Below are 266273 nucleotides of genomic sequence, written 5' to 3'. Positions count from 1 at the left end.
TTCACAGAGAATAGTCAGAGAAAGATAAAATATCCAGTGAGTGGAAGTTATGTGCTCGAAAATGCCTCGTTGATGCGAGGTCAGTGGAGAATGGCCCAACTGGTTCGAGCTGAGAGCAAGGCAAAAGTAATTAAAATAACCACTTGTTACAATTGAGGTATGCAGGTGAGCTTCTCTTAATGGATAATCACAATTGAACCTTGAAGCATACGGGCAATAGCAGCAGAAGATCACAGTGTAGGCAACAATAAGCACAGGCTCTTGGTCTGATGTGTCTTGATTTCTGCTGGAACATTCGGACGGTAGGGTCAGAATTTGGCATTAACATCATTAAAGCATGCTAGATCATACATGCCTTGTGTTAACAGTTCAGGCTGCGGTTGCAGTAATCGTGTGTGGCATATTTTCTTGGCACACTTTGGGCCACTTATTACCAACTGAGCATTTTTAAATGCCACAGCCTACCTGAGTATTTTTACTGACCATGTCCATTCCTGTATGACCATAGTGCACCCAACTTCTGAGCAGGATAGTGTGAATGTGCCATCCCAAATCATCTCAAACTGATTTCTTGAACAAAGATCCACGAGTTTCACTATACTCATCATCCACAGTCAACAGATCTCAGATCTGGAACAGGAGATTCACATCATGAAGGTGTAGCTGACAAATCTTCCAGCTTCGTGTAGCTGCAACTTTGTGATGCTATCATGTTAATGTGGACCAAAATCACAGAGGAATGTTTACCTTTTGAATCTATGCCATGAATAATTAAGGCAGTTTTGAAGGCAAAAGTGGGTCCAACCCAGTACAAGATATACCTAATAAAGTGGCCAGTGAGTGTACATTACTATAATGATGATGATTATTGTTAATTGCAATTCTGTCATGTCAACTTTCGGAGAGTTTGTCATGGTAATGGTATGGTTTGGTCATGGTGGAATAGACCTGCTATGCTGCTGCTCCTGCATTGCAGTACCGGTACTTGCAACTACAAATACAGTCACAGACATGCTGTTGTGAGCATGTAAGACATACTTTTGCTGTTGTACATGAAATAACGCCCATAGCAGATCCATAAAGGTGGAGCTACGTAAGGTGGAGGGTTTCTGAAACATGCTGCACACTGCTAATAGCAAACTACTGCCAGTATTTGAATGTTATGCTGCTAATTCAGCAACCAATCTGCTGCTCTATGTAGATAACGATGTGAACGATTATTCATGACGCTAATTATAGTACATTTGTTGTTTTTTGTCTCTCCCTAAAGCCTTATACTTGAGACGGAGGCAATGTATTATTGGAAATAGTGCATATTTCATTTGCCATTAATCAATTCTTAGAATCTTAGAACCTGTAATGATTACACATCTCATATGTACTCTGTGTAGATATCAGATGCAGTGATTGTATTGTTGTAGATGGAGAGTCAGAAGTCTGAGGAGACCGTTCTCTCAGTGAACTCTAGAGAGCAGCACTACACACTGTTCCACAGGTGCAGTGAAGTATCGTTGCAGGAAGACCACACTGCAGCAAAATGCAGCAGCAGGTGAAACTACTCCCTTTCTCCGAAAACCTCTGTTCAACTGCTCTCTTTCCCCGCTGTCCTTTCCCACTTGTACTGCCGCTTGCCTCACTAGTCCTGGCACTCAACACACCAGTCCCGCTACTCCCAGCTTTATGTGAGCATGCTAATCTCTTATGACCAACATCCCTACAATCAAAGCATTAAACAAGCTCTCCACTTACCAATATTCCATTAGTTATCAGGTGGCTAACTTGAACCTCTTGCTTCACAAAAACGACCTCGGCTTTATTCATGCGTGAAACCGACGCAAACAGGCCTTAATATGTAGAGAGAAAAAAACATACAATCTGGCAACACCATCCACCAGTGTCGCACAATGGCCGCCGCATTCGTCATCAAGACAAGAGGCAGCTTGTAGTTGACAAAGCATCGAGGAGGCGTCGTATCGTATGATCAGTTTTAAGGTCAGTGAGGATGGCAAAAATCGCACATTTCTGTGCAAACTTTGCCAGCCGATAAAATAATTGCTTTAGTGGTTGTGGCAATATATATTTTTTTTAAATAGCTCACAGCAACATATGAAAAAAAAAAGAACTATGAACTAGTTCATTTTTTGGAACCGTGAACTTAGTTCAAAATTGCGAAGGATTAAAATTTGTGATGTAGAAAGTGAACATTCCCAACACTGTAGAAAAGTCATGATTACGCTCAAATTCTAATAAAACACATGAGTATGCAGGAATATATTATATTCTTTTCAGAATTAGTCAAGTTACAGATTTCAATGAAGGAATGTCTGTTTATGTGTGTGCGTTTTGGAGAGAGCTGCCTGGCCTGGCTCTGAGATGGCGATCTGTTTGAGGCCTGACCCCCTGTTGTGTGTGTGTGTGTGTGTGTGTGTACACAACGTTTGGTTCTTGCCGGAAAGGGGGAACTTGGCTTTGTGTTAACTAAGTTTGCTATGAAAGTGTCAACTGTGGACAGTCCCAACTGACAGGGTCCAGACAATGTACAAGTGGGAGTGGCAAGGGGGGGTGCATTGTGGGAGTTGTTGTCTTACATACTAATGTGCCCTAAAGTTATTTTCTGTCTTTTCTAGGTCAAGAGGGCACCAAATTCCAAATTTCTTTACATTTCGACTACATATATGACCCATTTTCAATAAAAATTCATGTTGAAATGGGTGAAATGCTCCTTTAAATTATGCTGATGCTTCAATTCTTTTTGTGGAGGAAGCTTAACCTGCATCAGTTTACAGATATAGTTTTTGCAATTTTAGCTTTTTATTATGATAAGACAGTATGACAAGAAGCAAAGTGGGAGACAGTGATAGGGATGGGATCTACTGTAGAAAAGTCTACGATCCAGGACTCAAACTCGGGTCATACCGACCCCAATGGTGCTATGTGTTGATGCTCTGCCCACGAGACCATCACCACCGACCAGTTTACAGCCAGTTTTGTAAATATTAGAACCTCATTGTTTAAGAAACCAGGGGGGAACAGAATCAGAAGGCAAACAATCCAGCTGTTTGAATCCGTTCCCCAACCTCCATGATGAAAGATGTTGATGTAGTATTTTAAATTATACTTATTCTATTCTGTGTGTGGTTGGAGCTTAACCAGCATCAGTTTGATAAATATTAGAACCTTATTGTGTAAGATTTCTTTGTGTGGAGGGAGAGTAAAATCAGTGGTATAAAGTCTGATAAAGTGTCTTAAGATTCCAATGCATCTCTCAATTCTGGTATGAGGTTGAGATCTCTGAGGTGTATCTGGTTTAGCCTTGATGGTACATCTCACTCTTTGCCTCCCAGGAGAGCGAGGGTCACATGTTGTGGTGGATCCACGGCGAACTTGTCTCTCGTAATCAACGCATGAGCTCCCAGCTAAGACCCTGTGTAGACTTGATGCAAACATAGACTGAAGGGGTTGACCAAGAGAAATACTGTACTGAAGACCACTTCCCATGCTCTAGTGTTTTGTTTTCAGATCATTTGTGCAGCAGTCTGGTGTGCAGGTTTTGCACTGAATACACATCAGTGAATACAACATGTGAAGTGTCTGAGAGTATACGATTTATCATTGATGATTTGAAGTCTTCCAGCAGAAGGGAGTCTTGATGATGTAATATTTATGATATGCACCATCTAGTCTAATAATAGTCTCGACTACAAAGCTTAGTTTTGACCCTGATTCTGCATTGAATCAGCGAGAGTGAATACGGTAAACACAATATCCTGCTGCTGCTCGGACATGCAGCATTTCTGACATTTACATTCCTGCATTTGAATTGATACAAATGCATAAATACATGCCAGATTTGACCATGCTTCTCTGTGTTGTTCTCTTTTGTAAAAAAAAGAAAAAAGAAAAGGCATTAGTTTAAATGAGCAGAAGAAAATCTTGATTTACAATTCGTAAAAATAATGAGCTGCCTGAGGGATGCACCTCTACAAAACACAAAGAAAATGTCCTTTGATTGCAAACATGGAGCCCCTTTTTTGTGCATCATGATGACAGTAACATTAATATGAATCAAGGAAACAAAACAGCCAAAAAGTCACAATGTTAATGCTTTACTTTTCCATTTTATGTATTATTATTATTATTATTATTATTAAATCTCTGTTATATTCCATATAGAAGAAATAAACTTTTAATGCTGGGAGAGAGTGCACCACAAATACTCCCCAACCGAAGAGAAGTCTTAAAATAAAACCTTAGAGATCTGCACTGATGTGGTAGAAGCAGCCTTTAGGACAGTAATATATATTTATTTAATATTTTTGAAGTAGTATTTAGTTGCTTCTTATTTCTGTTTTTTATTATTTTTTTTTATCCTTTTTACCCCCAAATTATCATTTGCCTTCGGGGCTGCTGCAGATGGTATTTTTATTCTTTTGCAATGAATTAAGATAATTAATTAGAGGATTTCAATGGGAATGTGGGAAAATATGTTTTTGTTCTCTTTTATGTGCTAGCAAATGTCTGACTAACTGCCACTAACTGCCAATTCAAAAATGCTGAGAATAGAGTTAAAAATAGGAGAAAGGTGATTTAATGTTAATACAATTCCCACTTATTAATTCCAAGTCACAATATGTGAATTTCACTACTGTAATACCATAAAATTTTGCTAAATCTGAACCACCACAGCTCTTTCCCTGACTGTGCCGAATCTGCCAATGTAATCTCAAGTGTACGGAAAACTGTGTGTGGCAACGCAAGTGTTGTAGAGTGCAGAAGTTACGACGTCACTCTGTAGGCCAAAACGCGGTAGTGAGTTAGCATTTTAGCACTTCCGGTTCCCTCGCTCTAAAGTCTATGGGATTTTTTAATGGGTTTTTGCCAAATTGCCAGAAATAAGGTCTGTGGTGAACAAATAAGCATCTAAATATTTTCACGTTTTGATCTATGACATAGAACACACAGTTATAACCAGCTTGTGTTTTTTTCAAACTTTATTGTGTCTGCTTGTGTTTTTTTTAAAAAAAACTTTATATAGGCTTAAAAATTTATAAATTTTGGATTAACTTGTAAAGATTATCTTGATAGACAAAACGTGTAAGGGTCACAACTCTTTGTTAAACACAGATATTATTTTTTGCAATTTTCCAAAAGTCTATGGGGAAAATGCATAGCTTTTCGATCGAGGGAACCCATGTGCCGCTAGCTGTCCTACAAAGTGATGTCATCACTTCGGCACTAGAGGGTATGCCCGTGACGTCAACCGTTGGCCGGAGTGCCTGCAGTTACTCACAGTGAGTGGCAAAAAGACCGAGCAGCTGTATTTGTTTTCAGCGTGAATGCCGGGAAAAACAAATACAACACATATAAAGTGGGGAAGAGCTTTGCGATTGACTGTACTATTAGATTTTACAAAAAATCTGAGGTATATTTTTACAGACTGATATAGAAAGAGGAGCAAATGGATCGCTGCAATTCACAGAAACAACTGGACTCGTGCATTTGCAGTTATCATTTTGTGTCAATATGCTGAATTTAGGCGTAAAACCATACCCATATATTTTGTATTGTTATATATATTAACAACTCATCAATTAAATATTTATCATTGCATATTCTACGCCGTCATCATGTGCAGTGGTGGAATGTAACGAAGTACAAATACTTTGTTACTTTACTTAAGTAAATTTTTCACGTATCTTTACTTTACTTAAGTAGAATAAATAGTGCATACTTTTTACTTTTACTTCGTTACATTTTGCAGCAATTATTCTACTTTCTACTCCACTACATTTCTACAACTTCTGTTACTTTTTCGTTACATTTTCTGATCAGTTTTTCCCCTGCCAAAACGCAATCTGACCATCCATTCGTTGCACGTTTGTCTCACCACGTTTGGTTGCCATAGATACATCAACTAAATGCGTCTCGCACACAGTGTGTTTATCGTGCAATTAATACGCGAAAATTTGTTTTTACGTGCATAGGAAACACACCGTGTGTAATATACGTTTGGTTAGGATTATGGCAAGCCAAGAGGTTCAGAATTACACCATAAATTAATCGCGTTTACGGCCAAACATAGCTATTAACATATAGTAAGGATAAGCATGGCTTATATTGCCTAATTACAAGCTTGTTTCAGAAATGGTGACAACATTTTTTTTTTCCATCATTATTGAACATCATTAAAAGGAGTATTAGGTTGAATGAATTAGAATTAAATGTTTTATTAATCATTAGAAAATAGTCATTAAGAAAATCAATTGTTATGCAAGTACTTTTACTTTTAATACTTAAAGTACATTTAAAATCAGGTACTTTTTACTTTTTACTTAAGTATGCTTATCATTGTGTTACTTCTACTTTTACTAAAGTAAATATTTATCTGGTTATTTGTACTTTTACTTAAGTACTGAGATTCAGTAGCTACTTCCTCCACCACTTATCATGTGCCTAAAGAAAAATTGTTACACTGCCATTCATTCTCCCTTGAGATCAAGCTCGAGTGCATACACTCATGATAAAACATGCTGCACCGGGGTTTTATAAGCCGAATTCCGCCAATTCATGGAGCCAGATATCCCCTCTAAACTCAGTGGAGAATGTGAATGGACTTTAGACTATATAAAAACATACAGATTAGTACGTGCTCAGCTCAGCAAGCAACCCATAGAAAACTCGAATATCCATGCTTTCCTTACCATCTCAATGTCCACTTGCGATTTCCCCAACACCAGCAAACACCACGAGTCAGTGGCTTAAAAGCTTCGGCGGTCTTTATGACTGGCCTTACAAGTTGACATTCAACACAAGCAGCGCCGGCGCATCGATATGACATCACAGGCCCCCGAAAGTGACACACACCCAAGGTATTATTATTAAATAGACACACACTATTTTGCCTAGTTCTAGTTCATTGTTTGTTGCCATAGTTTCTTTATTCTCACACATGTTCTGTTGATTGTCTTCTCAGTGTGTTTAAGCCCTTAGGTTACGTTTACACGACAACAATGTACTAAAAATGTACTAAATGTACTAACAAAAAAATTTCGCGTACAGGTGGCAACATTGTCAAAACGATCACCATTCACACAGATCTGTTAAGATGACTAAAATTGCTGTATTCATGGCCAGAAGCGATTTTCTGATAAATCGCCAACTGTGATTTCTTGCCAAATCGCTGATGATACTTTGTAAATAAACACTACGCGGCTATATACTGAACACATAATATGCATGCGCATGACATCACCGGTTTAAAGGCACACTGTGGAAATCTTGGCCACTAGTGGCGCTCGACCTGTAACAAGCTCTGCAGGGTGGGGGCAGCCTGGCCATGCTTGGTTCCCTTATAGCGGTCTGCTGAGAGAGAGTGAGCGCCCCGTCGGGCTTAACATGTCTTTGAGTGAATTTGGGCACGGGACTGTCGGATTTCCTGACTTTCACTGTTGGCCTGAGCTGACTGTATGCAGTGTTTGTGGGCACTGAGTCGTGGGCACGTTCACTACATTTAATGCACCATTGACATGCGTCGATTTTATTTGTGAGAGCCCTGCACTGTGGTGGGCTGTGTTTGTCTGCAGAATTGAACACTGGGCCGTGGGCATTTTTTTTGCAGTCATAACACCATTGGCTGTGCCCGGAATACTAGAAAATACACTGCTGATGTGATTTACTGTATCTGGGACACCGTGGAAACGGCATTTGTGTGCAGGCAAGCACCAGCATCAGTCGAGAACCCCTCCTCCTCCTTTAGCTCATGCCAGCGAGCGAACAGTGGACCTCATCCTGGCTTTTAATTTGTCACTCTCCCTTTTTCTTTTTTTAGTTTCCTCTGACAAAATCTTTGTCTTCTTCCTTGTAGCTGTTGGTTCGGCCATGACGAAATCTTTCTTCAAAATTTCACATTTAATTAATTGAGCTACTTGCCATTTCCAGTGAAAATGCTTTCAACGTCAATTTGTTTCTCTCCCGTGTGAATCTATCCTTCATGAATCAAAGAATTCCTTAGACGCTGTTTGACCTGGACATCTCTCAGTGCCTCCAAGGTGTCGATTTTGTTTTCTGGGACTGTCATACATCTCAAGATTGTCATGTATCTCTCTGTCTTGTTTTGTTTTCACCCTCCCATTGCACCTTTGCTATTTTTAAAGGTGCAGTGGGAGGGCCTTTACCTTAAAAAAAAAAGCCTTTGCTTTCGCCCTCCCATTGCACCTTGCACCTATATTTAATATATTTCAATCACTTTAAATTTGAAAAATATTATATGATCAAGTATTTAATTTATTTCTGTCTGATTTATTCTGGTTTAAATAATTATTTCAGATGTATTTTTGAGGTTGCACCTGCCCCGATGCACTTTGCATAATGAAAAGCTAAAGACATTAATTTGATAATTCAAAAATGACGTTAATCTCCTCAGCTGATAAACACACTCAAGCCAATGATATTACTTATTTGAAAGCAAATAGATTATTGCTCTCTAGGCATGATAAATTAGTTTAGTTATGGCTAAACTTGCCCTGAAGCCTTGAAGCTTGCCCTCAGGGTTATGTCTATATGGAAAAATCACGCAGCTCTGGACGTGGGGGTGGTTTGGCCGTAATCTATCGGGATGAACTGAAACTCTCTCCCTTGCCACTCCCCGATCTGACCTCAATGGAATGTTTAGCCTTCAAATGCAAACCTCCATACTCCATGACAGTGCTTCTCGTATACCGTCCCCCCAAACAACACTCCTCATTTCTCCCTGAAATACATGACCTACTTACATCATTTTGTTCCATGTCAAGCAGGATTGTTATTCTTGGTGATTTTAATATTCATATTGACAAACCCTCCTGTCATCTTGCAACAGAGTTCATGAGTCTGATCGATTGTCTTGGTCTCCATCAACATGTAAAGGTTCCTACTCACACCAAGGGCCACACCTTAGATCTTGTCATTACTGACACGGCCCCTATAAACAACCTGGTGGTGAAAGATCTGGGTGTGTCTGATCACAAGTTGGTCTCTATGGCCCTTACATTCTCACTGCCCATCATTACACCAAAGCGCCAGATATCTTTCCGGAACTGGAAGAAAATAAACCCTACTTCCTTCACTGTAGACCTTCAGTCTAATATAAACTGCCCAGTCTCTACGACAGTGGACGGACTAGTGGATCACTACAATACATCATTGAGCAGTATTTTTGACCGCCATGCCCCTGTCAGGACACGGGAAGTCAACTTCGAACGCTCCGCACCCTGGTTCACTCAGGAACTACGGGAAATGAAAACTAAGGGCCGAATCCTGGAACGACGCTGTAAACAGACTGGTCTAACTGTTCACAATCTTGCATTCCGTGACCATCAAAAGGCTTATCTTAAGTCCTTGAAGGGTGCACGTGCAAAATTTTATTCCAACCTCATCAATAAGAACACTGGAAATTCAAAACAGCTCTTTTCTACAGTAAACAATCTCCTGAAGCCGAAATCATCTATATCCACTGAGGCCACAGTGGAGCGATGCAACAGCTTCATGGACTTCTTTAGATCCAAAGTCAATAACATCCGCACTTCATTATCCGGCTCTTCATCACTGTTTCCATCCTCCTCCAACCCCTTGTCTGATGGATTGATGACACTTCCGTACTTCACTGAGGTCCAGCAGAGCCATGTTGAGGAAATCATCAATAAAATGAAGCCGTCCGCCTGCATCTTGGATCCCATCCCGACTGTCCTGCTCAAGTCACTCATTCCCACTGTCAGCCCAATCATCACTGACTTTATTAACCTTTCAATAAAAACAGGTGTTGTTCCACCTGCCCTTAAAGCTGCTGTCATTCGTCCGATACTGAAGAAACCAACCCTTGACCCAGAGGTCCTGGGAAACTACAGACCAATCTCCAACCTCACCTTCCTGTCAAAGGTTCTTGAGAAGGAAGTTGCCTTTCAGCTTCACAACCATCTAGAACACAATAACTTATATGAGGTTTTTCAATCAGGTTTTCGTTCGGCCCACAGCACCGAAACAGCTCTGCTAAGGGTGACAAATGACCTTCTCATGGCAGCTGACTCAGGATCACCATCACTGCTCATCTTACTCGACCTCACAGCGGCATTCGACACGGTCGATCATACCATCCTTCAGGACCGCCTCCATAATATAGTTGGACTATCAGGAACAGCATTGCAGTGGTTTAAGTCGTACCTCTCTGGCAGGACTGAACGAGTCATTTTGGGAGAATGTGAGTCCAGACTGTTCCCTGTTACGTGTGGTGTTCCGCAAGGGTCGGTTCTTGGCCCTATCCTTTTTATCCTATACCTGCTTCCCCTTGGTTCTGTCATCAGCAGACATGGTCTATCCTTTCATTGTTATGCAGATGATTTGCAACTTTATATTAAAACTCCTCCAAGCACCTCCGCAATTCTGTCGCAACTCAACACTTGTCTACTGGAGATAAAGGAATGGCTGGCAAGCAACTTCCTCCAGCTAAACTCCGGTAAAACAGAGGCATTACTTGTTGGAACCCCACACCAGATTCACTCCTCTCCCGTATCTCAACTCATTCTGGACAACCAAGCCATCAATTTCTCCTCCACAGTTACAAACCTTGGGGTTAGGTTTGACCCCCAGCTGACCTTCAACGAACACATAAAATATATTAGCAAAACCTCCTTCAACCATCTTCGCAATATCTCCAAGCTACGTCCTCTTTTAACCTTTTCGGATGCAGAGAAACTTGTCCATGCTTTTATTTCCACCAGGTTGGATTATTGTAACGGGCTCTTCACTGGAATCTCTGCCAGAAACATGCAGAAGCTACAATACATCCAAAATAGCGCTGCCAGAGTCCTCATGAGAGTCAGAAAATATGACCACATAACTCCCATCCTACACTCACTCCACTGGCTCCCCGTTGCATTCCGGATCGATTTCAAAATTCTGCTATACACACACAAATGTATCACTGGACATGCACCACCATACTTACAAGAACTCACCACCCTGAAATCCTCCTCCCGCACTCTCAGATCATCAGGTCACCTGCTTCTTCAGGCCCCGACTACCAGACTCCGTACCATGGGGGACCGAGCTTTCTGCTCAGCTGCACCCCGGCTTTGGAACCACCTCCCGAGTGATCTGAGAGAAGTACAGAGCCTGGACGCCTTTAAGGCAGAACTGAAGACTTTTTTATTTAGAAAGGCTTTTATATGCTGATTGTCTTATTGTTTTATTGTTTTTAGTATCTTGTAGCTATTATTATTGTACTTTTTATGTAGCACTTTGGGATTCTTTGGAATGAAAAGTGCGTTATAAATAAAATCTATTATTATTATTATTATTAAACACCAATAAACAAGGATAAAAGACTTTACACTTTTCACAGACAATATCAAAACATTTTAAAAACAAATGACTTGCAATTGTTCAAAAGACACAGGAATGTTTAAAAAATCACTTTCTGCATCACCTCATAAAATATAAAAAATTTAATTGGCTTCCTGAAATCCATTTTACATACGTTGAAAGGAGGAAATGCCTTTGGCTTGCAAATAGAGCCATGTTTTCCAGGACAGCAAAGGTCACAAATAGTTGGCTCCATTTTCATTTGGGTTATTCATGAGGCTGTCAGCTTGAGATGTTTGCTCTCTCTAGATGGGCTATTCATAAGTAATTTGGGTGTCTGACTCCCAAATAAAGGTGCAATGAGATTTTGCATGAATTACTTTCGCATGTCTGTTACAAAGGCTAAGACAATTCCAGCTCCATCTCCCTGCATTCTAAAATAATCATTCAAATCTGCATCTAAAACATATATAATTTAATCCATCAGTGCAACATGTAAAAGTCCTCATCTGCTCTCAGAGTACAAAGGCACCACTATTATGGTGAAGGGCGCTCAAGGTGGGTCATAACAAAAGGTGTGGAGCCATGCCACAATCTGTATCTCTGTATTAGTTTGGTATTCTAAATTCAAAATAATTTGTAATCATATAGAACAAGAAATGGGTGTGGCTTAGAAGTGGGCAATCTCTAGAACCAAAACCAGCAAAGCGTGTGCACGGGAAATGGTGATGATAGTGAGAGTGAGGGTGGAGTAAAAGTAAACATTCATTACGTGAATATAATACTTACAATTTCAAACAACAATGCAAAATATGAATATCCACTTAAAAAAATATATTACTGTTCAGAAGTTGGTGTGTCGGTAAGATGTTTTTATTATTTGAAAGAAGTCTCTTGGGCTTTTTTTCAGGATGCTTTAAGGAATAAAAAGGTCAAAAGAACAGAATTTATTTGAAATAGAAATTTATCATTATAACGTCTCAGGTTACGTGTGTAACCTTGGGTCCCTCTCAGTCGATAACGTCAGACGTAGTTGATGGTCGACTGAATGGGGATTGCGTCAGAGAGCCTATGTTCTTCGAGTATTATTGAACGAGCCAATGTAATTGGCGTGTGCGTGATTCGCATCACACACTCCGCCCCTGCACGGGTATAAATACGGAATTGGATGCACACACTAGTTGCCTTTCACTTCGGAGCTTTGTATTGATGTCTCTGAAGAATGCTGTTGTTTTCAACGAGCGAATGTGTCGTTGTTCTTTTGAAAAGACTTTATTCGTTGCTGCTGGTTTCTACAGTGCAGTGCAGCAGTGGTCACGAGCTTTGAGCTTTGAGCTCTCAACAGCTTTTTTACAGTAACAGCAAAGCAAATTTCTGTGTTTGTTTAACGGCCGGTTGAGGGCGTAAAAGTGAGTGCTTCACAGTTTTTTCTTTTCTCTGAATTCAGTGTGTCCGTGGTCATTACTGTGTGCTCCGGCACTGGTGACAGGTCCCATTTTTGAAAGAGCAACACAAGTGCGTTTGCGTCAATATGGCCATCTTTTAAAAAATAAAAACAAACAAAAAAAAAAAACAGACACCTGTGCGTTTCTGGATGCGGTCGTTCCCTTTTCCTGTCTGACAGTCACAATTGTTGCATTGCATGTTTGAGCTATGAATTTATATGAATATATATATATATATATATATATATATATATATATATATTTTCAGCATGCTGAGGCAGCATTTGTGGATGGCTCATGTTCTCATTGCAGGAATATGACTGTCACGGTGTTGAGATTGAGACTCGCCTTCGTTCGCGAAGCGCGAGTCCCCATTACCATGCCCCACCCCCGGGTGCCGTATGGGATGCGTAATCGGAGGATAATGATGGATGTCTCACCCAGTAACCATTCCCTGTCGGCTCCTCACTCCTCCATCACACTGCAGCTGATGGAATTCCTGTTGAGCATGCTGGTCCCTCTGTAATGGACCGATCAGCTATCTCAATGGGGGTTCCCCCAGAGGATAAGATGTCAATGGCCGCAAATTCTTTGATAAAATCTTTATGGTGCCCAGGTGGCCTGTACATACAATAAGCACCAATACTTCAAAATAACTTAATTTAAAACTAGATTTCTTAGTTGTTTTGAGGATATTATCATAAATTACTATACATTTCTGTCAAACACAGCACATCTAGATTCTAATCTGAAATCATATCGTTAACCATGAGCGATTTTGATGTAAGCGATTGAATATTCAGAAACCCAAGCTTTATCATTTGCTCATGTGTATTATAACTGTTTTTTAATTGTTGAACATTAATTCAATTTTTAATCTGATGTTTTTTTGGATATCCAAATTCAGGGAACAGACACAGTCTCTATATGATATCTAGGTGAAAGAGCCTCTATGTGATGGGATTTATCTAACCTTGGTGACACGAGGACGCTTTAGCCAGTCTGTCTGCTTCCTGACCTGATGCCAAATTTGTATGTTTTATCTTTAAGACCATGAGCCAAATTACTAGAGAGAAGAGCAGCACCATCCCAGGAGGGATGAATACCATCTCTTTTCAACAGGTCAGGCTTGCCCCCCAAAGTTTTCCAATTGTCTATGAATTTTACATTATTTTGTGGACACCACTCAGACAACCAGTGATTTAATGAACACAATCTACTAACTATCTCATCACTCCTGCAAACAGAAAGGAGGCCAGAGCAAATTACAGTGCCTGACATCGTACTTGTGATTTCACACACCTCTTTAATATTAATTTTGGTGATCTCCGACTGGCGGAGTCTAACATCATTATTGCCGACATGAATAATGATCTTAGAGAATTTACAAATAGCATTAGCCAGCACTTTTAAATTTGCTGTGATGTCAAACGCTCTGGCTCCCGACAAACATGTGACTATGATGACCATTATGTGACCATAATCCTAAGTGGGTGTTTCACTGAGTGGGGCAAATTTATCTGTTATAGGAATCGGAACGGAAGAGTGGTTCTTTGATCTGTGACTAGAGTGGCGATCCCTAACTGTCACCACTTCAGCCAGAACCGAATCATGTAAAGAGTTCAATATACTATTTAAATATCTAGCATTCTTACCATTCTCAATTAAATCTTTGCATTTCAATTCTTTGCATTTATCACATGAATATCCTATATTGCCATCGGAGAAGGCTATACTAAACATATGAACAGGTGGCGCGTTAACAGGCTAGCGCGTTACTAGTGTGTTGTGCTAACAATAACGGAAGCTAGCGGACAACAAGAAGTGTTACATGACAACAAGAAGACCCTAGCACTGGGCCTTGGGCTAAGAACCCAGGTTTCACACTCTTCTTGGCGTTGATCCTTAACCCCAGGATCTTTATGTGGGACAGAACAACATCTCGACGCTGAACTTCCTGTATTTGGGATGGATGGATACTTTGAAGTATAGTCTATTGTGACAAACCAGTCCTCGGACTGAATCTGTGACATGATCTGTTTGAGTGTAAGCATCTTGAACTTGAGTTTCTGAAACCTGCAGTTTTGTTGGCGCAGATCTAGAATAGAACGGGAGGAAGAACCCTTTAAATAGCCCCCTTTCGTAGAAGAGTCTGTACTTCCTGCTCCATAACCTGAGCCTGCTCGGGGACGACCACCATAGGGAGGACGCCTATAGAAATCTGGGCGGTCGAGAACCGAACAGAATTCTGTAACCCTTTTCTATTGTATGCAGGACCCAATGAGATATATTTGGCAGTAACTTCCATGCTACCAGAAAATCTACTAAGTGAACAAGTCTCTCGAGACTGGCCTTTGGATTTGGTTGAACAGTCACTTTACCGAAATGTCTGCTTTACGATCCATCCTCCTTGTGAAGGAGACAGGTCAGGATTGATTGCTGATATGTCATTAATGGTACTAAGATTTGAGATACAAACTGAAATCTAAGAGCACATTGATACTGTGTTTCCATTGGGTCAGAGCCCATGAGAGAAAGAAACGAGGAGACATATATGTTGGCCGAATCCTGAGCTGTCACTCCTCAGTTGGGCTGTCAGGTTATAGAAGGCAGACTGGAACAGAGGCCTGTTCTTTCATCTCACACAACCTGTCTTCATGCTTCATTAGCAGGGCCTGTCAGATGACACTCGCAGATCTCGGCTAATCACTGTAATTGTTGTTGGAGGCCTGACATTCGCTGTCGGATCACCACCTAGTAGCTCCGCTGACCTAGAACATTCTCTCCACCTGCCTGCTTGATGAATGGATTGCCTGTGATCATGGATTGAAGATGTTCATCAATTTTCACTGTGTTCAAGCACTCAATGGATTTACAAGTGCTGTTAGTTGATTAAGTATTTTAATTTAAAGAATTACTTCATATTATAAATATAATTTATATGACTGCTCACAATGAATGCATTCTTGCATTATTATTATTATTGTAATTACTGTACTCATAACCAATATTAATAATGATTATTAATTATTGATTTTAACCCTTGTGTTATGTTACGCCTCAATTTGACCCTTTTAGATTTTCTAGTTGTTGGAAATACTGGTTAACCTATTTTTTTCTTGATATTTTGTGACTTTTCTCATTTATTATCATGAACATGCATGCAAAGTTTCAACATACTGATGTGTTTTTACATATATGCAAAAAAAATAAAAAATAAAAAATACTATTACGTTTGTAATGTTTGTGGGTCAATTTGACCCCCATAGGCAGCTATTCAAAAGCAACTGTACAGACACAAAATTAAAACATTTATTTTGTGTATGTCAGGGCACTTCAACTCCAGTTCTAAAGTGCAAGTGTGCCTAAAAGTGCTCTAACCCAAACCAAACACACTTGAAAAAGCTAAATAATGGTGTCCAGAATTAATTGCAAATTACCCACATAGCAACATTGTTTCAGCCCAGATCCGGCCCACATCTGGCACTTGTGGGATGTGGATCTGGCCCACATTCAGCATGGAATGACGGCCCTTGGGTGGCCCACTCCTGTTTTCCGGATCTGGGCCACAAGCAGGCCATAGCAACGCCACATGTCAGCCAAGAGCAAAGAAATAAACCAGAACTTGACTTTATCTGAGCCACAAAATCTGTGTATATTAAACATGGAGTCATCTCAACCTTAATAGGCCTGTTAACAAGCAGAATCACTGAAGGAAAGAAGAGAATGGAAAAAGAGACGACTTTTTCGAAGAACTACAACTGACTTTAGACACAGTCTTAGATTAAATCACCTGAAGACAAAAGAAGACATTAAATCTGAAGATCTCAGCAGTACGGAAGATCTCAGCAGACCACATGTACTGTACGGCCACAGCGCAGCAGGCAGAGGTGGGGGAGAGAGAAATACTCTATTTCTCTTCGGTAGATTTGTTTACAAATTATGACAAAGGCTCTATCAGTCTTAGAAAAGGCACACATAAGTAACTGCTACCTCAGAGGATTCTGCACCCTGTTACTTGAAAAGTACTTTTTAGTACCCCACTGGAAGTGTACCCTTTGACTTGAAAAAGGTACTTTTGGTACCCTACAGGATGTGTACATGAAAGGTACTTCTTAGTACCCCATGGGAACACGATAGGACCTTTAATGGTACATTTTGTGAATGTTATATCTTAATTACTTTATATATGACAAAGGGTACCTATATGTACCTTTCACCATGCACATTTCATTGTGTACCCCTTTTCTTTGGAAAGGTACTTTTTTGTACTCAGCTGGATACATGTCTGTACCTTTGCTGGCACATTTGTGAAATTTGTACCTTAAAGTACTTAATTGTACCCTCACTGTACCTTTATTTCTGAGAGTGTATGTCCAGTTTGGGCACTGGATGCCTACGTTCACAGAGCTGCCCTGTGGTGTAACTTTGAGCAGTTATTTGTCTGCTTTGAGTCACTCAAGAGAGGGTGCCCTGCATCTAAACAGGTAATGAGCAAATGAATAATTGAGACTATCTCATTGGCTTATGAAGCGGCCGGACAGCTTTCGTCTATGGCTGTACGGGCCCATTCTACGAGGAGCATGGCCGCCCCTATGGCTTTAATTTTGGGTGTTTCCCTTCTTGATGTTTGTAATGTGGCAGGATGGTCCTCTCCGCATACATTTGTCAGATTTTATTACCTAGACCTCTCCACTCCTGGGGCTAGGTTGCTCGCTTCTTAGTGTGTGCAAGGACTTCACACAGAACAGGCATTTCTCATTATGGTGTAGGGATTCCCACCGCGTCAACACCTTGAAAACCTTAAAAGGGAACGTCTCAGGTTACGGATGTAACCCTGGTTCCCTGACAGGGAACGAGACGCTGCATTCGCCTTCCATACTTCCTGCATGCCCTGATCGACTTGCTTCAGGTTTTTTTAAAGGCTGTCGTGGTCTGTTTTCGGGGGTGCTTTATAGTTTCCTGGTCTATGGCATCACCTGCCTTTGACGTCTCGCTCTTCCATTGGACTGTTTATACATGTGCTTCCCAACGCAATCACACAGAGCGTTCCCACTGCGTCTCCAACGCAGCATCTTGTTCCCTCTCAGGGAACATTTTCATATTTATATTAGGGCTGTCAGTTTAACGCGTTATTAACGGCGTTAACGTAAATCCATTTTAACGGCGTTATTTTTTATCGCGCGATTAGCGGTCTTTTTGTCCTAGCAAACTTTGTAGTTTTTTCACATGCTTTTGCAACAGGACGCGGCATGCGTCCTGATCCATTTTGGCGTCTCGCGCTCGTCATCCACTCAAAACCGGCTCGCAAGCTGAAACGTGTGTTTGCGGCGTGCCTGTTGTTTCATTTCTGGTCTTGCACTTTTGGTCGAAGAAGCAACAAAACGTCCTCGCGCGGCGCAAGCCATTGAAATGGATGGGTTTCAGAGCGCAGCGCGAGGACGTTTTGTGCCGCACACACTCGTTTCGGCTTGCGAGCCAGCCAAATAGTAAGGTTACGTTTTGAGTGGATGACGAGCGCGAGACTCCGAAATGGATGCCAATTGGATTCTGAATGGAAAGTTTACTTTTAAAAAGTTGCCAAATTGTCCCATTGACAAGACCAAAGTGATCTGTGTGTCTTGTCGTTGTGAACTGAGCTATCATCATCGCAGCACGTCCAGTCTGAAACATGATGATGGTCAAGCAAACACACACACACACACACACACACACAGATGATGCAAATTCTCCACCCCCTCGTCAATATCAGGACCTCGTCAGTATTTCTTTCACCCTTTTATTGATAGACAGTGTTACATTGTGTGAGAGATAATTTATATGTTAGTGTGAAATTGAACACTATTCCAATGTTATTTTCAATAATAATAAAAAAAAACATTTGCTCTAAACAAGCCAATCCACTTTTCCATGTTGATAAGAGCATTAAAATTAGAAAAATAATGTAACAAAAAGAAATCAAAATACATTTAGAATAGATAAAAATGTGCGATTAATCGCGAGTTAACTATGACATTGATGCGATTAATCGCGATTAAATATTTTAATCGTTTGACAGCACTAATTTATATTAATTATACCTTCAATTAACAGCCCTAATTTACATACAGCATGTACACTGTATCGTTTAGTCAAATAAAATGCACATAACAATGTATGTGTCAGCTCTTTATCCGATTAATTAAACAAATTGCTAATATAATGATTTGAGTTTGGTTCATGATTTGATTTTGCAAAAATGTCCTTTTTCCCAGAAGACTTTGCTGCTGACAGAGACAGAGATGAAAAGTACCGGAGACTATCTACTCTGCTGTCTCAGCACCTCACTGGTGGGCCATCCTCTGCCAGAGCCAGCTCCCACTATATTTTATCGAACACAATATAATGACCAAAAGCAGCAGCAGTATTCACTTAATCAATACTTGCTCTTTTCTCCCATAGGGCTTGTTAGCTGTAAAATGCTCTTCTCCACTGTGAATGCAGTCCAGGGTCCGTGCTCTAATATCCAAGTGTGGCTGCTAGCTGGCCCCCACCGGACTGACCCAATAAATAATTGCCGCACTGAGCCACAGTCTATTTTTAGGTATGTTTGTGTGCGGTAGCAGAGGATAATTCTTCGTTTTTTGGACCATACTGGTTAGAATTTGAGAGAGGGTGTGGGAATAGAAGTGATTGAGGTCTGTTTGATCCATGAGCCATTATGAAGAAACCGTGTCATCATCACATCAAAAAAGAAAAAAAGAGGGGAAAATGGGAGAAGTATGAGTAACTGTAGCAAAGACTCTGTTGAGTTTGATGGCTTTAAATCACAATAAAAGGAATAGACTGCTTCTGTTCATCTTGGACTTTGAAATATAGGTGGGCAATCTGCCTGAGCTGCCTCATGTAGATCTCTGGAGATTTACGGCTCCATAAAGTGCAACCGTGGGGCTTTGCAATCTTTTAAATTACCTGACCATCAACAGTGGCTCTGTACTTAGTGTTCAGAATGAGTGTTATAGATTTGTGGCCCGGGATTATCCATAGAATGGACAGAGTGCCCCTGTTGTCTGAGGAAGGTGGATATTTCAGCCTTTCGACTTTGAAAATAATACATGAAATCCTGGATACCCTGGGTCAAAAACTCTAAAACTTTTCTAAATGTCTTGAAAACTTTTGCCAGGGAAGCAAATGATCATATCCCGCCAAAATGTTAATTCCATCTTATGTCCAGCTCAAAGATTATGATAAATGTTAGCGCTTAACTGAAGTTACTGTATTATCATTCAATTTGTATCTTGAATTATATTGGGCACTGGGGAAAAAACAAACAAACAGATGAAATATGTTTATGAAAGTTGTGGTTTATTTAAAGTCCCTGTAAAGGCAATTCAACAAAAAAATTCTAAACACATTATAAATGTTACAAATGTATTGCTAAAACATATTACAAAGACTGTGAACTGTTAAGTTCTGTAATACGGAGTTAGACCGTTCAACAGTTTTTCACCCTTGCTAGTTTTACGGATTTTTTGGGCGGGGCTAAAACAGGGCTCGATGACGCACTGGAGCCCAAGAGCTCGTGGACACGCCCCAACTTGATGATGCACGTTGGCTGATCCATAGACAGGGGCTGATCTCCCCTAACAATAGAGCACATTTGCATTCTCCGCTCAATCGCGTTACTGTCAGTACTATTAGTTACTACAGTCTACAGTTTGCTAGCTTGCTATGCCTTTGACAAGGAAATACATAGGCTACCACCTGGATGATCATGTACAAAATAGATCGGTGTGTTTATTTAAATTTCCTTAAAGCGATCACATCAAGAAGAGGTGAATCAATTTTGTGTAGAGCCAACCTTGATGAAGACCTGAGGACCACTGACAGCAACACCCGCCTCTGTAGTGATCATTTTACACAGGATCGTTTTATAAACTTTCCTCAGAGAGAACTGGCATTCACTGACAATCCGATGCTGCTGGTGAACGGGGCCGAAACGACTATCTTCCGCCTCAGCGTTCATCCTCCCGTTCCGACAGCAGTTTCACCTAATATCACTGTCGACAGCTTTCCCGCGAGTGGGCGTGGTTTCAGCGCAGCCAGCGGACACGCCCCCAGCATTTGAGAACAGAGAGAACTGCTGAATTGCCGGCTTTTTATCATCCAAATTTGGCTGGGTGGCTAATATCACATTTTTGTGTGGTATGACAGACTCAGAACACAAACTTAATTTTGACTTTACAGGGACTTTAAAGTACAGGATTATTTATTACTTTAACGAGATTACTTTGAAAGATTACTCACCTCCATGTCATTCTAAACAGTTTTGGGGTGAACTATTCATTTAAATGTTATATCTGTGGTCGCAACTGTAACAGTAGAGTATGTACTAAATTTAACCAACAAAAGTTGCATGATGCAGAATGAACTAAAAACTCAATATTAATAACAGAGAACGTCTCGGTTACGGATGTAACCATTGTTCCCTGAGTAGGGAACGGAGATGTTACATTGTGACGACGAAACAGGGTTTCGCTTATAAACCCTTTCAACTTCGAGTCTTACAAAACGAGCCAATGGAGACCGCTGGTGGTAGGGTACTCAAGCCTGCCTAGTCCCATCCAGGAGCCACACATGGAGGTTTCAAAGATCAGGATGAGGGTGCCATAGAGTACCCCATTTCTGAGAAAGGGTCATTCCTCAGAAGAATTGGCCAGGGAGGTGCTGTCGTGAGGAGTAAAAGTTCGGAGAACCAGGTCCGGCTGGGCCAATGAGGTCTGTGCAAGAAGGTTCACTGGGGGAAACACATACTTGTGGAGGCCCCACGGCTAGCTGTGCACCAGTGTGTCCGTGCCGAGCGTGCCCTCGGTCAGGGAGTAAAACAGGTCGCAATGGGACAGGTCTACCCTGAACTGAACCCAAATCAGCTGAACCGACTGGGGATGGAGTCTCCATTCTCCTGAAAGAAGCTGAAGCCCTGAGAGCTTGTGGGCTTAGATCAGGTCTCCCGGGATATAAATGTCTCGAAGCAACCTCAGATGCTTCTGACTCCATAGGAGGAGGAGACAGGCAAGTTGTGACAAACGGCGAGAGCGTAGACCACCTCATTGGCTGATGTATGCTACTGTCACAGTATTGTCTGATAGGCCTAGTACGTGCTGGTTCTTGAGCAATGCGTGGAAGCGGTGCAGAGTGAGACATACTGCAAGCAACTCGAGGCAATGGACATGCCATAGGCGCTGGGGTTCTATCAAGGAGCCCGCGGCAGCATGTCCATTGCACATGGCACCCCAGCCCGTGGTGGAGGCATCTGTTTAACACAACAATATGTGTTTGTGCATGTGTGTGTGCGGGGTTGCTGATCAGCTACTGATTGTTATCAGCGGCAACGGATTATGATCAGCTACTGATTGTCATCAGATATCGTTATGCTATTACACACTCGTTATTCTAGCACACCCGAGGGTGGCAGCACAGACGAAATCTTGCAATGTGAAAAAGGGGGGTGTGGACCAAGGATATTTCGTCGGTTTTGTTAGACACCAGCCTCAGATCACCCTGGCCACCAGTCAAAGTTTTCTCTCACGTGGAGAGAATACAGCGGGGTGTGGTTGAGGGGACGCTTGCTCTAATGAGCTCATCGAGTTTTGACCCTAACATTACGATGGCCATGTTCCCTCTGTGAGAACATGATGCATCCACAAACACCATCTGAGCGTGATCGAAGCCCAAACACGTCACAACAGTGTTTGTGGCTATCAGCTGAATCTATCATACAACCCTTCTCAGAAATACACAGGCAGAATGTCTTTAACCCTCTGGGGTTGGCAAAAGCGTGGTGCATTTCTCAATTTTTTTTACATAGCAGCAAAATAGACTTAAAATACTCTGTTATTTTGTCATAAAGACTTCAGAAATAAACAGTTGAATCTCTTCTTTCTTATGTGTCCACTACAATCGAAACAAAACATTGTGCTTTGTAAAATAAAGAAAATAAACAGGGTGTACTTTCTGGCAATCCCTCACCATGAACTTTTTTTTTTGTAGCACGTCTTAAACAAAACTCAAAAAATACTATTCACCCAGGCACGAGCAATATATCTTTATGATCTGAGGCGATACATGCAAATGTGACAGAGCCCCCACATCAACTAGATAAAAGACAACAGGCCCTATTTTAACAATCTGAACTGCAAGTATCAAGCGCTAAGCGCAAGTAACTTTGTGGGCAGGTCTTGGGGGCTGTTGCTATTTTACCGGCGGGATAATTGACTCTTGCGTCCGATTAAATTTAAAAGGGGTTGGTCGGAAGTAGCTTCATCATTCATAGGTGTTTGGGCGTAACTGAAACAAACCAATAAGAGCGTCATATCACATTCCCTTTAAGAGCATGCAGTGGCGGAACTAGAGTTTTATACATGGGGTGGCCAGGGGGTGGCCACTGCTATTTTTGGGGGTACACACACACACACACACACACACACACACACACACACAGTGGAAGTAATTGGGTCACTCTGTTTGTAATAAGTGTTGAACATCCAAAATATTAGCAGAAAACAAAGCTGAAGCACCAAGGAGATAAGATACAGTAGCATGTGTCGGTCTTGAACTGCTATGTTTATTTACAAAAAAAAAAAAAAAAATCACATTTACAAACATTTTTTTTAATTAGATACAGCAGTCATCAAGCAGACATCTACTTCAAAATTTAAACAAATTTTAGTGCCCATCAATTAAAACATAATTCTGCGGTTCTGATGAAGAAACGGAGAAAAATGCCTTTAAAGTTTTTTTTTTTTATACCAGCCAGTCAAACATGTTATGGGTAGATTATGTGGTAATGCATCTCCGAAACAGGACATAATTTAACCCAGATATTTTTTCACAAGGCAGACATGTCATAAAGCCCATTACAAGTCTTAACTCATTTTTGACCAAATATCATATGTAATTTTAGTTACTGCGCTTTGCCTTTGTAGGGCAGTGTGCAGGGCTGCCAACTCTCACGCATTGAGTGTGAGACAATTCTCACGCTACACCCCCGATTTCTCATGCTTAAGTGTCAAGCCGGTCACTAAAATACCTGAAAAGATGATTTTATCTATAGTTCCACCCGTTGAGCCACTCGTGATCGACTAGTTTTACCGCAAATTAGTTAAAATATCCTCTAATCTAGAGCGAACGTGCATACGAGACAGATGTTGAGCTCCTAACAGCGCGGACGCAAAGCCAGGACTGGAGCCAAAGCCCGTTCCTCTCTGCACTCTAAGCGTTCTGTTATCACTCCGCCTTCATCCACTACGGGTTTTCCAGTCTCACGCACAGGAAAAATGGACGATTTTAAAAGATAATCTTGTTTTATTTTTTTATATAAAAAACTGCTCCGTGTCCAATTTTAAAAGATAAGTTAATCTTATTTTTTCTTTTTATGTATCACAAACGTCTGAATTTATAATACTCAATGTAATGGCTTGGAAAGTATTCTAGCACTACACGTTTAATTCATTTTCCAGCTGCCTTTTTGCACCCAGGTAAAAAGAACAATTATACAAATTCTACGAACACTTTTAGTTTGCTAACAAAAATATCGTTGTCATTGAACTATGCCGTTAACGACCGACTTGCGACCATAGTTGGTCAACGATGCTTTCGGGAAACGCACCCAGAACGCATCACGGCATGGTTGCCTACTGTATGCGTATATTAATGTATTCGGAGTAAACAACCCTGATGCTAAAACTTACTTCAAATATGATGTTTCTTCTGTGAAGATGAAGACGTATCCTGACTTGCAACCATCTCTCGTCCTCTGCTGCTCGTCTGTTTGAAAATGCGCGCGTGCTGACGAACGTTTTTTTTTTTTTTTTTAAATCAGCATCAGCAACTGCCAATAAAATTTTGGGGTGGCACCCGGGGTGGCCAATCGTATGTCAGGGGTGTCCAGTGCCACCCCGGACCCCCCTCTGGCTCCGCCACTGAGAGCATGATGAACGAGGTGCACACGTTTCTTGACGTAATTCTATAATAGTGTTCGTACTATAGCGAGGTGCGTTCGCTACACAATTGGTTCACAACCGAGGAGATCAATGTTCTCGCCAGTGCCATAATAGAAAGAGAAGTGACATTGGGGATGGGACAAACCCGCCCAAATTAGCTAATTAGATAATTTGGGTAAATGTGTAAGCTTTATGCCGATTTTTTTCCCATTGTCATGGATACAACAATGATTTCAGGTCAAAAAAAAAAATGGGAGGCACCCGGATGTCCGCAAAGAGCCTCTGCTTACACACACCGATAATGATTAACATGTCATGCGGACCCTAGCAGACCCTCGTGCACATCTTAGATTTTTTATGGGAGAAAAAAAATCAAGAATGCTATAATTTTGATGTTTTAAATGTCTCAAAACCCCTTCACTAACCTTAGATGAACTGCATTCATCCTTGCCTGCAATCTGAATCCCATCAAGCTGTCTGGCTGAGACTCATTGGGCTTTCATTGGACTCAAATCTCCGCTACTTTAACCTTTGAACCTCATTTTCGTCTGCCTCCATGTTTCATCAATACTGTATCAAGGCCACAAATTACACACATGAGAGATCTCCACCTGAGCTTTCCGAATCCTTCCGCTCTCCAATGCACTGGCTTCCATGCAGACTGCATCAGTCCATGAGCGAGCCTTTTGCTCCAGGCTCTGAAATCACAGTTCACTAAGCTGCATTAAGATGGACCAATGCCCTTGTTTTCTCCCCTACTCACCGGTTTGTTTGTTTTTTTTCTTATAACTGCGTAGGAAGACTCCTTTATAACATTTACTGTAATAAATTCATTGCACAAAAATATAAAATGTCTTCTAATGGTATTGCAACCCATGCAAATACTGTAGTAAGTGTAGGTTTTAAGTTTTGCATTTGACGTTAATTTACACAGTGTAGGGAGGTTAGGATATATTTTGAAGCATATACAGTAAGTATGGGTATAGTATATAAAAGTTTGAGACACCCAGCTTTAAAAATCTCTGAGTTACAGACATTGAAACGTATCACCCTCATTTTGTCCTGCTACTGTGCCACTTTTGAGATTTCAGTCAGCAGCATGGATTTGATTAAATCGTCTCTGGCTCATAAAGAAACATATGAATTTAAAGTGTATGTGATGCATCTGGAGAAGCAAAAGATTTACATTTCAGAGATTAAATCTTTCAGCTGGCCTAAACGTCAACTTGTATTTTCCTGTGATACCATAAGTTCTGCTCAAGCCTGTGACATATAGACCATACCACTGAAAAATAGACCATCAAATCTTTATTTTCTATTAAATGAGAATAGGTCAAAACATAGTCAAAGGTCAAATCTGAGCAAACACACACACACACACACACACACACACACACACACACACACACACACACACACAGACAAACAGAGAGAGAGAGAGAGAGAGAGAGAAGCAAAGCAAACCAAGACTTTTTGTTTTTGTTTCAGTTTAATTTCTTGCCCCAAACCTTGCTTTGATCTGCACTCGAACTGATGAATATTTTAGCTGAGACTGGATGCTCTTTTTTTTCATTAGATGAGACTGCTCCATCTGTTTGACAGTGTGTTGTAGGTAAAGTCATCAGCACAGCATTAGTAAGGATTAGGTAAGGCTATTGAAAAGACTCCTGCCCTTCTATTCCCTTTTCACCTCCATTTGGCACCATTGGGCACAATGTCCCCTGGGCACAATGTCTTGTAGGCCAAATGTATAGTTTTTCCAATTTTAATTTGGCAGGCTAACAGTTTTACTGATTTAAAAAAAATGTTTTGGGAGTAAAGTTCATAGATTATTGTTCTTTCCCATATGATTTTGTAAAACTATGTTGAGACCTCTGTCCCTAGGGGGTTCTGGGGCATGCTCCCCCGCAAGAAAATTTTGTACATTTTAAGGTTAAATGCATCAATCTGGTGCACTTTGAGAGCTCAAAATTAAGAGCTTTAACCGGCTTCAACCCATGAACTGTGACATTGAACAAAGGAAAAGCCTCGACTTGTACCTGGACATTAAAGAGGGATCAAACATCTTTTTAGTTATGATATAAGTCTCAGTCTGTTTTAGGATACCAGACGATTGTAATAATGTTTTATGTAATTATTCCTATGATGTAAAATCCATATAGGCCTAGTCTATAAATGTACTGTATAAATGAAAATGAATATCTTCATTTGCAAGAAATAAACCCTTGAGCTTTTATTTTGGAGACAACACCAGATCACCATGCTCACGCAGCACAACAGAATGGCTATAGGCTACTTAAATACAGTCTTGTGCTGTTTTATAAAGGCACAATGTCATATCACGGTTTCAGTGTTGGGAAAAGGGAGAAGAGAGAGTTCGGCAAAAGGCGGATTCGAACTCGTGTCGAACGCGTCAAAAGCTGCTTTCAAGCACCTCACGCCCTCGCCCTACGCAACTATAGCATAGATAATCAGTGTAGGGTATCTTTTTTGCTAAAGAGACAGGCACGTAGTGCAAATGCACGCTCTCAACTCACGTTCAAAGTCATAGGCAGCGCAGCGTCTCTCTGTCATTGCAAAAGCCCGTGTTGACAGTTTGTTTAATATGAAGCAGGAGATTACCAGATACAATATTTTGCTCGTGCCCTAATGGGTGTTGTAGGCAACAGTATCATGTGCCGTTTGAACTGACGCGCTACTGCGATCTGTCACATTTAAAAGCGCCAAAACGTTCCATATCAACAGTAAACTTGTCTGTTGGTGTCAGTGTCATCTTTTCCGCGATTTTTCTCTGCGTCCAATCAGTAGTTAAGAGCCTGAACTTGCTTATATTAATACAAAAAAAATACAGCACAGAAGAATGTCTAATTTAGCGTGAGATTTCTTTGTTGAGCGTGAGACCGTTAGCCTGGCTGCGCCCTCCTACGCACTTCCGCTCAATTTCATTTTACTTCTGTACTACGTCTGGGATCGCTCCATATCCTTAGGTTTCCAGAAATCTATTTTTTGTAGGACCAATCAGCGAATAAAGGGAGTGGCTGAGAAAGATGACGTTGATGTAAGCGCGTCAGTTTCAATTCAGTAATGGCAGCGGAGAAAGACGTGAGAAAAGCTATTCGGTCCGTTGTTGGAAAAGAAACTGCCGAATATATAGAATTTAAAGCCGGATTGTTATCGTCTAACCTCTTGTTGCACAACTAAGGACCAAGTGAAGGAGGCAGAAATTTTGGAAGTTTGTTCTGGGCAGTTCGTGCACGATGACCGTGACATTTTGGACGGAGGGTTTAGCCTGGTGTTCGCGGTGTTCGGAAGCCCCGAGTCCTGGCTGCTAAACTATTGTTGAAGATCCGCAGTCGCTCATATGCCCAACTGTAAATTTACTGATTCTTGTGATGAATAGAACATTTTGAGCCCCTTTGTGCACTCGTGCAGGAGGTTGGTGTGTCAGTTTTACATGTTGTAAATCATACAAATTGGTTGTGATTTAAAAAAATAATAATTGTCATAAATAAAAATGTGAAAAACCATACTTTGAAGATATTTGATTTTCAGTTTTAGATGGCAATGGTTGATTTGTTTTTATAAAAAAAAAAAATGCCACATAAAAATGTATAAACACATACTTTGAAGACCATAATAAGGTAATTAAGAAACAATAAGACGTAATATGAAAAATTGTTGTTTATTACACATCTGCAGATAGAGACAAGACTGATCATTCACTGTAGCTGCTACAGCATTTGCGGCAGATCAGAAACGACCACAGCGGCGTATTTGTAATGATTAGACACAGCTTCCACCGACCGTTGAATGAATATATCACTGTCCTTCGTGTCAAATATACATTTCGAATTAATAATTGTTCCTAGATTAACAAAACCTGTGGCGCTCATTGACTGAACTCCTATTGTAAACATAATCCTCTGATCATTCGGACTTGTTGTTTCCAGCCATTTCGGCGCGTGACATACGTCACTCACGACACCCCGTTAGCGATTGGCTATGGCAGATCGTGAGTGACTTTGGGCAGATCCAACAGATTTGAACTTTAATAGTGAACCCGTCTACAAGGAAGGAAACGTTTCTCAATGGAGCGGTTCCAGACTCTATGTGGAAATGAAATGAACTAGAGTCTGGTTGAACCAGGCTATGAGACCGTGAGATTGAGGCTGAATGCGTGAGTGTCACGTCAGATGTGTGAGAGTTGGCAACCCTGCTCACTTGTTGCCTATAAATTGATTGTTAACCCTTTGGCACATTTTTGCACTCTCTCCTGGCATTTGGATGGATAACTGTGTGCGTTTTATGAATGACATGAGTCCAACTATTAATTTGATTGTGTTTTTCTTTCTTTTTGCCTTTCAGTCTGTCATGTGCACTGCTGATTGATTAATTTGTTTGACAGACATGTGCCCTGAGCCACGTGGAAAGATTGTTTGTTTGAATTATGTTTTTCAGCCTGTTTTATTGTATTTTATCTAATACACTCAGATTTTTGTTGTTCATTTATATAATTGCTCCATTTGTGATGATTGATCACTGTCACCAATTGTGTTATTTCTTTGTTATACCCTTATGCAGCACACAGACAATGCATTGACCCAAAGTCAACCTGCATGATGCAATAAAATACTACTGGTGTTGAAAAAACCCTTGCCCTGCCTCATTCGTCGTTCCATATCATTTAACTTCTTCTGACCGAGACTGTTTGCTCACCAAACCTTACTCTACCTGAACCATTCCCATCACCCTACAGTTCCTAGAGATGTGTTGTATTTGAAAACTTGACACTTACTGTAGAGCACAGTGAGAGTTCAAAATCTCTGGTAGTTCAAAATGTCTCCAATTCCATCTCTAAATGTTTGTATTAGCAACTGATCTGAACTACATAAAAAACATTGTTATTGTGTCGTTTGAACTGTTGTGTTCTCTGTCTAGATGTGTGTTCAGGATGCTAAGGGCAAATACTCTCCCGCTGCGTTAAGCCTGTATTGATCAGTGAGTTTGGTATCTGGTGAAGAGGCCACTCTGCCTCTAGGCTGAGAACCCTGTGGAGTCATCAGTCACAACAGAGGACACGACAGCAAACAGGACACAGTAAGCGCCCAAACCCTCAGGAGATGAGTGTCTCGGCTGGGCTGAAAGGACCCCGGAGAGATGGAGAATTGCTTGGCACCCTGCATATACTCCAGGGTTCTTGGAGGTGAGTGAAGAGTATGTAGGACAACAAGAAATCAAACGAGGAAAAGTGAAACGTGAAAAGCCATGTAATTAACTGCAGTTAGATCGAATTATGCAACTTTTTGATAATCAAGCGCTTCATTTGTGTTTTATCTGTGATATTCAAGGATTAAATGACCTCAGACCTCAGCCGCATGGTACGCAGAATTAATACCTGCATCCTTCCAACTGTCAGTAAAGAAACTCATGACCTTGACTTTATTTTTGCCACACGAGCTGCAGTAACGCTGAATATGGTGAGTGTGTGCAGTTAATGATCAAGTATACATTCTTTGGCTATAGATGCTTGGGTGTTGTCCATTAACAGAAAGTGCACAACACATCAAGCACAAGTTTGTGACGCATTCTTTCAACTCTCCTCACTGTTCTCCATCTGATGAGTGAGTTAGGCAGTCAAGATCTTGCCTTGTCAGTAGCACTAATGATTTCTGAGTCCTAGCTTGACCCAGTCTCTCAAGATTACGGTCAGCAGCTTTAGCCAATGCCTTTCACTCAACTTCTGCAGGCTGATTTTCAACAGAGCTTATCCAGTCCTTTTGCTTCCCTCAGAACCTTTCACACATGTTTGTTTTTGTCACAGCAGGAAGTGGATTGCAGGAAATCTTTCTATTTTACAATGATATTTTGAAAATAAATAGCATTGAGTTAATGCTGGTGGCTTAGCATGAGGTCCTTTATTAGGATGGTAGTGTGCAAACTGTAGATTAAAAACAGTGTTTGAAGTTGGAATTTTCTTTTTGTTAACCATCAAATTCATATCTGAAAATCAAAATATCTCTGAGAAACTAAGTATTCCTTTGAATAGATTTCCTCTGCATCAGTATTTCAATTTCAAAGTATTAATATGACAAAATTAAGAAAAAAGAGAAACTTTTTCCCCTACTCTTTGGGGGAAAAAAGCAAAAAGGGCATCCTGGCCAAATTTGCCCATTGACCTCTGTCCATTATGGCCTCCTAATCATCCCCATAATGACTGATTGGCTTCATCACTCTCCATTCTCTCCACAAATAAGATGGTGTGTGGTGGGCAAAATTTGAGCAAGCTCAAAGCTTCGAAAGTCATCATCTGATCGGTTGAACTCTACAGGTTTTACGGATGACGTGTGTTGTGTTCTTCAACAGCCCACATGGAAACAAAGCCGCCATGTCGCCAAGCCCCCTCATAGGCCATAGGAAAAAGGCCATCATGTTTACAAATGTGACTTATCAGGATCAACCAAATGCTGTTTTTTTTCAAAAGTTTAAGTTTGTGGTGCCATTGTTGCAGTTAAATTGCACAATGCACTTGAATAATTTACCAGATGCACACTGGTCTGTTATTGTGAGGACATATTTATTATTGGGAGATACAAGTCTCTGTGGCTCTTTCAAAGCATAATGCTAAATTGGATCGCGTGTTCCTTGACAGACAATCACATTACAGCATTGAGTTGATTAAATTTCATTGTGCAATCAGTGTTTGTGGACACCACAGGACTAAATGAATGCCGTAAACCGAATCCGTTGTACCTGTTGTACAATTGTCTGTGGCTTCTTATATAACAGCAGTTTACTGTAAACCCAAAAAATAGATCATATCTTTATGAGCAAATGTGTTAAAGATTAGATGTTAAATGTTTTTAACATCTTAAGATGTTTTTAACATGTTTTTAACATCTTAAATATTTTATGTTGCCATTTTATTGAGGCTATAGTTGATTATACTTTCACATTTGATGACCAACGTAGCTGTGTTAAAACCCATATGAAAGTTCTCAAAACTTTTACTTTTTTTATTTTGAATTTCTAATCTGTTGTCACCATTGCCCTATTTGCATGGGGCAAAAGGACCAAGTTCAATCCTATTCAAGTCCACTCCTGATGTAATACTGATTTTTCTCATTTCAGTCAGAATAAAACACAAAAATGAATGAATATGACATGACAAAATATTGATCGTATTTAATGTACATTTTTGACAAAATCAATAATTGCAAATAATAATGGTAAATAAGCTTAAGCATTTTTTTTTTCCACAGGATATCTCTATGCTGTGAAAGCCTGAGTACTGTAAACACACAAGACATAATCTCAAGGAGAACTGAGCCACTGCTCTTGCTCTGACCACCTCAGAAAAGCATGAGCCTGCACAAAACTGAGAGGAATAACAATTAAGCAATTACCAGCAAAAATCAGTATTTGGCACCACAAAGCTATCTGTTCAGATGTGAGATGTTTGTACCAGTGCGGTGATGTGGACAATTACCTGGTATTGTTTTCCCTCGTAATAATTTTTGTCTATCTCTATCTCCAAATGTCCCCGGGCATCATGGCAGAGTGCAAATGTGTGCCATTAGCAGCACGAAGGTAAGGTTGGCACAGGAGGAAGAACACACTGAGGGAAGTATCAGGAAATAGAGAACGTAAAAATATTTTAACGTAATTTACAAACTGAGGTAACAGAGGCTTTGATGCACATTGTCAAACGGCATGTTTGCTACAGAGTACTGCATATATTATAATTCATGAATGTCTCTTACTTGTTATTCTATTCCTAGCCCCATCCATGCATGTCAAAAGAAAAAAAATGAAAGCAGACAGGCAGGGAGAAAGAACACAAACTGGTTAACAGCAAGAGGTCAAACTGTTATTGTATTAAAATTCTATGATGACAGGGGCTCTGCAGGTCTACACATGGAGAATGACACCAGACCTAATGCCCGAAACAATGTGTTTTTTGCAAGATTACAAACCTAAAGGCTGAAACCAAAAATGGTGTTTGACAAGGCACAGCATTTGTACTTACCAACGTTTAAAAGGTGGTCGACTGCTTTTTTTCTTTGCATGATTCTGTTTATGGGGTGCAATATAACATATATTCGTGGTTTTTCTTTTTTAAAAAGTCTTATTTTTCATAAACTTCACCTTTATTGTCAGCCGCGCTCTCCTCTGTCCTCGAACAAGCGATTGACTTCCTGAGTCTATGAAACCACTCCCTCAGAAACAGGCAGTGGGCTCAGATTGGTTAGTTTGGGTTGGTGTGTGTTGTGATTGGCTAAACTGTCGCTCACGTTGTCCGGATACTTCACGCCCATTACCTTTACGGGTGAAACGTGCCTGCGCTCAGGTGTAAATAATGGTGTGAACTGCAGTATCAGATTGAGGCAGAATCAGACCAAGAAAGCGGCGATGAAAGAGTCAAACAGAACCTCACCACATCTTACTAAACGTTTCTGAATGATAATTTGCTACATTTTTTTAACATTATACACGTTTGTTTAACACAATAGCATCTGACTGGCAACAATAGCAACTGACTGGCTACTAATGTTAAATACAAACAACGTTGAGATTAGTTTACGGTCTTGATCAAATCGAAAATAACGTCATTAAGCATATATACATGAAAAATACGTTTAAAACATTAGTACTTATACAAAATCACGGTCCATAATGTTTGTACGCAGGCAGCAGGCACAAAATAGCATAACTCGTAGCCTTGTGGCTATGAAGCCAGCGCTGGTATTTGAAAAAAATAAAACACAAGGCTACGTCTGGAATTATGCAAATACATTTAAAATGATTAAATCTTAGCCTACTTACAGGTTGTGGCCCAACAACTGCTGTCTCTGGTTTTAAAGTTGGAACTGCTTCATGTTATGGTAACAGTTTCTTGTTGAATCCGGTGTTGAACTCGTGGAGATTCTGGAAGCTGTCTTCCGTAAAATGCACAGCACAGAGAGTTAGATTACAATCGTCATTTTCAGGAACATAATCAAACATAAATTGTATCCATTGTTGACGAAGTACAGCGTCCGTGGGAAGCTCGAACACAGAAGACCTGACAGCTGGATGAACACAACACACTCGATGAGCATATCTGCGCATGCCCTTTTTTGCATATTCCGGAGGGAGGGTTGATGTAAATGTATGGGTTAGTGACGTCTAAAACCCAGCTGTAGTCCCAATCGAGTCGTTTTTGTAGGCAATTATACTTCCTGATTTTTAAAAGACGATATACATTGAACTTTCAGCGCTGTAACTTTGCAGATACTGTTCATGCACCAACAGCAACATTACACACTATTTAAAATGAAAAAAGTAAAATCGCAATCAACCCCATTTAATTCATGGAGCAATGCCATAGAAAACCAGAATGATTTGAGGAGAATTTTGTGTCTACAGGGTCCCTTAAATAACATTGTTGACAACTGGAACATTATGTCCGCTCCACACTACACTCTAAATCTGGAAGACAGTCAACTACTCACACCCGCACATGTTTACCTGAGCCAAGGCAGTACTTTTCAAGGTAGTCAGTCTGTTCATCATCTCAAAGATAAAACACAATTCATTTTGCATTCTGGTAAACCAAGCATGCAATGCCATCTAAATATTAAGTAAAAAAGTGGTTAGAGCAAAACATAATGGACAAACATGCAGTGTTCAATGAAGTGACAACTGAAATACAACATTAGGGAAATTAAAGACTAATGTCGGATGCCAGAAAGCTGGACTGAACAAATGACATCAAGCTTTATAAGCTCTTCTAAAAAAAAAAATATATATATATATAATAATAATAAAAAACTCCAACAATTTAACAGGCCAAATGTGCATTCTTCCACTGACACTGAATGAGTTGGTTTGTTGAAAAAAAAAAAGGAAAATGACTGACAAATATAGCCTAACGGTTAGTGATTCAAAAATATACAGAGTGTTTATAGTCCAATTGTATCCGGTGTATATAAAACTGGTATAATGTGCTCTCTTCTTATAATGACACTAACCTTGTGACATATAAACATGCAATGTACATGGTAATCTCAGAGAGTCGCGTGGCTATGACGCAACCGTTAGCCTACTTTCACTAAAACTGCTTCTGCCATAACATAAGCTACAAGGTAATGGAGCATTTTATACATTGTCGTGTTTCTTTAGAAATAAATAATGGACAAATGAGGTCTTCAAACGCCTCAGATGTAAAGTTATTCGCTGTCAAAGTGACGCCAAAATGAATGGGAGTCAATGGAAATGCTAACGCAAGTGAAGTTCTGCTACAAGATGGCAGCTCCCGCGAGGCTTCAACTTCCGGTTGATGGATTACCCCCTTGCACTAACCTTGTGACATATAAACATGCACATCAACCCTATCACATGTTTAGCATTCTTGCAAACACCACATTCAGATTCATCAATCGGAATGAATTCAGTCGAATTGAAACAAAAGTTGTGCATGTACATGTAGCCACAGTTAGTTCAATGTCACTGAATGATTATTTTTTAGTGATTTAAGAACAGATTATCTGTGTACGTCTTGAAGTGGCGCTGCACAAACCGATCAGTGTACGGCATCAAAGTAGAGTGAGGGCGATTAGAGTGCAGACCGCTCTATATACTTTTGAATCACTTTTTAATGGTACTTTGATGTTATTCATCGATCGGTCTAATCAGCGCAGCTTCAGGTCGAACAAACGAACAAACGTTCCAAATGAACAAACGGCTAAAAGGGATAGTTCACCCCAAAAAAAATTAAATTAGCCCATGATTTACTCACCCTGAGGCCATCCTAGGTGTATATGACATTCTTATAGATGAATATAATCAGAGTTATATTTAAAAAATATCCTGCTCTTCCAAGCTTTATAATGGGAGTGAATGGGTGTATGTCTTTGGAAGCCCATCAAAGCGAATCCATTTCATGATAAAAGTGCTCCACGCGGCTCCAGGGTTTAATAAAGGCCAGACGGCCGTAGCATCGGTTTACCTCGAAAGAGTAATCCTTGAATTTGATGCACTATATAATGATGAACACAGTTGGCCAGCCCTGTTTGTTTGAACCACGAAAGGCGTCAAAGCTAATACGCCACTCCTATGACCTACATCATACATCGTCATGTGTTACTCTTTTGGCGTTGACCTGCGTAGGCCGTCTGCCGGAAGCTAGTTATTTTAGTTGATAAAGTTTTAAATATTAATATTTTTCTTACACAAACGCATCACTTTGCTTCAGAAGGCCTTTATTAAACATTGGAGCTGCATGGAGCACTTTTATCTTGAATGGATGCACTTTGATGGACTTCCAAAGAACCCATTCACTCACATTATAAAGCTTGGAAGAGCCAGGGGATTTTTTTAATATAACTCCGATTGTATTCGTCTGAAAGAAGAATGTCATATACACCTGGCTTCAGGGTGAGTAAATCATGTAAGAGGAATCCTTAAATTCTTTACGATTCTCATCCCTGGAGTTGAAAACCTTAGCCAAAACCATTAATTACAAAGGGGGTATCTACTTAATTTTGGCGATGAGAAAATCTGCAGAATACACGTATAAATGACTAGCTGAAATGGATAAAAATAGCACATCAGAACACAGATAACTTTTCACCCAAAATAATTTGCACAATGAATCATCTGCGTAGCTCTCGATGACGTCGCGTGATATGCAGCGAGGCATACTCTTTCTTGCAGAGACAGAACGTGTTGGAGAGGGAGAGATAGAGAGAGAAAGAATCAGAGGGAGTGGGAAGAGTGATCCGAAGAAGCTTCTGCCTGACTGGCTGCACATCCACATGGACTGCCTGCTTCCATGTGCCAGCTGTATGCTCATGCTCGTTCTCTAATGCTCATCACTTATGGAGTAGCTCTTATCTTCCAATTACAATATTAGGAGGTTGAAGGAGTATTTGTTTGTGCATTCCAGATGAGCTGGGTTTCTCACTGTCTGAAAGATGCTGCATTATAGACTATGTTCTGTTTTATTCAGAGAAATACAGAGATTACTGTTTTTCTTCCAGACTCCAGATTTTGTCTATATCTTTAACCCCCTGTCTGCTGTGTCATGGTAATGTACTAATAGAGCAGAACCCAGCATTGAGCTTTGTACCCCCTGCCTCTGCTCTCAGTTTATACCTATGGCAACAGTGTCTCCCTTACCAATGTTGTTCATGAAATCTAGGTATTTATGCATTAGGGTATACAATGTAAAACATTAGATGAGAAAACCAATGAAGGTTAAAAAAAACTGCTGTGTTTACTGAAAAAAAGCAAGACTATGCCAATGCCACCTTTAACAAGACACACAATGCCACAGATGAAAGTAGATAATTTATACAATTTAGATATTCAAAGCAAAAGGTCCTACTTTAGTCTGAGATATAGAGATCCATTTTCAATGTTCATAACTCAGGTTAATCTGCTCTCAATTAGCCTATTAGATGCAGATCTGCAGGGTTTGTTTTATTATAATTTTTTTTAATATAGTTTCTATTTAACTTTTGCCCGAACCCAGAGTTCTCCCCCATATACAGGGGTAGACCCAGCCGAGTGTGAGGTGATGGGGTGGTGAGGGATGCTGAGACACTTGTCGTGAGACAGGAGGTGAGGAAAAGCTTTATTTATACCGGTTTCCTCTTGAGTTGATTGGTTGATTACCTGAACGTGCTCCTCCCGAACTTTGTTACATAAAACTTAATTTGGTGTTTTATACTTTACCTCTAGCGTTACATTTAAAATTGGATGTGGGATCTTGATATCACAGACATCCCATCATAAAATGTTCGTTTGACTGATTCTTGGAGGATGATGTAGGAATATAAGGAAACAAAACTGAAAAGGTTGTGCAGGTGTTTGATTGTCAACAAAGAAGTCTCTTGGCAGATAAACTGTGGAGAAAAAAATGATGCTGTGCAATGTTAGCATGTGTTCTGCAGATATATGATTATCAAAAGGGGTCACTGTTTTACACACCTGTCTCAGCAAATGTTTGAGAAATAAGTGGATGTGAACTCCGGCCTCTTCTATTTCAAGTCAAGTTGTGAGCTGTTATACAGTACAAACTAAAAACTAACACAATCAAGGTTTATCAGGATTTATTCATCCTATGTGCAAAGCCTTTGTGCATGTTTAGCTCACACATGGGGCACATTAGCTGTCCTTCTATCAGAGTGCACCTCAAATAATAATACCACCCTATTGAAAGAGTCACAGAATTGTGGATCATTTATAACCTTAGCAACCTCTGCCAAGATTTGGGAGCGGCCGAGAATTTTGAAATTGAGGTGAAGTCAGGGTTATCATATTCTTTTCAACTGCCCACAAAGTGCAGATTAGTCGTCGGGGAGCGATTCAGTCTGTGTCAGCTCTTGTCTTTCCAGGCAAATTGCAATAGCTGTGACTGTGATTTATCAGTGTCCAGCAGGAACGGAGCTTGTGGGCAAAAGAGGAGAGAGCATCTGTCTGTTAAGGATAAGCAAAACCGATACTGAATAGTTAATTTTAACTCTCAGAGATGGCTGTCAGCATGATTGCTGTCTGTGATTCTAAGTTTATTTTGGCTTTTAGTAAGGGTGTTGGATGTGTAATCTGTCACACACAGTGAAGTTAGAAGTGGACAAACCTGTGTGTTGACCATAGTGTAATCACTGTAAATTTCTCCTGAAAAAAATATCACCATACCCAGTATGATTAGAATGTATGTTTGGAATTTTTATAGTTAATTGTTGTAACCAGTGTTGGGGAAAGTTACTTTTAAGAGTAATGCATTAGAATAGTGTGTGACTTCCTAAAAAAAAAGTCAATAATAGTGTCGTTTTTCTCACCTGGGCTTGCTTCAATAACAACAACAAAAAAATGCTCATGAGGACAACAGCAAATGTAAAGTCACATTCACAACAAAAGTATCAAGGTGTGTTGTAATGCTCTCTTATAGCAGGCCTTCCGGTGTTTACTATCAAGCCTTTGAAACTGATCCAGAATGCAGCAGTGAGGGTGAGCATTCCTCATAAGCAATGGCGTCCAGTTCAGTGCTATTATTGGGTTTATGTGATACAAACGCCTTCTTCAAATCCCTAATCCCATGTTATCTATTATCTATATTATCTGGGTTTCAAGTCTGATGACTGTGATGGAAACTGTAGAACCCTCAGAACTTCTTCTGCAACCAAGCCTTGGTGTAATTTGAGGTATGCTTGGGATCATTGTCCTGTTGGAAGGTTAATGTTTTGAAGGTAAGTGCTTCCTCACTGATGGCGTGATGTTTTCTCCTATAATTTCCTGATACTTCATAGAATCCATCTTGCCTTGCACACGCTGTAGGTTTCAAGTGCCAGACCACTGTTCCTTTAACTTGTGAACTGCTTCCAACGGTGTCTCTAGGAACTTTTAGTGCCTTCACTATATATATATATATATATATATTTTTTATCCTGTTCCTTCTTCTTTAAGGGCAACTATATCTTCTCTTAACTTTTTGGACCATGCTTTAGACTTAGCAATATTTCTTGCATGTATTCAAATGTGACACTCAAGTATTTCATGTGTTGTAGCTCAAGCACATCTGATGCAACTAATGAAGCTATTGATTAGTTTTTATTAAATGGGGCCACGTTTGTTATCCAAGTCAGAAAATTAAACACATTAAAAATCTCAGTTTATCTGGGCCAACCAGTAAATTATCTTGTTTGTAAACATGAGAGGAGTAAAAATGTGTTGGTTTATGAGATACAGTTACATACAACCACATTTATCAATTTAACACTTAAAAATGAGGAATGCCATTAATTTTTAAGAAGGCAGTAACATTGCAACCACTGCAATAGAAAGGTCAAATGTGGGCCAGAAAAGTATAAGCTAGAAAAGAATTGTGTTCACAATAATTGAGAATCTAATTATGCAAATTCATGAACGGGATACTCCTTTATTTACATTGCAGGAGAATTTCCAAGACTATTTGAAGGTTATTCAAACTTTCATTTATTTAAGCTTCAGTTAAGCAGCATAGTTTTACTCAAATGTTACTCAAAACATGATATTCTTCTGTGCTGACCTGCATTAAACCAGGTTGTGGGGAGGCAGAGTTCCTACAGCCTTATTCCCTGGAAACTCTCTTCAAAGAACAGTGCTGTTGTCAGAAGTGATTTCTTCTTGGAACCAGTTGGCAGCACAAGTTTCTCCAAAACCCTTCTGTTATCTCTCCAGCCTTTATCACAGATTGGAGAGGCAACCACACCTTTTGAAATGCTAATGAGAGAAAGGCTGCAAAAGCTCATTTGTCAGATCAGATGTAAACCATTACTTGTCTTAAAAGGGAGACACAGCTGAATAGGAAGGGTTGGAAGAGGTGACCCTCGAAGTTATTCACCAGAACAACTGGTATTTGACTACTATGGTACAATTTTTTTTGAATATATTAATCATGTTTATGACTAAATAATGAAAGAGCTTTGCAATATCTGGATTTTAAAAAACAGTATCACCATGAAAGAATTATGAGAGTATAAATATTTATTGCAAAGTTTGATATGCAAATTGGGTTGTCATCCAAATTACCTGCAGTGAGGAAAATAAGTATTTGAACACCCTGCTCTTTCGCAAGTTCTCCCACTTAGAAATCATGAAGAGGTCTGAAATTGTCATCATATGTGCATGCCCACTGTGAGAGACATAATCTAAAAAAATAAAATAAAAAAGAAAATCCAGGAATCTCAATGTATGATTTTTTTTAACTATTTATTTGTATGATACAGCTGAAAATAAGTATTGCAACACTTGAGAAAATCATTTTAATATTTGGTACAGTAGCCTTTGTTTGCAATTACAGAGGTCAAAAGTTTCCTGTTATTTTTGCACACACTGCAGGGATTTGGGCCCACGCCTCCACACAGATCTTCTCTAGAGTAGCTCAGATAGTACTACAAATACTTTACTGTTAGATTTAAGTGTCCTCTTCTTGAGAGAAAGAACATATTATCTTGATGTTGTGAGAAGACTCTCCTAGTTTGATATATTGATATATGTGATATAACAACCATAAACATCACGCAAATTGGACATTGCAGAGTTATATTTTTGGATCCATCATACATGTTCTAATATGATTAATTGTGCGACATTACAGGCTGATTAAGTTAACTGTAACTGAGCAGAGGAAAGAGAGAGACTGCAAATCAGGTTTATAAATATTGGGCTGAAGCAAAATGATCTATTTCAACTGTGTTATTGTCTAATTTGTCATTCTTAGCTATTCGCTGTGGATGGTTATCTACCAGTGGATAAACTATATATTTTACCCTGCATAGCATGCAACAAAACCTTTCTAAGTCAGGGTTCTGCTATAATTATCTTTCTCGAGTCAGGATATGAGATTAGAGGTCCAGCGCCTCTAAAATTCAAGGGGAAGCTAATGAAATGTGGCCTTAGTACTGCAATGATAGTGTGCTGCACATTTTAAGCACTAAAGCAATAAATCATGTAACCAGGTCTGTAGAGGAACAAGCAAACTTCATGCTCAATCCTGAGCCATTCACGAGGAAGGAGAACAACGAGCGGTTTCTCGCTGCAGTCAGAACTGCTTTATTTCCGAGAGCCGTCTCTTTCCCAATCACATGTCACACACCATCTGCCTGAGAATGGGTGTAATGTTGAGTGGGGGTGCTGAAATACAGGTGGCTCTCTTCCTGCAGTAATGAAATGATGGACACACAGAAAATGACTCATTCAGGGCTGATGGTGCAGATGATTGAAGGTCTCGGAGGGGCAGCGGTTAACACTCCTCGCGCCAGCATGCACCACCTGTCTAACTATTTGCACACATTCTCCTCTAGGTCATGCTGAAGAACTGGCTGGCCGTTGTACGTGATGTGATGTGTGTTGAGAGTAAAATTGTGTTACAGCTCCTGTAACGTGATTTAAAATCATAAATTGAAGTAATATGTCATCCATAGCTGCTCAATTGCCTTTCAGACATGGCAGCTGGCGGTGAATTACCAAATTATATCTGTTGCTGTTATTGAGCACTCAGGCGCATTTGTATTGACTGTGAACACATCTGTGTGATCTAGACGTAGAAAAACTATGGATATAGTCAAGAGATATGAGGGACTAACATAGTCTATTAGTCCCATTCCTATCACTACATAAGAATCCTGTGAAGTCCAACATTACACACTTAAATTTTTCTGTTAAAAAGTGCACAATCCAACTAACAAGTGCACTTCTTGTTGGAATGTTCAGTATGAATTCACTGATTCTACAAAATGACATTTAAATGGGTGTGCTTGTAGTGTTCGAAGGAAATGAATTGATCCCTGCCCACACTCCCTCCGCTGAGGGTGACCTGTAGCTGTCCTCTGCAATATATGGTGAGCATTTGGAAGATGATTATCCCCATAGTCTCCCATCTCTGTTGGTCCCGCCTAGCTCCAAGTCTCCTGCTTCTCTGATGGTCCCGCCTAGCCTCCTTCCACTGCCTCCTCTATTTAAGTCCTCTGCCTCTGTTGGTTTAGTTCCTCGGTTCCTCCTTTGTTTGCTCCACTATGCTGCATGGATGCGCCGCGGATCTTCTGGACTCGAACTCCACCTTGGCTTGTGATCTCCTGTCCTCGCCTTTTGTCACAGAGCTTGGTGCTCCACCTCAGCCTGTCGACCAGTCAGCTTCACTTTAAATCTTCTAAAGACCTCCCTCATCTCCATCTGTGGCCGTCGTCCTTCAGCTGTGCCTTGTCCTTTAACCCCTTGACCTTCATCAGGTTCCACCTTCCTCCAGCTCCGCCCTGGTCCGCCATCCCACCAGCTGTGCCTCAGTCCTCCAGTACCCTGTCTCCACCTCAGCAACTCATCACCTCAGCTCCGCCTTGGCTTCCAGGACTTTCTGTGTTGCCTGGTCTCATCGGCTCTTTGGCTCTGCCTGGGTCTCCATCTCCATCAGCTCTGTCTGCTCCGCCTTCCAGGAGGGGTGACTAACCTTGCAATGTGATTGACAGGCCAGTTTACTGAGACAGGGCGCAACCGTTAAAAACGCAATTGTATGACATGATAGTATGTCCCAAAGCTTGTCTATACTCTTCTGCTACACACTCAAAAGTATATACTTTTTCTTCACAAAAAGACTACACACTTTTAAGAAATATAAGTAGGCGAATTAAGATGCATCAGTTTGTTTTTCATTGCGTTTTGGTTTAGTTCCTGTTTAGTGCCTGTATTCCCTTTGCTTGTTTGTTTCCATAAATTCTGATCAGTTACGCACCTGTTTTTGTTCCAGGTAATTAGCTCACTCTCTGTATTTAAGCCCTTAGTTCCCTTAGTTCTTTGTTCAGTCTTGTTTATGTATGATGAATTCTCCTGCATGATTCCAAGTAAAGACATTACTGAATGTCCTGCACTGAGAAATTGTTACTACCACAGTTTACAAGCTTGCATATATATATATATATATATATATATATATATATATATATATATATATATTAGGTCAAGAGTAAAATCATAATCAAAAGAAAAACAAAAATCAGCTTTAAATGGACAGTGTACTGTAATATCTGTCTGGAGATAGTAAGCAGCAATAAAGCACATGAGATCTTCATCCATCTTACTCATCATTGCCTTTCTCCACAAAAACTAAGCATTACACAACATTTTAAAATAGTAGTAGTATAATTCACTCATGAACACAACAGACAGCAAAGTATTGAACGACCTGCTGAGAGCCATAGATTAGGGCGATGCAACTGTATAGATTTAAAATCTCTCTCTCTCTCTCTCTCTCTCTCTCTCTCTCTCTCTCTCTCTCTCTCTCTCTCTCTCTCTCTCTCTCTCTCTAACAGCATAATCCATATTTGCTGAAGCTGCTTCTCTTGTATACCAAGAATTAGCTGTTTTAAACCACATGGACAAGCATATAAACCTTTGCTAAAACCACTGCTAATGATTGTTTAGTAGTAGTTTATTTGCATTTTTAGGACAGGAGCATATCATCTCAATCTAGAACTTTTCTGTCTGCAAATATTGTCACACAAATGAAATGGTTGGCTTCTTTTCAAAAGGAAAATGTGGCATGTATTTAAGGGGTCATGGCATTTAAGTAGCCTACAGTTAAAACTGCAAGCACTCACTGTTTTATTGAGGAGGTTCTGCTGCTTTGAATCTGTCTGTCCTCTAGGGTGGAACACGCAGAAATCAGGTTTTCTGGGCCCGCAGCTGTAAGTGGCTGATAAGGCCGTAGGCAGAAAAGCCAAAATTTTGCCCCGGCTGTGCAACTTATCCCCCATCCCTTGTATTGGGTGTGATGGGCTCTGTGTCCTCACATTCTTAGTTCTCCATAGAGGAAAGCGCAGGAGATAGGAGAGTCAAGCATGCTGCTGGATTATTGCACAGCTCTAACTTGCACTAATCTAAAATGCAATTTCACGAGTCTAACAACTGCGGTTGTTGTACATTGCGCTGTGGTTTTGCAGTGTTGATAAACTTGTAAGCATCTGCAATTCAATTAGAAGTAAGGGATGCCAAGGCTGGTTGTCACATGAGGAAATAACATGCATTGAGTATGACTTTAAAATTCCACTCCAGTTCCTGAATTTGAATTAAGGCTGCAACAAGAAGTAGAATGGCGATTCAAATTTGAATGTAAGTGGAATGAAAATTAATCAAAATTTAAAAGAAAGTCAAGTAACACTTTAAAACACCGTTCCTTCATTAATGAATAACTACACAGGAACAAATGAAAATATCTTTGTAAGATAGTTATTGGATGTTGCTGTGTTCCTGCTTGTTCCCTGTTCCTCTCTGTTCCAGTTTGTTGGTTGTTCGTTTGCCCTGGCACTTTCTCTTCGGCTCATTGGATTCATCTCACTTTCTTCCTCCTGGATTCTGACCATTTTCTCGCTTCACCTCCACTGCCGATCAGGACTAGAATTACCCACAGCGTCCCTGTGCTACCAAATGCCTTACCACGGACATTCTTCTCATTTACCTGTCACTACAATAAACTTACCTTTTTACTTCCATTTGAATCCTCCGTCTTTTTATACCTGACAGAACGAGGTGGATTCAACAAGTAGCACGCCAGAATTGAACAAGTTCCTGTCTCATAGCATTACCAGAAGGGATCAACAGGAGGAGAATCTGGCCTTCACTGGACGTGCAGTTCAAGCCTTGGTAGCACAGATGTCCGAGCTCACCCAACAGCTGCCACACCTGGCTGTTTCCACTGCGCCAGTCCACCACCGATTCCCCCACCTTCACCAGCACCCGATCGTCAGCCTGAACCATGTCTGCTTACTCTTGAGATGTATGCTGGTGAGCTGAACTTTTTTAGAGATTTTTTTATCAAAGTGCTCTATGTTCTTTTCCTTGCAGCCCTAAACCTTTTGCACTTTTGTAACCAAGGCGAGGGTGGCTTTTGTCCTGACCCTGCTCACAGGACGTGCAGCACTGTGGGGAACGGCGGTGTGGGCAAATCAACATCAATGCTGTTCCTCGTTCCAGACACTTTCAGAAAAAAAGATGAGGCGGGTCTTTGATCGGGCGACCACCAGACGGGAGGCAGCTCGTCAGCATGCTGACCTTCGCCAGGGCAACCGTTCCGTATTGGATTAAGCCACTGACTTCTGGACCCTGGCTGCCGAGTGTCACTGAAACGAGGAGGCACAGTGGGACATGTTCCTGCATGGGTTGGTTGGCCGCATCCTGGCCGCAACAGATCTTCACGCTGGACCTACCTGAGAAGTTCAACAGACTCATCGAACTAGCATTGAGGGTGCACGTTCGCTTACACCAATTGCAGCAGCGAACCAGAACGGCCCAGTGTTCCGTGAGCGTCAGAGACCTCCAGTCCAGTGGCAGTGATGCAGGTGGGTAGAGCTCGGCTTTCCCGGGAGGAGAGAGATCAAGGGGCCTTTGCCTCTCTTGTGACGGGGCCGGTCACTACTTAAACACCTGCCCGGTAAAAGCCCGGCCGTGAATGAGAGGATTCTGTCGGGCGGGATCTTTGTGAACAAGACCTCATCCTCTACTCTCCTTCTAGTTAGACTGCTGTTGGGAAAACGGTCCCATCCCATGGAAGCCCTTCTGGACTCTGGAGCTGAGGGTAATTTTTTGGACAGAACTTTAACCCAGACCCTTGGATTACCTGTCACCACTCTCAAGAACACCATTTCAGTTAGAGCACTTAACGGTCAAGAACTTCCAGCCATAACATTCTGCACTCACCCCTTGACACTTATCACATCCGGCAATCACACGGAACAGATTTCATTCCTCCTTCTGGACTCACCCATGGCACCCATTGTCCCCGGTCACCCCTGGCTGATACAGCATAGTCCATGGGTTGACTGGGGACATAATTCAGCCTGGAGCAATCAATAGTATAAGTCATGTCTGCTTGTTCGTCTGGGTCCAGTTCTGTTTTTCAGAGGAAGGCACATTTATCTAACTTGCCCGCAGAGTATCGCGACCTGCAGGAGGTGTTGAGTTAGTCTCAAGCTGCTTCTCTTCCTCCGCATCGTCCCTATGACTGTGCCATAGATTTATCCCCAGGTAAGTTTCCTCCTAAAGGCAAACTATACTAACTTTCTGTTCCTGAAAGGGAGGCCATGGAGAAATATATTTCTGATTATCTAGCTTCCAAATGCATCCGTCCTTCCTCTTCTCCAGTGGGAGAGGGATTCTTTTTTGTGAATTCTTTTTTGATAAGAATACTTATCCTTTGCCGATGATGTCTTCAGCTTTTGTGTGGTTGCAGGGAGCATCCATCTTCACAAAATTGGATTCACGTAATTCCTATCATTTTTGTCCGCATCAGGGAGGGAGATGAATGGAAAACCGCTTTTAATACCCCCAGGGGGCACTTTGAATATTTGGTTATGCCGTTCAGGCTGTTCAACTCCCTAGTTTTCCAGGCACTCATCAATGACGTGTTGAGAGACATGGTAGACCAATTTAGTAAGCACTAAATGAGTGCGTACTAACACCTCTGGAGAAAGGCGTGAGCAGAGGGAACAGCGACTTCGGATTCCAGACTTTGAAAAACAGGTGGCTGGTACCCTAGACTACATTCAAACTGCGAGAAGCCAGTGGGTGGCACTGGTAACGAGTTGTGTGTGTACTCAATTGTTTGTACTAAATTGGTATACCACTGATGCAAAATAAGTAGTTCCTTTAGAAGGATGTAGTAACACTTGAGTTACTGATTAGCTAATAGTGAGCTACCACATTCGACTGAGCGCTTTCTTAATAGTAGTTACTAGAATGTTAATAGTGTGTTACTCATTTTCTTTGTGTAGTTATTCATTAATGAAGGAACAGTATTCTAAAGTGTTACTGAAATCGTACTGTACAGTAACTGTAATTTATTTTTATTTTTTGTCTAACCGACAGGTAGGTAATTCTTCAATGTAGAATTTTGCTCAACATTGAATATGTTTTCTCTAGCAGTGGTTTTGTAGTTTTTTTCTTCCCTTCAAACTTAAATAAAGCTGTCTAGTCTTGACATCCACTTGTAGGCCACCCTGGAAGACTAATACACCATGGGGACCCTCTGGAATTTCCAATGGGTTGTTAGAATAGCAGTTTTAGGAGTAAAATAAGATCTGTGTGTATAACCTTGCTTTAAGAGACTATCTATTAAACAGGATTTGTAAAGCTGCCTTGTTGTTTAAAATAAGTTGAATAATTAATAAGGACTAATAAGTGTTGAGTTTAAGCGCTTGTGTTTGGGTGCATTCACTTCCTGGAGGTCAGTTCTGTAATTATTGAATCGATCAATAGAGCTTTTGCCTGAATAATTATGTGTGCCTGAGCCTGCCAAATGCAATCCAGAGTCAGTAGATCTGTAAGATATTGCACAGCACTCTGGGTAAAATATGCCCCAATGACCTTCTCTCATCTGTCATCCCGGACGTGATCAATCAGTTTGCGGGGAGTGATGGAGAGAAAAGTATCGAATGAGTGATATGGATCTGAGAAAATATTCCATTCATCACCTCCGTGCCACATGACATTTGCCCTAAAATGATATTGATGTGGCCCTATTTTAAGACACAAACTATGTTTGCAGTTGTTGTTGTTACACAAAAACAAACAAAAAACCATTGAAGCTTTCCAACAATTACGTTGGTAACAAAACACGCCCCACACAAACACGATAAAAATCTATTGTATAACCAAACATAAATTAATTAATCTCACGCTCTCTTTTTTTTTCTCTAAAGTCCATCATCTGCATGCATTACATTGGATGTGTCCTAGAGGCTTAATTTACACAAGCTAGGAGATACATGAGTCTGCCTGCAGTTCTTCCACCGACATCCCATGCGGCAGCACCATTACATTATTCATTTAGCAGATGCTTTCTTATTCAAAGTAATCTACAGTACATACTACAGGGACAATCATCCTGTAGCATGCAAAGGTTAAATGCTTTGCTCAGGCAAAACGGTAGTAGTAGCAACTCCAGGAGTTTGAAGTTGTGACTTCTGGGATTCCAGATCTTAAACCACAAAGTCCTGCATTGTAAAAAAGAGGAAGAAGAAAATAAGACAACATATCACACACAATGTAACCTTTTACATTGAACAATGTCGAGCCATCCCAGCATGCATTGCAGCTTGAAAATTATGTGGTAACTATTATTATTGCTTTGTATTTAATGCCTTGATTTATGCTGCTGCTGCTTTTATTGGCACTGTTATTTAGCTGTCATGTGGTTCCGAGTTCATAATTTTCACTGAACTGCAATTGTTGATCATTGCCAAGTTTGAGATTTGTGAGTTGAGATATAATACTGTATATGTGCATCTCATTGCAAATTGTATGCAACACATTTGCCCGGATAAAATGGTTGTTTCTAGTTTTAATAAGATATCTTTGAAATCATACATGGAGTTGAAAAACAAGGATTGTAGCTGCCTGCATTGCTAAATGCTACACATTATAATTACCGTGACACATTTTTTCAAGTTCAAAAGACTACCTGTTACTCATTAGACAAACAAAAGTTTTTAAGTTAGCTCAACTGATGTAGCTTTATTAGCTTTTTTTACAGTAACTTGTCAGAATTAATGTCTGACTAAGTGCATTTAACTATCAGAAATCAGAACACTTGCTGTTGCATGATGCCTCCATATAAGCAAATAACCACAGTTTATCTTTATAAGAACAGTCCACTCATATACAGTAGATCCACTGGTTTCATTTCCCCCCACAATAGTTTGGCGATAATACGGGCACTTTATAAAGTTATATGACCCATCACACAAGACGTAAAACTGCCAGTGTGCCTCTGACAGTATTTAAATCTGAAGACGGTGTGGAGTAAAGCTGTATATTGGAGCTCTGGGAGTGTTTGGATGGATCGCACCACTATAAACAATGTTGTGAGGATCATGGTGTGACAGGAAGAAGAAGAATAGTCAGCATAGATACATGAAGCTGATGTCATAATTAGTCTAAAAAATATCTTTGTGTGCACTCACCTAAAGGATTATTAACACCATACTAATGCCATGTTTGACCCCCTTTCGCCTTCAGAACTGCCTTAATTCTATGTGGCAGTAATTCACAGAGAGGAAATAAAAAAAAAAAACGTAACTTCACTCAATGTGAAGTATAAGTTATCGTTGGCGAGGTGGAAAAGATGAGAAAAAATGTTGTTTGGAGGGCACAGTGTGGACATTACTAATGCCAAAAAGGCACTCTAGTGGCAAAAGGTTGCAGACACCGTAAATGCTGTAGCCTCACAACCTCGGACTGTGGCCGAAATAAAAATGAAATGATCAGACATCAAAGTTGAGGCAAAAAAGCGTCTAGTCATTAATTCAGTTAGAGACGTGGCCAAGGAGTTGGGCGAAATCAAGACTGTCCTAACTGAAATAAACTGCACAATGAGGGAATTCTTGAATATATTTTTTAAACACATTTTGTTGTAAAGAAGATGCGTTCACTCCGAATCCTTCCATTTGCCACATCTTCTAAGAGCGCAAGATCAGCCATTGTGCGTCATTACACATTGTGATGGGGCATTTTATTTTCATCCATTTAATTGCATCTGACAAGCTATAGATGTTAGCTTTCTGAATGGTTGAGACATACGTCATACGTTATTTTTATTAAAAACTGAAACAAACTAAAGACATGTGAATGAATACCATGATTCCATAGCTGATGAAGACATTTTTACTATGAAAACAACTTTCCCCAGTGGACAAATAATACATCTATCTATTTATCTATCTATCTCTCCCTAATTTTCTATCCATCTGACAAACTATCTAATTGCATCTATATATCTGCATTGGCGAGAATATTAGTTTTGTACATTATTTCGTTCTGTTTTACCATCTTATTTATGAGGATGAATTGTATAACATGACAATATTATTGCAGAACAATTTTCACTTTTCTTTTTGGAATTATGTGTTAATTTGCATTTCTGTTACAGATCGATCAAACGGGTGTTCATTTAGGCTGTTAATAGTAAGACTTCCTTTGTAAAGTCTCTGTGTTATTTATGAGAGGAAGTATTGCCATTTATTTTACACAACCGTCAACAGTTTCACACACTTTCACGTGTTTTTTCCAACTGCCGACGGTGTCGCCAATTCTCATTTCACCCGTTTTTGTGCGTACGCCTGGGTCAGAGCTTGCGTGAAGGACCGCACATTTTCCTGTCAAGTTTGCTTTTTATAAATACCAATTATTTCGTAGAGAGTGGCGTACGCCTTCTTTTGTTCGTACGCAACGTTTATAAATGAGGCCCCAGGAGATTGTCTTGACCACTACCACACCCCTAAATGCACTGAAGCAACTTCCATGCAATTGGTTGATTAGATAATTGCATTAATGAGAAATTGAATAGGTGTTCCTAATAATCCTTTAGGTGAGTGTATAAGCCTGTTGATTTTCCTTTGGTTGTTTTTTGCAACCCTGCAATGCAGACGTGTAGACAGCGTCATGGGTTATGGGTTATGGACAAGGCTGGGTTACCACTGATCGCAAAACAATAGCTAGAGAAGAACAAATTTAATTTGCAATTCTCTGTCCTGTTAACGCCTAAATTCCACTAAAGGTTATTCAAATTCCTCCCACTTCCTTTTTTTTTCTCTCAACCCCTCTCTCCTGCCTTGATATTCTGTCAAAACACATTTTACTCTCATTAAAGAATCATTTTGCATGTTTTGGGGCATGTGCTCCCACTACACTGACTCTCCTCATGCAAGCTGCTTTACTGTTTCTTGCAGCAGTTTTGACCTAATCCATATTGTAATGACCTGGCAGTCAGCGCTAGCAGCTGGGTGCATTATCGGTAATTGTTTGTTGGGAGTTGATTTATGCGTTATTACAGTAAGATCTTTAAGTTTTTGTGATAGTAAAGTTATGTGGGTTAATGTTCAAGTTAGATCAGATGTTCTTGGTTCATTTACTGCCTAATGTAAAAATGCGTCTGTCATCGTCATGGAGAGAGATGTGTAAGGCAATAGGGACTTGCCTGAGTAGTTCTTTCAATTTTCTTGATTAAAAGTGGGAAAAGACAGTATCACTGCCTCCCGTTGGTTTATTTAACCAATGCTCTACCTTTAGAAACACTCTGGGTCGTGGGTTGTATGGGACATTAGTGTTCATATCTCATGTTAGGATTTAGCTTAGTAAAAGTGTAAATAGCATAATTTAGCACTGGTTAGGCCCACATTTAATTTGATAACTTCTAGTTATTACAGTGTTGTCAGGAGTGGGATTTTAAAAGTCGTTTAATAGACGCCATTATGGAGCAAAGTATAGGCGAATTAGAGCATGCCATTCACGAGAACAGAATCATGCTAGAGTGGCTGACGAGCGAGACAACGTGGAGGGCGCCAGCATTCACCAGGCCGTGTACCACTCTCATGGTCGCAGACAGAATAAACTTCCAGTCGTCTCATCGACATGTTAGGATTTAGCTAAGTAAAATTTTAAATAGCATAATTTAGCTCCGGTTAGGCCCAAGTTTTATTTGATAACTACCAGTTATTACAATATTTTTTTTGCTTTCAAAAAACAGTTGCAGACCTGCATTTCTTTAAGGGGTGGTTTACTGCTTTTTTTCTTTGCATGATTGTATATGGTGTGCAATATAACATGTATTTGTGATTTTTCTTTTTTAAAAATTCGTATTTTTCATAAAATTTCACCTTTATTGTAAGCCGATTTCTCCTCTTTCATTTTAACGACTTCCTGATTCAATTAAACCACTCCCTCAGAAACAGGCAGTGGGCTCAGATTGGTTGGTTTGGGCCGGTGTGTTGTGATTTTCTAAACTGTAGTGCACGTTGTCCGGAAAATTCACGCCCATTACCTTTAGGGATGAAGTTGCATGTGTTTTTCATGTCAAATGTAAATAATGGTGTCTAAACTGCAGTATCATTATGAGCCAGAATCAGACCCAGAAAGCGGCGATGAAGAGAGGCAAGCAGAACCTCACCACACACAGCTCTTATAAAACGTTTCTGAATGGTAATTTGTCGAAAAATTTTCGAAAAAGAACACCATAAAGTATAAATACATGAAAAATACATTTACAACATTAGTACATATACAAATAGCCTAAAACTATTAAAATAAAATTATACATTCAAAATTATGAAGTGTTAGCCTACTTACAGGTTGTGGCAAAACAACTGCTGCCTCTGGTTTTAAAGTTGGAACTGCTTCATGTTTTAGTAACAGTTTCTTGTTGAATCCGGCATTGAATTCGTGGAGATTCTGGAAGCTGTTTCTTAAAATGCGCAGTACAGAGAACTATGTCATTTTCAGGAACAATAATCAAACATAAATTGTATCCATTGTTGACGAACTACAACGTCCGTGGGAAGCCCGAACACAGAAGACCTTACAGCTGGCTGAAAATAACATACTTTCAATGAGTCGCAGAAATATGGCCATGCCCTTTTTTGCATATTGCGGAGGGAGGGTTGATGCAAATCTATGGGTTAGAGACGACTAAAACCCGTTGTAGTCCCATTCGAGTAATTTTTGTAGGCATTAAACTTCCTGATTTTTAAAAGACGATATCTCTGCTTACATTAAACTTTCAGCGCTGCAACTTTGCAGATACTGTTCGTGCACCAACAGCAACATTACACACTGTTTAAAATGAAAAAGTGAAATTGCAATCAACCACCCCTTTAAAACTAATTCCATAAAACTATCCCATGATGGGAACCCCTAAAAGGTTCAATATATGAAGTTCCTTTGAAATTCCTTTATAATCAGTTTAAGATATGTGTTTGTGTTGATTGCAGATAGGTGCATATACGTATTAGCAGTCATCGCAAAGTGGGCACTGTTTACTTCGTACTACCGCTCAAATTCAGTTCGCTTCTGTACTCAGTCTGAGATTTCAAATTTGTATTTATCCCCATATTGCAAACATTTACCCCACATTGCTGTCTCACCATATCCTGTTCCTGTGACTCCTCAAAGAATGGGGAGGGACCACAGCTTCCCTATTTCTTGTGTTGATTAAACCATTTCTATAGGGATGGGAACTTAAGCCTTGGTGATGTAGGTAGTTTTTATTATTATTATTATTATTATTATTATTATTTGGAAGTTAAATGTTTAAATGGGCATATGTTTAGGCTATAAAAGTTTTTGGTATTGGTGCCTCTGCAGTTGGTACGGTCTTGGTTGTAATTAGCCTGTCCTAGGCTATATAAGCCAGGCTAAACGGAACCTTGGGAAGGGAAAGATGGGGTCATATTGCTGAATGTATCCATGTAGATTTTGCTGCCTGTAGCAATTTGTTTTCAAGTGTATAGTTAGTTATGAAAATATATATTTTTTGGTTTAATTTCAATTTTTTTTTCTTTGATACATCACTGAATATGTACACCCCTACTTCTCCACTGGCATTAATAAAAGTGAGTCCTGAGCCTATCTACCACCTCCCTTTTATCTTCATGGGACACATAATGACGCTAACATATTGAACCTTTACTTAAGACTTTGAATGAAATACCAGCCCCAAATGGAATCTCTAAATAACACTGACCATGCCATTATTATTTATATAGACATGACAGCACGACGTGTGTGTTGCAACCCCATGCTTTATTGCACAATAATCCGGATCTGAACATATTCAGTACCACTGCGTATTCCTGCTGACATAATGGATTTTTAACATTACATCTGTACCCATGGTCCTGCTGGCTAGCAGGGGACATCTCCATGTTTCACTTAGGCTGGCCTCAGTAATAGTGTTCAGTGTAATAAAAAAAGAACTGAGTCTTTTTTATCCTGAATGGTTTCCCTTTATTCCTCTGCAAAAATGATCTTCCCGTCCTTTAGACAGAATGATGAGTGATGGACCTGCTTTTAACAAGCTGATCCAATCAGCATTTGACCCTTACCACTTCCAGTGCAGCCAAGCATTTGTCATGGACTGGTTGACAGGCATTTTGACTTAAATCTTTCAATATACCTCTAGCTCTGGCTATTTTGGGATGATGTTTCTTACAGTATATTTGCATCAAGTGTCAATTAGAGTGGTGATACAAGTGAATGATGATATCAGCCTCTGATGGTGATGCTGCAAGAAGGAGCTGCAGTTCATTGCTGTCACTCTTAAATCATTACTCTGTATGTTTGTGCTTCGGTGTGCCTGAATGCAATGTTATGCAATTCTTGTTTTTTGTGTTTTTTTGTTTTTTTTGTACGTTCACATTTAGTTGTGTATGTCTGGGTCAGCAGTCAGAGCTCTGCCCATCTGTTATGGGGTCTGAGAGCAGCTTTTCTGTGCATTTCCTACAGTCTCTTTGGGATTCTACAGTGCACATACTCTACATCAGCAGTACATTCCTCAAGTGGGAATGCATATTTATGATAATTACAATTAATAACAACAATTTTTATTAAATACAACTTGATTATTAACAATGTTCCCAATATTAATAAACATTTTTTTCACCAGATATATTAATAGCAGACTAATTATACATTTTTAAAATAATATAATAATAAATAATTATGCTATGACTTAAACTGCAGTCCATGCCTGTTTTGGGTTACAATTTATCCAAAATAAATTTGAGCAAGTAAATCACCAGCCAGTGTTCAAACCTATCTGCTTGCCTTAGCTCGATTCAAAAAGTAAGCTTGTAAAAATGTTTTTTTTTATTTCCAGTGGTACTGGTAGATTTCTGCAGGAAATTCAAGCATGTCTTTGTCACTTTTATGGTCAAAAGTGAAGCAAGGTAACTCATCGCGAGAAATGGAAAGTGTCGCCAGTGTCCGCACCTGTCTCTAGCTCGATCGAATCTGCTGTCTGCAAATTATCTGGTCCCACCCCAACCATCATTGTTACTGCTTATCGCTGCTTACAGCTGTTGAACTCCCCATTACTGACCATTTTCTTCTCATAATGAAGCTCACTCTCTCCATTTTTAGTGCACTCTCTCCATTTCTGGTTCACATCATAACTCTCTGGCCATACTCGTCCAATTTGAGTCTTTTAAATCCTGTCCCTCCGCCGTCACCTCAGGTGTGCCCCAGGGCTCTGTCCTGGGGCCCTTACTTTTCATCATTTATCTCCTTCCTCTGGGTAATATCTTCCACAAATTTAATATTCAATTCCACTGTTATGCTGATGACACCCATCTCTACCGCTCAACCGAACCATCATCCTCCCACCTCCCTAACTGACTGTATCTCGGAAATAAAAACCTGGTTTACCAATAACTTCCTCAAATTAAACGGTGATAAAACTAAGGTTCTCCTCATTGGAACTCTATCCAAAACTGACAGCTTTTCTGTCATCCTTGACAATACTTCCATTTCACCCTCCCCTCAGAATGAGAGTCTAGGTGTCATCCTTGACAGCACTTTATCTTCTCAGTTACACATCAGCCACATTACCCGGTCTGCCTATTTCCATTTACGAAACATTAATCGCCTCTGCCCCTCCCTTACCCCTCACACTGCCGCCATTCTTGTTCACAGTCTTGTCACTTCCCGTTTGGACCTACGCTATCTCACGACCAATTTGTACGAATTCGTACGAGTGATTAAAAAGTGGCTAATTCGTATTAATTCATACGTGCTCACTCGTACGAATTCCTATGATTTGTCAAAACCCATGTGATGGGTAGGTTTAGGGGCGAGGTCAGGGGTAGGTCATTCGTACGAATTCATACGAATTGGCCAATTCGTAAAATATGTACGATTTAGCAAAAAACTTACTAATTCGTACAAGTGAGGTCGTACGAATTGTTACGAATTAGCCACCTTGTAAAATTACGAATAAAAGTACGAATTCTCGTGAGATCGGGTTGGTTTGGACTATTGTAACTCTCTCCAATTTGGTCTCCCTCACAAATACAGTACCTTACTAAACTTCAACTGGTCCAGAATTCAGCTGCCCGCATCATAACCCGAACACCCTCCATTCACCACATCACTCCTGTTCTCCAACAGCTTCACTGGCTCCCGGTCCAGTCCCGTATCCAATTCAAAATTCTTCTGCTAACATTCAAGGCCATCCATAACCTTGCCCCTCCATATCTGTCGGATCTCGTATACAGGGTCCAACTTCCACCCGCTTTCTTAGATCCTCTTCCCCCATACACCTGTCTGTCCCCCCTGCTCGTTTCACCACGATGGGGAGCAGAGCATTCAACCCCTCTGCCCCCGTCTCTGGAACTCGCTACCACCCCAACTCAGAAACATTAATTCTTTCTCTCATTTTAAATCACAACTCAAAACACATTTGTTCAAAACTGCCAACCTCATTTGATGTACTTTTATCTGAGTGACATGTTCTAGATGGTGACAAAGAGGGAAAACTGCAGACTGCAGCTTTAAATATTAGGCTATTATCAACAGATCTGTAAAAAAAATTAAAAATAAAATAAAATAATTTAAAAAACACCACATGGTTTCATTTGCCAATTATTATACACGTAATTTTACTTCAAATGGAAATAGATTAAGCTGTGGGGTTTGACCTGTCATATTTGCTCATTTAAAAGAACACTTTCACAGTTGGCTCTCATTTTAAAGGGAACAATGGACGGTTGAACCGCGCATTCCTGCTTTCCAAATGGTAGCCTAAATTGAAGTCTGGAGAATAGAATGATATTTAACGTCAATGAAAACAGATGGTGCCAGTTTATACTTGCATAATAACAACAGCCCAGATGTTGTTAAGCCATATTTCTTTCAAGGGCAACGCGCAGTAGCCCCATGGAGCGTGGAATGCCATCCAACTGGGGTTCATGTCTTAATACTTCCCTAAGTCCATCATATAAGGTCAGATACTGTAAAAGCCAGTGCATAATATTTAAATCCTTTTCATAAATTTGCACGAACAGACAATGAATGTTTACATTAGCTCTTTATTTGCATCATCTGCTTTTTAATGGGCATAAATACGAATTAATCAATTGAAAAGTTATGTCTCTGAATCACCAAACAAATTAATAAAATTCCATTCTTCAATATTAAATGCATATGAATATTTATACTTCCATCAAAATCATAGAGCTGTTCAGCTGATTAATTATTCATGTATTAAAAGCAAATAAACTGACATGTTGTATAACGTTCAGCTGAGTTGGTTCTCTGAATCACAGTGACTGCTTTTGTCTCAGCAAAACCAAAACTTTAAAGGGAAATATATTGGTTTAGTTATGTTGTCACTGACAAGACTGTGATTCATTAGACCAACACAGAAATATACTTACTTTGCATGTTATTCTGCATACTAATATGAATAATAAATATAAAGAGGGGAGACTCTGCAAAGAAAAAGAAAAAAAAAAAAGATGAAAGGGGGGAAAATTAAACCGAATTGAGAGAACCAATAAACTATATTGGAAATGTTGATTGATTTAGCTTTGGTTTGATTTTATAATGGAAGAATATGTAAAATAATTAACATGATAAAAAAATGCGAGCAGTCGGACTTTTCCATTTGTTTAAAAATATCGATTTATCCACATAAACAGAAAATAGCACAAACTTTGCTAAATAGACTATTTTGAACAAATTTAACTTAGTCATTATTAAAAACATTATTTTAGCCAAATTATTTGTATCAATATTTTGTGCCTTTTACCATATTCTGGTGAGCCTTTTGTCCCGTTTGTGTGGACAAACCCCTCAAAGACCTCTCTTCTAGCATAGCTAAACATATTAAATCTCCCACTTAACATTAATCGTGCACAAAAAAAAAAAAAACATTATATAAACACACTTCTTTTAGCATCCACTCTTTTGATTGTCATGACAAAGCATGAAGGGAATAGAAATCAGTTTTAGTTCAATTTGAGTGAAGTTTGTCTAAATTGAAAGAAACTAATTCAACAACAATGAAACAATTCAAATTTACTTAAAATGTGCCAGTTTTGTGAACTCTAAAGAAAAGAGTTATATATATTGGTTAGATTTAACCAATTTAAGTTTACTCTACTAAAACCAATTAATTATTTTGAGCATTGGGGTTTACAGAAATGCGGTTGAACAATTAAAATGTTAAATACTATATTTTAATAACATTACGAGCACAACAGGTGCAGACAGTATTCTATAAACACAGTTTATTTGATAAACAGAAAACAAAAACCCACAAGGGGGAAAACGATCATTAGTGAATATCATCTCAAACCTACCACTGTGTGGTGTTCTGAGAATATCAGCTCAAATGGATAGTTCATCCAAATCAGATGTAGAGCACACAGAGGAGGTTTAAGATGATATTCACTAATGATCACGCGTGTGAGATCGACAATTACTGTGGGCTTCGACTGAAAACAGGAAGCAAATAGAGGCATGTCAGCTGCCTGAATTAACATAATTTTTATTCATATCTTTCACATCTACTGCAGTCAGATTGCCTGTGGTCACTCTTAATAACACCACATACATGGCTGTGCACTCATAATGACAAATAAAGGATGTTAAGAGGCTAAAAGCAGGTTTATAACATGCCCCATTGAAGTCAACAGGGTGGGAATTTTAAAAAGACGATAACACGGTGTTGGCAAGACCGATTTTTATCGTTTTTCTCTCCCATCTCCTATGTCTTCTGATTGGCCCATGCTTTATCAAAATTTTTGATTGATCAAATTAATTCACATTTTGAATCTTCGAGCCGACCCTGTTAGCAAGGGTTATTAACACAAATTTCGCAAAGCAGGTGTTACAGAAAAGTGTCACTACGGCTTTTGTCCAAACCACCAATCAGCAGAAAACACCAAAGACATAATAAACCCCTTACCCAGATTGACTGAAATCCCTTTTTTTCTGCTTAAAAACTTTGTGAAGATTAAAGTATTACCTTTCCGTGGCTTGTGTATTCTGCTGTAAATTGGGTTGGATGTTCAGTGAAAGTCATGTACACTGAACAACCTAATAAGTTGATTTAACTCAATTGATTTGAGTAAACTCGTTCCCTCAATTTAATTGAGTAATGGGGTCTCCCAAAACTTGCATATTTAAGTTTACTTAACTTGGTAGTTATGTAGACTTGACTTAAATTGTTTAGTTCACCAAACTTGACGATTATTTAATACACTTAAACAATAAAGTTCACTTAACTTAGTGTTAATATCAATTGTACTTGTATATTTAAGTAAACTTAACATGAAAATGTTACTGTAATATTATTTTAAAATATTAAAGCTATTATTTTTGACTGTAAGCTGTATGCACACTGCACTTACATAAAACAATGAACAACATATTGATCTTTTGAGTCTTTATTGACCAATTTCAAATGGAAATGAGTCTCACACTGTACATAACTTTAAATGTGGCAACAGTATCTAACATTAAGTAGTGCAATATCAATTGTACAACTCTGATCACTTACAAAATACACTTAAGTCTCAGATTTTTGTAAATGTACTGAACATTTACACGTAATGTACATTCTTTTAACATTTTACTGGTTTAAGCTTTATGCAATCACAGCAAAATAAGTAAAGCATACTGACCATAGTCACTGTCTTTGACCAAATATTTGCACAATATTACAGTACAAACTATACTGTAATTGAACACACTGTAGAGGTATTGTTACCAACCATGGTACTGTACTAAACTGACTAATGCACATTAATTATAGAGCATTTCACAATTTAAACCATTTTCCCTCATAAAACATTGTCAGAAATATTAAAGTCTCAAAGTGGCATTTTTGTTTAAACAAATATTTTCTGGGTCACAAAACTGAAGAGGTAGTAAAAATGGTACCAATACATGGTATATATATATCCTGCAAATCATTTGTAGAACATTCTCAGAGTGGTGTTAAAGTCTCAAAGTGAAGTTTTTTTTTTTTTTTTTTTACAAAAAGCTGGTTTGCCAGAGACTGCAATTTAGACTTGAGAGAATATTGTCCCATTGACATTAACACAGGCTGGATGAAATCAAACGTGTTGCCAAGTGATTTGGGGTAATTCAGTTCAAGTTCGTAGATCAGACCGAAGAGGAGACACATACGTAGCCTGTGGGAGGTCCTGCATTTTATTATTCCAATCGTAGAAGTTCAATACAAGGAATTGGGGGGCTGAAGGTCAGTGTCCTCAAATAAGATGCCCACTGGCACATTAAGGATGGAGTTGCGATGATCAGACACCTAGTGTAAAAACAGACATAAATAGAGTATTACGATCAGGAATCAAATGTTTATAAATTGATGTTTATCAGAACGTGCACTAGATTTATTAAAAACACACATAGCACTAACCTTTATCCCAAATTATATGGACAAGTACGCATTTGACTTTATGAAAATGTACATGTTTCCAGCAAAGACAATGGTTTTTTTTTTTAAGTATGCAGAATAAATTACATTTATTAATTTGAAGAACTGGCTACATTTGTATTTTAAAGGAATAGTTCACCCAAACATGATAATGCACTCACTCTCAGGCCATTAAATATATAGAGTTGTTGTTTTGTTTTGTTTTTATCTGAAAAGATTTGGAGAACTGTAGCATCACATCACTTGCTCCCAAATTGATCCTCTGTAGCGAATGGGTGTTGTAAGTAAGAGTCGAAAGAGCAAACGTGTGGATTAATTGTGGATTATTGTGATGTTTTTATCAGCTGTTTGAACAAGTTTGAGCATCTGTTTGCTAAAGAGGATCAATTTGTGAGCTGGTGATGTAATGCTGAAGTTCTCCAAATCTTTTCAGATGAAGAAACAAACTCTTCTTCATCTTGAATAATCTGAAGGTGAAAACATTTCCTGCAAATTTAATTTTTTCGGGAAACTATTGCTTTAAAATCAACATGATTTTCAAATGCTTGACAAATGCTTAGACTAATGGGAGCACAGGTGGTTGTTTTAATGTTAACACGTGAAGAACAGATGCACTTACTAAACATGACTTGAAGAAAGAGTCACCATCATCTCCAAGCATGATAGGTAGTCCTTGAATCACAAGGGTTAGGACCTCCGTTGGCTGGGCTAACTTTGGAGGAAAACACAAAATTCCATTAATGCCAACAACTAATCAATATATTTGAAGAACTTTTGTAAGAATATACGATTAAATGAATGCTCTTAAATATATAGATATAGTTCCCCCAAAATGAAATTTCTGTCATCATTTAGTCGCCCTCAAGTTATTCCAAACCTGTACATTTCTTTGCTCAGTTGAATACAAAGGAAGAATACATTTTGAAGAATGTTTGTAACCAAGCAGTTTTGGGCCAACATTGCAAAAATAACAATACTAAGAACACCAATTGTACCCAAAATTGTTCAATTACATACATTCTTCAAAATATCTTCCTTTGTGTTCAGCGTTAACAAAGAAATGTATACAGGTTTGGAACAACTTGAGGGTGAGTAAAAGTTATCCTTTAAGTTATCTTAAATAAGACAAAACCTTGTTTATTATTATTAACCATTACTAACCTTTATTTGATTACTGGTTACTGACCAGGAGTCCCCCTTTTGGCTTAAAAAAGGTCAATGAACCGTGGACTATATCTATCAAGGTTCTCGTAGAAATCCTGCTTTAGGTTTTTGCCAACAATTCTGTTGAACTGGGGAGATAAGAGCAGATCACATAATCACATTAGCGTGCACATTGAAATGCTTTATAATTAGGAAACAAATGTAGAGGCTAAGAAATATTTTTAACACGTTAAAGGAATAGACCACTCAAAAATGAAAATGATCATAGCCTATTCATGCTCAAACAGTTGTGTGCATGGCTTTCTTTGTTCTGCTGAAAACGAAAAGTAATATTTTTAATGTTTGTAACCAAAAGTTGCTAGTTCGCATTGACTTCTATAGTATTTTCCATATGACTAAATCGCTGTAATTATTGGTGACAAGCGTGACGTTAATTTTACAATCTACGAACTATTCGTTCTAGACTCGTTGCTATAGTAACAAATGTTCTTACAACTTGTGATAGATACTTTACGTTTTACAAGTCAAAATCAGAAATGTATCATGAAAATATTTGCAAGTTACTGGTAAAACTGACCTTTGCCCGGGAAAAATAACCCACATGGTCTGTGCATAGCTGCCATGTTCTTTCTTGCACAGAAAAAAAGATCGTCGAATATGTAGCTATCTCACTAGTAAAATAAGAAAATAAGCAGTTGACATTTCAATAATCATACTATCACAAAGTCATGAAGAAAATACTGTTAATTAATGTCGAGATTGTCAAAAGATTGACCAGAAAAAAACATCACAAAGTTGACTGGTCTCAAATAACGTTAACGTTAGTTAACTATGTTCTTTTGCCGAGAAATACACGATTACACAATTAAACTAATAAATTAAAGAATCGTTTGATATCGCAGTTATCATATCATCACATAAAACGTGTTGGAAAAGTTTGACCAGGAACTAATTAACGTTATGGCTGCGTTCTCTTTTATTAACCGTGCAAGGATTTAAATAAACATATTTCTGAGTTAAAAAGTCATACAAAATAACTTTATATCTTAATAATTGTACTTACCGAGAATGTTACACAAAGAATAACTCCCGTCCCGTCTTCACATTTGAACTGGTGTCAGCAACTGACGAGACGATGCGAAAATCACCAATTTTGTAATCCACCAATCAGCGCATTAGTTCTCTTGTTGCCATGCAGAACTGCTTGCGTGACAAATCGCATCAGAGGAAGATCAGAGAGAGACGTTTTAAACCTTTGAAATGAATTTGATTTAACGTTCAACATAATGTGTCGTCGCTGTATTTCTGTTATTTTTTTATTTTTTTTATTGAGACTTGGTTGTTGGCTGATGTGAGGAACTCTTTCATGCATTTTGACACGTGGCAAAAATGTGCACGTGAAATGTATGAAAATTGTGCAACCCCCAGTATTACAAAAGCACTTGAATATGGGCAATAAAGTTTATTTGTCAAGTTTAAAGTATCAGTTTTTTTTTAAATAAACATCAGTTTATTTCCATTACGATCAATAATTGTAAAATGAAAGCCATTTGTTTACTGGTAAAATAAGAATGACACCTTGAAAGAAAGCATGAATGAATGTATCATCATTTCACAGTTAAGACATTTTTGAAAATGACCTTTTGTAAGGTTTAATCATTATTTTGAGTTCACAGCACTTGAAATCTTAAGTTTTCGTATTTTGAAGGTAAATAAGTTATTTGAACTTATATTTTTGAGTGACAGGGCCAAAATGCAAAATTTTAAGTAATGTTTAGTCAAGTACACTTGATTGTTTAAGTAAAGACAACATTAGGGTTTACAGTGTAGCGTTTGTCTTTTATAACCCTCAAATTGAGACACACTGTGAGACTTGCTTTTGGGAGATTTGCAATTCATGTAAATTGGGCTTTCTAGGGTAAAAAGTATCAGATAAAAATGATCCGAGTTGTTTGACATGCATAGACACTCACTGTCTACTTACTGACAACTGAATCTGTGCGATACAATGTGAAAAATGTCTATTGGCCATTTTTGTCACATTCTGAACAGACCAAAATCTACTCATAAATTATTTTTAGAACTGCTGAAAAATGTATACCCTGAGTCATTGAAGGAGCTATGAATCATCTATTTAAATATTTCAGAGAGAACAATGATGAAATTTGGTCAAACTGAAGCTCCCACTGAAATGGCTGGCATTCGGTATTAAATGGCTCCTGTTGTAACTTCAGGTTAAAAGCAACAGAGGATGTTTTAATGAAAAATAACATGATTCACTTTCAGATAAAAGATGTATTTCCTAAATTATTTGTTTCAGTTTTAAATGATATTTTGGCAAGAAAAAACAAGCAACACTTAGCAGAAATAGGTATCACAATGATTCATGTGCCTTCAGAGAAAACTAGCCTATTGTATGATTAGAAAAACATGAGGTACAGGCAAGTTATATATATATATATATATATATATATATATATATATATATATATATATATATATATATTGATCCTTCTGTTAGACTGTCTCACATAAATGAATTAGGTTGAATAGCTGTCAGTTGTCAGCTGTTAAATTTAAAGGGGTCATATAATGCTATTCTTGTACAAGTTAATATGAATCTTTGGGTCTAAATAAAAACTTTGTACTATACTTTTAATAAAAATTCTTATTAGTTTGTAAAAACACTAATCAAAAACAGCTCTTTTTTTCAGCATGCTGGTTCAGTGCATATGCCTTTAAATGATATTGAGCACATGGAGTATAGTGTTGACAACAGTTGAGGGTATATTTTAGATAAAGAATGGCAGCGGGAGTCTCTGAGGACAGCAACCCATAGACTATAAAAAAATGGGTAAATTGTCTGTGACATCACTCATATACTTTCTAAACAACGGTTTTGAGGCCGTTTATGAGGGGTATGGACGAAATCCTAACCCCGCCCACTCTCTGGCCAATCCATATATGGGTAAAACGACGGGCTTTCAGCTATCTAAAACGTTACAAGATCGACTGGCAGATTACAACGCATTCTCACCCCAAGGCGTCACCTTTGACCATGCTTCAATATTTGACGTTTTAGGCGCCCTTTAGCGTCACTTACATGACGCGATCCTACGGCGTCATCTAACTGACGCTAAAGGAAAGCGTCAGTTAGAGGACGCGGTTAGGTTTAGGTGTGGGGTGGGGGTAGGGTACACACGATCCTAGGGCGTCATCTAACTGACGCTAAAGGGCGCCTAAAGCGTCAGATATTGAAGCATGTCCAAATGTCAGTTAAGTGACGCCTTGGGGGTGAGAATGGGCTGCAGATTAGGCTACTTTTTACAGTATATGGCCACTACATTCACTGCAAAGCTGCTGAAGAACCCTCCAATGTGGGACATATCAGTCTATTCTTATGTTACATTTATTCATTTGGCAGACGCATTTACAATGTTTCAAACATCAGATATAACCAGTTATAACCATAGGCATAGGTGTAATTTGCAGGTGGGATGGGTGGGACATGTCCCCACCACTTTTTGCCAGGGTCAATATTGTCCCCACCAGTTTTGAACTCGGACGCGCACTTTAATCCGTAGCGGAGACTCTATTCGTTCCGGTGAAATCAAAAAGTAAATTGCACACAAACGTGTCCCTGCTTGATATAGAACCACTGATAAACAAAATCAGTTTCGAGAGAGCGAAAAAAAAAAAAACTAAACGAGAGCGGATTAGAACCCATAACCTCTGACACACTTGGCAAAAGTTCTGCCACTGGACCATTAAAGTACATGCATGTAATAGTCGGATCTATGTATTTTTTCGTGTGAAAATTCTCTCCAACAACGATATATTAGATCTCATTAAACGACAAATTAAACACAATGTACTATTTAAATCGATTCCTCGACATCATGCTATTGTACATAGGTAGATCTGAATAATGATTTAGCATTGTATTAGCCCCCCAAAACCCCATCTGTCCCTACCTCAGACGCAAACTTATCTGAAGCGATTTAATGATAACTGTTGCAGTGTCACTGCTCCCAAACATTGATGCTAAATAGTGCTAACTATGTGAAATAGTAGTTGAATGTCACTTACTGGAAAAAAAAAATGGAGCGAAGTACTCCTACAGTGCCGGTTGGTGCAGTTTATAGCAGAGCAACCCATTTTATGATATTTCAATACAAATGTTCAGAAAGGATTCAGAGGTGGTGTGTCTAGGCGCAACACGTTATCAGCAGTCAATCAAGCTGTCAATCAAAGTTAACCACGCCCTTATTTGTCATACATTTTATATCTAAATAAGATCTAAACTAGCGAGTTAGAAAAAATTCACCCCTCTCACAGTTGTCAGGCACTCAAAACCTATCGAAAAATACAATAAAAGTCCATGGGACCAACCTGTAAAAACATGAAATTATGCTGTGAAAACAGACATTTTAACAAGGGGTCTATGGACATTTGCTCCCTTTTGGGACCTGCCCCTAGCGGATCTTTGATGTATTGCAGTTTTTCGCACTTCCGGGTAGGCTTCATTTTTCAGATTAGAATGTTGCCGCTTGGTGCAACCATACCAATTTGAACAGGAGTCGGAGAGGGAACAAGTTGATGGCCGTAAAAGAAGTTTGACATGACAATGGGCTCTATGCACGTCGGTATTTCCGGTGAAGGATTAAGGATGCTCGATAACTTCCGCCGATCGTCCAATGCTATACCGAGAATTTATATTGAATTTTATACTCCATGGTTATAATAAAGAAACGTTAGTCACAAAAACAGATAAAACAGACACCCCTCGATGTGTTTATGCTTCTTTTTAAAATTATATTAAATAAACATAACTATATATAAAATTACATCTAAACGTATGTTTTCCTCGGTTATCCTCCGCTTAAATCTCCACTACCGGAAATGGACGAGCATCCTTGCGTCAAATGCGGAACTTATGCGTGCATATAGCCCATTAAGGCTTGAACAGGACATTTCTGAATGGTTGTTTAACGTAATGTCACTTTGATTTATTTTTGTATGTACTGGCTGAGTAGTGAGATGCGAACTCTATGCGTTTACTGATGTATAGGTTAGTTTGTTGACAGTTTTTTAAATGTCCATGTTAAACAAACTGTTTTTAAAATAAAGCTGTTTTGACTAATTATTCCAGTGTTCGGAAATATTAGCCTTTTTTAGACTGTTAATAACTTTAAATATAGGCCTATAATTCATTGTAAAATGTTTCTTCATAAGAATTCATATGTCTATATGGTAATATGAGCGCCTAATATAAGCCAGTTTGTATGACAAATTTAATCTGTCTCAACTGCTTTCTCCATCATTGTATTCATTAAAAGATAATATATTAAACAACCACCTTAAAATGGCTTAGTGCTTCCTTTTTATCTTGCTAAGCTGCCCTTGAATTTTCAGCAACTTTTTCTCGAACTTGTTTTTTGGGGTCATTTGCAGTTCTGTGAAGTGTCTGCACAGAGATAAGGCGGATGTGCAGGTTTGAAGCAGTGTGCTTGTCTCCGACATTAGCATTCACAACACTAGACTTTGTGTCTCAGAGTGAAACTCCAGAGGAGCTGTCGAATTGATCCGAGCTGTGACTTTCTCTGTTTCTTTCTTGACTTTACAGCAAAGGTAGCAGTTTTTGGTACTAATTAAACTTACAGTGCAGAGCAGCTCAAAAGTTAGCCGAGCCAAGAGAAGAAGGGGACGATGAGGGATGGACAACCCGAACACTTAATTTCATGCATCGTGGCTCCCTTCAATAATGTCGGCCGTATGGATTAGCGCCATCCACTTCTGTCAAAATTGACCACGAACGGATCCTCGAGCGAATCCTGATAACTAAACTTGATACTAGTTTTTACACATAGACTTTGACTTACAGTATTAATGTTAATGAGCCATCTTTGTCTGCTCTGTGTGATGAATTTAATTACCTCCAGATGACCAAATGTTCTAAATATGATAGTGCTCATTATCTAAATATAAAGATGGAGAAAATAGCTCTGCCATGAAAGCATCTCTCTGACTAATTGGAGATTTTCCCCCAAATGGAGCCTCACCACTGAGACACTGTCCATATGTTCAGATATGGAGTGGAATTCTCCGGAGACAGTCTCGCTGCTAACTAAATTAGCCTGAAATTCAAATCACTGCCTGTTGAGTTGTGAAGGACAGTCAAAGCTCTCACTGCATGAAGATAACGTAAGACATTGAACAATGAGCACTGCCTTTGGCCTCGCTGAAATGAGAGTGTTAAATCAAGATGATTTCAAACTAAACTTAGCCCACATGAGTCATTCTCTTGCTTAGTAAAGAGATATTCAACAGCTTTGTTACAAACAGAAGTGAGTCACTGGTTGTCTTGCATCTTGTCCTTAAATCAGCCTTGAAGCCAGTGCATGGATGGCCAATTATGTGCCTTTGGCTCACTGAGAGCCTATTGTCCTCCATGTAGCTTAGATGATTTCAAGGTGGTGAAACATAATTAGGTTAAAAAAAAACAAGGCCGATTTATAAGGTATCTACGGCAATGTTTATATTAAACTGTCAATGGGAGGTTATCAGAATAATAATATCTCAAATGTTAAATTGTCATAAACTCCCTACAACCAATAGCTGCATGATTGCAATGCCAGCCGTTCAACTGCCAGCCGTTCACCCAAAAAATAACAATGGGTCAATTGACGCATTGAGGAACATCTCAGGTGTGACAGGTGTCTGAAACTACTATCAAATCACGGCAATCATATTTACAGCCCATGACATCATCATCGTGCGACCCGGAAGTATATAAGGGCACCTAGTAAACATGACATTCACCTTATCATCTGAAGGGACTGTTTGGCAGGCATGCCCAGAGGCGTGACAGAAAGCTGCAGTGTCTCGTTCCTTGTCCCTCATTACAGTTGTAACCCAAGACGTTCCCTTTCAAAAGGAAACTTGCACGGCGTCGATTGGCGCATTGGGGAACGAAACACCCATGCTGCCATGCTAAGGGGAGTGCATACCCATTGCAGTGACAACTGTCAGAACCAGCAAAATTCTAATGAAATACCAGAACCACCTCAGGTCACACTGGGCTGTCAGTGACAGCATTCCCTACGGTCATAACCCAAGCTATAAACTTGGTTTAATGAAAGGCCTACCTGGAGGGGAGGGGGTGTGGCTTAGCCATAGGTCAATTGTCTAATTGGCCAGTGAATTTAACAGCCAAGCAACCTATGTTGGGGCTTGGGATCAGGGAGGCCTGGTAAGGCCAGTGCCTGGCCGTTGAGACTGCTCGCTTTTTACCCCGTTACTCAAAATTTGAGGATTTGAGAGGCCTACTCGGCCTGAAGCACACAGTAGCCTTCTGTCGGCCATCTACCCATACTGCTGGGGACTCGCTATCAGGGAGGCCTGGTAGGGCCTGCTAGCTGATAGCAAGTCTATTCTGCGACAAACACAACACCGTTGGGAACCATACAACACAAATACTAGGGCCACTCACAGGAGGCCTCTTAAGGCTGGTTACCTGGTCACAGCTGTAAAGTATGTCCCACAACGTTGGGACTCTCTTCCAAAGAGGCCTGTTAAGACCTACTACCCATCAGTGAGTCCGAACTACTGAGGCCAACCACCTGAGGCAAGCTGATCTGAGGCCTACTTGAGGGCGTATGATGTCTTGCTGAACAGGCTGCACAGTGTTATGCAAACACACATTAACTGACAAGGAATACATAGTATCATTTCACAAGTTCACACTTACAAATAAGTCAGATAGAAGTAAGTAAGTAAGTAAGTAGTAAAATTTATTTGTATAGCACTTTTCTCAGATGAAGATCACAAAGTGCTTCACAACAAAAGGAAGCATTAACAACTCTCATAAATACATTGCATCACAAAAACAAAATAAACAACACGTACACATTAGACCAGCCTAACCACCCTACAATCTAGTTAAACGCCTCTTTAAAAAGCAGGGTTTTCAACTGACTTTTAAATTTTTCCACACAATCCAAGCAGCGTATGTAAGGAGGCAAAGCGTTCCCACATCCTGGGTGCAACAACTTGAAATGAACGGTACCCCCTAAAATGTGTAAGGGGGGCAACTAATAGTCTCTGGCCTGTTGATCTCAGACTATGTGAGGATGTACGCAGCTGTATCAGGTCAGAGATGTATGGGGTGCCTGTCTGTCTTTGTAGGGCTCTAAAATTTAGGACTAAAATTGTGCAGTGCATTCTAAATATCACTGGTAACCAGTGAAGTGAAGCTAAAACTGGAGTAATATGAGCCCTTTTTAGATTAAATGCGAATTTGACGTGCTGTCCGAGGTACTCCCCCCCTGTATTGTTGGTTAAGAAGTAACCAGGTGAGTGTGAGGAGACGGGGTGGTGATGGGATGCTGAAAAACTGTCGAGGAACTTTGGCGCGTCAAAAGAGTGCATATATATATATATATATATATATATATATATATATATACTGTATATATATACTGTAGGTCTCCAACTCAAGCTGTTTGGATAGACATGTTGATTACTGATTGTCGACAGCTGGTTAGAATGATGTGATAATTGGATCAGTTATTTGAATGTGCTAAATCTGCGAAAATGAATGTGCAGCTTTGTAATTCATGTCCTCTGAGTGGCGCAAGTTGCTAAACCACGTCACAAATCCCTTACCAATCTGGTCGTGGGTTTGAATGTGTGGCACATGCCCAGACCACAAGAGGTACAGTAGTGTGGTTTTTGCCTTAAGTGGTGGAAAAGTTATTTCAGATCCTAGAAACGAATTCCATAAATATAACATGCAGGAAATTTATATTAAAAAAATCTTCATTTTGAGTTCATTTTCACTTGTACTAATGAAACAGCTGTTCTTTCAGATTTGGCACACTTGTAGTGATTGTAATAAATAGTAATTGGACCAATTTTTGAGTCTCTTAGACCACCTCTATAGGGCCACCACCAGTGCAAAAATTCAACATTGAAATTGTTATAACTTTTGAACCCTTTGATCTAGAAAAATGAAACTTAGTACACCTGATTTCTCTCATCATGGCGAGCACAACCAATATATTTAACTAAGACATTACAGTTGTGGCCATTTTGAAAAGTACAGTATGCTACTCCTTTAAAATTTGACAGTTTTGAAAAAAACAAAAACAACAAAAAAAACAAGTTTGTTCAAAAACTTGCTCAAATGATTTTTCGGACTGAGCTGCACAGAAATGATTCAAAATATATATTTTTTATTCATCTGTGATTAAAAGTTATGATGTCGCAAACTTAATGAGGTCGACCCAAAATTGGTTCAGAAGCTATAGTTCGGCCAAACTTTGATCAATCGAAGCGAAAATTGGTACGCTTCATCAGAAGCATGGTCTGAGGGTCCATACCAAAGTTGGGAACAGCACCACCTATGGGTTATGAGATAAGAAAAATAGATATTTTGGCCAATAACTTTTGAACAGTTTGTCATAAATGTGGTAACAATGGATTCGTTGTGTCATGCTGAATCAGTGGATACCGATTTTTACAAACACCAAAATTTGTGTCTCTTCTCAGTGGCACAAAGGGAGTGACAAACACCTGACCCAGATATTATAAGTTTGATTCTCATGTTATACAACTTTAGAAGAATGTGCAAGATTATGTAATTTACAGCCAATTGCTGCAGTTCTAACTTCAACAACTCAAGTCTCCATAAAATTAGAACAAACCACTGTGTATGACTACCATGTTGTGTAAAAAAGGTTATAGCTTTAAAGATTTTCTAATAATTCAATATGTAGCAACTGTTTAACAATGGGAATTTTGATTTGAACAATGGGTAAATTGAATAAGTTTCCAAATCAAATTCTAATACATCAAATATGGCCAAAAGGTGCTTGGCCACGCATTTGCTCCTTGCAGCTCTCTCTCTCTGATGAGTCTGGCAGGACCAGATTTTATTGAAGTGGATGCAGTGGCAACACAACTGGGGATTAGATCCACTCGAGTGGTTGAAAAACTATTACGAAAAATACAGACTATCCTTACAGTGGAAGAGACTGAGTTACTCAAGAAACATTGTGAGGGAGAAATTACTCCTGATGATAAAGACTGTTTTCCAAGGTTGATGGTTTCGCCTAATTTAGAGGAGCAAGGTGGAATTTTCCTGGAATCTGAAAAAGCAGTGGTTTTGGACTTTGAAGATGTGAATGGTAAGAGATTGTACAAGTCATGTGTGAAATGTTTTAATAAAAAAGCATTAAATGAGAAAAATGATACACCTTGGCGAATTGTGTTAGGTTTGGATGAAGTTTTTAAGCCAAATTGGAGAACTTTTTACAAGCCACCATTAAATAAGAAAATTGGAGATTTGCAGTGGAGGGTTTTACATTGTATTATCGCTGTAAATGCCTTTATATCTGTGTTGAATCCTGAGGTAGGCCATGAATGCCCATTTTGCCCACAAAGGGAGACTGTTTTTCATGTTTTTATGAGTTGTCATAGACTTAAACCTTTATTTGTTTTTTTTACAAAATTTGTTTAAGTCTTTTAATGAAGAATTTTCCATGCAAGCTTTTATCTTTGGGGTAAAATATACAAAGAGAAGAAAGAGAGAGTGTCAGTTGTTGAATTTTGTTTTGGGCAAAAGTAAAATGGCAATATACATGAGTCGGAAAGAAAAAATTGAAAAAAATCAAGATTTTGATCTGGTGTCTATGTTTGGTGCCATGGTGAAGTCAAGAATTTTGATTGATTTTAGGTTTTATAAAGCTACTTCATGTCTTGCCATGTTTGAGGATGTTTGGTGTTATGGAGAGGCTTTGTGCTCTGTGGTAGATGACAATCTTTGTTTTATTCAATTTATGTAATTTATTTTAAGTAGGTTGTTTTTAATGATTTGAAAAAAAAAGGAAATTTGTAATAAAGGTGTTTTCAAATTCAAATTCTCTCTCTCTCTCTCTCTATAAGGTCACAACCTGATAAAGGACAGTGGAGACATGCAGCATTTGGAATAAGCTTGCACAGATAAGCAGTCAACATGGAGCTGGAAGCACATGCATTTAAATACATGCCCTAGATACCTAAATAAGCCTGCCTCAATTGCTGGAAATCGTATTCAAAGCAGTCAGCTTGGGGATCCATACCGCTAACCTAGATAACTTTTTGACTTTCAATAATGCTAGAAGGTATCTTAGAGCATGGAGCATTATTGAGTGTCACGTAAATCTTGTGCCCCCTGCATTATTACTCCAGAAAGATGAGCCATTACATCTGTACATTTCCTTAGGGCAGCAAGACCCGGTGATCTGAATATATCCATTCTGAATAAAAATGACTTCTTAAATAGGTGAAAGGATTGCTGACTGATGATTTGGTTTGCACTCTTTATAATAAACTATACTAGGCACTCACTCAGATGTCTTGTATAATACAGTTTGTGTATATTAAAAAGATTAAGAACACAAATTTCATTAGAAAGGTTATTAATCAAATTCATTAAAGTGTCACCCCTCTGCTAGAAGATGTAGTCCATGACAGAACGGAACGTTGCTATGCAACACAATAACAATCGGCTCCGGGTGCTGCACTGTGATATGGTAAACAGCTGTGTCGCGTCATAGCAGGTAATATCAACTTCAATCCTTCCCCGAAAGCACAGGGCTTAGGCCCCGTCCACACTACTGCGTTTGCGTTTAAAAACGGAGACCTTTTTACGTTTGCACCTCCCGTCCACACTAAAACGGGAAAAACGAAGACCTAAAACGGAGAAGTTTAGAAACGCTGAAGCTGCGTTTTGCGTTTTGAATCTCCAGAGGGCGTTTTAGTGTGGACGAGGCAAAACGGAGAACTTCAGAAACGCTGACGCAAAGACTGACGCTTGGCTCTATGATTGGGTGTTATCAGTCATGACGTATCCTTCCCTGATTCGTCATTCACTGTTTACACCGGCACGCGCATGCCCAGTGTTGGTGAATGGTCATGTGATCCACGTTTTCAGTCATTTTAATGTGGACGGAGACCGTTTCTAATACGCAGATAAAACGCTGGTGTGGACGGAGATCGTATTCGTTTTAATTCTCCGTTTTTAAACGAAAACGCAGTAGTGTGGACGGGGCCTTAGATTCATCACCAACTTTCGCCCCTCTAGCAACTGTGTAGTCCAGTTTTGTTTGATCCAGTACAGACATTCTTTTTTTAAATGAAATTCACATTTATAACACTTTATTTTCTTGTTGTATAAGCTTAAAGAAAACTATGTAAAGCTCCAGCATGAATGTTTGTAATACAACGGCAAATCTGACGCAACAATTTTGTGTTGCAGTTTTCATTCTCCACTAAGTGGGGTACTTAACTCAATGATTGCATAATACTTTCATGTTTAATGAGTTATTCTATTTTTTTTCTACTTATAAAGTATAATAATAATAATTCATTACATTTATTTCTTGGCACTCAAAGGTGGAATCTCCAAAGGTGGAATCTCCGTTGTTGGAATAACCAACAACACCAACCCTACTTAAGTTTTCATGGATTCCCGACTGAATTGAGTTTAAGGAAGAAGTGGATTAAAACTTTAAAATAACAAGGTAGCACGTTTATTTGCAGCCGGCACTTTTGTGAATCAGACTAATTTACCAGGGATGACGTATAAATAAACTTAGTAGAGTCTGTCATCAGTTCGCAGTGAGATCGGTAATTCAATGGAAGTGGCAGTGCACAAAGATCACTGAATCCGGAAGTACTACGTATCAGCGTGATAATCCCCTCACCGAAAGGATTATTAGGAACACCTGTTCAATTTCTCATTAATGAAATTATCTAATCAACCAATCACATGGCATTTGCTTCAATGCATTTAGGGGCGTGGTCCTGGTCAAGACAATCTCATGAACTACATGCAACTACATGTTACATGCAACTCTCCTAGTTTTGTAAATGGAAAAAAAATATATACATTTCAACAAGTTCTTACTGACACATCGCCAACTCGTAAAATCGAAGCTCAAAGACAATCCAGAGTTTCCCAGCTGTAAATGTAGTGGCATTTATTTGCATTCAACTCGTAAAAATTCTATCTTTCTGACATTACATGAACACACCATTAGCGTATGGTCAGCTGAAGCAGTTCCTTATGTGTTACTTTTTAACATTACAAAAAACAAAGGAATCTCTGATTTGTTGTTAGGATTCATTGAGTTTCATTTGTTCTGCTACATAGAGAAGAATCACTACAGAAGAAAAGGCAGGAGGACAGTGTTTAGCTTAGACTGCTATATTTTGTCAGCCTGTGTCAACAGAATACTGTGGTCTTAAAGTGGGTTTCGTTGGCTAGTTTGTAAAGTGATTAATTGCAGGTTCAGTTCTGCCAGTCCACGTCATGCTTGTGATGATTAATTGCAGCTCTTCAGAAGATACAAGAGAGAGATCTAGAGTCTACTTCAGCCACTGTTTGAAAATAAGCAAAGCTGAGCAAACTTATTAATGTCCCTTCAGTGAGAAACAAAGGCACATCAGCAGCTGAAGTCATTCTGCGTGCAAGTAACTCATGGCACACAGATGCCCACAGATTTGCTGTCCTTTATTTTCTTTCAGTGCCTGCGGGGTTTTCCTTTGTATTTCTTTTTCATTTCTCTTTCTTCTGGAAACAAATGAGATTACTCATAAGATTGAAATAAGAAACTATTGCATGGCTAATTTTAGACAGGTAACGTTGTGTTTATTGTTGGCATCATCATGTGCAGATGATTTGAAATTCTTTAGTGCTGAAATGCTGCCAGTAATTCCATCTAAACCAATTCGCTTACTCTGAACAGTTTTAATCCACCTAAAGATTACATCTGCAATTGTTTTCTTTCTCTCAGTGAAAGTAAGTCATTGTTAGTCTTAGACAGTATGTGCTTTGTTCCAGTGTATTCAACCATGACAGAAGCCTTGAGATCCATTAAATAGCAAAGACATAAACGATGGTGCATTATTCTCTCTAAAGCATAAAGATTATTTAGATATTGAAAGAGTATTTGTCCCAGATATGATCAATATCACATTACCTCAGAACAAAAGCAGAGCTGTGTAGGTTGGGTGTAAGTTATAGAACATTTGCTGCAATGTGAATATTTATGGAAAATGGCTGAAATTATTCCTGACTTGTTTAGTGAAACTACTTTCTCTCTTTTCTACTTTCTCTGTTGTCTTTAAACGGTTCAGAATCATTTACTTTAGTTTATGGTCTTATTCTCACTATTAACTAGTTGCTTATTAGTATGCATATTAGGATATTGAACTTAACTACATTACTAACCATTAATAGGCAGCAATTGGGAGTTCACATAGAGAGAATTGGACCCTAAACTAAAGTGTGACCGAGTTTGGTGGATATGGTTTTGGAAAAATTATTAAATAGAAATATACTTGTTAATACATATACATTTTAATTATATTTTTTATGCTGGTAACTAACTGTAATCCTGCATAATTAATGACTGCACTAAAACTTGGAATATCAAATATTTGAATCAGTTAATAATTGAATGGATGATGCAAAACTAAATGACAAAACAGATAAATCCCTTTGATTTCTCGATGCTGTCTGTGACAGAGCATCTTCATCGTGCACACATATAATGCTTAATATTTGCTGATAGCAAAGCTGCTTTTTTGACTCGTGCAATATTTCTGGGTCACGGCCCTTGTTGCACACATATTCAGACTAAGGACTTGAAGCCTGAGTGCCACATTTGTCGCCATTACGGCATGTACTAATCATGACTGCTGGAATTACCAGAGCTGTCAGTCAGTTCCCAACCCCCCGCTTCATTAACTTTCTAGGAGTCTGTAAAATTCACCTAGAGCATGGGATTCGGAAACATACCGCAACAGATACAGTGATCATATAAAGTGGCAGAAAGAGCCTTTATTAGAAAAATGAAACTTTGACTTATATACATGTTTTTACATCTTGTAACCCAGCACACGTCCTGCAACCACGCTGTATTGACATTTCACAAGTCACATATCAGACCTGTTCCTTTAATATGATCTACATACACACACACACAAAAAAGCAGAGAACAAAAAAAAGAATAATTCTGAACACAATATTTTAAACGAAATGTACAGGGGATATGTTTAAACCGCTCCAATGATTTAGTACTTTCTCATGCAATTTGCCGATAGCAGAAATGATTTAATTAATGCAAGTTTGTGTCAGCTTTTATGTAAGCGATTACTTCCAACTTACTTTAAAAAGTTCTTAAGACATTTCAGTACGCACACAAGTGATAATGCTTCGTTATAAAATAACATTTAGGCAGCAGGTCACATGTTTCAGTGATAAATAGGTTATAGTCACATGACAATCCCCACTGCCCCAGTATAAAACACTGTTCTAAAATAATTTCTACTTTTAATCACATAAAATATGAATGCAAAGCTCACAAGAGTGATTATTAAACAGGAAACACAAGTGATTCGTTTCAAACAAATGTTTCTTTCTTTCTACTGTGAGTCTGCTACGTTCAAAATCTTTGTTTTTACAGGGAAGCCAGCGTTTCCTTTAATAAGTGCAAGTATTCCAGCAGCTCAACAACCAAATAAAGAATTAAAAAAAAAAATGCCACTTTTAGGGTCAGTACTCCCTAAAACGCTGTCTGTCCTGTCTGATTTCCTATTAAATTAATCAAACATTTAAAATACCCATCACAGGAAATGCATTACAGAAATCACGAGGGGCGTTTGGTTTTAAAACTGAAGGTGAACAATGATAATCCTCATGTCAGTAATGCAATGATAAAAATGAGCCGCATGACTGACAGTGAGCATTTACAAGTTGTTTCCAAGCTGCCATTTTTGCCTCTGCAAACGTCTTCCTGAGGGTTATAAAGCGGCCTGAGAACGAAAGGGAGCGAGCTGCAGTCGACACAGTCATGCATGAGGACTCCCGCTCCTGTCTTTAGCCACCTGCCCCTTCTCACTGTGCCTTGTGTGGCTCTGGCAGATGTAATTTGAGCTGAGGTGATTTCTCCTTGAAACTACCTCGATGGGAACACAGCCAATGATGCAGTGACAGTACACCAGCTTGCCTGGCAGACAAAAAAGGCCTATCTTCTTACTGCACTGCACTTGGCAAAACATCAATTTAGGAAAGAATAGATTTCAAATGGTGTCCATGTGGATGCAGAGATCTATTGTTGTGTTAAGTAACTGTCTCACTTCCCTGCTTCGCTTTTTGATAATCTGCTCTACGCGGCCATAAAGACTGCCTCAAAGGGAAAGAAGATTGGTTGTATCTTTCAGTCTAATGGATTTTCATAAAAGACAAACTTGCGGTGATGGAGGCATCTCTGTTATCTACAAAGACTTTTAGAGTGTAAATATTCAGCATACAAACTGAGTACCATTAGCCGTTGATCCTAAAACTCCCTCTCTTCTTGATCCACAGCATATAAACGTACCCAAACACACATCTCCGCTGAAAGAAGTGGAGTGTAACAAACATGCAGAACGAAACAGATTAACCCTTAAACGGCAGTTAATGTGTAATTGAGAAAGTACCAACATTTCTCTGTGACTTCAAAATCCTCCTTTGTTGATTTACTCAACTACTTTGCCTAGACTAGCTCATCTTATGGAAATAATCAGCATCTGAGCTACTTTAAATTCACAATTGTGCACTATTCTATGAGAGGTAAATAAAACCAAAAATATAATATAATAGATTTTTCAATAGACTACAGATGGCTTTCGCCCAGCCAAAAATTGCTACATAAAATAATCCCACACAGTTCATCTGTTTCCATTTGCAATCAATACCTGACCTGCGCTGTTCCACTCGAGCCTCCGATAACCTTCGACAAAAAACAAAAACAAAATGATGAAGTAAAAAGTACATTTTGGTTTTCAAGATGTTTTTTGTGTAAAAATCCCAGAAGTTTGGCGGCCTAAACGACAGGCCAGAGTGGCCACAGAGCTTTGGTTCATGAGCAGGATGGATTCGTACCCTGCAGTCTCAGTATGTCTATGAGCAAAGACCAGTTCTCCTCACACTGATCTGCTTGATCCAAGCTCACCTTCAAGTGGATTGACAGTATTTACTAAGAAAAAAATCTGCCTCAATGCCTGTAGCCCCCACTCTCACCCCAGCCCCGAAATGTTCAAGCTTACAAAAACTGCAGGGCTACAATCCCTGATAACAAACTGCATGGAGACTTTGAAATCTCGAAAGGTGACGTTTCGATGCAGACCTTGTGAGTGATGTCATTTTTCGTACGTATGCTACAGAAAACGAGTGCTACTGTACAGACCTGTGAAACCCACACAAAAAATATTGTTTACTCTGTATCATCTTAACTTTCATGAATTATTTGAGTAAGAATTTACAAGCAATATACAAGTGCCTTATATTCAAAATAGTTGCTAAGTCTTTGAGGAATTAAAAAAAAAAAGCTCTATTCTTACAGCAAACCATAGATAATAGAGAAAATCAAGAAGACGTCATATCTTTGGAGGGATAGCAAACCCGAAAAGAGCAGACCCGACTTTTTTCTCTCTCTCGCTCTCTTTACAGGTTAAATCTGGCTATATGTGACAGGTAAGAGACAGAAAGCATAGCTGGTGATGTTTTCACCTGCTAATCGAGGAAGAGCAAGGATATTCACCTCGCCTCGCAAAGGAAATATGAAATCAATGCAGATGTAGCTCTGTGATTGATAATAGAGGCTAATGCCTTGCTTATTTCCCCAAAACTGCAGCTCTGCAATATGAATTATCATTTTCTTTTCATTTATATGCTATATTTGCACCCTGTTACAAATAATTTGTGATCATAACATCATAACAAAAACATAGAAAGAGTTACAATTGAGTTGCATGCCATTATTATAATTCATGTTCATGTAATCAAAATACATTTTCCTTAAAGACTGGGGTTATTACAAGGGTGAAAAATAACTGAAAAACAAGTTGCAAAGAGTAAAAACTATGTATGGCATATATGATTACAAGACCTTGATATTTTACATGTGCATACGCACATTAGCTTCTTAAAGCAGCACTTCATATGTTGAATATGTTCATGATTGTGACAGTGATGACATATTCAAGATATGTGTACAGTGAATAATGTCACATTATTGGGGAAGATCAAAGAAAGCAAATCTGATATGAGAGTGGAAGCTGCTACAGCAGTCATGTCATAACATGGTTATGTCGATAAACATCCTGTTTTCCAACAAACGTTGAAATCGTAAACATAAAGCTTGTTTCAAAGATGGCTGAAAGATCCCCTCTCTATTGTTCACAAAAAGTGACTGCAAAGGAAGTCCTTGGACAACCATAGCGGAGTGGAGGGAAACATGCGTGAATGTACCTTTAGGTGGTGGTGCAGAGAAAACCTTACACAAAATGACACAGAACCATCCTGAGGTATTTGATCTAATACACGATTTGGCTATGTGTTCTGATTCACATTGCATGGAGTTCATCGAGTGTGTTCGTACAGTATAAAGTTTAGTAATAGGTCAGCAGAACAAAGATCTTGAGTGGTAGTCCTCAGTGTGAATAGCGCGCTGACCGTGTTACGGACTGCAACAGAAAACCAATCCTCTAGTTCAGACTTCAAGCTTCACACGTGGCCTTCGTTACATTAAATGAGTGGATTGCGACAGCGAAGCAAGGCTCCGCTGAGCTACAGTAAACAACAGTCTTCGAGAAGTGATGCTCTGATTCGGTTTCACAGTGTACAGTGACGAGATGGAAGTATTGAACGAAATAAATGCACAGCAAACTTCCATCGAGGAACTTCCCCAAAATCTTGAAATGGAGGATCGACACAATATTCCTAGTCGAACAACCTACATACAGGTCAAGTTTTCATTGCACAGATGGCCACCTCAGCTATCAAATGAAATCACCTTAATGTAAGTATATCTTCAAAACAAATCAGACAAGAAAAGAAACACACATGCAAAATAAATCTACTCCTGACAGTAATATAGAAGTTCTGTTTATAAAGCAGAGGTGGGCGGTTAACTAATGATTATTGTGCTACCAAATAAGATAGAGAAGAGTCTAAATTCTACATAGGGATTAGAATGCCAAAAATCCCAAGTCTATATTAATAAAAGCAAAAATGCAATTGCTGAGTGCAAATGAATGAATTAAATACCCTTGCTTGCCTTAAATTCAGGAACTACTCCAGCCACAGTCTGTCTGATACAGGTATGCTCTTGTCACATGCAATGTGGGGCCAAATACCTGAAACCCCACCCTAGGATCTGTTTCGGTCCACCATGGCTTCGGGTCGGACTTCGAAGCAGTACATCTGTCCTAGCACTCAGCGTTTTGAGTACACACTAGCACTGGGCCAAGTGTGGGGGATAATTAACAACTTCCATGCTGGACCACATTTTATTGGCTTACGCCCAGAAGGCATCTTAAAATGCTGAAAACCTTTGGAAAGCGCTCGTATAAGAAGAGCGCTATCTCGGGTACTTTATAGATGTAGGTGAATGTGGCATTCTAAGTGAGTAAATAGTTCAACTTCACAAAAAAAGCATTAAACATCTGACTCGAGACTAGGTATTTTCTTATACACTCGTCTATTGCTAAACTGCGAAGAGTTGAGAACCCGGGGAGCTGAGTATGCACTAGTCTTGTTGGCTACATAAGGCATTACATGCTCTGAAATGTACATGTCATTGGGTATTTGACCATCCCTGGAACAGTATGAAGTAGTGGACTTCACGGAGGACCTCAGATTGTTCTCGTTCCTGTTTTTGATGGGAGCCAACTGTTTGTAAATATCTGAGGAGCTCCTGCCGTGGACCAGGCGAGTATCGTCCCGTATAGATTGCATGAAGGGGTTGTCCGAGGGGTGGTCAGGGTAAAGTGACTTACTACGCTTGCTTTCCTCCAGGCTTCGGTTAAAGAGCATGGACCTACTGCCAAACAGTTTGTCAGCCTTGATGTTAAACATGTTTGCATAAGGGCTGTCCTCCAGGAATCGGTCCTTCTCTTTTAGGCTGACGCTCCGCGCCGGCCGGTTCAGGTCAATCTCTTTGGGCTTCTCGAGCATGATATTGTCAAAGGAGTGCTGACGGCTAAGCCTCAGTCTGTTCCTCCTCTGTACGTGTGGCCCGTCTGTCTGAGGCCAGTAGTGGCTAAACATGTCATCGTGGTGCATGCTAGGGCTGATCATGGCCTCCTGCAGCATCTGGTCCTCACTGATGTCGTACAGGTTGCCCATGTGGATGCAGGCCTCACACCGGTTATATGGCGAGCGTGCGGCAGCATACGGCCCTGTGTTGTAGTTGGGTACCTTCGAAAGACAGCTCCGGCAATGAGTCTGTTTAAACCGGTCGTTGGTTTCGTGCGGACTGAGGTTCTTCTCCTTCAAACTGTAGTGTTTGTTGTACGTGTTGTCTGGCAGGAGGTCAGATTCACTTTGATGCAGGGGGCTGCTGTTGAGATGGATGATGGGCTGGTCACATTTCCTGTAATTGTCGTTGTGGTCTGAGTAAATTTCCCCAAAATCCAAATCGTCGGTTGTAAAGGCTCTGCCTTCCCTGTAGTGTTGTGGCTCTGAGTGCAGACTCAGCTCCCGGTCAGAGTCTATGGTGTAGATTTTCTCCCGGCCCGCTCCGCCCTGCTTATTTTTTAAGTAGGACAGCTCTACTTCGCTGCAATCCCTAGGGTATTTTGACGTCGTCGATCTTTTTTTTAAGTTATCCTTGGGCTTTAGGTGCTTGTTATTGTCTGGATCCTTGTAGGAGGTGGCCCTGCTTGAGCAGTCAGAGATATCCGAGTGTGCAGCATCCTCTGGCAGGTACCTCTGACTCTTCATGGACAAACGGGGGTCCAGGGTATCAGGCCCCTGTGTTTGACGCAAAGTATCCACAGATTTCTTCCACAGAGCTCGGGGTTTTGCATTGGTCTGGGCTGTGTCTGCACTCACCGCCACCTCTACAGTATTAGGGTTTGATTCATTGAGGGTGAGGGGATGCTGACCTTGGAAGATGTAGTTGTTCAGATGGTCCTTATGGCGGTTGGACAGATATGACTGCAAGTCGCTGGAGTCCCCGTATATATCCTTTTGGGCATAGCTGCGATTGTCAGTGTAGATGAAGTTCCCTTTCTCCGCCATCATGTCCATGATCATGGGGCTTGCCGAATGCATGAACTCACTGCCGCGTTTAGGAGAGTTGATCCTGGAGCCGCTGAGATTGGTCATATTAGTCATCTGCTTGGCAGACTTGATAAGCTTAAGCATGTTGGACTGGGGACTGAAGTCCAGGTCAGATGACTTTTTCTTCATGTCGATATGGACACCATGAATGCAACTCCATATACCCTATGAAAAAAAAAGTGAATAAACCTCAATATTCATACACTGACCCTAGTGTCTGTGAATAATATGACTTTCAGTTCTTCTTACAGTATTACAAGACCCCATTATCTGATTTTACTGCAGAGACTTGCAAATGTACTCATCAGTGAGACTATGAAGTTCTTCTTTAGGGCGTAGATTAATGCAGTGACAAAGGTCCCTTCAAATTTTAAAACAAATTGCCAGTGGGTTTATTTTGAAAAAATATCATGTCCTTTCACAAGCTCTATGAATCTCTTTTCACCAGTAAACATTCTATCAGTTATGCTTGGGTTCATCTACACCAACATTTCATTACCTTAAAGATGTTAATCAAAGGCACCATATTCTCACATTGACAGCATATACACAAACCCATTTGGGATCTTAACTAAAGAAAGACATTCTAAACGTTTGGCGGTGCTAGAATCAAGCTGTCAAAACAGACTGCTGCATTGTCATTTTAAGCTCTGTGGCCATGGAACCAGTGGTGGAAAATAAAATCTCTGACAAACTTTTTCTTTCAAACACTGGCCATGTCAGGGTAAATACTGAGCTCAAATGCCAACTGCTGACACTGTCAAAATTTAGGTTGAGTGATATTAGCTGTCCATAGGCTGTCTCTACTGTCAAGACAGGAAAACTCAGGCAGAGGACATCCTCTGTGTGCATGAAATTAAAATCAATAACTGTGAGGGTGATCCAATACAACACCAAAACCAGGGTCTTCAGCAGCTGGGGGGTTAGACCCTAGGGGGTCTATTGCCGTAATTATAGCTTGATCTCAAAATAATTTGTGAAAAGTTTTTTATTGTCCCTCCCACATTCAAATTTACTAGGTAAAGCTGAAATATACTGTACAAGTATGAATCTTCCCATCAATCATATTTACTATTATTTATTATTATTATTATTATATTTGATTAAATATAATGTCTTAGTCAAGATAACATTACGATTTTTTTTTTAACCTCAAAGAGATAATAAAAGAAGCCTTACCCTGCTGATAGAGAAGAGCAGGCCGGGTGTGCCTGAGCAGACGCCAGTAAAGCAGTATCTGAGTCTCCAGTAGAACAGGTGCTCCCAGACAAAGGTAATGAGGCTGAGACCCATTGCGGTTGCCAGCATGTAAAACACTCCAGCCATATTGTCCACATCCAGCTGGCTGCTCATCACCTCGTTCTTCTCATTGTGGCAGATCCCAGTCAGCCACTGAGCTTCCAATTCCTCCATCTCACCTGTGGAGATATGCACATGCCCAAGCCCACGTCATCAATCAGCTCAGTCTCCTATTTCTTGTAGACTTCAGTGGGCCACACTGGTACCGTTCACAGACATATCCTCCTTTTCCAGCACTCCCCATGCAATAACATGTCAAAGTGAGGATCAATAAAATTATACACTGAAGCTTCAGCCATATGTTAGCACCATCTGAGACTTTTTTCTCTTTCTCAACAAGGTGCATCTGCCAGGTGGATAATTCTGTCATTTGTCATTGCTCTCCATATAGCACTACTGCGAAACAGCATATAGTGTGAATAGAGAAAATACTGCAGATGTCTATGAAGGAAGAAATCTGAACAAAAATAAGGCTAAATAATGTAACAGATGGACATTGCAGCATGAAACCATCACATCCTACTTCTGGATTTACTACACTGCTTAAAAACTGTTTAGGGCAGACATTTACATGTAGTTAGTTTAGCAGATGCTTTAGTAACAAACTTAATTTAGAATGAACATTAAATTAATCAATGAACATTAAATTAATTACATAATTTATTATTTAATAAATAAGTTAAAATTTTTATATATCCACTGAATTATAATAATTTTTAATAATTAAAATATAATTGAATTAATTATTTTACAAATTATATATGGCTGCTCATTGTATGGACCTCCAAGGCCATAACCATCCACTAGGTTCACTACCTGTATATGTCTTTCAATATATTTATTTAATGAGAATTTACATGGAAAGGTCAATAGTACTTGTACAACAGTGAACTCAGTGGGTTTATAGGGATTTCAAGCTGAAGCTGCCCATTCTAAAAAGCACAGCATTCTGGACCGCTGCCAGGCATGTGTGCACTTACCATCACCAATAATAGCGAGAATGGCCAGATCCACCGGGCGCTTCCAAAGCGATCCTTTCTGCAGGGCAATGCCATAGCCAGTGGTAGCAAAGATGTAGCCACTGCCAATGGTCACTAATTTGCAGCCCTCATCCCTGCCGGCCATGTAGTTCAGCACAGCTGCGTCATATATGAAGGCATCAAGTTTGCTGGTGAAAGGAAAGAGCACAGACACTATTCAGATGGTAAATAGAGAGGTTAAATGTTCTGAGTCCTTCTCATGCCTTAAAACCACTGTCATGAATCATGTAACACATTTTAACTTGTGATGATGTAGACACAGAGTCACAAGTTTAAGGTGAGAGACAGCACTGGGTGCAATAACATCACAAGCAATGGAGAGAAACAGAGCAATACAAGCTATATGATTGACTTTGGTTTAATTTATTTATTTAATTGTAAGCCAGGGATTGTCAAACTGGTGTCTGTAAGAAGAAGAAATTACGAGAAAAAAAAACAAAAAACAAAAAACAAGAAATACATTTCAACAGTAAAAAATAAAAACAAAGCTGCATACTTTCCAGAATTGTTTGTTTATATAACCCTGCATCTTCTGCCTTGCCATTGTTGCTTGTTCACTGAGGCTTGTGAGGAACAATTCTCTGAAACTGCTCCTTTGGAATAATATTTGTTGTGAAATGTGCAGTAAATTTGAATTGAAAATATAACAGTGTCACATTGGGTAGAAAAAGATATGTATTAACTTATTATATATTAACTGTAAATATATCAATATTTTAGTCCAGATCTTTTCTTTTCTCTCTCTCTCTCTCTCTCTCTGGCTATAGTACAAAGACAAACAAAAGCCAATTATTTTGTTTTGGAAACAACATGCTATCTTTTTAATATTGCACATTTTTCTCACAGAATACTAAATTGCCTTTTTAGGAATGGTGTCATCATATATATGGGGGTCTTTTGACATTAAAAAAAAATAAAACAGCACACACAAATAGAGAAAGGGAGATAAAGAATAGAAGGTCCATACCTGTCAGTCATGTTCATAATTATGTCAAAGACTGACAAATGCGTTCTCACATGGGAGCCCAAATCACCTCTGAGTTGTAGAAGAAATGCCCAATGGAATTGGGGAGTGGAATCTGCATACCAAGCCACTACCCCGTACATAAGGGTATAAGTTTGCGGCACGTATCCACTCATTCAGATTTTTGTGTCAGAGCCGAGTGGTTGCGCACAGTGATCACTGTCTTCAAACTGCCTCACAAAGAGCATTTTCCTGATCTAAAAGAGCTTGAATTCCAGAGTAGGTCTCTATCGCCTCATTCAGCGGTGTTACACCAAAAGAGAATTGGACTATGCTTCCCCAGTGTTCCCCAAAACTGGTCATGGCTGAAAAAAAATAGGAATAGAGAACTGAAGCACTCTTCCCATAGTGTAAACATACTAAAGGAACAACAGCTATGATCGTCTCCATGGTAAGCCTTGTCCCTTCCATCTCGTTGACATAGAGGCCTGTTATTCTTTGGGCTTACGTGGGGCACTGGTTAGGTTATGACTGTATTATAGCAGTTGTATGAGTTCAGCTTGCCAGCATCTGTGTCTCCAACACTCATCACACAGTTCAGAGGCTGTGGCGCTTCCCATAGGGGCCCCATTTGTCAGTCTTCGACATAACGTCGAGTGTGGCTAACATTTACGGAACATCTTCCTGATGGAGGGAACAAAGACATTATGTCACTTCTGCCACAACCCTGAACCCCCCTACTGAATGGTCGGGATCCCTGTCTCGGCTCATCAACATAAACCTGAAGACCTGAGGGAGTGGATGAGTGGAGTGGCTTGGCATGCAAATTCCACTCGTCAATTCGATTGGCTGTTTTCAAAGGTGATTGGGTCTCTCAATTGAGAACCAAATTTTCAGTCTTTGATCATGTAAGCTATTTTATTTTCGCTTTATTTCAATTAATGATTTTTAAAATTGATTTTGATTAACAATAATAACACTGTGAACAGACTGTATTATAATCTATTATTAAAAACTCAACTGAACATCACAGTCAAAGCACAAAAGAAACTATACACAAACTATACAAAAAAAATTTTTTAACATGTTGATCCCTAGATAAATAAAGACTAAATTCTAAACAAGGAAGTTTGAGCTTCTTCATTCAAAGCCATATGATCAGCTCAAGACAGAAATCTCCTACGAAATTTGTCTCAAACAGCAAAAACGTGAAAAACTCCCACTGTGTGCACCCGACTTTCGACCCCACCTACAAACTGACATTTGGAACCATGGTGGCTGCTTGTCAAACTCGATCTCTCTGTTGGAAAATCCTTTGTCTAAGACTCATTAGTCTGGTTGTCTGACATTTCAAGAATGTCAAACGTAACTCAGGGATCACGCTGACATCCAGTAGATTTGCTCAATGATTCTTTTGTAACGGTGCTGGCTGGATCTACAGTATAAGTAGTGATATGCTGAGCTGCAAGAAATGATACAGTGTACAACCAGTGAAAATCAACGACATTTTATTAATATGCTAAAATGCAATTTATTATTGTGCATTTGCTGTTCACATCCACAAATAAGCCTATACAACAGCACAGTTGTGCTGCCATTTAGAGAGATAATGAGAGTTGTTTAATATTCCTTTGCTGCTGATCTACTGCTTTTCTCTTTCACTGTACTCCCTAATATTCAGAAGGCAGTATTGCTTGTAATTCATGAATTCGATTAAACTGAATCGTCTTAGTAACCAGAAAAATTGACAGAAAATGGGGGGTCAAAAACTAGGGTCATGCGATCATCACTGATTTTGCTTGATCCTTTTCATTAAACAGAGTTAATTTTGCACTTTTGTTAATGTTTATTTTGTTCTCTGTCCCAAGATGCTGCTTTAATTCAGCTGTGGCCAATTTTAATACTGTATGAGTTTATAATGATTTATATATAATAGTTTATAATTTAATATGAACAATTGTTTTTGTTAACAAAAATAAAGCTGAAATAAAATAAATGTAAATATTACACTAAAACATTAAAGTTAAAAACAATTAAACAAATTCAAGTTATAGTACTAAAATGACTAAAACCGAAATAAAAATAAAATAATGCTTAAATATATAAAAATAAAAGATAATACAAAATATTTATAAATACCAAATATAATGTAAGTAATGCTAAAATAACTGTGTTCCTCACACAAAGCTATTGTATGAGTTTTAAAGCCTTGATAGTGGCAAGGAAAATGAACATTTTGTGTTCAACTGAAGAAGAAAAAAAGTCATAATGACAAAATCTTCATTGTTGGGCAAACTAATCCCATTAATAATAGCCCTGCAAGTTTAAGGAAGTATGGTCAGCATGTAAGACAATGACTCACTCACTATTTCAACCATTCTGCTCAGACTGACAAGACAAACAATATACATACCCAGTCTTCAAGCTGACTAGTGCATCATTCACCCCGGTCTGATGGTACTTCACCATGTACTGGTGCATGTCGGGGTAATTCTTTCGGATGTTTCTCTCTGTACTGCCGTTCGGGACCGTTCCAAAGCGGAAAGGAGGGGAGTAGGAGTAGGGGCTCTGAAACTACAAGTTAAAAACAAAATAAACAATCGATAAAAGAACAACAGGAAATAAAAAATATTTTATTTTATGTTTACATAACATTGAGTTGTATCACTTACACTCCAAAAATACTACTTCCAATGAGAACAAAAAATGGTTTTACAAGCCAAATATTTTTAAAGTTCATGGACTTTTAATTCTCTAATACTTTTAAAACCTATACACAGAAGCCATAAAATACAGTAGTGTTTGAATGTGTTTGTTTGTTGACCATTTGACCAGAGTTATGCCACTTCATGTCTTTTAGAGAACTGACATTGCCTGTCTTAAGTTATTAAACCATTAATTCTATATTACAACCCAAATAAATGCCCTTTTTGTCTGGAAAAAGTAGCCGAGGAGCTCTTCTCGAGCCAGTCTACACCCGCTGCTCTCCCTGTACTTGACTCAGTATGGTTATTTATTTTCACTGGGCAGCCATGGTAATACTTAAAGGACAAGTTTGGTATTTTACACTTAAAGCCCTGTTTTAAGATCGTTTCTGATGAAATAGCATGGTTAAGATCGAAAGTTTCTGTTTCTGTGGTTGCACAATTATTATTATTTTTTTGTCATTGTCTTTTGTTATTATGCTCAATGCTAAATAAAAATGTAATTTAATCCTGTAATGTCAAATCTGAATTTTCAGCATCATTACCCCAGTCTTCATGTCATGTGATCCTTCAGAAATTAATCTAATATTTTGACATTTATTACAATGATCAATTATTAACATTTATTATTATTATTATCAATGTTGAAAACAGTTGTGCTGCCTAATATTTATTTATTTATTTATTTGTTGTGGAGATTATTTAATGAGTAGAAACAACAGCATTTAGAAATAGAAATCTTTTGCAAAATGCTTTACTGTCACTTTTGATAAATTAAGGTTTAATTTCTTTAAAAAAAAATCTTTCTGACTCCAAACGTTTGATTGGTGGTATTATATAAATTGTTTTACCTTGTTGTCACTTAGACCTGTCACTTGGTCCACAAATTCCTCCTGGATCATGAAGGCAGCCAGGTTAGCAGTGTAGCTGGCCAGGAAGATGACAGCAAAGAAGGCCCAGACGGACACTATGAATTTACTGGTGGTGCCTTTGGGGTTTTGCACCGGCACAGAGTTGTTAAATACCAGGCCCCACAACAGCCACACTGCTTTCCCCATGGTGAAAGACGGTCCGTGAGGGTCTGCAGATGACATGTTTTCATTAGCATCCTTCATTTGTGACAAATGTGTTGCAGTGTGCCTTTTTCAGTGCTTTGATTTTGTAAATAATATATTTTCCACTCTGCAGAGTCATAAGAATTATTGCACACATTAATGACAACGTACAGCACCCTACTGCTCAGCTGTTAATTATTATCTTTTCGAATAGTTCATTGTTTTCAAATAAGCAGAACTGCATGCAAGAGTTAACAGTGGAACACTGGGGTAAATACACAGAAGTGGAGCTGGAAACGGTTTGTTTGTTAGGTGGGTGTATAACTAGACAGCTGATTTATCTTTAGATTTATTTGACGTGTTTCCCTTTTGAAAAAGGAAAAATCTTTAAGATTTAAATGAGTCATCTAACAAGAGAAGAAATGCTTTTTAGTGCCACATAACAAAAGCACTCCAAATGAGATTACATGAATTAAATCTGATCCACTTGAATCAAATGAAAATGAATTGAACTTTCTTGAACTAAGTCAGAACCTGAAACCACTCAGCACTGAAAACAGTGAAATTGAGTATAAATTAAGCCTTTAAAGTTTGCAAAAGAACCATGGTGTTGTGGTACAGATTATGAGAGAGGCTCTATCAGAACAGGGCAAGGGTTTACGAGTGTGCCTGAAACTGAAAGACCAAATGCATTGCAGGGGAACCGCAGGGGGAGGGACTTGCTAGTTACCTTTGCCCTGAGCGAGGTTCCTGTTGAAGCCCAGAGGGCTGATGTACTCAAACATGAAGACAGCCATTGCAGTCACCAGCAGCAGCATCACAAACATCATCACCCACACAGACGCACTGAAGGGCTCTGCGGCAAGCGAAGAGAAGGAGAAGCAAGAGACAGGTAGATCAGGGCTGGAAAACCACACAGTCAGCGATTATCATGCAGGCTTTCTGCATGGTATGTGACTATAGGCAAGCTTAAGAGATTAAAGAGCTTTACCATGGGATGTAAATGGGAAACTGGCAAGTGTCCATTGGGGAGGACCCTATAATTATTGGCCTTATGCTAATTAAATAATGGCTTGCTGATCTAGTGCCATCAAACATAAAGAAGCACTCAGGGTGCTATGAATCTAAAAGCGGTCCACTTCAGCAGATTTATGGATTTACTCTATTGGCCTGTTGGATCTGTGCTTTGATTGGTGAGAAGACCTCAATATTTTGACAGGTGGAAATAAGAGGCACCTCTCACGATCATCAGGGCTGCTGTGCCCTGCAGATAGTTACCTAAAAACGCTGATGGAGAGACAGTTCCGTTGCTACGGGATACCATCACACTAATCCCCGTTTCCACGAAGGGGACGGAGAAATCGATGACCTCTGAGCGCTCCTCATTGATTGTCAGGGAGCCCACGGCCATGACTGCTTTTTTGGTCAACACCTGTGGCAGAAGACAAGACAACAAAAAGGTTTAGACAAGGTTATATACAGAACCGAACCAAATTTTTGAGTTTCAGCAGCATTTCACTCTTTCTGGATCCAAATTGTATAAATATAAAGCTCCTTTCCCCAATTTCACATTTGATTGCTATCAGGTATTTGAGTGATTATTTCCAGTCTAGAGAAAGAGAGAGAAGCTCGCTCTGTAAACACTTCATTCAGTCTAACCTTTGATTAGTTCTGTAAATGGAAAAGCAGATTTGGCTATTTAAATCTTCTCACCTCTCCCACCATGCCATTCCACACATTGTTGATCTTCTTCCCGTGCTTCCCGTTGGTCACTAGATAAAGGTCATAGGTGAACTTCACATTCCGAGCAATTTTCTTGAGTATGTCGATGCAGAAGCCTTTGCAGCACTTTTTGATGTATGTTCCTCCTCCCTCGGTGGTGTTGCTGATGAATAGAGCACATTAATCAACGCTCAACTTTAAGCAAAAAATCTGAATCATGATGTCAGGACCATTTCACACTTAGGCCGTGTGTCCACCAAAGCGTTTTTCCACGCGCCTGGCGTATGTTTTCAATTGTTTTCAATGGGAGCGCCGCATTTTTTTAAACGCCATGAGCGTACCGAGGCGCTGAGCGTTTTTTTCACACTGGTCGCTGGGAGTTGAAAATGTTCAACTTTGGATAAAACGCAGCGCTCATCACTGTCACTTTTTACCCAGCCGTCCAATCACAGTGGAGGAGGGGCGGGACTAATACCACACCAACCAACTGTCACAACATTCAAACTTCAGCAGAGCATCTAGCGTTTTTCAGCTGGCTAAAAACGCTTTGGTGGACACACGGCCTTAGCTGACTGATGCATGTATGGGGAGATACAGTACAGTATATGGCATGTGTTGCAATGAACATTCATAGCAGTGAGAAATGCAAAGTTTTGTGCATTAAAAAATACAGCAGTCACTCTTGAAATTGCAATGACTGAGCAAAAACAACAACAACAATACCATTCAAAAGTTTGGGGTCAGTTTTTCTTAAGTCAGTTTATAAAAATACATGTAACGTACAAGAATGCATTCAATTGATTATTAAAATTGTATTTCTATTCAAAGAATCATGAAAAAAAGTATCATGGTTTCCACAAAAAAGCAGCACAACTGTTTTAACGTTGATAATAATAAGAAAACTTTCTTGAACATCAAATTATTGTGATTTTAGAAGAAACATGTGACAATGAAGAATGGATTAATGATGCTGAAAATTTACCTTTGCCATCACATGACTAAAATTACATTATATGGTTACTTTAACTTGTAATATTATTACTGTTTTTTACTGTATCAAATGAATGCAGCCTTGGTGAGCAAAAGAGACGTCTTTACAATATAGAGTGTATATATATATATATATATATATATATATATATATAATTGTACTGACCCCAAACTTCCTAAAGGCAGTATAGATAATAAGAGTTTAATCCACTTTAAGTCAGACATTTTTAACAAAAAAAAATGTTAACACCTACAAACACTTATTACTAAACTATAATTTACAAAAGTGCCTTTTGTTTTAAAGAAACATGTTCTCTGGAACATAATTTACGGGTTACCCAAATAATTTTGTCACAACTCTTGAGTTTTTCCGAGTAAATTCAGAAAAGTCAGTGTTAACAAAGACATTTAGTACTCAGAGTGATCAGAATTTCAAGTCTCTGGTTTAATTACTAATGACTTTAAACTATGCCATTGTTACTTCATGTTTATGAATCACAAAAAAAGGTAAAAACACAACTCTCACAAAAAACCTTATGAGTGAAATGACAGTTTTTATCTTTGTAGACCTCATTTAGTATAGTTAAGCCGGGGACACTAAGGCCAATTATGAATGTAATTTGATACTTACAACTGATCATGTCCAAACGTGTTCAGTCGGTGTTCACAGTCGGTGTTTAAAATCAGCTCCAGTCATTGGAAACAGTCTGTAAGTGTGTTCAGTTCAGTCTTAGAATGTTTCAGCTAGTCGTAAATTGTGTCCCCGGCATAACAGTATATTGGATATGTGAGCTTCACATGATTTTCACTGCATGTATAACCAATCTCTGTGTAAACAAAACAGGATTAAGCACTCAGAAGAGGAGTCACAATCATATTTAGCTGCAGTGTGTCTAAAGCATATTTTGGACAGCTGTCTGCTTGCGCAGATCAAGCTCCAGCTGGGAATACAGTACAGTAGGTACAGTATAGTCTGCTGAAGCATGAACGATAGAGCCTTTTTCTGCCGGCAGTGGAGATATTTCTTAATTACAATGAATAGAAGGGCTTTCCCACGAGAGCCACTCTGTGAGTTGTCGAGGGAGTGCCAAACCTCTGGTGAAAATTGCAGTTGGCTGGAGATTTCTGATGCCTCGTAAAGACCACCACCAATCTGTGCCGACTTAATTGCACAGGGGTTCCTGTTTTCCCGAGTGAGGAGGAGGACAAATCTATTAAAAGGCAGTCAAGATTATTATTTTATTTGGACTGGGGGAGAAGGTCCTCTTCTTAGACACAGTCAGGAGGCTTTGACTGGAGTAGAACCTATATTACTCCAGCTTATGTCTAGTGTTCATATTCTCATTCACCCCTTTATTCATTTCTCAGTTCCTCACCCAAACAAATATCCTGTTTACAACCTGGTATTAAAATCTGTCTGGTGTAATCCAATCCCAAATGGTTAGCCAGACACATTGAATTGTATCCCTGGTAGGGACTATGAGTGTTAAAACGAAGGCTTATGACATTACAATTGATCCATTTATTTATTCACTTTTATCAAATAAAAATGTAAATAAATGAATCACTTCAATCTTGCGAAATGGCACAAGTTTAACTATATATATTTATTTGTTTATTCATAAGCGGTTTATATAAAAAAAATCTTAATACATTTATTATTTTTATTTTTTAATTGATGCATTTAATTCACATTTATAAGTGGCACTCCTTGTCCTCCATATACACCTGTATTTAACACTGTTACTTGATCAGATGTTTTTAACATGCTCAGATTTACAAGAGTTGTCCATATGTTTTATTTGCACTCAAAGAGATCTTTACACTTGAGTCAGGGACACGTGAAACTTTTGCTTTTTTCCAAGACAATTTACAATACACTTATTACAGGGACAGTCCTCCTGGAGCAGCCTGGGGTTAAATGCTTTGCTCAAGGGCACAATGGCAGTGGTTAATGGACTGTCTCTTCTTGGGTTAAAACTTACAATATTTTGGTTAACAGCTCAGATGCTTAACCACATATCTGCACAACATCCTCTCTGGGGGAGGCATGTTTTGGACATAATTATAGAGCTTAAAGTAAATATAGCACTATATACAGGACAGAGCTGCATTAGTAATCAAGCCACCATCTGAGTGAGTGGAGAATCACCACTGTGGAGTTCATACAGACCAAAGCCACATGGGAGCCTCATTTGACTTTTACATTTAATTAAGACTCAGCTTTCTGTGTTCTTTAAACAGATCAACACTTAGAGAGAAAACAACCCACTTATGAATATACTTTGTCTCCCATGTGATTGCTCTCATATGCACCAATTCCTTCTTCACCGTGAACTATCCCCATGCATTTGTCCCCCTGATGATCTGATGTAGACAGCTATAAATATCAGTTACTTCAAAATAATGCAAAATGTATAAATGCTTGGCCAGAGAAAGCATGTGTGCATTGCATAAGCCTGGGGAATAAATACTAAGGAATATAATACATTTATAATCAATTACAGTGCACACTGATTGCCCAACCAATATCTGAACAAAATAAATTAGTCTACAATACAGAGACAATGCAGTCTACCGAAAAACTGAAAAGCTGAGCAATAAAATGTGTGTTCCCAGCTATTGTGTTTTGATGGGAAGCTTATTGTAAAGCCAGCCTAGCACTGATCGCATAAAAGCAGAGGAGTGTTTTTGGCAGCATGAAGTGGCCGAATGCCTTCTGACTGCAGAATTTAACAAACTTTACTGTCTCCACAATGAGAGAGACACACATTCGACTGCCTAGGCAAAATCCAGTTTAAAATCAATCTCTTCCCCTCTGTGCTGGCTATGACGCACACAATGAATTCCCCTGGCTCCTGCAGTGACTCTATTCAAACTCTCACATGGCAGAATCCATATTATTACAAGGTCTTGTTCACATTTCGATTACTCCAGCGGCAATAAGAAGGGATCCCTTATGTTACCAGACCACTTCCTCCCTGCATTTACTACACCAATTGCATTCTTATGAAGACACACTGTCCGCCATGTTTGTTCCTTCTTTTAGAAAAATATGGCATGCTAATGTGGTCACTTGTCAAGACAACACAGTGTGTAAATACACATAGATACTCTAGTTATACACTAGTTATACTCTAGTTGATAACAGGTTTCAGATATCTGAATTCTTGACATTTGCTTTGAAAGCACAAATATCTCAATGGCGCAAGAGTGATCTTGAATTGTTTGCATTTGTGTGTGTGTGTGTGTGTGTCCTGGTCACTGAGGGATGTTTCCTCTGTGTCTGTGGCTTGTCAAGCTGGCACTGGATCAGTTTCTGCATACAGACTTCAGTGGCAGCTGAAGTAAGGGTAAAATGACAGCTGAGGATACCATCATCAGGTTGATCTCTTTATGAGTGTTAAACTCTTTATATGTCAGACTAGGCCAAAAAAACAAACAAAAAAAACTTCACATTAATATAGTTAATTATTTTGAAATTAAAGGATTAGTTCACTCATAAAGATACAATTTGACTTTCTTTTTTCATGAAAAAAAAAGAAAACATTTTGAAGATCTACTTATTTTTAGGTCATACTTTTCTGTGCTATTACAATGAATAGGGACTGGAAGCATTCAAGGTTTAAAAAAATTCAAACCCATTGTTTTTTTGTTTGTTTTGTTTTTCATGTTTATTTTATCCTGCCATATGCCCCCCTTGTGAATGTGTCCTGTTCTAAATGGTTGATTCATGTCATGTCATGTCATGTTTTTTTTTCTATTTTGTGATTGTTTTATTGTCTTTTTTACAGGTGTTTCTTATTGCTCATTAGTCTTTGTACTCTATGTACAGTATATTCAACCCGATCTCACGGGAATTCGTACGAATTTTACGAGGTGGCTAATTCGTAACAATTTGTACGACCTCACTCGTACGAATTAGTACGATTTAGCTAAATCGTACATATTTTACGAATTAGCCAATTCGTATGAATTCGTATGAATGACCTAACCCTGACCCCGCCCCTAAACATAACCGTCACGTGGGTTTAGACAAATCGTACAAATTTGTACGAGTGAGGTCGTATGAATTAGTACGAATTAGCCACTTTTGAATCACTCGTACGAATTCGTACGAATTGGTCGTGAGATAGGGTAGGTATATTGAAGGGGGTGGATTGGAATCCACTGCTGCTTCAATGTATGTAATGATGAGTAATTATAATCAAGGTATTAATCAATATTTTTCTTTCATATCAAATGAGTTGAATGACTTCTCTAGGCTTGTGAGATTTTACTTTGTTATAGAAGTTACTAGTGTGATGTTCTTTTCATGTATTTTCTAATGTCTGTATTTGATATCTGAATGCAGTAACAATGAAAATAATAGGGAAAGAGGGAATTGTTTTGTGTTTGAAAAAGGTCTCCAAAGTGTTAAAACATAAAGGGGTCATTGAAGCCAATAGTTTAAGGGACCATCTTTGTTAAAGTCTTAAAGTTTAGCTATCCTTGAGTGAAAGAAGGCATTATCTTGATGTTTTGAGACGACTCTCCTGTTTATAGTTAGAGCCTGGCCAAATCCAACCTTGGAAAGCAGTGCGTCGGTGTGTGTGTTAGTCTTCTTAGTTGCAGGTTAAGGAACCACTAGTTGGAGATTGACTGAGTTGTTTTTCTGGACATACTGGCGCCCAGCAACCCAAATCTGCGACCTGGAAGGTCATGACGTGTCTCTGAGTTTCAGCTGCATAATCAATTCTTCTGTCTATCTGTATATGTAGCAATGCAGCTCGGATTGCTTTATTTAAGACCGCTTCAGGTCTGACTTCGCCATCGAGTCCCGAGGTGGGCATGGCAACAAGGCACGCTCCGAGTACCAGTAACTCTGACCTGCCGTCAGACCTTTAGAACGAGTTTCCAGGCATGTTGTTGCCTCAACAGATGCCTCCTCCGCGGGATGCCATGTGCAATGGACATGCTGCCGCGGGACCCCAGCGCCTTTGGCATGTCGATTGCCTCGAGTTGCTGGCAGTACGTCTCGCTTTGCACCGCTTCCATGCGTTGCTCAAGAACCAGCATGTACTAGCCTGATCAGACAATACTGCGACAGTGGCGTACATCTCCGAGAAGGTGGTCTCCGATCTCGCCGTTTGACGCAACTCACCTGCCACCTCCTCTTATGGAGTCAGAAGCATCTGAGGTTGCTTCGAGCCATTATATTCCAGGAACACTGAATTTTATAGCCGACGAGCTTTCACGTCTCAGCCTCTTCCTGGAGAATGGTGACTCCACACCCAGCCAGACAGCTGATTTGAGATGTTTGCCTCCCATGACTTGTCCCATTGCAACCTGTTATACTCCTTATCCGAGGGCACGCTCGGCACGGATTCACTGGCGCTCAGCTAGCCGCGGGGCCTCCACAAGAATGTGTTTCCCCCAGTGAGCCCCAGTGAGACCATGGAGGACGAGGAGCAGGTCATATTGGTCGTGTCTCATTGGCCAGCAAGATGGGTTGGAGCGAAGGCTGTCTCCCTCCAGCCTGAAAGTCTATGTTGCCGCTATTGGCGCAAATCACAATGCTGTTGAGGGTAAGTCCGTGGGAAAGCACGTCCTGATCATAAGGTTGCTGAGAGGAGCGATAAGACTGAATCCTCCTCAGCCTCCTCTCATTCCCTGTTGGGATCTCTCAGTGGTTCTAATGCCCTGCAGAGTGTTCCCCTTGAGTCTCTGCAATCAGCGGAGCTTAAGTTCCTGTCAGTTAAGACAGCGCTCCTGGTTGTATTGGCCTCCATTAAGAGGGAAGGGAATCTGCACACATTTTCTGTAAACGAAGTGTGCCTGGAATTCGGGCTGGCCTGTTCTCACGTGATCCTGAGACCCCGGCCTGGATATGTGCCCAAGGTTCCCACCACTCCCTTCTGGGACCAGGTGGTGAACTTGCAAGCGCTGCCCCTGGAGGAGGTGGACCCAGCCTTGGCATTGCTCTGTCCAGTACGCACCCTCTGAGCCTATGTAGACAGAGTGCAATGTTTCTGGATCTCTGACCAACCCTTTGTCTGTTTTGGTGGGAAGCTGAAAGGAAAGGCTCTCTCCAATCAAAGGTTGTCTCACTGGATAGTGGACGCCATTGCTTCAGCTTACAAGCAGCAAGGTCGACCATGCCCCCTTGGAGTGAGTGTGGCTTCCTCTTGGGCTCTAGCACATGGCGCCTCGCTAACACAGAAGCCTAAAATTCTCAGGAAAGCAGCATTTGTCCAAGTTTCAATCTTGACCGTTCTATTTCATCACAAACAATCTTAAAACAGGGCCTTAAGTGTAAAATACCGAACTAACCCTTTAACAAATAAAGTTGGATTGGATTGGTCTGACGCTACTTATGCAAATTAATACTATACATAGACAGATGAGCTATCAAATAAGTGGGACATTTTCTATAGCTTTTACCATAAAACCTTTAGCTTTTGGGAATGTAATTTAAAGGTTGTTTTATCAAAACACACAGAATGTAACCATCAAACAGAAGATAAGAACAACCCTCTGATCTTGTTTATGTTAGGTTGAATCAGGGCAGAAGTTCCTGATGGGTTTTCTGATGCCCTAAAGTTAACAACCTCTAGTTGTTAACTTTACCTAACAACTGTTTACTGTGATTATGGAGTAATTTTGCTGATAAAAGCAAACAGATGAGGAACCAATAAAGTAAGGCTGAGAGAGAGAGAGGGAGAGGCAAGTCTATCCTGCCAGTGTCTTTGCATGCCTCAGTAATTTCTGCCTCCTCTTCTTCCTCCAAATGGGCACAATGGCTGCTTGAGTGGGAATTGTGCCGTTGGAGGAAAACAACAGAGAGCGTTGATCTGTTTGCAAGTGGACGTGTGTGTAATCCATGTATTCTCTCGAGTGTTTGTGTGTGTGTGCTCAGTTCTTTGATGAGACTAATCTTCATGCGTACAGAGCAGGCTATAGTGATCCTATGAGATCATATATTCTTCGCCCTATTTAGCAGTGTATGAAATCCAATAAAAGCCCCTGTGCATTTCTTTAAGGAACATGGGCAGTTTGCACAGTCTGTATTAATCATGGCTCACAGATCACAACAACATTTATGACTGTGACCTTTAAAATACTTGTATATATGTTCAAAGGTGTGCACTACCTTTCAAACGTTTGGAGTCAGTAAGACTTTTTTTATTATTATTAAATTAATACTTTTATTCATCAAGGATGCATTAATTTGATCAAAAGTGGCAGTAAATACGTCTGTAAGGATTTTTTAAAATATAAGTTCATTTGAACTTTACATTCAGCAGAGAATCGTTAAAAAAAAGTATCACGGTTTCCACAAAAAATAATTAGTAGCACAATACAATAATACTAATTGTTTGAATAATTAAATGCATATAAAATGAAAATGAACACAAAAGAGACTTTACAAAATCTTACGGACCCCAAACTTTTAAGCAGTAATATAGGGTTTTTTTTGTTGTTGTTTTTTTATTTGTTGTTTTTTTTAAAAACACTGACAACAAGGACCAAAATGTTTCTTCCATTCAAATGTGGACAGTAACACTCAACCACACTTGTTAAATCTTAAGAAAAATGGCATATAAAGTATGCTAATATTAGTCTCTCTGTTTCCAGATCAGATGGTGGACCTGCGCCTAGACATGACCACAACGCATCCCTGAAGTGTCAGCAGAGGTTGTGTCAACTACTCTCCCCTATGAATGCCTCATCGACACGACAGCCATTGGCACTGAACCTCAATAAACTCGTCTCCATACCGGCATGATGATGCCGATCTTTAACCACATGGATCTGAATGTTACAATCTGATGTTCCGACTTCTGACCTGTAATGCTGCCTGAATTATAATCATACTGTACACTGTTGGTTCATTGGCCAGAGGAGAACTGGCCCACCGACTGAGCTTGGTTTTTTCCCCATTCTGTCACCCGATGTAGTTTTAGTTCCTTGACACTGTCGCCTTTGGCTTTTGGCTTGCTTAGTTGGAGACACTTAATATTCAACAATATTATTGATCTGCCTGCATTGATATGAGAACTGAACTGAGCTGGACGATGACATCATTGTTTTCTCCAGAGTGGCTACATGGAGTATATACTGTAAATTAACTAAATTAATAACTTTTTTACACCAAAAATTAAACATCAGTAAACTTAGTTAAGCTGGACTATGACACTATTTTCTTCTAGATCTGCTGTACAGATGAAACAAACTTTAACGGCATTATTTTCCTGTTATGACTGTAAAGCTGCTTTGAAACAGTCTGTATTGTAAAAAGCACTATAGAAATAAAGGTGACTTGACTGATATATGTAGTCATGCAGTCAACAACACTCAACATTTATCAAACACTTTGAACATCTCTAAGGCCAAAACGTCAAACATCCAACAGTTTTTGAGGTGACGTGAGTGATGGGAAAGATGAGCATGAGGGGAGGTTGAGAAAAACAAGCCTCACTCTTTGATGTGTTTACGACAGGGCACAGAGTTTCTCATGCAGGTGCCTGTGAGGCGCTCCACATTCTCCACGATGACAAAGGGCTTCTCCTCTAGTGTTACAATGGTCAGGTGATTGTCGTCTGTCTCTGCATCGCCAAACGAGTTAAAGCGAGGCCACACCGGATATTTCAAGGTCAAACTCTGGTTCTCCCATTTGCCCATCTGGAAATAAATCAAAAAGAGGAGTTTCATATTCTTGCTTAATTTTACATTTTAAAGTAGTTTATTGGAATTATTGTTGTTCACTTGCAATATTGCCATGTATCAATACACACAATAATAACAGTGACAGAAAAAAAAATAGGTGTTAAGCATAATAAGAATCGTTAAAAAAAATCAAACTAAACATCAAATAAAAATAATTAAAAATATATTAAAATATTTGTTTGGCTGAATGTGGAATGTGTTTATTTTTATAGTAGTGAAATGGAAAGTCTGCCTCTGTCTTGACATCACTGGTGAGTCATTTTTTCTCTGGATGCCATGTTTGTCTGTCAGTCTTCTGTGGCTAGACTGTGATCACTAAGCCTGCATTTGCTGAGGATCCATCTCTACTTTGTATCGTTCTCTCTGTCCCAGAGGGCAAGGTGTGGGGATAAAGCAATGCTTGAGAGCAAATCATATCAGATCCACAGAGGCCAGCCCAACACATTCATCAAATAGTGCTACATAGTCCCCGTGACTGAATATGCATCAATACACAAAAAAAAAAAAAACAGTGACAGGAAAAAAATAAAAGAAATAAAAAATAAAGATGACTGTCAATTTAAGAGATTCCAGCAGAATTCAAATTTAATTAACAATAAATAAATAATAAAACAACATTATGAAAAGCTTGCATTTAGCACATTCCTTACATCCAAATATGCATACTTCCCTACTATACAGTTAGGTAAAAAGTTGTTCGACAAATTAGTATAATGTTTGAGCACTCAGTCTTCATTACACATAGGCTAACAATACCCGGATGATCCATAGATTGGTGCCACTGGAACAAGAAAAAACCCCTGGAAAAAAAAAAGTTTAGTCATGATGTCAAGAAAACAAGCAGATCTGCTGGAGTCTAAGTCAACTATCCATTCCACAGTGTACTGGAGAAAGATGAACAGTGATCGCACTAGCTGCAGTAGTGCTAACCAGTGTCACTGGAAATTTGGGTTAATGTTGTTAATCCTATCAGCGAGTTTTAGGAGGCAGCCGTAATCACGGTCCTCCTACCCCTGATGAACCAGAGACTGAGGACGTGTCTGACACCGTCAGAATTCCCTTTATCAGCAGCACAGCCGCCATTTCAACCGCAACCTTATTAGAGTCAAAGCGCCTTTCTTTTTGAATTCCCCCCTCCAACTTTCTACAACACTTCTTGTTCTACTGTGTGAAAATTTCATTTCATTAATCCGTTTCATTTGGTTTGATGGTACATTTCTTTTGTCAAGCATTGTGGGTAAAAATGGCTCACCCAGCTTATCTGTCTCAGCTGAAGACAAAAGTAACTCCTAGCAGTTTCTGTCAGGCTTCCCGTCCTAAAATAATGATTAATGAATTCAATATTTTCAGATTGTCTTTTCTGAAAATAAAAGGACGTGACTCCTCTTGTATTTTCAGTCATTTACAGAGATAGCGTGCAAACATTTTAGTGACGCTGACGTGTAATATTCGGGCACAATTCCCTCTTTGCGTTTCGATAGTGATGGTCATGCATGTCTCTCAGGATACATGTTTCTGTACTTGCTTATGATGGTGTGATAGGACACAAGAAACTGAATAATTCAGTGTATTTTGGAAGGGTGAGCTGACGTCAGCAAGGCCACCAATGAAAACGAATGCTAAGAACAACAGAATTCTGCCTTGAGTTGAAACTGCACGAGCTATTAATTCTTAATGGAACAGGATTCAGATATTGCTAAACCTAGCTCTCGCTGCTTTTTTTTCTTCTTTTTTTCTTTCTACCATCTCATGAGTAGTACACACACTTTCTCTCTTGCTTTCATTCTGCCCGTTTTGGCCTCTGGCTCAGCTTTCTCTGCCTATTTTTCCCCTGTTATTTATTATATATGTTTGAGCATTTGTATTTGAAACTTTGTTGCCCTTGAAACTCTTCAGCAAACATTCATTACAAATGCACACACATACCTACAGTATATTGTAAACATCCAGACATGGCACTCAAGGGTCCCTATCATACACTTGGCTTAATGCAGCACCAGGCGCAACATAAGTCACTGTATGTCACTGGGCTCTGTACTGTGAGGTTGCGTTCGTAGTGCTGTCGCTCTAATGTTATTGGTGAACTGCACGTATAGCCATATCTATACAAAATACCATCACAAGTGATATATACAACTATATAATTTTAATTTGACTTGGAATAAATTACTTTTAAGGCTAAAAAGAAACTGTATGCTGTTGGGAGAGTGTTTTTATATTATAACAGCAGTGTTCAGTGGATTAAATCATTTACTAGATTAACAAAATAAACTTACTCTGTCCTAAATTATTAAAACGTCATTCGAATTTGACAATTAATCAATTTCCTAGTCCCTAATAGTCAACGTAATGCAGGGGAAATTGTAAAATGAACTTCAGCAGTACTAAATGTGCATCATAAAATTTCAACACTCAAACTAACGTTAAATGTATAAATTAAACTCACTGAGACTGTCGACAGTTTCTTTTCCATGCATCGTTTTATTATTCATGTATGTGGTTACAGTCGAATCATATAAAACAGTGACTGACTTGCCTGACAGTGAGAGACAGTGATGCGTGAGCTCCACTGAAAGTCTTCTGTCCTATTGGTTGTCGCTCGCGAAAATCGCTTCTCATTTGCATAAAGTTGAAAATTCTCAAATTTTGTCGCTTGTCTCTTGTCGATTGACACGGCCACATTCTGTCGCCTATGATCACTGTCGCTCGTGTTGCCGGAAGTCGCCAGTGCTCCACTGAAACGAATGGGATCATGACGCTTTGTCGCTGGTGGTGTGAACGGGGCTTCAGTTTCAATTGTTAGTTTTAACCTGACGCAGTTAGCATTTTCACATCCTGGACCATGTAGTTTAAAGAGCAAATGTATTTGTGCCCATTTGTGTACCAATGGGCATGCTGGTCTGAAAACGAGGTGTGTTGCTATTTTGAGGCAACAAATTTTTTCTTTTTGCAATTTAAAGGGCACATTAGTAATATACACCTATAGGCGGGTGCACAAAGTGCATACACTCTGCTTATTACACACACAGGAACAAGCAGCAGCACACAAACTAGCCAAATATTAAAAATAAAAGAATGGGCTATATGCACGCATAAGTTCCGCATTTGACGCAAGGATGCTCGTCCATTTCCGTTTGTGGAGATTAAAGCGGAGGAAAACCGAGGAAAACGGGATTATGGCAGAGTCTTCAAAATTTACTGTCCTCCCGTCTTTGAAAGGAAACGTACATACGTTTAGATGTAATTTGATATATAGTTATGTTTATTTAATATAATTTTAAAAATAAGCATAAACAGAACGAGGGGTGTCTGTTTTATCTGTTTTTGTTACTAACGTTTCTTTAGTATAACCATGGAGTATAAAATTCAATATAATTCTCGGTATTGCATTGGACTCTACGATCGGCGGAAATTATCGAGCATCCTTACAACTTCACCGGAAATTAGAGGTGGGCAGATCGATACTAATAGCGATAATATCGATACCAACGTTGGTATCGGTATTGATCGATACGAACGCGAAAATATCGATACTTAAGTTTCAGTTTCTCTCGTTTTGCGACCTGACCGTGTTTGTCAAAATGCTGCTGCTGTCACAGAGCAGAGCAAGCTCTTTGTAATCCTAGTGCTGCTCTCGTCCCCCTCTCCTGTGTTGTACCGTCACGTGACTCACCACTAGCTAGTGCGCTCCAGGACTACCACCAGTCAGGCGCGAGCGGCCGCGCATTTCTGGTCTACAGCAGCACAATCAGAGACGGAGAACTTGTGACTTTGTTTATTTAAGAAAAACATCCTGAATAGAAGTGCACTAAAGAAGAGAAACATTTTTTGTTTACATGCTACTTGAAAAGAGACTTTGTTTAAATAAAATAGAAGTAACCAAAAGTTTCTGAACAAAATATTTTGTAGTACTGACTTTAACTGATTAATAACCCAAAATGCAAATCACAAAAACAAATTAAAAGTCATGAAAATTCATTTAGATTTAGGTTGAAGAGGCATCCACCTTAAAGTCCCTGTGAAATCAAAATTGAACCTATTTACTTTGTTAGCGCATATTACTAGTCTTGTGGTGAACAATTAATCCGTGCAAGTAAAAATATATTGATGTTGAAAAATGTTTTACCTTGGTAATCTTTAATCAAAATCTGAAAAGTTACTTCCGGTCTGGAACGGTTTCTTTTTCTGATGACGTAGGTTTCACAGCTTGGGTGGGGAAACGCTTAACCACTCCCCTCAAACCGAGAGGAGGAGCGATAGAGTAAAACCCTGCCCTCTGTTCAATATTCCGTTTCACTTGGAAATACGTCACAGCACTGGAGAAAAATCGTTTGCAACTTCCGGTTCACGGGGACTTTAATTATTAAAAAGTATCGTTATTGGTATCGGCGATACTGGCCCTGTATTTACTTGGTATCGGATCGATACCAAATCTAGCGGTATCGCACACCTCTACCGGAAATACCGCAGTGCATAGACCCCATTACAATGTAAAAGATTATTATTGTGTACATAAAGATATGGTGGATTTCAGCTTGTCCCGTAGATGGTCTGCTTGCACGATTTAACCTCTTACACAAGCAGATCCGTTTTCTCACTGGAGACATGCTCAGACTTTCTACTTGCAAATTCCGTCATGTAAATAGTAATCCACCATGCCGCAAGCACAACTGGCTTTTAAAAGGATTGGGAAATTACACTCTGATTGGTTTATTTCACGTTATGTCCAAAACACACCCATTTCTTTTCGTTCTTTTCTTTTAGACATGCGCTAAGCACGCCAACTATTTTTTTCGTTGTTAAACTAGCAAAAATGGATTCAGACACGCTGCACCGTGCACTTTAGACCATGCGCTTAGATGTTAAAATAAGGCCCCTGATGTCTTAAGACCTTTTAGACTAGATATAAACAATAGGTCAATATTCAAGCTAACAATTTAAAATCTGAGTGTGATATTGCTTTTATAAAACTACTAAATAAACAAGAAAAGCAATTATTGAGTTACTTTTAGATCCATTATTGCCTGCTCCACTACATTTTACACTTGCCGACTTTGAATAGAACAAGTTGTGTATGCAATCAGAACCTACGACACGTACAAAAAGCTGCAAACCGTACTGTGAAAACCATTTAGAATGTCCTTGCACTTGAAAAAGTCGTGAAAGGAAAGGGTTTTAAATATCCTACATAATGCATTTATGAGGCATAACAATCAAGCTGTGAAACCTTGTCTCTTTTGTGCGAAAGTTCTTTCCTTTTATGAACAGTGAATATAAACCAAGAAGACACTTAAACAGGAAGAGACTTGCAAAGCGAGAGAGAGAAAGACATAGAAATTGGATAAACTAAATTAATGAAGAAAGGCACTTGTGCTCCAGATACTAAGTAATGACAGTGTTTGAGCCACATAAAATCTAATAAAACAACACAGGCAATGTAGCGCATGTGATGAAAACAGTTGCATCCCGCCACTATGTGAAGTAAGCAGGCTGTGCCATGCATTTCAATGACCTCATTAAATAAATATAATTAAAAGGGAACTTTGTGAAGCAATGGAGCAGAGAATCCAAATTAAGATGCTTAATTTCCTCCTCATTGTATTACTGCTCTTAATGGAGAAGTAAGTTTGTTTTCTTATTTCATTTGAATACTATGTTTGTGTTTAGTATGACAGTGAAATGAGGTCATTGTAAATACAGGCACACATTGCCTCTGACTTTAAGGTGCCCAAACAGTTGAAACTGTTAAAACGTATTACGTCTTACGTGTCCACATACAATAATTATATATATATATATATATATATATATATATTAAATGGCATTGTAAGTATTCAAATTGCAAAAAAACAGCCCTAGGGTAAAACAGCCCTAGGAAGATGGTGAAAACCTTTAAGAAGTTGAGTGAGACTAATATTGCCATACTGCCAGTAAAATCACTATTGACAAATAATCTAGATGAAACATGAGGAAGTAACTAAACCAATGCAAAAGGGGGATGCCAGTATTGAAGCTGTGGAAGAAGGTTGTCACATGCTGGCTTGACTTGATAATCTAGACAATAGATGCTTGACACAGACGCCAACTTAGGAAATACTAAAAGGGAAGCTAGACAAAACGCAACAGAAAGGACTTCGAACCAAGAGTCCCAAAATACAGACCAAAACCATGACAATGTTAAAGTCCATCTCTTGAAAATGCAGGGCAGTTCTTTCGCCAAGCAGTACTGGTGTGATATATCGAACTTTGTTTTACTTAATGTACTGTCAGCACCTTTTCTTTCTGCTGTCAGCATCTGGCAGCTAATGAACAGTTGACATATCACCAAATGTCTGAAAAACAATACATTTTCTGTTCACTCAAACAGACATAGTTATCTGTGATTATGTGTCTCTCTTGCTGATAAGACTGTCCCTTGTTGTTTATAGTTCCACCCACTATGAACACCTGCAGGAACACATACAGGAAAAATGTAGTTTATGAGGAGACAGAGCTACATAAAAATCCTGATTATTTTATTTTACTAAAGGCAATTAAAATAAATGTATAATTTTGTTAATTAATATAATCTTTGTATTATCAAAAATAATGTTAAATGATTCATTGATACATTTTATAATATTTTAAATATACATAAAGGACTATTGCCAGTGAATTCAAGTACTTGTACACTCAAAGGCATACTCCACCATTTCTTCATATTAAACCCTGTTATTTCCTTAACTAAGACAAGCTGATACATAGCTCTCTCATCTGATACTAATCGCTCTGGCGCGCGAGACACTTTGTTAGCAATTAGCTTAGCCCAGTTCATTCATTAGAATCCAAAAAAGTGAAGCGACCAAACACCTCCACGTTTTCCGTATTTAAATACAGTTATACGAGTAGTGTAACTCGACGAAGAATGGTGTCATAAAATAAAACGTTGCACTTTTCTAAGCGTGTAAAGTGGATAACTATAATGGGTAACACTTTAGAATACGGTTCCTTCGTTAATGAATAACTACACAAGAACTAATGAGTAACACAATATTAACAATCTAGTAACTATTATTAACTAACAAGAAACTCCGATTAACGAACTAGTAAGTAATAGCGCACAGACGAAAGTGGTAGTTCACTATTAAGTAATCAATAACTAATATTTTTTTAATACTTCCCAGAGAACTACTGAAAAAGTTTATTAATAATCTAGTAACTACTAGTAACTACTATTAACTAAAAGAAACTCTTATTAACGAATTAGTAAGTAATAGCTCATAGATGAAAGTGTTACTAGATACTTCTGTGGGAATTACTAATTATTTGGAATCGTATTATAAAGTGAAGATTATTGGAACTAACTAGTAATTACTCAAGTGTTACTAAAGACATTTTCTAAAAGTATACTAAAGTTCACCAAAAATCTCAAACGTTTGCACAAATCATGACTAAATCATATAGTAACACTTGAGTATTTACTAGTTAGTTCCAATGATCTTCACTTTATAATATGGATCCAAATAATTAGTAAGTAATAGCTCATAGATGAAAGTGTTACTAGATATTTCTGTGGGAATTACTAATTATTTGGATCCGTATTATAAAGTGAAGATCATTGGAACTAACTAGTAATTACTCAAGTGTTACTACATGATCTAGTCATGATTTGTGCAAACGTTTGAGATTTTTGGTGAACTTTAGTATACTTTTAAAAAATGTCTTTAGTAACACTTGAGTAATTACTAGTTAGTTCCAATGATCTTCACTTTATAATACAAATCCAAATAATTAGTAATTCCCACAGAAGTATCTAGTAACACTTTCATCAGTGAGCTATTACTTACTAATTCGTTAATAAGAATTTCTTTTAGTTAATAGTAGTTACTAGATTGTTAATAAACTTTTTCAGTAGTTCTCTGGGAAGTATTAAAAAAATAGTAGTTATTGATTACTTAATAGTGAACTACCACTTTCGTCTGTGCGCTATTACTTACTAGTTCGTTAATCAGAGTTTCTTGTTAGTTAACATTAGTTACTAGATTGTTAATATTGTGTTACTCATTACTTCTTGTGTAGTTATTCATTAACGAAGGAACCGTATTCTAAAGTGTTACCCTATAATGTATGGTAGAATTCCACAGCAAGTGCTTGGGAGTACTTCAACTCAGTGCAGTAATATCATCACTCGTGAAAAATCCTCTCCCCCTTCTCCCTCTGCAGAGTGATGATATTACTGCGCCGAGTCCAGTCGAGTCGAATTGATCCCAAGCAGCACTTGCTATGGGCTATGTGCACAACCGTAGTTTCGAACTTCCGCTTTTGTCAGAAGTCGGCGTATCAGTTTCCGGTCTACGACTGGTCATCCGCATCCACTAATAAACAAAGAAGATTAGTGCTGCTGTTATACGAAAAAAAGAGTTCTTAAACACATCTAAGTTTCTAAGAACTGTAGTGGATCTAACCTCCGTTTCACACCCATTTGCAGTGAGTGTTGCGGTGCAGGATCGTGCTGTTAGTGCGTTCACATATTATGATGCGTTTGCACAGTGAATAACTGATCCGCCGCTGTACAACAAACACATACTTAATATTTTTTATTCTTTTTTTGCGCGTCGATCAAAATGTCTATTTTGTGCAGCCACTGCGCACGAAGGTTGGTGTTTATCGGAAGCAGTAGAAGCTCAAATGGCTGTTAGCGACTTGAAGCCGAGCAAAGTGCCGCACAGCAGTCTCCTAACGCACCATGTAAACAGGTTAGGGCTTTCACTTTTCACTGGTGTGGTACATGTAACAGCAGCACAGCGATCGTTTCCACACCGAATCTATTTCTGCTGTGCTGCAAACGCTGGTGGTCAAAATGATTGACCTGAAAATGTAGTAATTTCACCATAAATGCACATTTAATCAAGGAAAACTACAATTTACTTCAACCAGGCGACAGAATGAACTCGTCTTGATCGTGGAGGTGGAAAAATAAGTTTTGTGACATGCAAAATCTATTGTTTTAAAATTAAGATGCAAACGAGAAGGCAAGTCGGCTGCTTTTGTCAATTTCAAGTTTTAATTTAAATTATTAGCGATTTTAATATAGGAAATATTTGACCACTTGCTTGAGCAACTTGTAATGCATGGAGTAACTTACATTAAATTGTGTTTAAACGTGCATACTAAGAATCGCAATGCTGACACAAATTTTTGTTTTTAAAAATAAGTTGCAGCATAACTTCTGGACTTTAAATAAAAATATTAAGTATGTGTTTGTTGTACAGCGGCGGATCAGTTATTCACTGTGCAAACGCATCAAATATGTGAACGCACTAACAGCACGCTCCTGCCCCAGACAGCAAACTGACATTGAATCAACGTGGAAACGACGTCTCTCATGACATTGAAACAACGTTGATTTGCTCATCGAATTAACGTTGAACCAACGTCAGACGCGGCATTCTTCAAAGCTAAATGAAATCGAAAATTGGTTTGCTTTCATAACGTTGAAACAACGCGTTGATTTCAAGTTGATTTTCCGTTAGTTTTGAAAAAATGACGCATCTGACGTTGGTTCAACGTTAATTCGATGAGCAAAACAATGTCAGATCAACGTTGTTTCGATGTCATATTTCCACGTTGATTCAATGTCAGTTTGCTATCTGGGGCACCGCAACACACACTGCAAACGGGTGTGAAACGGACGTTAGATCCACTACAGTTCTGAGAAACTTAGATGTGTTTAAGAACTCTTTTTTTCGTACAACAGCAGCACTCATCTTCTTTGTTTATTAGTGGATGCGGATGACCAGTCGTAGACCGGAAACTGATACGCCGACTTCTGACAAAAGCGGAAGTTCGAAACTACGGTTGTGCACATAGCCCATAGCAAGTGCTGCTTGGGATCAATTCGACTCGACTGGACTCGGCGCAGTAATATCATCACTCTGCAGAGGGAGAAGGGGGAGAGGATTTTTCACGAGTGATGATATTACTGCACTGAGTTGAAGTACTCCCAAGCACTTGCTGTGGAATTCTACCATACATTATAGGGTAACACTTTAGAATACGGTTCCTTCGTTAATGAATAACTACACAAGAAGTAATGAGTAACACAATATTAACAATCTAGTAACTAATGTTAACTAACAAGAAACTCTGATTAACGAACTAGTAAGTAATAGCGCACAGACGAAAGTGGTAGTTCACTATTAAGTAATCAATAACTACTATTTTTTTAATACTTCCCAGAGAACTACTGAAAAAATGGTATTCCGCCACACGTTATAGTTATCCACTTTAAATGCTTTGAAAAGCACAACGTTTTCTTTTGTGTCACCATTCTTGGCCGAGTTACACTATTCGTGTAACTGTATTTAAATATGGAAAACGTGGATGTGTTTGGTCGCTTCTCTGCTTGGATCCTAATGAATGAACTGGGCTAAGCTAAGCTCTAACAAAGTGTCTCGCGCGCCAGAGCGATTGAGTGCATACACTGAGACGAGAGAGGTATGCATCAACTCGTCTTAGTTAACGGAATAACATAGTTTAACAAGAAATAAACGGTAGAGTATCCCTTTAACAGTTTATGTATCGATCTGCACCACTGCATGCATGTCCTCAACTGGTTTGCTGCATGCTATAACCTTCACTGGGAACTATTTATTAGATATTGGATGACTGGAAAAGTCATTAGCACTTTACCACAGGGATGGGAAATTAGCATTTTAATTGTTTGCATTTCCATGGTCACGGTGCAAATAGATTTTGTGCTTGTAGATCTCAACCTGCTTCTATTCCAATCAACTTCTCCCACCTTCAGGAGTGATTACATGAGTGTCACACAAAAACAGAGGGCTCTGGCTTCACCTTCAGGCACCATGAGGATGAGGAAGGCTTGTGACAAGCCTTCATAGATGCTCTGCCCTCAAAAGCGACAGAGGAATTGAATTGAATGAGAACGCCTTCGCCAGATAAAAACAGTATAATGCACATCCTGGGGCCCGTTTCAATAAGGAGGTTCAACCAACTCTGAGTTAAAGCTTGAACTCTGAGTTGACTTACCCTGAGATGGGAAACTCTGAGTTTTCCGTTTCAGAACAGCTGAAATGAGTTAGTTCAATCAACTCTGAGTTGACTGACTCTGAGTTAAGCTCGTGCACTACAACTATAAAAAGCCATTATCAATGGAGCGCAGATATTATGAGTCACCATGGCAACAGCGCCAGACAAAAAGAGGTGTTAGGTGTAATTAATTAACAAGTGATCTAAATATTGTAATTTAATTAAGGGGGTTACTCTTAATTCTTCTGTAATTTAAAATAAAATATGATGCAATTACATTAAAAAAGCTACTGCATAAACTATAGAACAATTCAGTATAAAACAATAGTGCATTTAACATACATTTTTAAAAGTTATATGTTTTATATAACCTTCTCCCTCTACACACTTTGATCAATTCAAGAATAATTCATGCAATTGTATATTGTTAATTTGAAAGAATTAAAAGTGCTGTTTCTTGTCTCTTCTCTTTGTGTTAATCAAGTAGTTGAGGTTGATAGGATTTAGTAATATGCAACGCATTCTCACCCCAAGGCGTCACCTTTGACCATGCTTCAATATTTGACGTTTTAGGCGCCCTTTAGCGTCACTTACATGACGCGATCCTACGGCGTCATCTAACTGACGCTAAAGGAAAGCGTCAGTTTGAGGACGCGGTTAGGTTTAGGTGTGGGGTGGGGGTAGGGTACACGCGATCCTAGGGCGTCATCTAACTGACGCTAAAGGGCGCCTAAAGCGTCAGATATTGAAGCATGTCCAAATGCTTCCCAAGGCGTCAGTTAGGTGACGCCTTGGGAGTGAGAATGGGCTGTAATATGTAGACCAATACTTTCTAGAGATAGTAAGTATTACATTAATCTAACTACACCGTTTAAGATGTCATTTGTAGTTAATAATTCATAACTATTTTACAGTAACTTACTGTTATAATATCAGAGGTGAAACTGGAAGAATGTTATTCAACCTAAAGTAGGCTACTATTACTTTGATACATGTTTACTTAAGTAAAAATACCATTCTAAAAATCTAAAAAGTAAAAAGTAGTTAATTTAAAACAGTAAAAGTTGCTGAGTAACTTGTTTAACAGTGGGGGTGGGGTGCGGGACTCCCCCATGTGGGGTATGAGAGTTTCACAGTATAAGAACCGTCTCAGAAAATATCACGGTTTATGGTATTAAACAATTATTAAATATATAAACTGCATTATTAAATTACGGTTATTATTATTATCATCAGTTAAAATGAAAATGAGTTAAATAAATTAAACATTTGTTCAATAAAACATATGTAATCAACTAACTTCAATAATTGATTATGAATAAGATTAACGTCTTATTTTTATCATTAATAACTTATTAAATTATGTTTGAAAAACAATTGAGTTCTATTAAATATGTTTTATTCCAATTTTTTTAATGATTTAATAGAAATATATTATAAAAAATGGTGGTAATCAAATAAAAGTTTAGCAAACGTTTTAATCCTTTTACTTTTTGGCAAAGTGCTGCAAAACAGATTTAGTCAATTAAAACATGGACAAACAATATATATTCCTTAAAGAATGTGTAAATACATTTTATTGTTGGTGTTTAAACAGCACTTCCTCTTTAAAAAAGGGGAGGAGACCGCAAGAAACTCTGAGTTTACTGAAGAAAACCTGCTCCTGACCAGGTTAGGTTCACAGAGTAAGTTACCATGGTAACTGACTCTGAGTATAATTTACCTCTCTTTCAGAAATGGGCTTGACTTACTCTGCTTTCTCGGGTTTGATATACCCCCCTTTCTGAAACGGAAAACCCAGAGTTTCCCTCATTTCAGGGTTAACATACTCAGAGTTTTCACTTAACCTCCTTTCTGAAATGGGCCCCTGGAGGCTTGCTTGCAGAGAGCTATTAAGATAAAATGCTCCATGTCTAATTCGGTTGAGGAAGTATAATTAATGACTCCTGTGCAGAGGGGAGGGGCTGTGTGCATATAAGCGCTAACCAAATAGCTAGCTTGAAAGCGGCTGACACTCAGCAACGCGTCTGCCGCTGCCCACTCAAAATTCCACACTGGTAGAGCTGCAGCTTGCTGCAGAATATTGACCTTGGATACTTCACTCTATATATTTCAACAAGCATCATTTATTACCACAGCCAAAAGATGGATAAATGAATTACGATGTGGGTACTGAGTGCTGATGTGGGAGTCATACCCTGAGGGTTGATTAATTGTTCATATCAGTGATGCAAAACATTGGAGTATTTGACAAAAATTTAATTCTGTTAACTGACATGCTCTTGTGATAGAGTGATGGACACAGATGCTCACGAGACTATGCAAATATTCTCCAACTTTCTTAAAGGAGCAGTATACCTAAAAATGCAAATTCAATCTCATGACATTTCAAGATTTTCCTATTTTACCAGAGTACAAAATAAATTTTTAAAAATACGCAGGTCATTCTTGTCAAAAAATATTCTAAGGCTCAATCCCAATTCACCCCTTGCTCCTACCCCTTGGCCCTACCCCTCCGTTTTGCGCGTTTACGTCTAGGGGTAGGGTGTCCCGATTCTTGTTGAGATCGAGGGGTAGGGCTACATAGCCCCCGAAACGGAGATTTTTCAGAGGCACACTCCCAACGGAGGGCTAAGAGAAAGTTCACAGATGCATTGCAAATCACCGGCGAGATGGACCGCAAATGGTTAAACATTTAAATTTAACACCAGATGATTCCACCATGCACTGTATTTACTCTTATTATAACACTATAGTTGTTTAAATTAAGAAATGGTATAATAAATTACCTTTCCGATCAGAAAAGACATACATTTCAAAGAAGGGATGTTATAATCATCATGTTTATTCAAAGTTAAGAGCAGCTGTGCTGATTGTCAGTCGTTGTCATGGAGAAATCCTGTAAAAACTCTGTAACGGCAGAGCCATCGCCGACGACTGATGACGTATCGGGTTCATGGAGGGTTGTTCCATTTCTTAGGGGAATATTTCAACCCCTTGGCCCTTATAACTCCGTTTTAAGGGCCAAGGGGTACACTCGAAAACAAGGGGTAGGGCCAAGGGGTGAATTGGGATTGAGCCTAAGTCTTCTGAAACCATAATATAGTTTTGAGTGAGAAATAGACCAAATATATGTATACACTTTTGCTATTTTTGTTTATTTTAATCTAAATATGTACTTTGTGAGGGGATTGGACATTGAACATAATTATAAACGCAACACTTTTGTTTTTGCCCTCGTTTTTCATTAGCTGAACTCATGTACACAAAAGGCCTATTTCTCTCAAATATTGTTCACAAATCTGTGTTAGTGAGCACTTCTCCTTTGCTGAGATAATCCATCCACGTCACAGGTGTGGTACATCAAGATGCTGATTAGACTGCATGATTATTGCACAGGTGTGCCTTAGGCTGTCCATAGTAAAAGGGCAATCTAAAATGTGCAGTTTTATCACACAGCACAATGCCACAGATGACGCAAGTTTTGAGGGAGTGTGCAATTGACATGCTGACTGCAGGAATGTCCACCAGAGCTGTTGCCCGTGAATTGAATGTTCATTTTTTTACCATAAGCAGTCTCCAAAGGATTTTCAGATAATTTGGCAGTACATCCAACCGGCCTCACAAACGCAGACCATGTGAAACCACACCAGCCCAGGACCTCCACATCCAGCATCTTCACCTCCAAGATTGTTTGAGACCAGCCACCCGGACAGGTGCTGCAAAATTCGGTTTCTATCACCAAAGAGTTTCTGCACAAACTGTCAGAAACCGTCACAGGGAAGCTCATCTGCATGCTTGTCATCCTCATCGGGGTCTCAATCTGACTTTAGTTCGTCATCGTAACCAACTTGAGTGGGAAAATGCTCACATTCGATGGCGTCTGGCACTTTGGAGAGGTTTTCTCTTCATGGATGAATCCCAGTGTTCACTGTACAGGGCAAACAGCATGTATGGCGTTGTGTGGGTGAGGGGTTTGCTGATGTGAACGTTGTGGATCGAGTTGCCCATGGTGGTGGTGGGGTTATGCCAGCCCGTTCTCATCCTTTAACGTCATATAGAACGCTATATGACAAAACGGCACTATACTACGCACATGGCACCCGTCATCGTTAATATAACACGCAAACCCAAGACGTTATAAATCCTTTAGCGTGAATATGACACGCACACCCTACCCCACACCTAAACTTAGCCCTCACAGCACGTGTTATATTAACGATAACGGGTGCCATGTGCATAGTATAGCGCCGTTTTGTCATATAGCGTTCTATATGACGTTAAAGGATGAGAATGCGTTGGTTATGCTATGGGCAGGCATATGTTATGGACAACGAACACACGTGCATTTTATTAATGGCATTTTGAATGCACAGAGATACCATGATGAAATCCTGAGATCCTATATTTTTTATTTTTTTAATATAACTTGCCTTTCCCACCACCTTGGCTTACAAGCATGTAAAAAAAGTGCTTTTTGTTTCGTCTGATGAACAATAAAGCTTTTGAATCATAAAACAATAGACCCTTCCCAGTGAGTTTGATTGACAGGCGATCTTACCAATCGTAATCCGCCATTTTGTCCGACAAACGAAGTGTACTGTTGTCTTTCTGCGGTTAAAACAACTTTCCTTCATTATGTTCATTCATGTTTAATGCCATAAATTAACTAGATGGAAGAGATGATCGTTTCACGAGCAGCTTTAACTGAGGCTCTACAGAGATCTGTCAGACACATTAAGGAGCCAAAAAACGGTATTTATTGTTATTTGTCTTTAAAAAATGACCTCATTTGAAAGTTGAGACTTTGTTTCATATCAAAAGTAACCTGATTTGTCCTGTCTGTTTCCTGTCCTGTGCGTTTTCAGTCTCCTCTCTGCTCTGCGATGTATTTTTCACTGCATGAGAACATGGAGTGAGAGCGGCGTCACTTGTCGGACATAGCAAAAGTAACTAAAGGGGGCGGGTCTTTGCGAATGGTCAATTGTGCACGTTATCCATGCTGTATCATCATAATACTGTCAAAAATAGCGGAGAGCAATGTCTCCACGGAAACGGAAATCACCACTCCTGACAATTTGAGAAGCGATGTGTGGATTTCAAAGCGTGGCAATATGCTAAATCCTAATGAAATATCACTATGTTACACCCTGCACGCTATGGCGATCCACCGAGGAACCACCGCTAAAACAGTCACGAATTACTTATTTTCTGCCTCTCTCCTCATCACGGGCTTACCAGCTGTCCGCCAAAAGGCGATAACAAACAAACTGACACGGTTTATCTGTAAAGATATGAGACCGATCAACATCAAGCAGGGGTCTGGATTTAAAGATTTGCTGTGCAGTTATTGATCCAGTCTCGGCACCCATTGTTTTGGTTTTATATATATATATATATATATATATATATAAAATGTTCATTAAAGTTGACAAATTTATGTCATCCATTTTGTTCCGCTGTTTTATTGTTAATAAGAAAGTGTTTACCTGTTTCTAAATGTTTATTGAACTGTTTTATGTCCCTCTAGTGGAAAGAATGTGAAACAACAACCACAGGCTATAGTGGCATTGGTGATCCATAAACCTACTGTATGTAATGTTGTAAATATTAATAATATAATGAATTTGAACATTTAATATTCAAATATTATTCCAAAATTAAATAAAACCAGGAATGGATTTCGCATAGTATTATAGAGGAAGATTGACAGCCTAGAAACGCTCATATGTTTATGTGGTGCATACTGTTCAGCCCATTAAGAGAGCAATTATATTCTCTTTTGTTTGTGGAAAAAGAGAATCTGTGGAATCCATCAGTCAAGTCAAGTCTGGGTTTTCTGAGTGAGCAGCAGTTGTTCTTTTGTTGAAGTCCCATGTGGATCCATGATTCAGCATTCAGCCAACATGAGACAGCGACAACAGATTCTCTGGCTGCCAATCAAAGTTGGGGCAGAGTTTAATCACGAAGGATGAAACTGTAATTAGCTCCAGAAAACCAAACTCCTCCGTAACATCTGAGGAGGATGGATCTGCTTTAAGTGTGAGGCGTTGATTATTTATAGTTCAATGATGGTGGAGGAGAGCTGGACTGAGTAGCATGGGATTTCTGCCTAACTGAGACATAAAGATGGGAAAGAGAGAGAAATTAGCACAAGATAAACAGAGGAATAAAAGACAACCAGGCTCTAATGTGCGTCATGAGGTTGCTGCGCAGTCGTTTTCATCACAGCCTCTGGTCACAATTTCCAGTGACCCACTCTTTGATTAAAAGCAGCGACACCGTCTGATGAACTGCCTCTCGGCCACATTTTTGCCACAGCATCACCCATACTGCCTGCACAATGACCTGCTCAGTTTAGACGTCATTTGAGTCTATTTACTGACACTTGAGCCTGGCCAACACATTCGGGTTATGCTTCACACCAGCCAGCTAAAGCCTATTCAGACAGGACTAGTTTTCGTTAAGAATTTTAGACAAATTTGTGTTTGAAAGATGTACTTTGTGATTTTAACTCCCCACAGATCGAATACATTTGTGTCTTTCTCGCGCAACCACATCCAAAATAGTGCTTAAAGGAACACTCCGACTTTTTGGGACTTTAGCCTATTCACCATATCCCCCAGAGTTAGATAAGTCCATACATACCTTTTTCATCTCCGTGCGTGCTATAAGTCTGTTTGACGCACCCACCGCTAGCCTAGCTTAGCACAAAGACTGGATGTGAATGGTTGCACTTTCATACTGATCCAAATGAGTGACAAAATAACTCAATTGTTTTCCTATTTACATTTTGTTATTTGTATAGTCACAGAGTGTGCAAATATCAAGGCCATATGAGACACAGACATCTTTTAACCGTATAAAACCTGGGAACTATTCTCTAAAGGCGAAGCACTGCTACTTTGACGGAGTAATAACCGCATCACCTGAGACACGCCGTGGTGAGGAGCGGAGAGTTCGCTCAGTGTTTGGGTAACAGAGTCAGCAATTTATAAATAGTAAAAGCGTAGTTTACAGTCATGGGTTTTCGCTCTATTGTAAATAGCTGCGACAGTAAACAGGGGAGGTAACATGTTTCACAGAATTCCAACTAAAAACGCTGACTGGATGAAGAAATGGCTAACTTACTCTGGATATTTATCCAAACACACCTAAATAGATTATCAAGGGACATTATGTTTGCTCGGTACATTTCAATGAGGACGATTATTTTGAAAAAAATGGAATTTGCCACATGGACCATAATGTGCTGAAGGATACGGCCATCCCATCTATAGCACAGACAGGACAAGTGGATCACCTGCGTCTGAGGTAAGTGTTATGTTTTTAGATGACCTACTGTAACAGTGCCATTAGCCAGATCTAATGTAACGTTAGTGACACTATTATATGATTAGGGTATGAATATGTTTTTATCTTGATGCGGCGCGGACGCGCTTGGAAAAAAACGAGCGCATTGAACTTGCACCCTGCGCGCGGCGCGCCTAGTAACCTAAATTTGAAATAACCATGGAAATAACAAACTTGAGCGTGCAAAAGGGTACGATAGGCTGTGAGTTCATTGTGCAAAAACAATTTGTGCTATTACTTTCCCCTTATTCTATCCTATAGTAATGCAATTATACTGTATATTATATGCTGTTGAATACATTTGGTTCAGCTAATAAATTACATTTAAAATATATTGATTCCTGTAATAATAATTGTTTATTCATGTTCTGTGATATTTATAAATCTGGATGCGTTTTTGGTTGGAATTCAATGAAACATGGTACCTGGTCTCCCCTGTTTATTGTCACAGCTCATACAATAAAGCAAACACCCATGATAAACTATGCTTTTCTAACGTTAGTAATTGCTGACTCTTTATTCAAACACTGAGCGAACTCTCTGCTCCTCGTCACGGTGCGTCTCAGGTGATGGTTATCACTCTGCCCAAGTAGCAGTGCTTCGCCTTCAGAATTATTTATACGGTTAAAAGATGTCTGTGTCTCATATGGCCTTGATATTTGTACAGTCTGTGACTATACAAACCACAACATGTAAATACGTTTGCGTTATTTTGTCACTAATTTGGATATGAAAGCTGCAACCATTCACATCCAGTCTTTGTGCTAAGCTAGGCTAGCGGTGGGTGCGTCAAACAGACTTATAGCACGCACGGAGATGAAAAAGGTATGTATGGACTTATCTAACTCTGGGGGATACGGTGAATAGGCTAAAGTCCCAAAAAGTCGGAGTGTTCCTTTAAATTATTAGTCCACACAGACACACACACAAAAAGAAAATGCTTAAAAACACTGTATGTGTGAAATTACATACAAGTAACACTTCCGGGACATGCAGTATCATAGTAAAGTGTCTAAACTGAAAAAAAAAAAAAAACGCTGCAGTGCCAAATCACTCTCAAGATCCCACAGCCAGGTGTTTTCAGCAGGGTGCCTACCGCCTAGTCTTTACAGCTGGCGAAAAACAGCCTAAAACACAACAATCCATGATTCAAAATACAGGTAAACCACCTGTGAAAAATCAATATGAAAAAAATTCTTCATATTAACAACATTGGGCCTTGAGTGTATTGAATTGTGGGCACAATTTATATATATATATATATATATATACAGCAGTACAGGTTGAATGCTACAGAACTTGTATTCACCCACTCTCTCTAGGTGAAAAAGAAGTAGAAGAAGAATAGAAGCAGGACAGCAGCTTATTTCTTGCGACCATAGTCCACGGCTTAGCGGCCAGGCCAATTCACCGCAGGTCTCGGGTAGGTCACGCAGATAGGAGGATTACTTTAAGAGGGCCGACATTCCATTACTCTGTCGGACAATAGTATCAAAATAATCAACGATACACAGATTTATGGGCAATATCAAGAGGCCGCCCCTGAGCAGAGATGAGTAGGATAGAGTTGACCCCCCAGAAAGGATTCCTGACGGGAAGCTTCGGCCCCCAAGTAAATTACACAACACAAGCAATTTGCCACACGGCCGACGAGGCCGGGAGCGAAGGGAGCGAGGGGGAGAACGAAAGTGACAGACAAAGACAGAATGGAAAGGCTTTCTGCATAATTTTCAAGGAGTTGGAGGGCACTTGTGCACCATTTCAGCTCATCAGTAGTCAAAAACACCTCTGTTACCCTTCCCTAATGCCCTGCACCATTCTTAAAACATTCAATGCCTCCACTCCAAAATAAAAGCCATTTGTGCAAACAATTATTCACGAGAAGAAAGCTGAACGAAATCTCTTCTTAGGGGACTCACGCATGTGGTGAATTCTGATGTCTTTATTTTGAACACTGCTTCTACCCATACAGACAGGCCGACAGCTGTGTGGTGAAACCGCCGGTCACACCTGCATAACGCCACCTAAATGTTTGTGCTCATTCTTCTCGTCTTGTTTGCTGAGACAGATAGCTCACTGTGACACCAATAATTACAAGGTTTGGAAAAGCAAACAATAGGATCACATTTCATCTCCCTATGGGATAGGGCTGGGCGATATATCGATAAAAGCGGTAATATCAATATTTCGACGACGATGTAAAATTTGTAAATATCGTGAATATCGAATATTTGAAATTCAAGCATACTTTCTCAAAAAAGACACCGAAAGTCCATTATTACGTTCCCTTTTCGTCTTGTCACGTATTTACGTGGAGGAGACGTGAGTTGGGGGTGAGGTGACGTCGTTTTTTTTTTGTTTTTTTTACACATTAGCAAAATGGAGGAGACAAACAACAAGGGTGTGGAAAGAGACACAGGAAGAGACATCATTTGCAAGGGTGTGGAAGAAGAAAATCTTCACTGATCTCATTCATAACTAGGGATGTAACGATTCACTCGCAACCGGTTGAAAATCGATAAAAATATGTGACGATTCAAGTCGGGTTAAATGATAAAGAAATCGCGAAACACGTTTTAAACAGCAGGAGCGTTTCCTGAATGCTTGTTTCCTGTGAACAAAGTTGTGAACCTCGCTTTACAGTCACAATAGCAGCAAACAACAATAGGCGTGAACCTAGCGAATGTTTTCACTTCATTCCTAAGGAACTTGAGCTTGTGTGAGCACTCAGTAATGAACTGAAAACGCTTGGTTTGCTCCGCTCGTGCCGTGCCAGTGTGTGCCATAGACTGTGTGCACGCGCTGTCAAACACATGGCGATGGCAAGCGTAGATGTTGACTCATTCAAATCGGAGCTGTGACGGCATTTTGACTCTTCGTAAACTAATAATAATCACCACCGTGAGAAGCACATCACCTCCGTTTTCACGTAAAAGTCATTAATACAACAAGTGTGAGATCTACGGAGATCACAAGGTGATCACAAGGATCTCTTTCTCTAAATGTTGTGCACATGAATTTATTTATTTTTTTAATAATTGGTTGATGGTTATAGCATATTTGCTAAATATGTTCTGTGTGTTTTTAAATGTGTTTTTAACTCTTTCCTAGTTTAATGATGGCCTACAAATTATGACAAAATTAAAATCTTTCCTTTATTACAATGTAAAACGCATGTCAATGTGGTAATAATTTTACAGGTACCAGTGTCCAGCCTCAACCAGACAGACAGAAACACTGAGTTAAAAACAACCTTGAAGGGATTTTTTTTTTCAATGTAGTTTTGTTATTTGACAAATATATTTCAAAATGAAAAAGAAATGTGCAGCATTTTGTCTGAGAAATAATAAAGGAGACACTTTTTCATTTATAATTTGTCTTAAATCTCATTTGTTAAAAAAATCGTGAGAAAATCGTATCGTGAAACTGATATCGTGAATCGCATCGTGAGTTGAGTGAATCGTTACATCCCTATTCATAACCTCAAGCAGAATGAGCAATGCATGAAACTCCGCTAGCCATCATCACTAGCCTCGGCCTCTTCATCTGATGAAAAATCTGGTAGGCCATGTAGTCCCTAAACAAATAAAGGTGGTCGATTCATTTTCTTGCGGTGTGCCAAATGCAGGGCCGGAATAACCTTTAGGACAACTGGGCACTTCCAAGGGGCCCACGACATCTAAGGGACCCTGGGAACCAGGGGCGGCGTGGCAGTCAGGAGTCGGGAGTTTCCCCGGTGGGCCGGTAGTGTTTCAAGGCCGCGAGGGCCGGTCTGATAAAACGGAGCATATATTTGCACTAAATGCCTGTATTCTAAGCAAAAATGCGCGTCACAGAACAGCTACAGTGGCGTAGGTCATAGAGTGTGAAGTGCGTGAAAGAGCTTTTGATGCGCTCGGACCCGAGTTCAAATCCGCCTTCTGCTGAACATATGAGATGTAAAATGTATAACCTAACATAAAGGTCTCTAGCATTATATTTTGCCAATGAACTGAAATCGAATCCATGATGTGGCTTTGTGCCATTATAAAAAAGCACAAGACTTTAAGAATAGTTATTCTGTTTGTGCTGGGTGATTTAAAGAAAAGTGCTCACGTGATCAGCATGGGAGCTGAAATCCGCTTGTCTAGTTACTTTCCAAATTAAGACACCGGGAGATCATCACAGAATGCGAGCTCTGTACTTGTTTTGCACTACTTCAGTTACATTTAGGCCTACATGTATTCATTTAATAAAGAGCAATAAGTGATCACTTGGTCTAGATTTTTTTTAACTGCTTAAATTTGCATTAAACATTTTGTATTTCCTTGGTAACAATAGCTCTAAATTGTTTTTTGTTGGGTTTTTTTAATAGGGGCAAAAGAAAATCATGTTTGTTTTTTATTATTATTTAAAAGCAAATGCAAACATATCGAGATATGTATGTCACAGTCATCGTCTGCACCATTCTGTCTTCGTCATCTTCACTACACTTCCCAGCATCCTCTTGTCTCCACACCTGAACTCACTCCCTCAATCATCCACCTGTTCATCGTTTTCATCATCTGTGTCACCTGTCTTCACCTTGTTATGTTTGATTCATGCTTGTATTTAGTTTGCTTCTGTTCAGCCTGTTCTGGTCAGTCGTTGTCTAGACCGTAAGGAATAGGGGGAAAAAAAAGAAAGAAAAAAAAAAGAACAAAGAGATGTTTTGACCATGAAGATCAAGATATTCCATCAATGTTTTTGTGTCAGCAAGTTTATTTTAATGAAAAAAAAACAATGGTTTTATTAATTAAGGTCACATTAAATTGATCAAAGGGGATAATAAAACCATTCATTACAAATTCATTCCATTTCAAAGTAGTGCTGTTGTTTAAACTTTCTACACATTAACATTTTCCAGTGATTAGCTTCATGTTTTTTTGTTGTTGTTTTTTCCCAACACTTGAATGTGGGAGAGTTTAATGAAAAATCTAGCCTGGCTAACATCAGACTCAAGTCTCAGTCTGGGAACCACATTTTTATTTTCTCGTATATGAGGCATGGTTTACGAGTGCCCAGAGCTGTTTATTGGGTGCTAAGAATGTCTATCAAATGTGCCAGAAATTAGACGAGGAAGAAGACGATGGGTCAGAGATTTGTATACACAATGGCGTGTATCTAACGGCCGTTTTTCCACTTGCCATTGTGCAGCGTTTACAACAGCTGAGCGAGTGGATCAAGTATAGAGTGGTGCAGGTGAAGTCACTTTGTAAGCCAACCAGCAGTTAGTATCACACTGGTTCCCTTGAAAAAAACCCAATAGGATTTTCCCATTGGCTTTTGGATTATCGCTAACAAACAAGCTCTGTGATCAACAAAAGTTTATGATTCTTGCACGTTTTGTCCATCAAGAAAATGATCACAGATGATCACAACTTTTATGAATTTTGAAGCCTAAATGCAGTCTCCAGAATTAAAAAGCTAAAAGTAGGCCATAAACAAACTGCACCGATCCCAAATTCAATCTTTCAATTTCAGTTTTTATCTAAAAACATTTTCCCAGAACATTTGAGTAGGAATAGTTTTTAAGAGCACAATTACAAGCATAATGAGGCTGTGACAGCGGATTGAGGTTTGGAATCTCCTCCACACCCTCTTTAGTCCCATTTAGCTACTTGTTAGCATCCGCCTTTTTCTAGATACATAACAGCTTAGAAAAATCACGAGTGTGGTTAAATTGTGTTTTATGTCATAGCATAAAATGTGAAAGTATCTTGAGCTTGTGCTCACCACAGATATTAATTCAGCCTTTTAACTAAAAAAAAACTAAAAAAAAAAAACATTAAAAAAAACAACAACAGCATTGACTTCAGGATGATGCTAAAATGCTAACTCACTTCCACGTTTTGATCTACAAGTGATGTCATACCTGACCCATTCTATTCTGAGCAACTATGGTTGAGTGGAAGTTGGGCTAATTTAGATGTTAAAAGATGTTTTTATTATTCATAGAGAAAAGGTGCCTAAATAAAAATGTAGTTAATGTTTCTCACAGCAATTATTCAAGGAACTATTAATTTTAGAATTATACAATACAATATTAAAATAACATATACTGTATACTTGCAATGTTGCTTGTGATGTTCCTCATTTGTAAGTCGCTGTAAAGTGTAAATGTAAGAGAACATAAAATGCTGTAAAATAACTGTAACAACATACTGTATCATAACATATTAACATATTATGACATAACATACTGTAAAATGACATGGTATAAAATAACAACATAATATAACAAACTGTAACAAATATATATATATATATATATATATATATATATATGTATATATTTATATATATATATACACACACACACACACACACACACACACACACACGTAGCTTATGGAGAACCGATGGTATACATTTAAAGAAAGGAGTGAAGTGAATGCTAAATTACCCCCCAAAAATATATATTCTATATTTTTTTTTTTAAATCTGGAGTAGTAGTCAAAGATGTACAGACGAAAGGACAATTACCACTGTACCAGGCCCAGCTTTATAATGTAAGGAGGGCCATAGGGCTCTCATGGGGCGAACAGGCCAACACTTAACCCCAGTTCACTCTAGGGCGACTGTCATTGAAAGGATACAATCTTCAGTGAAATGTTCAAAATGCCAGTCCCAGGATCTTTTTTTGTTTGTTTGTTTGTTTGTTTGTTTTCCTGTGTCCAGACTGAGAATGAGAATTTCTGCTATCAGGCCGAGCACAGCACCTCACTGTTGACCATGACAACATGCAGTGAGACTTGACCGTCCCATCAGTCAAACTTTGTTGATTTGATAGTGCGTAAAATTAGGCAGCAGACGAGCACATCATCAAGTGTATCTCCACAGCAGAACGCAGTGGCTATGAAGGGCAGAGCTGTGATTGTCAGTGTAGTGAGGGGTGGAGATGGAGAGGGGCACAGCTGTAAGTATGACGGACAGCGGAGGTGAAGAGAAGCACACCAGGCTTACTAAAGAGAATTACACCTTATCTCTGCTGGATGAGTCAAAGCCAGTGTAGGCAGCAGAAGCCCTGCTAAAGCTCCCAGCCTTGTCTGTCTTTGTATTTATCTGTTTGCTTCTCTTTCTTTCTTTCTTTCTTTCTGCACATTTGTTTCGTCGAATCAGTGTACAATAAGCAAAATAAAGTCAAACCACAATAGAGCAAAAAATAACTATCATTAACAAAATAAAATAGAAAAATATGAAATTAAATAAGATAAAGTAATATAACAGTGCAAAGCAAAAATAAGAAACGAATAATGAACAAATGTAGCAATTTGTAATGCAGTTGCATTAATGAGTTGCAAAAAGAGATTAAGTAAAGAAAGACTATATATGTCTTCCTTCTTTTCCTTTCTTTTTATGAGAGAGCTGTTGGAAGGTCAGACCCCAGCTATTGCCCAGGTGGTACAGTCATTTTCCACTGTGAGAAGGTGTTGAAAACATGGTAGTGAGATCCATTTCACACTGACATAGTTTACAACTGCCTTCCACAGATTCAGTTGCAAGAATATCCTGAGGGCATCCCACCACCACCTCTAACTTAGTGAGCAATGAACTCTCCTTTTTATTGTTACATGTGTGTGTGTGTATGTATGTGACAGAAAAAGACAGACAGTAAGAAATTCTGTTGACTATTACTTGAAGCAATTATGCCCCTCAGAGTCCCAAATCTTTCCTCCATCTAGCGGTCAATCCTCTGTCATGGAGAGATCACTCAGATAAATATCTTTCTCGGCTAAGGTCCCCACAGGTTCAGCGCCAGTTGACAGAGCTCGGCAGCTCTGTCAATAAATGAAATTCTGAGGGCAAACTGCAGCGAGCCACAGTCCAGCACATCTCGGGGATCAGATTTTGATTAACTCGAGGTTCAGATGATTTCCAAGTTCATTGGCTGCAGTAATATCTGCGCTTTGAGCCACTGGGATAAGCTTTGTTTGCTTCAGGTGTTGTAACAAACACTTTTCAAGTGGACACGGCAAATAAAGCAAACAACTAGATATTAGATGGTCGAAACGAGGTGAACAAAGTGAGCATGGAGCACTAGTCGTGTTAGATTCATGAAACAAAGCCAAGATTATAATGTCAATTATTTACTGACTTGTATGATTGACCTATGTATGATTCAGCAGCACTTTGCACATCACAGACTGTGTGTTTCATGATTCATACTGAGACTTGCACTGTTATGTTGGGCGTATGTGCCACACAAACACGCGCACAACACACTGCTGCCCTTGTAAGACCGGAGCGAGTGGCCATGTGGCCCCTGACTGTACCAGTCACTTCCAGGCATTGAAGAGGCCCATCAGCAGCCAAGATGCTCAGTTTTCATCTGTTTTAATTAGACAATCATGTTCTCCTCCTGGCTCTCCATTAGAGCACTTCTCTCCCACTTGGCGTCAAAACAGAAACACAGTGTAGTAGCTCAACCACCACCTCCCCCCCATGCTGGCCTCATCAAGCCTCGGGTTCTGGAGCCTTCTTCATCCCTCCTTCATCTCTAATAGGCATTCAGACCAGCCCTAAACACAGCAGCTGGAGCAGTGTCTTGCCAGCACTGCCTGTTTGGCTTGAATGCAGATCGATTGATGGTTTCGTGAGGCCGAGACTTTTTGTTTTGTCCATTCCATGTTACACTGCCCTAAGTAGACCACAACATTTACATCAAATGCAGCTTATATATATATATATATATATATATATATATATATATATATATATATATATATATATATATATATATATATATTTCCATTTTTTTTTTTTTTTTTTTTTTTTATTACTGGGGTACATTTTAGACATTTCCGTCTTAGGACTATCATGCTGAGAATAGTCACTGAACACATCAAAAGAAAACTAAACAATAGTTTGATATGAGCAGAGCACTGGTGATATTTACGTGTGATGGTTATATTGCTCCTGTATCTGGGCAAGGTACTGAGGGAATGTGCATCTCATCTGAAGGGTGTGTTGACGCATCTTTTTCAGCTGTCTCTTGACTTTAATGTTGTACCACAGGAAAGTACCATCATCCCATTACCAAAAAAAGGCTCATGCTAAGGTGCTTGAGGACTATAGACCAGTAGCTTTAACATCTGTGCTCTGCAAGTGCATGGAGAAGTGGTTTGTCAGCAACTCCCCCAGGCAATGACTGGTAAACTTGACCCTTTGCAATTTGCTTATAGAACTGGTCGCGGAGCTGCAAGATGCCACCCTCACTCAGCTGGACCGGGTTGTAAAGCATTTGGACTTGGCAAATTCATGTGTTAGGATTTTATTTATGGACTTTTCTTCTCCCTTTAATACTGTGAATATAAACACACTTCTGAGGCGTCTGGAGGAGCTACAGGTGTATACAACCTTGATTTTATGGATTAATAGTTTTTTACAGCACCACCCACAACCAGCTGGTAAATGGCAAAAAGTCAGAGAATGTGGTTTTAAGAATGTGGGGATGTGTTTTATCTATTTATACAAATGAGATAACCTGTAATATTGACAATTTGATGCTTGATGACATGAAAATATGTCATAGGGATGTGTGAAGGATACCCAATCACTGGACATTTATTTTAATTTTGTTAATTCTCTCACAGTCTGGATTGAGGAGAGTTCTTAGCACCTTAATATTAACAAAACCAAAGAAATGTGTTGTGGGGCTAATAATGCACGCACACTTTTTAAAGGGGAAATGAAGCATTCATGACTATAATCAACAATTATATAAAAAACATGACAAATGTAAACATATTAAAACAAAAGAAAAAAAACATTATATCTTTCGCCACCAGGGCATCACCATTGTGCAGTATTCTAACCTGTGACATCACGGGGTTGGTTGGCTTTAGTTTAAAGGCTCTGGTGAATAACCCGACATCAAACTGTCTACACCACGGTGTTTTGACCTCGAACAACTAACGTTTTGCACAGTCCTTAATAGCTACTGTAACAGCTGTAAGCATGAACTAGCGTTACACCTTTGTTACTTAATGGAGAGGAAGTTGAGCAGGTTGAATCTTTGAGCAGTCTTGAACAAAGACTGACACCCAGTTTTAGATTATTTATGGACTAAGCATTAAGCATTCGGAAAGTGTTTTTAAAAAGGCTTATCAAAATCTCGACTTTTTATAGTGGGAAGGACATTCTGATAGTTGTGTATAAATCACTCATTGAATCTAAATCACTTTCAACATTGTATCCTGGTACAACTCTCTTTCTAAATGCAAAAATAGAGTGTAACTCTGTCCGATCTTTACACTGTGGGAGTAATTGTGACAGATTTTTCCCATCCCCTATATAGATAATTTCACATACTTCCGTTTGGTTAACACAGTCTCATCCCAAAAAGTCATATAACTGACGTCTTGGGACGTTTTTTGACCATACGTCAATATCCGCCTTTTTAGGGCCCCCTTAAACGTCGGTAGATGGCGATCCCGGGCCGTCATACAACTGACGCTTTACCTTTAACGTCAGTTAGGTGACGGGTTAGGTTTAGGGTTAAGTTTAGGTCTGGGGTAGAGTTAGGATCCCATAACCTCATCTACCGACGTTTAAGGGGGCCCTAAAAAGGCGAATATTGACGTATGGTCAAAAGACGTCCCAAAACGTCAGTTATATGACGTCTTGGGATGAGACCGGGTTGGTTTGGTAGACAATATAAAGTACCTTTGGTTAAAAAGGCCAAGTATAAGAAGACTTTTATTCCAACTCCCATTGATATTTTAAATAGGAAATAAGTGGGGGGAAATGGTTGGGGTATTTATTGATTTTATCTTAAATTTCTGTTGTGTGGTTGTCTCTTGTATTATTTGTTGAGCCCTTGTCTACAAATTTCTACCCCTTTGGGGATAGACAATAAAGCTTTTTTTGATTGTTTTTTGATTATCTACTCTGAAATGTCAGTCACACTTGAAGCATTTCATCAAGACTTTGCATACTCTTCGTTAATGCATCCATTTTGGGATTTTTTTAATGAATGCACAAACAAAAAAGCTTGAGAAATAAGAAGCTCAGAGGTGACAGACATTCAAGATCAGCCGAAATAACGCTTGTGTTTGCCAAAGCTGAACTTGCAGACTAATCACAATCACATATATTTTGTGAATGAAAATGACTATAAAAATTGTGTTTTATACTTCTTTCATGGCAGCCTGCAAGGTTGTGATATCATTAATAAACATTGTTTTACACAGACACTGATTTTTACAGCCAAAACCTAACACTGTATTAAATCGTTTATATCTAACTGTAGTTCTGTAGTAACTGTAGTATGTAAATTCCTGTACCATTTTTACCATTAAGTGACATCTCAACTATTTGGTAGAGGTCGATATTTAAAAATTATGGAATGTGTTGAAAAAATAAATAAATAAATAAATAAACATTGAGTGTGGTTACTAGCGAAACAAGGAGATAAGAAATACAAACAAAAAAATTCCCATCACTTTTTTCTTGGTGCGGACTTCAAAGGGTTAAAATTAATCTGTCTGAATTTTGAACAACTCTGGTGAATCGGTTATATTTTCTCCCATAAACAAAACAATGTTTATAACAAAACAGTAATAACTATCAAAAATCAGCTTATTATAAAAAACTAGACAAAATGTGTTTACCTGAAATTTTTTCAATTTTCTGTCTTGACACCAAAACTTAAATGAACATGCACACCAACATGTTTCACGTGTTGAGCAAAATATAAAAACGATTTTGCATGAATCGTTCATGTCCCGATAAAGGAACATAGTTTAAGGCATTTACAGAACTATGCATTTTCGATGCAAGATCAATGTCATTCAGTATAGCTTTTGTGCTCAGTTACAGCCATTGGTGCAGCCATTGTGCAATATGCTTTATGACATGTTGCACACTAATGGCCACGTGTCGTCAGGGCAAGGTGTGAGATGTTGCTTTGGTTCAACAGGGCTGTAAATCTGTCCCATGCTTTTGTCTTTGCTCTGCCAGCACTTCACACTGATGAATAGGCTTTGTCAGATTATTATCAACATAGTGTGGTGTCAAACTGCATTACTCTACGGTTATGTGCCTCAGAGCTACACGTTTGACATGTAAACTCTGCGTGTTCTCCTAAAGGATTTTAAGAGTTCCCCTCAGTCTTGTACACAGACAGACCTGTGGTATCAGGGTCATGTCTTCAAGCTATTCACCTTTATGATTCTTTTCTTCCACCATGAAGCTATAGTGCAGCATTGTGAGCTGTATATTTTCAATCCATTGAGATGAAACCCAATTGAGAAGGTTCACTGATGAGTCAGTCTGCCGTCAGGTCGCCACATTTGTGTGGATATTTCCAACTATAGTAATTCTTGTAGTCCAATGTTTTCTGTCATCTGTTTCAAACTCTGTCCAAAGGTGAAAAATAATATGTGACAGCACACAGCTAGAGTGAAAACCAGTTCAACATTTTATCCGTTTTAATCAACATCAACAAGAGGCAACTTGACATGGAATTAATTAATATAATTACTTTCATGTGGATTTAATTTTGTACCATAGCAGCTTGATCTTTGGAGCTGTCAACTCCCTGATAAAAGCAGGGAGGAGAGCGTTACGTTTGTACATGGCCACAGGCGAGCGCAGAGTGCAAAGAGTCAAAGGCTATTTTTAGAGTGACTGAGGCCCAACAACTGGGCTGTCTGACATCGCAAAAGAGTCAGATCCCATGTAGAAATCAGGAGGGGATTTATTGATATTGTTAATATTTAATTATTTATTTTTTCCCCATGTAAAAATGTAAATACCATGATACACTACCGATCAAAAGATTCGGGTCAGTAAGATTTTATTTTAAATGCTTTTGAAAGAAGTCTCAACAAGGCTGCATTTATTTATAACAATAGAGTAACAACAGTAATATTGTGAAATGTTGGCAGTTTCAGTTCGCAGTTTTTCCTCTTTGTTGCCATCTCTGTTCAAAATTTGCAATTGCAATCATTCGCAGAAATATTAACTTTGCATTAAGTTGAGTTGTACTTCGACACAGCACAGTGTGGATGAACACAACGTTTGAGGAGAATGTAAGGCTGTCAGTCACCGCGCCGGTGTGGATACTGTCATTCAGAATCACAGATTATTCTTTTCGGAAGTATGACCAACATAAGAATTTTCACTGGAAAATGTCGTCTGAACTAGTAAGAAACATCCACTTTTGTTCTGGTTCTGACATTGCAGCAAATCGCGCTGATTAAATCTAACAATTGCTTATAAGTTATCATATCACGAAAAACCGTGCAAATGATACTTTGTTATCAAATTGTTAATGTTTACAATGTAAGCAAGCGTTGTAGTCATTACACTGACAACATGTAATGTCCTTCCAACATGTAATATGCATCCTTGATTTCGCATAGTCTGGTTGCAGTCTCTTTTTTTCTGTAGCCACATTTTACAACTAGCCGAGACTTTATGTGTACAGATGTGACGTAATGACGCAAAGACATGCTCGAATTACCTGCGGAAATCCACCAGTACCACTAGAAATCAAAAACATTATTACAAGCTTACCGTTTTGAATTTTCTCAAATACGTATTTTGGATCATTTTTAACCCAAATAAAGCTACGGACTAAAGCTTTTTTTAAAGCTTAAGAATTTAAACAAATTTTAAGATGTAGTTTATTCATATGATGACAAATCTGAATTTTCAGCATCATTACTCCAGGCTTCAGTGTCAGAAGATCCTTCAGACATCATTTTGATTGGCGGATTTTCTGGTAAAGAAACATTCATAAGCTATCGCTAAAGATTTTTGTCAATGTTGAAAATGCTTGTGCTGCTTAAAATGTGTAAATATCAATATTTTTTTTCTGAATTATTTGATGAAAAAAAAGTTCAATAGAACAGCATTTATTTGAAACTTCTGTACTGTCACTTTTGATCATTTTTACACATCCTTACATAATAGTATCATACCAAAGTACCATGGAATTTCTGACAACCACCTCACGGTACAATATGCATTGCAACCAAGCGGCAAAATTCTAATCTGAAAAATGAAGCCTATCCGGAAGTGTGAAAAACTGCAATACAGTACATCTAAAATCCGCTAGAGGGAGGTCCCAAAAGGGAGCAAATATCCCATGGTCCCATGGACTTTTATTGTATTTTTCGATAGGTTCCGAGTCCCTGACAACTGTGAAGGGGGTGAATTTTTTTCTAACTCGTTAGTTTAGATCGTATTTAGATATAAAATGTATGACAAATAAGGGAGGTTAACTTTGATTGACAGCTGATAACGGGCTACGCCGAGTGGAATTTGACGTCTCGGCCATGATCTGACACAACACATCGTACCACCTCTGTATCCTTTCTGAACATTTGTATTTTGTATTTGTCAAGATTTTTCAATATGGTGTCGCCCATACCCCCAATAAACAGCCTCAAAACTGTTCTTCAGAAAGTCTATGGGTGACGTCACAGACGTTTTGTCCATATTTTTTACAGTCTATGATTGCAACAGATGTCACGATTCATTGAGATACATCAAAATATCATAATTGGATCGAGAATCTGCAAGTGAGAGAAAGACTGAACGTGTGGGGGAGAGAGAGAGAGTTAATCTGCGGTATCAGTTTCAGTCTCTCTTGTGCAGTTTATTTCACTTTTGGCCAGTGCTGCATCTCACTGAATCAGCTTTGACCACGCTGAGAATCGTTGGTTTCAGAGTTTACGCTTATTTGGACGATTTACTTCATGATCTGAATTGTAGAAATTGATATGAATCATACGAGTTCAGCAGATATTTTCTACAAATTGTTCTCCACAAGTTTAAAGTGCTGTGAGTTACAATTACAAAAATGTATCGAGGACTAATTTAATCCTATTAAAATGATAATATATATTGTGGGTGTACATTTTTTTTGAAGGCACAACAGAATTTGATCTGTTGACAGATGGTAGATGTGTTCTGATAGATGTATTCTGCTTTAAAGCTGCTGTCCGTAACTTTTTTAAGTTAAAAATAATCCATAATTATTTAAAAAAAAAAAAAAAACATATTCATATTATGCCAGTGGTCAAAACTATCTGCTTTCCAAAGCTAGATTAAAAACAGTTAGCTTGAAATAATGATTTTAATTCCAGTGGTACTGGTGGGTTTTCGCGGGAAATTCGAGCATGTCTTTGCGTCAATACGTCAAAACACAAAGAAGGAGTTTCGGCTAGCCGGCTATACTGCGCGTGAGGAGATGTAAAGATGTATAAGCTTTTCTCACAGGCTCGCAGCACTTCACATAATTAAACTTATGGCATCCAGAAAGATCCAAACAACAATCATCAGTGTCAACTGGAGATTCAGTAGTTATAAAACCCAAAAGACTTCGTACTTCAGATTTAAGGTGTCTAGAGAAAGAGAAAGAAACCGTCTCATGCGAACACAAGGATTTAAACATCGGCAGGGCTTTTGAAAAGTGCGTTAACTCTGAGTTTTGAAGGGGTTCAAAACGGAAGAAGAGACAGCTTTTTTTCTGCTGAACAAGTAAGACATTTCAATAATTCAATCGTGTAACATTACGTTTTCTTAATTCACACAGTTATGGAGTTTCCTTTGTTTTGCCTTTCTCGTTTTGCTATTATGGAGAATATGAATTGTGAACTACACAGGTAACCATTAAACACATTAAATTTAACATGAACAATTTGAGAACAAAGTAGGCTATAATTTGCACAGTTGCTGTAAATCGCGTTGATTAAATCTAACGACGCTTATCATGTCGAATGCTTTTCCCCCTTAGTTGATCAGAACAAAAGTGGATGTTACTTACTTGTTCAGAAGACATTTTCCGGTGAATCTTCTTATGATGTTCAAACTTTCAAAAAGTAAATCTGTGATTGTGTATGACAGTATCCACACAGTGTGGTGATTGACAGCAGCACTCGCCTCAAAACACTGTGTTCTTCCGCGCTGTTTCATGCCAATTTACAACCACATAAAAATGAAAATTCCGCGAATAACTCCAATTGCAGATTTCGAACAGAGAGGAAAAGCTACGGACTGCAGCTTTAAACACTAATAATACTACAGTATAGTCCCAATGAGCTGACAGACATGGGATGCATTTTATTACAGATTTATGGAACTCCAAAAGCTCAATTGACAGTCAAAACAGCAAGAAAAAAAAATACCGAGCCACTGTGACGGAGCCAACAAGAATGCCTTACTAATCAGATGTATAATAAGGCTCTAACCACCCATGGGAGCTAATTTAATGTATTGTATCCTACTGTAATACAAACCCAATATCTTTTCTGCAAAACAACTGCCATTTAATGAGCAATAGCATGTAATATTAGGACAGACCACCAGTATGCGGCTTGCCCTCAAAATAACGCAATTTCTTTGGGATGTTTTTATATCAGTGATGATCTTCATGCTCTTCCAACAAAAGATCAAGAGGCCTAATCAGAGCAAATGTGCCCAAGTCTGTCTCTCAGTGCGAGCCTTATTCTGTCAATTAGACTCCCATTGATTGATTTGCAGAGCGAACTCGACAAATCAATTTCTCCTGTTGTTTTGCTTTTCCAATTATTCCTCCCGCACTGGTTTCATTGAACCACATTCTCTCCAAGAACAGACAAAAGAGGGAAAATGCTCATCCAAGATACCAGCACTAATGCAAATGTGTGTGTTTCCATACATGTTTGGTCTTGGATTGGATTACGGTCTAAAAGAAAAAAAAAAAAAAACGGCCCTAATTACACCTCGGAATTTGCAGACTCTGGCAGTGTGTGTCTGAGGTAATTACCGCACTGACACACTTTTACATCGTTCCAGGGTGTAATTAAGATGGCGAATTCATGGGTACTAATATTGTGTGAACAGTTGTTAATGACGCTTTGCTTGGAGGAGTTATAATGAAATTATAATGACGCAGTTAAGAAGGTCAGTTGTTTTCAGCAGCCTTACCTTTTCCCACTCTCTGTCTTTGTTCAACACGATCACCACCAGTTTGGGATACACCTGGTAACCGTCTTCGGTAAAGGACAAATCTCTGCCATCCCAGGTCACGTTCATCATGTACCTACAAGAAGCAGAGAACTCATCAGGTCCAGAAATAGAGCAGTCAGGTGACACGAATCTTATCTGCTGCAGTCGGTATAAAAATAACTTTTCATCCTAATGATGTTCGTCCTATACCTAAAAGATCAAAATAACATATGAAGGTCATTTTAAACATGCAAGAAGACAAAAAGAGGAATTAATGAGCCATCTGAAGACTAATGACTGACCTAAATCAGACGTCACATTAAGCGAAGATGAAAAATCTGCCCGAGTTATTATTAGTATCTAATGAAATCTACATGAATCCAACCATTCTTTCTTTTGTCCCCATTTTCAAAGAAATAGAAAGAGAGAGCGTGTAGACATAAAAAAGACAATTCTGTATTCATTACAAGCACGTTAATCGCATTTATTGCATTATATCTGATTAGTCCTTGGTTTTTTCGTGTGTAGTCGCAGAAGTAATACATGTTTGAACCAGAAACAGATTCAGGATTCATACAGGATCATCTACAAGTTGATACAAGTCTACAACACATAACAGTAATTGATGATTTTTCCACTCACTCCATTAAAATGCCGACAGAGCATGACATGATTGATAAGAAAATCCCGCCCGGCACGTTGGCGGTATTGGTTACTTGTTTGTGACAGTATAAAATGGGCGATTTTGGTTTACTGCAGTTTTTAAGGAGAAAATAGTCAGCAATGGTGCTGAGCGCTGACTGATGCATTTCCACATGGTTTGTCTTAAAGTATATTAAAAACACCACATAAGCATAAACAACATTAAAACAAACTTTTTTACCACAACATTTCTCGATATTAATTAAATATGTGAAACGCAATATTTTTGTCCGATATTTACTATAATCCCTATAATTATCACAATTTCATTCATCTGAATTTATGAGATGACGATGAGCTTTTTTTTTTAGGAACAATAAAACCCAAGTGAATAGAGACAGGATCCTTCACTTTTCACCTTGCCACCATGTTCCTGTCATATCATTTTAAAAGCGATAAACTGAGAAACACATTGTGTAGCCTTCTCACTTTTCACACCATGTCACCAGGCCTCTCTCAAAGACTCAAATGGAAAAAACATCAGCTGACACAAACACATCACATTGCCCCTCTCCTTCAGTTGTTCCAACCCAGTCATTTAGACATACAATGCGGCATGGGTACAGTCTAGTGGTATGTTTTATGCCGCAGGACTGCCAGGTGAGCAGAATTAGAAGTGTGGTGCGATGATCGATTTATAAAACTGGTCTTAGTGGGCGTCTAGTTACTGAATGGCACGAAGTAGGTTGTTGAATTGATTGGGGTCCCATTTAGAGGGCAAAGAGAAGGCCCACTCACCCTAGATATATCGTTGAATCCAATTACATCAGACTGCGGGAGAGGAAAAGAATCGATAAGCTCTGCTCTCCTCCACTACAAGACATGTTTCCATTTACAATGGGCTCTGCTCCGTTATTTATTTTAAACCTTCTTTTATATTTTACACCTTCTAGTTCCCTTTAGGGAACTAGTCTCCACCTAAAACTGTGAGCCATGTATCATTACACTGATCACACCTGCAGAGTCCCTTTTACCAATTACTGAGGAAGCCAGACACTGGACACAGTGAGTCAATAGTGCGTTAGGTTCTCAGCAGGATCGCAGGAGTCGTGCTCATTAGCTTAGTATGTTCTGTCACCACTAGACCTTTGGACAGACTGGACAGGACCAAACAGAACAAAAATGTGTGGTGTGGTGTGATGGTGTGGGCTGTGGAGGGGGAGGGAGCACTGAATGCCCATTCCAACCGATTTTTTAATCTATCCATCCATCAATAAGGACTGCCAAAAAAGCACAATGCCCTGTACTAGCACATCAACCAGACCCGACCCAACCCAACCCAACAGCCCTTCCATGACCATCTCCACAACGTCAATGTAACCTAATGCAGCACGGATAAGAACCCAACCTAAGCACAGCTCACTTCTCCCAAATTAAACATATAACCCCTCCTGACCCACACTTGCTCACTGTGAACCCTTCATCAGAGTCCTCATTACAAACGGTGTGCCTGAAAGTGCCACACAGCTGCTCTGGAATCAGAAAGATTAAAATAGGTGGGTGGTACAACTGTCCTGAAAATGTTCACAGTACTTTATATGTGGTCAGACTGAAGTAGGCAGCTGCATTCCAACCGGTGGAGTACAGTTGACAGTTTCTCGTTAGGCATTTATAGTAATGGGCTTGACACTAATGAGGGCAGGCAAGATGTCCCCTATGCGACATATAGAATTTTTCAGTCATTAGAGAAGCGAGAAAATGTTCCTACATGAAGTTACAGTAGTTAATTTGTGGGGAGTCTGCACATCTCAAGCTGAATCCACTGGCATGATGGAACGTGTAAATGAGATCAACTCTCCCTTGAGTAATAACTCCGGACGTGATATACAAACAAATCCAATCATTTTTCTGACACAGGTATCTGCGCAATGCTCAATCAGTGTCATAAGAGAGCATCGCATCGGAGCAACAATACCAGGACAGCTGGGACTGTGGAGGTCTTTTCACCTGGGGCTTAGGCAGGCAGACGTTACAAAGACCCAGGGAATGGCAGAATGAGTGCACGTGTAAACCTGCGGTACTAAGTGCATCAGATACACCGATATAAGTGGGGCACGGCGAGCCATATAAAAGCAAATATGGTCCTGACGTTTGAGGAGAAGGGAGTGACTGGTGTTTGCTCTCTCTCCTCTCCCCTGAGGACACATTCAGGTCAATTAAAGTCCTTCCAACCAAAGGTTTTAAAATAAAAACTTGACTCAAATATGCTATGCCAGGCTTGTGTAAAAAATGGATTCTAGACCTTATGGATATTGACCACAAATGCAAATTTAAAAACCATCTTCAGGCTTCAGATTTTTCTTCATACTTTGATGAGATCATTCCACCATATTCAGTGAACCAATGGGTGTGTGTGTGTGTGTGTTCTGTCTGAGTGTCTCTATAGACACAAGAACAGTTGAAATAGTCTAATAACCATTGAATTGAATTCTAACTAAATTACAAATTAAAGTACAAGGTAGACTATTGTGGTCGACCGTTATTGGTTTTTGATGGCCAATGCCGATATCTTAGAGAGCAGGGTGGCTGATGGCTGATATAAAGCTGATATAACACACACATATATATATATATATATATAGACTTGCTTTTCTTTAGATGGCAACTTCTTGAATCTGCAATCCTATAACAGTATTTTTCACAAATAAAGTAATTGTTTACATGTGAATAAAAAGAAAATAAACACTGTAACAGGGAACTCAGTAATCATTTCGTGTGCACTGGTAATCATATTTTTTTCAAATAAAGGTAAAGTAACGATAATTTTACATTCAGAACACAGTGAAAACGATATTATTATGACACAGTGGGCAACTGGATGTAGCACAGAATATTTAAAATTAAGGATTTAAAGTTTTGCAGGCTAAGTTACAAATGCAACCTTCACAAGATATCACAGATGGATTTGATTAAATCTGCAAGGTTTGTGAAATTAAATGTATATTAGATATTCAGAGATTTGTTTAAATTATGTAAAGTTAGATGCGCATTTGCTGAATGTTGACGGTAAATGAAAAAGTATTTTAGCCTGATTGTTTGCCTTTTCGTTTACAAATAATATAAAAACAAATGCTTTACTTTTTCGCATACCATTTACTTTCTTTGTTTACCAGTTCTGTCTAACAAAGTATTAGTTATGACTGACAGAGAACGTAAACGAATGAAGACGGAGAATGTGAATGTGCTCTGTGTGATCAGGTGCTGCCGTTCTCTTCTCAGGCACTGGTGTTCTCAGTACCGCCCGTCAAAATAAAAGTTTTGGGCGCCGTTAACATAAAAGTCCCTCTTTCAACACATCGACCAATCAGAAAAACTTATCGGCATTGGTGATATATGGGTCGACCCCTAGTAGGCAGACAGAAAAATATATAAACAGATTATTTTGCTTACTTCAATCATACATCCTATTCAAAACTCCATTCTCACGACTAAAATTGTCTGTGAGCCAGAGCGTTTCTGATTGGCAAAAAAATTCAGAACCAAAAAAATCCCTTCTTCACCATAGGGAGGACAGTCAAGGCTCAAGACAATTATTTTAACCCAGCTCTTTATAATGCTCTCCATTGTGCTGCTGCCTGCCAACTTAACTCCCTTTAATGTGATGTGATGGCCATATAAAAGTATTATTTCTACAGGAGCTCATATTCCCCTTCACTCCAGCCAACAAAGGCTTTGAGTTTAGGGGGTAAAACTCTGGCTCTTTATAAAGCAAAGGCACAATGACATCACTCCTACCCTCCACAAAAGAGAATGACCTCTTGCCACTGCCAGGAAATATTCCCACACATATAATCCAGCTTTATAACTACCATAAGTCATATTACATTTTGCCTATGAAAGTTCAAAGTAGTAGCAGTGACTCCTGTAGCATTGCCCTCTGTGAAATGGTGTTTTGCTGGGGGTGGTCAGATTGGCTTCCATCTCAGTGGGAGTGTTTAAGTGCCCTTTATTTAAAAAATGTATGGTTCCATAGAGCACATCTGACAGCTACCCTTGGTACCCAACATGTAGGAGGAGGCACATTGGACTTGCCATGCCTCTCCCCTGTTGACAGGTAATTTCAGTATTCGTCACTGATATATTAAGTCTAAATTTTGCTAAGGTCCGCTTTTCACAGCACTCCAGATGTCTTAAATCTGTCATAAAGGAACATTTTGCTTGGGGACAGCACATTTCACCCAGGCTTCTCACACTCAATTTTATCAAGAACATGAAATTCAGAAAAAGGTTCAATTGCCAGTTGTTACCCCAAAGGAAAAAAAAAAAAAATACTGTTCCAGATATATTCCCTATATTACATTCCAACTCAAATACAGAAGATTTTCTATAATTTCCCGTAAAGTGTCTGTATAGGAGAAAAAAATGTATATTTAGAATCATTTATGACAGCCCTTTTTAAATGATTAATTTACAAATGTAATTATATCTATTGTAGTCTATATTTTATAATTCTATCATAACTCCCACTATTAGAACATTAAACATAGTAGAAATTAATCATTAGAAAGTTGACTTTTTTTTCTGCCGGTGCATAAATCTCCAAATGTTTTTCTGTGTCAAAGTGACTCAAAATGAACATGTCCCATACAGCGTAAAATAAAATGAAAATCTAATATTTACAGGAACGTGTTGACATTATTCAGTCCAAGAACAAGGTTGGCTTTTCAAAGAACTCGATACCTTCCCTCGGATGATATACATGCCTAAAAAGTCTAGACTACAAAAGAGACCCCCGTGCATTCAGGCCACAAGTCTTCATCTTTGCTGGCTCTAGTAGAGCCGATCTCTGGCCAAGCCTTTGACCATCTGTGCTGAGACTATCAGGATTAATGTACCCTAGACACTAGGGTGAACGTGTATCTCATGCAACACCACTCCACTGCAAATGGAGCAATTCAGTGTGTCTGCTCAGCACTGGCAGATACAGAGGCATATGGGTGAGACAGACTGGCAACATGTAAGCGGGGTGCTGCAGCCGACATTGGCTCCAACGCAGGAGCATAAAGGAACAAAAGCACCCAGGCTCATCAAGAGCACTCTATATTTGGAGAGTTCTCCAAGTCCATTAGCAAAATCCATGCTGTTCTGCTCAGCACTGGCTCTCGCTGTGTAAAACATAATTCATAAAAGCACAGTAGCACTGCGCTGTCCCGAGAGAGTTTGAGAAGTGCAGCAGTACCCACCTCTGGGTGCACTCTGCAACTCCCTAAAAACCTCCCTCAGCGCCACACGCCTGCCCCTTCGTCGCATTCAACCATTAGCTTACTCAAGAACGCAGCTCACACTGAGAAATATATTTGCAGGTTGTAACAATGAATTTTGCATATGCCCGACACATGCCTCTCTCTTACAGATCTCTCGGGTTGCTTTTTTCCAAACATTTTCCTTTTTCCACTTGACTGACCCAAAACTGTGTTTTTTCACATAAATAGTCCCCTTTTTCCACTTTTTTAAGTGCAGGAACAAGATGGACAGAAAACACATAAGCAGCTCCTGGTCCCTCACTCACTTTGTAACTTGTTTTTGACAAAACAAAGTCTCAGCTTCGAAATTATATTTCAATTATATATCTATTTTTACATAGCTGAAAGATGTCAACAAAATATTATTGCCATTTAAATATTAGAATTATATTAGAACACCTTGTCACCAATTTAATATTTCTCCCTAATGCCAGTCAATGATGTATTTCTTTGATCAAAGCTGACTGTAAATTCATTTATAATGTTTCAAAAGATTTCTCTTTCAAATAATTTCTGTTCTTTTAAACTTTTTATTCATCAAAGAATCCTGAAAAAATGGTTTACTGTTTCCACAAAAACAGCACAAATGTTGTCAACATTGATACTAATTAGAAATGTTCCCTTTCAGTCGCTCACGTTCAACGTAACGTTGACATGACGACGTAATTGGGATCACTTCAGGGAGCTCTATCACTGGTCTCGGCATAAGCAATGGCCAGTAAAAGAGTATGTTGGGATAATTGATTGGCCAGTCACTGGCCGCAAGCAGCAAACTTCATACACAGTGTCGCGAAGAGTGTCAATCTTACTTCAGGTTATTTGTAATGTATTAAAATGTCAAAGAACTACGAGGCTGATAAGAGATTCCTAGTGTCATGGAAAAAACAGTCGGCTACACCTGGTTGTCACAATGTCTGGTTGTGTTTCCCTGGGTTGTCACTAGAGGTCCTCTTTATCACAGTGTCTTTCACATTTGACTTCATTTCCCAGCATTCTGTCTGTCACTGTCACTCATCAGTTCATTGCACTCAGCTGTTCCCCGTAATGATTGTTCCCAGCTGTTCATTGTTAGTCTTGTTAGATCTGTGTATATATTCCCTGCCTGTGTCAGTATGTGTACAGAGTCGTTGTATATGGTCACCACACTTTGGAGGTCTGTGGTGCATAAAGAACTGTATTCTGATCATATGAAAAACTATATGGTTGCCCTTATGGCAGCTAAAACTGATTACTTTGCCAGTGTGGTTAGTTCTGGTGAAGGGAACTCAAGAACCATCTTCTCTGTGTTAAATAGCCTAATATTTTAAAACCACCTGAATATTTTTCCTTACATCTTTACTCTGCTGATCTCTGTGAAAGTTTTCTGTCATTTTTCATAAGGAAAATTTAAAACATTCATTAACAAATGTCTGTTACAAAATTAGATAGCTGTCAATTTAACCCCTGTTCCGATCAACCTCCTAATTCTATGCTTTCCTCTTTTGAACTACCAACCACTGATGAAGTACGCAATATTAATAATAAGAGTAAATCTACCACATGTCGGTTGGACCCTAATCCAACGTACTTGGTTAAATCCTGCCTGTCTTCTCTTTCTCCTTTAATTGTGGAAATTATACATTCTTCACTTACTTCTGGAACTGTTCCATCTCATCTGAAAACTGCTGTGATAATTCCTTTACAAAGGGGGGCTGATTCAATAACTCTGATAATTTTCGCCCCATCTCAACTCTTCCTTTCTAAAATTTTGGAAAGGTGTGTTGCAGCTCAAGTCCAGAATCATCTGTCTCACAGTGGTCTGTACGAGCAATTTCAATCTGGGTTTCGACCTTACCATAGTGTTGAGACTGCTCTAGTTAAGATTTCCAATGACCTATTATTAGCTGCTAACTCTGGAATTTTATCTATCTTAATTTTACTTGATCTAAGTGCAGCATTTGACATTATATCATGTTGCACAGTTTGGATATTGGAATTACTGGTACCCCTTTGACTTGGTTTCAGTCATACTTTACGGGCCGTACTCAATTTGTACAGCTGAAGTAGTTCTGCTCAAAGACTTCATATGTCATTACAGGTGTCCTGCAGGGCTCAGCATTGGGTCCTCTTTTATTTAACATTTATCTTTTATGCCCTGGTAATACAGTATTTTTAGGAAATTTAGCATTCAATTCCACCTATATGCCGACAACATCTGTCCTCGAAACCTTCCGCTAATTTTCCTCCATCTATCCTCTCAGACTGTTTGGCTGAGATTAAAGAATGGTTTTCTTTAAATTTTCTTAAACTTAACACCAGTAAAACAGAAAGTCGTCTTGTTGGCTTAAAAAACAATCTGTTGAAATCTATATGCTCATCTGTGAAAATTGACGATTTACCTGTCTCTATATCTAAACAAGTTAAAAGTCCAGGGGTCATTTTGGACAGTACTTTTTCATTTGAAGCACATATAAACAGTCTCATCCGCTCTGCTTATTTTCATATACGCGATAATAATCGACTTCGTCCAGCTCTCTCAGTAAAGAGCACGTCAATTCTAGTCATGCTCGAGTTGCGTCCTGTATTGATTTATGCAACAGTCTTTTTTATGAATTGCCTTCCAAGGTACTCAATAAACTCCAATTACATAACTCGGCTGCTCGAATCATCAGCAGAACTCCTCTAGCAAGCTGAACACATTTCTCCTGTACTACAACACTTGCACTGGCTCCCGGAAAAATATCGTAGTAATTTTAAAATTCTTCTTCTTACTTTCAAAGCACTCAATAACCTTGCCCCTTCATATTTAGGACCTTCTTCATATCTATACTCCCTCTCGGATTTTAAGATGGTCTTCTTCACTAACTCTTGTTCTCCCTAGAACCCGCACTACTTCTATGGGGTCCCAAGCTTTTAGTTTTGCAACTCCTTATTTATGGAACTTGCTGCCACATAATGTGCGAAACAGTAAAAGTATGTTTTTAAAACTCCCCTTAAGACCCATCTTTTTCGGCAGGCTTTTATGTGATTATTTTTATATTTTACTTGTTTCCAAGGTTCTAATAATGATTATTGTTGATTGTTTTATTGTATCTGTAAGGTGTCCTTGAGTGTCATGTAAGGCGCCTATAATGTATTATTATTATTATTATTATTACTATTATTAAAGTCTCGGTTACTAATATAACCCTTGTTCCCTGGAGGAGGGAACAGGAGACGCAACGTCCCGTCGCCACGGCTGCTGACCATCGCTGCACGGCCATCACGGCTCCTCAACGAAAGACAATGTCTATTTCTTCCTGTTTATACCCCCATTGCGGGGCGGGGCGCATGACGCTCTCATATTGGCTTCATTGGCACGTCGACGTTACGTCTCCCATTCCCTCCTTCAGGGAACGAGGGTTACATTAGTAACCGAGACGTTTCTTGAGCAGCAAATCAGCGACTGATTTCTGAAGGATCAGCTTTGCATCACAGGAATAAATAACATTTAAAAATATATTTAAAATATTCATATATTTTAAAAGAATATTTAATAAGAATTTTAGATCAAATACATGGAGCCTTAGTGAGCACAAGAGACTTAGTTTTAAACACATTTCAAAAAAATCATACTTGCCCCAAACAGGCACTATTTGATATTTGCACCATATTTTTACTTAACCTGATATTTGATGTCTTAATTAAAAAATTTTATTAAAATAAATACATATATGTATATATTATATATATTTGCAATCTTTAGAGGCCATTTTCTTAAAAACAAGTTTTAATGATGGCCACCAAGAAACATAGTTCTATCATTAGAAAGCTGAGACTTTACTTTGCATATACCCGATATGCCCTATGTCTCTAGCACAGAACTCTTTTTTTCACCTTTTGCTTTTTCCACTTAACTGGTCAAAAACTGTCTATGCGCTTTCTCACATAAATATCCCTCTTGTTTCCACTTTTTAAAGTGCAGGAAATAGACAGACTGTTGACAGAAAACACTAACATATTGTAGACACAGATAATAAGCCCGTTCTCGTCCTTCACTCACTTGTGTAACGCGCTGGGCGGCAACTTGGTTTTCTCCATTTGGCCATAGCAGCTGGTTTTGGCCTCAGGGATGTCCCCAAACTCTTCCAACATGGCTGCAGCTGCTGTGGTTATAATCCCAAGCCCATCTCGAACCCGTGCCTCAAGAGGATAGTCCCAGTCATCATAGGATACAGAAATCATTCCAGAGGGTAACGAATCTGAAGTGATATCTGGGTTGCCCGTGGTCAAGCTGGGCACGATCCAGATGTACCCGAACCCGGTCAGGCCCAGTGAACGGGCCTCTTCCAGGATGTAAGCTGCTTCGTCCTTGGAGCAGTATAAGAGGATGACTGGAGACTGCACCTTCTTCAACTGGATCTGGGTCCTGGTGTCCCCATCCACGGCATCCAGGGTGATGGTGTTCTGGAGGTCCCAACCCACAAAGCTGTTGTCGACCGTTGTCTTCAGGATGGTGATGAAATCCTGGTAGCCTGGGAACTTGCTGGTCACTATGGTGAAGACGTGCCAGTCGTACTCTTCCATGATGTTAAGCATGAGCAGTGCCTCCTGCTGGATGGAGGCCCCGAACTGGAAGAATGTTGATTTCACATCCTGTTGAACAAAGATAAAAAGATGTGAGTCACAACATGATAAATATAGGCTTTCAACAATACATCCGTCCCATATCACTTATGGGTCTACTGTATATATATATATATATATATATATATATATTTTTTTTTTTTTACTTTTAATTTACAATTGCCGGCATCTAACGCTCACTTAAAGTTAAACATTCAAGTCGGCATGAAATAAAATTTGACAAATCTTCTTTTTATATGTAATATTGTAGTGTTTATTATGAATGATTTATCTGAGCACTTCTTTATTTTTTTTTTAATTCATGTACCCTTATAATCTTTAATCAAATACATTACCCTTTCCTCCCCCCTCAAAACGACCTCACTTCTCTTTCGGTCATGTGCCATAGGGAAAGGGTGCGGCTATCGGTGTAAAACTGGCATTCAAATCTGCCTCCATTTTGTTTGCATTTTGTACCTCCAAAGATCCAATCAATTCCCAAAGAATGAAATCAAGGCCCGCCCTACATTTTCTTTTCAAATTTCAGAAGCCGTTTCACTCGGATATACATCACAACAAGGAAAAAATAACAATCTCAACTTCTGTTTTATGCCAACTTAAAAACATTTTAAAAATAATAATATTTTTTAGTGCATCCTTAATAAACTTTTAATTAAACATCAGCTAAAATTCCATGATTCCACAAAAAAATAAATACAGTAGAACAGACAGAAAAAAATAATGATTTAAATATTTAGGGAGCTCTGAACTCAGTATTACAGACAGACAAAGTTAACAAAAGTTAATAAGGTTCTTTATTAAAATGTAATGAGACAAAAAGGAAGGAGAAGAGCTATTATGATTATTTAACTCCTTTGAGATCCATCTGATATGTGCAGCTCTGGCCTTGAGGAACTCATTGTCTAAACATAATGATGCACCGAGCCAGTTCTTTCTTTCTGAGCAGATTCAATCCCCATGTGCCTTTTAGACTATTCCCTCCAGCGTCCCACAATTCCACAGCTTTAACAGGCCCTCTGAGGAACAAAGGACACAATCATTTTAACATTCATACTCTTGAGTTCAAACTTTTCAGTCATTTTATGAATGAAAGGATCGGAAGATTATAAGGAACGCAACATGCCTTCATTAACCTTTTCAATCACTGTGGACGCTAGTTTCCCATCACCATTTCAATGTCAAACCAATGACTATGGCCAGGCTGTATGGCCTTATAAATGCGGAATGAAAGGCAGCCCATGAATCAGTACAGTTGTAAGATGAGGCATCTGTGTTTGTGAATGTGTGCATGTGTGAAAGATGCACGCAGCCTGCAGTAAGCAACGGGGTGAGTCTGCATATTGGGAGGAAAAAAACGTTTCACCGAGTTGGTTTGCTATTTTTAAGAAAGCTTGGCTTGACATTGCCAATTTCACACACCGGGAAAACTGAATAGACACTGACGCTGCTAAGTAAACACAAGCTAACTGAGGATAACCCTTCACACACACACAACCAGGGTCTAATTGAACACGTATCTGTTTTGACAACCCGATCTCACGACCAAGTCGTACGAATTCGACAAATGATTAAAAAGTGGCTAATTCGTAACAATTCATACGACCTCACTCGTACGAATTAATACGATTTTGCTAAATCGTACATATTTTACGAATTGGCCAATTAGTATGAATTCGTACGAATGACCTACCCCTGACCCCGCCCCTAAACCTAACCATCACGTGGGTTTAGACAAATCGTACGAATTAGTACGAGTGAGGTCGTACAAATTAGTACAAATTAGTGATCGACCGATATATCGGCCGGCCGATAAATCGGCCCGATATTTGAGGTTTTTACGTGTATCGGAATCGGCCGATACACCGCTGCGCGTTCGCCGATAGTTTTTTTTTTCCCGCCGTTATTTATAGACAGGCGGCCACGGGCAGCTCCGTGCTGCTGGAGATGCTGCAGTTCACGTGCCCCGCCCTCCTCCACTAGCAGAGTGCAACATGCTCTTAACGAGAATGGTAACTTAAACTTTCAAAGGATCTTTTAAATGTTTGACTCCTGAAATATTGTCAAACACTTTGAAAATGGAAACACGTCGCCCTATAACTGTTATGTGCTTGCAACTAAGCAAGTTTGTGGGTCCAAATGGAAAACGCGAATGCCTCAAACTTAACTGCTTGCCATTGTATTAAGAAGCTGCAAATAGTTAAGGTGTAGGTTATCCGTTCAGTATGCATTAGGACTGTCTATGAATATTCTACATTCGAATATCTATTAATTTTGAAGGTGAAAATTAATATTTGAATGTGGAAAAACACGCCCGCGGTTGCAGACTAATAACGTTACCACAGCTGCACAGCTCGCTCGGAGCGCTCACTGTCGGTTCTATACTGTGAAACTTCAATCACTGAATGAACTGAAGCCTGCTATATTTGGGACAAGAGTCGCGACTCGCAACCTTAAATTGCTTGCACAAAACTCTTGTTTAGCACTCAACATTTGTTTGTTGTTCATTTAACCGACGCGCAGAGACCGTGAGGGCGAGAGAGAGAGAGAGTGCCTGAGCGAGTCCAGGGCGAGACAGAGTGAGCTCTGCGGTCTTGGCCATTAGTTGATTTACTTGCTTTTTAATACGCTGTCAAATATGTTTAAACTCAAATAAACCATCTAATACTAGTAGTTATGTCTCTTTTTATTAATGTGTCCTGTTATTGATGTAATGCGCGTCAACAACAAAACGCGCAACGGGATGTTCGAATATGTGTTTTAGAGGGAATATGCAAACGCCATTTGAGCAATTTTGACAGCCCATACATACGGTAACGAACTCTGGTCATAGGATTAAGGAATGCCAACGTTATTCTGTGCTTTTTGTGGGAGATTTATTCAGCGCTCACCTGGTTGAGGTTTGGGGCGTGTGGAGTTTGTCTCCCTCGCAATCGCACTAATATTAGAGACTAGACATGCTCATTTTATTTTATGTAGGAAAATTGAAACCATGCAGTACATAGTTCGTTTCTTTTAAAATGAAGTACAGTGTGCACTGTGCACTTTATTATGCTGGTTGCTACTGTGTGCAATAGTGTAATTATTTAATTTATGCTTAAATATTCATTTTCAGCACTGAACTTTTTTTGTTCTACTTCATGTTTTTAATATTTTTTAAATTGTTTATCTACTTGTTCTTGTTCTACCTCACATGTTTTTACTATTTGTTAAATATTAATTTTTGAAGTTAGTTAAATGTTACTTTTATTAAATTGAGACCTGTAACATTTGTTAACATCATGTTATTTTTAAGATGTAAATTGAGGGAGCAAAATGTATCGGCTCCAAATATCGGCTCAAGAAAATCGGCAGCCCGTATCGGTCATCGGCTAAGGCTGATGGGAAAAATATCGGTATCGGCACTAAAAAATCCATATCGGTCGATCCCTAGTACAAATTAGCCACTTTTTAATCATGCGTCGAATTCGTACGAATTGGTCGTGAGATAGTGTTGGTTTTGACCAAAACCGTCATGTTACTTTTAAAAAAACCAACCATCTAGCACTCAGCGACATCAATATCTTCAAACACCATATCAGATCTTCTTCCGGGCTTTGTAGATCTTTTCATTTAATGGCAGCCCAATATAATACATTCATTAAAAGTTACTTTTGAGATATGCAGTTATTATCTTCTGTTCAAAGCGGTCAACAATGAATTCGCTTCATTGAGTGGTCTTGCAATAGATATTAATTAGCCAGTCGGTGGGCTGGTAATGAGAGTTTTTTCCCATACCTGTGTCTCTGGTTTTTCTGCAAGACTTATTAAAATGTCACATAAGAAAGTTTCATTCAAGTGATGACTTGTTTTAATAAACATGTTTAAATCATTGTCATTATGTGGGTTTAGTACGGGTAGTTGTCTAAACATAAAATAGCTTATTTTTTTCTTATTTTTTTAGTAACACTGGTTTATTAAATAAATTGTGTCTCTCTCGTTAAATTAATTTAATTATAATTAACTTCATAAGAATAAAAGAAAAATCTGCCTCTGCAAATGCAGTCAACTAGGGAGCCCTTACTAACACATCACTATAATATTAAAGGTTACAACTAACAACACAGCCCAAACTATTAAATTCAGTTGCTATTTATTTTAGATATAATAATCAACACTCAAATAAATAAATAATAAAAACATGTAAATGGAAGGTTCTGTATGAAGTAATATGATTATACAATTATTTTGCATTTACTTTTCTACCCCAATTTATTTTTGAAATATAATAACAGGGAAAAAGGGTCATAAAACCATATTTCTAAGTAATCCATAGACTGTCAAAGACTAAATACTAAATACACAAATAAATAAATAAATAAATAAATAAAATACCATAGTAAATCTAAATTTAAAAAAAAATGTATTTAAAATAAGATTGTTTAAAAAATATTAAAAGTATATTGCTGAGGCTTACTAAAGATTTATAAATCGCACACTATTGGGTCAATTTAAGCCCCATTTTGCATTCTAGGGTAATGAAAAAGCATCACAATGTTATTTTGAATCTAGACTCTATAAACGTGATATAAATGTGTCTTTTCTTTTTGCATTGAAATATTGTATGCAACAGTGAATGTTATGTGAACTGGCCCCTATGAGACTAGACGCATTTACTTAAATGATGGATCGACGACAAGACGGTCCTAATTTATTTTCACTGTCTCACCTTGAAAAGATTTGAATTATTACTCAAATGTTATCATGATGTTATCTTAAAGAACCACAGTTTTGAGTGGCAATTTCTTTTAAATCAGATCTGGAGATGTCAACTCAAATGGAGCAGATTGTTACATGTATCGAATAACGGCATAAAGATTAATCAGCTCAAGCTGCCAGCTCCCCACAGTTGTCCATCAACTCTTCAAGTGTAGGGTTAACCAAACGTGACCTCATAATCATCAGTCGAATGGGTTCCATGTGTGGGGTCAACATGTAGATTGCGCGAGGTGAGTCCACGTTGACATCATTCTGCGAATGAACTCAGTAGACCGTAAGAGAGGGAGGGGTAATTGTCATGTTAAAAACAATGTGTTCTCTTTCTGCAACATGAATGAAACCAACAATTACAGAGACCATGAAAAAGAAATAAAAGACGCTGATGAACAAAAGGAAGATATTTCATACAGTTTGATGTATACAAATTTATTCTAATGTGTGATGTGAAACAATTTATATATTATATTATATTAAGCATAATATAATCTAAATGTATAATGTTTTAATACAATTTATATCCACAGACTGCAGAATGAAAAGTATGATTCACAAAGAACATTTATAAAGACTTTCCATTATTGTCAACAGTAAATGTAATTTCACAGCAAAGCACAGAGTGTGACATGACAGGCATGTGTAATCAGCTTCAGAGGTGTGAAAGAAGATTTGTCTGCACATCTGAAGAGTAGCAATACTACCCACTTTCCTGAGAGTCTGCATCATCTCTGTGTGGTGATTTATGATCTTAAATATTAATATGAATATTTATTCTAAATATTTTTTATTGAGTTTTTGGTCACCCGTCACCTAAGGTGACTTTGACAAATGTCAGATGATTCCTTCCTATATTACGGGGCACAAAACAAGGAATTTCACATTGTCAATAAAGATTGTTGTTGACTAAATTAGAATTATATAAATTGTAGGAAGTTTCTCATCTGATCAATCTGAAGGATTTAGTGAGATTCTGGCAAGCTTGTAGACCCAAGCTTAACACAACAATGACACAGTTTGCAATAATATGAGTTTATTCACAAAAATATACAAGATATCACACTTACTAAATGCTACTAAAGAAAATGACCAAACTACTGAAAAAATTTAATCAATAATTAAACAGAAACTACAAACTACTACACAAGTGGACGTCAACAAAATTAATGCCAAAATAGATGAGCAACAAAGCAATGAATGGGTAATTAGCATTCTAAGGGGGAGTCAATTGTGGTCTTTATGGATGCTGGTATGAAATAGTTATAAGCATTTACTATGACATGTCTAATGTATCTATGTATACACTAACGCTAGATAAACAATCTCTACACAAATATCAATCTCATAAAGCAACAACCCAATGCTAAGGCCTTTGGGAAGAGGTTTAGTTAGCTTATGTTATTATTATATGTGTATATATGTTCCACGTGGTTGGGTGATCAGTCCAGCGATGGGGTATGTCTTCCACTGCTATCTTTCCACTCACAGTGGGAGTAGACTGGATCACTTTCCAACAGTTGCAGAGCCGCACTGAGTGCGCATCACGTAACAAACTCAGAACGAGGGCGAGTTTGCTTGGCAAAGCTTTTATTCATTCCAGTTGGGTAGGGGGTTAATAATTCCTGACTTCCTATGGTAGTGGTGTGATTGGGTCGTAGCATTCCAAGTGTCCGCCCATCACGTCCCACCTTTCCATCCTGTGGAGCTTGGTCTACACCTTGGCCCAGGAATGGAGGTGAACAATAGGCAACTGGTCATGAGATTACCCTGTGATCAGTGTGACATTGATGTTGAATTCTTGCCATTCATCTCTGACAATCCTGATCAAATGACACTTTTCCATTACCAGTACCAGCTTGACTCGGCTCGCCTCGGCTCGGCTCGCTTTTCGTTCCGTTTTCCATTGCAAACAGTACCGCCACAAATAGTACCCGGTCATCATAGCGACGCCTTTCGTTCCTCGTTGCCCTATCAATCTCTTGCAGGATCCTCTCTTCGGCCACCAAACAAAGGAAAGTCTGCACCTCCTCGTTTGACCACGACGTATTCTTCCGAGTTGTCATAATAATAGTAGTTAGTTAAGTAACTATCTCTGGCCAAACTATTTAAAAATAGCGGGGTTATTCTGGATACTCCATCTGGCGCGTGTAATGATGACGCAGTGAATGGTGACGATTCTCTCTGACCAATCAGAAGTCGGCATTGTTTTCACGTAACATTTTAGAATCGCCTTAGCTCGCCGGAGGTGGTAAAAAAAGTACCCGAAAGCAGGAAAAGGTAAACTTTTACACAGTGGAAAACCGAGCCGGTACTGTGTAGTGGAAAAGTGCCAAAAAATGGTCACTTGTTCGTGATATTGCTTTGTTGAGGGTTTTATCACACCCATTTGTCTTTTCATCAAAGTGGGACAAAGGGACTCCTTTTGTGATGAGGGAATCTGTGGTGCCATCTTGTCTGCTGTTCCCTACACCTACCTGCTGCTGAGCTTTCTCAATGCCATTCCTTTCATATAACAAGATGGCATTACCAGCCAGAGGCATTAAAGCTATATTTTTTTTTCTCAAAAATAGGAGTCGTGTTGTTTCTTACTTCTAAGTCTATCTGAGGAAAACAAAAAACATGATTTGGAGTGGAGATATTTCTCAAAAGACATCACTTAAGATCGTCAGACCTTCTGAAGTTCTCTGATTACTCCTTTACAATATGTGATACTGGGGTTTGACTCACATCAATCATTCTGCAAAAAAAAAAAGGTGAAATCTTAATTGCGAGCATACTTCGCAACACCACATCAAAAACACTTAATTTTCCTTGTGTAGGCTACTTGCACTGTTTTAAATCTAAAAAGCAGCCAACAAACTTGACAGACTGAATGTGTTATTTCTGAAGAAATTAAATGCAATGAATCACATCAATAACCACTAAGAGCATCTAAGGTGCTCTTTTGACATCTCAACAGCTCTCATACACATTAGAGGGATTTAGATATCTCTGATCAGAAATAATCACTAAGATATTCAGGTCACAGGATCTAGAGGTAAGAACAAGTGGCCACAATCTCTCATGCCTGTTAGCCTGATTAGACCTCCATTACAAGGAGCCATGATCCACCAATATAGGTTGGCGTCATTGGCTGAGCAAGCAACAAGAGTGGATGTAGGGGAGAGCGGGGCAATGTGAGACATCGGGTAATGTGAGACACCCTCTGTATCTAGTCAACCAAACACATTTGTGGTTGTGTGACCATTATGTTTTTAAGTCCATTCCATTTCCCCTTGGCCATAAAGGAGAGGAGCTCATGGTGCTGTTATAAACATGTTTTTTTCACAAAAATATGTTTTTTGCATGTAAAAGTAAATTTTCTTGCTGTCAACTTAATCAACTGTTGTGGTAAAGCAAATTGATTCAGGTAGAAAAATGTATATCATACATGTTGATGAACTATTAACATATGAATCCATGTGATGATGATAGCTGAAGAGTATCCTGAATTACTAAGAGAGATCGTTTTTTGCTAAAATGTGGCAGTGGGGTAAAGTGAGACAAATACTATGGGGTAAAGTGAGACATGAGGCACAAGTTAAGTTTAGTCTTAAAAATATTTTAATGTAATATTACATTACATATGTTTTATTTTTTAATGTCATTGACATTGTAGAAAAGTCATCATGCCAAGATAATACACCAGGAAGACAACCTGGGGCAAAACACCCCTTGAGGAGATGGAGAGTGCAGCCGCTGAGGTCAAGGAAGGAAATATGTCTATAAGAGCAGCTGCAAGAGATAGAATTATTGACAAGCCTGACAAGATATTGAGAAGAGGAGGTCTGTTTTAAAAATGTGGAATATTGAAGCCAAAATCTTTCAAACGCTGAGCAGCTTCACAGCATACACAGATGAACGGCTAGTGCGGACATTGGATGTGCTGTGGCAACTTGCATGAACCTGTGGAGAGGCGGCTCAGACGAAAGAACCAATCAGGCTGCTTCGTGCCTTGGCATATCAGAGCCATCCAGAATGGGTGTGGCCTAAGCCTTTATATTGGCCAGTTCAGCCAAAGGTAGTCAGGTTAAGTCGACTAAAGCGATCCCCTGATCAAAGCCACATACATTTTGAATGTGGAAGGGGTACGACCCACGTCCATACTCCCTTGTAAGAAGGCGAGTATACTCGATACTTCGCACAAATAGGGGTCCAGGCTCCGTGCAGCGCACCAGCCAGAAATTACCACCCATTTCTGAGCGTAGAGGCGTCTAGTTGACAGCGCTCTTGCCTCACGGGGATGGCAAATTAATCGGTTTGCCTGCATGAGGAGATCTCTCCTCAGCACCACCGCAGCTGTACCAGCATGGAGAACCATAACTGGGTCTTCTAGAGAGGGGTTATTAGTAGCACTACACACTTGCTCTCCCTGATCCATTCGATGACCTGTGGTAACATCGTGACTGGAAGGAATGCATTCAGCGGACGGCTTGGCCAATCATGGGCAAGCACACCCCTGCTCTTCTGAGGCGAAGAGGTCTACCTCTTCCTCGCCGAAGATGCTCTATATTAGCTGAACCGTCTGTGGGTGAAGAGACCATTCTCCTGGGGGAACATTGTCTCTGGATAACATATCCGCACCCTGGTTCAGGATGCATGGCACATGCGCCGCCCTTAGGGAGCACAGGTTGTGCTGAGCCCATAAAATTCGTTTTTTGGCCATGGCGTGCAGGTTGCTTGACCTGAGAATGCCCTGGCGATTTATATAGGACACCACTGCCATGCTGTCTGTCCGGACCAGGATATGGTGGCCTTTCAAGTCCGAGAGAAAGGCTTTCAGCGATAGAGCGACTGATCTCATCTCTAGACAGTTGATATGTAGGCGTTTCTCCAGGCTTTACTATGAGACGAGCCTGCCCTCGTAAAGGGCCCTACAACCTAGGCTGGATGTATTTGTCAAGATCACTTTTCTCCTTTTAAACACACCCATACTCACTCCTGACTGATACCAGTCGTCCACTTTCCAGGGAGCTAGGGCTCTGATAAAACGTAAGTGGATCAGTTTACCCCCAGCTGGTTCACTTTACCCCCTTGATTTCTCTGGTCTGTCTCAGTTTACCCCTGGGCTGGGGTAAAGTGAGACACAAGACCACTTTTTTAAAAACAATCATATTTTCACTGCCCTTCGTCCTGAATACATTCAGATAATTTCCATTGGTAGAAAACATCCTGAATTAATGGGAAATGTATAAATCTTACTGATATATCATTTTAGCTCACTTAAAGGAGAGCAAATGTAAAAAATGTCTCACTTTACCCCACTCTCCCCTACATAATCTACTGTAAATATGACATTTTGTGTGCGAGCAAGCATGTGGATAATATAAAGTACTTCACATGACCACTTTAGGGGTGGCTGTGTTGTCCCTACAACTCATATCATTGCCAGAACAGCAGAGCAAACACAGCAGAGCTAGTCTAATAACACAACACAGAAGAGCCACACAGAGACCCATGGAACAAAACATGCAGAACAACAGGCTGCCAGCAACACGGGCCAGCACATGTAATAGACACTTGATAGGAACAAAGAGCAGCTCGGCCGGTCTATGTACAATGTAGAATAAAGGCGGCAAGCAACGTGGGCCAGCAAAGTTCACAAGCACATAATAGGCAGATAATGTATAGAAAGCATTACCCCTTTGCGAAGCTGTATGTAACGGGGGCCAGCAAAGTGGGACCGCACAGGTATACCGGCGCGTCATAGGGAAATACAGATCGGCTCAGCTGGTCAGGGCTCCAGACTAACTTTTTTTTACAAGAAGCGCTGTTGCCCCTGACTGAAAATTTTAGGAGCGCAAACAGAAAATGTATGGGCACACCTTAAATCAGCTTGCAAAGCAATTATTCAAATTTCCCCCGAAATAACTGTAATACTGACAAATTCTTTAATAATGAATAGACTTAACATTATGATATGCTGTTTTATTTTAAGTTCACAGGGCTCCAGACTCAAATTTGAGGGCACCTCAAATGAGAACTCACACCGAGTTCTACAAAAAACAAAATATGTTATAAGCGATCACCCTGGCCCTTGTAACTGTTTTAAGGGCCAAAGGGTACACTCGAAAACAAGGGGTAGGGCCAAGGGGTGAATTGGGATTGAGCCTAAAGCTACGTCTTGGTTTATGCTAATCTTGGCGAAACCCGAGTACAAATCAGCATGAAGTTTTAACATCTACTCTCATGTAAATTAAATCATGTGGTTACAACAAGCACAACTTGAAATCTTTTAAGATAAATATAATGAGTAAAACAATTTGGTAAAACTTTACAATAAGGTGTCAATGTGTGCTTTGGGGATGTGGGTGGTTAGGTGAAAGTTTGAACCATATGTGGTGGGGGGAGGGGGTTGTAGATGGTTGAATTTCCTGTGTGGGGCATTTTCAGGTGAACTTACAAAGCACCGCACTGCACCACAGTTACACAACTCCACAGTCTTTCTTTCTGTTTCCCATTCCTTCAATGTCCCTTTATCTCCTTATTCATTCTCTCTTTTCATCTCCCTCTCTCTCTCAGGGCTCCTCCTGAGTGTCCCTCCTAAACCACCTTATCAGCACGTGTGATTGATGAAAAAGGGTAACGTGTGCAGGAATTCAATTATACTGACATGCTGGTGACAGAAAGAGAGATGGGGGGGGTGCTGGAGAAAAAGAAACAGAGAAAGGAAGAAAAAAACAGTGCCCTAGTGAAACGCCACTCACTGAAGTGCAATTAGCTCTCCTGTGAACAAAAGACGTGATTATTCTCTTTAAGATCATGTCTGAAAACTTGCGATAAAAAGGTTCATCACATTGTGTGTCACAATTGGGAGAGAAGCATTATTTATGATCCTGTTGGAACAGCTTCTTTTGAATATTTAATGAAATTCCTCCACAATGTTTGAGCGAAAAAGAAAAGGGAAAAGATAGAGAAGATGGGTGGAGGTATGATGAAGAGGGTCTGTAAACCCCTGGAGTAATGACTATGCCAGTGTATCATGAGGTGTTCATTAAGTGTCATGAGTTTCTCAAAAACAGATTTTGCAGAACCCTCCCATAGCCTTAGGGGGAAGTGACTGACAGCTGATAGTAATTTGTTCACCTCCTAATACAAGAAAAATACAGATTACTATTAACGAGAGACCTGGTTTAAGGAGGACTTACAAACCGGCAATGGCTGACCTACAAAGGCAAAACACAGTATATATGGACAAAAAATATTTTCAAATGACAAGTGACAGAATTTGACTTTATTACTGTTCTGTACTATATAAAGATTGGTTCTCTTCAGGATAGACCCAACATTACTATAATGTAGCTACAGTATATATACCCTATATATAATATATTTTACCATCACCATGGGAACCGTTCCACTGTTTGTATGACTCTACATGTTTCTGCCACAGCATTTCTCACAGCAAGCATGGTGAAAGAGCAAACCCACTATAATTTTACAAATACTGTTATTGAGTCACGGAATGTAGTTTTAGGAGTTTTTTTTTTTTTTTTTTTAGCTGAGAATGTAGTTGTTTAGACCTCAGATATTCAATTTATATACAAAAATAGAGCCTTTTTGAAAATGTTTAGACGTTTTCGGAGATATGAGCTCCTGGGTGAGCTTCAGATCTCAACCAGTACTTTCAGGAATTTGCAGCTATGTAGATAGTAGATAACTTTGAGATATAATTAATTTGGGGTATATCAAACCGGCAATCTTTTATTAATCTATTACTTGTTCCAGAGAAAATCTTAAAAGTTGAGTTTCATAACTTTATATTTTTCTTTAAATTATTTTATTTTAATCCGTGATTGGAAGGAAATAGTTCCACAAAAAAAGATGGGTTTTAAAGACACATAGTTGATTCCTATTTATTTACACACTTGTGCCATCGAACAGTAGTATAAATGCAATATCACACGAGTAGGAGTGCGATATGGCTCTATATCAGCACTGCTGTGATTGCCTAAACACAACTGTGCTGATAGATAGCCATATCACACTCCTACTCGTGTGATATTGTTCATATACACCAAAAAAAGCTTGAAAACCCCTCAATCTTTGGTTCACAAGAACCGGAACCAGAACCCGGTGGGATAAAGAAGAGATAAAGCAGAAAACTAGAGACGCAGAACACTGTCTAAATTTTTAACCCATCATAATGAAACTTCCATGCTCATTACTCACCCGGAAAAATCCCTTTATTAATTCCCATGCCCTGTTCAGAATAAGACCTGATCCCTGCTGGAAACTGGAGATCAATAGAGAACAGGGGATATATTTTACCTCAAACAAGCAGCGGTAATGAATGAATGATCTTACATTGAGCTCCCTAAAGCACTTTAAAATAACACTGAGACTTATTTTGAGCCTGCGCTTTAAACATCACAAGCTTAATCAATTCATCTAAGCTGAGATTTTTAAAGACGCATTAAGAAAACATATGATGAGGTCAAACAAATGATCAGTTACTGTCTTTATAGAGTTAGATATGTTCGCAAAGTGAGGCAACGAGAGGCAAAAGACGCTCTTTGGTGTGAGATCAAGTTTAAAAATAGCAGACGGCAAAAAAATAAATAAAAATGTGTTCATCTACCGTACATGCTCACTGAGTTTGCATTCACAACTGTCTTTTTGTTACTGCTGCTGTTTTTTTCTGTCAGGACTTTTTAACAAGCACCAAAACCCCACAGGGGCAAGCTGACAAAGGCAGATAAACTTTCTCTGAGCACAGATAGCACTCTCTCTCTCACCATCTCTCTCTCTCTGTAGGCACTGCCCCACTCCTGTCAGAAAATTCCTGAGGACGTTCCCTTCAGAGTCCTTTATGTTTACATCATCAGATTACTAATCACATTACAAGTGCTGTCATTCTGAGGAGAACTGCATGTTTGCACTCTATTCAAGCTGTTTGTTCAATCTTTACATGTCATGATCTGTGACGCAGCCTGTCCAGGAAGATGATAATCCCCAAATCATACAGGCGGTCAGAGAGGTCAGTGTCACAATTGCTGGTAATCATCGGATGTGGCAGAGCATGTAACAAAGAGCAGGCATCTTTTTCTCTGGAATGACCTGATGACTCAATGCAAAGCATTATATGACAGAACAGCAACTGTGGTAAAATATCCTGCTGCTTTTCATACAGATGCAATGAAGCTTTAAATATATTATTCATTTCACTTTTTCCTTCACTTAAGGAGCACATGAGACATTTGTTTAAAATGATGTCCTATACTCACCCTCAAGTCTATAAAACCTGTAATATTTACTATAGTCCAAACAAAAAAGGCAATATACCCAAGCTGTTCTTTTCTATACAATGAAAGTGAATGGTGCCTAGAGCAATAAGGATCGATTTAGCCATTTCCATTTTCAGTGTTATTTTTGTATATCTTTTTATAGTATTTAATAACAATTTGAATTAGCTTTTAGATTAGGCTTTGTACATATTTATAATTTTTTTATTTCAGTTTTAGTCATTTTAGTATTTAACTTATTTTATTTGAGCTAGTTCCCAAAGCAATATTTCTAAATTACATTTGAGTTTTTCATCTTATATTTTTTAAATAATTTATTTCAGCTTCATTGCAATTAACGAAAATGCCTGTTAATAGTTTTAGAATGTGCGAAGCTATTATATGGCTTTGAAAGACTTAATATAATGCATTAATAATATGGACTATTTTATTATGCTTTTGTTTTGTTTTTTGTCTTTTTGGAGCCCATCCACTACTATGAAAGAGAGCAGTGTGGATATTCTTCACAATATCTCTTTTTGTGTTCCACAGAAGTTTGGAACGAAATGAGGGCAAGTAGATGATGACAGAATTTAATTATTTGATGAACTATTCCTTTAAGAAGCAGTTTGGGAGGACAGCCGTAAGCAAGAGAGAGAGAGAGAGAGAGAGAGAAAGAGAGAAAACGAGTGAGAGTGAGGCACTGCATTATAGGATTGGCATTTAATCACTTCCAAAAGAAGCCAAATAATTAACATTACAGCTCTACATCAATTGTCTTGTGCAATTTTCTTTGTCATTTTTCCTTAGCTTGCATTCATTTATTAAGTAGACAGAGAATACACACGCACACACACATCTAGACTAAATCAGATTATGTATACAGCGTCTCTGGGCAGGGCCCGAGAGTTGGAACGGATGGATGTTCTGCCCTGTGGTTTGTGCTGTGTCCATTTGCACTAGAGAAACTTTAGCTGCAAACGTCACCATCTAACTTTTTAAAACCACCCAAGAAGATGCCACATCTAATCGACTTCAAAACAAAAGCCAAACAGGATGAGGAAAAACACTGTTCCATCTTTCTTCACATGGCAGGTGCTGGGGGAACGCAACTAGCCCGTGTTAAGTGCTCCCATTTCATTTTGATTGGCTGACAGCAAACAGTACAGAGTAACTGGCACTTGTTATACTTCACCAGACAAACGGCACTCCTGGGAGATGTCAATCAGACATGCTCGAGGCTGTGACGTAACCACCCAGGGCCACTGAACCTGAAACCAAGCAACGGTTCACACACACTCACTCAAGCATAAACGTACAAAAAATACTCCACTTCAGCACCAGACTAATATTATGTACAATGTCAACCAGATTTTAACTTTGATTGTCGCCCAGAAAATGCACACACTTGTAAAAAAAAAAAAGTATATAGTATAAGTAGGCGAATTGGGATGCAGCAATAGCATATGTAAGCAGATGCATGTGAATAACGCGATCATCAACATGAAACAGGATGTAAATCAAAACGTTACCGAATGAAATGTTTACCCAGGGCGAGATATGGGACTGTGAAGATGGGACTCGATCTACTCCATCTATGTTTTGATCATTGTTCTGTATTCGATTCAGAGGTAGTCTTTGACAGCGATCAGGCAGACTCACTCCTCTCCAAGTTTGATGTCAGCAAAGAACAGTAAAGTTAAATTGATGTGCATCTCTATCTATCTGTCTAAGCCCGATCTCATGTATCTGCCATTTATAATAGTTTTTGCGTGCATATGATACCTACGCAGTTTTCGCGTGTAATATAAACACACTCCACACTTTTTGATATCAATGATTAAATTTTACTATTTAAAATGTGAATTATAGATATAAATATAAAATATGTCTATTTCTGATATCAGGAATTACATTTTCATTAGAACTAAATAAATGAGGGAGCATTGTAGTGGGAAATCTGGGGTGTCAGGTATGACTGTGTGGCAATGGCAAATGGTTTACATGGCTCATGGGTCAAGAGGGCCCCTTAAAAGATTTCAGCTTAGGAGGGAGGTCAGGATCAGCTCTGTGTTGTTGGTTAAAACCAGAGGCTCTTTTCTTTTAAAATACAGGTATTGCATATTCAGAAATTCGTAACGTAACAAAATATTCTGGTGGTCATGAAACTTTTATGAAAATGGTCAAAAATGCTGGCGGAAACAAACTGGCAGGGAGATGTTTCTATTTTAGAAGAAACATCTGGGAGCAAGTTGATAGACACAAGAACATTTAGTCTTGAGTAAATGAAAAAAACTATTTTTTTTTTTTTTATCGCATAATTGTAGAATCAATTGCTATTGAATTGCAAAGCCTCACTCATAACTCTCCTGCTTCTAAGCTTTCTCAAAATCTCTGGACAAAAGAAGCTAATAATCATACTCCCATCATTGTAGTCAGGAGACTCTGGCTAAACAGAAAAAGCAAACGAATGAAACTGCTGAAGAGACTCGCAATTCTCTCCTTAGACAGTGATTGTGCTAGAATCGTATTTCTTTCTATTGGAGTTTACACAAATTGAAAAATATTATGTGACTTTAAACTCAATTCTAAAGAACTGAGACAATAAAAATAGGAAAATGTAGTTTGAGATGTTGAGACAAATCGGGCGAAAACAGAGATGGAGCAGCTTTGTGCAAAAAGCTCAGCTTGCCCCATCTGTCTTAGTAGAACCATGTGTTCAACATTAGATTCCTTCTTCCACACACAGACACGCTCTCTCTGTAACCATATAAAAAGTTTTGTGAACTTTCCTAAGGACAAGAATAAATAGCCGAAGTGTCACCATTGACCGGCCCTCTATTGACTTTGTGGCTCATTTTCTGCCTCGCTGTGTACTCATCAACTTGATTGACAGAATGTCTGGTTCACTCTCAACCAATCAGCGTCTATGCCAGAACAGACGTTTGGTCTTATCAGATGGAACCTGAGGGAGATCTGATGTCAGAGATGCGCTGGGACTAAAACACAGCTTGGGACACTATGATCTGTTACCATCTAATGTGTGCTGTTTTATCTCATTCATATACAGTACTGAATTTCAAGTTTACATTCCAATCAAACAAAGCAAAAAAACTTCACTGAACATTTATCATTCACCATTATGTAAAGCACTGTGAAATATGATTCATTCTACTGATTTGGTTAATTTGGACAGTTCATTTTAATGAATGGGGTAAAAATGATTGAACAATTAATTTGATTCCACATGCATACATTGTTTTTCTATGAACATTTAATGAAATACTGAGATCACTGTTTTCTTCTCATTCACATAAATTAGGGTGTTTTCTTTTTGCCTAATTATTAGTAGCCTATTTATTGTAAATTCACCAGTTCAGACCAAATAATATCACCCAAATGGAGACCTTTTTTGTGCCAGTTCTGATTGCAAAAAATGTCTTAATCAGAGAGGGTTAACATGAGTTAAATCATCATCGTCCATTATAGGCACAATATGTATTTTTTTGTTGTTGTTTTTTACCACAAGCGGGCGCAGTTTCCAAAAATAACAAAGGCGTAGGTTTATGACGCAGTGATGAGCTAAATGATGGGACTTGCTGTCAAGCTGATGGATCAATAATGTTTAATGTTTATGGATGAGAGCAAATATTCATGTTTTTTTAACATTACAGTGGTATGAAGCAGGTTGCGATTGCTAAAGAGACAGATATCACACACAAGTCCAGAGGATATAAAGGAAAAAGAACATTTACAGTATCACACTAAACGGCATTTAAATGTGTGTTGAAAGTTATAATGTTACACTACGTTGTTAGTTCATTTGCTATACGAAACTAGCAGTAAGCTAGATCAACATTAGAATAACATACTGACCATATTCTATCATTTCATCATGTTGAGCTAACATTACATAACATTGATTTGTTTTATGTACATTTGCTCACCTGTCTAATAAAGCTGTCAAGTCGTGACTCGTGGAGCTCTGTCAAGTTCAAGTTAGTCACGGACGTGGAGCTTTCGCCATCTAAAAACACCACGCTGATATTGATACTCATTTAAGTTCTCCTTGCTTGTCCCAAAGTCTGCTTGCCATGGTCTATGTTTAAAAGAAACAACAACAGCGTGCCACTAGACGTTACACACTACACAGTTGTCCACGTCTGTCGCCATGGTTACGTCATGGCAGTAAGAGCGGAAACCGAGGAAAGTGCGGATATTGCGTCATTGACTGGCGATATTTTTTTCCGGGACGGCCACTTATTTTGAATTGGAATTTCTCTGAAATAAAAAATCTTTGGAGACTTTTGGGATATTGTAAGTACACAACTGCAGGAAATGCATCAAGTGATTTTTGGTTATTTTATTACATAATTCTTATTTATTAAACAGATGCTGATGAGGACTTTTTTTAATTTATTTTTTTTTACTCTGGTTTCAGAGACTGTGTTTATGATGCCTAAAGTAAAGCCTCCAATTCAGACCTACTTCATAATTAACTTATTAAAGTAATGCTTTTGTTTTTTACTTCAGCCTGGTGTTTTACTGCAGTCTAATTGGACTAGAATCGACATAGTCGATACCATGTAAGATTAAAAATAGCTTGACCTTTAAAAAAGATGAAAAAGGCCTTATTTTCTCAACATATTAACATAATAAGGCTTCCTTAAAATCGTCCGATTTTGCAAAAGCATATGGAAACGTCTCAGCTCTGATGCCTTTGAAATAAGGCAATCTGACATCTCTGCAGTGCTCATAAAATGCATCGAATCAAATGTCTGCTACAAACGGCCCCCTCTGGCATTCAACGTGAGGGTATGAGCAGAGAAATATAAACATTTAGTAACAGTAAATTAAAGTGCTTATATAAGACAGTGTGAGCCATCTGTGATCCGCACTGATAAAGGAGGGAAGTGTAACTGGGTCAGCCGCCCAGTCCTGTCCTCTATCTCGCTCTAGCCTGAGCAACTTCAATGTACAGGTGAAGCCGAAAAGCTTTCTGTGTCCGCTGAGACCTGCAACATTAGGCTAAAGTGCGCCTCAGAACTTAAACCTAAGCACTCAGGCACAAAAAAAAAAAAAAAAAATGAAAACAGCTAATTAAGATTGCAAGGCAGCATGTTGCCATTATGCTGAAATGGCAAGACAAATAATACATGGCTTTATTACCATTTAATGTTTTTTCTTGTTTGCTTAATTCACATCAAAAGGCTGAGGAGAACACAGCAAAAGTTGCTGACCTACTTTCACTCCTTCAAAGTTTCCAATCTCCCTTTTGAGAGGGCAGTAGAACATGTTGGTAAATCTCTCTCTGTGTGAGAACAGAGGAGGAGCGCCAGACTCAAGCTGTTCTTAAAGAGCTGTGCTCTACAGAGAGCGCTCACCTGCTCACATACAAAAATCAGATGCCTGGCCTTCCCAAACCTCCCAATTTCCCAATCACCCTTGACACACACGCAACATAAATTATCTGTAGTCAGATTGTTCTAGCTCCAGGGAAGGGGGTAGCGGGAGTGAGATGGAAAAAAACCTGAGTTGTCATTGTAGGCAGCACTGTGAGGCCTCATAAACAGACTTGCGAAGCAAAGGTTGTTCTAAAAGGTTGGTAGCATAAGTATGCTGCCTCCTAAGGCATACCTCATTTTGACCATATACTTAAAAGAGGACAAAGCATTAATTTTGAAATATACTAATTATATTGATACATTTACCAATTATAAAATTTAAATAGTTAATACTGAGGTCAGTAAGATTTTTTAAAAATAAACACTTTTTAAAATATTCTCATATACAAAACAGTTATTTTAAATTGTAATAATATCTTTAACAATATTTTTGATCAAATAAATGCAGCTTTGGTGAGTATAAAATGAGAAAAAAAAAAAAAAACGTAGAACACCTTTTGAAGTTTTGAAATATATATATATATATATATATATATATAATTAAAATAATGAAATATTACAATTAGTAATAATTAAAATAAAAAATCTATTATTTTTGCTTGTATCATGCTATGTTAGCTTAGCAATGTGCGAACAAATCAATTATGAGTCGGGTCTTCAGTGCGCTTGTAGAATGTTCCAAATTGGTTACTTCTGAGGATCCATTTCGGTTAGGATGCTTCCTCAGAAGGCAGCTGTTTATGTAGTCAAAAGGCAGCCAGGCAGCACACTAGCTTTTGGAACAGAGCCAGAGACAAGGGAGATAAGAGACACAAACAGAAAAAGAGTAAAAGAGCGTACGTGTCCATGTACACTAATGAACGTTGTCATTGGATGGGGCTGGCAGACAGATCTGAACAGACAACATTTGCTTCTCATGACTAAAGGATCTGACATGGCCCTGTGCTACACCCTCAGTTCCCTGTAATGCTGTGTTAGTGGAGAGATTATCACAGATGCTCAACACAGCCCTAAATGATAGTGTGATGCAGGAGAGGAATGGAAAACGAGAGAGAAAAAACGCCTCCTAATTTGCAAATCAAAGAAATGAGTCAGATATTTATAGCCCAAACAGCCTGAGGAGATTTACCCCAATTTTTCTGCTCTCCACTTTCTTTTTTGCTCCCCAGTGGCATTTAAAACTCACGTCTAACGTCTGTTGATAGGTACAAACTTGCGGGAGACCCACCTTGACCTCACGACAGAAGTTTGGACATGGTGTTGAATGCATCTGTCTCACTGAGCAGTCCTGGCATATGTGAGTTGGCAAAAACAACATCCACAACAACAGGAGACAGCGCTTACCTTGCATCAACTCCATGACAAAAACCTCCACACAAAGCATGCAATTAAAGGTGAACTTCAAAGGGGACATGTCCAGCGCTCTGCTATGTAATGCATCAGACACTGGCCGAGGGGGCGGTGAGTCACACGGACACCACGCAGTCAGCAGAGCGTGCGTGTACATGACACAGATCAGGGATCAGTTAAGATCTCATAGCAGTAACATGCAAACACTGAGGTTTCTGGAGGTCAGAACAACTACAAATGGAGGATCTGGTGGAATGCCACAGATAGTCGATATGTAGTGCTTAAATCTAACAACTTATAATTTAGAACACTGTAAACCCTTGTGTGTTAAGCTCTATCATTACATGTACAGCCATGGCCAAAACAATTGGCAGCGATTTTGCATTTTGTAAAGTTTACTGCTTTTTTTTAGATTATTGTACAGATTGGTCACATGCATTTTGAATAATTGTAAAAAATTAATAGCCTCTATGCACGGTCGCTTCCGGGTTTGTCTCAGCACGCCCAGTTACATCCGGTGCTGCGTCAGTCTGTGGTCAGAAGCCGGTTTTGCCTTAGGTGGAGATATTGTCAAATTACACTTGCTGTTTATAAAAACGTCCTGCCGTTAACGTGAATGATGTTAACAACACTGTGAGGCAGTTAGCTGTCTCACAAGAGTAAAAAAGAGAAGTTATTTAAATTATATATTTCGAGCTACATCAACAACTTTGAGGGTTAGTATTCTCTCATATCATACGAAATTCGACTAGCGAATCAGCGTTTCTAAAATCGTTGTCTCCGTTTCTGAGAAAATTAATTTTATTAAAGTTTTGCTGCTATACACTTGGCATGCAGAACGCGCTTCCGGAAGTAAAGACGCTGACTGAGATTCTTTCGGACACACGTCAGCAGGGTTTGTGTATAGAGCCTATTGGCAAAAAAAAGAGGCAGGAAATGGCAAACATTCAAAGACTTAAACACATAAATGAATAAACAAATAAAAATAAAAAATAAACAGAACTAAAGGCAGCAGTCCCTCAAGGATGAATGCTGCCACATATAATAAAACAGAAACAAACAGACAAAGTAAAGTCCAGGCCTGGCCTTCAGTGATGTCACTCCTCCTTTAATGTTTACGCTCCTCCGTGAGAGATATGAGGCCAGAGTGTGTTGCACAGGTGTCGTTCATTCCTGCTCGCCACAGTCACAAAAACCCAAATTTCACTGTTTGTTGGCCCTGGCCCAAAATGACCAGCTCACATCATTCTACTAATCATATCTTTACCACATGGAAAAGTGTGAACAATCACTCTAATTTTCTTACTGAATTATAAGAGCAGACTGATTGAAGGATGGAAGAAGTGCTTCCAATCATTGTGTTCTTGTGTTAGCAAAGATGTCAGCATAGGGTTACACATATAATTACTTTGAGACAATGGGCGTACCAACTTTTTAGGGTTTAAGGAGAACCAGTGAACGGCAATCTCCTGGTCATAGGTGAAACCAGGTCAGCCATGTCAGGCAAAGAGAAATGGTCGGCACATAGACAGGGCCTTCTAGGACACTTTATTCTGCCCCTCAGCAAGTCCCCTGCTTTCAATGCTGTCAAATGTGTGAATGTGTGTGGGAATGTGTGCATATGTGTTTGTCAGCTACAGCAATCAAAACCAACCCTCAATGCAACTCACATAGAACCCTGACTTGAGCATAGGAAGACAGAGAGAATATGAATCAGTCCTAGATTTGACACGCATATATCTCAGTCAATCTTAGGCCACCTGTTCCTGTGGTTTTACCTCATTAGTGCATATTGTTGACTCTGCCAAATGCTCCTTCCCTTCAACCACACTCAGCCATCAAAATGCTGTTCCTTTCCCCTCTCACACACACACACACACACACACACACACACACACACACACACACACACACTCTCACCAGAACAGTTTCAAACACTCCACTGTTGTTTGAACCTTTTAAAAAATGATAAATATGATATTGACAGAGTCTTGCTTTAAATCCATGAAAGCATAGTTTCATCTGGAATTCTAGTCAATTTCCTCAAGAATTCCTTTCATTTGACAGCACAGCATCCTGTATGATTGGGTAAGGTGATAGTAAATGACAGGGTTTCCTATAAAACAGGAAAGCAAACAGACTGGAGGTCCAGAGGAGGTTGGTTATTAGAGCGGGAAGCTGTACCTCACATGGGCCGAGCCGGAGCTCTGAGACAGCAGCACTAAATAAAGAAGCCCTCAATTCTCCAGGATTGTGTCATATGTCAAATTATTTGTGAAGAGAAAAGTATAGAATGTGACGTCACTTACCGCATACATGATTCTCTAACCATATCTCTCAAATACATAGTGTACAGTAGCTTGCTTTACCAAGGCTTATTTGCTGTCTATTCTATTGCAGAGGAGTAGAAAACCTAAGCTGATGTCTAAGTTTTAAAACATGGCTGGTTTTTAGATAGTCTAACCTGGTTATTACCTTAGACCAGCTAATGTCCATCTAAGACCATAATGACCATTTTAGATAAGCAAATTATTATATTAGTCCAGTTAATGTCCATCTTGATATTACCAGTTTATATTCTGAAAAAAAATCTGACCTTTAGATTATCTAACCCGACTGTGGGCGTTAGGGGACGTCGATTGTAGACGAGACCAAGATAGACTTAGAGAAAAATCTACCACACTATAACTAACAACAATAAGATACAGATAACAATAACCAGATAAGGACTAGCTTACCCATTTTTCCAATGTGTATGAGACATAACCATGAAAAACTCAACTGACAGAGTTTAAGGTTCAATTACAAGATCCAGAAGATCTCAGTAGACTATAGGTGGCGGCTCAGGATACTTGCTTTTCCTAACAGAGATTTACAAAAAAAATAGACACTGGGGATCAGGGTAATTACCAGGTAAAGGTTTATGAAAGATTTCTAAAATGACTGCACACAAACAAAAATACACATCGATCAATAAAAACAGCAGCTTACAACCAGGGGAAGTTTCTCACACTGACAAATGAGGAAAGCGACTCAATTCTACTCCAACTAAACTTCACATTTATGTTCAAAATTCACACCCAGCACTGAAATTCACTAGCACTTAAGATTCACTCTTAATTACAGTAGAGATTGATTTGCACTTACAGTAATAACGCTTGTAAGATTTATCTAACCGCCATTGAGTCACATTTACAAATCAGATACGGTTCGGTGGATTCAACACACCACCTGAGATTTTCTCTAAGGGGTCAGGAAGGTTTGTACCATAATGAATTACACTGTCATTAACACCTGCCCCATTTTCACTCAGGTATTTAAAAGAGCCATTGGAAAATATTTAGAAAATTAAAACACTCCACCACCAAAAAGAACAACAAATTATTTCGGCAGTAACATACAGTAAATCAAACTCCACAATGGGTATCTCTCTTTTCTCTAAAGGAAGACTGCACGGCTCTTTGTTTTGTGTTGTTTTTTTGGGTGGCAAACCCTTTCAGGATATTATTTTGAAGGTACATGAGATTACAGAGGGTGTGCATGAACGAGGGAAATTGAAGATCAAAGTGATTTGCTTGAGAGAAGCATGTGGGGACGAAGTTTGGACTTGGATGGGAGAGATTCTTATGGCTGTATCTCACCGAGCATCCGGCCAATGCTGCACAGCTCACTGCATCTTCCAATTACAGTTTCAGCCCAGCGATCACTGCAAACCCCTGTGTGATTTGATGTTCGCATCTCTCTGGCAGATCCTTGCAGTTGGGACCAGCTCATTTGCACCAAAGCTTTCAGAGAAGATGGAAAGGCCTTGGCTTTGTAAGAGAGCGAGACAATCTCTAGTCTCCACACACACAGAGACACACATACACACCATAGCAAAAAGTGCTCAAGCCACAGGACTGTGTTTACTCAGTGAGGGAGATGATCGCTTTATCACAACAATGTTGATCCAATTAAAATATTGTTTTCATCAGCCTCGTCCAGCAAGAGGACAGAGCACAAGCTTGTAAGCTGATTTTTTACTAGCCAGTTGGTTTCCAGGACAGATGGCATGTGTATACTGTAAAAAGTAAAAACTAGGGCTGTCAGTCGATCCAGATTGAATGACTTACACAATATACCCATTAATTTCACATATTTTGTATTATTTTTTAATTGTTGTTCACAGTTACAAGCTAACATCTGGAGTTTCACACTTCAGTCTAGTAGTTAGCAGACATGGTCTTTTGCATTGGTGTGTAGAAAAATAACTTTACCAAATGGACTAAAGAGTGAAGCTTTGTGGTGCTCATAAAGGTAATGGTGGGCTGATTTTACAGGTAAAATTGCTAAAATATCAAGTTGTTTTTAATTAAATCCAATTGGAATACTTGGGAAATTATGTCAGACACTCTTGGGTGATTTATTTAAAAGTACTGCCATCATACTCATACTCATTAAATGACCTTTTTTAATGTTGCACAAAAGAATGAAAGTTATGATGGATTCTAAAAGTCAGAATTTTTTATTTTAGTGTGAACTGTACATTTCAGACAATTTCCTGCTAAAAATCCGTTTCAATGCAATTTCTTTTAGTTCATAAAATCAGGTCAATTCACTCATATTAATTAGTATTTTAGATGCTAAACATTTTAGTAACCTGAAAAAACATGGTTTAACATTGTACACAGGCCGGAAAGTCCATTTAGTGGACCAGCGGCCATGTAGGTTCGCACCCCCGTGATGGTGTAAATCAATAGTGAAGGAGAGCGAAAGAGTCGTAACTGAGCCGTAATCCCATTCCCACAGGACTGTCAGAGTGCCATGCTCTATAAAGCACAAGTCATTGCACAAAGCTGTATCTGCCACGTGTGGCTGGGATCGGGTTTACAGCTTACCTGGCCTCCCTGTGACGGCCCCATGGGTAGCATGAACAGATTTTCTGACAGTCCTCCAAGCAGCCCATAATGGTTGGTTAAGCGAGATTTGATTTCACAGTTCAGCGAATCTGTACAATCTGTGATCAATGGTGACAAAATTAGTGGGTGTGTTCATTTATATGATTCCTGCCTGTTAAATTGTAGTAATAATAGTAATAGTGCCACTCATCATGTTCACGTTCAGACCCGTTCAGTGGATTCTCAAATCTACCCTCAGGTATAGAGAAGCATACAGTATGTAAATACAGTATAGGCAGACTAAAATCCAAACGTATCTTCTTTAAATCCCATATGAATCTTTTTACAGCTGTCGCTGAATTCTGTCACCATTATTTGTGAACAGCTGCATCTTTTAATCCCAGTACAGGCCAGAAATTCTCTTTCAGGAGGTTTGATCTTATGTATTTCTATTTCCAGTCCTCTCCCTTCACATGCCCAGTGCGACGATGGCATGCCTAATTTATCTTCGCTCACCTCCCTCTGAAAATTCAATCACCCAGGATCGATTTTAGGTTTGCCAGCAAGGATCTAAAAACAGCTCTCTCTCTCTCTCTTCTGCCACTGACAGATCAGTCCCTGAGGGAGTTCTGGTCTAGACCGCACATCCACTGCATTGTCTTTCTCCCCTCGCTCAAGCACTAGGCCAATGTCTCTTTATCTTTTCATTAAGCAGGGCTGCATGCACCGCGTGACTTACCTTTTCTCCTGCATCGAAACTTTAGAGAGTCTCTCGTTCTGTCATTCTCACCTTCCCTGCACTGGGCTTTTCATATCAAATCCAAAAATAAGCATGACAAGATTTTGAACTCCATAATACTGATTTGAACGTATAGTCGAAATATGCAATAATCAGAGACTAGGTCTATTTCATACTGCCCCTTACTGGTTGCATCACACTTTAATAATAGAATGGCCTATTTTCAACATAAGATTTTTTTAGGACATCTACAGAGAAATTACAAGAGAATCTTTATTATTATTATTGTAACGGCAAAGAATATTATTAAATACTAATTTTGGAATTGTTTTAAAATGTAAAATTTGTTGCTATATATACATATGTCAAAAAGGGTTTAATTACAGAAAATATACTTCAACTGGAGCTAAAATTCGATGCAACTAACACTGTGAGATGATCAAATATTTGCTAAATTTAACAGTGCTGTGAACAAATTGTTTGCAATTTGTGAGTTTAAAAGGACTCTTGCTGTCAATGGAACATCAATGATACATAAACCGAAGTTGCAACTTAGCCTAGTTTTGATGTAAATTAGCCTAGTTTCAACTTACACATAACAAAATAGGTTTGTGTTGTACTGAACTGCATCAGTAAGCTCTTATTTTACCCGACAGACTTCAATTCTTTAGACATAGGCTATATGATAATCCTGATATTGACACTCACTTACAGAACATTTTAAGAGAGAGAACATTATGTGAATAATTAGTGGCTCTTCAACATGAACCGATCCTAAACAGCGCCACTTTGTGCATTAGCCTATTGTGCATGTCAAATATAATCAGTCATAATAAATAAATGCTATTTCTTGTTTGTTTGTTTTTGTATCAATATTGATTTATTAATCCTTATTAATACAGTTTCTGAATGTTATTTATATACACTTAAACTTATCTTATACATGATTAAGTATCGTATTTAATAGAAACCTATTTTTACCATTACATGAGGCAAAAGAAATTAGAATGAAGGATAAACTGAAAATCACAGCATTTCAACACACAACACAGCTCACGTATTTGATGGCTGCTATTGGATCACTGAGGGTAAACGTGGTCATATTATGTGACTACACTACGCATTATTTTAAAGAGAGCTTAGGATCAACTAGCTACATTATGGCTTAAAAACAAACGGTGCAACCAAATAAAGTACAGAGTTAGTTACAAACTAGCTAGTAGTCACTAAGCCTCTAGAGTGGACTTTGCGTTTCAATTTAAGAAAGAACTTACGAATGTCTGGTGTAACTACCCAGATCACAGATGAGAGAAGGAAGGAAGCAGGCCCAGCTCCACGGGGTTTATGAACACATGCCTGCTGGAGATCTTACTCTGGCCTAGATTTTCAGATGCACCATTGCACGCTCTGCCTATGACAAGAGATACATCAGGGACATGGATGCTCAAGTATATTCAAATGAACGTTTTTAGAAGACATCTTTAAAACGACAGACTATAAGAAATGTCTTTGAAAGTTCCCTGTGGTCTTACATGACTGTGAGTCTTTCACGATCAGACCATCGTGTTTAAAGGGCACTCAGTTTGAGGTCCTTTTAAATGTAAGAAAAAAATATTGCTCTGTAGATTTAAATGACCTGCAGTGAATCGAAAAAAATGTTTTACCATAAAATGTCACAGCGTTTTCTTTACATCCTGTTTGATTGCGCACAGTTTGTTGAATCCAAAGACTGCATTAACATCCCACCCCCACCCTAAAGCATGCCCGTCTCTCCGCTAGGCCCTTGGGTTCCTATTCTTCCACAAGGCTGCCTCGCAATGCAAGGCTGACTGCGCTACAGCCTGCCTTTTATTTCAGCCTGCAGGCTCTTTATCATTTCCCAAAACTTGGTTGCTAATGAGTTATTCCTCCATTTCCTGCTTTTTCATGCTTGCGGTAAACAGAAAAAAAAAATCTCAAAAGTTATGAACATAAGAAACTCCAGCATCATTCCAGGCCCTATGTGCTCAAACAAGAAGGTCAGTTGTTCAGAGTGAGCTAATCTCATCATATGAGATACGACAGTCACTCCTGTGAGAACAATCAACATCAGACACACTTGTCCACCTACGGATCCTTTGCTCTGTTTAGGGAGGGTTACAGGAAGTAGTGTTGAGGTTGACAGGAAGAAAATGTGGTATAACATGCATACATGTACTCGTTTTGACAGGCCACATAGATGATGCTATTGATGAGTCACACAGAAAGGACATGCTGAATCACACATATTGTGACTGACAGCTCTAACTCAGCTCTAAAGAAAAAATGTAAAGTTAAAGTTGCCATGAAATCTATGGACCATTCTCATTATTGCAGTGTTTATTACATATAAACAAATCCCTCCCTACATTTTTATCAGTCCAGAAGCCATTAACATTTTACGGACACATTAAACTTGTTAAGATAAAATTTACATATATGGAGATTTGAGTTATATACAGCTAATAAAAGTATTGTGCACTGTATGTGTCTTATATGTATTGCTTCAGGATCTTGCTACCGTCTTTAGAGAACGCCATGTATGCTGAGAGTGCAAAAAAGGAAAGGATGTGCAGAGAGCCCTTATGTGGACATGGTTTGGGTGTGTTTTATGAAAATTAGTAACCTTGTGTGCTCATTTACAATATTCAAATGTATTAACGTTCAAACAATGATGAAGAAGATAATAAATCCATGTGCATACATGTGTTGTGTGAATTAGGTGGACATTTTAGTGAAAAGTTATCCTGTGCGTATAAATATGAATCATTCATGGAAAATTAGTGAATGAGACCCTATTTTAATGATCTTAAACGCAAGTATCAAACGCAAGTAAGTTTGTGGGCGGATCTCAGGCGCTGTTGGTATTACCAACGGGATAAATGACTCTTGCACCTGGTGCAAATCTAAAATGGGTTGGTCTGAAGTAGCTAATCGAATAACTCATAGGTGTGGATTGGGTGTAACGTGCAATAAACCAATCAGAGCATCTTCTCACATTCCCTTTAAGAGCAGGCGCGCTTGTTCCATGGCGGGTATGGTGGATTTGCCAGGCGCACGCCAGGAGCGGTTCACAGCCAAGGAGACCGACGTTCTGGTCAGGGTCATAAAAGACAGAGAAGTGACAAAGTATCGGGATTGGAGAAACCCACCCAAATTAGCTTTGGTTAAACAGGCTTATAATAATTTGGGTAAATGTGTAAGCTAGATTTATGCCTTTTTTTTTTTTTTTTTTCAAATCTTCATGGACACCACTATGATATCCTTTGTGTGGTAATATTTTTTCTTGTAATTACTGTATATATGGTTTGCAAAAAATGGGAACTGCTGCGTCTGCGTAGATGAGAGAAGCAAAGTGTATGCACATTGTGCACACGCTACATTATAGTCAAGCATGCACTCTTATCTGAATAACACGCCACTGACTTTAGTTTAGACTAGTTTTTTTCTAGTCTGTGGCGGAATTGTTTTCTGAAACTGCAAAATACCACTAGGGAAGGTTTGCGCCGGAACACGCCTCCTGTTTTCGCTGAACCGCCCCCGTTCATTTCCTAATTTACCGTGCAAAAAATGAATGATACATGCGTTGGTGTACAAAGTCAATTGCGCTGGGTGCAAGATAGGGCTTCCAATGTTTTATTTAAACAAATAAATAATAAATGAATTAATTAATTTCTAAATTAATACAATTAATTAATTAATCAATTAAATGTGATTAATTCTACACAATTATATTATTATTATTATTACTGATTGTAAAATATCATAATATATTTAATATATAATTTAAATGCTAATATTAAACTTGTATTTTAATATTTTATTAACATTTTATTAATTTAATAAGAAAGAATATAATTTAACTGAAAATGAAAAATAGGGCTTTACCACTAGCAGGTTTAAATATATATATATATATATATATATATATATATATATATACATTTGTAATAACATCAGCTTGTAGTAAACTTCCATTTTTCATTTTTAGAGTACAATCCAGTTGTTGCAGCACTCTTATAAAGAGAAAATGCTTATCGCACTAAATGATATCAATGTCACAAATGCCACCGCTGCATTATGACTATGAACGATGCAGAGAGTACAGTAGGATGCACAACGAACTCAGCGAGTGCTCATGCCACCCATTCTAATAGCAAATGTTGCATGCATTTTTCATGAACAAGTCTTTTTTATTGACACACCAGTGAGCTGTATACAGTACCCACCGGTCCCCCTTGAGCGGATAGGCGCTTGCGTTATGTATACGCAATGTTTCCTTAAATATTTATGGGTGATCTTAATCCTTCCCATTGAGTGGCCGCTGACCACTGATCGGCTGGGTGACCAAATCTCATTTCATGGTCGTTAACTGCAACAGGCTAATTGGAATGATGCCTAGGCCCCCAGGCAGGCCAGTGTGAGGTGGTAAGGAGGCGAGCTCATTACTGCGCATTTATAGAAACTGAGGGTGAATGCCTTTGACTCGACACACTGAGAATTTCTTCCAAACTGGGCCACGAACAAGGGGACGAGAGTCGATCTGCCAGAGCAACACAGCTAGCTGAGTTACATACACTATTGAAGCTAAAAGTCACAATCAAGCAAAACGGTTGATGGATTTTACCTTTAGAAAATATGTGCTCAATCTTTCTGACCTCCTTTTCTTCCTTTACTTCCTTCCTCTCTGCTTCAGTGCTATTTCTGACTCCCTCAGTCATGTGCTTGCTGTAAGCAGGACAAGGGCGGTGAAGATGACCACTTACTACAGAGCTGAAACTCTCCTTGCTCTTGTGTATGTTGCAGTCAGTTATGCATTGCTAAGTACAGTGATTAATTAGTCAGACGGTGGCTAATAAAGACGATGCCCTGTGTGTGGCCTCTATGGTCAAGGAACTGCAATCATTACCTTTGCCTGTTGCAGTATTACTTCATGAACACTGTTTGAAAGGACAAAAAAACATCGCTCTACATGGGTTACAGAGGCTGTAATTACTAAACCAATACCACAATGGGACGCCCCATTCTAATGGGAAGCAGCCGTCGCTGATATTCTGCATATCCTTCAAGTGAACCGTGTTATAGGGAATAGTGATTGAGGGTTTAGGGAGCGATTTCGGATTCAGCCTAAGTGCAGTGTGAGCTTCCTTAAATAATGAAAGAAAAGACTGAGAAGTTCAAAGTGGAAATTCTGGCAAAGCATCAGACAGATGTGACGGAGCCAAGGCTTAGGTCCTGTGATAATGATTTGGGCTATCTGGAAAGTGGATTCTGTTATAAATAATAATTTGTGATCCTCTAAATTACACATAAACCCACTGCATTTATTATACTTTTATACAATGGCCCAAGGGCTTTGGACTTGGCTGGTTAGCCCTTGCTGGTAGATACTGTAGCTAGAACTTTTAAAAACAAATCAAAAGTGTAATTTCCTCCACATCCCAAATTATTTATATATAAAATATAAAAAAAATATTTTGCTTGATTGCATTTTGAGGAGGAAATGACTTGGTGAAAATTACATTATTACAAATCGACTCCTTTGTCTCGCAAAGGCAAATTTCATAATTCATATTTTAAGTGCCATAAATACTTATAATAATATTTCTATACTCTATACATATATTTCTATATGATTAAGTGTTAGCCTACTTACAGGTTGTGGCCCAACAACTGCTGCCTCTGGTTTTAAAGTTGGAAATGCTTCATGTTTTAGTAACAGTTTCTTGTTGAACTCGTAGAGATTGTGGAAGCTGTCTTCCGTAAAATGCGCAGCACAGAGAGCTAAATTACGATCGTCATTTTCAGGAACATAATCAAACATAAATTGTATCCATTGTTGACGAACTACAACGTCCGTGGGAAGCCCGAACACAGAAGACCTGACAGCTGGGTGAACACAACATACTCGACGAGCCGCAGAAATATGGGCATGTCCTTTTCTGCATATTCCGGAGGGAGGGTTGATGATGGTAAATGTGTGGGTTAGTGACGTCTAAAACCCGCTGTAGTCCCAATCGAGTCGTTTTTGTAGGCAATAAACTTGCTGATTTTTAAAAGACGATATCTCTGCTCACACTAAACTTTCAGCGCTGCAACTTTGCAGATATACTGTTCATGCACCAACAGCAACATTACACACTTTTTAAAATTGAAAAAAGTGAAATCACAATCAACCACCCCGTTAAGATTAACAGCGGACAAACAAAAAATTAAGACATTGTTATGGATCGTCAAGGATAAATAGTTTCCAAGTCAATTATCTTTACCCATTGACAGCCGTTCAAAATGAACCATATTTTTCAACTGTACAATATACACTACAAATGAATATGCCTAATTTTATACAGTCAAGAACACTTTTATGTTACAAAATATTTCTATTTCAATTAACAAATCCATCCAACAAATCCAAATCTATATATTATATATATAGCATCCTATGTACTATTTTGTTATCTTTTTTTTTTCCAAAAAGCAGCTGCAATTCAGATTTAATTGTTTTGTTTTCACCAGGTAGTGCAGACCACCTTGCAATTGCAAAGTATAGCTGCACATACTCCTGTTACAGTCACTGTGAAAATAAATTCTTATCCATATAGAGTACTTCATAAAGGCTTTAATATGGCTTTTATTCTTTTTCAAAAATGTATTGCCTTTTTAAAACCATTTGTACTGTCTTTATGACTACAATAATGTCCCATCACATAATTGTTATCTTTTTTCTATTTGCCCCAGTTAAATGGCCATAAAGGAAAGAAAACACTAAAAATCTTTTAAGATCTTTTAAGATTTAAGAGAGCGAATACAAAGCCAATATAAATTGCATTGAGAACACAAAAAACAACAAAATACTACAACACTTACTAAGTGTTCAGCTCAGACATTTTTGTTCCTACATATCCAACATATGTTCAGACAAACCACCGTTATCTGAAACTAATTTGGCCTGATAATAAAACCAGTGCTTGCGGCGTGGATCCGCTCTCCAGAGCTATTTCAATACCAGAGTAGATCTACTGCATCATGAGCTCTTCACACCATCACAGCTTCCCTTTGTTCTCAGATACCATCTCACAAGCTTGAGGGGCTTCTCTTGTTGTATTACAAATCGATTTCCACGTCGTAAAGTGTGAAATACATGTGACGTATAGTGCTTGGCTACCGTATAACTGTGGGAACCTCACACAACCCGACAATGTATTATATGTCTAGCACAACCATAGAACCACATGCTTAAAAATAAAGATTGTTCATTGGAATCTGCACTCATGAAAATAAAGTTTCACAGTGATGCCATAGAAGAAGAACCATTTTTGGTTACCCAAAGAACCCTTCAGTAAACAGTTCTTAAAAGAACCATTTTTGTCTTTTGTTATGAAAAATAGTTCCTCTATGGGATTACTATAAAAAAAACAACCTTTTGGAACTTTTTTTTTTTCGAGAGCACAGGGATTGTGTCCTTTGCACGGAAGCTTTGTTTTAATGCCTGTATTTGATGTTTTAGCAGATGTGTGTCTCTGAAAGGACCCCAGATGCCGCAGCCACACTCCCCATGCCGGGGTGGACATATGCGGGCTGCCGTTGGCTCGGCTGTCACAAGCTCCAGCGCATCCCTGAGCTAATGTGCCAAGGCCAGTCACCATTACCAAAAACACAAACACACACACACACACACACACGATGCCGCCTGGTGCTGGCTGCCAGGGATCAACCTGCTCCAAATATCCGGCGACGTTACCTTGAGCATGTGTGCAGAGGAATGCACGCAAAACACAAACACAAATAATTATGCATACACACACACCTTAGAACACAGAACTGTGGGCTGTTTGAGCAGAAGTGTGTGCATCAGCAGTATGGCGTCCTCATTTCAGTCCTGTGGGCTGATTCACCCCTCCTCATCCATCCAGTCAGAGAAAGAGAGAGAAAGGAGGAGGAGGACAAGAGGGAAAGTGAGTGATGAAAGAGGAGGAAGAGACAGACTTGCGCGAGGTTACTTGGATAAGTGGGCCACTGCTGCAGCGTAAGACATCAGCATTCAGACGGCATAGTGGAACGAGGCTTGACTCTCTCTCACACATACACAATGCATATCACAGTTGCATTGAATAGAGGCAGACTTGCTACCTTATGGCTGCTGTTTTTGTTTCTTGAGAGAGAGAGAGAGAAAGAAAGCAAGGCCCTCTGGTGGTCAAATGTAAGCACTGCTGATATTTTATTACTTTAGCAAAAAAAAAAAAAAAATTAATCATGCCTAAAATTGACAATACAGAACAGTTCAGTATTGTTTATGGACAAACAATGCATGGTTGCCTCATAAATTCTAGTTTAGATGTTGTGTACTACACATTTACTAAAATAGTAAACATTTATTTCATATTTAATATCAATACTTAATGTTTAATTTAATATTACACATATTTAACATGAATACTAAAATGTAATATTAAAATAATGTTCAAACTATCTATTTAACATTAAACGAATCATTTCAATGTAATATTTATTTCTGTACAAGGATGCACAATATATCGGTACCATATTGGCTGATATTTAAAAAAAAAATCAAATCAAACCAAATGTAAAAATATATTACCATTACCATTTAAATCAAATAGTAAAATGTATATTTAAAATAAAAATATTTATTATTACAATCTAATATCAATATAAAATGCAAACATATTTAAAAATAAACTAATAATTATAATATTATCTATTTTTGTACATTATACAAATCTGAGTGGAATTTGAAAATATTAATTTTATTTTTATTTTTTATTCTTTTTTAGACAATATAGTAATGGCCATTTATCAGTTATTGGACATAACATGAAATTAATTATCGTCTTTTTGATATTTATTTTTATCCATTCCTAACATGCATTCCTAAACTACACACATACTTTCAAAGATTTTTTCACTTATGTAAAGCTGCTCCCATGAGATGCACTTAAACGGTCTCAATCAAATACTCGTTGTTCCTTTTTAAACCTAACTAGATTTCAAGTGTAAAAACGAGTGTCATTTTCTTCAGAGAGCATTCAGACTTATTGACTTGAAGTCAATGCATCAATCCCAACATGAGGTCTGGCATGGAAGACTATAGATCTCCCACCCAGCGTTAGAGGACTGATAGTGCTCAGCTCATATTGGATTTGATTGGATTTGTTGCTCATTTATGTCAGTGGTGTCAGCCTCACTGTAGCAGGAATCCTCTGATTATTGTGCCTTGCTGCATGCCAGATGACCAGAGAGAACATCAATCAGGGCTCTGTAATTGAAACGTTCTCCTCGGAGCAGCCTGTGAGCTGAGTGATGGTGCAAGACCCTCCACCTCTCCCACTGAGTTTAGAGGGAAACGCTGGGAGCTTGTGTTTGTCATCCTTTTGGGGGCTTGTGCCATTTTGTTTAACACTGACAGAAGAGAAATGACAAAAAAAAAAATGACAGACTTCAACTCACATCATCCACATGACCATCACAGCTCAATATCACTAGGCCACAGCTCGTAAACACTCCAAAATACCTATGAGAAACTTAAGAGCTCTTCATTTAAAGTTTCTTCTCACTGTCAATTAAACTTGCACTGCTCAGGTCGTCAGGGTATACGCAATCATACATCCAGGCATGCGGAGATTGGTAGCTAGAAGAGACTGTGACTGTTTCTGAGGCGACCCGGTTGGAACAACTGTGTGTTTAATTAAGACAGTTATTTTTAATTCGAACCGGGCAATTAATAAAGTCACTTGGACAGGAAGGAAAGAAGCCCCCATCCTGCATTTCTGAACTGTAGGACATTTTCCATGACCTATAGGGACATCATTATATCATAGTACAACATAAAACCCTGAGCTCTCCGCATGTCACTGAGCTGTGGCTCAAAGCGGCACACAGGCGGTAGCCAACACCTGCAATGCTACCACCACGGGCCAACTGTACAATGGCAAGACTATGGTTTCATTAATGGAACACAAAATCTGATCAAAGGTGTACAGTATAGCTTAATTGGACTTTAATTTGCTTTAATTCTTTGCACCTGTCCTATGCATCAATTAATGATCCACCATTTTTAAAATTATATTGATCAATATTTATTTTTAATTTATGGCGATAACTTTGATAAATTTGATATAATTGTATCTAAATAAAATTAATACATTTTAATTTTTTGCCTTTTTAGGCATCACATTCACAACATTGTAATGTACAGTATAAAAGATGAATTCTTTGCAAAAGAATACATTTAAAAGTTATTAAAGTCCCCATGTAGTGAGTTATTAAAGTAGATCACCCCTTTGGTGATCAAATATGAGTTTTAAGGGATAATATTATTTACTACAGGGGAACTTTAAAGATTGTGTTATTAAAGAGTAACTTTAGACACAAACATGTAAAAAATATATATATTAAAAATGGGGGAAAATGAGTATGTACAAATTCCAAATCTGTTTTTTTTTCTTCTGGGTACTCAAAGCACTTTACATATGGAAGGGGGAATCTCCTCAACAACCACCAATGTGCAGCCTCCACCTGGATGATGTGATGGCAGCCATATTGCACCAGAACGCCCACCACACACACCAGCTTACTGGTGGAGAGAAGAGAGTGATGAAGCCAATCAGTGTTTATATATATATGGGGATGATTAGGAGGCCATGATGGACAGAGGCCAATGGGCAAATTTGGCCAGGATGCCCAAATGCCACCCCTACTCTTTTTTTAATGACCACAGAGTGTCAGGAACTCGGTTTAATATCTCATCCGAAGGACGATGCTCTTTGACAGTATCGTGTCCCCATCACTATACTGAGCCGTAACATGATTTAACCAATCCCGTCACGAGGGGGGCGGGCTTTAGTATGTCATAATAAATATGCTGCAAACTTGAGATGCAGGGGAGACTCAAGAGAAGCCAGATTATCCCAGTATATGTTTTTGTTGATGTTGATGTGGTATATTTAGTTATATATTTAGTCTTATAATAAGATTTCTTTTCTTAAGCACATTAATATAATTTCTGAAGACTGGAGTAATGCATGCTGAAAATCAGCTTTTGCATCACAGGAATAAATTACATTTAAAGAATGAATAAAATTGACAACAGACATTATTATTTTACTGTATTTCATACTATTTTATTTGATAAATAAATCAACGCATTCTCATCCCAAGGCCTCATATTCTGACGCTTATTGCCAATGCGTATACATCAATGCAGATGGCACCCTTTAGCGTCAATATAACACGCACATAGTATGGGTAGGTTTAGGTCTGCGGTAGGGTTAGACCAATTAGGATGCGCCTTCTGGCCCATATCTGCGTCTCATATTGACGTTAAAGGGTGCCATGTGTGTTGGATGTAAACGCATTGGCAAATGCGTCAGTATATGACGCTTTTAAATCATACCAACCCTAAACTTTTGAACAGCAATGTATATGTTGTATATAGACTTTATAACAGTTATAGCACCAAAATATCATCCATCTCTAGCATGTTTTTTAGTGTTCTTGAAATGTTTAGGGCTTGTGAGCTTTTCGTTAGATCTACAAATACGAGCAGAGGTTTGGCTTCCATCACAAAAACAAAATCCTTGAATGATCATGGTATTCAGTCTTGGAATTGTCCCGATACTCCCTGAGGCCGGGATGAGATTGACTCATGTTGTCGGAAAGACAGAAGCAGCAGCGGATAAATAAATAAAAAAGAAAAGAAAAATCAATAGACTTAACATGATTTAATGAGATGGACTTTTGTTCCCCTGATGTTAGGAAGTCCTAATAGATGTCTCTTGCACTTTCAGCAATTTCATTTGGAAAGAGTTCAGAAACGCTGTCCCACCACAGAAAACTAAAATGAAGAATGTCTTTTTAAAAGGGCCCAAGCAATGAGAAACAATGACTAATTGAGACAGTTATTAAAGTGTTCTGACGCCAAAGGCTCAGCAAGCAGTCTGGAGACATTCAAATGAGTCTTTTTATAGCACGTTCTCCCTTTGCGATCAAACGTCAATGCAGCAAACATGCTAAAAATGGCTACGAGGTAAAAAGTGCAGAAGTATCAAAGCCCTCGCACGTGTTTACACAGATGTAATACAATCCCCGACTCTTTTGAGCAGTGCATGTAGGGAGGGAACTGTTCTGAATGGGAGCACAGCCACATGTATGAGGTGAATTATTTAGCAGGCAAGAGTTGCAGTATAAAGCAAGTCAGCAAAAAGACGCTCCAGCTTTCGATACGGGTGGCTCCTGAGGAGGATTGTGATCACCGTGTGAATGGCGTGAGCACACGGTAGAGCAAAATATGCTGGGGAAAAAAAGAGGAACGACAAGCAGAGATGGAGACAGGGAGGATGGGGGTTGATCCAGCTGTGTTGATAATGGATGAAAAGTAGCAGCTGGAAGCGGTTATCACCCCGCACTGAGTCCCAGATGAGATCCATCACTCACGCGCACGCATGCACACATGCATCAGCCCCTGACAAACACATTATCAAGGTTATTCTCGCGCATTAGCAGGCAGTGGAAGCAACCAATAAATGCTCAAAAACCATCAGGGGCTGCATGCGCAGAACATGAGAAAAGCAAAAGAGAGAGAGAGAGGGGTGCAGAAAGAAGCAAATTCGTACACGGCTTTGTTTCCAAACAAAAACAACAGTTAGAGTAAGGAACAGAATAAATAAAGAGAGAGCAGTGGTGAGAAAACAATACGTGGAAAGTCAGTCAAAAAACGCAGCTGAGAGAGAGTGAAAGAGAGAGAGAGAGAGAGAGAGAGAGAGAGAGAGAGAGATGGGGTGGGCAGTAACTGCACTGCAGCAAGCTGCACACAACTTCTCCCTCCTCAGGTTATTCAACTAGATGTGGGAATGGGAAAGTAGGAGATGCGGCAGTAGGGATGGGACTAGTACAGACTTCTGTTCTGCATCCAGTTACATTTCTAGTTCTTTAACAATTATTTGAGGAATGAGATTCAATCACTTCAGATTTCAAAAGATATATTTAATAGAACAATACTTTTTTGGCGAGGGGTTAAGAATGAGATTATGACAATTACTGTAGATTTGCCCTTTACTCCCCTCTATTTTCTGCTTCAAGGAATACCCCATAATATGTGTAGTCAAAACTAGATATGTACTAGTTACTCTTCATAAATGCAAAAAAACAAAAACATAATTAACTGGATGAAACCACACTCACCAAAAGTGGGTCAATTGATAGAAAATCTGCCATTCTGCATGCATATGGGCCCCTGCTATTGTAAAGGAATGTTTAGTCAATTAATTGTAATTTGTTACAGTATTCCAAGCCCATGTGAATCCTTCTGTGGAACACAAAGCGATTTTGAAAAATGAATCGATTGATCCTTTATGGAATTGTGGCCAATTCACACAGCACCGATAGACGCAGACCAACAGCAACCGTCACCAGATTACAGCACGTCACTTCTCAGACATTCTAACTAGAATTCAGCATGTTTAATCGGCGAGAACAAGCGCCGACAGACTCTAACACACTGATCCAACCAAATCAGTTTTAAAAGTGTTACGGCTGGGCGATTTTTTATAAAAAACTCGATTCACGATTCGATTTTTTTTTTTTTAATCAAGTAGAATTTCTATAACTGTCTGTGTTGAACTGATAATAACTAAAAAACAACAAATCCAAAAAAATAGGATCATAATCTATGACAAAAATGCTATTATAAACTAGATTAATGGATAATTCAGCAGTAAAATTTGATCTAGAAAAATCACAAGCGCACAATGTTTGTATAAAATTTGAAGATTTAGGGAAAAAAAAAACATTTAGTGCGGAACAAATATGAGACAACAAGTGTAACACTAAATTTGGTCAAACTTTACACATTGCTCTTTGTGATAACAAAAATCAAAAGGATCAATTATTATATAGTCTGGTCTACTATACAATTGAGACATGTTTTAAATGTATAGCACAGCTGTTTAATGAGACAGCAACATAGGACAGAACAAGAAAGTCTATTAATAATCTTTCATTGCGCAAAAGTATTATGATAAGATTATGATATGACCCAAGCGCTGAATGATGCGCTTGAAGCAACATGGAGTCACAGTGCGCAGCGTAGCGCATCGAACAGTCCGCACTGAACAATTCAAAGCACAAAGAAAGTACATATTGATGCGTAGTGTATAACATACATTATCTAGCTATGCAATCGTTTATTGAGTCTTTTCTTTTAACAGTTTTAAATTTCAATTACTGTGCATGTGAAGAACAATAGTGCTCTGACTCTAGTGTTTTGACCCGGTAGAGAGTAACATCATGATTTAGTAACAGCAATGAAGTCCAGCAAGATAAAATTGTTTCATGCGAAACCATAGACCTTTATACAGATCAAGTATAATAATAGTAACACTGAATCATCTTGGAGAGAGTTTCATCGTATTGACTGTCGTAACCGAACTGCGGAAACCCTGAAGGAAGATTTGGCGAATGCAAAATGTAAGTTACACTATACTGAAGAGGGGGAGAAAAATAGATTTTTTGAAAATATGAATCGATTTGACCAACCAACTCAATTTTTATTTCAAATAGATTTTTTTTCCCAGCCATACTACTATGATGTACATTAAAAGGGAACTTGCGAATAAATCAAACATCTGATAATAAAGCAATATTAATTTGAGATTAATTTGACCTCGAAGAGATTAATTAACAGATATTGTTACTCCACCACCTGCGTGATGTCAATAATGACAGTTCTATATTGTTGAATCAACATGGTTTAGGCAACAAAGTTACTACAGTTTTGGGAATCTATTAATTTCACCAATGATGCATTATACTATGGAAGTTAAGCAGCGAGTTAGAACTGCTGTACAGGAAACCCACCCGAGTTTGACTTACTGACTCAATGATTCGGTTAACAGCTCAAAGGAGGAGAAAATGAAAAGTGAGTAATAACTTTCAGTCTGTTTCCCACACAAAGCTCTTGCATGGCTTCAGAAGATGTGAATTATAGTTTTATCATTCATACCATTATGTTGATTCTGCATGCTTTTTTGAAACTTATCATCCCTTTCCTTGTTTTTGCATGGAGAATTAAGACCAAAACTGTTTGAGTATTTAGTTTCACTGATAAAAAAAAGGTTTTGGAACTAAAATGATGACCGAAATTTTTCATTTTGGTTGAACTCTCTTTTTAACACAACTCCTCGGTTTATGGCAAGGCGTATATTTTCTATATACAGTGTGATATGTTCTCATAAATCAAAAACAGCATTGATTTCAAGGGCAAGTATGTCCATAAATAATAAAACCCCGGTGGCAGTGGAATCAGCAGCAGCGGGTGGCCAGGAGCTGTCCGTGGTCCTGAAAACAGCTACCTATAGGAAACACAGGGCTCCATCATTCTCAACAAAGGTAATGGGGGGGAAAGGGGAATGATCAATACTACTTATCAGACACCTGGCCATAACTAGAGCTGGGACCCAGAACCTATTCTCCCAAGACATGATTGATTAAGCTCTAAGAACAACGATACAGCCCAATGTTCCTTTTATACCTCTATGTTGCATGCATAAATGACAGTTTGGCTCCCGCTGAACGAAAGCACTGCTGGTGCAGGGAGCCAGGGAGAGGCATCAAAGCGCTGGAGGAGGAGGCTTTGTTGTAGTGTGTGAATGAGGTCTGTGTTCTGGAACGTGTTAAAATCATCCACAGGGGTTTGGTGAATCTCTAGAAGTTACTGTTCTAACAGTGTCTGAGTTTTCCTTCGCTTGCGGAGATAAAACTTCCAGAGCGTGGCGTTAATCAACTGCTCGACAGTAAAGCGCTGTCAACAAGTCCTGCCTCCTTTAGGCTTATTTGGTTGTATACATCTCCTTTGCACCTCCTCTATCCTAACATGGAAAGGGAGCGAATGACCCGTCGATATAGACTAATGGGATTTGAACGTTGCTCCTGTTCACTAGGTGCTGACTCATTAACAAAGCCAAACTTTTGACCAGCTCTAATTAACTGTCCATCATGTTCGGCACAGGTCATCAGACACCCAGCCTGGGCACATATGCTTCTGTATAAGTCCAAATTTAGGGTGATTTCCAACTTTATTTATTTGTGTTAAATTTTCAGACCTACACTACCCACAATCCAACAATCATAGAAGTTGCTGTTACCATAGAAACAGAAAATGACTAGTGACTACTCAGTTGTACTGCATATATATTGTTCAATGAACTGAGAAAAATGTTCTTGTATTTATAATCAATAACTATAAAATCATTAGTTATATTGTCTTTTTTTTTCTGGCTCGATTATCAATGCTTCATAGCAGGATGAGTAGTTTATTCCCTTAAAAATAACTATATATGTATATAGAAAAAGTGTGGAATGTTGAACATGTTATTCACTCAACTGTTGCAAACTTTCAGACTCTGATGCTGACTGACAAAATAACCTAAAAAACATTAATTCCCAACACGGTTGAGTACATAGTATAAGTGTGTAGTATATAGTCCATCCTTTGGAACATAACTCAAGTTTTCTTTAGAAAGTCTCTCACTCTTTATATGACCACACTCCCATACAACATGTCTAGCCAGCATTTTACACTCCTGCTGTTAGCACTGACTAAGCTGTGTTTCTCTCCCCATTCATTAACAGCTACACAACAGCACTCCCGCTGAACATCACATACAAACAGACACATACTGTAAGCCAAGCAGGGCTTCACAAGCATGGCCGGTGCCCTCATCAACCCACAACATTGTCTCATACCAACATTCAATTACCCCGTAATAGGATTCACTTTGACCTGCATGTACACTAGCAGCTGCAAGACTTGATATAATTTGAGACTGTTGATTTAGCATTATCTATATTATAGCACGTTTGTCCAAACACTGACTGCCAGGTACAGTAGCTAAATCCCAAATCTGCCAATAGACAATTTCTCCCATCGAGCACCTTGATGATGAATAAATTACCCCTTTATCCTACATTGATTCCTTTTAAAATGACAAAATGCCCACTGATGTCCTACAAATGGAGTTGGGGACTGCATTTGGTCTTACAGAAGCAGATCAGGAGTTATATGCATGGGTTTTACCACATTATTTTTATTTATTTTTTTAACTGGGACAGTGCAAAATATACATTAACCTTAAAAAGGAGAGATGCATTTTACCAGGTTGTAGCACTTGTGCTAATTTCCACCATAGTCCCTGGGCAGGCTGATGATATACAACAGATATACATATTAAAATATACAGCATTAACAGTAATTAGGTAGGATTCTAAAATGGTGGATGGAATATTTTTGGTGCAGTGAGCACAACCTGCTCTTCTTCTTGCTCCATTTTAAAGGAGTCAGAGCTGATGTATGCAGCCTCAGGGATTTTGCGAGGTAAGTTTCACACTCTCACCTTCAAAAATGTGTGACATTGTTATCAACATTGGCCTAAAACATTGTGTTGTAATCTAACAGCACTAATTATTTGCTAACAACACCATGACATAAAACACTGAATTCATCTCCACGTGTGGATTTAATAAAGTTTTTACACACCTTACAGTGACTCAACAGTAAAAATGAAAGAAATGACAAAAAATAAATAATTTCATTGCCCTCATGTTTTTCCAGTCTTTTCCTCACATAAACCTGTCATTCAGAAGAATTGGGATAAAGCACATGAGTCAGTTAGTAGTTTTTTTTTTTTGTTTTTTTTTTTATCATTCAGTTTCATAATACTGAAAATAGTGGCAGGATATGAATTTCTAAAAAATTCACCTTGTCCCATTATATTAAAGAAAAAATCCTACAGGTTTGGAACAACATGAATGTGAATAATGAAAAAAAAGATTTTTGTGTGAACTATTCCTTTTCATTAAGTGAAGGCTACACATTTTCATTATTAAAATAATAAACTTTATTTTTTTTTAAAAAAGAAGAATGTGAGTAATGCAATATTCATTCCTGGTGTTCCCACCTAAGGCCTTGGGTGTAATTGCAAAAATATGCCAAAATTTAGGAGGAGCTGCTAAATTATAGATCTATCAGAGAGCTTAAATTATGTTTTTTTTTAAAAAATTGATGGTTTTTGCAAGTAGGTTGGTGAAGTTTGTATGGCAAATTGCAGGTAAATTAATAATAAACATCAGCGATGTGTTCAGCTGAGAGCAAATAGCATCCAGGATCTGAGCAATAGGACCCCTGTCATCTCTACCCTCGGGCATATCAGAATATAGATTTTAACACCATAGATCACCAATAATAACACGTCATTTTGTGAAGATTCCATTTGATCTTGATTACACCCTGGGCAGCCCTGTTGGCCATGTCTGAATCTGATTGTGCTGAAAGAATGTAATGAACAGTCAAATTTGAGCACATAGTGATTTAGATACAGGAGAAGGAAGGCTGGCAGGGTTTCTGTTTGTCTTGCCCCTCAAATTGGCTGGAAAGATACAAGAGGAACAAGTAATTTAGACAGTACCAATGAGCTCTTGGGGACTATGACATTTCTCTCCACAAAAGACTATCTGGAAAACAGTACTTCACAAGAGTAACTTCACAATGGGCTACAGTAAAGAAAAGTTACACCGATTCTTGAGGACTGGGACCAACTAAAAACAGTTAATGTATCAAGAAATGTAAGTATGACAGAACATGTTATTTTGACCAAGATTTTTTGTTCTTTCTTGTCGTCCGCTAATCATCTTCTCCTCATTTTTCACAAAGTATTATTTTGCTTTGCTTCAGGTTTGATAAAGAGAGAACCACTCGCATTGCGTGTTTGTGCATTTGGGGGGGTGGAAAAATTAAGGAAATGAAGTGTTTGTTTGGGTTGATTTCAAATATCAACAGTGTTTCTCAGAAATCACTTACTGCACCTTTAATTTATGTAAAATATTTGTATGTGAAAATATGTCACCATACACACACAACATATTTTAAAGCTTTTTAACACAGATACAGCAATGGTAGGATGCACCGTGTTAGTTTTAAGTTTGCCGCAGCCCAAATAGTCCTAAGCTACATCTTTACTCATTATTAGTCAGGGCCACGACCGCACATTTCTCCCTCTCTCGGTCACACGTACAAAACAGAAAAAGATTATGGATCCCACTACCACATCAGCTTCTTTTCCTCCTTCGTAAATGCACACACTTTTATTCCGTCATTCGAGAGCCAGTCAGCTAAAGTCAGCCATAAGCAGCGAAAAAAAAGGTAACCGTAACAGCAGGAATTCATACAAACAGCTCTTCCTAAAGCACCGTGTCTATGTGTCGTACTTCTCAGAGATAAAAATCTTCCTAGCTCAACCCTCTTTTCCCCTCTTAATCTTGTCATCTTGGATAGGGCCAGTGGAAAGGATAAGATCATTTTCATAATTCAAAAGTGCAAGGCTTATAATTAGTTTTGAAGGAAAGGAATATGTGACCCAGTTCATCTTCAGATTAAAGTGCACAGGACAGTTTATAATGCAGAAAAAAAAAAAAAAAAACATTGCTGTATTAATCAGGCAAAGTGCAGCAGTGAGGCATGCCAGTCCCACATTTCCTTGTCTGGAGCCGTTCCAGAGGCTTCGGGAAAAAAAAAAAACGGGGCACTGTTTATTTATTTATTTACAGCCCTGCATATATGAGAGCGATTTAGCTGCTCTTGTGCCGCGGATGTGAGTGTAATGTTAAAAGTCGATATGAGGGACGGTATGATTTATATTCCCAGAGCCCATTACCTGAGTCCCCTGGCAGCATTTTTAAGTGACGTCCTTTAAACACCATTTACACTAGCCCTCAAAAAACATGTGCAAAGAAGTCCCTACGGTACACGGAAGATGCTTCCTACCCATCGTGCGTGTCGCCAAAGGGTTTGCTGGAAGACAAGTAAATTAGTTTTAAAAGGGATCCAAAAAATGGCTTCAGCATTCCGAACAAGCAACCCTTTGTACCTCTTCTGCGGCATGGCCTTGTTTAAATCAATGCTGCTGTCTCAAGACTTGGAGGCTGCATGGGAAATATACAAATGTCCATCTCTTCACCACTATTAAGAAAAAAAAAACAGTATCAATCTCGCTTCTAATAATGATGCTTTTGTACAGATTACAGTTGAACCAAAAAGGGTCAAGGGTTCTCTGAATGTTATCTGAATGGAGCCCATCACTCTAATAATTCACAGTCTGCCAGTACGAGGTTGTAACGGTCACCAGCTGGAGTGCCCTTGAGGGCCACTCCACATCAGACTATTGCCATTTCTTCACAAATCTTCTGTAACTCACTGCCCAGACTCTTCATCCTCAACCCATATAAGCCTGGTTTTCTCATTCATTATCTGCAAAGTCTTGTATGTTGTCTCACTACATTTCTGAACGTGTTTGTATCCTGTTTCTCCCATGTCATGGTTCTCTTGATCCTCTGCCTGTTCCCTTGGATTTCTCTCTTTGCCTCAGACCTAATCTGTTATTGTTTGGTTTGTTTGTGTTATATGGATTATGTCTTTGGATTACCCTGTTCTAGTGATGGCAAAATTAGGTTTTATCCATTGCTTCACCCAAAGGTTCATTACCCGAAGCTTCATTCAGCATTGCTCACTAGTGACACCTAGCCTACTGTACAAAGAAGTAACAGACAAATTAATTAATTCTGAACCAATGACCTAAGCAGACTCATGATGTCTGTATACCCCACCGTTTTATTATGTTTTTATTATTATTTATTTCTTCTGTTTTATTTATTTATTTTATTTTCATTGTTAATGTCTGTAACCTTTCATTTGCAATAATAAAATGACCTGAGCAAACATGTGTCGTGTCCATTGCCTGGGTAGCAAATAAAATATTTATTTTTCTCTGTCTGAATTTACTTGAGCAGAGACAACTGTCACACACACAGTTCATTAATTATTCATAAATTGTTTGGATAGTGACAGTATGACACTGTGTTGAGTGCAGTGTAGGAGGGATTTTAATAAAGTAAACAGCACAGAAGAGTCTAGGGTGGGAAAAGTTAATAATTGTTTCTGGTGTGTTTTGCCAGTTGGTATAAACGAGGATACTGATGCTTCTGTTGAGCCCAGACAGGGGAGGAGCTCCTCTTTCTTGTTGGCACCATTACCAGGAAAAAGGATGAGTCGCAAAAAGCAAACAGATCCAAAAATCCAAAGCAATCCAAATAATGTTATCTAATTAATATCACAAGATTATAATATAGCTGCTATAATCATTAATAACAATATACTATAAGTATTCTAACCTAATATAATGTAATAATTTACAGCTCAAACAAATATATGACGCAATAACAACAATGCCAATGAGATTTCTCTAACTCTCAGACTCTCTGACACTATTCCTTCTGCTTCTCCTGCAACACCCAGAAGGTGGCGTGAGTTCTGAAACCCCTTTATCCGGAAGCGACACTGACACTGAACCGATGACGTTTTCACACAAACTGAGGTCTTATTTGTTGTTAGTCACATGATTTTCACGTTAACAACACAAGAATCAAATCGTGGCTTCATGTGACACGCCCATTTTTTTCTCGACGCAAGCTCCGACGCCTCGGTTCAAATGTCACATCACTACCCTGTTCAATAAATAGGCTGCATTTGGATCCTCAACCTCTCGGAGTAGTTTGTGACAGAGGTCTTGTTTGATTGGTGGAGTGCTTGAATTCGTTTTTGGGACATCTTGTTTTTGGGAAGTCTTCCAAAACAAGTTAAGGTAAAGGTTGATAGCCTTCAAAATATGGGTTTTCCCAATGCATTGTGATTTGGCATCTTAAAATCTAAAGATTTATTTTTTACTTTATGCTTATTTTTAGTGGCTGAAAACGTATGACAGATGTCACTGCATTCTGCTGAATTCACTCACTAAGCAACATTGCTTGGATCCTGTTGTGAATTTGCATTAACATCTTCCAAATTTACAATTTTTTTCTGTATAAATTAAGAGAAATAATGGTAAAAATTCTCAAAACAAACATACATCCCAAAACAAACAGACCGGTGTTGTCAGATTCAAAAACATCTTGTCATTTTTTTGTGGTGAATCAAAAACATGCTGTTGAGAATTGTAGCCTGATTCACAAAAAATATGTATATATCTATTATATTAAGCAAATCAAAACATAAAGAATTATCAGTGTCACCCCATTAACAAACAAATCACTTCTGTGAGGCGGCTCTTTTAAGTGAATAAAAGACATACAACGTGACCCGTTTAGCCCGATTCACAAAACAAATGCCTCTTAACAGTCATTTCCTTTTAGTAATTCAAAAACCTGCAGCGTGAGCTGTGTAGTCTGATTCACAAACAAGTAACTTTTATATCGTTATTTTAATCCAATCAAAACCATACGTGATGAGTGTCATGAATGTACGAACAAATGACTTCAGTGAGGTTATGCTTGTAAGTGAATCAAAAAACAACTTAACCAAATTCACAAATAAATTAATCTTAGGAGCATGCTCTTTTTTACTGAATCAGTGACCAGTCAGTATTACCAGATTCTTTATTTATCAGTTCAGTTTAGTTTGGTTTAGTTTAGACAAGTTATCGATCTAAAACACCTGAAAAAGTGTTTTAGTTTACAGCAATGTTTGAATGCAAAATATACATTATACAGAACTACTTTATGCACAACTGAATCAATTTGGAATTGGAAAAACTTTTGAATCAGAATCAAATTGAATCGGGAAATCTGTATCTATACCATGTCCTAATAACCGGTCGGTGAGTCATACCAGGTAGATTTAGAAGGGTCTAATACAGGTGGCATCTGGGTGGGCTGGCAGTTTCTGCTCTGTGGATTGAAGCCTGGGCTAACAGGTTCTGTCAGAGATGTCAGAGTAGGAGTAATGGACATGCTGTTTTCACAAGGTCGGCCCCAACATGGGGCCAGACAACCTTGAAGATAAGAACAAATCCTTTAGTGACGAACGCCACCCACCCCATCAAGCAGGGGCTATATGGTACAATACAGAAAGAATCGATAACAGGCAAGGGATGAAGTAATGACTCTCCAGGGCATGGACCAAATCTGCACCAAACCTCTGAACAGCAAAAAGATATAGGGATAAAGCAAGAAAGCAACATTACAGAAGTCTTCTAAATGCCTCATTTAGCAGCGTTGGCTGGACACTACTTCCACAATTGTCTATGAAACACTGGGCCACAGAGTCCACCACCCTGTTCTTGTCCCTTCAGTCATTCATACCCATCATTCAATTCCCACATCCCAGCCTCCCCTCATTTCTTTCATCTGTTCCCCATATGCGCCACAGATTTTGACTACGCCACCATCTCAATAAAGCAGGATAGCTAGCTACAGAATCAGCCTGGCACCCTTGAATGACTCTTCAGTCATTTCATTGATTTTGTAATTCTCATGGTTTCCCTGGCAAAGCTCCCAGTTTAAAGCAATCATCACTGGCATTTAGTGAGGGAACCTAGGAGGAGGTACAGAGTCATGCGGCTTAGCGTGCTTTACTGCAGTGACTAATGATTCAGAAATAACGTGTGCCTCTGACTACCCCGAACCCACAGACGACTTCAGACAGACAGTCGCTTCTTTAGAGCCTGCAGGCGGGTGATGCAAGTCTATGTATGGCTTCAATGTTTAAAGAGAGAAGATGGCATGTATGTTGACATTTCAATGAATGGAAATGTGTGAGGGTGTTGCGGTGTGTAGGTGCGGGAAGTTCTTGCCACTTAAAAAAAATAGATTAACAGTACGCAAGTGTGTTTTCAAGCCAACACAGTCTCATGAAAATGTGTATCTATACCACGAATGTCATTTCTCGTGGCATTTATGATTTATACTACGCCAAAAAGTGTGTATCATATGCACCGAAAAACGCATACCATATACACGCAAAAACTGTTTTTGGCATATAAATGGCACGAGAAATAACATTCGTGCTATAGATACGAACTTTCATGAGATCGGGCTCTTTGAAGTACTTTAGAATTGGACTTAAACAATCATTTGTCATGTAAACGCTTTAGTTATAAAAATGAACCAACTAAATTTTGCAAGTTCTTACATGATATAATTGCCTAGCATGTACTATATACCGTACACAACTACAATCAGCCTTGTTGTATGTTTGCTGAAAGAGGGAATATATTCGAGACTGTAGTTTGACTGCACAAAAATAACACTGTAAATACAACTGTGCTAGTAAACATAACAGTAAACAAGTTGAATTCGAGAACCGGAGTAGTTTGATTTATTAATAAATCAATTAGCCTAGACATTCTTTATTTTTTGCCAGAATCAACTGGTTCAGTTATAATATCTTAAAATAATGAGTTGACACAAACTTAGCATGTTTACTTCTCTCATCATGAATATAAATAACAACTTTAATTTCCTTCAGTTCATCATACAAAGGTATTGTATGGCTTCAGTGGTCTGACACTATCATTCAAAAGTATGGGATTGCTAAGATTTTTTAATGTTTTGAAAGAAGGCTCTTATGCTCACCAAGGCTGCATTCACTTGATCAAAAATACATTAAAAACTTTATTAATACATCATCATGAATACTATTACAAATTAAAACAACCATTTTCTGTTTTAATACATTTTGTGAAGGCAAGGCTGAATATTCAGCAGCAATTACTCCAGTCTTCAGTGGCACATGATCTTTCAGAAATTATTCAAATATGCAAATGTGGTGCTTAAGAACCTTTTCTTATTATTAAGGCTGAAAACAGTTGTGCTGCTTACTATTTTTGTTGAAACAATTAAACTTTTTTCTGGATTCTTAAAAACTTTATATTGATTAATAAAAAGTAAAAAAAAATAATTAATTAAAAAAACTAATTAAGTATTTTAGTTAATGTAATAGTCTTTTGAGCAATTTAATGTATTATTCCTAAATAAAATGATAAATAAATAAATAATTAAATTGACCCACATGATTCTTACAAAGTAAAATGATGAGGTCCATTTAAGTCATTCTTAAAGCTTGCCAGCTCCAGTTCCCTTCCCTAATACAGATTGATACTGACATGAAGGTAAGTCAATTATGACAAAATTTTCATTTTTTGGTGTACTAGGCTATTCTTTAATGAATAACATCAGAGTGTGTAATCGGATCAGTTGGCAGATGCTAAGGAGACAGTCGGTTGACGGACCAGAGGAGGACTGTGAACTCCCTCAGGGGTGAGAACATGAGCTGCTCTGTACCCCAGTGGGTGTGTCAGAGAAATGTCACAGCCCAACAATTCAGCCCATTCACTTTATGAGACGAGAGAAAGCTTTATGTCGCCCTGATAGAGCCATTAACCAGCCTCCTTTAAACCCTGCAGAAAAACACAATCAAACACTGCACAACTCACACACAGGAAGACTCACAGTTATATGCCAATGACCCACTATACCTGCCAGACGGCCCTAGTCACTCTAGTTTAAGAGCTCCGGGTCCGCCCATATTCCGAGCCAGAGAAGAGAGGGGAGCTGGCACTGTCCAAGATCCATTAATAAGTGTGCAGCATATAAGAGGGAGAAGGAGCCCAACGGGCACACACACACACAGATAACCACAGCACTCCGCTTTATACACACCCCCTCACAAACTCACAAAACACGCATGCCGACTCACAGCCTGCAAGCGACAGATAGAGTCTTCCCCATTCATCACCAAGCCAGGCAGAGGCCGCACACTTTACTGGATGGTTGCGGTGATTTTTTTTTTTTAGGCCAGAGGAGAGAAAACATCATTCTCGTCATTTGCGCCACCAACAAAACAACTGGCAGACTGTCGCCACAGATAATGCCCTGCCCTCACTTTTACCTGCAGATAAAAGCGCAAGAAACACGATAAAAAGCATAAACAAGATTGAAAGAGCTGTTGCTTTGCTTCAAACACCCCTGATCTTTCCTGAATGCTAAGGATCTGCACTGTACAGAAGATGGAAAATAGAGTGCAGGATCCGTCCTTGACGTTTCTGATGGGCTGCAGAACAACAATACAGAACTTACTGTGCATAAAAACCTTTCATAAGCCTTAATGAATAGCTATTCAGCTTAAGTTTTCTTCTTTTTTTTTTTTTTAAGTGGCGTTTACAGCATGATGTGAAAGTGCTGAAGAGGTCAAGGCTTGGCTGCAGTGTTGCCAAGTCCACGGTTTTAATAAAGTTTAAGATTATTAAAAAACGAATTCAATTATTTATTATTTCATTTAATATATACTCTACAGTTAAAAAGTTATCAGTCAGTAAGATTATTTTTGTAAAGAATTTAATTTTATTCAGCAAGGATGCAAATCTAAACGTAGAGAGATTTATCGTTTTAAAAACCATTAACAAAACTCTCTAAATCTAGCATGGTTTCCATAAAATATTAAACAGCACAACTGTTTTCAACACTGATGTTGATTATCTTGATTTCTAAAGGATCATGTGACACTGAATACTGAAGTAATGGCTGCTGAACATTTAGCTATCACTAGTCCGGGTTTCCCCATGCTGCCTTCCCGCAGCGCGATTTTAGTCACGCTGAAAGGCAGTCTGGATACCATGTACCAGATTTTCGCCTCATCCAGGGAAACAATCACAGAATTGGGATGGAGCAGCAAGACGATGACGACATCTATGTGACACACCAAAGCAATTTATTTATTTCTATGGATTCAACATGGCAGCAAACACCAAGCTACATTTTGATGCAGCCTTAGATATTTTTATAAGTAGTTTAGAATGCAAGTTTATTTTGAAAAAAAAAAGAGCAGCTTTTGGCGTTAAACTTCGCGAGACCCCAGTCGTTATTGTTGTCTCGCCATTAATCACCCTAATGGAGGACCAGGTACAGGAGGCGGTCAAACTTGGAATATCTGCCGCTCAGCTGTGTCCCGAGAAAGAAAATGCGATAAAGAATTGTCGATACCAACTTCTGCTCGGCAGTTCCGAGGCCTGGATGAGCGCAAAGTGGCAAGACATGTTAGCCACGGAGATGTATAGTACCAACCTGCTAGGCATTGTCGTCGACGAAGTCCATTTAACTTATAAATGGTAATAGATATTTGTTAATATCATATTGTCATTATGCCTTATGCCACACGTAACCGATTAAAGTTGTTGACACTTTAGTCATTAAATTAATTTTTTACAATTTTTAAACTTGTGAAGTACAAGCACAAACAATTTACAATGCAAATAACAACTTCAACATATTTTTTTTGAACTGTACTTAATACTTGTGTTTTTCTAATTGAAACGATTGGCTATGAGCTACGTACAGGCGCATTTGATAGACATTCGTAGCACCCAATAAACGGCGCCGGGCATTCTAAAACCACGCCTCAAATAGGAGAAAATGAACATGTGGTTCCCAGACCCAGTCTCAATGAGAATTGGGTCTGGCTTTAGCCAGGCTAAGCTATCACATGAACATAATGCCATTATATAATCTATTCAAATATGTATCAAATAATATATTTTATTTCATAGGTATCAAAGACCTCCTGTGGTTTTACATCTCCTCGCATGAGGCCTGGCAGAAACAAGGCAGTAGATACAAAAAAGAGCTCTTCTTTCATCAAGAGACAAAGCTTGTCTTTTATTCGCACAAAACAGAGCCTAACTTGTGACTGTGAGCATTCGTCAGTGGCAGACACCTCCAGCACACAGAGAACAATCTATTCCTATCCGTCAGATGCATCTGGAGGTGTGTTGACCTCACTCATAATTAATCTGCCATGAACAGCAGGTTTATGCTGTCTGCCTTTGGGGATAAGTGAGGGAGATGCACACACGCAAACACACAATCAGTGGTGGCTGTCTCATTGAACAAGTAGTGAAGCACACCCGCAATGAGCCAATCGGGCCACATGAAACAAAAGGAACACCGATGAGTAATAACTTGCAGCCGATGAAACAGAGCTCAGGTGACTGGATTCATCCTGTTGGAAACGTCCCCTGCAGGATGACAGTCAAAGCAGCCCTACTTTCGGAACATTGCTTATAGGGTGTAGAGTCGACCTATGGTAGGATAGAGGGGCGGACACAAGCAAAATTCACAGGTAGGACATGATAGGACAAAAAGCATAATATTCTTCTCTTCTCTCTCTTTATAATCACTATCAAATTAAATTGTGGACTATGGATTTCCCAGTGGCATTGGATCGATGCACAGCCTAGCCACCATGACAAAACCATTCAAATGGCAAATGTCTGATGGTGGCACATATACAAGTCAATATGGTCACAGAAAAACTGCATAAACACTGAGCAGAAAGCTCTAAGATCTGCCTTAATGTATTTGTTTGTTCACATCTGTGTGTACTATGTCATGTCAAAGTCAACATCAGCCCAATGTTAAAACATCTACTTACCCTGACACTTTTTCATATTTAATTTTTTCTAATTTTTAGACAATTAGTAAGCTTGTCAAATGTATGAAATAACAAACGTAAAGATGGAAAGATATGACCTCAGATATACTGGATGGATGGATATCATCCTTAGAAAGTTTTAGAAACTAGAAACAAATTCAGTCAGATGTGTACCAACATTTGTCTGCTACTATTAATTTATGTAGGAAATCCTTCTTCTTTAGCCGAAGACATTTGATGCTATGGGGTTGCTGTATTGTGATATGTTGAGCAGGTTTTAGACCGCTAACCTCTGTCACATGTGTGTGAGGGACACACTTTGGCAGCCACGATCATCAATGAAAACCCTGAATTCTCCAGGCAAAAGGTACACACAAAATTCACACAAAAGGTAGTTCACAATCACACACACAAAAAGATGAGATGCTGTTCAATGAAAGGCAGAAAATGTTAGCGCTCTTATATCAATATGTTCAGCCAGCCTGCAAAGCTGAGTCATTTCTGTATGCATTATGCAGCAAAGTTTCAAAGGGACCGTAAGTCGATTCTTCGCACCAGGCTTTCTGATTACAGCCTGTAACAGGAGCAAATGAAATCCTCGGAGAGCTACAATAACCACATTTTAATTTTGTTTGCAATGAGGCGCTCGTTCCAGATAAATACACGCAACTGTTGTCATTGAACAACAAATGCAGAATGCTTACGAGCACACGGCACAGCGAGCGACAAAAGAGAGGGTCGGAACAGGCTCTCACATACTCTTGAGACAAAATCTATCAAGTCGTTTGTCCACAGTGACTTAGCAATTCACTTTTCATTGGTCTCTAAACTGAATTACATACAGTACAATCATTTGATGGACTGTTTTAGTTTAAGCAGGTCCCTATGCTGTGATGTCACATCATCACTACTTTCACATCTAAGCATCTCTGTGGTTCATTTATCTCTTAACCATGAAGTCGAAATGTCCTCTATTTCATAGTGTTCATAGTGTGGATCAGAGTTGGCACTGAGACATTTTGACTTGATCCGCTAATGAGGGACCTCATCAAAGCTTAATTGGGGTCATGTGAATGAGTATGAACGAGGCCGCTTCTTTAACGCCATAATACAGTTCTAAGCAGATCTGTGACACCTTAACTTTGGAATCTGAAGCAGAACAGAGAATTAGACCTTTTTCTTCAAACCACTTTCATCCAGTAATGTCTGCAGGTTATCGATGATAACACGAGTCAGCCTGCTAGAGATAACCTCTTCTTCTCCTCCACTTCCTGGCTTCCTCTACTTTTTCCGTCGTTGTTGATGGATGCTCTGGTCTGATCAGATCACCAGTGCTGGGTGCCAGAGAGTGATTGACATGTTAGAGGCAATGAGGAGCTGAGGAATCCAAACAGGTCTGAGTGTTGGACAAAGAGATAAGAGAGAGTGTGTTGAAAGGTACAGGGGGGTCCCCCGGGGGAAACTCGATGAGCTGCCACAGGGGAGGAGAACATCTGACAAAGTCAGACAGAGAGAGCAGAGATACTTGGGGAAGCTAAGAATTCAGTTTCTGTTTTTAACTAGGGAGGGACTGGGACTGAAATCAGCATGGGATCTATGCCAGCCTCATACAAAAACTACCGCTTTTTGTATCGTGTACCGCAAATATCATTTTCAATGTTCAGTATTTTGATATGTGTAAAATTGATTGTTTTAATTGCAGAAGCAATGTAATTAAATTGTACAATAAGCAATGCATTTCTATTAAAGGAATAGTTCTTTCATTTACATTCTTATTATTTCCAAACTCGTTTGACTTTCTTCAGCTGAACTGAAAATATGCCAGGTACATTATGTTTACCTCAGGAAAACCATTCATGGATGCTCTGTCAGCTACTCAGCTAAAAAAAAAAAACTCTAGAGAGGAGTGTTTTGTTTAATATGCACTATATTACATATTCATTATATTCGTACTTAACCTGTTGTTAAGAAATCATAATTTATCACAGTTAAATTTGTAGATGGGTACGAGAGGGAAAAGATATTGCTAAGAATCTAGTATAATTATCATTGTTGGTAGATGCCATTTACACAAACTCTGCCCACCAATTGTTTGTATACACAGGTAAAGAATAGTGGGAATAAAGTGTTTAATGAGTAGGGTTAGGAGTAGGCCCAATAAAGCTGCATCAATTTATTATTTTAATAAACATAATCATATCCAGAGAATATGTTCTTTCAATTTCTGCTAGCAGTTTACCGGGATGGTTTAAGTCTACTTTTAGTAGCCCCGTTCTGGCCAACCCTGAGTATGGTTCTCTGCGGGAGATTGACATCAGGAGAGATTTTCTAACACAGGCAGATAGAGAGGTACAAGAATGTAGAAAACCAAACAATTGCTTTCTATAGTATGGAGAGGGGGATAAAAAATACTAAGGAAGTTAATGTGGTCCATCATTGACATTCTTTAAAATATCTTCATTTGTGTTCATACAGGTTTGGAACAACATTAGGGTGAATAAAGGATGACCGAATTAAGAATGAATTTCATGAACCTTTTATATCCTTTTAATGCCAAAAATTTCAGCATATCTCCACTGTCCTTTTTGTGATGGCATGATGTCCTTAGTACATCGTCCTCTGTTTAAACATGTCTGACACACATGACTCACAGGCTGCCAATTGAGTGCTTAAGGTTTCAGCAAATGTGTTTGCAGGCTAATGACATGTCATAATGTCATCACTGCTGCTATATATATATATATATATATATATATATATATATATATAGAGAGAGAGAGAGAGAGAGAGAGAGAGAGAGAGATTTATGTATTTGAAGATTTTGAAAAATTCAGTAAAAATTGTAATATTGTGAAAAATTATTAAAATTCAAAATGATAAATTTCCATTTCACTACATTTTAAAATGTAACTTATTCCTATGTTGGCAAAACTAAATTTTCAGCATCATAACTTCAGTGTCACATGATCCTTCATAAATCATTCTAATATTGCTGCCCAAGAAACATTTCTCAATATTATTAATATCAACAGTTGTGCTGATTAATATTTCTGAAGAAACTGTTTTTTTTTTAAATTATGAAAATGTCTTTACTTTGATTTAATCCATTTAATTCAATTGAATCCATTCTTGCTGAATAAAAGTAAGAATTTCTCTAAAAAAACATTGATTGCAAACATTTGACAGGAAGTGTATATATCTACTATTGGTCGATAATTGATAATGGTCAAAACTCTTTGGATCCTTATGCTCTTTTAGGCACAACATTTTTCACAAAATTCTTGTGGTTTTGGTGAGATGGTGATTTTGTTGAAAATTTGGCTTAACTGAACTTGTGAACTGAAAGGTCTTTACGCAGAGATGCTACATGACTAGCCATGACGAGCAGCTATTGACAGGCTAAAGGCAATGTTACAAGAATTTTAAGTAGAGCTTAAGTCAGATGACCATAGGCAGCAATTTGGTGACGCTATTGACTTTAAAGACTCATACCTCTGACCCCGCTCTTCTCGCTACACATACACAACAACACAGACCAAAGCTGGTCCGACCGAGCTACGGCAGCTGCCTGTGCGGGTTGGGACTCAGCTGGCATAGGAGATTTTACAGCTCTGCCCTTGGGCCTGCTTTCTATGCACCAAACTCTAGTAAAGTCTTCAGTCCTTTGGGGCAAAACACATGTTTCAAATTGACTTCTGAGGAGTTCAATATGCACCATTCTGGCAATAATCACAGACACTTCTGAGAGAATCTGTGTCACAGAGAGATCTTTGCAGCGCATCTGCAATTTCGAATCTCAATTTATACATAAAATGGAGCATACGAGTGCCTCTTCTCTCATAATGCAATAAAACTACTTTGTTACTCACGTAACCTCAGTTCCCTGAGTTAGGGAACGAAGTATTGCGTAGCTATACGCAGTGGGAAAACTGCTTTTTCTCGATTTACTGAAACCTCTATCTAAAACGCATTTGCAGCTGCACAGCTAGCCCATTGACACCGTCAGGTCTAAAATAATACATCTGAGTCAGTAATCACTAACATATCACACTAGTAAACCCAGACACTGTCGGGGGTAATAGTGTATGACAATTAGGGACGGGCATTCGATTGAATTTTCTTAGTCGATCGTCGGAAGAATTGACGGTCGACTATCGATTAATCAATAATATTTTTATATTCATATTTGTTATTTATTTAACTTTTTATAAATTAAAAATGCAATGAAAATACAAAAATACAGCGAAAATACAGCGTGTTTTTCCTCGATTAGATCTTTATTGCAAGATGATCAACTCGTGGCAGTTAAACTGGGCGTTCGGTTAGGCTAAATTTGAAGATATGCGCGGCGGTGCTCTAACGCAACTGAACCTGCAGCTGCGAGTTGGCCCTCATGAGACCCTCGTTTGTTCCAAAATAATAAATATAAAAAAAAATAACTCAACCAAAAACATAATAATATTTAGATCTGACAGGTTAACTCAACTATCCAAGGCATGGACTCGAGAAAGGGTGAGAGAGATTAGCCTAACAATCAATTAGAGAAAGATAAGCATGTTGATGACATGATCTGGGGTCAGACGCGACTGCAACCTGCATGGTGACCATCAAGCCTTGTTTCCACTTTCGCCTGGCTCTTCAGCGCAAGAGAGTCTCTGCAGACTGCGCGCGCACCTCCCCAAACGGACGAGGTGTTTATACTCGACGCGCTCGCCTGACTGTGAAACACAGAATACCGCAATGACGACATTTTTGTCGTCACGCTAGTGCGGACGCGTCAAATGTAAACAAATGCTTCAGTCCAGCCGCTGAAAACACGCTCTGATGAGGGGACTGACGTTGCTGGCGGGATGCACAGGTACCTCTGCGCCAACATCACCAGCCTGGGGAACACATTCACTTTCCACTCACACTAAGCAACGCTGCAGCATTCTTAATGATCAATAATCGATCGTCAATTAATCATGCCCATCCCTAATGACAATACAACCAGCCAAAGAGGGTGTTATGTGAAAATATAACCGGCTAAGTGGGTCTTGGCCCATCAGAAAAACTTATCGGCCGATGCCAATATTTTAAAAATGCCAAATATCGGCTGGTATATCGGTCGACTACTACCAAATAATTAAAGTAACCCTGGTTTATCAAAGCATGTCATTAGGCACCCTTTGATTTGGTTTATTGCCTGTTTTTCAGATGAGGACTCATAAGACATCTAAATTGTTCCTCTTAACATTCTTTACAATGACTTCTGAAGCTAAATTGAGATCCATTTTTTATTATTTTTGCTCAGTATATTACTTATTGAGAATGAGGAGTCACGTGCCTATTTGGGCGGGGTCTGAGCCGGTCGGCCATGATGGTAGGTGACGCTATCGGTTACCAGGGTTTTTATCGGTTTTTAACGCAGCAGTTACTTCCAGGCATGGTAAAACAGTGCGGCATTGCGAGAAACTCCTCTACTACCGAGCTAAAAACACACGTAATCAATACTGTTTTGTCGTGGGAATCCTACCAACATGGAGGAAAGGGGAGGGGCACTGTAAAATGACGTCAACTCCTCATTCTCAATAGGATGACATTTGAGATTTTGTTTTTATTGTATCGGTCGATATAGGTTGTATAATTGTGCATTTAGAACGGATTACCATCATCAAATGCTCGCTTAAAGGAATAGATGACAAAAAATTATAATTTACTCACCGCATGATGTGCCTGTAGGGTATCGCTTACTTTCATGTGTGAAACAGAAATCATTTTAAATAACAAATATTTCTCAGAATAAATATCCAAATAAATATGTTTCATGCTGTACATTATAATGTTGTGATGCCTAATTCATTTGCAGCATTTAAAATAATTGTTTTTGTTTGTTTGTTTTTATTATTAATAATGATATTATTTATCTAGTTTCCCCAAGGGTAACTCTTTTTTTATGGGTGGTCTGAATAAACGTTTTCATAACATGTGAACATAAATACATAGCCCAGTTTGTATGCTCAATTGTTCATTTATTTGACCTACACTGAGGAGGTACTGTAAACCTCAAGTGTGAAGCTCATCTGTCCACCTCAGAAACTTGAGTAATGTGGGAAGCCATTATTTATCAGCCACATAATCACACTTTTCAGCTGTGGTGAACAAGTAGCTTCTTTATTTTTCCATTCATTGTTCACAAAACTGTAGCATCGTCAACACCTGTAGGAACATTTTCACCTTACCAATGAAATAAATTCTTTGGCATTTTTCCCCAATGTTCCGCACATCTTCAAGGCCACTTTATAAACCACTTTATAAACCGCCTCTACACTTTCCTTTATAAAGACGACTGTCACGATTCGCACATACTTCCGTGCTGAAAGTCTTTGGTTTTTGTCATGCACAAAAAGCAGTCAAGGTTTCGGGAACAAGAATTTCATTTAATCTAAACCTCAGTCTGGCATTTTTCCTCTGCATCCTTGACAACAGTTATATACATTTACATCAGCAAATAGCACTATTTCAAGACCTTGGCTGCTTCCTCCAGCATAACAAAAATGCATTTACCTCCACCTCCTGAGATTAGCGACCTAACTGTGGAAGTCTCTGGAGCTCTGAAAGTCCGCTGCCTCATTTGTCAAAGCTGACCCTAAAAAACTCAGCTGTTTTGTCATTTATCTTTGCTACCTTTGGACCTATTTTTAAAGGCATGTCCATGTATTGAGAACTAAGGAACATGGGGAAGAAGTAGAACAAAAACTAGTTTACTCTCTTTTAGAAAGATGATTTTAGAAAGGATCATTGACATAAAACCGACAGAGACAGACAGACAGAGCACGCATTGACAGTCATAGCCCCAAGATGGCCGTGGTATGAGTCTAAAGTATGCTCTATGGATATTACATGGAAACGTTCCTAAAAGAAAGCAACAAAAAATGTAATTAAAGTACCTTAGGCCATTCAGAAATTAGAACAGCTGCCCTCTCATTGAGCACAAAACAAGTCATTATCTTGCCATCGATTAAGATGTTAAAGCTCTGTTAATCAATTATCCAATCAAAATCGTCAAGCAAACACTTTTGTAATACATTTTACAATAATGTTGTTTGGATAACCTTTATTAAATTCAGCCTCTAGTCTAGTACCTGGAGCAAATGCAAGTCGATGTGAAAAATGTTTGTTCAAGGTGCTTAACAGCTTCATGAATTAGATGATTTCTGTCCACAATTATTCTTTGCAATCTTATTCAGTTTGAAAAGTCACCTTGAATGCATGGTTTACAATTTAGTGAAGCCGCCATAGGCTTAGTCCGGTACATTATGTACATTTGAGTGCTCTTTTGAAGCAGAGGATCTATTCCAGAGCAGGTTAAATGTCCTTAACATTAATAGGCTGAGCTGTGCAGAAAAAGAACAATGCCACTCAATGGCGTTCCTTCAACCCATAAGCCTTCCGGGATACGCTTTAAATTTTCCTCAAGACTATGCCTTGCTTTTGTGAGCAATTTACAATCCACTGGGCCATCCTACATAAAAATTGTTTCTAATGAATGCATGGAGCAAAAAGCTAAATATATTTAATTCATGCCATCCACTTCCATTTTCTGTCTTTGAACACACTTCACTGCTTCTGACAAGGAATTGTGCCAATACGGAGTAGTGTATTCTGATGTTATTGTGTTCGCTGCATGAGCACCGCAGTGCATCTCTCATCTCAGCGGAGGAAAAGCAAGTCTAGAGGAAAGCTTTATTCATTTTGCAGTCGCATGAAAGCCAAACAGTGTGCAGTGAAGAAGCAGTTCTACTTTGTCTAAAATACATTCTAAAAAAGCATATGGAAGAAGCGCTTCAGTCTCTGCTTCAAGACTTGGATAGGCTTTTCTACTTTTGCACTCCAATGTCATCATTTACTTAACCTCATTGTACACTTTCTTTCATAAAGGTTGTGAAAAACAAAAGGTGACTTCATTATAATGTGAAAAACTGGGATTCTCAAAAACCAAAATAAAATATTAAATAAAAACATAAAGGTGGTACACATAATAAACTTTATATATAACTTTAGACTGCTAGCATTGAAAGCATGTCTAAATCGCTGTCCAAAGCCACACCTCCTCCAAAACACATGGCCAAAAGTGAGACCAAAAGTGAGACGACCAGAGACAACGTTATTGGATTACACTGTGTCATTCACCAGTGAGAAACCTTTACATTACAGTTAGAGGAGAAACAGAAGCACTTGCTTGCATGTTATGTATGTGATTGTGAAATTCAGAAGTTGACCTGTTGACATAAAGGAAAAAATGCACTGTACTATTTAAAATGTATTCATGTGCGATTTCAAGACATAGCAGAAACATAGTCGAATCTCACTGAATTATCTGCAAAGGGCAAAGTCAGCGGTAGAACTGTACCGTCAAACCTAAAATGTAGATACTTGCCACTTATGTTGTCGGTTCAGAAGGAAAGTTAGGCTGTTTGCCTGCCATTCTTGCTCTGTCTGCACAGCGAACTACGAAATGCGCAGATGATGTATGATGTCTTGCTGAATAGGGGTGGGGGAAAATATCGATTCTTAGATGCATCGCGATGTGGACGATTCTGAATGAATTCACAAATGTCAAAAATCGATTTTCAAAAAAAAATGTTTCTATATATATATATATAGAAAAAAAAAATAACGTAATATTGACGGAACACGAAAGACTGAACTCTGAAGCGCGGAAGTGCAGTGGCCGGACCGTCTGTGGCGTGCACATAACAGAGACGCGGATGTGATAAAACTTGTTTCTATTGAATGCATGGAGCAAAAAGCTAAATATATTTAATTCATGCCATCCACTTCCGTTTGCTGTCTTTGAACACACTTCACTGCTTCTGACAAGGAATTGTGCCAATACGGGGTAGTGTATTATATACTGTATATATATATAGTAAAGTGCAGAAGTGCAGTGGCCGGACCGTCTGTGGCGTGCTTGCACATAACAGAGAGGCGGATGGGATGACTGAGCGCCAAATCCAAACACCCTCCTCATTAAAAGCTGACATGTGGAAATATTTTGGCTTCTGAAGTTGAATAGGGAAAGGAGCTGGGCAAGAGCCACACTAGTTGTAAGCTTTGTAGAATAAAACTATAATATTTTGGAAAGACAACAAATATGAGAAGCCATATGACAGTTTCCAGCCAGAGGAGGAAAAACACTCGGCTGTACCAGCCGTTGTTGTATATATATAATGCTGCTAGTTCAGGCACACTGCACACATTTATTTTCCTGTTGGTTCTTTGCAATGTTAATAAAATAAATTGTAGTAATTCTTTATGGGTTATTGTACTTTTAAAGCAAAGTATTTATAGTCACACACACACGCACACAAAGATTTGGATAATCGATTTAGCATCGAATCGCAAGCCCTCTGAATCGTAATCGAATCGAATCATGAGGTGCCTAGAGATTCCGACCCCTATTGCTGAACAGGCTAAAAAATTCCCACCCCTATTGCTTGCCACAGGTTAAATCCATTAAAAGTGTAGTAACTTCTACAAGCGAAATTGGTCTGCTCCTGAGCTAAATTTTAAGTGTCCGAGAAAAGGGTATACTTATGCAATGGAATTAATTCAGTGTGTTTTTGTTATTATAAATTTGCAGTTATCATCTGTTTTGCTTTGTCAGTATGATGTATGGAGTGTAGATTGATGTTGGACAAAAAAAGTAATTTAAACATAAGGCAGCAACATTACAAAATTTGTGTGTGTGGGGGGTAGGGATTTTTGAATACTTTTACAAACCATTGTTTATATATTATTCTATATTTATTTATGTTAAAGCTGCAGTCCAATGTTTTTTCCTCTTTGTCGCCATCTCTGTTCAAAATCTGCAATTGCAGTCATTCGAAGAATCATCAAATTGTATCAAGTTATACTTCAACACCCTCAACATGGCACAGCGTGGATGAACACAATGTTTGAGGAGAAAGTGAGCCTGTCAGTCACCGCATCGGTGTGGATACTGGCATTCAGAATCACAGATTATTCTTTTTGGAAGTATGACCAACATAAGAATTTTCACAGGAAAATGTCATCTGAACTACAAATCGCTTATAAGTTATCATATCACGCAAAACCGTACAAATTATACTCTGTTCTCAAACTGTTAATGTTAACAACGTAAGCAAGCATTGCGTGACTACATGTAATGTCCTTCCGATATGTATCCTTGTTTTCACTTGGTCCGGTTGCAGTTTTCGAGAGCCACTCCACTCAAGTCCAAAAAAAGTCTTTTGCATTGTATAATGGATGAATCTATTGGCACTGGTGATTGTCGTTTGAACTTTCTGGATCCACAAACAAATTGATCAGTTTAATTATATCAAGTGCTGGGAGAAAAGGCTATAAATCTCCACCTCCAGAATCCTCACAAGCAATATAGCTTATACTAGCCGAGACTTCTTCTTTATGTGTACAGACGTAACATGTGACATGCTTGAATCTCCCGCGAAAATCCACCCTAGTACTGGAAATAAAAACAAATACAAGTTTACCGTTTTGAATCGAGCTATGGCAAGCAGAAAATTTTTTGGATACATAACCAACACTGGCAGGTTATGCATTTCCTCAAATATGTCTTTTGGACCATTTTTAACCCCAAAACAGCAACGCACTGCAGCTTTAAAGAAATTTGCACCAATTTTATGTTTTTAAAGCTTGAAAAAACAAGTTTACATTAATTGTATGGGAGGAACAAACGTTTAAAATTTTTACATGGCAAGTAAATGATGACCGAATTTTAATTTCGACAATCACGCATTTACTGTACAGTGTAACCACGGTGTTTGGTAAAACAATCAAATTAACATTGTGTGCCCTTAACCAGGCCAAACAGGAGCACTGCAGAAGCCAGAAAAACATCTGCCTCATGCTTCACCCTTCACAACTGCACTGACCTGTCTTTAATTAATGAGCCAAAGTTTCATAATGCAATGAAATCATTGTTATTTTCAAGCTCGCCGTGTACTTTCAGCCTGCCTTACATAAGATTACAGTTTGGCTGTTAAGGTCCGCAGTTAGCAAGTGGCCCAATGTGTGATTACACCCTCCAATGGATTTGTCTTTACATAAGAGAGCATATAGCTGTGGGGTCAATCTCACAGCTACCTTTGTTGTCTAATAAATGTCAGAGGCTTCATTTACCTCATAATTGATAGTAAATAATTTGCAGCATTTAACCGATGAAACAACAGACGGCTAGTCTGTGACCCTAGATTGCTTCAGTGCAAACTACCTTGTCTTCATAACATCCTTCATTAATTGTGACATCAGAAAGTCCGAACTGCAGCGTTTCCAGGGGTCATTGGCACATTTGCAGCACAGAGTGCAGCTTGCAGCTGCTTGGGAATCCAGGACTTGCTCCTACCTTGAATCAATCAATAGACTTCCTTGAAACTGAAACCATAGTGAAAGCTTTTTTTTAGTTTTTTAAACAGGCTACTTACTTTTTTAAACAGGCTACCCATCTGCTGCATAAACCCACAAATCACTTAGTATCAGCTGTCTCTCCATCTTGCTGAGAAATTAGGAAGTATTTTAAAGGGAATTTTAAAACGGATTTATTATGCCCCAGCCTTTTTACAAGATGTAATATAAGTCTTGGGTGTCCCCAGAATGTGTCTGTGAAGTTTCAGCTTAAAATGCACCACAAATAATTTATTATACCAAGTTGTAAATGATCCTTTTTGAGTTGTATCAAAAACATGCTGTTTTCGTGCATGTGTTTTTAAATGCAAATGAGCTGCTGCTCCCCTGCAAACAAGTTTAAAAAACAATATAAAAGTTCATTTTGCATAATAGCTATTTTATTTTTGCATTTAATACTGAAAAAAATAAAATATACACTTAAGTAACATTTGCAGCATGCCATTCCCCAGTGTCACATCCACCAGCTGGATAATCTCCAGAGGGTCCTACTGCAACTTCATGGACTATCAAGAACTCCTTGACTTGTGATTTTTCATTATGTCGTGATTTGGTTCAGCTGTTTTTTTTTTTGTTTTTGTTTTTTTTTTCCATTAGCTTGTTAAGTCCTGCCTATATAAGTCCTATGTTTTCACTCTTTTTTGTGAAGTCTTGTTTGTCATCACTGCATTTCTGAGGTCTCTCTCTTTTCTTGTGTGGTCCTGACTCTCAGACTGTTTTTATTTTAACTGTCTTTTCAGCAAAGAAAAAACTAAAATATTAAGCAGCACAAGTGTTTTATTTTAACCGATAATAAGAAATGTTTCTTTAATGTGTGGTTATGTGACACAAAACTTAGTAAATAAAATGTTTAGTAAATAAGACCCAATGTGAGACATCTTTGAAATCGTGTGACATTAGAGTGTATCCTTAAGTGATAAGGCATAGCTAAATTCTCCATTCACTCTTCATATAATCTCACTGCAGTCTAGGAGAAACAACTGAGATTTTATAGTGATCTCATTTGTGATTTTCCTGTGGGAAATTGCTTACTTTCATCATTACTCTCCAGCACCGCTGCGCAAAGCCTTATTGCCTTGGAAATAGCAGTTATAGCTAATTAAATTCTTTTTTCTTGCTGTCCACGGGAGCCAGGCACACAAGATAGCACAATCAAAAGAGTTTTGGAACGCATGTCCGATGGACATGTGCGGTGAGTTCTGCACCCCTTGTGTAAGCCACCATCTCCTGGATGCTGCTAAAGAATGATAATGGGTGGCCATGTTTAACCCCTGTGAGGTAACAGCTAGAGACAATGTGTTAAACATTAAACATCTGTGTGAGATTGAGCATAAGGGGTGTATGCGTCACATTTACAATTGTGCCATTTCAGCATGTCCCTCAAGGCTAGTCGTGTGGTAATACGGCTGTGAAGAATTTTTGATTGCGCTCAGGGGATCGGGACATAAGAATTTGAGATGATATTTGCAATCTCTGCTGTGTCGCTCAACAATAGCGCAATTATTTTGTTCAGAAGCATGGCTCAGAATCCTTTCGAAGGAATACTATAGAGCTTTTGCTGGACACACCTTCAAATTGTGGACATGAGGCAAGATAAGCACAAACTGAAATCACAAATAGAGAGAACATTTATGGGCACAATGAGGATAGACAAAGGCATCTCTTTGGAGGGACTGATGCCACTTTTGATGCCATTGTAGTTAATTAATAATATAATTTTAAATATCCACCCTGTGGTTGGTCCCTCATCTAAAGCAACAGCAGGTTATTAGCTGTAAGACAGTAAGTTAATTAAATTTCATAATTCACATGTTCATAAATGCTCTCTTATTAGTGAACAGTAAACATAAGTGCTGTGCTTGTTCACAGCATGTCTTTGTTGATGAATTTGCATATAAATAACATAAAGCGCTCAATGGATGTGACTTATGGGACCCAATTCAGAACTCAAAAGTATTATAAGAGTCACGGATTGTAGCTGAACGTTACATGAGTGTTACAACTGATATTTTTCTTCAACAAGGATGCATTACAATGATAAAAAATAATAGGACAGAAATAAATTTATAATGTAACAAAATATTGATAACAAATGCTTTTTGCTATGCTAAATGGTTTTAAACCTTCTATTCATTAGAAAATCCTGGGAAAAAAAAAAGATTAGGCTTTCCAATAAAAAATTAAGCAGCACAACTGTTCATTCATTTGTCGCTTTGGATAAAAGCGTCTGCTAAATGAATAAATGTAAATATTTCTTGAGCAATAAATCATCATATTAGACTGATTTCTGAAGGATCATGTGACACTAAAGATTGGAGTAAAGGCTGCTAAATAAATCAATTACATTAGGAATAAATTACATTTTAAAATATATTAAAATATAAAACACTCGTTTTAACAGCTTTATTGTTTTTTATTGTATTTTTAATCAAATAAATGTACCGTTGATGTTGGTGAGCATAGGAGACTTTAACAATATTAAAAATTTTGCTGACGGCAAACTTTTGAACAGAACAAATATTGACCACAAAACCAGAGGCCACTGCTGTTAAAAAGTTTACCAACTCTTTACTTTGTGTCAGCTTGCAAAAAGTTGGTTGTCTAGAGAATTATGCCCAAGAGTAAGATAAGATAAGCTTATTACCGGTTTTCTGTAGGCAATGTTCTCTAACAATTATGCTTCAGGATAGAGTTGTCAAAAAGTACCGACTTCAGTTCTGAATTTTTTTAAACTGTGACGCTTTAAGCTCTGTTGAGTGAATTTGTAAACACTTCTGATTGTCCATTGTGCTCATCAGATATGTCTGTTGCTGCGTCCCAATTCGCATAGGCCTACTATCCGTCCTAAATAGTATTCGAAAATAGAATTAGTACGTCCCAGATCGCAGTATGTTGAAATGAGTGTTAGAAAGAGACCCGGATGGCCTACTATTTCCTGTCAGAATCCGAAGTGCAGATCGATGCACACTCTAACGGCTGATATTGCCCACAACCCATCGCGCGTTGGATAAGGATTCGGTTAGAACTACAAACTTGAGTGAAAAGTTTTTAAAAAACTACATACATGGAGGACGTGTGAGTCTGGCGGTTATGTAGAGAGGTTTAGATAAAAAGGGGTTTGAGTGTATCTAACCTGTGGCCAATCAGATGTGATTCGGCTCAACAGCACTCAAAGCATCACATGGTACCATAGTCTGTACTTTTTGGCAACTCTACATCAGGATGACTCCTGTATCAGCTGAATTTCTAAGATAGGTGGTCCTGAGCTATTCTGTGTCCATATGGTATGCTCGTATATGCATTACACACCTCTATGGGGTGACAAGGCCCTTCCTTCAAATTAAAGTCTTTAAATTGCCAGCACTTGAAGGCTATTGGCGGGTCGGATCTCGTCCAAAAGAGAACGACAAGATCAGCAGACTCCTTAAACACCATGTCCATGAACAACTCTCTACATGCCTTAAATCAGGTCACAATAAGATTAATGGTGTTTGCTCTGCACAGGAAAAACTCACCAACACATTTGTTTCAAATGCAACGTAATGATTTGTGTGTTCAAAGAACAAACAGCACAGTTGATATCAGCCATATCAAAAATAGTTCTTAAAAGTCACACACAACTACCAAAACGCTTGTTTTAGAACTAGTTCTGCACACTCTGCATCCGATTAGTCAAATGCATTGTGGACACACTACCTCTGAGTGTGTTGAATCACCGGAAAGAATCTAAAAAGCTGAAAGATAGCAGAGGCTTTAGTTTGAGCCACAGTGTGCATATGAATCTATTGGGATGTATTAAGAGTATATAAATGGATAAGAACTTCAGAATTTATATATCCACATGGGCAAGACAGATCACTGCGTTTCCCTGTCAGTGATGGAAGAGAGAAAGAACTAAATTGCCTAAATGGCTATCTCCATTGTATGTTGCCTCTCTTGGCACTGGCGTATTAAATGACAATCATGTGTCTTAAATCAATTGCTTCAGGCAGGAGATATATGGGAAAAGCAACCTAAAAACGTCAATAAGGCAGTCAGTTGATCTTTGGCCGTAACTAGCCATGAACGTGACTGTGCATTGACCGCATTTAGTGGGACGAAGCACTGTAAATATAAAACAAAGGATCCCCTGACACATGCCAATGATCCCTGTATTTATTGGGTTCAGATCCTGCTGTTTGTGCACTAAATGAAGAAAGACCTGCCCGGCTGTCCAACATTAATTACCACATGTATGCTTTCTTGTCTCCTGACGAATAAAAAAGCCATGAGCTACCATTAATTTCGCCTTGTCTCTCCTAACCAGTAACGGTTCTCAGAATCGAATCAAATGACTATCACTTTTGACGTGCCACTAAAATGCAACCTTTAGGGCATTAAACATGCACACAAAATTATAAATAACAAAGCAAATTTGAAGAGCTGTAGCATATAGTGATTTCATTATGCTACCATGACACAAATGTATGTAAACCAAGCAAAGTTCACATTTACATGTCACTGGTAGTATATAGTCACATCCTTGCGACATACAGTTTAAAATGTATGCATGTGATGTATTATTCAACAAAAGAAGACACAAAGGTCCCTGTGAGTTAAAACAGCCCCGACATTTATCTCCTTAAGGATCAACACAGAGTGCTTTAGAATGACTTAATGTACCGCCGAAGAAAGTCTCCCGAGAATAAGCTTTCAAAACGTTGCTTCATTTGATACAGCGACATCTCGAGATGAAAAGAGAGTAAACACATTTAAATGCAGCAGAGAGTGCTCATAAGAAACAGGATTATTATATAAACTCAGTGTAGAGATCTGCAATGGGATTTTGGGAGTGTAAATTCAGATGTGCAGTGGTCGGTCGGTAATGGAAATGGAGCAAAGTCAACGAGTGGCAAATTATTATCACTCTGGGTTTGCCATCTTAAATTGTACCATAAACTGATCTCAAATCCGAGTTTTGTTTTTTGCCTCCTACTGAGTGTCGCATGATGACAGCTGTGATTGAAATTATGATGGTTCAGTATAAGAGACATTTGTTATCGGATTCAGTAAAGTGATTACTTTTAGATGGAACATATGTTGTGAAATAACGCCATACTGTAATTTGTCAGAGGAACAGTTAAGGCACAACTGCACGCACGCAGCACTAATTATATTATTTTACATTATTGTCATTACCAAACCACATTAAGAGTGCACATTTTTACCAACTAAACTAATTTTGTGATCTCAATAATATTTCGAGCTCATCTTCCGCTCCAGATATTGAGTAAACAAATTTGAGAAGTAGAGCACTTTAGTATTCAATAATGTACCCTGCTCCAGGCGAGCTGATGGTTGACATACTACGGACTGACCTTATCCGCCATGATCATGGACGAGCCCCCGTGGATCCCCAGGATGGGTATCAAAGTCTGAGAGGAAATAAAATCCAAAATCTGGGCGATGGCTTCCTGGTCTGTGCCGTCCCCAAACACCACTCCGTGGATTTTAGTCCCAGACATGAGATCGCACACATGGTTGATGATGCTTCTGGGGTCTGTTTCATTCACCAGCAGGGTCACCACGTTGACATCAATGGGGTCATCTTTGCTCCACAGAGCCCGTATATCTCGATCGGAAATGTAGCGTGTTTGACCCAGGATCACAGCAATGTTCAGTATGGGCACTTTCTCTGCCGCATGTGAGACAGTGATGAGGGTAAGGAGAGCTGGAAGAGTCAGAAGAACCAACCTGGAAAGCCCCATAGTGCTCGACTTCATTCCCTGCCGAACAAAAACACACACACACACACACACACACACATACACATTTTGATATAATGCATTCAGAGATTTACAAAAATATACCATGTAATACACTGCTAGTTTCTTCTTTAAGAAGAAACAAAATGACTCCACATGCCTAAATCTTATGCAACACTGCGTATTACATATTTTAGTTTTACCAACAATACCTATTTTATACACAATTGCACCCAGTGGAGTTACACAACAACGGCGAGGAGCGCAGCAGGATTTTATAATCTCATTTTGGAATTTAGGCAATGAATAACTAGCAATGAGCAAATGATGAATATTACATGTGACACTGGATCTGAGCAGCAAGCAGGGCAGAAGAGAGCGGAGCTGACATCATCACATGAAAAGTCTTGGACTAACTGAGCGGAGGAAGCTCACAGGCCCTCCGCTACTGTGGCCAGCATGTACATGCAAACAGATGCATTGTAAAGCAAGGCATGAAACTGCAGAGAAACAACATATGGCGCAGGGGCTGTTGAAGCTTGCGATTCTCATAAGGAATAATGCATCATCTCATCATTATTAATGATAAAATAATGAGCAAGCAAGATTTATTCGTTTCGGCTGTTAAGAATGCAGTAGGGCAACATGAATGGTTGATTTGTTTAAATGCAGTTGAGTAGAGATCTTTGTGTGATTTGATCTAGACTTGTTTTAAGACAGCAAAACTCAAAATGTGATATATGCATTTAGACTAGACGATTTAATTTTTTTTAAAGCTTTACAGTGATTTGATAATTAATAAATATAGATGTGTAAATATATCAACATGCTCGTTTAAGTTTCTGTATGTATTCAATCATTGTTGTAAATTAATACATGGCATTTTGTCAAACACATAATGTATTTAAGCAAAAATGTGACATGTCCATGCTCTAAACATATAGGCTACTGAAAAAAAATATCATCAGAGGAATATAATTATGAACAATGTGACAAACATTAATGAATATGACTGGAAACCAGGTCTTACAACAATTACATTTAACAATATGATCATTTACTTTAATAAAATTAATTAGAGAGGGTGGGGAGGCTTAATTTATGTAGACTTTGGTGTTTGCGTGAATAAAAAAAAAAACTGACCAGATTAGTTATTTTAGGCAAATACAATATCAGTGTTCATACAACGTGACAGAGATCTTAACATGGGTAATATATCTAGATGAATATTTCTTTTGATTCCTCATTAATTTCCTCAAAACGACCACTATGCAAGTGCGCCCCCTATTGGCGCGTCTCGTTTTGCGTTCCTACGCTGCAGGACACCTTAATATTCAATGGTAAAGTATAGCATGCGCGTCACAACTTTACAACAGACGCAAGTAAGGTTATTAATATCCATTATTAGACATAAAAAAAATTAAAAAACGAAATGACCAATAACAAATTAAATCGCCTTTTTAAAAGAAAAGTAGCCTACGTAGGCTTATTCGAAGTTGAATCAACAACTCGACCAAAATCCGCATTAATCTGTAACACATCAAAGGAAGCATATACAAGTCCTCTATGTAACGCCTTTTCAAATGACACATTTGTTTTTTTCTGTTCTTTCCCCCCCTCTTTTTCTCGTTCATTAATAAACGAATTTGTTCGTTTTAAACGAAGCGCACTCCTGAGGGATGCTCACATGATCGTGACACGAGTTTTCTTACAGGTAAAATAAGAGCGTTTTGTTGAACATAACTCAATCAAATCAAACATAGCCTACTGTTGAAACCCGCTACATTCTAACGATATAAAATAACCAATCCCCCTTTCTTCATTTTATGCATTATTTTAGGATCGCGCATCCCTAATGATGCAGGGAAAAGCCGCGTATTCCTGCATCAAATTCATATCAGAGTAACTGAATGGTGAGACTGAATTTGAAACCGTCTATATTCATTCTCCATTGCCCACATCATAATAAACCACGCGAATTTTTACCGAAATCAGAGTGAGGGAAACAGTGATAGGCTACTCACAGCATCCCTCTTCCACAAAGCTCCAAAGATGTTGAATGGGGTGACATTGCAACAGTCCTCCTCCTCTCACAAGCCAGGTTGGAAATATGGATAATTATTCCCTCGGACGATTCCTTTAAGTTCAACCACAGAACCATGTGAATAAAATTAATCCAGTGGTTTGCATGTTTATGAATTATCCATGACTCTTCGTCGATGAATAGAACTGCTCGCACGTTGGCAACCGAATCCGCAAGAAATTGGGATTGGATCTGCAAGCAGGACCACAGGACAGTCTCACAGTCCTCTTTCCCCACAGCCTCTCTGGAACTGAGGGATGCCGTCAGTAACACATCCTTAAGGTGAAAATGAGAATTACACCCTGTTTTAGAGCAAGACACCCCCTAAGAAGAAAACAGTTTTCAGAGCAACGGTCTTCAAATCTCGTCAGATAGTTGGTCATCATCGGTCTCAAACATCCCAGAGTTTAAAATGTCATTCCAACCGACACTTGTCGTAGCTAACGTAGGCGGCTAGCCTACGCGTAAAAGTTATAATAAACAACATGTTCAGAAACTTGCCAATAGGCTACTTTATTGTGGATTAGCCTACCTTGGTTCTGTTTGTGGAGCTTTAACCTGCATGTCGCGGCGTGGTACTTCTGAATCGTTTCGTTTAGGGATTGCCTCTCAGTGACGTACTTGCGTTTGAAATTCCAGAGCCAAACTTCACTGCGGAAACCACTGAGCTCATCATTCCCAATGTACAGGGAGCGCGCGAGCTCTGCTCGGACACATCAGGGGCTCGTCAGCGCAGATGCTGCTCTCGCACACATCTTACATTATAGACGACGCTACTCATCTGACCGTTCATTTGCTAGGCTACATGACCGATTCCATGGGTTACATCAGTCGTGCAATACTTTTCGATGGTATGAGGGAACCTCGAGCGTTTTACTTTTATCTCAGCTCGTTATACACCCTAAACACGCACTTATGCGCTTATCCTCATGTTTTCTGGTCTAGTTGCATAAATCAGACAAATCGTGTTATAGGTAAAAATAACCATAATAATTGCAGTGGCAATGTTCCTATATTCAGGGATGGTCGTAAACTAAATTTACTAATAAACAACATGAACATAAAACACCCTAAAGATTACGAAAACAGCCTATTTCCATTACATTTACAACATACAGCGAAGGCAAACAATATGCATAGTGATATATTTTGAACCAGACAGTTGATGTAGCCTATACCATTGACTTCCATAGTATTTTTTCCTATGGAAGTCAACCAACAATCTAAAAAATATCTTCCTTTATGTTCAACAGAAGAAATTCATTCAGGTTTGAAACATCTTAAAGGTGAGTAAATGATGACAGAATTTTTATTTTGAAGTGAATTAATGTAGAATTTTCTAAATAAGTATGGATGTAGGGGTACAAGTATAACAATATGTGATCAGCTGTAGCTGATATTTCTTGATTCTCAGATGCTCCATTCAAGAAACGCACGCCCAAACAGCACCACATGATGACATGTTACCTCTTAGCATCATAACCCCCTCTGAATCATTTCAGTAAACGTGACATGAGCTATGGTATATTCAAACTACGCATTCAAAACACAGGCATGACTCATAGGAAAGCTTTCTGTGTGATGTCACCAGATCCTGTGGGAAGGACTCAAGCTCAAGCTCATGGAAGATTATCAGAGCCAGAACACTTGCTACACAGTCAGACTCAGCCCCAAACTCCCATTATCCTCTCGTACAGAAGGAAATGGCCATTTTCTAATTTTTCAATTGCAATGAACAGGTTTATTCATTAGCCTACTCCAGCAGGTGAAGAACATGTCTTTACATCTCAAAGGAGAACACGCTCCTCCTGCCTGTGAAGTTCTTAGCTGATGCAGTTTTTTAACAATTCTGCAAACGTTTCTATTTTAGCTCCACATGTCAAACACACACACACAAAGTGAGCAACCAAGCACCCTTTCTATTTTGGTCCATTCAACCATCATACTGGCACACACACACATATATATATATATATATATATACTGTATATATATACTGTATATATATACTGTATATATATATATATATATATAATCAAGCAATGTACACAGGCAGCTCTGGGTTTTCCCTGAGGGTTTTATTTCCACTTCATACTACTGTATCTCTGTGGTGCTGGGTACAGAGTCATGCGTGAATTCTGGGAAGCGATATCATGTCTGTTTGAGAAGTAATGCAAAGTGAATGCCCCTGCAATGCAAAACAAAGAAAATGTGAGCAGTTACAGCAAGACAGTGCAAACAAAGATTACAAACTTACACATATACACAACCCTCAAAAATCAAAATCAATGGATTGACCAAAGAAGAACCAGAATAAGATAGCCTATTCCAGAATGCAATCAAATATTCAAAACTGATGGAAACTGAAATTAAATTAAAGTAAAGTATTGGTCTTTTAAAAGTTTTTATTATTATTATTATTAGATTTACCACTATTCTGAATAAACAGGGACAGCCTGTCTCAATAGGGTAATGTAGCTAGTTGTGGCCCCTAGCTACAGTCAAACCAAAAATTATTGTTCATTTTTTTAGTGGGTGGACACTAGTTCATTTATGTGAGTGAGGATAGAAAACGCATAAATAAAATAAAACCCAAAAATTCTTCAGTAGACTACCAGGAAAATGTATAAAAATTTGGGACCTAAAATAATTCACATTGACCTGACCATATTTTGCTTAAGTATTTTTTTCTTAAGTTGCTTAAGTGACCTTTTTATACCACTGACTGAACACAATGAAGCATTGCTAATGTTGACCTAAATTGGTACTATCCAATTGTATTCTTAAATTTAACAGCTGACAGCTATTCAAAATTAATTTGTGTAGGAGAATGATGGCCAAAACCAGTGAAATATCAACTGATTTGATAACTGATTTGATATAGTTCATTACATATTTTATTACCATTTTAAACTTTATAGCGAATAAACTGTTATAATGTGAGAAATGTTGAAGATGTCTGAATACATTTTGGTTTGACTATACACCTTTCTGTAGTGTAGATCCAATGACACTAAGTGCTAGATTCATAATCATTAATTGGATTATACCTTCCCGCACAGTGGCTTCATTTGCTGCACTCAAGAGGTTTGGTGGTTATGCCTGTTGGCCCTATGGGTACACCTTGATTACAATATTTTATATCTCAATCGAAGACATTGTTAATTGGGTAATTTTGGAGGGGAAAACATTTCAATATGTTTCCGAGCAAGTCTTACACTGTAAAAAGTGTGTATGGTGCTGCTCTCACACAGAACTCCTGAGCATGGGACGGAGACGTCAACAGTCTGCAAAAACATCTCCAACCGCTGGGTGGCGCTTTCAAGGAGCACACTTGAATTTGTGAGACTGATGAAAAACAGTTAATGTAGATTACATTCAGGCAGCTAAGCAATTTAATGGAGAAAAAAATCGTTAGAAAAAAATAGTATAGTAATACTTTAGTTCCTCTAAACCAGGGAGTGAGCCATTTCTCTCTATGGCTCTGCTCTAAACTAAACATCATGCTGTAGGTTGAGCGAAATAGGCTATAGAAAGTATATATATATATATATATATATATATATATATATATATATATATATATATATATATATATATATATATATATATATATATATATATATATATATATATATATAAATTATATAAATTGTATATATATAAAAGCAGCCAATAGTAAAAAGAAATACGATCGAAAAAAAATGGCACTACTTATTTTCAAAAGACATTAGGCAGATATACGTTTCTCTTTTTTAAATGTTTTTTAATCGTGTTAGTGTATAAACTAAATATAATTTGCATTTAAATTATAAGCTAGTACTAAAATATCTTACAAATACGTTTTATAGTACTTCATTTACAAATAAAACTGTCATACAATCATATTTGTAAAAGATTATTCTTTTTGTTATTCAGCTTGCGTACTTTTCGCTCCATCAGTGAAATCCTCTGATTCGTTCCACATTCGTGAACGAATCGTGCAGACCGGTTTTGTGAATCGGCTCAACCAATTCATTGCAAAGATCCGACTCAAAAACGATTCATTCACAAAGCATGCATCGCTTGGCAGGGACTTATATTATTTAAAGTAGCAGGAAATCCCGCACAGGGACAATACACAATAAGCTGTCAACTGGCTACTTCAAATTCGGCATTCTGTTCAGGTGGGTTGTTTTTTATTTTTATTTTATTTTTCTGTTCAAAGGGAACGCACGCGGTGTCACCGATTACGTTCGCGGGCTCTGTTTGGAGTTTATTACGCGTGTTGTATGGCAAGCGCTAGAGTCAGTGTTTTCGAAAACGCGTTAAAATATGCCTGCATGATCATAGAAAGTATACTTTCAAGGCCAGCCGATTTAGTAAACCATTTGGGTTGCACATTGGTTGGACATCCCATTGTTTACTCCTAACCAGGATAGTGGAGTAAATTTTAGCAGCAGTGTTAGCTGCTGTTGTCAGTGGCAACAGGGGCTTCTGGTTCGCCATAGTCGAATGTAGCTTGCGTTGCGATTCATAGAAAAGGCCATTAGCTACCATTCGTGCAGCTGGAAGTGTCGCTAGCGCTGATAAGTGGCGATCGGTGGCGATCTTGTTGCCATATACTGTTTAGGCACGTCACTTCCGGATTGCTTGTTTCCTTTTTGGATGTTTATATATCAAAAGCCCATTGATTCATTGATTTTGAATTATAAAAAGCATATGGTTATCTTCGATAACCTGCTTTGAACCAAATGCTTGTATTCGTAAAGATAAATAAAACGGCTACGATTGAATCGTTGGTTAATCTCAAACGAAGTGCAAATGTTTATGTTGACGGCGGTGAAGTAACTAAATGATTAATTCTATCTCTAATTTGTTTGGTTTTCATTATAATATGTTGTCGCGAATCATTCGAAATGAAATATGCTTTACATTTTTATATCTCAGTTATGAAAAGGAGCAGAAATGAAGAGGAAACATGGCAGAGACCGAACAAGATCCCTCGGTCCGAGGCAAGTTTGTTTACGTCCTTTTGCATGTTATTCTTCAACAATAATATCTACTTCAATAACGTTAAGCTTTTTTAAAAAATGAAAGTACTTGTATTGCACTTTTAAATTTACGGTTGTGAAAAATTATCCTTTTAGTTATTGAGCTGGAATGAATATTGAATTGGCTACAACTCAAAGGGTGTTGATTATGAATTTGAATAATAATTTACTGAATTGCAATTCTAAGAAATCCCATACAGTTACACAAACGTGTTTTTTCTATAATGTGCATTTATTATCTGAATTACTGAGAATTTTTATTTATTTAATGGATGGACATTCATTTGTACAGTCAAAGTAAAGTACAGTCAAAAGACAAAACAGCAATCAAAAAGATTTTAGTTTCAATACAGGATCTCAAAAAGTGGTAACGTTTAAGCCCGGCTTCACAGACAGGGCTTAGCCTTAGACTAAGCCAGGATTAGGCCTTTGTTCAATTAATAATAATAATAATAATAATTTTTTACAATTATATTGGCCTAGCACTTTTCTGGGTACTCAAAGCACTTTACATGGAAGGGGGAATCAACCACCAGCAATGTGCAGCATCCACCTGGATGATGTGATGGCAGCCATATTGCATCAGAATGCCCACCACACACACCAGCTTATTGGTGGAGAGAAGAGAGTGATGAAGCCAATCAGTATTTATATAAGGGGATGATTAGGAGGCCATGATGGACAGAGGCCAATTGGCAAAACCCCTACTCTTTTTCAAGGACCTCCTGAGATCTCATCCGAAGGATGCAAATAGGGCATTTAAATTAAAAAAAGACATTTAAATTATAAAAAAGATAGTTCACTTTGAAATTAATTTTTGATATGTTTTAGCTTACCTTAAGGGCATCCAAGATATAGGTGTCTTTGTTTCCACAGTATTTTCAATTTTGATATATTTCGGTCAAACCGTTGTTGTCTAACAGTCATATAATGCAGGTTTAGGGGGTCCTCCCTCGGTTCACCTCAACGAGCATGCACAGAGAAGTCCAAATTAAACATGATTTAATGACTCGTAAATGTAAGTACACGTTGATGGCCTAAGACACGAAGCGAGCGGTTTCTGTGAGAAAACGAACAGTATCGTTTTTACCTCGTGTAACCACAGCCATGTCCAACTGATCTTACGGCATGGGCGCTTCAGTCTGTGCATGTGCTGGAAGTGATCGCTTGCGCGTGTACGTCACTCATGGTTTATACAGAGATTTCGGAAGTTTTACCTTTCACTAAACATATTTAGAAATATCGAAATCGTCTTCCATTGCGATTTCCTGTATGTCTAAATATATGTAGATCTTCTCAGTAATTTTCATTTAAGGCTTCTAAATAATTGGCTGTAAGTGGGTTAGGAATAGGATTTCAAGTGATTTTGTAAAAATCGTCAAAAAAGAAAATCACATTCCCCACCCCACCTTTAAGGTACTTTTATAAACTTGTCTTAGGAAAAAAAACATTACTGGTGTGCAACTTGAGACAAAACAATGGTACTGACATATTTTAATATATGCCAGTGCAAGCTTAAGCCTTGTCTGTGAAATGGGAGTTAGACTGTTACAACAAAGAAAGTAATTAGCCTAGCAGCAGAATGAAGCATGCAAAAGTTACAGTACTAATTTCTAGGTTCTTAATCAAATATCCATGTATTTTTTTGTTACTTCAATTCTGAATGGTGCACAAACCTGCTTTCCACTTGTCAGAATTGCATTTCATCTCTTCCAGTTGTGATCTGTTTTTTGATAGGTTGAAAAAATAATATCAGATAAGGTTGGGACTGCAGTGGAGCAGTCTGACCTCAAGATGAAGAATTTGATGGAAAGAATCAGTGTGGTGAATAGTGAACCCAAATATGATGCCAGAATCAAGAAACTGGAAGTAAGTGACCAGAATGCCCTTTTCTGTGGACTTCAGTATGTCATTTGCATTTTTGGACAATATGTGTGTTAAACTGTAGTGCCCGGCAGGCCTGAATGCCATAAACACCATATGCATTTTCTAAATCAAACTCAAACCTCTTTTGTTTCCAGGCCCATGTAAAGAAAATAAAGCGAAGAGGAGATGCAGTATTTGCATATATCAGAAAATTCAGATCCATAGGGATTTCTCACAGTCAGGTATGAACTAGATTATGAGATGAATAATTATAATTTTACATTTTATTTGTAATGCGCCTTTCTCAAACTCAAAGCGCTAAGCTCAAAGATTGATTTGGTTTGATTATCATAATTGAAGAAAAAAATGTATAAATCTGTCTTTTATTGAGGTATTTATTATGTATAAACCATCACTGTGTATCTTTTTAACAGTCTCCCCCTTCTTTAAGTCCTCCGCCTGACCATCCACAGCGATGCATCTCTCCAGCCGAACCAATAATCTATATGTCCAGGTATGCTGCAGTATTGTCGGCATATTACAAAGCTTCATTAATAAAACATGCATGCCACCAATTTAGTAAAAATCATTGTTCATTTTGGTATAGAAACTGAATACACTTATGCTGCAGACTGATGCTTTTCAAATTCTGTTAGGAAAATGAGGCAGAGAGTCTGCTGTTTGAATGACAATCACTGAAATATTCCATTTACTGTCTAATCAGAAGATATTCTAATAGAATAATGTGAAATCATCTCAGTGGTCCCCTGTGGATCTTTTGCTTTTCGGTTGGTTGTTTTAAATTCAGTAATGATTCAAGGCTGCAGTCTTGGCACCTTTCCATTTCTTTTCTGTTCCCGAGATGCTTCATGCCGAGTGGCGTTACTTCGCTTTCATTTGTGGCTGTTGCAGCCTTTTAAACTAGTGTGCTTCACTGGAAAGACATTCATTGCCACTTAATGTTTGTGTACCAAGGCCAACAAACCACACTCATTCAAAGCAATGATTACAGCTATTTGTTATTCTAGGCATCTGCTTAATTGTTGAATTACCACAATCACAATTCACTGTAAGACCTCAAGTGTGATGGACAGAAACTCGATTAGCTCGGCTCTACTGTTTTTAAATGTATCTGAGACGTAGAACACTGCATTATAGTGATTTAAATATAATAGTAATACATTGAATAATAAAATCTGAATAAAACCAAGGTAAGTGTACTACATTGTGTTTGGATGAATTTCATGAATTCTGATAATTTTGTGTGCATCAATATAAGGAAGTATATTGATTGTTGAAAACATTGATATGGAGACATATTTAGGGGCGTCATTGAAAAAAACAAATGCAGAAAAAAATGCCATGTGCGCTGGAAGGGCTTGGCCAGTAACACACCTACTGTATGCAATCTGCCCTGTGTTTTGGGGTGTATGAATAATTGTGGTAAAAATAAGCACAATTCTTAGCAAATAAATAGGAATAATGAAATTTTGATGTAAAATGAAGAGGTTTACTCATGTCATGTGCACATGTAAACAGTCATTGTATGTTTGATTTGTCTGCTAGAGATGCTGCAAAATTCGAATTCTGGCCAATACCGCCAACAGTGTTGTGCAAGTTACTTCCAAACTGTAATACATTAGGTATTACTTGTTACTGTTATTTAAAAGTAATGCATTACCTTACAATATTACTGTCTCAGAATTGTAATGCGTTACATTACTCATGTATTACTTTTGAGTTACTTTCACCAAAATAACTAAGTAGTACTTAACTTTGGGGCTGTAACGATATGCAATATGAAACCGAAATCGCGATTCGCCACACGACTCAGATCCACGAACCTACAGAATCGCGACACACCTCTTCCAACTCCCAGCGTTATTCTCCTTACCGTCCAGATCCAATGCTGCCTTATCTTTAAATTGGGCTATTTTAGTATTATTTGAAGTTAACATTATAAAATACGTAGACCTACACCACAAAACTAGTTGAGGATAAATTATTTAAAATTGGGGAAGTCCAGCATTATGGACATGACATTTGCAGTCAAAACTTGAAATAAAAATTCTCAGAAAATACATGCATTGAAACGTATATAGGCTACTTCCTTAAAGGACAGACATTAGACAAATATCAGTCTATGTTTTATTTTTAATATTAGGGAAAAGACACACATTCATGCATGACAAAAAAAAATAGGAGGCAAAATATATTTTTTTGTAATTCTGTTAATTACACTGCGCAAATCGGATGAGGAAGGGTTGGCATTTTAGTTTTCGTGTTCGCATTTATGAGGAAAAAACAATGTTACAGACGCGACCGCTCTGAACTGGCACAAAAAGTCTGTTTTAAAACTTTAACATAGTCTGTTGCCTTTAAGAAGTAAAATACACTGTAATACAACTGTAATACAAGCCTGACTGAACATGTAACGAGTAGAATATTACTGAAAATTGATTAGTAATGCCTTACACTACTGCGTTACAGCAAAAAGTAATATGTTACTGTAATGTATTACTTTTGTAATGCGTCACTCCCAACACTGACCGCCAAATTGAGTCTTTTTGGTATGAAATAAAACCACTAAATACAATTCTATACAACTGAATTTAGGCATCACAACATTATAATGTACAGCATGAAAGTGGATATTATTTTGTGATTTGCATTTGGCAAATGTTTTTAAAGATGAATTTTTAAGTGAGTATTGGGTAATAAAATGTAAAAACAAGGTGAAGTGGGAATGCACAATTTAATCGTCCAAAAAAGTGTAGAAATTATACTTCACTTTTCAATGTCTTGTTGGGGTGCAGAATTCTAATTTCATGCAATATTTTTGTTTTTTTAGCAGAAGTTCAGTCAACGGAGGCAGTTTCATTGACAACGCTTCAGTGTCATCAGCAGGTCGTGTTGCTATCATCATTATAATATTCTAGCTTCAACAATGTCAAATGTTTGTAATTCAACAGATTAAAATTATTGTTTTTGCACTAATAGTCAACGACTGTGTGATGTCTACATTGAGAAGACCAAAGGAAGGGTTCTGGCAGAGTTTGGTAACTATCATTCATTACATATTTGTTCTTGTATAAGATTTGCAATATGTCTTATGTGATTTGCGATGACATGGCCAGACCGTGCTGGAGACAATACATTTTACGGTTCAAGGTTCAATTTATTTATAAAGCACATTATAATACAACAGGAGTTGATCAAAGTGCTGTACATACGATAGAATAAAATTAAACTGTACATAACATGCTGTACATAAGATTAAAAAAAAATAAATAAATAAAAAATAAAAAAAATCAGTGAATCACAGTTAAATTCTACGCCTTTCTATGGACATCACAACCTCTCAATAAAAACCAATTTCACCAATACGTACTCATCGACCTATTACATCAACGTACTCATGGACAGTCGAACGCTAATGCAAAAAAGTACGTTTTTAAGTGACCTTTAAAATCATTGATGGAGGAACATTCCCTAATATATTGGGGTAAACAATTCCACATCCTGGGGGCAGCTGCTGTAAAAGCACGGTTTCCTCTCAGTTTCCTGAATGTTCGCGGTACCACCAGGAGATTCGTTGATTCTGACCTCAAGGTTCTTTTTGGTTTATGAACCTGGATAAGATCCGCTATATAAGTAGGGGCAAGACCGTGTAATGCTTTGAAACGAAATAAAAGTATTTAAAAATTTATCCTGTATGGCACTGGCAACCAATGTAGTTTTTGTAATATTGAAATGATATGCTCGAATTTTCGAGTGCCTGTCAGGAGTCTAGCGGCTGCATTTTGTACCAGTTGTAATCTATGTAAACTTTTTTGTTGAACACCGTAGTACAATGCATTTCCATAGTCCAGTCTCGAAAAAATTAACGCATGAACCATTTTTTCCAGGTCTTTCTGTGCTACAAATGGCTTAATTTTAGCAACTAATCTTAGCTGGAAGAAACTCGTTTTAACTGCTAGATTGATCTGTTTATCGAATCTTAAAGCACTATCACAAGTTATACCTAGATTTTTTACTTGATGTTTCAGATAAGGGGATAGTGTACCTAATTCTATTTTAGCTAAGTCTGCAGACTCAGAAGGAGCAAATAACATCACTTCCGTTTTAGATTCATTTAGAGACAGAAAATTCGCAGACATCCACTTTTTTATCTCCCCGAGACACTCTACCAGCCTACCAACAGCAGCAGGGACAGTTGGTTTTAGGGGTAGATATAACTGGGTGTCGTCTGCATAACAATGAAAGGAAATTTCATAATTTCTCTTAATCTGACCAAATGGGAGCATGTAAAGTGAGAAGAAGATTGGTGCCAAAATGGATCCTTGTGGAATGCCACAAGACAAAGACGCAGATCTTGAAGTGCATTCACCCATTTGTACTGGAAAAGTTCTATTTAAATTGTTTATATATAAACTTCAAATTTGAAAACCGTTCTCTTTTCATTTCAGCGGTCTAAGAAACAGGTTGTTGACCTTACGGAGGAAGACAGAGGTATTTGACCTGGAATTCAAATCAAATTACTTTATAAACAATTGTATTGACTGTATGATGTGTTTTTGTTCTGGTTCAGCTGCCAGACTGAAAGAAGAGAGTCAGCTTACCCAGCCACCAGATCAGGTACGTCATCATGCTCTCTCTCGGGTTCTCTCAAATTCTGCAACATTTTCAGACTGTTTCTTACTAGTTTTGTTTTCGCATTTGTGCTCTGCAGAAATTGGTACCTTCTAAACCAGAGCCATCAAAACCCTCAAGTACGCCACCTAAAGCCATAAAAGGTATGATTCCATGTAATTTATCATGTTTGTTTTTCTTTTTTCTTAATATCAACAAGTCTTCGAGTCTTTTTTACTGTAATTTTCTTAAATGAACAGAAGAAAATCAGAGTGTTATGGAGGAGAACCGTGTCATTTCTCCAGTACTGTCGGAAAAGGTAAGCAATTCTTTTGTATGTGCTACTACACCACTAAATTTTATGTCATAACAGCCATAACATTTCAGTTATACCTTTCTTTAATAGGAGGACTGGCTCTCCAAACTCCATCCTTTTCCGCACACCCCGTTCCCCAAGGAGCTTCCGGTTGTAGCTGCCTCTCATAATTTGCCCCAGAAGCTGGATTTGAAACTAGCTCGGATTGGACAAGAATTAGGCATCGCGTGGAACGTTGAACCGAAAGATCCCCACGCAGCTGAGATGGATTGCTACTACATTTACGTTTCCCATGAACACAAAAACTGCACTTTTTCAGAATGGAAGTGCCTCGGAGTGATCAAGGCCATGCCTCTTCCAATGGCCTGCAAGGTGTCTGACTGCAAAGATAAACGACTGTGTTTTACTGTTGTGGGGAAGGATATATATGGACGTTATGGGCCGTACAGTGACATAGGTACTGTTGCACCAGGACAAATATGATTTTGGCAACAATTCTCTAGTTTTTCGGAACCCTTGTTCATATTAGAATTCAGGTAGGATGAAAGGGACTCTTTATATTGAAATATGGAATAATTCATTTTTTAAGATTTAAATTTCTCAAAAGATGTTGAGTTCAGTAAAAATAAAGTTGAAGCTGCTGTTTTTCTCCTTTTTTGTATTTTAGTTGTTTTTCTTTCTCTGACAAGAGAATATGTTTGTTTTCGTTTGTTCTTCTAAATGTCAGAAAGCCCTGAAAGTCCTCCGTGTTATATTTGAAAGGCACTACCACAGAACCATTATGGAAAAAAAGCTGTAGTATTGTATTGTTTTTATTGGTTATAAAATTACAAAATGATTTCATTTGCCTCTGGCCTTCATAATATGAAGTCTTCAGCGGTATGAGTCAACAAAGCAATCACTAGCTATAATAGACGGGAGTGAAATCTGATTGTTAACGTGCAAAAAATTATTTGAGACAACATTTGTTTCCTGTAATGACTGCATTTGAGGATTCTACTTCATGCTCGAATGAAAATATACCACTAAAGCCAATGTTCATTGAGTCTACTAGTCTCAGAAAGACTCATGACTTTATAAATGTTGAAGTCTTGAATTCAGCTTTGTTCCATTTTCTGCTATAAGAGCTGATGTTTGGTATTTATTTAGATCTTGATTTCATCTTTAATTTATTTCACAGATGAAGTGAGGAACTTTCCATAAAATATAATTTTCCTCAGATGGTACAAATAGCATTGTCTGACTAAAATCAATACAATCATCCAACTACAGAAATTCATTTATCCAGATGAAGTCTTTCACGCAAACATTAAACATTGTTGCACTATTGACATCTAAATAGAAAAATATTTACTTAATGTTTTGAGAATGGGAAATGTCTGGAAAGTATTATTCCACAACAAGGTGTATCCTAAAATGGAATAGGTATTAAATGTTCTAATTAAACTATTTAATTACTTTTAGACACTGGAAGGTATTATGCTTAACCTGGAGAAGAAAAATAAGTAAAAAAAAAAATGCATATATATACACTGCTCAAAAAAATAAAGGGAACACTAAAATAACACATCATAGATCTGAATGAATGACATAATCTTATTAAATACTTTTTTCTTGTTTTTACTTTTTAAGTGTTTTTTAAGTGTTCCCTTTATTTTTTTGAGCAATATATATTTTTTTATAGTCAAACCATTTCTCCAACTGTCTTGGATCATATTTGTCACCATATTTTGAGAATGACCCAGCAGTATTTTGCTGTACACCAAAACAGAAAGAGAGTCTCAAACGTTTTTTTTTTTTTTTTTTTTTATGTAAAATACATTTATTTGATTAAAAAAAGAACAATATTGAGCCCTTGGTGGGGATCAGTCTCCAGAAACAGAGCAGACCTGAACAAGTCAGCAGACGTTTAAAAAAAACAAAGCTGCCACATTGTGGTTTCATTCCAATTACAAAAGCCTTCACTAATATTCATTAAGACCTTCTGAAAAGTCAGCATTAAACAAAAATGTTCAGGTCTGTTTATATAATACTTCATTAAAAAATATATATATATTAACAGCAACAATGCAGTTAGTCATAATAAATACAGCTTAACTTCACTTTCGCCTAAATAATGTTAGCTAAATGCTTTTTATTCCATAGCAGATTTGAGGATGAAAAGATTACATACAAGACAGGAAAGCTGAACCCATTGGTGTGCTTCACCAACACCATCATCTTCAGGTTATTTGCATGAATATGACGCATATCCCGAGTGTCCCAATCAAACACAATGCCTAAAGAACTACAGATCTGTACTTGTGTTAATAATAATTTCAAATTAAATGCTGCAAACAAATAAAAACATGCAATATAAGTAGTCAACACTAAAAAACTATCATACAAAAAAAAACAACTATACACGAGAACATATCGTGCTACTAATATTGACAATTTGTTCAGCTTCAAGTATGATATAGTGCTCAGCAAACTTACTTTTTTTACCCAAGCACATACTGTATAATGACCAGGAAACATCACACTATAGCATGTTATTTACTACAGTATGAGGCCAATATCACACCATGTATTGAGTAAATACACGTCGAGCCCATAGTGGTTCCATGTTATAAATATATCTCCCACTCGTGTCTTTTTCCACTCCCTATTTTAACTCTAAATCACAGCACTATTTTATTTTACTGGGCAGGTAGAACACACAAAAAGATTTTTTAAAACGAAAAGTGACATAGGCTACTATGAATCAAATCTAATTAGGTTTCCAGTATGCAGTGATTAATATTACAAGTTATCTACTTCATTCTAACATTGGCAAGTATTTCATCTACATATAAAAACAAGTATCATTACAAATAAAAGTCTCTTGGCTAAGGCTGTAGCTGGTGGCAGCTAGCGAGGTGGTGTGTTGCGCTTTATTTGCGTTTTCTTAGTACAAGATACATCAAGCCGCTCAGAAATGTAATGGGGAAGGCGACCCAGGCGACGACCAATGCGTACCCAAACTCTCCATTCTCAAATTTAAGATTTGTGTTTAAGTTTGAGTGCTGTGCTGTGAAGATGGATGCACCGGTCATCACACAGAAGGCTGTGGAAGTAAAGAAAAAAGAGGCCATTTAGAGTTGGTTGGTTGGTTGGTTGCATTCCAGTTGATTGCCATTTCAGTTTCACAGGCTGTTATGTGGCATTTACAGGTTCAACAAATAAAACATTGCTCACTCTTTATGTTAGGTGCCTTTAACTACAGTACAATGTATTAAAAAAAATACTGTTTATTGTGTTCATATTGTATTGCAAAACACTTTTGCAGCTATAGAGGTGGGATACGGGTAAGGTTAGGCAAAGGTTTGGTGGTATGTTTAAGGGAAGGGTCAATAGTGTAGTTATAGATCATTGATTACACAAATTATCGCTGTATTTTTAAAATACAAATAAAACATGTTCTGTGTGTATACAATTTATCACATGATTCATGAAATGTTAGTAATACATAGTAGTTAAAGATATTTATAAAAGCCACAAGAGTCTTTTACAAAGTCTTGATTGGTCCAACTAGATCAGGTTTTCATCGGCGAATGTTCAAAAAACATTATTTTTTCACATAAAGCCCCTCCTTCCGAAATCACAATGTGCTTTGATTGTGCTGTGACAAGTTTGTTGGTATTGGTCAACTGCTTATCATAAAGGCAAGCTTCAGCACATTACAAATGCCCTTTTTATTTGTATGTCCCTTCAATTATTTAAATGAGGGATTTTGTGAAATTTCAAGACTATACAATCAAGGTGTTTCATGGGGTTATAAAGTCGGGCCCCACCCAAACATTTTCCAAATTGGGGCTATTTACAGACTAAAAAAAAGTGACTGCATGTCAAATAATTGTTTTGTCACAAAATCACCCACTTCAAGGTGATTCAAGACCTCTCTTAACTTGTGTAATGACCAGCTAACTTGCATAGTACATATATACAATAACTGAGAAATCGTAATAACTGAGAAATCGTAAATGTGATGATAAAGATGATTTAACATAAAAAAATTATAAAGATGATTTAACACATATATATATATATATATATATATATATATATATATATATATATATATATATATGTTAACTGGTATACATATGTAGTGGTACATATATGGTACAAACTGGTATATATATATATATATATATATATATGTATAGTTTGGGCAACTCACCAGATAAGAGCTGGATGATGGCCGTAAAGACAAATCTTTCCCCCTGCTTCAGACGGAAGAGCTGAAGGATGAAGACAAAGAAACCCACACAGCACAATATAGTGGCCAGTATCATGGTGGCCTGGATAGTCTGAAGATAGGCTGATAAAGAAGAAGAGAACTTGACACACGTTTCATAAAATAAATAAATACTGGTTCAATTTTTAGATTTTATGATAATCTATGCCTACCTGCATCCGAGGTTGCACTGTTCTTTATATCATGACAGTTTGTGTCATTGCATTCATACCAGAGATATGCGAAGTTGTTGTTCGAAACCAACCATTTCTAGAAAAGACGGAGAATGGTTTAGTTTTACTTTATATAATATAATATCAAATAAACACAATGTACCAGTCAAAAGTTTGGAAACATTGCAATCTTGTTATGCTTATGAAACAAGTATCTGCTTGCCAAGGCTGCATTTATTTAGCTACTTGCTGAAAATTGTCATCACATAAAATTACATTTTAAAATAATACTCAAATAAAAAACAGTTATTTTGATTTGTAATAATATTTTGCAATATTTTTACTGATCAAATAAATGCAACCTTGGTGAGCATATGGTACTTTTTTTTATACACATACATACCTTCATACACACACAGACACACACATATGGTTTCACTATCTTTGTGGGCACTCTCCATAGACATAATGGTTTTTACAAAAAAAAAAAAAAAAAAAAAACATAATTTTACTGGATGACTTAAACACCAAAGTTTATTTCCGAGAGTTTTGCTAGGATTTTTTGCTGAAATCCTAAACACGAACAATGAGCAGTAAGAGCAGATGAATTTTAAAAAGACAAAAGAAAAATCAACTTACGTTTCTGATGGTTGCTATGAAGAGTAGTATTGCGGAGGTGATGTGGAAGAGGATGATGGCGGCCAAAATAATCAACATGGCTGATGGTGGAACAGAAAATCAAAAGCAGTAGAATCTGTAAAAACAAGGAAAACACATGAATATTAAACAGCCTTTTGAATGAATACACTGACACTCATGAGAACTGGAACTGGAACTGGAATTTGAGCAATAATAGTGTAAACAGTGATTCTCTGGATTTGGTGGGAAAATCACCATGTGTCCACTTGAACAGCCTCTTGTTTTTACTCTGAACTTTGACCTTGGAAGACTTTTCCACATCTAATTGTATTGTAAAAATACTACTTTAGAACAGTGAACACCAATGATAGGAAATTAACAAACAAACATTATTTTTTAAATTATTTATTATTTATTAATTACCTGATTTTGTTTAGCACACTTGATAGACCTTGCACTAATGTTTAACAGTAAAATAAATAAATACAACAATGCAGATTAAAACCATTTTATATTATTATTCAAAAAACTTTTTTTAGCATGATTTGAGATTCATAAAGTCAGAATTGCGAGATATAAAGTCAAAATTGATTAATATAAAGTTGCAAAAGCATGTTATAAAGTCAGAAATGTGAGATATAACCTATTCTGAAAACCTATTCTATTTTTTCCTTAGAATTGTCTTTATAACTCACAATTGCGAGTTTATATCTCACAATTCTGAGAAAAGATGTCAGAATTTCATTTATGAGTTATAAAGTCAGTATTGCAAGATGTAAACTCCCAATTGTGAGAAAAAAAGTCACAATTGTGAGATAAAAAGTCGCAATTATTCATTTTTTTATTCAGTGGCTGAAACAAACTTCCATCCCTGTTCAAGTAGATATGTTAAAAACCTCACACTGGTTTTTCTGAAAAATGCAGTTCTGCCTACAGTACGTCACACACATGAGCCTTGGAGTCGGCTGCTAATTTAGCTTCCCATGATTCACTGCAGTACAGCCATATATAGACAGCCTATACATCTCAGCCTGCACCACAGATTCTTCGAGCCATTTATGAATGGCTTTTTCCACCTTTCACCTTGAATAGTGGGTGTAAGTTGTTTTGTTTTTTGGCACTGAAGTGTTTTAATGCTCACTACTTTAAGATAAAATAAAAGACAAAATCACCTCAGCACTATGTATGTTATGTATGTATGTTATATATGTTATGTATGTATGTATGTATGTATGTAAATTCTGTGTGAATGTATGTTATGTATGTAATGTATGCATGTATGTATGTCATGCATGTAGGCTATATGTATGTATGTATGTAATGTATGTATTGTATGGATGTATGTATGTATTTTATGGATGGATGCTGTTATGACTTTATCTTATCCATTATAGAAAGTCATAAAACACAAAAGGAGAAAAATATTGAATGTCACAAGGTCACATGGACTACTTTTATTAAGCTTTTATACAGTTTTATTCCCCTGTCCTTTTTAGAGTTTGAAAAGTCACAATTCAGTTTTACCGTATGGAAAACAACCCAGACGTTCTGCTAAATTTCTTTGGTGTACAAGATAGAAAGTCATACAGGTTTGAAACAACATGCATTTAATGGCAGAGTTTTCATTTGTGGGAAAACTGTCCCTTTAAGAAGGCATGTGGGACACAGGGTGTGGCTGTCATGGTTCATGAATTCACTGTCTCTCTCTCTTCCCCTGTGTTTGTGTGGGTGTGGCCGCTGATTACCAGTATTACCTGCGTAATTATCTATCAGCATTGCCTTTATATGTGCCTTATGTGCGGTCTTGTGTTGTCAGAGGTGGTGATGGCAGTGGATAAGACACATGCCTTTGGTGTGAGAGACCCGGGTTTGAATCCACTGTGAGACACCAATGTGTCCCTGAGCAAGACACTTAACCCCTAGTTGCTCCAGAGGCTTGCAACCTCTGACAATTGTAAGTCACTTTGGATAAAAGCTTCAGCTAAATGAATAAATGTAAATGTAAATGTCAGGTTGTTTCCTGAGTTTCCTAAACTGCTATTGTGGAATTATTTCCTTCTGGAAGTTCTGTGATTCGTCCATACAGACCATTGGATTGTACCCTTAACTACACCCTCACGGCTGATCGGGTTGCCTTTTCAACGTCCCTGCGTCACCCAGATTCTGTGCACTTCACCTGTTGTTTTGGATTTGTCCTCACTTGTGGTCAATAAACATTTAATTCTCGCTTTTATATCTATTGCTTATTTTCAAGTCACAGTGGCATTTCAGCAATGCAGAGTTTAGGCGGGAAAATGGTTAATGTGGGAGGAGGATACAGGATGACGCTCATCTAGTTCAACTTTCTCAGAGCAGTCTCTACAATCACAAGCCTGAATAATCACTTCTTTTTTAACTTTCACAATTTCTTGTAAGGTCAGGGAAGGTACTGGGAACCGAATTAAGCGTAGGCTTTAATAAAGACAGAGCATGTTGGTCATTTATTCAGAGGCTGTAGTAGAAATCCTCTGGAGACCTTCATCCCCCAGGCTGTACATTAGCTGTCTGTCTCTGTAGGGTGTAAAGTGGGAGGCTGGTCTCATTAAATTGTAGTGCATCATTGTCTCGGTCCACACATGTTCTTATTTTTCTCTGCAGTTGCCTTCCTGTGTTGTACTGAGAGGCGTAGAGGCCTGGAAGGGGAGGAGCCAAAGGAAGAGGAATGGGAGACGAAAATCTCAAAACAAGCTGCCAAAAAATCTGTGATTTCAACTAACAAATGTGTTGAGCAGATCATTCTGTGGCAATAGTGCAAACTGTATGACTTTTTTAAAACTTTTTTTGAAGACTTTAAGATGAAAATTAACAAAAGAGACGGCAAAAGTAGTACAGATAAAACACAAGGCATTTTTTTCTAAATTGTTCTATTTTTCTTCAATTTTATACACTTTATGCCACTGTCCTTTGTGGGTCCAAGAACCGACCCCTGCTCATAATGTTTAATCAAAATGTAATAGACTTCTTTTTGGTGATGTATACAGGACTTCCAATCGTTCAAAAATTTAGCTCACGACAAGCTTCATCTGCCTCAGGGTTTTCAGGTATGCTTAAAAAAACGCCCTAGGGCTATTCAGGACTTGCCCAATCACGGCCAAAACTAGCCCAATCGCCGGGTGTGGGAAATTAAAATCAAGTTCCTGGGGGTAAAAATCGAGTCCCAGGGATGGGGGTGTCGCTTTAACCTGCGGCAACAGTGTAAAAGTAGCCCAATTCTTGGCAACGCTGATCCTCCTCCTCTTTTGAGAGCAACACACTCGTCTCAACATCCAATCAAAAACTGATGCATAGATTCAAGTCACCGCCCTGTATTTTTTTCTTTTCCGATAATCCGCACTTGCATACCAACGCATTCTCACCCCAAGGCGTCACCTTTGACCATGCTTCAATATTTGACGTTTTAGGCGCCCTTTAGCGTCACTTACATGACGCGATCCTACGGCGTCATCTAACTGACGCTAAAGGAAAGCGTCAGTTAGAGGACGCGGTTAGGTTTAGGTGTGGGGTGGGGGTAGGGTACACGCGATCCTAGGGCGTCATCTAACTGACGCTAAAGGGCGCCTAAAGCAGCAGATATTAAAGCATGTCCAAATGCTTCCCAAGGCGTCAGTTAAGTGACGCCTTGGGGGTGAGAATGGGCTTGGGGGAAAAAAAATCTGTCGCCACACTTCTGTTTCATCACAACTTTAAAATATTAAAAATGTATATGAAACAAATATCATTAAATAATATCAATAAATAGGCTATTTCTTTATGTATTTTTCATCAGTATCAATTGGAACCCATGCATTTCCAAGAGCTTCTGGGAGGCGCCTGTTAATCTGCTGAAATTTATAATGGCACAAATGTGGCATTTAATACACAGAGAACTAGTGTTTTGTCGTTTGTGTCACAGTAGCTCTCTAAATGGTGGGACATTGAGGAGGAAATTCCTGTAAATGGTTAAGAATTGAGGGAAAATGAAACCCTTTGACTAAACAGGCCCACCATACAGGATACATGAGGAAGAACATACTGAAAATTGTATGTTGGCTACACAGAGGGATAAACGTCTGTGCACGGTCCCCTCAGGCCTTTTAGGAACAAAAGATCTACTGTAGAGGTTCAGCGAGACCAAGGGCAAGAGTAGAATCAGCTTCACAGTTGATTTTCCTCAGCTTTCACACATCTGTGAACCTGTAATCCTCAAATGCGGCAATACACAACCACACGGGTCCTAAAGGGGTCATGAATTGAGAAATCTGATTTTCTTTGAGCTTTGGACATGTAAGAGGTCATCATACTATAAGGATATTCTGTAAGTTTCAGAACTGAAAACCAAAAAGAGCCTTTATTAAAACCAAGTTGACAAAATGACTCATCTGGGAATGTGTCTATGATGTCAAAGATATTTGATATTCATGCATGACAAGTATAGGTAAACAACATGTGTGTTACTAAAACTAGATTGAGCAACTAAGCAATAAACACGCCTTTGAAGGGTGCAACATTTTGTGCAGTGCCAGGTTGTGGAAAAACACAGTCTCTGCATAAGCTCTTCTAATGCTGGATTTTTGGAGACTGAAGTTAAAAAACTATACTGTGCCTTCTGGATCCGACAGGAACAGCGCAACACACTTACGTTAGTAAAAAAATTTTTACTGTGTCACAATTGCTTTGTTAGAGATAGTTTGAAATGTACACTGTAATAAAATATTGTTGGTTTAACTTATAAAATGAAGTAGCTGGTTGCCTTAAAATTTTAAGTTCATTGAAATGGAAAAATTGAGTTAATACAATGAAGGAGATTAATTTAACCACCAGAAACTCAAAATATTATGTTATATGAACTACATAAATTATTTAAGTTGATTTGACAAAAGAAAAAATGTTGTGATTACAAATCATGAAAATATTTTTTTACAGTGTACGTGTCTAACAGTGATTTCTGATATGTAATGATTATTCATATACAGCCAAATGTTCTTTGTCTGTGTATGTGTAAATCAAACCAGTGACTAAACTGTCAACTTCAAATTGCTTCTCTCTTAGTAGGATGAAAATAATATGTTATTTTATCAGTAAATATTAAAATTATTATTTAATCTGTAATAATATAAAAACGTATATGTAGAAAGCGATCAAAGAACACATTATTTAGGTACAATTGGCTTTATGCCCAGCTGCACTACTTCCTGAACTTCAGCCAGCTCCTTGTTTCCTGTCTGCCATTATTGGCCAAATTGATTAATTCAGGTGTGTCTGATTATTGTTGCCATGACTACTGAGGTCAGGCACACCTGGATTAATCAATTTGGCCAATAATGGCAGACAGGAAACAAGGAGCTGGCTGAAGTTCAGGAAGTAGTGCAGCTGGGCATAAAGCCAATTGCTGGAGCTGTCAATCAAACTGTGTGAGTTTATCAGGGACTCGCCAAAACCCCCGTTGTAATCAACAAATCTCTTGTTTCCGTCACGTCATGTTGGCCCTGTTAGTCTTGATGAAAGCATTCGTGAGACTGCAGAAATGACGAGATGTAGTCATGCGTTTAACATGTCTGTGATCGGATACCATTGCTCATCCTCTGCATCCTTTTATGTCACAATCTAAATAGATCTAAATACAATGCTATAATCAATACATTTCACTATTATTAACCCTTGAGAACTATAATAGTAAAAAGTGCTAAAAGTTTTCGAGAGAGTTCGGAATGTATTACTTCGGCAAAGATGTCAGCCAATCACAGCAGTGGGCGTTTACACTGAAGACACGCAGCAGACACGCCCCTTAAAACAGAGCATTCAAATCAGAGAGTTCAAAATTATGCAGTTCATGACCCCTTTAAAGAAATAATCCGGATTCAATTTACAATTTAGTTACAGTGAAGCACTTATTGGAAGTAAATTAGGCCAATCCATGAACATTAAAATACTCGCTTTTCAGTCGCAACGGACATAATACGTGCTATAATAACTTATTTAAATTTGTTTATTTAACCTTTTTGTAAAGTTATATATCCAATTTCACTGCAATTAATTTTAGATATTCCAAAATATACATAATCCAGATCCATCGTTTAAAGGAATATTATATATATATATATATATATATATATATATATATATATATATAAAACAAGTAAGAACAGAACTGCAACAACTGGGATTACATAAATGCAATCTAAACACCTTGTGTGGCTTTGAGTGTGGCTAACCATTTTAATGAATACATTTGTCAGTTCTCTACATTAGACCAATCAGTCAGGCTAAAGTTAAATCACAAATCACAGACATCTGTACCACAGCTGCACAAGACAAAGAAAAAAAAAATCCAGCTTTTAGTTCAGCCTCAAAACGAAGTTGGGGGGCTGAGGCCCCGTTAAAGTTTATATAGACAGAGACACAAAAACCTATGAACGTTTGTCTTGGAAACTGGCCGTGGAGTTTCAGTTTGCTATGTACGATCCTACGGGGTGATAATGACAGCCAAACCTCCAAGCTTTGAGGTTTTCAGAGCACATCATTAGTAAATTAATTGGAGTCAGCATTTTAAGGTAGCAGATAAGCCATGTCGACTTCTTTCTGTTGGAGAAATGTGTGTGTGTGTGTGTGTGTGTGTGTAGACACTAAGAAGCCCCTGCTCATTTCCCCTAAGCTTGGTGGAAAACGCTGACTTAAGTTTCACTTTTAATGTCATTTTTTCATAAAAGCCGCAGTCCCCAGCAAGCTTCCAAGTCGGCCACTGCTGAAAACAGAAACTGCAGTCATGGAACAAATGATTGAGATGAGAAGGAAAGCTTCAATGCCACCTAGCAAAACTTTGTGGATTTAATCCAGGGCATGTAAATTACGGTATGACTAGGATATCAGCACTGATTAACAGATTTATTTCAATTCTGATTTGATTAAATGTTGATTCATTTGGGAATCATTTCAGTAAAAATATCACCAGAACTGCTTCAATTGTGCTTGTCTTAAAGGGATAGATAAAAGTGATATCCCCGTGTTTTTCCAAACCTGAATGTTCCAAGAATATTTCAACCGTAAAATGAAAGTCAATGTGGTCTGAAAAACAACAGATTATATAAATTGATTATTGAAACCAGTAAAATATGATATTATTTTAAATATTAATATTATTATATTTTCTGATTATTACTCTCTCGTAACAATGCGTTATGAAAATGTTTTATATGTTTTCGATGTTTAAAAACAATGAAAATATTTTATTGAATATTTATAAAATGACTTTCAAAATATAGTTTTTACATTATATTTGCAGTTGCATCTGAGCTATGCACATAGGTCAATGGATTAAAGCAAATGTCACCTTTATAATTTTCATTGTTACATGCATTTTTGAGGGGACTCAGCCTGCCTTGAGTTTTCTGACCGCAAAAACAACATGCCATAGTGACTATCCTGAGATGTGATGTCAAAGGCAGCAGTTACCGCACAGACGACCCAACAATTACTCCCACTTCATTGTGCGTCATTGTGTCTCCTACTGCATTTAAACAGAAGCAGAGTGAACTCAGGGAAAGGAATGTTCCTCAACAACATGACATCCCTAACTCTACTCAAATCTTTGAGTGAAACTGAAATCCAAAGTGTTAAGAGTTGGTGCATATTGTGCTCATGAAGTACAGATAATACAACAGTTGTTAAATAAATCCATGAATGATGAGAAAAACATGCAAATGTGAACTGCAGAACACACTACCACCCAGTTTGACCTAGCCTGACCCTAACTGGGCGTTGAGCAAGAGGGAAAACCTCAAAGTAAACGAGGGATTTCAGGAGGAATGTTTAAGTGTGTCGGTTGACATGGCCGGCAGTTTCAAATGTCATCCCAAAGGTATAGTAACAAAGCATTCATGGGTCGTTTCACACTCCTGAGACCAACTAACACTTCGAGATCTGAAAGAATGCAGATAAAAGGGAAGAAAAAAGTGCAATGGATCAGAAACAGGCAGAAATGATGATGAGTTTAGTGTGGAGTCAACCCGTACACGCCTTTCATTTAAAACGTCCTTCACTGCCAAGATAAAAGGGAAAGGAGCTAAAAAGAACCGTTCTCTGAAATAGTGAAGGTTAACGGCCATGGATAAACAACATATTCATCTCTCAGGAAAGTGCTAGGCTTTCTTAAAGCTATAAACAATTATTTAATTAAGATCAATGCATTCTCACACACTCATATCCACTGAGGCACTCATGCTTATCCTATCAGGGACAGGCATTTGTTTTAAAATACAGTTGTAAATTAAACACAGCCCCGTTCTTGCTCAATAAAGTTCAAATTAAGCACAAGCAGCTGAAATGTGTCTGCTTGCTCCTAACTAACTTATTTCCTAACAGGCGTCTTGTAACATTCGGCGGCTGCAGTTCACACATCAAAACATCAAGATAAGCATTTTCACACATTCTTCCGTCAGTGGCATCTTGGGTAATGTGTAGCTAAAATCTGAAATCTGGGGTATGTGTTGTAATTCGATACAAGGATCAAGGAAACAAACAGACCTCTGCCACACATCTTTGACTCAACTGTGCCACTTCATTCACGTGATGGAGAATAATGGCACCATACTTTCCCTTTGTTTTCTTTGTCTACTATTCTAGAGAATTATATTCTACTTTTTTACCATATAATGTTAAATCTTGGGCGTGTAACACTCTGTCTACACCAGGTGCACGAGGCATGACAAAAATCAATTATAACTCATCATTAGTGATGCTGTCTACACTAAATACAGCATGGCGCGAAGTGACTCATCAAATTCCAGACTGTAAACTAATGACCCATTCTATTTCTGACATACTTCAATGCTTCTGATATGAAGGACAAATTTGTAATGGTCGTTTTGTCATATACGGTGTGGAACATAAAAGAAGATACTACATTGGGGTCCAAACAACATTGGACCTCATTGACTTCCACTGTATACATTTTTTTTTTTTTAAACGTCTTTTTGTTCAGCAGAAGACAAAAGAGACACACAGGATTTGGAATGACATGAGGGTGAGTAAATGATGACAGAATTGTCATGTTTGGGTTTGACTGTTGTTATTTTAGCTGCTTTTTAAGCAGATTTAACAATAGTGAAAATTTCTTATTAAAACATTTTAAATCACTTTAAGAAATCAAATTCAGAATTTGAAGAAGGATTGCAATGCATTGGTGAATAACTTTCCCCACCCCTTCAAATTTTATGACATAATTCAAAGTCATAATAGCATGTTTTGCCGGTTAACCTAAAAAGTCATGTGACATGTCTTAAAGTTTCCCTAATGAAAACATAGCAGGTAGACAAAATGAGTGGGGACTTGGTTCTGTATCGTTTGTTGATTGGATGGCAGATCTGAAAATGAGATTTCAGTCGATTGTGAGATGCAGGACAAATTATTGGAGAGATCTGGACTATGACATCATTTTCACTGGAAGGTCCATGTTATGACCTTTTGCTTAAAATGTTAAAAAATGATATGCATTAATCAATTTTTCACAATAAGATCAATAAGAAACATTTAAAAAGAGTGAATTTACAAATGACCTGTTTTCATATTTTGGTTTAATTCAAACATGTTATTCAATATTCTTGAATCAAACTCACTACACCAAATCACACTTAAAACAAGTCATTTTTGAGTCAGTTCAGATGGAAATGGCTCTTTAAATTAACAACTACACCTTAAATATGTCGAAGAAATTGAAATTATGCACTTCTAAACACACGCCAGGAATCATATCTGTTACTAATATCTCTGATTGTCTTTTCCTTACTCTTCAAACCCTGTTGCACCGCTGAAGCTTGTAAAATATAATGGGAACACAAGGCTTATTTTTGGAGAAAAACACAAAAACCAGAATCGCTGCCTTTGGAAGGATGCCTGAAATGAAGTTAAATGTACTGAACAAACAAAGCTTGGTTTTGGGTATCGTCTATAAAGCATTTTAAGCCCCACACACAAGTACTTATGGACACACATTAAAAAAGAAAGAAAAAAGCAAAACAAGCTCACAGCAAAAATGATGGGCACAGTGTGAACACAACTTCTACGAAGCCTTAAGGTCTCAACATCCCTGCTTCTCCACTGATATTTCAACACCGGGCAGTTTTGGCACAAGAGATTCCTCATTTTGTAAAAGGAGTGTATTTTGGCACGGCACATGTGTTCCTGCTACAGCTGATCTCAGCAGGAACCTCATTCACACACGGTAGGGTCCCGTTCGGCTCTTGGCGTGGCCTGCTGGGTTGAAAGTCTGCACTGGGAGCTGATAGGCTTTCATCTTCATTGCTGTGGCTCTACCACAGAGCAATGGCGCTCAGGTGCCGCAGGCTGTGTTTTCACATCGCATTCCACTGATGACACGCCGCCAGCGTGAGTAACGGCTCCCACATGGATCTGTCAAAAGACACGCTGCCGAAACCCAGCGGCTACATCCAGACAACCTCTCTTCCTGAGAATCAGGGCGGCCATGATTAATGCATTTACACACTGTCCAGATTCCCAGCTTCTTTGATCTTTCAGAAGGGATGAAGAGAGGACTCTTGTTACTCCCAAAGAGCTTCTTGTTGCTTCCTGTGCACTTAAAGCAGCAAGTTTTAAATCTTAAGTGTGCTAAAACTACCATAAACACTACCATTCAAAACTCTGGGCTCTGTAAGATTTTTTTAAAATGTTTTTAAAGTTGTCTTTTATGCACAGTCCTGCATTTATCCGATCCAAATTACAGTAAAAAATGTATACTGTGAAATATAAATTTTAAATAATTGATATAATGAAATGTATTCATGTGATGTCAACGCTTAATGTTCAGCATCATTGCAGTCTTCAGTATCTAATATTCTAATATGCTGCTCAAGAAACATTTATCATTATTATCAATGTAGAAAACAGTTGTGCTGCTTAATATTTTTGTGGAAACTATGATATTTTCAGGGTTCTTGAATAAAAAAGGTCAAAAGAACACCACTTACAGTATTTGAAATAGTGATATAATCACTGTCACTTTTGATCAATTTAATGCATCCTCGCCAAATAAAAGTTTCCAAATAAATCTTACTGACCCTATACCCTATGCCATGTTTTTTTTTCACAATATTAGTAATCTCAAAATCCAGAATTTACACTATACTTTTCAGTACTTAAAATCACAAAATTGATTAGACATTAATTGACATTGACTTTAGTGTTTCCTTCGAAAGATGTTATAGGTTTAAGTATAGGCTATTGATTATTGGCATTAACATGAACATTACTACTCAGGCACACTCCCATTGATTCTCCAAATTCAATAAAATGTCATTTCTGACTGAAAATAGACTGCTAAAACACTACCTTTAAGGCATGACAATACAGACACACCCATATGATCAAATCCCACTCTCATGTCTGTAAAGGAGATATGTCCCTTCTTTTCTCCTCTCTTACATTAGAGGTATGAAATGTGACTGTTGGACATGACACTGTTCTTGTGTTTGAAACTGGTCTGGTATCTCATAAGACCTCCTCGTAGATTTTAATGCTAACGCGTCTTTAAGCTTAAGAAATGTCACCCCTGTGCACACTTGGCTACCAAAATTCACAGCAACACATGTGCAACTCATTGTCTCAATCCCAAAAACATCCAAACACATCATAACATCCCAGACTCAAAGAGTCAGACTGGTTTTACGATTCACACATTTTCCATGCCACTTTGTCAGTGAAAAAACAGTGACCCTGGATTCAACCAGAGAGGAATGAGTTTCAGTGTTATTCTTTCTGTAATTGGTGAAAACAAATAAAGATTACAAAGCCTCAAGTCAATAGAAACATCTTTAGAGGACTGCTTCATTTTCTATCTCTCATTTTACCACATTATTTTCCAGAGAACTCTCCAATAATCTGATATTATCTACCGAATCCTCACAATAGCAGTCCATGGAAAGATGAAATAGTTTGTAATTCTTTTATAGTTTTGCTGAAGCAATAATAGAGTTTGGAAACGTCTCTCGGCCCATTACAGTCTCCCTTCAATTAAAGTTCAGAATCATGTGTTGTTACCCAAAAATTAAACTTTTGTCATCACTTACAACCAGACAGTTGATGGTCACCATTGACTTCCATAGTAGAAAAAAAGATAATATGGAAGTTATTCTTCAAAATATCTTCAACATTCTTCAAAATATCTTCTTTGTGTTCAGCAGAGAAAAAGAATTTCATACAGGTTTGGAATGAATTGGAGTGAGTAAATAAATGGATTTTGGGTGAACTATCCCTTGAAAGATCTAATGCTTATTATGTTTGCATGTGGACAATGCACAACACATTTAACACATGGTGTTCTTTTGCGAATTTGATTTTAAAAAAAAAAGATACATGTTTGGGGGATTTAGTCTCTTACAAAGAAATCTATGACTATATGGAAAAAATCAACTGTAGCTCGGTCACTCTGAGCTTAAAAAAAAAAAAGTATCCAGGGCTTAGCCTCAGCCAAAGGGAGAGGCATTTCCTGATCCAATCACTGACAGCATGCATTGTAATGAAACAGCGCATCCGCAAACAAAACCCGCCACCTATTCTGTGGAAAGCCCTGCAAGCAGCACATTTCTGAGTGGCATCAGTTAGATCAACCAGAGACGCAAAAGAGAAAAAGAAACTGAGGTTGGAAACAACTTAGTCAACAAGCAACTGGAAAAATCATTCACTTTTGCTGCATGGAAAATTAATACATGGAGAAAAAAAAAAGCCATCATCTAATACAGACTCTCAACAGAGGAGTTGGTGCAAAATGGCCACCACAACAGAGTTGTGGCGTGGGTGATGTATGGAAAGGTTGGACTTCCACACAAACTGTGGGTAAAATGATAAATATGTTTCAAATAACGGTGGATATGAGTTTTCATGGTGGCCAGAGTATAAATCATCCTGTGTTTTAAAGGCTTGTGCATATATCCTTTCCTCGAGCGGTTTGGCTTTTGATAGGTTGGTTTGAATTATAGCACTCACTGCGGCTGTGTTTGTGTTGTAATAGCAGAGCAGACGGGCATCCGGAAATCCAGTCCAGTGAAAACGGCTGCACCTCATGAACACACTTCACACTCCCCACCTCCCAAACCCACGAGCAACACGCTGGAATGTGCCAATGAGAAAGCACAAAACTTTTATTTTTCATCTACAGCATCTTTTAACTGGAACATTTGTTTATTAAATATTTGCTATATTGACAGATAAAACACTTTCACCAGGGGGCGATATAGGCGACAAAGTTGGTGGTTCTTCACTCTAAAAGATTTTAAAATGCACAGCCGCCAAACATGAGAACTAATGCTGAAGATTTAAGTAGCCCACTAGATAATTTTTGTTTTTTTCAAAACTTAGTTTTTCTCTTCTAATGTAAAACCTGAACTCCATCTAGATTCTCCCACTTGCTTCAGAGTATAATAAAAAGATTACAAGTATACAAAACATGTCTAAGTAATAAGTAAAAGCTGGTGATTCATCCGTGAAGCATCACCGCCAACGCCCCTTTTCTCACAAACTCTTCTCTTCCGTTTAAAAGGCTATAAACTCTCAAACACATACATAAACCTCTTAGACAGCAATAATTCAACTGTCTACTGACTCCAGACAGTATTTTCTAGACATCTGAGATGCTGTGATGCTCTCTAAGAGTTACATCACTCACCTAAAAACTGTTTGCATGCAGAAAAAGTTACTTATGATTCACACTCACCGCTGTAGAGGAGCCTAAAAGGGTCAAATTTTGTATAGTTTGGAAAGGACAGCCAGATGTGGATACGAAGAGATACAAACGTGACTGCAGAGTAAATGTAGTAGTAGTGAAATGAGGGGAAAAGTGCAAGCTCCTCCTCTCCAAAACCTGAACTGCCCAGAACTCTGGTTGGGTGTGGTCTGGAACTCAATACATGCTGTGCTGAGGAAGGGAGGAGGGGAAGCTTTTCTGGAAGCATTAGGTGTTGACATTATGTACTAAACTCTTTGTGGAATGCTTCCTTTTGAATCTGTTAAAGGTTTGAGACTTCAGAAGTCAACATCACATGTCATTTATTCTTAAAACAGCTTGCTCAAAATGTCTTGTGCATCTATTTTCCCTCTCATTCTCACATGTTCTCGAAAGAGAGTTTGACAGATTTGGTTGGTGGTTTATGTGTGTTTCTCTGTGGTGTTAAAGAAGACCAAGAGTGCAGAGGAAAGTCTTAGCCTGTTCCTGGCAGGAACTGAGAATGAGGCCAGCGGCAGGAAGAGTGGAGTAAGGAGATTTACTCACACGGCTTCACCCCCAAATTCAGCCACTGAATACTCAGCTACCTCTCCCTTGTTCTTCTGAGAAGCTGCTTCTGTGGACGTCCAGATGGTTCTCCAGATATGCAATTACTACAATGCCTATAAGTACGTCAATAGACAAGAACAGTGTATATTTGTAGTTCCACTGTGCATATTTATTATGTAACGGGGCTATATTGATATAAAGCATTGTTTTATGCCATCTGCAGCCATCTGCAAATATTTGTGTCTTTTCATTTCCTGTGTGCTCCTCCCTTTTGCATTACAATCCCTGGATTCTGGCTCCCTGGGTTTCCTGAGTATGCGTATGAGATCTAAGCTGACTTTATGGGTTGACTGACTCTCCACAATAAGACTTGGCTGATTGTCTTCATCTCTAACAGGACAGCAGTGCTTAAAAAAAAACTATTTTCCTTGCTGTAAACAGTTGTTGCCTTTACAGGACATGCAGCTTCTTAACAAAAATGACCAAATATCTTTTTATTTGATTTTAAACATTGGAAAACATGAGCTAATATTCAAACTATGGAACATTTTGTAGACGAACGTTGATGTTTGTCAGGGCAATATTAATCACCAGCACTAGAAAATTGTAAAAATGGTACAGTGATATTCCAAACTTCAAAATTGTATAAATATGGTGAAAAGTAATAAAGAAATATTTAATATTCTACACAATGTTTAAGTCAGTTCAATTAAATAACCAAATATGCGAGAGTAACCATGTTAAAGCTTTTAGGATTTTTTTTTTTTTTGGGGGGGGGGGGGGGGATGGGGGTTGCATTACAATTACTCAAAAATATATTCTACTTACTCAAACATCATGCATCTATTTTTTACACATTAACTGCCAATAAACTGAAAACTGGAATCTTAACTAAAAATGCAAAATTCTGTTCAAGAAGGAAGAGTGTCCAAGCATTCCTCCATAGCTATTCATTCAATGCATTCCTCTTTTGTCGCTCAACTGTCATATTCTGCAGTGATTACAGAGCAGGCAAACTTTGCTCATGCTATATTTAAATCCACTATGGGTTACAAAGTGCCATTGTTCAATTAAAGACAGCAGAAATACAACTAAGAAACCTCTGAAAGCATTGCCAAGAGTTGCTTTTACCCACAGCCCACATTTATGCTGTACAAAACATTACAAAGACCAGTAATGCAGGTGAAAACTGTCTTTTCTCTGCCTATCTTGGACAATATAGATGTGTGAGCTTTTGTTGACAAAAATTTGTATTTACCATTTGGTCTTTTTTAAAAAAAGACTTACATGATTTTGGAGTAAAAGTTACTGCATGTTAGGACATTGCTAGGTGGCATAAATGTCATAATAAAATACTTAAATAATAAAATAATAGTAATTCTGCTGCAGTGTGCTAAAGATGAAGTGTAATTTATTAGCATCACCAAATGGAACTGCCGTCTGCCATTGGTCTATCAATCATTCCAAAATCATACCAAATGAAATCAACCTATGGCTTATCAAAAAGTTACACCCGTCACCTCTATACTTTACAATTACCTCACAAATAAAAAGGTTCTGGTTACGATCCGACATAGCAGGTTTATGTGGTCAGACTTTGTGCTGGATCCCATGGATGCTTCTGGCTCAGTCAGTGCAGTGATGTGGAAACTCTGGAGATCTAGACAGCTGTGAAACAGCAGGCTGACTGCCAAACAGCGCAGAATAAGCTGGAGCCAAAAAATGGGGTGGCCCCACCATGGCCTCTCTAAACCCTCTGCACTAGTCTAGCATTGTGCTTTAGAGCTCTGCTTAATGAAAAGGAGAAATGGAGCAAGTATTCCATTTCATGCATTGGGAATCGGTATGGATGTATGCTGGATCAGAGCACAGTATGTGAACTAATTATTGTTTGTTTATATTCTATCATCCTTCCATTGTACTTCCAAGTCAGTCTTCTCTCATCTTATTATCAAATAAATGACTGAATGGAACTACAAACCATCTCCAAGTTAAGGCTGAAGTGTGTTCTTTCATTTAATGCAAAAATAATGACTGCAGCTTTCAAACAGGTTCCCTGAATACTCCTCCCCATCTCGCATAGGCAATTTAAGTGAAAGTAACACGTGAAAGCTAATGGTACACTCGGAATTTGTCCTCTGCATTTAACCCATCCAATTTAGGGCACACATATTAGGAGTACACTCTTAACAAAAGGTTCTTCAGGGGTTCTTTGCAGTGGTTATGGTGCTATATAGCACCGCTACCATTTAAAGAACCTGTTAAGCCCAGTTTGGTTCTTCAGTGGTTCTTCAGTGGTTCTCTGGGGTGGTTAAGGTGCTCTATTGCACCTCTTATGGTTCTACACAGCACCATGATAAAGATAAGAAGTGGTTGCCCTATGATTACAAGCCAATGAACCACTTTTAGTGCTATATAGCACCATTTTTGTTTAGAGTGTAGTGAGTACACACATACAGTGCAAACTGTGGACACACACACACCCGGAGCAGTCTTGGGGGTTCGGTGCCTTGCTCAGTCATTACTTGCGAGTATTGATCGTTGAACCCGCAACCTTCAGCCTTCACTTTTGGGGGAAATCAAACTATAGAAAAAGGCTTCCCTAAAATGTAATGGTCAATTTCTATAAAAGTGATCCGGTAACACTTTACAATACGTGTGCACTAATAAGCATTAATTCATGCTTAACTAATGCACAGATAATACTGAATTAATGTGTAACTAATGATTATTTAAGCTATTCATTAATGATTACCACATTAGGAACTAATTAAGAGTCTGTAAGGTTAATATATTAGTTCATACATGAATTGTTATTAATTAAATATGTAATTGGTGATTAATTCCATAATAACTATTTTTTTAACTAATAGCGTTAATTAATATGTTAATTACCAGAATGAGCCAAAGCCTTGTATTTCAACTTCCAGGTAATATGACAGGTATACTAATATGCATTAATACATGATTAATTACTTCATTGTTAGTGCAAATTCATGTGCAAATTACTACAATTACTAAATGACTAGTTAATAATGATGTGCCTCATCAAGTAAAGTCATAGCATAATGATGCCTTTGCAAATCATTAGCTAATGATTAATTAAAGCAGACAACTGGAAGTTGAAGTGCATAGCTTTGACTAATTGTGGTAATTAACACATTCATTTACACTATTAGTTAAGAAAATATGTTATTAAGGAATTAATACACAATGACACATTGAATTAATAACAATTCATGTATTACTTGATCTATTAATCATATTGACTCTTTATAAGTTGCTGATGCAGTAATCATCAATTAATGGTTTAGTTCTTCATTAGTTATACATTAACTCATGATTATCTGTGCATTAGTTAAGGATGAATTAATGCACATTAGTGCACCCGTATTGTAAAGTGTTACCAGTGATCCTTCACATTTCAAACAGCTCTAACGAATCATATTTGTGTGTTCTTAGGTGGATGTTTTCCTCACTGCAAGGGTGAACAAACCATACGGCCTGAATAATCAGGATTCTTGCGCAGCCAAGGTGACAAAGTGCAGAGGGGGAAGGTCAGAAGCGACAGGCTGTTTTGGGAAGAATGCTGTGGGTGATGACCAAGTCACAGGTGGAGAAGTACAGCAGTAAAACCCTGGGGGGTTAAAGCGTGTTGGATTACACCATGTCTCTGAACTTTTTAAAAACAACAAGACTGTTTGTTTCCATGATAAAGAGTTTATTTCCTAATAAGTTAATCTAATTTACCATGCACTGTATGCAAAATACCATATCACAACTAACCTGGAACAATAGAATCCTAAAAGAAAATCATCAAGTCAGTGTAAAACATAACCCACTCCAAAACTTAAACATTACTACGTTATAGGCAGGAAGATCCTTGTCTTTTATGATTCCTGTTGAAAACATGAGCTGGTGTTAAACTCTAAGCTTTGTGCATATAGTGTCCTGCATGGGGACACCGCCCATTTGCTCGGTGGGAAATGGGGGTAAAAAGCTCTACTGTGTTAGCAGTAAAACCAGTTCTACACCTTTCCAGTCCCATTAATAGCTGTGAACAGCACATTTATTTTTGCAGGACATGTTTTCCATACAATTTGCATTTCATCTTTCGTTCATTTGTTTAAAAATGTGTGACCCTCAGGAGAGCATTTAAGCAGAGAAGTCAAGAGCTCTCCAGCCTCCTGACAGGCTCCTCTTTCACACTGACACTCCCTGTTCTGATTAAGCTCAAGAGCTCTCGTAGCCCTGCGGAAGTGGAAGGAAATGAAGACAAAAGTGGCCTTACTGATGAATATGAATGAAAGATTTGTAAAAGAGCTCTAATTGTCCTCAAGCTTCAGAACGAGTGTAGTTCCTGTCAGTTGTTGGAGCAGGTCAACTGTTAATGTGGCCTCAAGAGACTTAAGGCCACAACTTCTGAATCAACAGACCTCAGTGACTTAGATAAATAATGAAATACACTATAGGCCAATAATGAATGCAATTTCAATTGAAATGACAGGTAGAGGAGTTTGAAAGAAATTAAACACAGTCATGCAATAGTGGAATTTCATTAGTCCAACAAGACAAAAAAATGGGCAAGAACTAGTCTAAATTCTGGTAAATTAAATCATTCTGGTAAAGAAAATCATTTACTCACCCCAAAAATCATTAGAAAAAAAAATCATTTACTCACCCCCATGTCAAATAACAGTTTCAGTAAAGCTGAACTCAGGGCTTAAAACGCTACCAGACGATGAATAAGGGTGCAGCGAAACAATCGGTCATTACTCGAAAAACGATACATTCATTTTGATGAACGAGTTTAAATAGGGGAGTCACGAACGGAACGCGCATTGTTAGATTGCTTGCTGCATTCATTTAGAATGCCATAATTGAACTACAACACACTCCTGATTGACTTGTAAAACCTAACCTACAGAGCTCTTTGTCACTGATCATCTCTCACTGTTTAGAATATCCCAGGGTTGAATTAGACAAGAACACTTTTAACACACCTTCAATTAATCAGCATTAAGGGGCTGTTTACACCTGGCCAGTTCATGCGTTTTCTGTCAGATAGCAGCTATTCCCTCCGAAACGCATTCGAGACAGATTTTGAATCCACCACTTCAGGAGGTGGTCTGGGCCACATTCCAGATGAAACTGGACAAGTGTCAATGCATCTGGTTGTTGAAAGCACATATGTATATTTTATTCCTCCCAAAAATGCTAAAAAATAAACGTACGTGTGAGAGCATCTCATAGGCTATATGTCATATTATAGTCAGATATGATGACACAACCGCAACACACATCACCTCAGATGAGCAGTTGAGCGTCTATATCAAGCCAACGCCTTGTGTAAAGTAAGTCACAGACGCATAACAAAATCATCTTCATTAAAAGTAAAGAAACGAAATCTTACCAGTTCTGTTATCACTCTCTCTTATTGCTCTCTTAGATTTTGAAATTAGCTTATGATCAATAAAATGCAGCAATATCTGTTGCTTTCGGTGACGGGCAGTCCATTAAATCTTCAGTGGGAATATGAAGATCGGATTTATATACGTTTTGCAAAAACACATTTATGTGACCAGGTGTAAATGGAATCATTTTCATAAATCAGATGGCTATCCGATCTGAGAAAACGCATGAAGTGACCAGGTGTAAACAGCCCCTAAGCTACCATTAACTGTTTGAATGTCTGCCACACCCTCTTCAAATGTGGCAATAAATATCTATTGGTAGTTGTCTATTATTTGTAAGCTAGAAATGTGTGTTTGCACAGCTTTTTGAGGTCACTGTAGGCAATCCTCCCCTGAGACGAACATCTGCTGATGCCTCCTTCAATATGACTGATGATCTAGTAGCCCAGTATACAACATCCCTGCCAGTCCTGCACTATTCAAAGAGGGAAACACGCTGGCATAAGGAAATGCATGTCCTTTGCTAGGAATTGATTAAACTTATACCAGTTGGAGTGTAACAAAAATAGAAAGCTTCCTTCCTTCCAACTGTGCAGGGTTGAGTGTTTTACTGGAGCAACTGTGTCATAAATGGTAGTTGCAAGGCTAATTGGCTTGTTGGCCATAGTGACTTGCCATACATGGCCAGTTTGAACTCAGGCACCTGACCTGTGTGGTTGGGTTAAATTTGGCCAGACTGTATGGTTTACATCGGAGGGACTGAAGTGTTGGGGATCACATACACGGCATTTTCCACCCTGGCACTTTGGCACACATGTGCAATAATCATGCTGTCTAATCAGCATCTTGATATGCCACCCCTTTGAGGTGGATGGATTATCTCGGCAAAGGAGAAGTGCTCACTAACACAGATTTAGACAGATTTGTGAACAATATTTGAGAGAAATAGTCTTTTTGTGTATATAGAAATAGTCTTAGATCTTTGAGTTCAGAAAAAAACAAAAGTGTTGCGTTTATAATTTTGTTCATTTGTTCAGTGTATTTAGAAAGCTTGCTATTCCTTTTGTAACAGGTTGACGTTTCAGAACTCAATTAAACGGGTGTTATTTTCTTTCTGTAAACTAAGATTCAATGACACTTTGCTAATAATGAAGCTTCAGTACAGGATCTAAGATTGAATGGACGGCTCCCTGCTGACACAACAGTGTGCAAACAACCTGGATGAAAACACATTTATCTTATCCAAACAAAAACTAGCTTTATTCTCAAGAATGCATGGCAAACAAAAGCCGTAACAAAAAGAGTGTGATCAGTTCAGGGAAAAAAATGGTTACTAAAATCAACATGAAATCCATCGTGACAAATTTTTTTCCCTGCATGTTCTTGGTCTTACTGTGAACAATTCATTGGTGGATGTTATTCCAAAGAAAAAAATGTACTAACTTGCTCTTCCTCTGAAACAACTTTTCCACTGATGTCACTTGATGTCACTATACGTGGACTATTAGATAATGTTAACAAATAGGCCAAAAAACTATTTTCATTGTTTCAAGATCTTAGTACATTTAGTCTTCTCCAAGATCTAATCAAAACCAGATGAATAAAATCAAGTCCTGTACAGCTTTTCTCATTGAATTTCTGTTTTCTTTTGAAAATACACAACACATTCTCACCCCAAGGCGTCACCTTTGACCATGCTTCAATATTTGACGTTTTAGGCGCCCTTTAGCGTCACTTACATGACGCGATCCTACGGTGTCATCCAACTGACGCTAAAGAAAAGCGTCAATTAGAGGACGCGGTTAGGTCTGTGGTGGGGGTAGGGTACACGCGATCCTACGGCGTCATCTAACTGACGCTAAAGGAAAGCGTCAATTAAAGGACGCGGTTAGGTTTAGGTGTGGGGTGGGGGTAGGGTACACGCGATCCTAGGGCGTCATCTAACTGACGCTAAAGGGCGCCTAAAGCGTCAGATATTAAAGCATGGTCAAATGCTTCCTAACTGACGCCTTGGGGGTGAGAATGGGCTGAAATACATCACATTTCAGCCCATTCTCACCCCCAAGGTGTCACTTAACTGACGCCTTGGGAAGCATTTGGACATGCTTCAATATCTGACGCTTTAGGCGCCCTTTAGCGTCAGTTAGATGACGCCCTAGGATCGCGTATACCCTACCCCCACCCCACACCTAAACCTAACCGCGTCCTCTAACTGACGCTTTCCTTTAGCGTCAGTTAGATGACGCCGTAGGATCGCGTCATGTAAATGATGCTAAAGGGCGCCTAAAACGTCAAATAAAGAAGAAGAAACACTCAGACAGTGTAATCTGATCTTCAATTTAAAATATTATATATATTAAAATATATAGTGATTTTACTTTATTGTTACCTTTTTTATATTATTTAACTATAAATATAAGTAGGCTATTTATTTTCCTGAACTTTATATACTTTTTACATAAAATCTTTTTTGTTTGTTTGTTTTAAATCCTTTACAATTTCTACACAAAAAAATGCATAGGAAAAATACTACAGTAACCAACGACCGTTACATTGTATTAAGATTGACTTTAAATCAACTCCAATCACTCACAACTCTTAATTGCTGTTCCACCCAAAAAGAGCAGCAAGGTGAAGCCCGGGAAATAAATGACAAGTAGTGCCTTTGATGGTCCAAAGTAGGCCAGAATTTGCATGCATGAGATGCTGAATAGATGGAGAGAGCTGGCAGTCTTTAGGGGTGGTTTGCGTGTCACACGTGTGCTTCTTTGTATTGATGTTGGAAACGGGTCATGCATCATTGTTTGAAAAAAAAAATCATAAAGAGGAATGTGGCTGGGACACCATAACTGTGGCTGGTTGTTGAATGAACTGACCAAGATGGACAGAGCACCCATGTTTGCTGATATATCTCACTGTAAAACAATATTCTTACTAGTTTTGTATCCTGCATAAGAAAGAAAGCCATGAAGGGCAAGTTTAGAACAACACAAGGTATTAGTTTGGTGACAGAATTTGGTGAACTTAAGTCCTGAATCAGATCTAACTCTGTGTTGAACTGAATCTTCTGTAAGTGAATCATGATGATTGCGAGTGTTTTTTTTTAAACACAATCAGTAAAATTCTTTCAAACTGATGCATGCTTAATATAGAACACCTTACATATTCTATGCAATCTAGTAAATGTTAACTATTACTTAACCCATTAACGTATGTGGTTTCAACGAACTTTCCATGTGTTGATGAACTGCCCTAAAATATAATTTTGTGGAAAAACAAAAACCTCCGGGACCTTTACTTTAGGTTTGAGGTTTACTCTTCTCAAACCAAATCTATTGTGCGCTGTTACAAATATGGCTGTTGCGCTTAGAAATTTGAATGAATCTTACACCTGGTGGGGTGCCTAGGGAAAACTCCTGTTCAAGCCCGTGCAGCGCTCCAGGTCTGTAAACAATGAATTGGCCTCCTGCTTCAGTGTGGCCTTGAAGTCAGTCAGCCAACCAGCTGCCGCATTGTGTAACGTGCATCACTTGGCACTGCTCCAGCATGTTCATTGTCCCATGGAAATCCCAGGAATTTAAGCCAAAGACACACACACACACACACCATAAATCCGAGAGGTCGCTAATTATTGCTAATATCTAATTGTTGCAGGGTTCTTCTCAAGTCTCACCCATTGACCGTGAGACACATGCAATTCAACAAGTTCACATTTCACCTGCCATACAGATTACATTGAGTGGAGCGGATGACCGGTTTAAGATGGCGGCTCCAATTCTTGTTCGTGCCAATAGGCAGTAGTGGTCGATAGGGCGTCTACTTATATGATGTCTATGTGGTGTTTGACATCACAGAAAACGTTCGCCAGTAAGGTAAAACGTTTCAATGGTAACAGCGAGTTGGATCAGGATTGTGGGTAATGTTTTTCTTAAAGGTTGATTTCATACAAACTAATAATTTCAACAGGAGCAAATAACTTAGTTTCACAACCTCATAGCTCGTGGTCAGTCTACCTCGGATGGTTTAGACATTACTGTATGTTCACACCGCCGCCGACTTGGACGTCCAAAGTAACCGGAAGTCATTCATTTTCAATGGAAGCTGGCTTTTCTCAGCTGCAAGGAGCGTCAAATCCACCGGCGTCACGTTTTAGGCGTTTTGAGCGTCAAACAGAAAGTTGAAAGAAGCTCAACTTTATGGTAATGAGCTGTGACGCGGTTCAGCAGCAAAACGCCAGCCACCAATTGGAATAATATAGTCCGATTGGTTGCTGGTGTTCACGCTGGCTGATTCCGGAGAAATATAATGCATTTTAGACCTGTTAGACATTTTTATAAACAGATGTGTCTTTCCAAATCGTGTGTGTGTGTGTGTGTGTGTTTTATTATTTATTTATATGGCCTGTTCCAGCTCACTGGCTGTCCTCTCAATCTAGCAAATCTCCTACAGGGTCTGCAGAAAGAGCTCAAGAACAAATTGTGGCAGGTATGCTGTCATATTCTGAGTCTCTAGTGTGACTTGAGCACTCCAGTCTGACTATGTGGACTGATTTTTCTGTTTCTGTTACAGTGCAATGGAGACAAATGAGAAATGGCAAGATTAGCCCATTTGTAGTGAGTGAATCCAATCATTGTGATGGCTGGTGCTGCGAGCAAACCACTCCCCCTGGGCGGCAAGCTGGCACTCTGACTGAGTCACTGCAACAATGCACATTTGCATTCTCGCGTTGCTCTTTTCTTTACCAACACTTTATCAAATTCACTCACAAATCATGGTGATCTTTCTTTCCACAGAGATAAATTCATCCTGAACAAAGTTTTAACAGGTTCATTTAGCATCTGTTTGGTTATTAATAAAATATTGTCATTGTTTCTTCCAGCGATTGCTGTTTTCACTCAGTGTTCATACTCTTTTGGGATTAATTTAAGGTCAGAATAACACTATGTAGTCTATTCCATCCATCCTAGTATGATGATTACTGTAATTGATTTTCAAAGAAAAAGAGCTCCTGCACTTAATGGCCGACTAAGCACTGAGTTTACATTAGATGAATTATAGACACAGCAAAGACTGGTTTCTCACAAGCATTCCTCCAAATATGAAGTCTTGGCAGAAATCCTGGATCATCCATAACACATCTACTGTTCCACTTGGAATCATCAAGACACTTCACTGAACAGAAGTCATGTTGTTCTAGTACAACAAGTGAGGGCTGTGTATGATGAAAATCCACTGAAGTCCGCATCACTCTCTAGATGGCTGTACTGACTGGAGAAGATCAACTCTCAATGATCCACAGGGCCGTCACAAGAGAACACTTGTTAACAAGTGTTGAACATGTCTCTGGCCCTTTAGGGTGAGTGCGTCCATGGATATTGGTCGCTCATTCTCTGCTCTCCTGGAGCGCTCCGCAATCCTTTGTCCTGGCCTTTAACTGTGGGGTATGGCAAAGCTTCGAAGAGCAAAATATAATCCCGTAGACACGACTGCTCGCACTGGCCTTGGAGGCTAATCTGAAAAGAAGAGCGAGTGGGCCTGAGGAAAGTGGAGAAGATTTAAGTCTTTGTCCTTGAAAGACCTAAATGGGGGCTTATCTCAGTTTCTCCACCATGAATCATAAAGCCTTCTTGTCAAAGGGTTTGGGTTGAGGAACAGAATCTCTTACGTATATAGCTGCTTAAAGGAAAAGCATGCTCTACTGTAATATTAATAATAATCCTTACCCGAGAAGCAGGGTAATCATGTCCAAATGTGTTTCATGAACTCTTGGACAGGTAGCCATAAATAATCACTTTACCCTCGCCAACCAATACGCAATACAAAATTGACTTCTCAAAGGGTTCGGGTTGAAAAAGATCTTCCTAGTCATGAAATTTAAGTTGAAACGACTTCCCAGCAAACAAATTTAGGTTCTGGGAACGTTCTGGGAACGTTAGTTTTTGGTTCCCAGAACGTTCCTAGAACTTTCCCTTAAGGTTAAGGGAACGTTCCCGGAACATTCTCCCTACGTTATAAAAATGGAACCTAAAAATAACCTACATGGAACGGTCCTATAACGTTCTTGTTTGGTTCCCAAAAAAATAACCTCATGGGACCATTCGGGAACGTTAGGGGAACGTTCTGTGTTTGCTGGGTTACACATCCAACTTGATTGTACTTAAAAATTGAAGGCAAGCCACTTTCTTTTCAGTTTACATGTGCAGCCGTTCTTCATTCATTATCATTCATCCTTGAGGCTGTGTATGACTACACATAACACTTGATCCGTCAAATTGAATGTACATCAAGAAGTTTGTGGCGAGCGGGACGAGGCCAGTGGCGTGCCTCTGGATCAATGAATCACCTGTGAGATGCACCGGTCTCTCGATCTGCACTGTCGTTGCTTCTCCTTTATGCTTCCACTCTTCCGTGAGAGATGCGAGACCGGTGCGTCTCACAGGTGTCATTCATTATCACTCACGCCACCAGCCTCGCGCCGTTCTCTCACGGCCCTCGGCCACAACGTTATCTATAGCCTATATTACCAATCAAAGCACAAGCTCACTCTCCATGTCTTGCCTCATTCAACTATTCTAAACCTCTCATTTCTGGTTTCTGACACTAATGTAAACAAGATAACCACACGATAAATTAAGAAAAAACACTCTCTTCTTCTTGGTCTCAGTACAATAAAACAAAAACGCACTCTCCCACTATTTCCAGTGGACAAGGAGTGGTGACTGTCTATCTTAGGCTAGCCAGGTGGAATAGTTTCCTTGGCAACAAACTGACATTTATCTGTGTACTTGCCCTGCGGTATATTTGAGGTTTCAGACAGAGACACCTTTATATACAGACAGTGACTTTCTACCGTTTATGAATCATTGCTTTTAATACCTTTTATATGAATTTGCATGATTTGAGTGCAGGTCATGTGATGTATGATAACCAATCACAATAATGTGCTTTTTATTCTAAATGTTACTGCTTTATGCGTATTCTTTAAAATTCCGGTTGTAGATATTCTCCATAGTTATTTCTACATAATTTAGGAATTAATGAATGCATGCAAATAAATAAATAAATAAATGCATATAAAAACATAAAGTTCTCTTTTTCTTCAGTAATTCCTTTGTCACCCCCTACAGGACAGCATGAAATATTACAACAGTGTGTGCATGAACTAAAAAATAAGATAAAAAATAATTGTATATAATATTGCTGCACCTTTTTTCTTTGTCAGTGCTAAATTGCATTTTAAAATTTACATCACTAATATGTTGTACTGCTTTTCAAAGAGAGTACAGCTTTCGCAACAAAAAACAACAACAATGTTTTCTGAACAACTCAGCAAAAGGGAAAATTCCTTAGCATACCTGAGGGATTCATAAAAGAGGTTTTATATGAATGGGGGACGAGGGGAATATCCTTCCATAATGCCTGTGGGTGTGTCTCTTCATGGCCAGCTGCACTCTATAAGCATTTGTGAAGGATGTTAAAAAAACAAAGGACATCTCATATTACATCATGTCCATGGAACACTCTAAAAAATGCTGGGTAGTTTTAACCCAACATTGGGTCAAATGTGGACAACCCCAGTCGTTGGGTTCATTTTTTTAATTAAAATTTTAACCCAACATTCAGGGTTGTCTATATTTGAACTAAAACTGGGTTGAAACAACCCAGCATTTTGTAGAGTGAAAACTATAGGGGCCTAAAATTCAGATTCGGATCACCGCGAGCTACAATTGTCAAGAAAACAAACCAACCCCTGCACAAGAGAATATTTTGTTCTGTTTTTTTCATGATAAAGTCCCAATAAAACTTTATCATGGATAAATGAACATACAGAACAGAAAATCTAATTTAGTTTGAGGTTAATGTTGCCCTGTTCCATAACATCAATATGTTAAATGTCTGAGAAGTTTAAAGAGTCAATCTCAAAAGAGTTGTTGAAATAAGAGTTGATGACAAATGGCCAGAAGTCAGACAATCACCTATTGCCTTTTATGTCATTCTCTGGCATTTAAAAACTAAAATCCGTATGGGCAATTCAAGCACAAAAGCCATCCTGTATACAGTGACACGGCCCTTGGGAGGATATAGGAAACTAACTCCAGTGTTGCCAGAAAGTAATTTCTGCTTCCTCAAAAGCCCTGTACAAACACTCGAGTTAACCCTTCTGTGAAAGGTAAAACTGTATTCAAGCTGAGAGAGTGTAGATCCTTGATCAAAAGTTGTGGCTATGGTAATATGATTGGCATTTGTAGTCATAGAGCTACATTCCTTTTGATTTGCACAATTGTTATTACTGACATCTCGCCCACTTATGCTCAATGGGCAGAAGGCCACAATATTTTACTTTTTTCAAAAGCTTTATGTGTTTGCTATTCAAATATCATTTGCAAAGTCACCAAGAATTATCCATTTAGCCTAACATGGCACACACTGAATTGT

The 266273-nt window shown here is 38.5% G+C and overlaps 3 protein-coding genes, 1 long non-coding RNA gene and 1 pseudogene across 10 annotated transcripts; 1 reads left to right on the top strand and 4 right to left on the bottom strand.

Annotated features, from left to right (window-relative positions):
* Positions 1-13772: 13772 nt before the first annotated feature.
* On the bottom strand, positions 13773-14522 carry LOC148982009 (uncharacterized; annotated as a pseudogene).
* Positions 14523-59474: 44952 nt separating this feature from the next.
* LOC120476418 (uncharacterized) lies at positions 59475-63490 on the bottom strand. Its single transcript, XR_016155109.1, has 5 exons — positions 62728-63490; positions 62242-62335; positions 61687-61792; positions 61120-61212; positions 59475-60371 (listed from the first exon to the last, which is right to left on the bottom strand). It is a non-coding gene; the product is annotated as an uncharacterized LOC120476418 (long non-coding RNA).
* Positions 63491-76529: 13039 nt separating this feature from the next.
* On the bottom strand, positions 76530-221951 carry grin2aa (glutamate receptor, ionotropic, N-methyl D-aspartate 2A, a). Of its 2 annotated transcripts, XM_039686761.2 has the most exons (14): positions 221740-221951; positions 221149-221483; positions 218738-219145; positions 146621-147213; positions 136634-136748; positions 101061-101263; positions 91601-91772; positions 91166-91319; positions 90618-90743; positions 89684-89913; positions 88541-88701; positions 85104-85291; positions 84004-84242; positions 76530-82989 (listed from the first exon to the last, which is right to left on the bottom strand). In XM_039686761.2, exons 3-14 carry the CDS (start codon positions 219140-219142, stop codon positions 81196-81198), a joined length of 4380 nt encoding a protein of 1459 aa, XP_039542695.2. In that variant the 5' UTR covers positions 219143-219145; positions 221149-221483; positions 221740-221951; the 3' UTR covers positions 76530-81195. The 2 variants fall into 2 exon arrangements, with proteins under 2 accessions (XP_039542695.2, XP_088984606.1); XM_089128480.1 differs by lacking the exon at positions 90618-90743 and having other exon boundaries at positions 221149-221753.
* Positions 221952-225239: 3288 nt separating this feature from the next.
* atf7ip2 (activating transcription factor 7 interacting protein 2) lies at positions 225240-233705 on the top strand. 6 transcript variants are annotated; one of them, XM_089128477.1, is made up of 12 exons: positions 225240-225373; positions 226137-226201; positions 227978-228109; positions 228262-228348; positions 228541-228620; positions 230958-231013; positions 231107-231165; positions 232576-232618; positions 232698-232744; positions 232839-232902; positions 232999-233057; positions 233145-233705. In XM_089128477.1, the coding sequence occupies exons 2-12, from the start codon at positions 226139-226141 to the stop codon at positions 233535-233537; spliced, it is 1083 nt and encodes a 360-aa protein (XP_088984603.1). In that variant the 5' UTR covers positions 225240-225373; positions 226137-226138; the 3' UTR covers positions 233538-233705. The 6 variants fall into 6 exon arrangements, with proteins under 6 accessions (XP_088984603.1, XP_088984605.1, XP_088984604.1 ...); XM_089128479.1 differs by lacking the exon at positions 225240-225373 and adding an exon at positions 225733-225819 and having other exon boundaries at positions 230961-231013; XM_089128478.1 differs by lacking the exon at positions 225240-225373 and adding an exon at positions 225745-225819.
* A 2074-nt stretch (positions 233706-235779) lies between these two features.
* emp2 (epithelial membrane protein 2) lies at positions 235780-252006 on the bottom strand. The gene is made up of 5 exons (XM_039687652.2): positions 251866-252006; positions 238128-238242; positions 237489-237585; positions 237259-237399; positions 235780-236142 (listed from the first exon to the last, which is right to left on the bottom strand). The coding sequence occupies exons 2-5, from the start codon at positions 238203-238205 to the stop codon at positions 235970-235972; spliced, it is 489 nt and encodes a 162-aa protein (XP_039543586.1). The 5' UTR covers positions 238206-238242; positions 251866-252006; the 3' UTR covers positions 235780-235969.
* Between the last annotated feature and the right edge of the window lie 14267 nt (positions 252007-266273).

The sequence above is a fragment of the Pimephales promelas genome, chromosome 3, assembly GCF_988280905.1.
Source record: "Pimephales promelas chromosome 3, fPimPro1.hap1.1, whole genome shotgun sequence".
NCBI lineage: Eukaryota > Metazoa > Chordata > Actinopteri > Cypriniformes > Leuciscidae > Pimephales > Pimephales promelas.
This window is presented reverse-complemented; position numbering and strand designations above follow the sequence as displayed.

Coding starts and splice junctions, on each gene's coding strand:
- grin2aa (XM_039686761.2), bottom strand. CDS start 219,142: ATGAAGTCGAGCACTATGGGGCTTTCCAGGTTGGTTCTTCTGACTCTT. Junction 91,320..91,600: donor GGAATGGCATGGTGGGAGAG/GTGAGAAGATTT, acceptor CTTCTGCCACAG/GTGTTGACCAAAAAAGCAGT. Junction 90,744..91,165: donor CTCTCCATCAGCGTTTTTAG/GTAACTATCTGC, acceptor CGCTTGCCGCAG/AGCCCTTCAGTGCGTCTGTG.
- atf7ip2 (XM_039687389.2), top strand. CDS start 225,941: ATGCTTGTATTCGTAAAGATAAATAAAACGGCTACGATTGAATCGTTG. Junction 228,110..228,261: donor CCAGAATCAAGAAACTGGAA/GTAAGTGACCAG, acceptor TTTTGTTTCCAG/GCCCATGTAAAGAAAATAAA. Junction 232,903..232,998: donor GCCACCTAAAGCCATAAAAG/GTATGATTCCAT, acceptor TTAAATGAACAG/AAGAAAATCAGAGTGTTATG.
- emp2 (XM_039687652.2), bottom strand. CDS start 238,205: ATGTTGATTATTTTGGCCGCCATCATCCTCTTCCACATCACCTCCGCA. Junction 237,586..238,127: donor TCATAGCAACCATCAGAAAC/GTAAGTTGATTT, acceptor CGTCTTTTCTAG/AAATGGTTGGTTTCGAACAA. Junction 237,400..237,488: donor CAGTGCAACCTCGGATGCAG/GTAGGCATAGAT, acceptor CTTCTTTATCAG/CCTATCTTCAGACTATCCAG.